This window comes from Callorhinchus milii, unplaced genomic scaffold, assembly GCF_018977255.1.
Source record: "Callorhinchus milii isolate IMCB2004 unplaced genomic scaffold, IMCB_Cmil_1.0 Scaffold2, whole genome shotgun sequence".
NCBI lineage: Eukaryota > Metazoa > Chordata > Chondrichthyes > Chimaeriformes > Callorhinchidae > Callorhinchus > Callorhinchus milii.
Window position 1 is genome coordinate 85,088,657 of NW_024704743.1, and position 288,358 is coordinate 85,377,014.

Consider the following 288,358-nt stretch of genomic DNA (forward strand, 5'->3'; position numbering starts at 1 on the left):
CTGTGCTGGCTCTTTGAAAAGACCTATCCAATTCAATCCCACTCCTCCACTCTCTCCCCATGGCCCTGCAAATTTATCCTCCCCAAATAATAATCTACTTTTTTCTTAAAAGTTGTTATTGAATCGGCTTCCAAAAAAAAAAAAAAATTGGTCACTTCAATCTACGACTGTTTGTAGGACACCACTGTGTGTAATTGGCTGCCGCATTTCGCCCACAAAATATAGTCAATTCACTTTATAGTATATTCCGTGAAATCATTTGAGATGTCTCAATGATTTGATAAGACACTATGTCAAATGTAAGCATTATTATTATTACTGGTTAAGTGACTTGCAATCAAACACATAAATTTGAAGTGAACACACTGAAAAAGGATCATAAACAAAATCTTTTATTTTATGTTATAGTGTATTTCTCTTTCAGGTGCTTTTTTTTCTTCTGGGAAGTTTGTTCATTTCTATTTATCAACATTCTGCTTTTTTATTTTTGTTTATCTTCCTGAATTAGTGAACACAATTCTGTTTGGATTGTTATGCCCACAGGACCCAATAGAGGGAGCTACTATATTGCAGAAGATGTGAACTTCCCATTACAATTACCACTATTCACCACACTGTAAATACAGTAAAATGTTAGACATCACTGTGTGTGTTGGACTTCCAAATATATTTTTGTGCAAAAAGAACATGCATTTATGCAGATTCACATATTTGGCTTGTATATATACATATAGATGAACACTGCATATTCAAATCTGTATATTTTGCCTAAATAATTCATATTTTCAGATGGTATATTATGTTTATTATGTATTATGTACATTTAATCACATAATCTTTAAACGGTTATACATATTTGTGTCCAAGTCAGCAGACAGTATATGCGCACAGTGGAGGCTACTTAAGTCAGATAGTGTTTTGTCTGAATTAATCAGCGTAATCCAAAGTCAATACATGAATTAGCACCCAGTTGTCTTCATTGTGCGACCTATTACAGCACCAATTACAGGAGCATATGTAAAGGCCTGAAAAGAATGCTCAGTGATCATTTACAAACAAAAAAGGTGATCGTCTCTTTATAAATTTATGAACTGTAGTTTTCTTTCCCCCCATACAGTTGGCAATTAGGTCAGACTTCTTGATGTTGAATCTTCTGGCTGGTTCTTGTAGGGGAATCCCAGGCGGATCCTGCTTGACTTTTTCTAAAACTTCCAGTTTCTGCGGGAGCATTAGAGACACCTTTTTCGACATGATTTTTACACAAACTGACTGCGAGGGATGGAAGTTATAATAACAATAATAATCCTTGCATTTGATATAGCGCTTTTCACGTCTTCTAGACGTCCCAAAGCGGTTCACAGAATATACTGTAAAGTGAATGGACTGTATATTTGTGGGCGAACGCGGCAGCCAATTGCGCACAGCAATGTCCCACAAACAGTCGTGGATTGAAAATGACCAATTTATTATTGTTTTTGGTTTTGGAGGGATTATTATTAGGTGTGTGGAGTAAGGAAACTTGCCCAAGGTTTCGCCCTGACCTGCTGGGGATTGAACTCAGGTCTCTCACTTGCAAAACGAGTGCTCTAACCAGCCCCTGGGGGTCGGGTCAGGAGCTCAGCCCCTGGGGGTCGGGAGCTCAGCCCCTGGGGGTCAGGTCAGGAGCTCAGCCCCTGGGGGTCAGGTCAGGAGCTCAGCCCCTGGGGGTCAGGTCGGGAGCTCAGCCCCTGGGGGTCAGGTCGGGAGCTCAGCCCCTGGGGGTCGGGTCGGGAGCTCAGCCCCTGGGGGTCGGGTCGGGAGCTCAGTCCCTGGGGGTCGGGTCAGGAGCTCAGCCCCTGGGGGTCAGGAGCTCAGCCCCTGGGGGTCGGGTCGGGAGCTCAGCCCTGGGGGTCGGGAGCTCAGCCCCTGGGGGTCAGGTCAGGAGCTCAGCCCCTGGGGGTCAGGTCAGGAGCTCAGCCCCTGGGGGTCGGGTCGGGAGCTCAGCCCCTGGGGGTCAGGTCAGGAGCTCAGCCCCTGGGGCTCAGGTCGGGAGCTCAGCCCCTGGGGGTCAGGTCGGGAGCTCAGCCCCTGGGGGTCGGGTCGGGAGCTCAGCCCCTGGGGGTCGGGTCGGGAGCTCAGTCCCTGGGGGTCGGGTCGGGAGCTCAGTCCCTGGGGGTCGGGTCAGGAGCTCAGTCCCTGGGGGTCGGGTCAGGAGCTCAGCCCCTGGGGGTCAGGAGCTCAGCCCCTGGGGGTCGGGTCGGGAGCTCAGCCCCTGGGGGTCGGGAGCTCAGCCCCTGGGGGTCAGGTCAGGAGCTCAGCCCCTGGGGTCAGGTCAGGAGCTCAGCCCCTGGGGGTCGGGTCGGGAGCTCAGCCCCTGGGGGTCGGGTCGGGAGCTCAGCCCCTGGGGGTCGGGTCGGGAGCTCAGTCCCTGGGGGTCGGGTCGGGAGCTCAGCCCCTGGGGGTCGGGTCGGGAGCTCAGTCCCTGGGGTCGGGTCAGGAGCTCAGCCCCTGGGGGTCAGGAGCTCAGCCCCTGGGGGTCGGGTCGGGAGCTCAGTCCCTGGGGGTCAGGAGCTCAGCCCCTGGGGGTCAGGAGCTCAGCCCCTGGGGGTCGGGTCGGGAGCTCAGCCCCTGGGGGTCGGGTCGGGAGCTCAGTCCCTGGGGGTCGGGTCAGGAGCTCAGCCCCTGGGGGTCAGGAGCTCAGCCCCTGGGGGTCGGGTCGGGAGCTCAGTCCCTGGGGTCAGGAGCTCAGCCCTGGGGGTCAGGAGCTCAGCCCCTGGGGTCGGGTCGGGAGCTCAGTCCCTGGGGGTCGGGTCAGGAGCTCAGCCCCTGGGGGTCAGGTCGGGAGCTCAGTCCCTGGGGGTCGGGTCAGGAGCTCAGCCCCTGGGGGTCAGGAGCTCAGCCCCTGGGGGTCGGGTCAGGAGCTCAGCCCTGGGGTCGGGTCAGGAGCTCAGTCCCTGGGGGTCGGGTCAGGAGCTCAGTCCCTGGGGGTCGGGTCAGGAGCTCAGTCCCTGGGGTCGGGTCAGGAGCTCAGCCCCTGGGGGTCGGGTCGGGAGCTCAGCCCCTGGGGGTCGGGTCAGGAGCTCAGCCCCTGGGGGTCAGGAGCTCAGCCCCTGGGGGTCAGGTCAGGAGCTCAGCCCCTGGGGGTCGGGTCGGGAGCTCAGCCCCTGGGGGTCAGGTCAGGAGCTCAGCCCCTGGGGCTCAGGTCGGGAGCTCAGCCCCTGGGGGTCAGGTCGGGAGCTCAGCCCCTGGGGTCGGGTCGGGAGCTCAGCCCCTGGGGGTCGGGTCGGGAGCTCAGTCCCTGGGGGTCGGGTCGGGAGCTCAGTCCCTGGGGGTCGGGTCAGGAGCTCAGTCCCTGGGGGTCGGGTCAGGAGCTCAGCCCCTGGGGGTCAGGAGCTCAGCCCCTGGGGGTCGGGTCGGGAGCTCAGCCCCTGGGGGTCGGGAGCTCAGCCCCTGGGGGTCAGGTCAGGAGCTCAGCCCCTGGGGGTCAGGTCAGGAGCTCAGCCCCTGGGGGTCGGGTCGGGAGCTCAGCCCCTGGGGGTCGGGTCGGGAGCTCAGCCCCTGGGGGTCGGGTCGGGAGCTCAGTCCCTGGGGGTCGGGTCGGGAGCTCAGCCCTGGGGGTCGGGTCGGGAGCTCAGTCCCTGGGGGTCGGGTCAGGAGCTCAGCCCCTGGGGGTCAGGAGCTCAGCCCCTGGGGGTCGGGTCGGGAGCTCAGTCCCTGGGGTCAGGAGCTCAGCCCTGGGGGTCAGGTCAGGAGCTCAGCCCCTGGGGGTCGGGTCGGGAGCTCAGCCCCTGGGGTCGGGTCGGGAGCTCAGTCCCTGGGGGTCGGGTCAGGAGCTCAGCCCCTGGGGGTCAGGAGCTCAGCCCCTGGGGGTCGGGTCGGGAGCTCAGTCCCTGGGGTCAGGAGCTCAGCCCTGGGGGTCAGGAGCTCAGCCCCTGGGGGTCGGGTCGGGAGCTCAGCCCCTGGGGGTCGGGTCGGGAGCTCAGTCCCTGGGGGTCGGGTCAGGAGCTCAGCCCCTGGGGGTCAGGAGCTCAGCCCCTGGGGGTCAGGAGCTCAGCCCCTGGGGGTCGGGTCGGGAGCTCAGTCCCTGGGGGTCAGGAGCTCAGCCCCTGGGGGTCAGGAGCTCAGCCCCTGGGGGTCGGGTCGGGAGCTCAGTCCCTGGGGGTCGGGTCAGGAGCTCAGCCCCTGGGGGTCAGGTCGGGAGCTCAGTCCCTGGGGGTCGGGTCAGGAGCTCAGCCCCTGGGGGTCAGGAGCTCAGCCCCTGGGGGTCGGGTCAGGAGCTCAGCCCCTGGGGGTCGGGTCAGGAGCTCAGTCCCTGGGGGTCGGGTCAGGAGCTCAGTCCCTGGGGGTCGGGTCAGGAGCTCAGTCCCTGGGGGTCGGGTCAGGAGCTCAGCCCTGGGGGTCGGGTCAGGAGCTCAGCCCTGGGGGTCGGGTCAGGAGCTCAGTCCCTGGGGGTCGGGTCAGGAGCTCAGTCCCTGGGGGTCGGGTCAGGAGCTCAGTCCCTGGGGGTCGGGTCAGGAGCTCAGTCCCTGGGGGTCGGGTCAGGAGCTCAGCCCCTGGGGGTCGGGTCGGGAGCTCAGCCCCTGGGGGTCGGGTCGGGAGCTCAGCCCCTGGGGGTCGGGTCCTCAGCCCCTGGGGGTCGGGTCCTCAGCCCCTGGGGGTCGGGTCCTCAGCCCTGGGGGTCGGGTCCTCAGCCCCTGGGGGTCGGGTCGGGAGCTCAGCCCCTGGGGGTCGGGTCGGGAGCTCAGCCCCTGGGGGTCGGGTCAGGAGCTCAGCCCCTGGGGGTCGGGTCGGGAGCTCAGCCCCTGGGGGTCGGGTCGGGAGCTCAGCCCCTGGGGGTCGGGTCCTCAGCCCCTGGGGGTCGGGTCCTCAGCCCCTGGGGGTCGGGTCCTCAGCCCCTGGGGGTCGGGTCCTCAGCCCCTGGGGGTCGGGTCGGGAGCTCAGCCCCTGGGGGTCGGTCGGGGCTCAGCCCTGGGGTCGGGTCAGGAGCTCAGCCCCATGTGAGCCGGAAGTGGCTCGGGGCGGCGCAGTGTCATTTCCGGTGTGCGGGGGGGGGGCACTGATGTCACAGTTAAACAGTGGAATCGCTCCGTGTTTTGGTTCCCCCCCACACAGGCCCCGCCCCCCACCCACGGGCCCCGCCCACACAAGCCCCGCCCCCCACCCACAGGCCCCGCCCCCCGCGCGATAGGAAGATGGCGGCGTTGTCGGAGGCGGGAGAGTCGGAGCGGGAGCGGGAGCGGGATCAGGGGGGAGCCGGGCCGGCGGCGGGGGCCTGGGCCCGGGCCGGGCTGGAGGTGGCGGCCCCGGGCTCCAGGCCGCTGCGGCTGCTGGAGTGGAGCGTCAAAGTGGGCTCGGCCGTGCAGCTCGGGACGGTGCTCGCTCACTGCCTCCCCGTGGAATACGACAAGAGCTCGGGCGGCTCTGACCACGAGAAGCCCAGGTCTCCAGCCAAGCCTCGGCCCCTGGAGAAGCGGGTGAAGTCGGACCGGGCCGGGGTAGTGACGGAGCTTTGCTGGCAGCTCGGCCAGGTGGTACCTCCCGGGTAAGAGCAAGATAATGGAGTGGAGCAGCCAGGACTGGAACATTACAGGGCACTGGATCACACCGGACTGGAACTGAACAGCGCAATATGGGAACACGGGGTACACAGTGCGATACAACAGGGAATGATGGCATAGAAAATGGGGCACAATGGGATAGAGCAGAAATGATAGATCAGAACAGGGCATAATGGAGTATAACATGGAATGATGGGATAGAATATGGGGCACAGAGTCCTGTAGCTCAGTGGTTAGAGCACTCGCTTTGCAAGTGAGAGACCTGAGTTCAATCCCAGGCAGAGGGCGAAACCCTGGGCAAGTTTCCTTACTCCACACAGAGCCTAATAATAATCCCTCCAAAACCCCAAACAATAATAAATTGGTCATTTTCAATCTACTACTGTTTGTGGGACATTGCTGTGCGCAATTGGCTGCCGCGTTCGCCCACAATTATACAGTGTGTTCTGTGAAGCGCTTTGGGACGTCCTCCCGACGTGAAAAGCGCTATATCAAATGCAAGGATTATTATTATTATTATTAATGCAATGGAACAGGGGGTGTAATGGAGTAGAACATGGAATGATGGAATAGAACAGAATAATGGAACAGAACCGAGGTCATAATGCAATAGAGCAGAGGGCATAATGGGATAGAATATGGCATATAATGATGGAACAGAACCTGGGGCATAACTGCATAGAATATGGAACATAATGGAATAGAACTGTGAATAATGGAATTGTATATGGGGTGTAATGGAATAGAATGGGGACGGGAGGAGGGGCCCCCCCGACGGGGACGGGAGGAGGGCCGACGGGACGGGAGGAGGGCCCCCCCCGACGGGGACGGGAGGAGGGGCCCCCCCGACGGGGACGGGAGGAGGGGCCCCCCCGACGGGGACGGGAGGAGGGGCCCCCCCGACGGGGACGGGAGGAGGGGCCCCCCGACGGGGACGGGAGGAGGGGCCCCCCGACGGGGACGGGAGGAGGGGCCCCCCCGACGGGGACGGGAGGAGGGGCCCCCCCGACGGGGACGGGAGGAGGGGCCCCCCCGACGGGGACGGGAGGAGGGGCCCCCCCGACGGGGACGGGAGGAGGGGCCCCCCCGACGGGGACGGGAGGAGGGGCCCCCCGACGGGGACGGGAGGAGGGGCCCCCCGACGGGGACGGGAGGAGGGGCCCCCGACGGGGACGGGAGGAGGGGCCCCCCGACGGGGACGGGAGGAGGGGCCCCCCGACGGGGACGGGAGGAGGGGCCCCCCCGACGGGGACGGGAGGAGGGGCCCCCCCGACGGGGACGGGAGGAGGGGCCCCCCCGACGGGGACGGGAGGAGGGGCCCCCCCGACGGGGACGGAATGGATGGGAATGATAAAACCCTATATCCACAATCTCAGTGATTAATTCCTGCACAGCATTACCAGTATCAACAGGAATGAATGGTAAATAAACTCGTGGGTGCGACGTGTAACTGGCATAGACTGGAGCAGGGGATGGAGTGGCATCAGTGGGAAGGAAGAATGGAACTCAGTGGATTGCATTTGAAAGTCAACTCCGCAGCCACTTACTGTACAAAAGTCAGTGCAATTCTGTAGTCTCTGGGCACACTCAGCAGGTCAGGCAGCATCTATGGAAAAAGGAAAGTGAGTCTGTGTTTCGGGTCCACGACCCTTCGTCAGATCTGCTGAGTGTGTTCCCAGCAATTTCTGTTTTTGTTTCAGATCTCCAACAATCTGCAGTATTTTGTGTTTTGTCAGTGCAAATCTGTGTTTGTTTTTATTTTTGTGAAGATTATTTTTGCTTTCCAACAGTTTGACAGAGTGTGCTGTGATGTTAGAGAAGGGGTGCGTTTTTTTCTCAATATGAGAGTTCCTGTCTTAAACAGTGTCGGATTTAGGGGTAAAATGGGTAGTTTTACCCACAACTTCGCCCACAAATGTACAGTCAATTCACTTCACAGTGTAATCTATGAAGTGCTTTGAGACGTCTCGAAGACGTGATAAAGCGCTATATCAAATGCAACGATTACAACAACAACAAGATTCCATTTACAGAGCGCCTTTCACGTCGGGAGGACGTCCCAAGGCGCTGAAATTATCATATTATTATCAAACCGCAGAATATTGCAGATGCTGGAAATCTGAAACAAAAACAGGAGTCGCTGGGAACACTCAGCAGGTCAGGCAGCATCTATGGAGAGAGGAAAGTGAGTCAGTGTTTCGGGTCCACGACCCTTCGTCAGAACTGGACGAAGGGTTGTGGACCCGAAATGTTGTAGAACAGGGAACTTCTGTTTTTGTTGCAAATATTATTATTACTATATTATTATTTATCTGAGTTTTCCTATCAAAAATGTAAGTGTTATTATTGTTGAGTTGGGCCAATAGAAAGGACCACCGTCCGCCACAAATGGAGTATCCGGCCCGCGGGCCGCTCGCGCTGTTTACTGACGTCACTGTGGGCGGGGAGGCTCCGGACGTGCGTGCGCAACGCAAGTGGCGAATGGGCGGCACTCGGAGGCCGCAGTGTTGTCAGTGTCAGTGTCTGTGTATCAGTGTATCAGTGTCCCTTCTATATGTGTGAGTGTGTGTCTGTGTCTCTGAGTGTATGTGTCTCTCTCTGAGTGTCCCTCTGTGTGTGTCTGTGTGTGTGTCCCTCTGTGTGTGTGTGTCTGTGTGTGTGTGTCTCTCTGTGTGTGTCCCTCTGTGTGTGTCTGTGTGTGTGTCCCTCTGTGTGTGTGTGTGTCTGTGTGTGTCTGTGTGTGTCCCTCTGTGTGTCTCTCTGTGTGTGTCTCTCTGTGTGTGTCCCTCTGTGTGTGTGTGTGTGTGTCCCTCTGTGTGTGTGTCCCTCTGTGTGTGTGTGTGTCTGTGTGTGTGTGTGTCTCTGTGTGTGTGTCTCTCTGTGTGTGTCTGTGTGTGTGTGTGTCTGTGTGTGTGTGTCTGTGTGTGTGTGTCCCTCTGTGTGTGTGTGTCTCTGTGTGTGTGTGTCTGTGTGTGTGTGTCTCTGTGTGTGTGTGTGTCTGTGTGTGTGTGTGTCTCTGTGTGTGTGTGTCTGTGTGTGTGTGTGTCTGTGTGTGTGTGTGTCTCTGTGTGTGTGTGTGGTGTGTGTGTGTCTCTGTGTGTGTGTCCCTCTGTGTGTGTGTGTGTCTGTGTGTGTGTGTCTCTGTGTGTGTGTCTCTCTGTGTGTGTGTGTGTCTCTCTGTGTGTGTCTCTCTGTGTGTGTGTGTGTGTGTCCCTCTGTGTGTGTGTGTCTCTGTGTGTGTGTCCCTCTGTGTGTGTGTGTGTCTGTGTGTGTCCCTCTGTGTGTGTGTGTGTCTCTCTGTGTGTGTCCCTCTCTGTGTGTGTGTGTCCCTCTGTGTGTGTGTGTGTGTGTCTCTCTGTGTGTGTGTGTGTGTCTCTCTGTGTGTGTGTGTGTGTCTCTGTATGTGAGAGTATCTCTGTGGGTGTCTGTGTCAGTGTGCAGTGTCAGCCCTGAGAGGCAGGAGTGGTGAGTCCCTGTAGCCTCGCTGGTGAGGTCCCACCCCCCCCCCCACCCCACCAGAAAAAAATGGTCACCCAGTTTTTATTAAAGAAGCAATTAATTTTTGGCAACAATCTAATATGTGTTATTTCCTTATGTTCAATTTTTTTTAACCAATAAAGTGAAAAAACCTAGCAGTAAAATGTACCTCAATAGAACCAATCAAAGCCCTCCGCAGTTTTCTGCAAGACTGGCAAATATGTTTGCATTTTTCTATTGGCCCAGTTCATGAGTTATGGATGTAGGTGAAATAAGTGTGGAAGCCATTCCAGTACTTGAGATCATTTTGTTTTGGAAACATCTGTTCTGTGGGAGGTTAAGTGAAGTTAAAAAAAAAGACGTATGTTCACTCCAGAGTGCAGAGTTTTAGAAACAATAACATTGAATTGAGATTCTGACCACAGCTGTAGAGAAAGAATTTTTAATTTGGTGCTGCACAAAGTACAGTATTTTATTTGATACGTTTGTTTATGTTTTTGTATTGTGCTCCTTCTGAAGATGGAGTATTGCAACATTTTCATGACATCATGTGACCAGAAAATGGACTCGGGAGGGAATGGTATAACATTATACGTGTTATAAAATTACTGGATAGTGCTGCTATGATCGCAGTAGATAATTAGGCGTCGATACTGGTAAACAAAGCAAGTTGAAAACCGACTGGTTATATTCTAATGTAATGAAGAGAAGGATATTTTTACAAAAAAAACTCACTTTCATAAACAACACTGGAGGGTTTACAATGTTACCAATTTGTTTTCCCTACTTAGAAAGTCTGAACTGAGTTTATCATTAACATACATGTTTAAATGTTTATTTTAAAAAATGCAGCATCAACACATGGAGCTGTTTATCATATGCGTACGCACATGAATATGAGAGTTACTGAGGCTTCAATAATCCCTCTCGTAAACTTGTGGTTGTTAACCCTTTGGTGTGGTGTTGCCACATACGAACTGCAGTTCTTAGTGATTGCTATTGCAGTAAGCAGCAGAAAGGCAACAGGAACAACAATAGATTCAAATTGCACACAGAAAATCTGAATAAAAGTTGGCTTGTCAACAGAAGTCATGAGACACAATCTCATCATGTGGGGGGGGAGAGAAAAGAAAATAATAATCTGTACAAATATTGGTTTCTGAGCTTGTAATCCTCTGGCCTCATTGATGAGATAGCCCCTGGTAGTTAGTCCTTAATATCCATTAATCTCAACAAGTTTTGCTTTAATTTCGAATTCTATAATCACTTGTGCCAAAGCACTTTTTCCTTTCAAGTGTTTGTCATCCATGTACACAAATGCGCAGTCACTGTACTTCACAGTAAATTGTGTGAAGTGTTTTGGGACATCTTCCCAACTGGAAAAGCTCCATACCCAATGTGAGAATTATTATTGTTATTTGAGTTTCCTTAATAGGGGTGGGGTGGGTGGAACATGCACAATACTTTGCCCCACCCTCACCCACAATGTAGTGCCCAACTCAACGCCTCAGGGACTTGCTGGGTATTCAATTTAAATTTTTCTATTTTAAAAAGAAAAAAAAATGATGACGACGTTCCCAGCAATTTTTTAAAATTTATATAACAGGTTAGTTGACCATGTTGACACCAAGCAGATCTGGTAACTTGCAACTTTACCCTAATGTGTCATTGCTATGCACTCCATACGCCTGTTTTAAAAACAAAAAGCAGGATTGCACACAATCGTTTGTGAAAGCTTCAACAACACCATTGAATTTTTATGATGTGCTGTCCTGCTATATTGCTGTGTATTGCATGCAGGCAAACCGAGATCCCATCTGCCTGTTCACGTTAAAGACTCCATAGCACTGTTCGAAAAGAGAGGTGAATTTCTCCCTGTGTCCTGGCCAACAATCTCCCCAAATAAAATTATCATTCACTTCACGGTTGTTTGTGGGACTCTGCAGTGTGCAAATTGGTTGCCACGTTTACCTACAAAATGCACAGCTCCAATGTTTTACAATAGAAATCAGTGAAGTGCTTTAAGAAGGTTTGACAACATGATAAGGCACTATATCAAATGTAGGATTATTTTTATTATTTATGATCAATGATCAAAATTATTTATCCCTTCCCTGCTTCAACCAGCTGCTAGGAGATGTAGGAGAGCAATGTGGAAGTGACCTGTCTGATGCTTCTGCAACTTTAATGACAATCTATTTACGTCTTGGTGATGTCTCTAGTGGCTCTTTGCATCTGAGTCAAGACTGGGGAAAATCATCTTGGTGAGTTACGAGAGTGAGCTTGCAATCCACTCCCTGATGCAGCTTGAGGTTTTTTTTTAAAAAAAATGTCCCAGAAATATACAAAATTGTTGGTATCGAAGTATGCAGCTTAATTGGTGTGAGAATTTTTTTTATTTTCTTTCCTGTTCTAAAGACCTGACTCAGTGGGGTATGTAGCATTGGGTTCCTACTCCAAGTTCTGACTGACTTAATTGCTGAGGAGAGGTATCACAGCTGAGCCCCAATCCTGGTCTTATACCCAACATCTACACAGGGGAACCTTCCAGCAGGATCGTGGGATTTGGTTTTGGTTAACTGGGTATCAGACTCCTGCAGAATCCCACTAGGCTTAAGAGTGTCCAAACAAAACTATTGAGAGTTGTCTGGCCATTTCCATTTACCTATTATGGAGTGTGCATTCTTGCATTCTCCCCCTGGGGAGACGCTCCCTGTAAACCTAATCTCCAAGAGTTTAGGGTTAACTGGAGCCTGGGCTGGGGGACCCCAGAGTGTACATTGAGGTACTGCAGGAGTTTAAAGTTGAGTGAGAAGAGTCCCAGCCCCAGTAAGGCGACAGGATAGCGAGTACGATTGGATGTTCTGGCTGACTTAGTATTTATTTAATTCCTACCTGAATCAGGGACATTGATGCCAATGCCCGACTCCTGCCCCGGCTGAGATCAACTAACTCAGCACTGATCAAGTTGAGGTTACAATCCTCTGGTCAGTGTCCTAAACCATAGCGTGTCTTTAATAATAATACTTCTTGCATTTGGTATATAATGTCTTTGCACACTATCTCCTTGGGGGAGTGTTTGCTTATAATAATATAATAATCCTTGCATTTGATATAGTGCCTTATCACATTTTTGAAATGCCGAAGCACTTCACAGAATACACTGTAAAGTGAATTGACTGTTTATTTTGTGGGCAAAACGCGGCAGCCAATTGCGCACAGCAGTGTCCCACAAACAGTCATGGATTGAGTGACCAAATTATTATTATTTTGTCCACCATCTCATTCCTATACTACTGCCAGGACTGAAAATTAAGGACACAATGATCCGTTGTTGATACATGTGTCTATCTAATTCGTTGTGCCTGTTTTTTTAATTGAAAATGAAAATCAAAAATTAATTATATCTTATTCAACAAAATATTTAATTATAAATAGAACAGCTTCAGAAACAGGGACATTCTATTTAAAAAATATTCTTTCTGCAACTTGTGCAGGTGGATGTTTGGAGGAAGCCTGCACCAATTGCTTCTTGTGTGATAGTGCAGAAGACTTGAAGAGGTATGGGGATAGGGCACTTGGCAGTGGGATTGAAAGTGCAGTTTACTTTGAGAACTGGTGAAGACTCGATAGGCCAAATGGAGTCTTCCTGTACTGTAAATTTCTATGAATGGTTGAAGGCAATGGCCCCATCCCCAGTTATCTCATGTTCAATATTGTAGACACTGTAGTTACTGGTTTCAATTTGGTTGACCAATTTTGCTTCAGAGCCCTGTTTCTTTTATCCAGTTATGCGAACGTTAAGCTTATGCGATCCTTTTCGATACTGCTGAAATTGAAAGGCTTAAAATCTGAGAAACGTTAACATTTCTATTTTAAAAAGCTCTAAATCGAGTTAGGATTACAAGCAGTATGTAGGACTTGAGATTGAGAGTTACGGTTGTTATCCTAAAAGAATGATTCCATCTGCTCTTAACAACAGAATTAGTCCTTTGGATAGATTTCTACACCATCCATAAGAGCTATGTTTGAATCTGTGGAACGTGCTTGTATAATTTATGCATGTGTGGATACAGTAGAGTTCCTCCATTTATATTACTCAATCTCTCTTCTATTAAATCTACTTATTTTATAGATTTTGCACATACAGTATATACAGCGAACATGTGTGAAGCTAATTTTTTAAACTGGCTCCAAGGTAACATGTTTGGCAATGGAAGGTCAGTATCCAGCCCTCTGTGGTGATCTCAGTCGTCCAGTCCTGAGCTCTGCGGTATTCCAGAAACACTGCTGATGACAACTCACCCAGCCTGGCTCGTCGGTAGGACTTGGAAGGGCAGACCAGTCACTGGGGGGTAGGGACTCCTCACACTCAGCTCCCATTACCTCTGCAAGCCAAAGTCGTAACGGGTAGGTGGTCTTAGCTGGACAAGCATTGGGAAAGTTTGGCAGACAATGCTTTCAATGGCAAACCATGTGGTTTTAGCTGATTAGATTCCAGCAGTACAACGCACACACGGGGTTCCCGTGTCTTGGCTCTTGCCAACATACACCTAATACTCCCCAGAATTAGGTAAGCAGGATGTGGCCCTCCAGGGAGTGTGTGAGAATCCATTCCCGTAAATATCTCTGGAATTTCCATGTACAGGTGGGAAGCACAGAACTCTCAGTTTGGTTTGGATAATCTTTAAGAATGGTGATGGATTTCGGTATATGTCAGACACCCGACTGGCTCCAAAAATGGTGTTTGATTACAAGTTAAGCTGCAGTGCTTCATATCATAGTGGGAAGGTGGTTGGTCTCTGACGATATGCTATATAGCTGAAAATGTAAAGACCTATGAATTGTCAAATGCTTGCACAAAAAGATGATTGAAGTTCAGTATTTTGTTCAAGTTGTTTTGACTTCTTGGTGAACCCCCTTTTCTTTCCTCACCCCTCCTCCCCCAGCTTGAGCTTCCAGTCAGCTGTATGAAGGCCTATGACAGTGCCCTGGTCTGAAAAACCCTATCTAACTAAATTGTTGTGTGGAGGAGCAGGTGATCCACAGCCTCTGGGCTCTATAGAAGCTCTGCGAAATATGCAAACAGTCAGATTGGGCAAAGGGACGAAATATTGCACAAATACTTGATCCTTTTTGCAGTGTTTGGTAAAATGCTATGTGAATACAGTAGTTTGCATGTTTTCCCAGTATCTATGCGTTTCCCACCCCTTCTTACCCACCCTTTCCTCATTCCCTCGCCCCCTTGTTTGGCAGAATGGTTTGGGACAAGGATCAATAGAAGTTGCATAGAAGCACTTTTGACCTTTGACAAATGTTATGCTAATTTGCCTCCATTGCTGTTCATCTATTCATGCAACAACTTTACCAGGTTTGTCAGAGCAAGCTAGTTTGAGTACAAATTGGGATTGTTTGAAGGCTTGATTGAACTGATCAAGAAGTCACTGAGCTACAGTAAAATCAATTAGTTCTCCATGATAAATTAAAAACCTGTAAACGCTCTTTAGATGCACAAATATTGAAGGAAATATATGAAAGAAATTGACAACAAGGCTTAATCTAGCAGTTTTTGAGGATGGAAGGGAAACAGAAAGCACAAATTTCGGTGGCTGAAGGTAATATCCAGGGGCTGGAGCCAAAATGCCTTGCACAAAGAGTTTGGAGTTCAACGCCTTCCTGATTTTGCGAGCTGAAGGCCTTATTTAGCCTATGAACATAGAATTTTGTAGTGTGAAAGAACTAAAAAAAATATTTCTTAGTTGTGAATAGATGTTGACAAATAATTGCAAGCATGAGGGTTGTTGACGTGTAGAACACGTACATAAACGTATATTAGCAGTCCACAAATTTAATTTGTGCAATTTTGCTACAGAAAATCCTTATCAGTAAAAGCATCTTGCAGCAGACGGGATGGCTGCCTGACGGGCGTGATAAGTGCAGTAGTCTTGATATTGCTGTTCTCAGGAGTCAAATGAAACCAGTACATTGAGCAGAGCAATTGATGCTGATGTTCACTTGTATTGAGTAAAATAATTAATACTTCTTTACACAATACATATTTGCGATTGTATGTGCATTTGCTTCTGTAATTGTGAGTCTCTGACTTGCTTCTTCCCTCACCTCGTTCAAGGTCTGTCTCAAGTTCTACTTCTTGACCACATTTCTAGTTATCTTTCCCTTTCCCACCCCACTCTGTTCTCAATCCCAGGTCAAGTGCCAAGCCACAATTGTTAAGTGCTTTGGGATGTCCTTCAAAATGAAGGCACAATGTAAATGTAAATTTGTATTATGTTGCGCCACGAGGTTTGTCTTGTGCTACAATGCAAGTGCTCTGGACACTACTCCACGTGAAGGGGGATATATAAAAGTTGTTGTTGTTGTAGTTGTCTTGTAGTCCAATAATATGTTTAAAATCTGAAATCAAAAGACCAGCACATCTTGCCAGCACTCTGAAAAAAAACAACAGCAACTTGAATGTATATTGCCCTTCATGTAGGATTACATGTTGGAGCACTTTAAGGCGAAGGTGGGGGGTGGGGGGGGGGGGGGGGCAGAGGTCACCATTGGCGCGGTCAAAGAGTTCGGTAGATTTTAAGGTGGGATTTGAAGACAGGTGGAGTGAGACAAAGTGGAAGGATGGAGGCAGAGTGATCCAGAGATTGTGGGCATAATGACTGACTGATGGTGGCATGGAGAGGGCGGGAGTGCTCTGAGATGATTCCTGGTATGAGGGTTATTGTTGTTGAAGTTATTGAGACACGCAGCAGGCCTGTGTTATCTGAGCATATGGGGTGAGCAGAGGAATGGAGTAAGAGGTGATCAGACCATTAACGATGTATTTTTAAAAAAATAGTGAAAACGTGAAAGATTGGAAGCAGAATATGGGACTTCACGTTGACACTTATGATGCTCAGCTGTGGACCTGAAAGAATGGTGCACCTGCTTGTTAACTAGAGAGTGCTACTTTGTTCAGCTTTCTACACCATCCACAAGAAATTCATCAATCAATATTTCCCAAGTACCAACGCCGAGTGGAAACAGCATGTTCCCCCACCATGTGGCTGCAGCTGTAGCTATCTCGGAATATGATTGTGGGAAAGCTAAAGCAAAATGCTGTGGGGGAAAGCGGCATGTTTCGAGAACTGTGTGGACGCTAAAATAATTTACTGTGAGTTTGGAGAATTATATCGCTGAACATAAAGCCAGGTTCATAGGACATTGTACACAGGAACATGTGACTTGAAGAAAGTACAGAGAGCTGAGAAACATTTCATCTTCTGCAAATCTGTTGGTAATTAAATTGGTTCTACAAGAGATGAAAGAAAGCAGTTGAGGTGTCTGCACACACGTGTACTGGGCAGTATAATCGAGATAAGAGTTTCATGTTACACATTTCCTTGTAAAATAATGGATTGGTCATAGGATGTAGTGGGCCGAGACTGCAGTTACTGGCTACATCTGGTGATCGACAAATTGCAGGGCCATTTAAGTGAGCAGCAGGAAACGTAAACTATTTTATTTGCCACTCAGCGATTACGTTTGTAGAAACAGAAGCTGCATTTTTGCAGGAACGGCGTTTGATGATTTTGCAATTCCAGCTTCATCTTGTGTTTGCTGATTAAGAGAATTGTTGACTGGGATTCAGAAACTGTCCTAGCATTACACCTTGAACTGACATTTTTAGAGCTGAACCCAATCCTGCCATTAATGGTAACTGTATAGGCTTCGGATCCCAGCATCCTCAGTACTTCAAGATTTGAGTCCCCTTACAAATTATTCTAGTTAAAGCACTAAGCAAAGCATACATTTTAGATTTTGAAAGAAGCAAGACTGTTTTTGTTATAATGAGAAGTGCTCTTGAAATGTAAAGGGTATCCTGACATCGCAAACATTTCCGCTTTGTTCAGAACTGTGGAGCCCTGTAGTTTAGTGATTAGAACACTCACCTCGCAAGTGAGAGGGCTTGGGTGTGATTCCCAGCAGGGCGAAACGTTGGGCAAGTTTCCTTACACACACCGCTGTTGACCTAGCAGTAAGTAGGAACCCGGTTGTTAGTCGATTGGCGGATTGCTTTTCTGCGGAAAATAATCCCTTCAAATAAGTCAATAAGAAGAATTTGGTCACTCAATCCACGATTGTTTATGGGACACTGCTGTGTGCAATTGACTGGTGTGTTTCACCCACAAAATATACAGTCAACTCACTTTACAGAATATCTGTGAAGCGCTTTGAGATGCCTTGAAGACTTGATAAGCTGCTATATCAAATGCAAGGATAATTGTAACTGACAGCATGTTGCTCTTGATTCAGATGATGCCGCCCCATTGCAGGGTTTGAGAATGGCCGTGTTGGTAGTATGAGCAGGAGAGCAAGAGGTGATCAGTTGATTTGGGGCGAGGCAAGAACGCGGGCAGAACTGTGAGGGAGTGAGCCTGCTGAGAGAAGAGGGAGAAAATGGCATATAAAGTTCCTGCGAATTGATTGTGAGCTTTTTATGAAGTGGTTTTATAGGCACTTTTAATAGAGTGCTATGTCAGATCTGGTTCCCACTCAAACGTTAGGAATACTGGCTTCCAAGATTTTACAGATCACGTTTCAGTTGTAATGTGCACCTTATTATAAGTATGGGTTTTAGATATCTGCTGAAAGTTGGGTTGTATAAACCCACTTCATTCTATGAGCTTACCCAATGTTTTGTCCTTGGGGTTTTGAAGTAAAAATAATCTTTCCTTTCTTTGATTGGGTGGAACATATTTTCTACCTATTCTTCCGCTCCCCTCCCCTTCCAAAAAATAACTAAACAGTAGATTATTTTAGAGTTTCACAAGGGACTGTTATCAACAACTGGAAGTCCTGTAGCTCAGTGGTTAGAGCACTCGCTTTGCAAGTGAGAGACCTGAGTTCAATTCCAGGCAGGTCAGGGCGAAACCTTGGGCAAGTTTCCTTACTCCACACAGAGCCTAATAATAATCCCTCCAAAACCAAAAACAATAATAAATTGGTTATTTTCAATCTACGACTGTTTGTGGGACATTGCTGTGCGCAATTAGCTGCTGCGTTCGCCCACAGATATACAGTCAATTCACTTGTATATTCTGTGAAGCGCTTTGGGACGTCTAGAAGATGTGAAAAGCGCTATATCAAATGCAAGGATTATTATTATAGTATGTTCATTCACCACAATGAACGTTTTAAAAATTCAATTTCAATTTGTGGAAGAGGGAAGTGAAATTGAAACCTTAGTGACTGTATTTAAAGCCTTTTAATATGTATTAATAAAAAACTATATGCAGTGAGTAACCTATATTTTCTTATTTGCAGAAAAACCCTAAACTTTCTCAGAACATATTTCACCGGATTAAATCTCTTTGAATGGACTCGCTTGTTAGCTTTTGCTCGGTTTCGGATACTCATTTTAATGTGTAGTTGGTTTGGGAGAGACCACATTCAGCAATTCCACATTACAAATTCAGCTATTGCTTTTATTACAGAAGAGCTCTATTATAGCGTTTCACAGGATTTACAAAGTAAAGTGTAGTGATTGTGTGTGTGTGTACAGGCAAAATGACAGTCAATTTGTGTATAGAAATGTCCCACAAACAGCCACAAAGTGAATGACCAATTTTATATGGGGTTTGTTGACCAGGATGCTTGGAAAAACTCCCTTCTCTTTACAAATAGTGCCATGGTATCTTTACCATACATCTGAACAGGTAAACGGGGCATTGTTTGAACACACAGGCTTCTGACTTAAAGATGAGTGCTACCAACCGAGCCAGGCTAACGCCTTTTGTAAGGAAACTAGTGCAGTTCCTCTTTATCATTCAGTGTGAGATTTGCAGGATGCAAAACAAGTCACATGTCTGCCTGTCTTAGATTTACGGTTTTGCATGTTCGTAAAATTAGTCGGTGTCTTTATAATATTAGCTGTTTTTAGGGCAGGGAAGGAGAGTCTATTCCTTTATTGAGCACAAATATTTTGCTCCCTTGCATGCTTGAGAATTAATCATTCAGCACACAAGAAATCAATTCTTAATTTAGATGAGAGCCTCTTTTTCCTGTGGATGTATAGTTTAGTACAGTTAATAATAATCCTTGCATTTGATATAGCGCCTTATCACGTCTTTGAGACAACAAGAACAGCAAAATTACATTTATAGAGTGCCTTTCATGTTGGGAGGATGTCCCAAGGTGCTGGACAGTCAGGGATCAGGACCTGAGCATGGGGGAGGGGTGGGATAGGGTTGAGGGAAGGCAGAGAGGTGGGAGAGCGACCGAAGGCATGATCCAACAGGAGGGTCTTGAGACCGGCCTTGAAGGAGGCAAGGGAGGAAGCGAGGTGAAGGGACTGTGGGATGGAGTTTCAAAGTGTGGGGGCAGAGAGGCTGAAAGCTCAGCCACCAATGGTAGGGTAGGTCGAGTGGGAGATGTGAAGCAGGCCGGAGCCCGCTGAACGGAGGGAGCGGGCAGGTTGGTAGGGAGTCAGCAGGTCAGAGAGGTAGGAGGGGGCAAGGCCATTGGATGGCCTTGAAAGTGAGGATGAGGATCTTGAATTTGAAGAATCAAAAGGGTTGAGAATTCGAGACGTCTCAAAGAGCTTCACAGAATATACTGTAAAGTGAATTGAGTGTATATTTTGTGGGCGAAACGCAGCAGTTGTTAGCAAAGAGCTTAACAGTACACTTTAAAGTGCAGTGATTGGGTATTTGTAGGCAATGCAGCAGCCAATTTGCACACAACAATGTCTCACAGACAGCTATTAATTAAATGACCAGTTTATCTGGAGGATTATTGGCTCGGACACTGGGAGGAACTCAGTTCTGACGAAAGGTCATGGACCTGAAACGTCAATTTATCTTTCTGCGTGATCCCTGCTGCGTGTTTCCAGCGACATCTGGTTTTATACCAGATTTCCAGCATCTGCAGTACTTTCCCTAGACTTTTAGCTCAACAATTGTACCCACAACCTTTTGATTCAGAGGCAACAAAGCCGGCCGACACCTAACACAATTACAATATTGGCAGCGACCTGTCAGATTTCTGAATGATTTAATACAGAAATATTTACAATCAAACGTTCAGTACTGAACTACTGTACGTTTGACTGACAGAATTGATTGAGGTTGGGAGGTGTGGGGAGGCAGAAGAGTAAAAGGCGATAAATGATGTGTCCTTAATTAAGTAATGAGCATCTGATTAAAAAAAGATGAAATCTTATAATTGTTTTTTTAATTACGTAACTAATGGCACCTGCAATTCACTATGTACACATACACTCCAATGCAGTGTTGGGGGAATCCTGAATTGTTGGAAGTTCCATCCTTCATATGAGATGTTAAACCGAAGTCTGTCTGTTCAGGTGGATGTTAAAGGTCCCGTTGCACTATTCAAAAGTCGAAGGGAGTTTCTCCTGGTGTCCTGGGAATTCCAAATCTCAAATCATTGGTCACTTGTTTTATGATCGTGAGAGCAAGATAACTAATGAAATTCTTGATGTCTTGAATTGCAGGACTTACATGCCTCTGATTTTACTCTGAACTCTTAAGAGAGTCTGGAAGAAGCCAGTTCCACAGTTAACTATTTTCTGTGGTATATTTATCGTGCTTTTCTAAGAAAGGATTTTGCACAGAGTGCACTGGAATTTTGGCCTAATGAGTTTAGGCATTTCTTGATAATATCACTGATATTGTAACCATGTTCATCTTGTGCCCAAGTAATTGTTTTGTGAGTGCTTTTGGGTCTGTGTTGTTGTAAGTTGACTGGACAATTTATTGAATAAGAGCTGATCCTTTTGGCTCTAATATTGAACAATGTACATTACTGCCCTTTGGGGAATCCTGAAATACTGTTCCTGCTATTTGGGGGCCCCAAACTTTCTCACATTTGGAGGCTTAAGTCTTACAACTTAAGATTGTGTGCAATTTTGAAATAGTTTTATTTCAGTCTGTTTTTTCCAACGCTCAATCATTATCTGTTCCTTTTGTGCAAAAAAAATCTTCCCCATTGATTCTTTTTATCTTAAATTTTAGGCTCTATTCATTGGCGGAAATAATTGGTTAATTGACACATCGCTCTCCATGTCAAATGGTGTGAGCAGTAATAAATAAGACATAGGATACTGGGCTATATTGCCAAATCAATTGAGTTCAGAATCCCTGAAATCATTCTTAAGCTGTACTTACTGTAGCTATATTGTACTGCATAAACCTCTGGTCTCTGGATATTTTCATTCAAACCTCATTGTGATTACCGTTTATCATCCCTTAACCTTCTTAGCTCCTGGGGAATCTTTCCAAATTTTGTAGGTTTTCATTCTGTTTACAGGTTTCCTTCAGTACTCAAAACTATACACAATACTCTTGAGTCTTGTCCACTTTTTAATTCATAGTGCCTTTTAAAATACATTTTTTTAAAATCTTTTCTTAACTTGACCTGAACACTGGTAACTTTACTACTCTTTGCTGCTGTTTTTCTGTTGGTGTGAGTGGTAGAGTCTGCTCTGTTGTAATGGTAATGATGGTTGTCTGAAAGCTTTTTTCCAAACCAGTCTTGTAGCTCTAAGCACTTTAATTGCATTATATTAGGGATCCTCAGTTTCCTCACTCATCTCTGCAATGTGAATTAATCTTCATGTTCTGTAAGTTTCACTTCTGCTTCTCTTTGTTTGATGATCTCAATGCTGTGAATCCTTTCTCCTGGTAATAGTATGCAGCTAGTTATTTTCAGTCACAATGTTTTGCCGCAGAAAGATGATTTTTACAACATCAGCTATAATGGGAGGTTGTGGTGTAATGGACCAAATGGCCTTTTGCATCCAAACCTGTATTTGACCTTCCCTTACACAAAGTGTCATTTCTGCATTGTACGAGCATTTACCTTTATTTGTATTTTTTCAATAAAACAGGTTGACATTACAACAACAAATTACGTTTGTGTAGCGCCTTTCGCATCAGGAGGACGTCCCAATGCTCTGGATAGGCAGGGATCTGCACCCGAGCTGGTGATTGGGATCAGGGCCGGGTAGATGTAGAAGGGTGGCCGAAGGCACGGTCGAAAAGGAGGGTCTTGAAATGGGTCTTGAAGGAGGCAAGGGAGGGGGTGAGCCAGAGGAATTGTGGGATAGATTCGAGAGGGTGGGGGCAGAGAGGCTGAAGGCTTGCCCGCCAATGGTGGAGCAGGCAAGACCAGGGGGACATGAAGCAGGCAGGAGCCCGCTGAGCGGAGGGAGTGGACAGGTTGGTAGGGGGTTAGGAGGTCACAGAGGTAAGGGTGAGCAAGGCCATGGAGGGCTTTGAAGATGAGCACCAGATCTGGTGAGTTTGTGATCGGACATCTCTGACTTATTACTTGAAAACAAATCCTCCTATTTTCCCAAAAAGCATGGGCAAAAAGTGAACCTGTCTAATGCTTGAATTATTTGTACGAAAGCTCTGAACCTATGCTTCCTCAGGCTCAGCTGAGTTGGTTCAATAAAACTTGCATAAGTCAGATGTGTATAAATCTTATAATTGCCTAAGTCGTACATCTGCCGAAGTCCTGTTGAATTTCCCATAACTTATGCAAGTTTCACATAACTCATACTTTGCATAAGTCATATAAAATGTATGGTCCCAATTGATACAACTTATACTTTTTACTGTAGCGCACTTGCCTCTGAGTCAGGTTATAGTTTCAAGCCCCACCCACATAGGAACTTTGAGCTCATCGTCTCTGTACTATCACTTCAATTAAATCTTGGAAATGCTGCATTATCAGAGATGCCATCCTTCAGATGAGACATTAAACTGAGTTCCCAACTGCCTTTTCAGGCAGACAATAAAGATGCCATTTAATAATAATAATAATAATCCTTGCATTTGGTATAGCGCTTTTCACGTCGGGAGGACGTCCCAAAGCGCTTCACAGAACACACTGTAAAGTGAATTGACTGTATATTTGTGGGCGAACGCGGCAGCCAATTGCGCACAGCAATGTCCCACAAACAGTCGTAGATTGAAAATGACCAATTTAATTATTGTTTTTGGTTTTGGAGGGATTATTATTAGGCTCTGTGTGGAGTAAGGAAACTTGCCCAAGGTTTCGCCCTCTGCCTGGAATTGAACTCAGGTCTCTCGCTTGCAAAGCGAGTGCTCTAACCACTGAGCTACAGGACTCCACAAAGTCACTGTTCGCAAAGACAAGGGAATTTTTCCCAGTGTCCTGGTTAACAATCCCCAAGATAAAATTGGTTATTCATTGCATGGCTATTTATGGGATATTGTTGTGTGCAAATTGCCCACAAAATACACCACAGTCATACCCTTTAAAGTATATCCTGTGATGTGCTTTCAGACGTCTCGATGGCGTGATAAAGTGTTATATCCTGTAGAGTGTGGGGTCCTTGTAGCTCAGTGGTTAGAGCACTCACCTCACAAACGAAAGACCTGGGTTTGATTCCTGGCAGGGCGAAACGTTGGGCAAGTTTCCTTACTGCACAGGCCTCTGTTTACCTGGCAGTAAGTAGGACCCCAGTTGTTAGTTGATTGGCATATTGCTTTTCCCGGGTTACTCCCTTCAAAAAAAAAATCCCCAAAATAATAAATTGGTCACTTCAATCTGCAACTGTTTTTAGGACACTGCTGTGCACAATTGGCTGCTACGTTTCAATGTGCTTTGAGACGCCTCAAGGATGTGATGAGGCGCTATATCAAATGCAAGTATTATTCTGTCATTGAGGAGGTGGCTTTTGGCACTTCCCATTTATTGTGGACTGTGATCGCTCGCTCAAGAGTGGATACTTAAGAGGTCTGTACGTGGGGTGGTATGAACTATGGGTATACAAAAGAGGGATGCAGAGAGCAAGATGTTAAAGGCTTTCTTATGCCTTGCTGCAAAGTGCGCAGTTGTGAACAGAATGTGGTTCAGTAGCAATTTTCTTTAGTTTACCACCGCCCTGTCAGCAGAAATATGGTAATTGTTTAAGAGGGCAGCAGCTCTTGCTGCGGTTTCAAATGAAATGAGCATTTCCTGTGGTTTTGCATATGACTAAAAAAGCCTCCCAACTTCTTATCCTCAGATTGTTTTAGTTTGTGTTTGATATTTTGTGGTACTGCAGAATTGCCCCTGTGTCCACTGCAAGGTAGAATGCTCAGCATTTGGCAAACACTGCAGGTGTGAAACCTCGCTTATGCTGCTCTGTAGGTTTCTGCCTGTGTAACTACTGCAATTTAACTGCGGCTTAAGGAAATATGGCCAGGATTCTAGGATTTATTGCTTGGCCTCCAATAAACCCCACCATCTGTCTTCCTATGATGTCCCCACATTCGAGCAACTTGTTGTTATTTGATTTAATAATTACATTTGGAAGAAAGGAGATGTTTGCTGATTTCCTTCTGTCTGTTTCCCCAACCACAATAAGCTGTAAACCTAAGGTAAATGAGGGTGAAAATATAAAAGAAAAGAGATTTATTTAATATAAGCCTATTGGATCTCAGACTGGATGTGTACTTGTGCACCTGTGGAATATAGTGACGACAGTACATTCCATTTTAAAGAGCACATAAATTCAAATTGATTTTTTTGGAAAGTTTTAATAAGCTTTCAATGAATTCAGCATTGTATGAATCCATTTAGTTCCACCACCTGCTGCTCTTAGTCTAAGATTGGTGACTCCAGTGTGCAGTGTTAAGTATAGTAATGGCATTTTTATAATCCTGTGGCTTGATAGTGCATGCAGACTTCTAGATGTCAGAGAAGCAGCACTCAATGTGTTACTGTGCTGCATAAAATCAACTCATTGAAACTGTAGAATGGCATAACATATATTAAAATGATTCCATTACAAATCGCCACAACAATAAGATGGGAAGCTACAAGTGTTAATTGCATTATTTCAGATGCAGAGCCAATGTCAATCTGTAGGTATGAACCTGCAATAATGCATTATTATTCAGAGTTTGAACTCATTTTCAGTCACACTTCATATTTTCAGGTACTGTGGCAGTCTGGCAGCTGGAGGAAGGCAGTGAAGAGTAGTTTATGAGGCGAGAGGTATAAAGTGCAGTGCTGGGAAGGACACTCTGAATAGGACTTTGTTTAGGAATTTTCAAACCTGAAACTCTTCACTTCTATTCCCTCTACCCCACCATCAACACCCAGCTTAGTCTGCAGCCACACGCCAAGATTCAATACCATCCATCTCTGTCTGCAATGCTATCCAACTGCACAAAGCTGTCAATACTGTAGGCTTTTTGCATGAGTGTCTCTGGTCTCATGTAGAACATAGCAACATATCTAGTGGCCAGTGTTTAAGTAAACAAATTAATTAGCAAAGCCTGACCTTTTATTACAACACTGCCAAAGAAACATATGAGCTGATTCACCCATCCAACCAGCGTTCTGATCCTGGCTTCTATCATGATTGTTGCTTCATTGTTTTTTGCAAAATTGCTGGCTGTTATACCAGTTTTTTAACATCACAGTTTATAATAATGATCACTTCATTTGGGATGGTCTCTATAATGATAGTGTCTCAAAGTGCTTTATGGGTTACACCGTCAAGTCCCTACTTTCAGGCAAACGTTCTAGATCCCACAAACTAACAATTTATCTGGAGGATTGTTGGGCAGGACGTGGACAAACTCCTTTCACTCGCAGTATTAGCTGGTTAGACTCCAGCCGTACCCCCACCACACACTCTGAGATCCCCAAGCCTTGGCTCTTGCCAGCCGTTGCCTCATACTTATATGAATTAGGTGAGGTATCCGTTCCTCCAGTGAGAGAATGTGCATTCCATTCCAATATACGTGAATTTCCATGCATAGGTGGGATGTATCACTCCGTTTGGTTTGGATACTCTTAAGTTTGGTGATGGGTGTGTGTCAGACACCTGTTCTGTCTGACCAAAACAATCAAATGCTTTGAGCCCACAAACTCCTGACCCAGAGGTGAGAGTGCTACCAATTGAGCCAAACTGACACCTATGGAGATTTCCTGTCATGACTTCTTACAAAATCAAATTCCAAGATGTTTAATGGTTCAGGAATGTTGCCTGGGAAGTCCAGTTACTATTATAATTGCCTTTGATTTTTTTAAAAATCATGTGATAAACCATTACACACAATTTAAATATTGAAGAATTTAAATTTGATAGAGGTGACTGATGGATGCTTTCCACATCAATGTGAAGCCCCACATTCACTCCAAGCTGACACTCCAATGTATTGCTGGCGGTGGGGAGCGGGGGTGTTGTTGAATGTGCCGTCCTTCGGATGAGACACTAAACTATCCCTTCTGCCTTTTCAAGTGGATGTAAATATTCCATGGCACTATTTGAAAAGAGAAGGGAGATTCTGGCCAATAATTCCCTAAATAAAGCTTGGCTGTTTGCCTCATGGCTGTTTGTGCGATATTGCCATGTGCAAATTGGCTGTTGCATTTGCCCACAAATACACAGTCATTCCACTTCACATTCCGCTTCCTGTGAAGCGCTTTGGGATACCCTAGAAACGTCATCATCGAAGACATGATGCCAAATGCAAGTTTTATTTTATTATGTTTTTTTTTACAGAGAGTGCAATATGGTTTGTCTACAAATACACAATTGCTCCACTTTGCAGGAAATCCTGTGAAACATTTTGAGGCATCCTCCCAACTTGAAAGGCGCTCTATAAATGCAATCTTGTTGTTGATAGGCATTTTATCAAATGCAAAGATTATTATTATGATACATTGATTATTGATCCGGAAGTACATCCACTCCCTAATCATAAAGCAACAACTTGCATTTTACGTAGCCATTTGCAGACAATAACACCTTGAATCACTTAACACTTGAGAAGTTGATATGAAAAGGCATATGGGCTTTACAAAGGCTGAGACGAGCTGGATAATCCCACCAATTTCTTCTTCTGTTTTCACAAGTTGTTATATGATGTGGTTTTTATTCCTGCTGAAGAATCATTTTCTTTCTAAATGCAGTCCATTTTGCATGTATATGTGCTAATAGTTTGTCTTCTTTTGCTTTGTGTAGAGGTGTACTTGTCCGACTCGAAGGATGCAACCATCCTATTGTTATGAAAGGCCTCTGTGCAGAATGCGGTCAGGACCTGACACAGTAAGTTTACTTCTGTGGTTTCTCAATGTGTTTTACAATGTATGAAGGAGCAGTACAAAACAGCAAATGTATTGTTTTCGAAGGAAGGATTCATTCATAGCTTGTAATTCAGAATGATCTTATATTTCATGAATTGAATTGAGGGGAAAAAGGCTAGAGTGTTATTCGGCATTAGACGATAATAAAATGAGGAGAAATATCAAAGGGAGTGGCATTTACTACGTTATGAGAACCTTTTAGTGTTGTATTCAGAGTAGCTTTATGCAATAACTCATTTATTTACAATACAGGCATTCCTTTTATGTAGGTTCATGCTAACAAACCAGGACATCCCATAAGGGAATAAACTGAGGTAATGAGTCAACATATGTTTCAGAAACCCACAAAGAGCAACAATGAAAATTAAAACTTAAAAGTTTGGATGATGTGGGGGGAATGAGCAGGGACTGTAGCACATAGTGCATGGAGTTAGTTTTTCTCAAATAGGACAGCAGTGCAGGAAGCTTAGTTCCCCAAGCTAGTGAAAGAGGGAAAAAACCTTGCTCTGATTCAGGTCTGTTGGCCCCCATGGGACATTGTATTGGGGTAGATGTAAATTGAGGGTTTAGATTTAGCTGAGCAACGAGTTTCCTTCAAGGTTTAATAGCTGGTTAGTACTCACTCAGGATTCACACATGATGCCAAGACTCGTGGATGAATAATGAATACTTCAGTAAGGTGCTTAAGGGCTGCTGGCAACTACAGTAACTCAGTGTGAGTTGCCGACATTGGAGAGAAAAGAACTGGGGGAAAAAATGGTTGTTTAAAATACGGACTTTATTGTTGTTCCACAATGATTAATTCAGTGTTTGAAAGTGCTCCTGCTTTTTTCTCAAAACTTTTCTTTTACAGATTACAGAAGAGGAATGGAAAGCAACAGATCCCGTTTTCCACCGCAACGGTGTCTATGATTCACAGCGTTCCAGAGCTGATGGTTAGCTCCGAAGTAAGTGGTTACATGAGGCAAAATACCTTCTTCGGTTAACAAGTTTCGGGTATTTGTACAATCTTAGTGTAAAATGAGTCCTCTTTCTCCTCACCCCAAACCCCTCCAGATGTATTCTAGATGTGATTGTACTTTCACCTGTTTGCTTTTACTGGGATTATGAATCCAGTAGGTAACACTCTTTTTCTGAATTAGTCTGACTTCATGATACCTTGGCTTTTCATTTTTGCAAAAAATAAGAGACTAATGCTGTATTTTTTTTTTGAAAAAGCCTGAAGAACTGAAAAGCAAAATGCATATACTTAATGGTACAAAATCATGTAAAACTGGTTGTGCAATCTGCTCAGACCCGCTTTGAGTATTAGATGTCCTTTGACTGCAATTATGAATGGCTCTCATCAGTCATTTTGAAAAAATGTTAAATAATATTGGAGAAGAATGTGCCCTTTGCAAAGAATTCTGTAATCCAGTTTACAATCTTGATTGTGGACTTTATTGAGGTTTCACATGGTCCTGAGTTTTGACCTTTTCAGAACTGTAATAAGTGGTTCTGATGGAAAAAAGATTGGAAGCTGATTTGGTGCTCTTAATTTCTCCCACTTGTACTGTTTATTTTCCCTGTCACATTTCAGTCAGTTTGGATTGTTTATTTTTCGTTCCCCGGTGTCACACAGTGACACAGTAAAAATTTGATGTTTCTTTGGCAAAGAAATCAAACGAAAATCAAATGAGGGGTATGAAAGAGTCGTGGATGATTTGTTTGTTTAGTTTGGCACTGGCAAATTGACATCAAAAATAATTTCCATGTTTGCGTGCTCCTATGCTCTATGCTTACATATTATAATAAGAATATTGCTTTATTGATAGTAATCTGTTGCTCAAAGAACACCAGGATGGTACATCATTAGTAATATGAAATTTTGCATTTGACTTCAGAAGACATCTTAAAATATATCACAGAATTTATAACAGTACAATACAAATTTACATTTATATAGCACTTTCACGTAGGGAGGTCGTACCATAGAGCTTAACAGCACGAGCTGTCTTAACAGTTAAGGGTGGGAACTGAGGGGTATGGGAAGAGGAAAGATGACCAGAGAGAGTGTTCAAAGATGTGCATCTTGAGATGGACTGGGACCGTTCTTCATCTCTAAACATAAACCCTTGATTATCACTCAGTGTACTAGGTGACCTGTTTCAGTCCTATCTCTGTACAGGCAAGTTCCCTCTTCTTGTGAAACTTCACTGAGATTTACATAATACCAGATAATCCCACTTGTATTGTAGTGTTACAATGGGATGCTATCATCAGTGTCATTCGTTCTAACAGACGACTGACTCCAGCAGTAACCTGCTTGTGTATTCCTCCCTCCTTTAAGAATTTACAGAGACTCGAGAAGCACTATATAGAAAAACACAGTACTTTATTCGTCCTAAACAGCCCAATGACTCACTTACACTAACCACAAGTATTTATAAACAGGCGCAATGTTGCATGAACTGGAAAAAACCCTGACACTATGAACTAGCAGCACTTAAATAGTAATAAAGAAAAAACAATCTTGACCTGGAGTAACACTCCCAAATCAGGCACATATCTACTTGGTGATACATGAGGCTAATGACCTCGAGTCTATTCAGCCCCCATCTTTTATAGAAATTGAACTCCTCCCATATCAAATGATATCTTTTAGATACTTTTTCCCACTCTTGGGGTATCTGTCCCCTTCGAGGACTCATGTGGTCCTTTTTCCTGCCAAATTGTATCAACAACGACTTTGTGTCGGCAAGGCTGTCCTTACCGCTTCAAAATTATAATACGATCTGTAGATCATAAAGTGTTTCAAGGCATATGCGTTTTACTACACACAGATCTTATTTACATACTCACTATCTATGTTTTATGCATAAAGATGGAGATAAAGTGCAAAATAGAACTGGATGACTGTGACAGGAGCTTGATGAGGTCAGGGAACGAGCGAGTCAGAAGAACTCTGGAATGGAGTTCCAGAGAGTTTGCCCATCGATAGTGAAGGGCTAAGGGATATGTTTCTTGCTCAGCGAAGGGAGCAACTGGGTCAGTAGGCTTTGAGGAGGTCGCACTTGAGTATGAAGTGTAGAGACTATGTATTTTGTAGGTGAATGCAGCAGCCAATTGGTGCACAGCAATGTATTACAAAGATGCATAGCAATGTACTATAAATTGAACAACTAATTTAATTTAGGAATTTTTGACCAGGACACTGGGAAACCCGGGAAAACAAAGAACCAAGGAATAATAATAATAATCATAATCCTTGCATTTGATATAGCGCTTTTCACGTCGGGACGACGTCCCAAAGCGCTTCACAGAACACACTGTAAAGTGAATTGACTGTATATTTGTGGGCGAACGCGGCAGCCAATTGCGCACAGCAATGTCCCACAAACAGTCTTAGATTGAAAATGACCAATTTATTATTGTTTTTGGTTTTTGGAGGGATTATTATTAGGCTCTGTGTGGAGTAAGGAAACTTGCCCAAGGTTTCGCCCTGACCTGCCGGGGATTGAACTCAGGTCTCTCGCTTGCAAAGCGAGTGCTCTAACCACTGAGCTACAGGACTCCACAAATCTTTAACGTTGACCTGAACAGCCAGATGGGTCCTTGGTTTAACATCTCATCTATTGCAGGATTGTAGATATCCTGTAGATAAGTGGATGAGAGCTAGTTTTGCATATGAACTTCGTAGCTTAGATGACGGTCGGTGAAGAGACGTTTGAAAGCCTGAGATCCAAATTTTTCTATAATCTTAGCATTTAAGATGATATTCTTTATGTTTGAAAACATGCAGAATTTTGGAACGTTTTAATTGCAGATTTCATTTTTAAGAAAATTAAGACTGAATTTAAGAATTTTTGAAAATTTTGCACCATCTTAAATGTTTAAGATTTTATACGTTTTAGACTTGAAGTTTTTTTTAAAAAAGTGCCTAAAAGTATTTTAGATCTGACTTCTTGCCTCCTCCGTGTCTGAGAAGGAAACGCAGCACAGGCCGTGAATAAAGCAAGGGAGGAATGAAAATATTATGAATGTTAGTACTTCTGTTTATAAAATGTAAAGTGACATAAAAATGTCTTCTTTTCCCCGTACACACAGCAAGCTGAACAGTTGGGTCGGGAAGATCAACAGTGGCTTCACAAAAACCGAAAATTAGTATTAATGGTGGATCTGGACCAGACTTTGATTCACACCACAGAGCAGCACTGTCAACAGATGTCAAACAAGGTGAGGCTCTTACAATCGTATTGTTCACCTTGTGATAGAAGGTGAATTTGCTGTACAAACATTTATGGCGATGTCTGACCTTTTTTGTGACTGGGATTACTGCAATTTACTTTTTGCCACAAGATGGCAACAGTGTGCTAAATAAAATGATCATAAAACAAATTCATTTATAATGTGAAAGTCTCTGAAAGAGACAGGTAATAGATGTCAAGTGTAGTGATTGCATATTTGTAGGCAAACATGACTGCCACAGAACAATCTATGAAGTGATTTTATCTGGAGGTTTGTTGGCTGATTCATCCTTCTCTTTTGAATAGTATATACATTTTACCCACAAAATATATAGTCAATTCACTTTACAGTATTCTGCCCTTGATTGGTTTAGTTCCTACCTCTCATACTGCTTTGAGACATCGTGAAGATGTGATAAGGCGCTATATCAAATATAAGGATTATTACTATCTATGTTTAATGTCTACCTGAATGTCTACTTGGTTCAACAACTTATCTGAAGATGGCACCTCTGCACTAGTGCGTCAGCCTGGTGTAGGAGCTCTTAAGCAAATGCGGACAGGGCCCATGGAAATACACCTGAGCCCAAGTCAGCACCTATCGGAGAGAAGGAGAGAAATCGATTAAACAACGTTACATCAGAAGTGTTTTTTTAAAAATCATTTACTTATCACTTATTGACTTATTTATTTACTTATCACTGTTGAGAGGAGAGGTATTTTTCATTCAGTAAGTTTAAAACTGCCCCATATTAGGACCTGAGCTCATACTGTCAGCTAGAAGAGCATTGGCTTGTCAGAATGGCCATCTTTTGTACGAGACAATAAACTGAGGATGTGCCTGCATTTCCATGTAGCCATTATGAATCATTAAAGACAGCAGTTGCAAATAGAAAGTTTTTCCACAGTGTCCTTGCCAACTATATACTCTGCAGATTAATTGGTGATTTACCTTACGGGTGTTTGTGTATAGATGTAGTTACACTTTTGTGAGTTTATTGTGTCTTATAATTCCCCCCCCCCCGTTGGTGTACGTCCCTGTTCCTGGTTTACCTCCTCTTCCTTGGATATGTGTCCACCGTGCTTGTTGCCCTTGGGAGCCATGCCCAAGTGGCCATAGTAATCCCCCAGATACAAATTGGCCATGCACTTCCAGGCTGTTTGTGGGACATTGTGTGAAATTTGGCTACCTATTTTGCCTACAAATACATAGTCACTGCACTTCAGTGTAATATCTTGTAAAGCATTTTGATATGTTTTAACTGTGATAAGGCACTGTATCAAGTGTACAACAACAAATTACATTTGTATAGCGCATTTCACATTGGGAGGATGGCCCAAGGCGCTGGGCAATCGGTGTTTCGGATCTGAGCTGGGATCGGGGAGGGTGGAGGGCAGGGTGAAAGGAGGGTGATGGAAGGCACGGTCGAAGAGGAGGGTCTTGAAGCAGGGAGTGGGCAGGTTGGTAGGGGGTTAGAAGGTCACTGAAGTAGGGGGGAGCAAGGCCATGGAGGGCTTTGAACAACAACAACAACAACAAAATTACATTTGTATCACGCCTTTCATGTTGGGAAGATGTCTCAAGGCACTGGACAGAGTATAGCATTTCAGACCCGAGCTGGGGTCAGAAGGGGAGGAGAAGGGGGGTGGCCGATGGTATGTTCGAAGAGGAGGGTCTTGAGGCAGGGCTTGAAGGAGGCTAAGGAGGGGGTGAGGCGGAGTGACTGGGGGATGGAATTCCAGAGGTTGGGGGCAGAGTGGCTGAAGGCTCTCCCGCCAATGGTGGGGCGGGTGGGTCGGGGGAGGTGGAGCAGGCCGGAGCCGGCTGAGTGGAGGGAATGGGTGGGTTGGTGGGGGGTTAGGAGATGGGGCGAGGCTATGGAGGGCTTTGTATGTGAGGACATTGATGTTGAACTGGATCCTCTGAAGGATAAGGAGCCAGTGGAGTCAGGCGAGAATGAGGGAGATGGGTTCACAGAGCCTGGTGCGGGAGAGGACACGGGCTGCAGAGTTCTGGATGATCTGTAGCCCGTGGAGGGAGGAGTTGGGGAAGCCGACAAGCAGGGAGTTTGTGTAGTCGTGCCTGAATGTTATGAGTGCGCGTATGAGGCCTGTGATGTGAGACGGTGACGGAGCCGGGCGATGTTGTGGGGATGGGGGAAGGGAAAGCAGAGTGGGACATGGTATGGATGTGGGATAGGAAGGATAGTTAATGGTCAAATAAGACTCCAAGGTTCCGGAATGGCTTAGTAAGGTGGAGTGTGCAACCCTGGATGGTGATGCTGTGCTGTCAGTGATTGAGGTGTGGAGGCGCTGACAGGAGCCAATCAGGAGAGCCTCGGTCTTGTTGACTTCTTATTGAACTATAGAAAGTTAGCTCTCATCCAGGATTTGATGTCTGACAGACATTCTGTCAGCACAGCAGTGGTCCTGGAGTCAAGGGTGGAAACAGAGAGATCGGGTTGGGTGTCATCCGCGTACATGTGGAAATTGACCCCATGTCTGCAGATAATGTCACCAAGAGGAGCATTTAGATATTGAAAAGGAGGGGACCAAGGACAGAGCCCTGAAGAACGCCGCTCGAGATGGTGCGGGGGCTAGAGGAGAAGCTGTTTGTGGAGATGAAATGGAGACGGTTTGAGAGGTAGGATCTGAACCAGTTAAGGACAGAACCATGACGGTTGAGGTGAGAGGAGAGGCGGTGGAGGAAGATAGAGTGGTTAACGGTATTGTTTCTCTGCTGTGAGCGGCATGGAAACCCGATTGTAGGGGTTCGTGAAGGGAATGGCGGGAGAGGAAGGAGCGAAGCTGGGACGCAACGACTCGTTCCAGGACCTTGGAAAGGAAAGGGAGGTTGGAGATGGGGCGGTAGTTTGAAAGCAAGGATGGGTCCAGGGAGGGTTTTTTAGGAGAGGAGTGATGACATGGGGGCCGGGGTGTGAAGGGGAGATGGGGAGCAGGTGTTGTTGTTTGTGTGAACCTTGACAGTAAGTATTGACAGGCACTCACTCTACCATAGAGTATCACAGCTAAGCCTGATCTCTCCCCGTCCAGCTACAGCACAGACACAACCACTAGAGTGTGCTGTGGATTGACTAACAAGAGGAAACCTGGCTGGTTTTCCTCTCTTTAATCATGGGGAGGATGGGTTGGGTCAATTCTTTGCTCCTCATGCATCCTTGGCTGATGCCAGCAAACTCAGCACGGACTGGGATTCAGAGTGGCGAACTCTTGGTCTGCAAACATACATAGCTCCAGCGTCATGGGATCTTTTAACATCCCCTTGAACACACAGGTGGGACTCCCTTTCAGCAGGTCATCTGAAGGATGGAACCTCCGACAACGTAACAACAACTTGTATTTATATAGCGCCTCTCACGCGGGCTAGCATTCAGAGCACTTGAAGCAGCACATCTCCAGCACTACACAGGCTGTGTGAGTTCATAGATTACGTAAGTTTCTGATATGAACTATTTCTAGATAATGATAATCCCTGCATTCAAAATAAAGCTTCATCATGTTGTGAAATGTTTCACAGGATTTAGTGTAAAGTGTGGTGACTATGTATTTGTAGGCGAAACCATGATCAGACACCTCAATCTCTGTCCTATGATGTGGCCATTGTTAATGTACATGATGGTGACTGCGATGGTCTTGCCTTTGTTTGGAATTTCATTGTACAGATGTCTACGAATGTATTTTTGTGTCTCTATTACCTGCAGGGGATCTTTCACTTCCAGCTGGGGCGGGGAGAGCCCATGCTGCACACTCGACTACGGCCTCACTGTAAAGAGTTCCTGGAAAAAATCGCTAAGCTCTACGAGCTGCACGTGTTCACATTTGGCAGCAGGCTCTACGCGCACACAATTGCAGGTACTGCTCTGCGAATTGCTCCACTGTATGGGCAATGAACTGCTAGTTTTCTAAGTAAAGATATTAATGACATCAGTGTTTCCAGCTACTATATGCGTTCTATTAAGATTGAATATCCTGAGTCATTGGTATTTCTAATTAAACAACTCTCCCAATAGAAAGCTCTCAGATTCCAGAAAACCAATGGATCTTCTGGATAATCACTGTCAGAGGCATTAGTGGATTGGCCTAATTACTGATGCTCTTTCTGTTATATATGAAATATGAAAATGTGACGAAAGTTTCTTTAATGGCTGTGATGTTCTAAGTGGCCACTTGGTAGCAATATATAGACAGTAATCTAATTCTCTTAGGCAAGTGGTGGGAAAACGCATGAGAGCCTATTGAAATTCTGTACAATAAAAATACTAATAATCATCCGTATGTTTAGCATAATACTTCATCACTTTGTCAAAATGTCTTAAAACGCTTTATAGGACTTCTATAAAGTCTAGCGACTGCGTATTTGTCGGCGAACACATCAGCCAATTTGTGCACAACAATGCCCACAAACAGTGAAGAGGTAAATGTTATCGTAAAATGAAGTGAATGACCGATTTTATCTGAGGAATTGTTAGCCAGGACATCGGGAGAAACTCTGTTCTCTTTTGGAATACGGTAGTGCCTCAGGACATCTGATGTTCATCTGAACAGGCAGACAGGAGCTTGGTTTAACATCTCATCCAAAGGACAGCACCTCTGAAATTGTAATACTGCCCCAGCACTGCATTGGAGTGTCAGCCTGGACTGTGAGCTCAAAATGGGACTTCAGATGAATTGTTCACTTCTCAAGCTCCTGGCAGACACATTGCGTAGAAAATCCACATATCTGACAAAATGCAAATGCCGTTCTGTGAACATGAGCTGTCTGTTGAGCAGGAACACCTTGTCTCCACTGTGCATCTATGAAACTCTTGTCAGTGAAAGATCAGCAATGCAAGTGAGGAAGCACATGCTGACTCTGGGCAGGAAATTATGTAAGATGATTTGGAAATCAAATGACTATATATCACATGTGAATAGAGTTAATGCAGCCTCTACTTGATAGCTCTCAAGTTAACATGGCTCAGTTGGACTTGAGTGGAGCAGGGAATTAAATCTGTTTATGCCACATTATATCACTTATAGCACTAATGCATGCCTGCTCTAATGCCCACTATCCCACATCATTGTTGAGATGAGGGCGGTTGGGGGGGTGGCTGTCAGCCAAGGTTTTTGGTCCTGATCACTATCTGTAACCCCTGCTAGAAGGTGTCGGTATGGGCATTAGGTGAAGGCAGTTAGCTACAATGCCCACCCCCCTCATTAATGCGGTAAGTTGGTGTCTGACACTTGTGGAAACAGGACTTTAGAAAGTGTCAGTGCTACTGGGGTTGAGGTTAGGGATTTGTTGGGTTCTGGGCACTCTGAATTGCTTCATAGATGAGTTGCTCTAGACCCTAATGCAATTTCTCCTCCTTCATCAAAGAAAGAGGGAATTTTTCCCAGTGACCTGCTAACAATCGTCTAAGTAAAATTGGTCATTCACTTCATGGTAGTTTGTGGGTCATTGCTGTTCACAAATTCAATTCATTTTAAATGCCTCAATCAGATCATTTCTGAATCTCTCCAGCTTTGAAGAATATAACCCAGACCTAGTCAGCTTCTCGTCATAACTGAGCTCCTTCATGCCAGGTATTAGTCTGGTGAATCAACACTGGATGCCCTCCAAGGCCCTTAAGGCCAAAACTGAACACAATGTTGATTAGCTCTGGATTCTGAAAGGATAAGATTGAATGGACTGAAGAGCTCTTGTGAAGTACAATTGTGAACACAATTTAAATAGTTAAGAAGAAAGTTATAGTTTTAAATGTATAAATTCTAATACAAATAACAAATATTGTATTTGAAATAGTGACAAAATGCCTCAAAGTGCTTCACAGGTAATTGCTGCTCAGTGCAGTAGTGACTGGGTATTTGTAGGCCAGCACAGCAGTGTAGCAAAGTTACACAAACGGCCTTGAAATGAGTGATCAAGTTGAAAGGTTGTTGGCCAGAGCACTGGGAGAAACTCCATTCCCTTTTCAAAAGTTTCCAAAAGACTTTGAAAGTAAGTAATGGCCAATTAACCAGCAGTCTTTTGGTCAGAGGGCATTTATTAATTTCTCCAGATCCTCTCAGTTTTAGGCTTGATCTTCAGAACGACTTTCTAGAACACAGGAATTAACTTGTCATATTTGTAGAATAGTAAAATTGAATTTCGCATCTGAATGAATCACTGAAGGCAATACTTCAAAAAGGGGTAAAACAGAAAGTTTGTACTTTGCCAAGTCTTTAGGGACCACAGCTCAATCCTCTACATTTCTCCTCCAGAAGTACTTGGCCTTGCTACCTCACTCCCTGCTTTCAGAATTCTCCTATGTACATATCTCTTTGATTATACCTTTTTCAACCTCTTTAAATCTTTTCTGGGCTTAGGATTCAATGTTCCATTTAAGAGCTTTGAGCTATTCCTTAACATGAATGGCACTACAGTGGAGCCCTATTATAATATGAATTTGGGATCCATAAAATCTCGACTATAGTGATGCATGATAGTGAGTTTGACTGCAGAAAGACAGCTAAATGAAAAAGTAGCTGACTTCCAGGTCATCAAGACATCGCCAAAGTTTCTTGTTTACTGTGCATGTACAAAGCAGGAAGTGACAGTAGCAGCTTGATGACACAGAAGTTGGTCAGTTCTTTAGCCAAGTAAAATAGACAACTTCTGAATCATTGGATTGCTCCTGACGTTACTTCTTGCTTTGTTGTGTACATGTTGGCAACCTAATGACCCGGGATTTGGACATTTTGGCACGAAAGTTGGTAGAGCGAACAGGCAGACCATGTGCATTCACAACAAATGGGGCTCATAGATAGGGCAACCATAGGGCAATCAAGAGTACATAAGAATTTGCTAGGCGAAAGAAAACCAAGGTCCATCTGGTTCGCCTTCCACCCTCCCGGCAGTCACTTGACATGTTTTGCCATAAACAATATACTGTATGCCGAAATATTATTTTCTATCAGAAATCTATCTAATTTGTACTTGAAACAAATGGCATTTTCTGCTTCCACTATCTCGCTAGGGAGCCTGTTCCACTATTCACTCAGCGAAGTAGTGCAAGTGCTTAATAACAGAACAATATTGTGTATGCAATAAAAAGAGCAGATTATAATATGGCTACACTCTATGCAAACACACAAGTTATTATTTGGTAGTGGTGACCTGAGAAGATGATAACCTACCACCATTATTACAACTCTCCAAACAGTATTATATGGTTGCAGAAACTAAGGTAGTATTATTGGGAATTTTTTTTGACTAACAATTAATATTTGTAATCACCTTGTGCTACTAATACACACACATTTCATTGGAAGGCACTCATCTATTCTAATGCTCTTGTACAGCATAGGTTTTATGTTCCACTCTACATTATACAAATCCTGCCTTGAGGCTATTGTTCTGATATTAAGCACTTACATGCGCTCATGTGTTGGTTCATGTAGCTGGTGACAGTGAAACATTGATACCTGAAGTCATCGCAGAACCAGGCAGCCCGGGCAAAATGTTTCATCTGCATCATGGCAAATAGATAACATAGCAAACAAGTAGAAAGTCATAAATTTTTCTTTTAGGGTTGGTGGAATGAAAAACAGGGTATGTTCATTTATTTGCTTTGTATTCACTCACGTGTGGGATGAGACACTTTTCTCCGCATTACAGCATCTGTTCCACTGCCTGATCGGCAATCCTTTGTGGAACAATATTTCTGTAAGTTAACAGAATGCAAGTCTATCAATATGATATAATAATAGTAATCTTTACATTCGGTATGGTGCCTTTCATGTCGGGAGGATGTCCCAATGCACTTCACAGGAAATGGAGTCATTGTATGGAGTCAATTTCCCACAAACAGCCATAAAGTAAATGATCAATTTTATTTGGGGGATTGTTGCCAAGACACCAAGAGAAATTCCCTTCTTTTTTCGACTAGTGCAATGGGATCTTTTAATGACCACCTCAACAGGCAGAGGAGACCTTGCTTCAACATCTCATCTAAAGGACGGCACCTTCAACATTGCAGCACCCCTAAACCCTGCATTCGAGTGTCAGCATAGACTGTGTGAGTTCAAGTCCTGACCTGGGGCTTGAACCAACAACCTTCTGACCCAAAGACAAGAGTGCTACCACTGACCAGGCTGACACAGTCAATATCCACACCAATTATTGTGGATATCTGCTAAACAGTCCAGTTATTGGTGTATGTAACATCATGCGCAAAATATTCATCTGAACATTTTCACTGCAATCCAACTTCACTGTCACTTTCGTGTCCTGATTCGGACAAGGTCATCCGGGGTATTGGGCTGCGATGTTGGTGAAATTAATTAGTTCAACATAAGCTTACATAAGATCACCTACAAACTACGATTATTACAATTTATCCTGTAAAGTACATTGAGTCATCCACTTGAAAGGCGCTATATCAAATTTTAAAATGATCCTTATCTAGATAGGTGGAGTAAGGTTTGGGATCAGAATGGACTAAATAGATAAAGGTAGAAATGGGAAATGAAATGGATCAAAGTGTGCAGGGGCGGGGGAGTACTTGGTAAATCTCTGCTCCTACATGTCAGTCCTATTTGACTTGCATTTCAACACGGGTGACCATCTAGAAACTGAAAATATGCCCTGCCTGGGTCGATTATCTGTGGGGTAAATTGTTTTGATCCCCCAGAACTGTAGTAGCCTATCTTTTTGGTCGGCCAACAAAATACATTTTCTTAATTAAACATTTCCTGATTTATGGCACACAATATTCAGTCAAGAAAAACCTAGAAACATATCAAACGAACACAGACTGACTTAGACTAGTGCGAATGTTCTTGACGGGCTGCAGTTTGGCTGGCATTGGCCTTGACCGCTTCATGTCCTCACATTGTTTGAGTGAAGTGATTTGGAAGGAAAAACGAATTTGAAGTACCTTTGTATTGCAAAGCAATTCAACAAACATCACTACATTTAGTGTGTTGTCCTTGAACAAGGAACTGATTAGCAGGAATTGATTCCTGAAAATGTTATTGCTGGGTGATGCATTAGAGAACTTTCTGAGATATTATTACAAACAATTTAATGCTGTACCACTGCATCGAGAGCTCTAACTCTTGATGAGAACCCCAGGCAATGAGAAATTATCACCTTTCTCAAAAGTTTGCAATCTTTCGCTTAATTGGAAATTTCACATCCATTGATTGTTAAAACAAGTTAATGGGCTTTCCATAATGCCTTTGACAACGCAAGTATGTTTAGCTGCAGGCGATAAGTCTGACCCATGTACTTGAAGTCGCTGTAATGTCCTGAGAGGCAATGAAGGGGAGAGTAACGAGGATGATCCTCAATGTCACAGAAATGAGCTATGAGCAGCAAATAGACTGGCAAGGGCTCTTCAGTCTTCAGAGAAGATGTCTCGGAGGGGACATTATAAGGGAATAAACCATTTTGAATGGGATTAAAAAAGTAAGCACTTCAGGATGCCAGGATTTATGCTCCACGTGAGCCCCCACCCATCCTAACCTCACTGCTCCCTCCCTAGCCTTTCACCCCTCCCCATACCCCTCTATTTTCTACTTTCTCATGTATGTAATATAGTGCTGCACTATAAGCAAAGTAGCTCTGCCAGGCTGCCACCACAGTCTCCTGAACTGGGTCTTTATCCTGTCTCTGGTGATGACCACATCTGAGGCACCAAGTTAATCGCTCTACCCCAATGTGCTGTGTATTCCACCTGTGGATGAGATGAGCAACCTGGAAACAACCAAACATGCATATAATTCAGATTTCACGCCGTGCTTTGCATTATGCCATGCAGAGCAAAAGGCTGTCTATACTTCATTCTAAAGGAAGTTATCTGAAATGTATCAGTATTTTTTTTAAGCTAACATTTCGCATTATAAATGGGAAAGCATTTCAAACTTGGTCTGTTCTTCTTGAGGAAAAAGCACACGCAGAAATAAACCACTCAATGCAAAATGGATGCAGGTGAGATAACTGAGAGAGTGTTATAAACTTCAATATTTATTACAAACAAAAACACAGATTGCTGGGAGCACTAAGCAGGTCAGGCAGCATCTATGGAGAAAGGAAAAGGGGTCAACGTTTCGGGTCCATAATTCTTTGTCAGAACTGGGGTATGTTGGAAGGGAGAGGTTTTAAGGACTAACAGAAAGTGGAGGCGGAGACATGTGAATATCAGTAGCATATGCAGAGTAATGATTCACCCTTGGTGCACCAAGATAGAATACTGAGTTATACTCCTCTCCTCATTATCTGTTATTGGAGATGAGCTCATCTGGGTCAAAGATTTTTACACAATAATCAGGTTAAGAAGAGGACTTAAAAAGATTCTGTTTTTTTGATTTTTTTTCTCTTGCATTAATATTTTTCGCATTTTACAGCCATCCTGAAAATTGCCTAAATCCTAACTCTCTGCTACTTTGAATATATGAATATTTAATGTTGCTCGAGTCCTGGGAATTTCAAAATATTTTCTGAAGTAAGTCCTCTGCAGTGATGACTGTGTCAGAGCTTGTGGAATGCATGAGAGCAAAGACCATCTGAACATTTTCCAAGATCTTTGGATAAACATCATTCAGAACATTAAATAAAGTCTATCATTTGTGAATTGAATAGACAAATTAAGTAGTTTGTACTAATTGAACCATTCTTACTCTGTGCGTGTGTGTGTGTGGGGGGGGGGGGGGGGGGGATGTTGCCTGCTCCATCTCTTTGTGCAGTAACAGTTTTGTATTAGAGGTGAATATAAGTAGAGGGATATATGAAAAGTTATTATGGACAGATTAGGTATATTTTGATTGAAAAGAAAGTTCAGAAGTTGTGTCTTATAGAGCAGGAAGCTGCCGATTAAAATCCCGGTTTGTGCTGAGTTTGTGTCAGCAAGGGTTGCATGGGAGGCTGAATTGGCCACAGCTTTTTAAGGGTTAGAATAGGGAAAACCAACTTAAAAAAATAAAAAGATTCAATATATTTTTAAAAAACTCTTTGTAAACTCTTACTGGTCATGGGTACAGTTTTCATGCTATAAATCTTAAACTCATGAAATTTATCAAACTGAAGTGATTGACTACCAGTCACAGAATTTAAGCTTTAAAGACTCAAAATCTTCTTTTGTCTTTATTTTTAAAACTCAAGGATTTCTGGATCCAGAAAAGAAACTTTTCTCCCATCGAATTCTTTCAAGGGATGAATGTATTGATCCTTATTCTAAAACTGGGAATCTGAGGTAAGTAGTGTATGTGAATCTTAGGATTCATGTTGATATGTACTTTGGTTTAATTGCAGAACAGAATGGATCTAGAAAAAATATTAGATACACAATTACACAGAACGTTACACCATGAAAACAGGCTATTTGGCCCAACTAGTCTAAGCTACTAGTATTTTTCCTCCAAACGAGTCTCCATCTCTCTTATACCCCTCCATTCCTTTCTCCCTCGTGTGGGCACAGAACTTCCTCTTAAATACACTGATTGATTAAAATCACAGTGCCACGATTGCCATTTTCACTACTCATACCCATGCGGCCAGCTGTCTCCCTCCCTGCGAACGGGCCAGCTCCTACTCCAACAAATAAAATCCAATTTCTGGGTCATTGGCTGATCCAATAGAAAAGTGAGGACATTTTTGCAACAACAACAAAAATCGCAAATCTTGCAGGGTAATTGCAGAGGGCTTTGTTGAGTTTTGCGGGGAATTTGCGGGGGTTGATTGGTGTTATTGAGGTGTGTTTTACTGGTATGTTATTTTCACTTTATTGATAAGAGCTAAACATATGGAAATAACACATATTAAATTGTCGCAGAAAAATTGTTAATTGCTTCATTAACAAAAACTGAGTGGCCTTTTTGGGGGGGACGGGGGAACACCAGCGAGACTACAGGAGCTTACTACCTACTGCCTCTCAGGGCCGGCACTGCACACAGAGACCCAGAGAGAGAGAGAGAGACACACACACACACTCACTCAGAAACATGGAGAGAGATACGTACACACTCAGACACAGAGAGAGATACACACACTGATGGACACAAAGAGAGACACTGAGAAACACAGAGAGAGACATGCACAAACACAGACACAGAGAGAGACAGAGACCCACACACTCGGAGACAAAGAGAGAGACATACACATAAACACAGAGAGAGAGAGAGACAGACACTCACAGACAGCGAGGCACATCCTCAAAGAGAGAGAGGGAGAGACATACGCGCACACCTATAGACACAGAGACTCACACACAAACAGAGAGACCCACATAGAGACACTCATAAATACACATAAAAGATACATAGATACACTCATTTAGACACAGGCACAGACAATCACAACAACAGTGGGGCCCCCGAGTGTAGCCCCTCTGCCCACAGTGACATCAGGTAAACAGCACAAGTGGCCCGCAGGCTGGAAACTACATTTATGGTGGGTTTGTAGCAGGCAAGGGTCATTATTGCACTTTTCTATCAGCCCAGGTCATCGGAGAGCTGCCTATGTCACTTCCATGGTGTTGCCAGTGTCACTCCTGCAAACTGCACATGTCCCTTAAGAACCACCCTAGCGGTTAGCACTTTGGCTTGCAGGTTTAACTGGGACTGAATGGGAAGAATTCCCCTGTAACTTGGAATTAATAACAAAAGCCATCATGACAACCATCAAAGCCTTGAATCATTTCAGCTAGGTCAAAAACACTTTAATTTGCAACATATCCCCCATTTGGGCTGCTTGGTGTGTGGAATGGAAATTATTCTGTAAAATCCAACTTTGGATCAAAAAGCATGCAGGCTGTAGCATAACCCATCATCTGGAGTAACTTTATATTAAAAAAAATCAAGCCCGCTTCCTAAATGCTTCATGGTAAAGAAAAAAAATCTTGAATTTTTCAAGTATAAAAAAATTGATCCATAATATTTAAATTGAAAATATAATTAAAGCATGTCACAAACTGTCCCCTGAGTGTAGATGAGTTCCCGACAGTCTTGCTCTGCTCAGGCACTTGTGTGAATGATATTAACACTACAGGATTGAGTAGAACAACAACAATTTCACACAGGATAACATCGCAGAGTTCCTTCTTAAAAAAAATGTCACAGTTCCAGTCCAATTCAGCGTTTTTCCACTGAATTTTAATTGACAGAGTCCACAAATACTCACAGAGATGGTAGATTTTATGGTGCATATTCAATACAAATGCCTTAAGAAAGAGAATGATCTTTACATTTGCAAATCTTACCTTAGCTCTTAGTTTGCAGCTGCAGCTCAAAAGGTCTTGAGTCTGTACCAGTTTCCAATGCAGACTCCTCAAACATTCCTTCTTCCAGTCAAACAGCCTGAAAGCGCTCTTGGGTTCTTGATGAAGACTGGTTGCTTGGGCCAGGTACTGAAGGGCTGCTTTTGGCACATGAGTCATTGCCTTGTGCAGAGAAGTGGAGAAAAGTGAGCTGGATAAAAAGACAGTTGTAAGAAGCTTGAAGCTCCATTATCTGACTGAAACATCCCTTAAGATGTGATTTGCTACTGTGTGCCAGTTAACAATCAGTCTTCGCAGGGATTCACATTTCCATTGAGAAGATCACTTCCTATTCACAACAAGGTGTTTTTGTTTGGAATGCACTCTTGAGGAATGAACTGAACTTTGTTATACAATTCCCTGTGGTTCACATGTCAAAGAACATCAGCAAAAAGAATGCGTTTTCATGCAGTGACATTAAGGCTGCTAACTAATATAAACGTGTATTTGTTGAACAGCATCTCAGTGATACTAATTGGGATGAAAGGAAATAATTCTATTTTTAATCATTAACTCAATGCTAGGTAATTTCTTATATGTTGGGAGTCCTGTAGCTCAGTGGTTAGAGCAGTCGCCTCGCAGGCGAGAGACCTGGGTTAAATTCCCGGCAGGACAAAATGTTGGGCAAGTTTCCTTACTCCACACGCCTCTGTTTACCTAGTTGTAAGTAGAAACCTGGTTCTCAGTCAATTGGAGAATTGCTTTTCAGGGGCTAATAATTCCTTCAAAATAAATGTCAATATTGGTCACTTCAATCCATGACTGTTTTGTGGGATACTGCTGTGCGTAATTGGCTGCCGTGTTTCGCCCACAAAATATACAGTCGATTCACTTTAGAGTATATTCTGTGAAGCGTTTTGAGACATCTTGAATACGTGATAAGGCGCTATATCAAATGCAAGGATTATTATTATATTGTTTATAGCATTACCATACAAGATGAAAACCCTACTAAGGACAGTCATCCCATGAATTTGCACTTGTGGATTGCTCGGAACATTACTGAGGGTGGAGAAAGTAAAGTGCAGCGCCATTATACCCCTGCCTCATTACAGTGCTTTTTCGGTTCCAACGCAAATGGCGTATGGACCCCATACACTGAGCATGTGAGTAGCCATGCAACTAAGTGACCATCCACTGGCTGTTTCCCGTGCTAAGAATGTCCGACATTAGTTTGTTGCTGCTATGCGTGTTAAGGAAGCCATACGTTAATAATCTGATGGACTGGAAATCAGCCTTCGTGCAGCAACTGGATGGCACATGGGAATCCTGGCTGGCAACCCCAACGATTGCCAGCAAGGCACCATCATGAGAAAGTTGCATGATAGCCATAGCTTAAAACATGCTCAGGAGTCCTAATTCAGCAAAGGTCGACTACCTCTTACTATTGCTTCAAATGCCCATAAAGCAATATTTATAGCAAACAATGCTCCTGGACCGTTGTATAATTTCTACAACTGCTACTGTGAACGTGTAGATAGGAACATGACTCTTTGGTCCTATGCTAATGTGTTTGTATTTCTCACTATCCTTTTCTTTTGATTCAGAAATCTCTTTCCATGTGGTGATTCTATGGTTTGCATCATCGATGATCGTGAAGATGTTTGGAAGTTTGCTCCCAATCTGATAACAGTGAAAAAATACACGTATTTTCAGGGAACTGGAGATATCAACGCCCCACCTGGATCGAGGGATTCACAAGTGAAAAAGAGAGGTGAGTACTTAACAAATAGTGCCGCAGTGCTCAAACAAGGTTTCAAAGCCCCGCATCTTCCTCTATGAAATAATTTGCTGCAAATTATGTTATTGTGGAATCAACTAGTATTTGTATCTGTACGCTTGTTTTATTTGGTCACTGAACTGAAAGAAAGTGATGTGATTGCACTAATATTAGCTGGCGAGCATACTTTCCTTTTATTGTTGGGGCTGGAATTATTCAATTTATTGTAAATCAGGACCCCCAGGTCCTTTTCAATTTCCATACATATTATTTTCCTTCTGTTCAAATAATAGTCCCTTCCAGGATTTTTTGTCCCCGTGTGAAGAACTTTACATCGTAAATTATTCTGTATCTTGTTCTGCTGTCTTGATGCATCCAAAAGTGTTGGTCTGGGTTTACTTACCCAATCCCTTCAAGTTCTTTATTCTCCTTTCTGATACTCGGGGCTTTTTCCAGCGCACTTCATCCACTGAAAGTGATTCTTAAGATAACTTACCCAGCGTGGTAAGTAAGTGGTTTATTTCAAGTGAAGTACCCCGGAGCCAGACTAACGCTCTTCCCTTCAGAAGAAGTAATTCCCTGTAAGCTCTTTGAGACATTCTAACATGAAAAAGGACGATTTAGGACTTTTCTAGACTACTAAGGATTTTTCTGAACAAAGAAAGTTATGTAGGTTTAAAGGTGAGTTTCACCTCTTCTCTCACCTGCCCTACCACTCAACAAGTAAGATTAATTAATCTCTCCCGTACTTATGTTTCAGTTGCAAATTAGCAATTTGTTTCTAATTTTGTTTTGTTTGGGTCTGTTTTACAGTAAACCATTCATCAAAGCCCACAGAAGGTTCTGAACAGCCAGCGCCCACCTCTGCAGAAACTGTTAGTGCAAGCAACCGTTGTGCTGAAGAACCTGAGGCTAAAGAGCAGAGCAATGGTCTCAGGGAGTGTTCCAAGAAGCAGAATGGCAGCAGTGTTGATGTGAATGAAGAATCGATTAAATGTGATGAATCTGTAAAATGTGAATCTAGTATAAATCCTTCTCCTTCACAAGACAGAGTAAATGAAAGGTTATCCTCGTGTGATCCCACCAATGCTTCTAGCACAAAAACTGTTGTTTCTGATGCTTCTTCGAAAGTAAACGAATCCGAACTCTCTTCTGAGTGTAGTAGAAAGACGGCAGAATGTAATGTAGAGCAGCCTGACAAAGTTAGTGAAAGTCAGTTGACTGCCACTCAGGTCAGCAGTGAGATGGACTTTGATTTGTCGAGTGACAGTGACGGTGAATCTGTGGAGGCCAAAACAGCTTCTGCTTCACCCTCGCGTACCTCTAGCTCGGATACCGAGAAGGAACAAAAATGTTTGAATGAGAAAAAGTCCAGTAAACAGCCCACGAAAGAGGCCAATGTCCAATTGGAAGCAGGACTCAACCATTTAGAGAAGGAGCAAGTGGACCCTCTGCCTGAGCCAGACTCGCAAGATAAGAGCACAGACCAAGGACTTGAGGCAGAAGATGATCAGGATTCTCTTGGTGACGTGGGAAATGGGTGCAACGATAAGAAAGAGGCAGAAACAGAGTCGCAAAACAGCGAACAGTCTGGAGTAACAATGGGGGAGTCTTTGGACCAGAGCATGGATGTGGAAGAAGAGGAAGAAGAAGACCAAGATTGTGATGACCATTTGGTCTACCTGGAGACTTGCTTAGTCCAAGTGCACACAGAGTATTATGCCCAGTATGAAAAGCATCTTCGAAACGAGAGACAAGTGCCTGATCTGCGTAAAATTGTACCAGAATTGAAGAGCAAGGCACTTGAAGGCATAACTATAATATTCAGTGGACTTTATCCCACAAATTACCCAATAGAAAGGACAAGGGAGTGGTATCATGCCACTACACTTGGAGCCAAGGTTAACAAAACCTTATCCTTGAATCCCAAAGACCCCAATAGGACAACTCATTTAATTGCTGCTCGACCTGGTAAGTGTATCAGTCTATGTTACTTTCTGAGGTTTTGAGGACTCTTTTGGAGGTAGAGATGATAAATGTTAATATATACTTATTCTTCATAAAGTTTAGGCACTGTAGACTGGATTGAAACAGAATTTGTTCTCCAGGACATGACAAGATTGCTTGCTGATAGCTTATTGTTACTCTATCTGAAATGGCTCGAAAAGTATAAAAGATTTGCTAGAAATTTATTTAACCACCTAATAGTGTCATTTTTTGCTGCTTCCATGATCACGCTATGATCTCAAGCATAGCCTTATTTACAATTTCTAGTTGTGCCTGTTGAAAGAAAGGTTTCAGAATTGGTTATAAAATAAATTGGTTATTCTGCAAACACACACATTTTTGAAAGTTGACTTTTTCGGGGTAGTAAATATTACGCAACTTATAGTTGGCAATAGATTTGTTGCTTTCCCTTCAACAGATTTTAGCTGTTTGTAAAGATGAGCATCATTTTACTGTGATGTTTGTTGGTAATAAATAATAACATTAAAATATTTGTACAATTCTACTTAGGCAAATTGGACCTGACAGCAGATTTAAACTTTCAGAGCCTCCAGGTCTTTTGAAATAATCTTCAGGTCTTCAGCATGAGTGAGTCTACGTAATTCATGAGCATTCTGTTGTGCAGAATAGGTGGGGGATAAGACCGAGAAGCAATGCTAATTCATCCCACTCCCCACACAGGCTTTATTTTTCTTTTTAAACCACACTCTCTTTACTTTGTCCTGTTTGCCCCCCCCTCCCCTCTTTTTCCCGGCCTAAATAACTTTGTTTGTACAAAACTACACATAGTGAAGAGAGATTAATGTTCTCATTACTCTTGATTATGTGGGTTCAATTGTTACTGTATTTCTCACCTTACTATTAATTTCTTATCCCCCCTCCACCTCCTGTACATTCATGCACAGCTAATATTTGGAGTGTGTTATATTTGGCACTTTAAAGAAATTAATGGGCTGAATATTAACACGAGCTGGAGAAGAACTCGGTTCTCCCAGAAAACAGACAGTCTGAGAACCTATAAAGAAATGTTTGGAGTTGTGAGGCGATTGTAATGTGAATTCTTGGTGATCCTGTTTTGGGTCCAGAAAAACATTGTGTTTTAATGGAACAAAACTGGCTGCCAATCCCACTTCCACGGTGTGGCTAATGTCACTTCCTGTTTCTGATGCACACAAGCCGGTTCTTGTGGAGGCACAGATTGGGCCGGAGCCGGTGAGTGGGCACCAGAAGTGCACCATACTTTCAGTAACTGCAGGTCTGCACTATAAGTGGTCGCCGTCCTACAAGCAGATTGCATGCCATTAGTATTGGGGCTAAGTCACGGTTTCTAGTAAGGAAAGTATGGTGGTCACTGAAAGAAGAGATGTAATTTAGGATAAAGGTGACACCTGAGAGTTTGTGGGTGCAAATCTGACACAAAAGGCAAGAACCTTAGAAGTGTAAATACTATACATTAATACAGAGATTTAAGGAAAGGAAGGTAAATGGGATTGAAAGGATTGCTCTTAAAAGCCAACACAGGCACAATAGGCAAATAGGGATTTTTTGCTGTAAATGTCTATGGTTATTTATAGGGAAAAGAGGGAATTGATCTGGAATATTCAAAAATGTACATGTGAGAAATATTTCTAATTATGGGGATTAAAGTTAAATAGCTTTAAGAATTGTTAAAGGATGAATTCACAAAGCTGTTTTACACAAAGTTGCTGTTGATGCTGGACATTGAGAAAGACTGTGAAAAAACGTTGCTTTCATTTAGTATTTCATGCTGAGCATGAGGTGGGGCATCACATTCAGAGGCACAGGATCCCTCAACGTGAATAGTGAAAACTAATTGGGATTCGTAAAACAGTAGAGAAAATTGACACGTCACAAAGGACAAGGCTGTAAGGACTCTTAGATATGTTTTAAAGGGCAAAATGGCTGCCTATGTGATGCGAGGCAAGACAATGAGGCAAGAAATCTTTGATCCTTTACAGTAATTGGAAGGTGCGGAGATGTATCCAAATTTATTGGGGGGACAAAAAGTCACTAATGGACATCAAAAGCAAAATTGGAGTCTTTGGATGTTCAGAAAGCATTTGAAGATGCAAAGCGCTGTCAAGGAAGAAGTAGGGAAAGTACAGTAAAATGTTTTCACAGCTCATTGAGTTCAGTCCAGAATACTTTGAAAGAACTGATGTTTCAAGCGTTAATTATTCATAAAAGAAGCTGTTCAAGAACATTTAAGAACAGAGACAATAAATTTGAGCTGACTGCACCGTGTAAAATGTAGCTTTTTATGCAGCAAATTTATTATTATTTGAGTCTGTACCAGAGGTGGGGAGGTGGGTGCGGGAGCGGGGTGGTGATTCTTGGTGTTTCTGGTGGCTCTCAAAAAAATAATTTGATAAGAGTATATCACAAGAAACTTGCATTGAGAGAAATGTATAAAGATAAGGGGAGTGAGCAGGTTAGTGGGGTTAGACCAGTTGGCTCAGGTTGAGAATAACATCAGGGAAGATAGTTCCATGGTGGGAAAGCTGTTAGACAAGAAGCGTAAAATGTATATTGGATAATTGATTGTTCAGTTTATTGAAACAAAGACTGGCGATTAATGTTAGTAAATCCAGTTAACTTGCTTTGACTAGTAGAGTACAATGAGAGTGAGTCTGGACCTTTCAAGTTGACCAGAATTATCATTGTGAATGCTGTAAGACCAATGACTGAAGGAGAAATTGCCTTCTGAGAAAATGAGCTGTAATTGTGCATCTGTTCTTCATAAGCCTGAAAACCAGCACCGTAATAGGTTTGCTCCAAGCTGGAAAAGCAGCAGGAAGCTTGCCAGTGTATTATACAAGTAAGTTATGCAATTTTACATGGTTCAATTGCAGTATTGCTTTGCTGTTATTTATTTTGTCGCACATCAGAAAAGTATGTTTACTGTTGACTTGCCAGGTCTTGGGTTATGAAGGAGAATATGCTGACTAACATGCATTATTTCGAATTTGTCTGCAGCATTTATAAAATGGAAACGCAATACCTTGTAATGTAGTCATATATCCTTTCAATATTGGCTCCGAGACATTGTCCTGTGTGAAGGGCGCAGTATAATACAAGTTGTTGTTGGGCTGCCTATTCTGAAATGTGTTTGTGAACCCTTCCTTCCTTCCTTTAGCTGTCCTCTTGATATACATATAACAATCTTACAACCTGTTCCACTCTACATGCTATAATGATAAAGATGGCGGATGGATTGGCAAAACATTTGTTGCAGAGCATTAAATGTACTCAAATTGGGGTCTACGTGTGAGCGAATTCATGAATGTGTGCTTAACTTCTCACTGTTGTTTGTTTTAAAATGTTTCCAAATAGTGTTTTTTTTTCTCTCTTCCAATATCAGTTTTATTCTATCCTTCTGCTGGCCTGTGCTCCAATGGGTGCCCTCCGTCGTCCCCATCATCCATTTGTAAGTCTTTGACTGTCATAGGCTGTTTGACAACCAGGTACCGAGTATCACAGTCAAACCCCAAATTAGCCTCACTTAGGACATTGAGTAAACCTGTTGAGCCGGGTGAAGTTTGGATTTGGATGTGATCCTCTATCCTCCAGCTCATCCCTTCCCCACTCCTCGCCAGTATGAGTGTCTGCAAATTCTGCATTTGTTCTGCTGCAGCATTACAATAACAGATTAAGGAAGCAGTACAGATTTGGGAAGTATTAGTACTCTCCTGATACAAATAAAGACTTATTCATCATAAACCTTTGGATAAATCATTCTCTGGAAGCCAGCAGTAGTAATGAATCAATGTTGTGGTGTTGTCTGCACCAACATGGCTTACTAATAATGAGAAGTGTGATTAGTTGTTGAAGTCCTCCGTACAGAATCTACATTAAGAGCCATCAGACTTGATCAGAGAAGATAATTGAAATTGAACAATTATGTACAAATTTGTTTTCAAGACATTGGATCTGTGAACATTTTGTTAAGATTTTTAGTGCAGAGCTCCCAGTACCAGAGTAATAATAATCCTTGCAGTTGATGTAGCACCTTGTCATGTTGTTGAGACATTTCAAAGCTCTTCACAGAGTACAGTGGAAGCCACTTTAGCTGGATGCCGGTTAACCCAGGACGCCGGACAAATCGGACGGCCCTGATTCATTTGTATTTTAACCTCTATTAGATATGCCTGTTAATTTGGACCAAAATAGGGGAAGAGGTAAGAGAACTTTGGTTAGCCTTGGACGCCACTTAAGCCAGACAAAATGCCTGGACCCGATGTGTCCTGTTTAACGGCTTCCACTATATATTATAAAGTTGAATGACTGGTGTACTTTGTGGACGAGAGTAATCAAGTTCATGGCTCTAATTTGGTGCCGGATATTCATTTTCATTGAGTTTTATTTTTTGCCAGCCAGCTTATAATAGTCATAATCCTTGCCTTTCATTTCACTTCACTTTGAGAGATGAAAAGTGAGACCAGTTAACTTGACAGAGTTTAAGTATTGAACATGGTCTGTGTGATCTGTTATCACACTGGTTGGTTCGTCTTGCGTTGACTTGGCTACATTTGAGTGTGTCCAACTGTTATAAGTATGAACATGCAGTAGTGTATATGTATGTATATGGGGGATACACATAGAGACATTTCATGAAACTTCTCCTTCAAAAATGTGTCAAAATAAAATCTGCTTTTATGCACATTAGAATTGCTTATCAGATCCCCCCCCCCCCCCCCAAGGCAATGGACATGAAATCATCAAACTGTTTAAGATCAGAATTTCAGATTTATTCACATAATTAAATGGAGAGGAACCGGCGTGCTGGAAATTAACTATACTGGTCATGGTGGGTTCGGCCAGAACTTTAAAGGTGGTGGATAATTTGAGAGTTTATCTTGGCTTTATAGAGGGTTTTTAAGGGCAATGAGGCACGGTTAGAAGGGTAAATATCAATGCAGAAAGAATGATGGACGAGGGGTAGGCAAGCTTTAAGATGTGACACATCAGTGATCTCTTCAGAAATACAGTCATCATGTCTGCACTGGCTTTGAAAGTGCACTCCACTCAGTCCTATTTACCTGCCCTTTCTCCATGTCTCTGCAAATTGCTTCTTTTAGAGAACCAGATTTAAGAGAGGTAACACTGACTTGTTAATTATGCAATTTGTGTTGTCTCATACCTTACTGAAGCAAAAAACATCTGTGGCAAATTTCACAAGGCTCTTAAATCTGGATAAAACATCAAAAATTGTGTCCAAGGGAGATTGATATACTTTTTTTTGCTGCTGACATTTCATTTTAGCATAAAAACAGAAATCATCTGAAGAGTTTTCAGTTTTCTGCTTGCTATTTCGTCAGGGAAACAACAGCTCAGAAACCAAGCTTGAATGGACAGCACAAGTACAACTGTGAGCAGGAGTTGGCAAGTCCACGGCTAATTGTCTGGAGATGTTACCTTTGATAATGAAAAGCTATGAGAAGGAGAAACATCAAAGTATCTTTGTGTTGTCACTCTGATGTCCGGAAACATGGTGTAGAAGAGGAGGCAGTGCTGCATTTCAAAGCACTGTGACTTTTACCTCCCTTGTTCAGTTGTTTTTCCTTAGGCCTTCGTTTGGCAGGGATGCTGGTGATCAACTGTTGCCTTGGAAAGAAGTGGATTTTCATTCAGCACTTGCTCCAGCACAAACAGCTGGGTACGATCACTGCCATACACTGAAAGGCCAGGAGCATTGTCAGCTCATATCGCAGCCTCCGCTATAATTTGTTAGTCATGTGTCTAATTAACTGGCCCTTGCCCTTGTGTATCGTTGCCTTCTCCACCTGACATCTGACCACACAGAGTTGTGTTAGCTGTTGTACCCTACTACTGAAATCATTCCCAAATTGTGGAATCACCAGGGGACCCCCAGAACAAATCTCTCTAGAACTCCACTGGCTATTGCCACCCAGGTAGATTGATCACCATCCTCACCTCTTTTTGCAAAGCCAATTCTGAACCACCTGGATAATGTAATCTCTCAACCATCAAGAGATTCACATAAGGACAATTGTCAAAGACTTTTTGAACATCCAAGTCATTTATGTCATCTGGTTAGTTCTCGTCAGCTTTCAGCCTATAAGATGTGACTTACCACTTTGAAAACCGTGTTACGACTCTCCATTGTGATATTGATATTCTCGGTCAGCACTTTTTATGGAACGAGTAAAGCAACTGTTCCACTGTAGTTGTTAGACTGACTTGCCTGCAATTATCAGGTTCACGCTCTTAGTGGGATGACGTGCTATCCTCAATTCTCTAATACCGTTCCAATGTATCTGGAGCTCCTAAAAAAATCATTCAAAACATCACTCATTTTCTCCTTCAGTTCCTTGAGAATTTGATTGCATCTTATCTGGCTCCCATGCCTTGCTGATGTTTTATACCTTCATGTTTCAACATAATGTTTGTTTTATTAAAGTTTGGCCAAGCAAGTTATGGATCCTTTGACCACATTTATCCTATCTGGGATTTGTGGTTTCTAATGCAAAATGTAGTTTATAATTATTGTTGCATTTGATATAGTGGCTTTCACATTGGGAGGACAGCTCAAAGTGCTTTACAGGATTCACTGTAAAGTGTAGTGACTATTTTTTAGGCTAATTTTCACACGGCAATGTTGCACAATCAGCAGTGAAGTGAGAGTTTTATTTAGGGGACAATTGTTCAGGAAATCTTGAGACTTTCCCTTCTCTTTTCTAGTAGTGCCATAAGCTCTTTAAAATGAACCTGAATAGGCAAACACGACCTTGGCTTAACATCTCAGTGTTGTATTGCAGTAGAGTAATTTTGTTGTTGTTGTTATTGTAGGGCTTGAACTCAAAACCTTCTGCCTTGGGGACGAGAGTGCTACCAACTGAGCCAGGTTGTTGTCCCACAAAAGGGTCCCTACTACACTGACAGAATATCTATGGCTAGTTGTCTGTCTGCCCTTTTTTGAATCGAAAGCTTAATTTTAGACTTAAAGAAAAATGTTTTCTTTCAAGAATCTACAAAGAACTGCAGTTGGCACCCTCTGTTTTACTGTAATTGCTCTTCAGCAAAGGATGATAGAACTCTTTAACAGCTAGATATGATTCTATCCAATGCGATGGTATTAAATCTAAAGCCCTGCGGTGGTTTGTCTGAAATTAAAATGGGTGAAATTAGATTTGTGGGTCCCTAATTAAAGTTCAAAGAAGATATTGTTGGAATTGGATTGAAGTCTTACTTTCTTTCATTTGGAAGCATGCTCCAGTGAGTTTTGTTCACTCTTGTTTGTGTTGATTTTCTGTTTAGAAAACAAAATTAATTATTTATAGTGTAGTGATAATTGTGGCATGGCTGTGAAAAAAAGATTGATAACTGTAATAAACACCATCAGTAGCCACATGCAACATCTGAAGTTTTCTTATTGATTTTCAAGCTGGAGCTGTTGTAAACTGTTTAACTGCTTTGCCGTTATTTTAGTGCTGGATACAGACTTGAAGGTTGTAGGCCAGTTAATTATCAGTACTGTGGTAGGGCACCTGATGATGCAAGTAATGTAATGCCATTCACCTTTGGGGACCTAGGTTTGACTCCAAACCAAAGTGAAGGATGCAAGTCCTGCATGTATGTGCATGCCTCTCTTTCATTCATCCTTCCCTTCTCATGCCTCCCTTCCTTCCTCCATTCCAAACAAACAAAATCTGGAACAAAAATAAAATTATAAATCCAACCAAGCCTGCTTGTAGCTCAGGCTACATATAATTGTCTTGTCTATCTGTTCATCCTTGTTCAGCTTCCCTGGCTCGCTAACACCCAGCGTACTTAATTCAAGATCCTCATGCCTCCATAGACTCACCCCAGCCAACCGGGACCGCTGGTATACTAATTTGCTTTAATGGAATCATTCTATTTCCCAACATTAATATTCCTCACCTTGACTAGAACACACTGCCCTTACCACTGCCTTCCCAAATAATTGTGGTGGGTTTCTCTACTATGATACACTTGGTCCCAACCTCTCAGCAGTAATCTTTTCTCAGCAGCTGCTCCTGCACAGGAAACATTAGAGGCCTAAAACATCTCCTAGTCTTAGCCTTAAAACGTTTGTCTTTAAAATGTAAACTCGGGCCTCAGGAGTGTTAAACCAGTGTATTTTTTGTGTGTTCGCTGAGCACGGTTTGATGGAGATACGCTTGTATTTTGCGTTACCTCGGTGCCTCTGTCACACACGGTGCAACAAAAAGGACCAACGGCAGTCAGCACAAAACTGGGATTGACTTTTTGTATTTTGGCATGGAGACCCGCTGTGAACAGTTTGTTGCTGAGTATGCGATCAGAATGTCATTAGAGCATTCCGTGTTGAGGAATTTACTTTGATACAATCGCCACAAGCTATTAATCATGACTACTTCAGTGAACCAAAACAGATTTCATTTTTACCATCAAAAGGATCAAGATACTGTTTTTTTTTAAAAAAACATGGTTATTTGAAAAGATGTGTGGTGAATTTCGCCTCCTCCAGATTAGGTGCCTGTGGCACAAGGACAGGCGGCTGTAATTGGTCCAACAAATTATTGTGTCATCACAAAAACTTTTCACTCACAAGTTAAGGAAAAAAATAACGAGAAACATTATACCTTCATCAATCAACTCAGCACTCTCCTAATATTTGACAATTGAGCACTCTCCTAATATTTGACACACTGGTATGTTTGTCTCTTTTAAAAACAAGATGCTTGACAGTGGATAAATAATAATAATAATAATAATAATAATCCTTGCATTTGATATAGTGCTTTTCACGTCGGGAGGACGTCCGTACTACTCAGTGGTACAAGTCAGGAAAGCCCCAATTCAATCCAAATCTATGGTGTTACTTTATCACTCTACAGTGAAAACTGTACAGGTATCACAATTTACTTCAGTCCTCATGGGGTTAAAAGAAGGGGAAAATAAATAGCTAGGGCACTGAATTTCCAAATTGTAGCATGTGGGCCAGTGCTATTTTATCAGCACCAACACATGCTACAATGATTGCCAGGGACCATGTCAGCAGACCTGGGTAGGACTTAACCAATGTGGTATTGTTAATAAGGCTCCAATCCCCATTATAAGTGCGGGTCCACTCCTACCTTATGTGTGGTACACTTCCAGCTTCCATTCTATGCAGGAAATGTTGATGATGTTACTTCAGTGTGGTCCGTGTGCTCTATGAGCAGGAAGCATCACTGACGATGCATTAAGCAGGATTCAACATTTTCAACACTTCCTGTGCATAGTGCAAAAATGTAGTACACAGGAAGTGACACCTGTGCTAACCTGGAAGCGCTGATCGACAGCCATTTGAAAGGCGCTATATCAACGGCAGTGTTATTATTTTTAATGATATCTGGTAATTGCTGCCAATCTGTCTCGTGGTTTGTAATTTCTTATCAAGAATGACCATCCAGGTATTTTGTATTTCATTGAATGTCTGGGAAAATATCTAAAATAAAATGGCAAGGTTTATTCAGTGCTGCTGTTTGCTCCATTTCTTTCTCTAGGTGCTGCCTGTGAACTACTGTGTGTAAATATTCTTGTGGTAGAAATTGGTTATTGCTATAGTCTAACCCTACTGCACTGTTTCATTGCATTGAAGTAAGAAACTTCAGATCAGTTTTCACAGATTAAATCAATATTAAAAACAGAGGCTTCGCTGAACCTGCGACTCAGGATTTTCAACTTCTACAGCCTTGCTTTTATTTACACATTGTATATTGAATTTCAAACTTGACATGTATGAATAAGATTTTCATTTGTTTGAAAATGAGACATCAAATACTGAGCAGTGTGGAGAGTGAGCTTCTCATCCAGCCCTTGTTCATAAAACAGGAGCAGAAGTTTACATAACTCCTGTTACATTGAATCCATCAACGTGAGATCCTGAGACTCTCCCACCCCCCACACACTCTCCTCAACATGTTGGAAGATGAAAAGAGCACATATCTTACTCTATCTCCAGAGGACAATTTTCTTTCCTTTTGCCTTCCCCTTGCAAATTCAACTTCCCATAGTGGGAAGTCTGCAGAGATTCGTAGATGTGGAGGGCCAGAGAGCATCCCTCAGAGTTAGTTTTTGAAATTCCTATTCTTTCAGTCTTCCAACACTCTGCAGTCCTTTCTCAAATTTAATGGAAGAGCCTTAGTTCTGTACTTCAGAAAAGTAATCTCTTCGGGTTCAATTTTCTAGGGGGATCATGACAGTAGCTCTACATTTCCCTTCAAGGATAATGAGACATTTTGCAATTCATAAAGATTGACAGGACTATTATACACAAGCAGAGCGAAGTAGCGAGCACAGAGAGAACGAATGCAAATTGATCATTATATTATGAACTCAAGGTATGCTCTCTACTGATCCCCAAATGCAGATCGTTGGTAGATCAAGATGTCCTGATTCACATTGCACCTATCCTTTCCAGTTCAGCAAATGTCTGAAAGAGTGCAGTGCACTATAATACTGGGAGAAAAGGAATATTCTGTCTTTCCTGATTCTTATTTGCAGCTACACTTTGTATCAAGGCCACTAAAAAAATCTGAATTTGGAGTATCTAAAAAATTCAGTTTTGCTTCCTATTGACTATTGCTCTTAATAATAATAATATATAATAATCCTTGCATTTGATATAGCGCTTTTCACGTCGGGAGGACGTCCCAAAGCGCTTCACAGAACACACTGTAAAGTGAATTGACTGTATATTTGTGGGCGAACGCGGCAGCCAATTGCGCACAGCAATGTCCCACAAACAGTCGTGGATTGAAAATGACCAATTTATTATTGTTTTTTGTTTTGGAGGGATTATTATTAGGCGTGTGGAGTAAGGAAACTTGCCCAAGGTTTCGCCCTGCCTGGAATTGAACTCAGGTCTCTCGCTTGCAAAGCGAGTGCTCTAACCACTGAGCTACAGGACTCCACAATCTTTAGTAATATTAAAATGCAAGACTTGGGGCTGGTCTCAGGTACTGTTTGTTTACAGTGATTTTTGCCTGCAGTTTATCAAATGGTCAACATAATGAAATCTGTATAGAATTTTAAATAGATTACAGTACTGTAATGAAGCACTTCATTTGCATTTGTTAATTCATGTTTGCCCCTTTCCTCCCAGGACTCTGAGTACAGTTCTTTGCATTTTGTTATTTTTAAGCCCCCTTTTGAGCTGACGGTGCTATAAAGACAGTTTTTATCAATTAAGAGGGAAAGTAAATATTACATTTTCTGGCTTTAGTTGCTCGCCTTATTCACATTAAGTGCGGAAACCGTTGATATTAACAATTGATGCCATTTACTCTTCTGAAAATGCTGGTAATGCAAAGCCTTGGTTACTTCTCTTGGATCAAAATACCCTTTGAGACTGCTGTTGGGTTTATTTGTAATAATTAAAGAGTTAGCCTATTCTATTAGTTTGTCTGCTTTGGCAAGTGCATGGAATTCCCGTACCCCTGAGCAATCTTGTCTTCAATTTCACCCCTTTGTGTTAAGTATATTCCTAGGAGCTTTTGTAACTGAGTGGTGTGGGATATGCCTGAATGTATGCAGTTCCTGAGACCTAACTTTTTAACGCACGATTATTGTGACAGTGCATTGTGTCCACTTTTGGTAATGTTCTGGATTTGTATTTCCTTACTTATCAGTAACCAAGCAATTCAAGCAAGGAAGTTTAATATTTACTTTCCCTCTTAATGTGTTGTAGTCTTGGTAATAAATTCACACACGCTAATTCACACTCACAAGTGACTGTACTGTCCTGAAAGTTGCTCAGAAACGAAAACAACGTACTCAGTCTTGACCAACAGCCAAATAAATTTCGCCATTCACTCCATGGCTGTTTGTGGAATATTGCTGTGCATAAATTGGTTGCTGCGTTCGCCCACAAAATATACACAGTCAGACCTCTTCACAATATATCCTATGAACCGCTTTGAGATATCTTGATAGCATGATAACAACAAGATTACATTTGTATAGCGGCTTTTACTTCGGGAGGACGATATATCGTCGGGAGGACGATATTTGATATAAGGCACTATATTAAACACAAGGATTATTCTATATTTGATTCTTCCAAATGCAGAACTTTGTTTGCATCATTCACAGGTATTTTCTGCATTTTCCCGAATTCGGAGCCTGGAATCCGATTTGCCAAAGCACTGCTGTTTTTGAAATTTACAGTATGTGTTTGAGCTACATGTCCATGCACGTGAATCACTTCAGGATTTTTTCACCTTTCCTTTCCACAGACCATTTCTGTCAAGAATATTTATCAACATAAAATCTATTCGGAAGTGATTCATAAGTTTATTTATTATTTCCTCTCATTTCGCCGTTGGCCCCTTTCATGTTCATGTCCAGAGTCAAAGCACTTGGTTCTAATGCAGTTTGATATCTAGCTGTAGCTGTGCACTTTTTCCTGTGACCATTTGTTTTAGGCACTTTAGCAGTGTGGAAGCTCTTTAATGGACTTCACCTGAATTTTTGTGCAGTTCCTCAGCCTGCTGATGAGCTGCCTCAGCTTCTGTGCTGTTGTCAAATTATTATAAGTAATTATAAGTGATCACCTTCAGTCATCATTTGTGAATTCCTATCTCCCACCCCCCGAACCTTAAATTTTATCCCTTAATGTTTCCCTCATGAGATGTTCATACCTTTAATTTCTGGAAAATATCCTTAAGATGGTGGGAAACTGATCGGATATTTCACCTGCGTCATGTTTTGTTTTTATCCAGTTTTCTCCCCCCCTCTTCTTCAAGGTGGTGACTCATATTAGGATATGGTTCCATGGGGTAGGCAGCCCTTTAGTCTCTCACCTGTGTGACCATTCTTCACGTGTGAGCTTTGATGGTGAGTGTCAGCAGGCTGTTTGATCGTGTCAGGCATCACAGCCGAGCCCAATAATGTCCTCACTCTACATCCACTACCCCCAACCCCCCGCACTTTCCTGCGGGGAGGGGTGGGTGTCACTGGATAATGATCAGAAGCAGGAACCCAGTTCTTTTTCTTAACCTTCCACACTTCCCTCACAGACAGCAACGCTGAGACTTATTTCAGTGCTCCCCAACTACTCCAGCTGAAACCAGCGAAGTTGGCAAAGTGAAGCCTGAGACCTGCCCAATCTGTGTCTCAGCACCACAATATTTGGTGCATTCACACTCTGAGCAAATCATAGGAGCGTCCTCTGTCTTTCTAATGGCTATGTTGAATACACGGCTTTCAAATGTAATTTTTTTTCCTCCTAGAGTTTTTTTTCTCTCTCCAACCGATGAGGTAGCCTTGTACTTTTTCATCCTCCTGCAATGTATACGGTGTGCCTCTTGTGCTTATTCATGAATGAGGTGTAAGAGTCCTGGGCTGGTAGCTTTTTTTGTTGCATTCAGAGAGAGCTTAAATCATGTGGCTAATTGAGTTTCCTTGATCTGTGTTCTCAATCCATTTAATCAGCAAATACCACCTTCCTGAACAATAATTTTTTCTCAATGCTTTCTCTCTCTTTGTCTTTATTTGTATTTTTCACAAAGTTGCCCAACGTACACAATAGTTTCCCATGTACAACAGGAACCTCTCTGCTCGTAATGGAGCAATCATTGTTTTTGAAAAAAATGCTATTCCATCTAAATGAATAAGGATGACTTTTGTCCAGTTTGGACAAATTAGCTAGCCAAACTGAGGCTTATGAACCTGAAAAGGAGACGTGTGGACCATTCATTGTGGAGTTGAAGTTTTAGAAAGTCTCATCAGTAACTGGTCACAGTTAGTGCACAATTCCTTTGTCTCTGGGATCTCAGTTTAGATCCAGCACTGCTGATGGTTGATTGTTTGATTTTGTCTTTACCTACGTTTTGGGGGTAGTTGTGAGGAGCCTATTGAAGGTGTATTCTGTCTTCTTGCAATCCAGAGGGAAAAGGCTCGCAAGAAAAAAAACTGCCCAGAAGTGGGAGCAAAATGGGCATCAAATCAGCAATCTTTGACCACAAAGGTAGCTGAAGTGGTCAACAGAAAGATTACTTCTGGTGTGGTAGTGGAAATTCTTGCAAACCAAGATTATGGTATGATCTTGAAGAGGAAAAGCGATCACCAATTGATTGTGTGTTTGTGTATATATCTGACTTTGAATAATGCTATCAATAGGTGCCCCAAATACAATACAAAATTACATTTGTATAGTTCCTTTCATGTCAGGACAACATCCTGGGGCGCTGGGATGTCAATGTATTCCATTCTTTAGAGCCTTGGGACGTCCTCCTGACGTGAAAGGCGCTCTATAAATGTAATTTTGTTGTAGTTGCTGTTTAGCACTACCATTCTTCCTCTTGATGACCAAGAAACACATAGGGAAAAGTGAAATTTTGCATATTAAGGAAATGTGTATTTATAGCGCTTGAAAGAAAGGTGTTTCTGCGCCTCTCAGGAACTACTCTCCATTCGCATTTAAGGAGAGATTGTGCACACAGTATTCAAGTCCACTGTGACTAACCCGTCAGGAAGTGATTTTAATGAGGCTCCTCTGTTTCTAGAATAAAATCGACATCCAGAGGGGCAGCCCAGAAAAAAAAAGGAGCTTGCTGATTTTTCAAAGCCTGAGCCATCTTGGTTAGAGCGATGAGAGACGTTTTCCAATGGATGTACAAAAGGAGTATCGCTGTTACAGACATAAAGAGGTCACCCACCGTCTGTGGACTGGCCCTCGCTACTAGTGGAAACGACATTGTACTGAGAAGGAAAACTGCATTTTGTATCTCTTGTTTAATCATGTGAAGTTCTTATTGTAGCTGTGAGGGCCAAATGGGTCGCGTGACCTATGGAGATTGGTATCTGAGCTTAGTAAAGGGGCTGAGTATTTATAGGGGATAATGTAAGGAGATGGCATGTGCACAGATCAGTCTGATTTCTGTCAATCTGGCAGCTCATCGAAAGAATGTCATGCACATTAGGTTCTTTGGAATTTTTGTGTGTGTATATATTTATTTGTTGGGGGGAAGGAGGAGAAAAAGAAAATACAATCTACTGTATTGTTCACTAGTTATTATTTTAAAATGAACATTGGTGTGACTATTACAATACATCTTTATCTGTGGAGCTCTACTGTGACTCTTTTAGTAATTCACCAGAATGATACCAGGGCTAAAAGGGCTAAATTATGAGGACAGGTTGCATCAACTTGATCTATATTGCCTTGAGTCTAGAAGGTTGAGGGAAGATCTAATTGAGATGTTAAAAATGATAAGGGGGTTTGATATGGTAGATACAGAGAAACTATTTCCTCTGATGTGGGAATGCGGATCAAGGGCTATAATCTTAACATTAGAGCTAGGCCATTAAGGAGTAAAATCAGGAAGCACTTTTTCACACAAAGGGTAGTGGAAGTCTGGAACTCTCTCCCCCAAAAGGCTGTGTGTGCTGGTTCAATTCAAATTTTCAAGACTGAGGTGAATAGATATTTGTTAGGTAAGGGTGTCAAGGCATATGGGTAAATGGAGTTCAGGTACAGATCAGCCATAATCTTATAGAATGGCGGAACAGGCTTAAGGGGCTGAATGGCCTACTCGTGTTCCTATGATTGAACCAATGGTACTCATCTTAATTAAAACAAAATGCGACTGAAAAATAAAGTTCAAACATGTGAAACCATTGTAGCGCAATCTGTTGATTCTCTTACTCTAATAAATGCAAACTATGATAAAAGATTTCGTACTGACGGATGGATTCATTGCCATCTATTCCATAATACTTTAGTTATTGTAACATTGTGATTGACTTATTAAGATTGCATTAACAGCAGTTTAATTGTTTGCTCTCTCTTCCCCCCTTTGTTGTATGCAGTAATGTTCCATGGGCTCTAGTCGTCGCCGTCCCCCACCCCGGTTCCTCATCAGAGTAATCATTCTGTGTCAACCCAGATAGTGAATGGCATCAGATTATGCAGCCATGTGGGATCCTACACTAAGACTAAGCCTGATCCTTTCCTCACTGATGTGTATGTACATCTGGACACTTTCTAGCAGGAAACACCAGGTAGTGACAAGCAGTCACAAGTATGGCAGATCTATGGAAACGCTGTTTCAGTGAGCGAAGAGTAAACCTGTGGAATAAGTTCCCTGGGGAGATGGTTAAAGCAGGAAATATTGATTCCTTCAAACACAGATTATTTCTTTTAGGAAATAACATTATCGGATATAGTACATAGGTAGTTCGAGACATATGTGCATGCAAACTCCAGGAAGGTGGAAGGCGAACTAGATGGATCTTAGTTTTTTTTGTCTAGCATTTCTTATGTTCCATAACCCCAGAAACTCATATTGCAGAAACCCTACCTCGCTGACTGAGTTAAATAAACAAATGTATCAAAACTTTTTGACGGTAGATCTTAAATGCCATTATTTAATCCAAGGAATACAGGATGCATTAAATTTAAACAATTGGGAAATTAAGTTAAAACAATCTTAATGCACATTTTGACTATTTAAACACTGAATGAAAGATTGGTAATACTATTCCGATTATTTCCTTGGTTTATCGATCCATGCATGCAAATTCTGGAAAACGTTGCTCGTATCTTCTTATGACTCAATTTTTATTCATTATTATCAACTCTCTTCTCATCTCTATTGTGGTGGGATATGGTTCTGTGGAGCTCAGCCCCACCCAGGTACCTATTCTCATGACCAAGTCCACACGGGCCAAGATCACTGACAGTTTGACCAAGGAAAGCATTGCAGCCAAGTCCTATCCTGCGTTGGCCTGATGTCTGTGCATTTATGTTATAGCAGGCATCATTGCATGGCATTGAGGAAATGGCTGATTTTTGTTTTTATATCCCCCACCCCACTTCATTTTTCTCACTCAGGAGAGAGAGCTAAGGCTAATTGCAATGCTGCACTGACTTCATCAGCACAGAGTGTAATTGGATCCTGTGATCTTATGACTGTGAGCCATTCCTATACCTGGCAATAGCTTTTCCTACTAAGCATCATGGGGGCAGGGTTCTGCATTATTTGACATTGTAACATGAATGACAACTTCTTGCTGGTCAGTCACATTGGGTGTTCCACATAGCCCTGCCTGCTGACTGGAGTGGCAAATGTGATTACATCTCCTTCTTGCCACCACTTCATCATTACTTTTTAATGCCTTCCATTCCCATCTCTGACAGCTGAGATCCTGTGAATGCTTGAGCAAAAAAAGTGAGGAAAGAAACTGAATCAGAGATGAGCAAAAGTTCTGAGGGCAAACATTTTTTGTGTGTGATGTGTGCTCGCAAGTATGCGTAAAAATTGCCGGCTGGAAAAATAGAAGACAACACAATGGAAAAAAGGAAGAACGTGTCACAGACAGAAGAAATTTGGAATCTGGAACAAGAAATGGACAGCAATGAAGCAATGTCACCTCCATTTGTATACATGCCTGGAGGATAACTGTGGATTGACTGAGGTACTTGAGGAAGCCACAGAGTTTGCTGTGACAACTGTGGCAAACTAAGGAGCACACCAGGAAATTAAGGGATGTATAGTGGTCAACTCAGAATCAATGACTGTACTGGCAGTTCATGCTTCAGACCAGTTTACTAACAGACCATTTCCTATTGTTACAGGAACGGAAAAAGTTCGGCAGGCACAAGCATGTAAGCTTCTTCATGTTGTAAACCCAGAATGGTTATGGAGCTGCCTGGAACGCTGGGAGAGAGTTGATGAGCAGCTCTTCCCACTGAAAGAAGACTATGTAAAAACACAAAGGTATTGAGGTTTACAGGATTATGTTTGTTGGTGCATTGGGTTCATATTGGTCACTAACTCCATGGCTGTTTGTGGGATATTTGTGCATTTCGCCCACAAAATACGCAATCAATCCACTTTACAATATGTTCTGTGAAGCTCTTTGAGACTTTTTAACGACGTGATAAGGTGCCAGTATCAAATGCCAGGATTATTATTATATATTGTGCACAATTGACTACCACGTTTCACCTGCAAAATACACAATCAATTCACTTAATGGTATAACCTTGAGACATCATTAGGCACTATATGTAAATGCAAGGATTATTATTTAGAAGTTAAGGTGAGCAGATTTCACTAGGATTGAGAAGGTTGTGGGGATGACCTGATAAATATCTTCAAGATCTAATGGGTTGTGATAGAGTAGCTAATAATAGAATATTTCTATTGATCTGTAATTATGAGAGAAACAAAAATTTAAGAGAAGTTGATCTGCTTGAAAGATGTACTATGCGGATTGACTGGATTCTATCGTATCTCAGAAAGGGCCTTACACAAATATGTAAGATAATAAGATTACTAATCCTTGCATTTGACTTTTTGTGTCAGGAGGACGTCCCAAAGCTCTTCAAAGGATAATTTGCAAAGTGGAATGACTCTGTGTTTTGTGGGCGAACACAGCAGCCAATTTGGGTACACCAATGGCTTACGTGGAGTGAATAACTAATTTTATTTGCTGAATTGTTGGCCAGGGTACTGGGAGAAACTCCCTTCAAATAGTGGAATCTTTAATGTCCACCTGAACAGGCAGACGATGCTTCAGTTTAATGTTTTCTCTGAAGGACGGCACTTCTGACAATGTAACGCAGCTCCACCACTGCACTGGAGTGTCAGCTTAGACTATATTGAGTTTCAAGGCCAGACTAGGGCTTGAACCCGGACGCTTCTGACTCAGAGGTGAGAGTACTACCAACTGAGCCAGGTTGACACAAGAGATGCTAAATGGCATAGAGAAAGAAAATGCTTGGGTAGCAGGACATGGGTTCAAGCTTGTGATAGGCAATTTTGAGATGGATAGAGGCATGATTGCTTTACTCAAAAGGGAATCATCAGCTGGAGTGGATTACCAGGCAAAGGTATTTGATGTGAGGACACTAATTTTAAGAACTAATTTTAAGAAACCGATTAGTGCAGTAATGTGAAGAGGGTAGAATTGGTATTCTGGATGAAAGAAAATAGGCAAATAAATCTTCTTTATTTGAACATTATCTCTTGTCAAAGAGATCTGCACGTGGGCGATGTAGAATTGTATCCAGAGATATCTATTCCCTCAATTTGAATCCTGCTTTGCGGCTTATCTGTCTGGCTATGGACCCAATTATCAATGCAAACAGCAGTAGAAAAGATAGCATACCTCTCAGTCTTTTCCTGTCATTTCAGCCTGGTTCAATTCATTCTGCAACATTCTTGTCTTTGGGTCAGAAGATTATGGGTTCAAGCTCCTTTGTTGGGCTCATTGTCTAGGCTGATACTCCATTACAGTACTGAAGGAGTATTGTATTGTTGGATGTACCTTCTTTCGGATGAGAAATTGTTCTCTCTACATGTTCAGGTATATGTTAAACATCTTATGACAGAGGAACATCGGCCCATTGAGTCTGTCCCACCACTTTCCAAGATTATGCCCGATCCGTAACTCAATTCCACCCCTCTGCCCTCTCCATATCTCCTGATACACCTGTTTATCAAGTATTTAACTATTTGCCTTTTAAATTCTTCAACTGGCTCTGCCTCCACTGCCCTCTGAGTGAATTCTACATTCCCACCACCAGCATGAAAAAAACACAATAACAGTATTTGAGAAGTGAGCAGTGTTTCTCCTGCTACGCTGGTCAAGAATCCTCCAGATTAATTTTCCATTCACTTTACAGCTGTTTTAAAATAACCTGATAAATGGCAGGCAATATGTCTTAAATTAGGTTAGTTCTAGTCTGACCAACCTCAAACTGTATTCAGGAACTTATCTACTGAGAGTCCGTTTTAAATTGAACAATGCCATCTAAGTATTTTTATTTAATTTGATATCATTAGAATTAACTTTGCTAAGGGTTTACTGTAGCAGCTGAATTTAATTAACTATTGCTGGTTGGTGTGATGAAAGGTACACTTATCTAAATCCTGTAATTTTTCAGTCTTGCTGCCAAGACTATTGTAGTGCAAATAATTAATGTACTTTTAACACTAGATCTATTCAAAGACAAAGAGATGCAGTGCAGATGGTTAATTCAGTTATGAAATATAAATTAAGTAATAACTTGCTTTGCACTAAGCACTCTGGGACGCTACCCCGTGTGAAGGGCGCTATATAAATGCAACATGTTTTTGTAGATTAATCTTTTCTTCACTACTATGTATGCTTTGCATTTTTTTAAAGATTCTGAATTTGGAAACTGCCTTGTGTGATTTTTTGTTTGTCCCAATGTGATACAGGAAGCCTTGCTTTGATTTTGATGGGCATTCTGATTGGATTGCTTGTTTCGTAAATTAAATTCTAACCTTGGTTTTATTTTTCTTCAGATGCAACAGCCCTGCCAGTTTCCCCGAGATTCAATGTGGTTTCCAAACACCATTGTTGCATCCTACCCCCATTCACCCCAAGACTCAGCCAGGCCCTGAAGTCCGCATTTATGATCCCAACACAGGAAAGCTAATCCGAAAGGATTCTCAGGGAAACAGACAATCAACATATATCCAACCCCCAGCTCCACCTGTTACGTTACCAGTTCATGGAGAGCAGTCATCATTCAGGTAATATTCCTGAGCTAACTCAGAATTATGTTTATATTTTAAGACTTAGGTATACAATATGGAGCCTACTGAGTTCAGACATTTTTCTTTAAAATGTTAAAATTTAGGTGCCAGTTGGTAGCATTCTCGTTTCTAAGTCAGGAGGTTGTGGGTTCAAGCCCATGTCAGAACTTTGAACTCTAAGCTACCACCTCAATGCAGGGCTGGGGAATGCTGCTTTGTTAGAAGTGCAGACCTTTGGATGAAATGTTAAACCAAAGTCCTGTCTGCCTGTTCAGGTGGACGTTAAAGATCCCATGGCACTATTCAAAATGAGAATGGAATTTCTCCTTGTGTCATGGCCAACAATCCCCTGAATAAAATTCATCATTCACTTCATTGGTGTGTGTAAATTGGCTGCTGGTTTGCCTACAAAGTACACTACACTAAACTGATAACCTGTGAAGCGCTTTGAGACTACCCCCTAATATAAAATATACAGTCAATTCACTTTTCAGTGTATTCTGTGAAATGCTTTGAGGTGTCTCAAAGTTGTGATAAGGCGTTATATCAAATACAAGGAGTATTATATCAAATGCAGGAGTTATTGGTATTACAGAAACTCTTGTCTCCTGCTGTTGATTCAAATGCGCACTCAGGAAAATTCCTGTTGCTGGTTGCAATCACACAACTGAAGATTTCCTAAGAAATTTCACCCTCAGTCAGTATTAGTGCATGTGCAGTTATCTGGCATCTGGCAGCATTCTCCTGCACTCTAGCATTACAATTACCATGCTTTCCCAAACCACCCTTGTGGTTCGACTGTGGCACAGAGCCTCCAGTGTGGCATGGGTTCCATATCCTATTCACAAAGTGGTGCGGTGGCAAGTAATGACTGGTCGCTTGAGACAGGTATTTGTAGGGTGAGCTGGGTAACATGTAGCAAAAGAAAAACTGTATTAAAAGAGATGCGCTCAGAATAAATGGAATTATAAATGGAGTTCTCACCTCAAGAGTCCAATCTCAATTGTGCCTTCATAAGCAGTCCTGATTGGAGTCTGGCTTGTTCTCTACAATAACTGAAGCAGGATCAAAAGGTGTCACACCCGAGGTTTTCTCTTGTACTTCCCAGTGACTAGTTTTCAACAACAATACAAACGTTTACATTTAATATGCATTTTTTTTATATAGCGCTTTTCATGTTGAGAGAATGACTTAAAGTGCTTTAGAAAGTCTGAGTGGGAGCCCCGAGCTGGGAGGAAGCTAGGATTGGGTGTGGAGGTTTGGAAGAAAGCAGCCGAAAGTCAATGAATTAGTCTTGAGCTGGGATTTGATAGCAAAGAAGGAAGAGCCGGAGTGTGGAGAGAATTTAGGGAGAGAATTCCAGAAGGTTGCAGCGAAGTGTCTGAAGACCCAGAGCCCTCATCTGACTTTAATTGGGATGGTGAGTGGCATGAGAGAAGGTCCTTATATTTTTAAAACAAAGGGAGAGAAAAGAATATCGTCCTCAACAGAGCTCTGAAGACTGGATAGTAGCAGTTCAATAAATTACTATTTTCTACAATACAATTGTTTAAGAAAGAATGTTGGAGTGACGTACAGAAAGAGCAGAAAGTCTTGAAATATCCACTACTTTTATACTAGAATATGTGTTCTGGCTACATTTAAGTGTGGAAGCATGGATATGAACTGTGAGAACAGGAGCTAGCGATGATTATGTAGAATGTATCTTATTACTGTAAGTGCAGTGGTTGATCTGTTTTTGGATGTAATTGCCAAAGTGACATTTGAGTGCTAGAATGTGAAGAGCATGTTCATTAATGGAATGGGGGGAGGGAGGGTTTGAGTGCATGGATTTCTGGGGGAAGAACCAGAGTAGTTGCTACGAGTTGAATAGGTGACTTAAATGCCATGCTTCGGTTGTACAGTGTGTGGGCAGCTTTTGAATTAAGACAATTAACTCAAGCTTAATTAATTAATGTGTTTATACGTTCAGTAAATGACTAATAACTGAAGATGATGTGTTATTTTAAATTGCTGTGGCAACATGGGAAGGCAATAGAAAATATAGTCTTGTTCCTGATTCTGACAAGGACTCTGCCCCCTCCCCCCAAAACATAAGTTAGGTCATCTGTTTCATATTCTATTTCTGTACACTTATGACTTTTTTTGCTGAAAAGTGTATTTCCAAAATATCCATTTTTTTGTTCGAATCAGAGGCAGTAATGAAATGGCATAGATTAAAAAAAAAAGAATTTAGCATGTTTGTGTTTATATTATCTGGTGCCTTGCTTGCATCTAAAATGTTTTCTCATATTAAAGAATGTATAAAACTTGCAAGCCTGGAACTCGTGCACTCTGATGTAATAGAGCATTAGACTTTAAGTGCTTAAATAGCCAACATAACCTTGCAGAGTTACTTACTAAAAGGTGGACACATTGTAATGTGTACTGGATGCCTATTACTGTGCTGTTAGTAATTGTTACTTATACCCAGTGGAAGTCGAACTCCTGAGATAGGCATGGCTGTAAAGAATAAAACAGTGTAGCTGGTCACCAACAAATTTGGTTTATTCCAAGCATTGTTGGTTCAGAAACTCGGTAACAAATAAAAGGTCCTGCAATATTTACTGAAGATGAAAAGGGATGCCAAGATATTGGTTTCAGCAATTGATTGAAGACTTTGTAAAATGGAAGAGCGAAAATGTGTTGCTTAGTAATTAAGCAACACGCTTAGTATTTCTGTGCTGCCAATCAGTCTTAATCATGAAGCCATTACCACACATTTAACACTTCTGATATTTAGTTTACGTGTTTGACATTGCGTATGTTTATGGCGTGATGCCGCAGAGAGTGAATGGGGTGGCTTCACTCCCAACAATTCAGTATACGACAAGTTTTCAATTCACAACTGAGCATAGAGTATCACCAGAAGCGAGACAGCAATCTAAGGGTAAGTGGTTGCATATAGGGAGAGAAAATAGTAGAGGTGGTTGGTCATTCATCCAGCCTTGAGGGAGGGGGTCAATTACATACTCTGGTGAGGGGGTCAGTTACACACTCTGATGAGGAGATCAGTTACACACTCTGGTGAGGGGGTCAGTTACACACCCAGCAGTAAGGGATTGGTTACTTTCTCATGGTTCTTGACAATCTTTAGGAAAGGAGATGACAAGCCAGCAGTGCTGAAATCCTGTCATTACCCTGACAGGGTGGGCTCAGTTTACCCCCAGTCGGAGAGTGTGGCAGCAATGCAGCTGGCGACTGTTGGATGTGTAGTCTATCTTGCTGTTGCCTCTGGAGGCCGGATACGGAACCACATTTGGAGTTGATGGTGGAAACTGTCAAGTGGGAACCTTGTTTATTTTACAGCACTGATCGCTGAAAGCAGGGCTGATGTTTATGGCAGTCCTGGGGGCTAATCCTCGCAGCACTCTGAAGTTTTGTATATTTGTTGTTGCCGTTGTTATTCTAGTGTAGGCAGAGTTCCATTTTATTCCAGGCACCTAATAGGGCTGTTATTGTACTGGTATAATTGCAGCATCATTTCCTTAGAGCCAGAAGTAAAAGCTCGTATAAACTCTTCATTCATTTTAAAGCCCACATCAGTTCAATGATTCATTCGAGTATCACTGGTGGAGCAAACACTGAAATTAAAGGAAGTTGAGTCTTACATGTATAAATACCCTAATAATCCAGCATACATAAAGTGTATGGTCTACCTTATCTTTCTCTCTCATTCTCCTTTTACTCTTCTATTTCATATTTCTTTCATGTTTAATTAGACAATTTTTAGTGTGGATGTGCAGTGCTTGTTCAGAACTTTGTGCAGGTTCTGTGCGGTCCTGTAGCTCAGTGGTTTGAACACTCATCCCGCAAACAACAGACCTGGGATTGATTCCCTCGTAGGGCAAAACGTTAGGCAAGTTTCCTTACTCCAGACGCCTCTATTTACCTAGCAATACGTAGGAACCCAGTCTTTAGTCAATTGGAGGATTGCTTTTCCGGAGATAATAATCCCTTCAAAATAAATAAATAGTAATTTGGTCACTCAATCCGCAACTGTTTGTGGAACACTGCTATGCGTAATAGGCTGCTGCGTTTTGCCCACAAAATATACAGTCAATTCACTTTACAGTATATTCTGTGAAGCGCTTTGAGACGCCTCGAAAACTGTAATAAGTTGATATATCAAATGCGAGAATTATTATTATATTATTGATTCACATGGTCCTGTGGGAACAATAATAAAAAAGCATTTTGGAGAAAATAATCCAAATAATACATTACTCTGTATTTCTTAATTTGATTGTAATGTGTAATTAAACTCTTCTAAGTCATTACAAAACGTCATATTTTCCAAACAAAATTTTACTTGCCATCCTAGAAGGGCAATTGTTGATATAAACTTGTATTCATATTTCTGGTACAATTTATATTAAATGCATTAAGTGTTCCTGTGCATAATAATAATATAATAATAATAATCCTTACATTTGATCTAGCGCTTTTCACGTCGGGAGGACGTCCCAAAGAACTTCACAGAACACACTGTAAAGTGAATTGACTGTATATTTGTGGGCGAACGTGGCAGCCAATTGCGCACAGCAATGTCCCACAAACAGTCGTAGATTGAAAATGACCAATTTATTATTGTTTTTGGTTTTGGAGGGATTATTATTAGGCGTGTGGAGTAAGGAAACTTGCCCAAGGTTTCGCCCTGCCTGGAATTGAACTCAGGTCTCTCGCTTGCAAAGCGAGTGCTCTAACCACTGAGCTACAGGACTCCACTGTAAGTATGCTCGGTCAAAATGCAGCAGAAAATTGGTCAGAGGCACTAATGGTAGCAGTTTGTATGCTGCCATTAGTGCCTCTGTGTGAGGTGTTTGTGGTGACTCACTATTCCCCTGACTATTTCTTACTGTTTATCACTTATGGAGCTGCACATCTTGCCATTGAGTCTTTTCTGTTGAATGACTGATGACTCGACTTTCCACAGGGGCTGACTGACTATATGGGAAATCGGGAAATTTCCCAAGTGCTCCATGATGGTTCCTGGTACTTAATGCCCCGTGCGGTTTTGTTCAGAAGTTCCATTTAAGCCTTGACAACCTTTTTAAACATCCAGAGGTTTCATCTCGGAACGGATCGATTTCAAGATCCAAACACTTGTTTTCAAATCCCTTCATGCCCTAGCATCTCACTACTCCTCCGACCTGCTTACTCCCTAACCCACTACCCGCTGCGTCCACTCGACTGGCTCTGGCCTCCTGTGTGTCCCTCGTGCCTTCCACTCCACCATTGGTGGCTGCACTTTCAGCCATTACATCCCGAAACTCTGGAAAACTGTTCCTCTGTTCCCTCCATCTTGCCCCTTCCTTCCCCATCTTCAGGTTGCACCTGTCCAGCTCCGCCACTGTCAAGCGCTCTGGGATGCTACCCTGTTTGAGGGGCATTATATAAATGCAAGTTGTTGTTTATACTGAATCAGTGCCCCCCACAATTCAACACTCATTTTACCTGACAATTCCGATCCTTTTCGGGAGCCAAACCACCACTAACCTTTCCAAACATTCTACATTGCAGCTTGCCTGGCCTGTTTAGTAACAGTTAATTCTAGGCTTTCTTCTCTATATAGAAATTACTCTTAAATCACACAATATAAAGTTAAACATTTTATTTTGTTGTATATAGCGCCTTTCAGGTCAGGAGCACATCTCAAGGCGTTGGGTAGTGGAGAAGGATAGCGTGGTGATGATCCCTTGAATCATAACCCAAGAGGGAAAGAGAAAGCAAAGTAAAATTTTTATTGTTTCATACATGTTAAATTTTATTAAAGCTTAGTTAGACCACATTTGGAGTACTGTGTACAGTTCTGGTCACCATACTACAAAAATCATTTGGTGGTAATGGAGAGAGTGCAGTGTAGATTTAACAAAGAGCTATCAGAAATGAGAGGATTCAACTTATCAGTAAAGACTGGTCAGGTTACAGCTTTTTTCCCCCACTTAGATGAGACTTTTTGCACAAAGAGTGCTGAGAATGTGGAACTCCCTGCTAGAAGCCCTGGTTAAAGCAACAACAACAACAAGATTCCATTTATAAAGCGCCTTTCACGTCAGGAGGACGTCCCAAGGCGCTGCACAGTTGGGTCATGACCCGAGCAGGGGGGAAATGGTCAGGGTGAGGGGAGGGAAGGGAGGGAGCGAGGAGGGGGGAAATGGTCAGGGTGAGGGGAGGGAAGGGAGGGAGCGAGGAGGGGGGAAATGGTCAGGGTGAGGGGAGGGAAGGGAGGGAGCGAGGAGGGGGAAGAGAGTCGAAAGCAGAAAGCACCAGTGCATTTAAGAGGAAACTCGATGCCTACATGAGAAATGGAGTGGGGGTGGGAGAGAGCAAGAGGCTAGCAGGCAAAGTTATGATGGATAGAGGCTCATGTGGAGTGAAACATCAGCACTGAGCAGTTGGACCAAATGGCCTGTTTTGTTGTAGACTCTGTGAGAAAATTCTTCAACATGAAAGCTTGCAATGATGAAAGGGAAAGGTATTGAGGCAGATCTTACAACCCATTAGCCCTAGTGCTGCTTCGCCAGCTGAGATATATTATAGCTGACTGCAATTATTTATTAGCATGGACTATAACTGGAACCTGTGGCATTCTAGTCTATGGCTTTACATCCTGCCCCATTAGTGGGGCCTTTTCATTTTTATGTGGAGATTGAACTATGTTTAAAGAATGAGGGTGAAGAGAGATGATCTGACATTCATTCGTGGAGTCCTGTAGCTCAGTAGTTAGAGCACTCGCTTTGCAAGTGAGAGACCTGAGTTCAATTCCAGGCAGGGCGAAACCTTAGGCAAGTTTCCTTACTCCACACAGAGCCTAATTATAATCCCTCCAAAAAAACAAAAACAATAATTAAATTGGTCATTTTCAATCTACGACTGTTTGTGGAACATTGCTGTGCGCAATTGGCTGCCGCGTTCGCCCACAAATATACAGTCGATTCACTTTACAGTGTGTTCTGTGAAGCGCTTTGGGACGTCCTCCCGACGTGAAAAGCGCTATATCAAATGCAAGGATTATTATTATTATTATTGCTAGCCAATAATTTATACAAACTTCATCACATTTCCAGTTAAAGATTTGTTACAATCCATTGGATTGAAGCTTCCACAATCTCTATCACATACTTTGATTAATGACTGAGAGTTTTCATATGTAGAATTTATATTCTGTGACAAGCTTAAAAATATATTCTCATTATTTCTCACCCCCCAGTACCCTGTACACAGAAGAAAGTAGGATTATAATTGCCTCTGTTTTGCACAATTGTCCTGTGAATGACTTTATCAAAAAAAAATTGCAATTTAGCCAAATTTTGCAAACACCATAAAAGACAAGGAGACACAATTCCCTAGTAGATTGACTCAGAGATCTTTGTTGTGACCTTCATAAACCTATTCATAATAATAATAATCCTTGAAATTGATACGTTGCCTTATCATGCCTTTGAGACGTCTCAGAGCGCTTCACAGAATATACTGTAAAGTGAATTGACTGTACACTTTGTGGGAAACCAGAACGCGGCAACTAATTGCGTACAACAGTGTCCCACAAACAGTCGTGGATTGAGTGACCAATTTAAAAACAATAAAAAAATTTAAGGGATTATTACCCCCGGAAAAGCAATCCGCCCAATGACTAACAACCAGGTTCCTACTTACTACTGGCTAAACAGAAGTGTGTGGTGTAAGGAAATTTGCCCAATGTTTCACCCTGCTGGGGATCAAACCCAGGTCTCTCGCTTGCGAGGTGTGTGCTCTAACCACTGAGGTACAGGACTCCATGCTCTTAAATGCTCTTGGACTCCTGGTATCTCATCCATCCCCATTTTGCTGCTTGGATGCTTCACTCTTCCAACTCATGTCTGCTGTACATCACTCACTTTTACCATCAGTGGCTGAGCTTTCAGACAGTGAAACTCTCAAAAAATCTGTACCCTCTACAACAACAACTTGGATTGATTTATATAGCGCCCTCACGCCGGACATCGTCTCAGAGCACTTTACAGTGACGGATCCCAGGACCGAGCCAGGAGGAGGGGGAGGAAGGTGACCAAAGGCGCGGTCGAAAAGAAAGGTCTACCCCTCTCTTTGGTGATATCACCACATGATTTCTTTAAAGCGCCTTCAGAAGTTATTAGTCTCCTTATTTAAGGAAGGATGTACTTGCCTTGGAGGGCGTGCAGCGTAGATTTACTAGGTTAGTACCAGGGATGAAGGGGATGAGTTACGAGGATAGGCTGGCCAATTTGGGCCTATATTCTCTAGAATATAGAAGGATTAGAGGGGATCTTATAGAAACCTATAAGATCATCAAAGGGCATGATATAGTAGATAGTGGGAGATTGTTTCCCCTGGTTGGAGAAACTAAAACCAGGGGTCACAACCTTAAAATCAGAGGCCAGCCCTTTCGCACTGAGTTGAGGAAGAACTTCTTCACTCAAAGGGTGGTGAATGTATGGAACTCACTACCCCAAAGGGCTGTTGACGCTCAGTCCTTGAACATATTAAAGACTTAGATAGATAGATTTCTTATTGCAAAAGGGATTAAGGGATATGGGGATAAGGCAGGGCCAGGTTATTAGCTGGCATTAGATTAGAAGATCAGCCATGATTGAATGGCAGGGCAGACTCGAAGGGCCGAATGGCCTACTCCTGCTCCTACATGTTATGGTTATGTTATTCTGTCTCAGCGCTGCTGAAAAAAATGCAAGTTGTTCTTTTAGAAGTGGCGAAAAAGGAGTTCTTAATCTTATTCACAAATTTCTACCACTTCCATTAACTCACTGAACTGGTAGAAATTCATGAATAAGCTTGTGTTTGTCGCCAATAAACTCTCAGACATACGCTGAGTGAAAGAATAAATATCATCCAGTTCAATTGCATCACATTTTTTAGGAAAATACTGAATTCGTTGTGTAGTTACTAAGCACCTGTGTTTGGTTGGTTACACTGCAATAACAGTGTATAGAAAAATCAAACATATTAAATATATGTACACTGCTGTAATTGGAACCAGTGAATGGCTCAGTGGTGCGTAATTATTTACCTTTTGGTTGATTTACTTCATCAGGTCTGTTAATTAGAATCTAGTGAAATCAATCATTCCTGCCCATCAATTGTAAATAAAGGCTAATAATATTACCACGGTGACATCCTGAAGCGGAAGGCCGTTTGGTCCATTGTGTCTGTCTCCTTCAAGAGCAATCCTTTTAGTCCTATTTACCTGCCCTTTCCCGATATCTCTGGAACGGACTCTTTTTTAAAACTTTAAAAAAGAGTCAGCTGCAGGGGTATAGAGAAAATGCAGGTAAATGGAACTGAAAGGATTCATTTTGTGGGAGCCAGCAAAGGTATGATGGGCCGAATGGCCTCCTTCTGTGCTGTCCATGTGAATGTTCAAGTACTTACTGCAGGATCTATGTGCAATTGACATCTAACAATACAGGAAATACATGATCTTCCATCAACACAAAAAGGTTGCAGTGATTAGAGTCGAAAAGATGTCAGTGAAGAATGGAAGTTTGAAATCTAAATATCCAGGTGACATTTTATAGACTACTGAATCAATTACTTTGCAGCTTTGTAACCCCTTACACACATTTCCATTTGAGTTAATACTGAGATGCATTTTCTGGTTTGATGGCAATGTGTAAACAAAATTTTCATTTTACAACTGCGGGGTGGGGGAGAAGGTTAAGCCCCATTTGTGCGATTTTAGCACGGAGATTATGAAAAATAGTTGTTTTCCAAAGCCAGGTACTTTCAGAGTAATGAATGTACATAAAGTACTTGTCAGACATTAAAAGGACGACTCCAGTGACCACTTAAATTCAATACTGTCTGTGCCTTACTTTAAAAGACATCAGGATTGAAAAACATAGCCCTTGCAATCATAAACATTGGCCATTCAATAAAGTGGCAATAACTCCAAGGTTGTACTGGATAATAAAGCCACAACTATATAATGGTGGGAGATTGCCTTCCAGTAAATCCTACTTTCTAGTTTTGTGCGTTTCAAATGTTTCTTGCATGCAACTCTTTGCTATGCACATTTAATCTGTTATTGAGATATTTTTAAGTTAATTGTCTTCCGTTCTTTTAAGCGCTCGGGGATACTACTCCATGTGAAGAGCACTATATAAATGCAAGTTGGTGTTGTAGTTGCTGAACTGTATAATAGTAAACTATGTGTTAATGTTGGGATATTTCAAATCCCTCTGTGTTTAATATAAAATCTGATTATTACTTATTTCTCCTATCATTTCTATAACATGTTGGTATAGCTTTTACAAAGTCTGCCAACAAGAATGAATCCAGTAATCCTGACAAACTAGCTGTGGAATGTTTCTTGGTCCGATCAGGACTTGCTGAAATCTTGAGCTGTAGCAGCAATGTTCCAAAAGAAACCCTGCATTAACTTCTACAGATTGGAGATAATACAATGGCAAAATTCCTCATTTAGAGCATTTAATTTGTAATGTTTTCCTTCCATGTACATTGCAATTTTTTAGTGAGATTTCTGAGAAAATAAATATTAATTTGGATTATGATTCATGAAGTGTACTAGGCAATCATGCATGTCAGAAACTTGAGTCACACCTAAATTGTGACACAATTTCCCTCAAAGGTAAAAATACATTGCTGTCAATCGGCATTACATTGTTATATGTGCAGGTAATTTTATATTACGCTGAATTTGTTGTATGATTTTGGCCATTTAAAACAAAGTTGTATTTATCTATATCCAATTGATAAAATAGAACGTTAACTGGTTGATTACATTATCTTTACATAGTTTTCGCCACGGTAACATTTTTCATAGATGGTACAGGTTTTGAACTTCGGAATTAAGCTGTCATTGTACTGGTGTGAACTTGTGCCAAAAGAGTTGTAATTGAGCTTGCGCTGTCTTGTGTGTCAGGTGAAGCAGGTTCTTCAAACTGAGTTATCTGGTTTCGTCTGCTGCTCGAATGTAGTGCAGGCAGAGCGCTCATTGTTAGAAGTGCTTCAAAGATACTTGGGTTCACATATGGGTGCCCTGTGCTTTGAGAGGTGGACAAATGTTACAAATACAAGATACAGAGATAAAAGAATTGCGTTGTGGTGTTAATTATCATTGGTGATAATTATCACTTTGTAGAAATTTCTGCCCAGTCGATGTTTGGCTTTGTGCGACTCTGACTCCCATCACAATGGTCCGGGTCAAAGGCACCTGCTGAGGCCATTGGACTTGTGGCTTTGGCTGCAGTTAGCAAGATACAGGTTAGCAGAATTTAAATCTTTAAATTCTGTTCAGAGAAACGTTTTTAAATTTGTTGATCATGGACATCTTGAGAGTAGGTGGTTTTATGTAGAATTCCCTTTTCGGTGACTTGCATGAAGTCCACTACAGTTAGATTATCACTGGGGATTATTGCCTTTCTCTACCCAAAATGTCACCGAAGGAAGGAATCTACACAAACCATCAGCCCTTTTATTCAGGATCAAAAATCTTGCTACCCTGACTTAGAAAGAAGATGAGCAATGTAAATGTGTGAATATCTTTTTAAATTTGTATTTATGCTCCATGAGAGTGAAATGCCTCTGGTTGGCATGATGCAGATAAGTATAAAATAGGTTGGATGCAGCACAAAGCTGCACCTGTTCCACTTCAACAATGCACTTTAACCCTATGCTCTGAGTGTCTCCCTAACCCTAGTATGAATGTTTACACTTGTACATGGCCTCATAGTGGTCTTTCTGAATCACTGCAAGTTCTTCATTATTGGGTAGCTTTGGCAGTGGAATAGTAACTGAGTTGAGATCCTCTCACTCGTTTTCAAATCCCTTCATGCCCTTGCACCTCCCTACCTATCCGATCTGCTTAGCCCCAACTCCACCACCCGCTGCCTATGCTCGGCTGGCTCTGGCATCCTGTTTGTCCCTCGTCCCCTCCACTCCACCATCAGTGGCCGTGCCTCCAGTCACTATACCCGAAACTCTAGAACTCTCTCCCTCAATCCCTCTGCCCTGCCCCCTCCCTCCACACCTTTAATTCCCACCTAAAGATCTTTTTGATCGTGCTTACGGTCACCTCCGGTTCCCCCGGGCTCGGTGTCAGACTCCGCCACTGTCAAATGCTCCAGGACACTATCCCACATAAAGGGCACTATATAAGTGCAAGTTGTTGTAAATGCAAGTTGTTGAGATGGTCAAAACTTATTTTACTGAAGATCTTTTTGCAAGTTTTGGAGAATTCCTGCAAATGAGGGTGACGTATTTCTTACCAGAAACAATCTCTATTTTTGCGATTACTTATTGACGAATCTCACTAAGAAGTACTAGAAGTTAAAATTCTGTGTTACAGTTATGTTATCTTCTATTCATACTGTGGCTGTGCAGTGTGTATTCTGCTAGGAAAATATGTTGCAACGCATAAACTGTGGTATTTGGAAAATGTGACCCTCCCTTTCTCCCCGGCACAACAACCCAAATGTTCTTGAGTAAAACATTGTGTGTGCTTGCCTTAAAAGAGGTTATGTTGTCTTGTAGAGTTGTACAGCCACATCAGCACCAGATGTTAGATGAAGATGAATTGCCTAACTCCAGTCAAAGTGAGGAGAAACCTGGTCCATCACGAGCTGGAAGTAGAAAGCGGCAGCCTAGCATGTCTGAGACAATGCCCCTGTATACACTCTGCAAAGAGGACCTGGAGAGCATGGACAAAGAGGTGAGACCAATGGTGGTAACAGGAACAAGAGGAAAAATAGTATTAGCCACAATAGTCAATTCTAATTGTAAACGTATTTGTAAATATATATATCTATAAGTAAACACACATGCACGTGTTGGGATGCTTGTGTGGAATCGGTTTTAGGAGGCAGATTCGGAAGCCTGATCAACGGTTAAGGTGTTGTCATTAAGAAGGTTTCAAACCTATTGATCTAGAAATTCACTCCCCCTCCCCCCCATCCACTTTATTGTAAATGATGCCTTGTTTTTGTGGTGAATTCAGTGTGTTGCAGTGTTGTGATCTGCAGTGATCACTTCAGACTCAACAATCTGTAATGCTGATGAAACAAAATGCATGCATATAAATAAGTTCTTTGGTAAAAGAAGAAACTGGTCATGTTGATGATGGCTGTAATTGAATGATTTGCCGTCATCAGCTAGCTGTTTCTGTGAAAGTACAAGTTGTTCTAACTTTTCCTGATAATAATATACACATTTTCAGCTTTTGCCCGGGGGCATGTTTTGAAGGTAAGGTCGCATAAAAAGCAAGAAAAAAAATCAATATCTTGTAAATACTATTCATTTCCCTCCTAAATATCAAAATTGCTAAACTCTACAGTTTAGCTCTGAAATAATGAAGGTGACAATTCTTACTTTAACATCTTTATCCAATCGGTTTGTGTATCAGAGGATTGATATAGCAGGAACTGGCCCATCATACCCAACTGCTCAAATTCCATTTCCCTGCTCTTTCCACGTACCATTTTATGTTCTTCTAAAAAATATTCATCACATTGTCAAAATTCCCTCACTATCCATCTGTGGCAGAAAATCATGATATTCTTTGGAGAATAATTATCTTATTTAGTTGCTTTTCTTTGGAATCAATAGCATGGAGGTCCTTATTGTAAATAAGAGAGGGAGTCATTTTATTTTAATGCAAAGGATGTACCCAACATCAATGAGAGCCTTTCAGGACTACAGAAGGAATCGTCTTAGTGTTCTAGTCACAAGTTTTGGATGTACACTGGTAGATGTGTTGCTAATGGGGTTGAAAGAACAATAACAACAAACAGCAAATGAGATTTATATAGCGGCTTTCACGTTGGCACGCCACTTGTAATGAAAACAATATTTGCACAATTTTGGCTCCAACCTGAGATCTATGTTATCTATGTTTTAAAAAAGGGTAATTTGGAAAAATCAGGTGGAATGTCTCCTTCTGTGCAGAACATTTCTAAGGTTTCTATGTTTTCTTTCCTATCAGGGCCAAAGTCCCGCAAGTCTGTCCCTGTGACATGCAGGAATACTCTGTTGAAAACAGACTATATGTTGGGATGTGCTTTTTCTGATTGCCTGGTGCTATAGCTTTGTGTGAATATGACGTGTTGTTTGGAATAAAAAAGACTTACTGTCCCCAGATCCAACTTGATCAGTTTCTTGGTGAAAACCAATGAGCAATTAAACTCTGAAGTTTTCTTTAACCTCTGATTGTGCAGGACTCCAGGACATTTGTCCACACTATACATGACATCAAAGAAATCTTGTGGGAAATGGATACTTAGGCTCAATGGACTTGTGATCAATCCTACCTGAAATTGTTATCATTCTACTCTCTGACTGGTCCCAGCAGTAAAGGAGATACAGTATTTTCTTCAGTAGAACTTATCAATATCCCCATCTGTACTTGTATCATTCAGTCCTCTCGTAAAAGAGATAAGAAAAGAACATTCCAACAGCTACTTTTGATAACAGTTTCTGAGCAATCGGTTTGTTGACAAAGGTTTCGTCAAACTTGCCTCAGTGTGGATGAGTGATACAATAGAACCAGTATGTTGTGGAACTGCTCCTAATTATTTGCTCTTTCAGTGTAACGTGGCAATGATATTGGAGTAATTTGGTAGCTCCGTGACTTTGATATGTTGTTTTTCCCCTTACCATTTGTTAAGGACGGGCTCCAAATAAATGTGAGAATACAGCAATTTATTTTGAGTTTTATTAAAATTAATTGTGGCAACAGAATATCCACTCCAGTGATTTTTGTTGTGTTATTTTCATTCTGAACTGGCTGTGACATATAACATTATCCCTTTGATGTATTGTTGAAAGAAGGTCACAGCCAGCATTCACTGCGGTGCCGTTAATAATAAGAGATGGTCATATAAATAACAAAAAGAGTCTCCCAGTCAGTGTACAGAAAATATATTGTATAGTATATTGCTTAATTCAAAATAAAAAACTGAAACTTTAATTTGTTTCTGAAAAGACAACATTTGAAACAGCAAAGCCACTTCAGCTGAAATAACGAATATCTCTCTCTCTCTCTGTCGAACACATTTACTTGTTACATTTAGCTCTCATTTTGTCATCTCAATAGTCTACTGAACCCTGCAAGTCATGTTTCGTGCAACATGTTGAATGATGACATCTTGTAGATTTTCTTTTGTGAAACAATAGTGCATTTTGTAAGCTCTAAATTGAAAATCCTTTAAGTTAGACACAACTACTGCTAACTGCACAACTACTACTTCATCAAACAATTCAGTTAGGTTAGACAGGTGTGACCTACCCTTGACAAACCCAACTCCCCCTGTTCAACTTGTGCCTATCCATGTTTTTCTTATTTTTATCCTTGCATGTTGCCTCACGGATAATTAATTCCAATAACTTCCTTACTTCTGATGTCAATGTTATTATCCTATAATTACAAGGATCATCTCTACTTCCTTCCTTGAATAAAGGTTTATTAGTCATCTTCCTACATTTAGTATTATCTTGGAGTCCAGCCACTTCTGGAAGATCACAACCAATGCTTTGCCCACCTCCTCCCAGCCATCTCCTTCAATATCCTTGGGAGAAAATGGTCAGGAATAAGTAATTTATTTGGTTTCAACTACCTCATCTTCACTATCAAAGTATTTACAATGATCTTCTTTAGCTTATTTTTACTAATTGTTACACCTCCCTACATGTGTCTAAATGTCAAGCGCTCCGGGACGCTACCCCTGAGTAAATGGCACTATATAAATGAAAATTGTTGCATATCATTGTCTCTTTCTATAGGGAAAAACAAAACTGAACTTGAGTTTAATAGCTCTCCCATGCCCCGTCCTCAGTTATCTCACCATCACGTGTTTACGGTTGCACTTCTTTTACTGCCTCTTTTTTCCGATAGTGCATATAGAAGCATTCCGAGAAGCCTTCTGGGGTGAATATTTGATTCTCTCTATGATAATAATAATAATCCTTGTATTTGATTTTGCCCCTTATCACGTCTTTGAGACGTCTCAAAGCGCTTCGCAGGTTATACTGTAAAGTGAATTGACTGTATATTTTGTGGGCGAAATCTTTAATTCCTGCTATTTTTTTGCTCTCCTTACAATATTTCTGGTTTTCTTTTAGTGCCTCACCTAGTTCCATTCCATTACATACTTTCTGTTTTTTCTCTAAGATTTATATATGGCAGTTTCTTCTCCTTGATGCTCACTCATGCCTTCTTTGTAAACTGCAGCTGTTTTGCGTCCAAAGTATTAATTTAGCATTTCAACAGTCTCTACTTATTATGTAATTATTTCCTTTCTAAATAGGCTATGCTTCTGTTCTGTTGATTTATCTCATTAAAAGTTCCTCTTATCCTATGTTATTTAATCCTAATTTCACCCATCAAAATTTGCCTCTTTTAAGTCTGGGTTAAGTCTGTTCCCTGAACAACAAAGGAGAATGCGTGGTGAAGACGGGCAGAACTGGAATTTTCAAAATTTAATTGAATGATGGAAGAACAGTGCGTTGGTACAGTGGGACTGCTCACTGACAGCCAATAGGAGAAATCCCCCTTTCTTAGCACATAGGTAGGCGAAGATGTCCAAACAGCATTTGCAGGTGACCTTGCCATGCATCGCTGACAGACAGACTGCATCTTTCGTGGTGTTCATTAGCGCTGTCTTTCTCAAACACATCTATATTTGTTTTAAATCTAGTTTTCAGGCAAAGCATCAAAATATTGGCAGCACAATTCACCCACCAGACTGAATTAAGAAAGCAGTTGTAGATGGAATGTGTTCTTACTGGAAATGTATAGTACCTTAGGAACCAGGAGTAGGCCATTTGAGCCTCCTCCTCCATTAAATCTGCAGCAACTCTTTTAATTTCTCTTCTTTATATCTCCCAATATCCAGTGCTTCAATTGACAGGCCATATCGACCTGTCTGCACCCTCAGCTCAACAGGCTCCAGCCTTCTCCCACCCGATCCGCCCCACCATCGGCGGTTGGGCCTTCACCCTCTCTGCCCCCACCCTCTGGAACTCTATCCCACTTGCTCCCTGTCTTGCCTCCTTTAAGGCACGTCTCAAGACCCTTCTCTTCGACCATGGCTTTGGTTACCCTCCTATCCCTACCTTCCCTGCCCCCCCACCCTTCCCAATTCCAACCCTTAGCTTGGGTCTAAATCCCTGACTGTCCAGTGCCTTGGGACGTGAAAGGCGCTAAACAAATATAATTATTTGTTGTTGTTAACACCAAAGGAACAACCTACAAGAACATCCTCAGTTAACTGTATAAGAATTTGTTACATGAACTTTCAATTTGTACAATAGCAGTGTATTGTTGTTTTGTTTCTTGCCAAGGTTTTTTTTTCTCCAATGAGTTCAACTCCTGTCTTCTAAATACCCTACTGCAAAAGAAGTTCTATGGGTATCCTCTGGTCCTTTCTTGAAGTGACTATTCACAAGGTCACAAAATTGGTTTACATGAAGGTCTTTTGGCCTATTTGATCTCATCCTTCCAGAATACCAACCCACTATCTTCACATAACAGCCTCAAGCTGTTTTTTTTTAAAAAGAATGAGTTAATTACCAATGACTTGCTCGTATTTAAAGCTGCCTCTGATCTTTGTAGAGCAGACAAAATTGTAAAGATGTCAATATTTAAAATGCCAGAAAATGCTCAACATTTATAACTGATACTGTAAATAAAAGGTTAAGATGAAATTTTAAAAAAATGAGAGTACGACAGATTGGGCTCACCTTATGGCCCACAAACTTGAAACTCGATTTGGTTGTGATCGGTGCCATGGATTAGATATTAAGCACAGAAATGCTTTGTATTTGGTTTCTGCCACATTAATTAGTTATGTCAGCTTGAAATGATCAAGTTTAGAATTACATTTTGGTACTAAAATTTAAATACATTTGCAGGCATATTATGGAATAGTTTCTGGACATTTGAACAGAAAAACCTTTTTGAGAATATTTTGGCTCAATTTTGAAATCCGAAGCACAAATTCAATCAAATGTTCTTGTGAGGGGTGCAAAGTGGATTATTTGCTAACTTCTATTTCAGCCTGGCTCAGCATTCTTGCCTCTAAGTCAAAAGTTAGTGAGCCCTAGCCCTGTGTTGCAACTTTGAACCTACAGTATAGATTGACACTCCAATGCAGTGCTTGGAGTGTGATGCATTGTTGGAGATGGCATCCTTCAGATGAGACGTTAAACTGATGTCCTGTTCTGTCTACCTGCTCAGATAGATATCAAAAAAACGATTGTACTATTTGAAAAGAGAATTGATTTTCTCCTGGTGTGCTGGCCAACAGTCCCTCATGTAAAATTTGTCATTCACTTCATGGTGATTTGTGGGACATTGCTGCGTGCAAAATTGCTTGCTGCTTTCTCCTTAAAAAAAAGTCACTACACTCTACAGTCAATCCTGTGTAGCGCTTTGAGACCCGACATGAAAGGCAATGTATCAAATGGAAGGATTTTTATTATACTAGCAGAAAGCTTTACAATGAGAACAATATAAGAATTGGGTTTAACTGAAATGATCAGATGATTTGTGTGCCCCTTTGCCAGGAGGTTGGAATGGAAAGAATTGTTGCTCATAGAGGGAAATAATGTGGTACGCATAGTGGAGATGTTTTGGAGCTTTTACTGGAGCCTCTGTGAGTTCAATGAGTGCCTTTACCTAGGGGCGGGTTGGTCGATAATGTAGTAGTTTGTTTTGAGGAGGCAGGCTAATTGACTTTATAGCTTTTTCTTATATTTTTATTTGACAAAAGGAAAGAAAATGTTATCAAAAGCAGAAATCTCGTTCAAATCTGCTGTTGCTCAAGAACCAAACGGAGACCTATGTTTCATTTTGAAGGGTAAAGGATGTAATCTCGGCAGATGTATTATTGAAAAGGAACCCATTAGTTTCAGAGCTGCACTGGAGAAGAAAAATATTTCATTTCAGCTCCACCGGGTGTTGCAGAGTGTACCATTTAGTGATGACAGCTTATGCATTTGGAAGATAAATAACCAACTAGCAGCTGCCTGGACAGATTTATTCACTAAGATTTCCATGTAGTACATCTCGTAGTGAATGAGTTTTCACTTTATTATGTTCTGGTGTACAAGTAAGGTCACATGTCCAACTTAGACCTTGTGTGTTTCTCGCTTATTATTAGTGAGTTGTATTGATATGAAACCAGCTTACAAAGTCACCCGATCTCCATTGGTAGCACTCTTGCCTCTGAGTCATGAGATTGTACTTTCAAGCCCATGTTGGGACTTTGAGCTCGTAATTCAGCATTACGAGCAGTAAGGGGTCGGGATCAGGGAGGGTGAAGAGCAGGTGGGGAGGGAAAAAGAGTGACCGAAGGTATGGTCGAAGAAGAGGATCTTCAGACGGGTCTTGAAGGAGGCAAGGGAGGGGGGCGAGGTGAAAGGACTGCTGGATGGAATTGCAGAGGGTGGGGGTAGAGTGGCAAAAGGCCCGCCCACCAATTGTGGGGGGAGCGAGGTGGGGGACGTGAAGCAGGCTGGAACCCGCTGAACGGAGGGAGCGGGCAGGTTGATAGTGGGTTAGGAGGTCGCAGAGGTAAGGGGGAACAAGGCCACAGAGAGCTTTGAAGGTGAGGACCAGATTCTTGACCTGGAATTTAAATGACTTTATGAAATATAATTGCTAGTATGCCATCCCTATAAAATGTTTGCTTCCGTTCAGAAAATTGTGAGTTTACAGAATTTGACTGATTCCTTACCTTCTGAGAGCAGCAATGATTTTCCCTTCAATTAAGAATGATTAAGTGAAAGTATTTTCATCCTGAGGCTCAAACAAGTGATTACGGTTAATGTTTGTATGTTAATGTATCGAGAACCAGGGAATTGAAGAAAAATTTAGTCTGATATCCTTTTATAAACTGCTGTGACTTTTACCTCATCTCAGTTTGTTCCTGTAGCAACATATTGGATTTCTCTAAAGAGTGTCTATTGAATGGGTGTGATAGTACCTGTAATTCGAAGCTGGATGCATTCAAATGATTTGAATCGTATTTCGATTCTGACAGGCTTTTTACCTCAGCCGATTACACAGAAGTTAATAATGTTATTTTACTTGCAGTGATGATTTAGCCATCGATTTAAAAATCAGAGGAGTCCTGTAGCTCAGTGGTTAGCACTCGCCTCACAAGCAAGAGACCTGGGTTTGATTCCCGGCAGGGCGAAACCTTGGGCAAGTTTCCTTACTCCACAAGCCTGATAATAATCTCTCGAAAAAAAACAATAAATTGGTCACTTCACTACTGTTTGTGGGACATTGCTGTGCGCAATTGGTTGCCACGTTTCGCTCACAACTATACAGTCAATTCACTTTACAGTATATTCTGTGAAGCGCTTTGAGACGTCTAGAAGACGTGATAAGGCACTCTATCAAAATGCAAGGATTATTATTATATATTATTAAAAAAAAGCCTGTGCAGAGGATTTTTCCCCTTTTATGGTACACAAATGTTGATTAATGAAGCTTGACTCAGTTGGTAGCATGTTCACCTTTAGGTCATAAGACTGTGGATTCAGGCCAGACCTTAAGCTTGTAATTGAGGCTGGCACTCCAGTGCAGTAGTGGGTTGGAGGTCCAATCTTGTGGATTAAGTATTTAATCAAAGTCCTTTCTGCCTGTTCAGTTGAAAGTTAAAGATCCCATGTTGTTGCTAAAACTCCTCTAGGCAAATTAGTCACTCAATTCATGCTGGTACTCCTTATGGTAAACCGATTGCTATGTTTGCGTTCAAATAGACAGTCACTACATTTACCTATGAAGTACTTTGAGATGCTTTAATTATAAATGATATACAATGTTATTATATTGTATTGTCTAATGCTATATGTATTGTGGGTGCGTGTATGTATATATATTATACTGTGTAAGGTTATTATATTGTGGTGCATCAGGTGGAGATAGTAATGCCTTTGGCGCACAACTAAAAACAGAATTTTATATTACATAGAATTACAAAGAATGATATGGCATGGAAATAGGCCATTCAGCCCAACTAGTCTGTGCTGGTGTTTGTACTCCACACAAACCTTCACCCTTATATTTATCCCTTCTCCCTTATGTATGTGTTTCATTTTAAATATGTTAATGCCTTTTGTGGGACTAATGCCTTTGCTTCAACCACAGCATCTGGCAGTGAGTTCCAAATTCTCACCACCCTTTGCATAGGAGTTCCTTCTGAACTCCCTTTAAGATTTTCTAATAAATATATTTGTCATCCAGTTTTGGATTTTATCATCCAACAAATGGAAACAGCCCATTAGTGTCCATTTACTGAATCCATTCCTAATCTTAAACACCTCTATCAGATCCCTCTCAATCATTGAATCTCTAGAGAGAAAAGCTCCAACCTGTCCCGTCTTTCTTGATAGCCGTATCCTTGGTAACATCCTTGTAAATCTATCCTGCACTCTCTCCAATAATACAACAGTCTTCTAATTTGACGGCACAGAACTAACTGCACATGGTAAAGGTCTTTTTAAGGATTCATGTAAATTTAACATCACTTTTGTTCTCTGTTTCTCTGAACATAAAGCCAAAGTCTATGTTTACATTCTTTATCACCTTTGTCTACCTGTTCCAATGGATGTTAAAGATTTCTTGACACTATTTGAAAACAAAACCTAGAGTCCTAACCAACAATCTTCCAGATTAATTGGTCATTCACCTCCTGTCTGTTTGTGGGACTTTGATGTGTCCAAATTAGATGATGCATTTGCTCACAAGTACACAGTCACTTCGACAATAATTACTGTGAAATACTTTGAGCTGTTAATTAAACTCAATAAACCAATAGATCAAATGCAATGATTATTTTATGTGATCATTTACATAAAATGCCAGTGTAATCTTTGTAAATGTGACCGATCAGCTCTTGATTTTAAGGAGAACAAATAAGTGATGGGGACTACAGGAATAAATCACTATTTCGCACTTCAGATTGAAATTGTACTTTGATGGCATTTGATCCAATGCTAATTTGTATTAGGTTCTCTGTTGAGAATATGGTGTTCTGATGGGTTTCACATGATGATATTTTGGATATTTTGAACTGAAGGGCTTTTCCAACCCATCTTTCAGCAAAATAATGCTTCTCCCTATCCCAGCTCGCTCGTGTGTTATAACATCAGGAAAAACGAGTTCTTCCGAAGGACTTTGGATCATTCATTTCCATAACCCTAACCCTAATAGTATTAATAATCCTTACAATTGATGTAGCATATTTTATGTTGAGAGGACGTCTCAAAGAGCTTCATATAAATTAAAGTATAGTGACTGTATTTGCACACAGCAATGTCCCACATTCAACCAAGTGAATTACTCATTTTATTTGGTAGGTTGTTGGCCAAGACATTGGGAGGAAAGACTGCCTTTTTTTTAATAATGTCACAGTAGAAATCTTTAACATGTATCTGAACAGGCAGCTAGGACCCCTCATCCGAAGGACAGTACCTCTGGCAAAGCAGCAGACCCACCCCTAGTACTGCATTGGAGATTATGTGGGACTTGAAACCACAGCATTCTGACTTCGAGGTGAGATTGCTGAACCACGGCTCACACCTACACATTTGTGTAATTATGAAAAGGAAGTATTATGCTCTGATCATTCGTAAAACGTTATTGATCATTCTCTGACTGATCCATAATGTTGAGCGACTGTCCAATATCCAGAGACCTGAAATTCCATCTCACCTTATCCGGTTGGACCACTGTAAAATTTTAAGATTGCAGAAAATGTTTAAATTCTGACTTAATTTGAAGTTATTTCATAGTTCTTGAAAAGGACCAGTTTCCAAATTAAGGTTGAATTTTAGAATTGTCTATTATTCTACATGATCTTAAATTTTAAAGTGGCTCTACAGGCTAAGACTAGGTGGAATTTTGTGAAGTTGCATTTTTCGTTGTTTCCTGTTTTTCTTTTGTTTCCTTCTCCTTGTTTGAGATTTATCATTTGGGATATTAGCAAAATTCTTGCTTTTGATGCAGCACATCAAAAACATCTCATAGCACTTCACAGGTAATTGCTGTCAAATGCAGTGATGGTGTATTTTTGTGGACAAATGCTGCAGCCTATTTGCACACAGCAAGGTTTCACAAACAGCAATAAAGTGAATGACCAACTTATCTGGAGGATTGTTCGCCAGAACACTGGCAGAAATGCCCTTTGTATAGTGTCATGTAATCTTTTAACATCCACCTGAACAGGGAGACAGAACTTTGGTTTGACATATTGAAAGACGACCTACTGTTTACATTTTATTCATAAAATATTATTAAAAGTGTTACTTTGCAGCAACCAGCGCTGCACCTGGACTTTCCTTCTAACCAAATCTTATAGCTTCTCGCAAATCTTATAATACAGCACTTTCCCTAATACTGTGCTGGCGTACCAGCTTCAACGAGGAGCTCAAGTCGGAAAATAATTGTGGAACAACCTTCTGACTCTGAAGGGAGAGTGCTATTAACTCAACCAAGCTGACACACTTCATTTGCACAGACGTGGAACTTCAAAGTGGTTTGAAGATCATAAGAGCCTGGAACTGACAATAATTAGTACCAGCTGAATATATTACTCCTAACGTGAGATTGTATCGATTAACCTCTAGGGCACATCTGAAACACTAAGTTCCATAAAATGCAGTTATGTTTATCACTGGGATGGGTCCAGATGCAAGTGGAGACCTGAACCAATATACATAGAAATGGATAATAAATCCATTGCATCTTCTGCAAGACAGAAATAACTCTTTAAAGCTGATACATTGTTTGCCTTTGTGCTGAAAATACAGGCCCTGGGCTTTTATTCTCACCAAATATTATGCTGAGCATGAATATTCTTAAGAACATTTCATGTGGGTTAGATTTCACATGATAGGTTGCTTTTGTTTTGACCAATGAAATATAAAAAATAATGAAATTGACCGATTTCGGTTTCTCTTTCTGCATCTTTCACCTTAAGCCTTTATTATTCCTTCATGCAGAAGAACATAAATGTGTTACCTCTGGCCTGCTGGTATACTGAAGATGAGATGTTTTTGACTCATCGGTTCTGTCTGCCTGTTTGGTATTTTTTGTTATCTTTTTCTGCCCTTAATGAGTGACTGTAGTAAACAGTGCTGTGACACGGGCAAGAGGACACATTTGTAAACTTAAAACTATCAAATAAATATCCCATGAGTTTTCTTTCTCGTAGCAACTTTCAATGAACATCGAAGGAGAGTTGTTTCTTTTGGTGATTTATATCAAGTGCTGATGATCTTCAGATACAAATTGCACAAATCGCTTGCATTTATAAGACGAAAAGCTATATTTCCATGAAAGCTTTAAAGCTTTTAATTTTCCTTCGCTTCACACTTCTCCCAGACATCTTGTGTCTTTTAGATCACTTGTAAACCAGAAGCAGAGTTGCTTGGATTCGGCAGGTTAAATGTGTGTGCTTGCCCCTTCTCAATGGAGTGATACAGAATAAAATAATTATTCCTTACATTTTATACAATGCCTTTCATGTCGGGAGGATGTCTCGAAGCGCTTCACGGAATATATGATAAAGTGGAGTGCGCTTACCAGATTGTAGCTAAAGAGCAATTAAATCGACTAGTTTGGAATGGGTCTTGATAAACAACAACAACAACAAGATTCCATTTCGAGAGCGCCTTTCACGTCAGGAGGACGTCCCAAGGCGCTGGACAGTTGGGTCAGGACCCGAGCAGGGGGGAAATGGTCAAGGTGAGGGGAGGGAAGGGAGGGAGCGAGGAGGGGAAGAGAGTCGAGGGGAGCTGAAGGCTGAAGGTCAAAGAGAAAGGTCTTGGGACTGGCCTTGAAGGAGGAAAGGGAGGAAGCAAGGCGAAGGCACTGGGGGATAGAGTTCCAGAGCCTGGGGGCTGAGAGACTGAAGGCCCGGCCAGCAATGGTAGGGCGGTTGAGGCAGGGGATGTGGAGCAGACCGGAGCCAGAAGAACGGAGGATACGGGCAGGTAGGTAGGGGGATAGTAGGTCGGAGAGGTAAGAGGGAGCAAGGCCGTGAATGGCACGAGACTGAGGGCTATGGGGATAAACAAAGAATGAGATGATCGATGCTTTATTATTATACAGCTGGGTCTGTGAGATTTTATCTGTGGATAAAACTAACCAGGGTTGAAGAATTTTAGGCTTCAAATTTCATGAATGCTTATTATAGAAGTTGAACTGTGGTTTTATGATGTACTTTTAGAGGAAGGTAGTCGTTTGATATTGCAATTTGTTTAGTACAATTTGCATTTATATAGCGCACCTCACGCAGGGTAGCGTCACAGAGCACTTGCGTTTAGATGAGAATCAGTATAAATTATATTTGTAAACACTGTAACCTATCAAATTAATTGGAAGAAGAGGCTTGTGATGGGGGAAGAGCATGAGATAAATAATGACACTGGCAACAGGATTATTTTGGCAGTCTTTTTGATCATAAGATCTGGCATGACATTTGAAGGTCTATGTGCAAGACCATTTGGAACTGTGATATCTATGCCAAATGTTGTGCCTTGGCAGTTATTGGTAAACCTCATTGATAGCCAATTCTGACCAACGTGGTGTTTATATCTTAATTCACATTACACAACAATAACGTTCATTTATACATTGCCCCTCACACAGGGTAGCGTCCCAGACCACTTGACAGTGGAGGAGCATGATGCCGAGCCGGGGGGAGGGTGAGGTGACCGTAGGCACGGTTGAATAGGAAGGTCTTCAGACATGACCTGAAGATGGGGAAGGAAGGCGGAGGGATGGAGGAATAGTGTTCCAGAGTTTGGGGAGTAGTAGCTGAAAACAGCCAACAATGGTGAAACGGAGAAAACATAAAGAACGTGGATTTTAATACTGCCTTATATAGTTGAAGGTCTCATTTACAGTAATTATTGTCAAGTGTATTAACTTGACAATAAGCGCTTGCGACGCTAACCCACGTGAAGGGCACTATATAAATGCAAATGTTGTTAACTGTTTGCAGAAGTAGTTTACTGGTGGTTAACTGTTTGCAGAAGTAGTGGTCATTTTATGCATGGTAAAGGCCCATGAAAGGGTATGATTTGACCCACTAAATGAATCACCAATTATTCTGGAGGCCAAGTGCGCATCACTCCTTTGTTCAGAAAGTTGCTCTCCGTGATCAGTGTGTTAGAATAAATTGTTCAGAGAGGAAAGGAAACAGCAGGTGGAGCAGTACGTGATTGTAACCTTCTGTACAATGAGGTTGTTGGCAGTTTCTTTTCTTAGTAAGAATTCAAACAAGATGCCGAAGGCTGGAAGGAGATTAGGTGGCGATAGACTATGCTTGCTTTGGGGAAAAAAGATAAGATTATGCTTTCAGAAACATCACAGAAGTAGATGGCCCATTTTAAATGTTTTTCAGCCTCACTGCAAAGCTTTAGAGACCGACTGTAAGCATTGCAATCCCCCTAATTCCTTCAATGCAGTGTGATTTCTTGTTGGGTGTGAAAATTTCACCTGACTTTCCTGCTGAGGCTTCTTAATGGTGCTAGCTCCTTTGCATGTATTTCTCTGGGTTCAAACATCCAACAGCATTCAGGAATCTGAGGGTTAATTGCACATCGGAAATAATTCCCGTCTTATGTTGATCGAAATGAGAACAATTTGTTGCAATGCCTCCATGCATTCAAGTGCTGAAGTCTTGTATTGATTTTTTCTAACTGATCACACTCCCTGGTCGGTTTTTTTGAAGAAATAAAATGACAATGAGGTTTAGAATTGATGATAAGGAACTAGCCTGCAGACATTTGGGTGGGTGTTGTTGTAGTTACACAGTCGCTATTATTGTAACCGATATTAGGTTAAATCATTTTATATTTGTTTGCAAACATGAAGGGAGTGAGGACTTTATGGTCCTTTATTACAGTGATTGAATTTTGTAAGCAAATGCAGCCATTTTGCACATAACAAAGTCCCACTGTTGGAAAATAAAATCAGCCATAATCCGTTTGCAACCAGATATCAGACTGTTTTATTAGTATTCGTTCATTATTCCCCAATATCCGATGGGTCAGACCAAAGGCCGGTACAATCAACAGATCTTATAACAGAATAATACCACCGTAGATATCTCGAGTTCAACACTGTGTCTTTACAGCACACAAGCTTGATTCTTCATGCTTTCAGTCTTCTTGCTTCCAATCTTCCATCTGATATCCTCAGTCTTAGTGTTTCTAGCTCTCAGTCTTCCATCTCCCGTACCCTTGTCTCCGCAGCCCGGGACGGCCCCATCTCCCGTACCCTTGTCTCCGCGACCCAGGACGGCCCCATCTCCCGTATCCTTGTCTCCGCGACCCGGGACGGCCCCATCTCCCGTATCCTTGTCTCCGCGACCCGGGGCGGCTCCATCTCCCGTATCCTTGTCTCCGCGACCCGGGACGGCCCCGTACACAAAGTTATCAGAACTCTTATACCGATGTTCGTCCAATCATGGTGCGGACATTAGATCACCTGCCGAAATCATGCTGGGTGTACGTGTCTCAGCGCACACACATTGCCCTTAAGACCCCTGTAATCTGATCTAATTGTCTAAAGTAGAGGATTGATCAGTTTAGGGCTGTATCTGGTGCTCATTATTTTGTGGTGTGGGATCATTAGTACATTCCTTTTAAGTGACTGGTTATTTCTTATCAGTATCCCGGGATGGTACCAAGGTCCTCTAGTCTAAGCAACTTGCTCATTAGTTGCTATTCTATTCTTGAGGGTTGCCTTCTGTCGCTTGGCAGGTCCTGTCAGAATCTAGCGACTGATTGCTAAGTCGAGATCTTGTGTCAACCGGTACCTTGGACTGTTATCTCTGTGGGCGCGTTGTCATTTACTGATAAGAGGTGACCCTCTGCCCTTTTCCAAAGCTGTCCTGTTATTCTTTCGAAAACAGAGAAAACCAGATGTGTCCTATCCCATGACTGTCAGTCCAGTTGCCCCTCACACTTAACTTAAAAGTTAACCCATTCACAACATATATTATGATTCTAGGAGTATACAAAAAGTGTATATTCTAACACCACCTACAATTTTATCTGGGAGATTGTTAGCCAGGACACAGGGAGAAACTCCTTTCTGTTTTTGATTAATGTCATGGGATCTTTAATGTCCACCTGAACAGGCAGATGGGGCCTTACTTTTTAACATCTCATTTGAAGAATGTTACATCTGACAATGCCACAAGACAGTGATATAAACGTCATTGAAACACATCATATTTTCCTCTCTGTTACTCTTAATTTCTTTGTATCTTTAAATCTCTCTTCCTGTCATTGGTCTTTGCATCTCTTGACTTTCCCCACAGTAATCTGATGACTAGAAACATATTTTTCCCACAATTGCTAGGTCACATTTGATTTCATCCTACCTGCACATCCACCTTAACTTTCTCCCATTACAGTACCAAGGTGTTTCTTAAATGAGTCCAGCGTCCTGGCCTCTACCACTCTTCCTGGTAACTTAATTAAACTATTAATAAGGAAATACTTCCTGCCATGAAATTACCTTGACTCTGTGCCCACTTGTTCTGTTGCCTTCATTTTTCTGAAAGTACTGCTCTGACTTAACTTTCTCAATCCCATTTAATATCTTGTATACTCCTTACCTCCATCACACCAGTCTTTGCCAGGTTCCACTGACATTCACCGAATTGATCGATTTCAAGATCCTCTCACTCGTTTTCAAATGACTTAATTCCCTCACACCTCCCTCTCTATCTGACCTGCTTACCCCCCACTCCACTACTCTCTGCCTCTGGCCTCCTATTTGTCCCTCATGCCCTCCGTTCCACCATCGGTGGCCGTACCTTCATCCACTACGCCCTGGAATTCTGAAACTTTCTTGCTCAATTCCTCCACCTTGTCCCCTCCCTCCCCACTTTCAAATCCCCTCTAAAGACATACCTTTTTGATCAAGCTTATGGTCCCCCCTCCCTCTCCCCAGGCTCATTGTCAAACTCCGCAATGTGAAGCGCTCCAGGACGCTACCCCCCCCCCCGTGAAGGGCACTATATAAATGCAAGTTATTGTACTTCTATAAGATCTCTTGAGCTACCCTGACAAGACCATTACTGTTGCTGCTTTGACTTGCCTGGGGGGTGGGAGAAAAACACGTGTGCCACACAAATCTTCATAAATTAGAAATGATGACATCCATTAGAATAATATTTTTCTCTTATCATTTGTCCAATGATTTTCTTGCTTACATGTTATATACAAATGTTGTATTTCTATTTTCACAACATAAATTGAGTTAAAAATAGCGGTGGTTATTAAAATAACATAAATGCACCTCTCGCCAGCTAAAACTCCTTGGGATGTAAAGCACCTCTAGGGAAACCTGTGCAAGTCTTGCCAGCCTCAAGCTCATCTAAGAGTCATGTTCTTGGGTTCGGCAGGGCATGCACAGGTTCCCGGGAGAAGATGAATTTTGGTATTTTTTCTGATGCTATTTACATTCCATTTTCCTGATTAGCTTTTTTTGAAACCCAGCTAGAAATTCTACCTATTTAATATTGATTTTTATTGTATTAAGTTCTGTCCGTGGCATTGTCACCATATTGGGTTTTTATATATAGTGAGGGCCACCAAGGTTACCCTGAAATGTGACTGCTTATATATCTGTCCTATAGCTCAGTAGTTAGAGCACTCATCTTGCAAACGAGAGACCTGGGTTCGATTCCCGGCAGGGCAAAACTTTGAGCAAGTCTCCTTACTCCACACGCCTAATAATAATCCCTCAAGAAAAAAAAACAATAATAAAATTGGTAATTTCAATGCACGACTGTTTGTGGGACACTGCTGTGCGCAATTGGCTGCCGAGTTTTGCCCACAGATATACCTGCAATTCACTTTACAGTATATTCTGTGAAGCATTTTGAGATGTCTAGAAGACGTAAAAAGCGCTATATCAAATGCAAGGATTATTATTATCTCATTAAAATAGGCAGTGGATATCATAACCCATGCCATGAATGAAATGTAAGCCAACGCAGGTGGTAACTGAAAGAGTTGAGACATTTTTTAACAACACAGTGTTACTCTGGAAGATCAGAACGTAATATTGTGGAGCAACCACAGCAAATTTAATAAGAGTGATGTATGTTTTGTGTTGACGACACAGCATGGGATTGTTCAACCAAAAAAATAGATCCATCGATGGCTAAAGGAGTATAAGCAATAACTGAATCGTTATACCATCTTTAATGAGTGTCTGCGCACTCCCACCTTCTCTAATTTGCAGAATTTTACCCCCTTTACAAATGGGCTTCTTTTGTCCCACCTCTCTCTGTTCGCAAGCAGGTCCAGTCAGTAAAGATGAGCACAAATTGATGGGTAGCAATATTAGTTTTAACAAGTACTCTTAAAAGTACTCTTAAAAGTTTTAACAAGTACTCTTAAAAGTATTCCTTATTGAATGTTACTAAGGTAATGTTGCTTGATTGCCTTGTTAATTCGTGAATATTTTGCGCCTTGTTACATTCGTGAATATTGTTTGTACTGGATAATTCAAACCTCTGTACCAACGTATCCTCCTAATGCCTCCATAATATCTGGAGCAATTCTCACTCTTAGAGTTATACACCTTAGAATTATATGCACGATGATGTTACTATTGTGTCACTTCTATCATTATCAGTGCAGCATTATTTGAGTTTAATAACAGATGCATTTTAGGTGGAAAAAATATATTTTTTAGAAGAAACAGAAACGCCAAAAATATTTAAATGTGGGTTTAGGTTATTTTGACCATTGACCCTTCATGAGTACTTGGTTAAGGTTGTAAAAATGCACCAACTTTGGTAGCCCAGTAATGCATTGATGTTGCGATCCTACATACTGTTTTATGGGGTAAAGAGAGGGGGAGATCAAGTGGAAGCTCCACAGAGCCTGTTTCTTATTGTACAAAGTTTATTGGACCTCTAAGTGCTACTTACAAGAAAGCAGAAATATCCAGTTTAGGGACTATTAGCAATGAGGTGGAATGAAATGAGAAATGTGCTTCAGCCATAAACCTTCATGAGTCATTTAACTTTGTGCCGTGGGAAATTCTTTATGAGCACTGACTGCAGGGCCAATGTGGCAAGTCCAGTTAGTCAGGGCTCTTATGTGCTACTGATTGCAGATGTTTTGAAGTTGATCAGTTGTGATAATTTTGCACAGCACTCCTTCCTGCCCTCAGTCCAGCAAGTCATTTCCCCATTTTCGTTCATTTTTATAAATAATTCGCCCACCTCTCTTAGCAAGCAGTCCAATAAGTAAAGATAAGCACAAGCCAAAGGGCAGCAATCTCAATACAGTTTTAACATGGTTCTCTTAAAAGTATTCCTTCTTGCCATTGCTATGGTAGTGAACCCTTTAAATTACTGGAGAAGGAAGACAAAGTAAATGCCACCTTTTACAAGATAATGATCCGAAGTCAGCTCTTCCATACTGTGCTTTTTTTGTATTGAGGCCACAGGCAGCTTGGTAACTGCATGTATTACTGGGCACTTCTATGGGGCCTGGTGGAAATCTTGCTTATGGTGACTGTTTAATAATATTGCTGAAAGGCATTCTTGGTAAAATGGGGAATGTGTTGCAAAATATAGGCATGAAGGTTCTGGTGCAGAATGAATTATGGGCAGCTAACAGGACAGGTTGACTGCACTGTCTGGAAAGAGCTCCCTGGATAGGAAAGGGATAGGAACATTGCCTGACTATTTTGCTCCCTGTTCCAATGATTTTTAAGCTAATTGTAGTTTCTCAACTCCCCCATCACCACCAGCTGTCTGAGTTGAGACCAATAAATATAATATGGACTAGGGATCAAACTTGGAGCTTTGCAGTCTGTATTGCTCACTTTCACACTTTGCCGTAACTTTGATGTAATTTATTGCAAAGGAAAGTAATTCCAGCTTAGCCTCTTTTACACCATCTCCCAAAGTCTGGTTACAGAGAGGCTTGCAGTTAGGTGCATATCCAAGTCGTGATTGCCTGAAATTCCACCTATACCAGAGACTTCTTAAGTTAGGGCCAACTCTCTTAGGACCATTTCTTAAACACTGTAACCGTAATCCAGAATGATCCCACCCCATTCCCATCACAACAAGACAAATTGGCCTCATTTTACCAAAGGCTTAAATAAGATAACATGAAACAAGAAAAAGCCATTTGAATCATCAAGCCCGTTCTTCCTGTAGACCATGTGACTTGGCTTATTGCTTCATCAACTCTGGATCGACTTCAAGATTCTCACACTCGTCCACAAATCCTTTCATGCTCTGGCATCTCCCTAGCTCTCCGACATGCTTATTCGCCACTCCCCCACCTGCTGCCTCTGCTCGGCTGGCTCCAGCCTCCTGCTTGTCCCCTCCACTCACAATCGATGGCTGCGCTTTCAGCCAATCTGCCCCGTTACCTCTGGGGATTATTCTCGTTGCTCTCCTCTGCACCACATCAAGAGTCTGGTCAATGCCTTGATGACAAGACCTGCCGTACTCTATGTGAGGCCTGACGGGAACACTGCAGTACACTATAACTTGAGCCTGGGGACCTTAATACCATCCATGGAGTATATGTTTACGATTCTTACTTCCTATTTGTTGTACCTTGCATTTAACCTATTGAACTTCATTCCTGGAAATTAAAAAGAATTGATGGTTATTAGATGATGAAATAGATATGTGGAAGGAATTATTTGGGAATTTAGGTGGGTAGACGAGGTGAACTAATCATGTAATCCTTCCTGAAGCTCTTACCTTGTTACTGTATATAATTCATTGGAGCAAAATATTGGACACTCTTTCCAGTGAGCATAAATCCTTACTTAGGACTTAGCATTTTTCTTTCTCTTGCATTCTATGACGCTCTCTGTGACTGACAAAGTGGAGTGATGAATTGTGTCTCTTTTCCCCTTGTCCTTCTCAGCATGTGATTTAATGTCTGCTATTTCAGTTTGACTGCTGCTATTTTCGGTTATTATGTTTTGGTGCTCACGATTGTAGGCGTGGGTAAGATATACTGACCACCATTTACTGTTTAGTGAGAGAGAACTCTGGTCCCTTCCTGTCTGCCTCTCCCCTCAAGGATGAAATGGAGATGTGAAATTGTGTTTAAATGTCATGGGAATGGAATTGAATGGATAGCTTTTTCAGAGACCTGGCCTGGGCAGGACTGGCTGAAGGGCTTCTTTGCGTGTTCTAAAATTTTCTGATTCAATGAATTAGGAGCAGTACAGCCTTCTCGTCTGAAGGATTTGTTGTGTTTGTGTATTGATTTTTTTTTTGGTTTGTTGGTTTGCCAGAAGAGGTATCACATTGGTAGGTGAGGTTCAATCAGACTTATTTTGGTGCGCGAGCAGTAGGAGAGGATTGGAGGTGGGGGGAGTTACTTTGTTGTAGTTCAACCCCACTCTCCCATTGGAAATTGAGCCTTTAGTCTTTCTGCACCCACCATCTGGAACTCCACCCCGTAGCCCCTCCGACTTGCCCCATCCCTTGCCTCCTTCAAGACCCATCTCAAAACCTTCCTTTTCGTCCGCGTCTTCAGTCATCTTCCCACCACCACCTCAATTACCCATCACCCCTCTGGCTCCAGCCTGCAGCTCGGGTGCAAACCCTTCACTATCTTGTACCTTGGGACATGCTCCCAATGTGAAAGGCGCTATATAAATACAATTTGTTGTTGTATTTCTTTTTGTTTGTTCAGAGCTCATTTGTGCTTATTTCCCAGCCCATCCGGCCCTGGCAGGATTTCTTTCTCCTCTTGTCTGTGGCGAACTTGCTGCCAACCTCTAGTGTTGTGTATATTGATGTCCGGAATGAAAATGTAATCAGCTTTTGGACATACAATAATAATGATAATTGTTGGATTTATCACGTTGTTGAGACGTCTCAAAGAGCTTCACAGAATATACTGCAAAGTGAATTGACTGTATATTTTATGGGCGAAAATGCGGCAGCCAAATGAGCACAGCAGTGTCCCACAAACAGTCATGGATTAAGTGACCAAATTAGCGCGATCCACCAATCGACAAACAACCAGGTTCCTACTTACTGCTAGGTAAACAGGCGTGTGAAGTAAGGAATCTTTCCGAAGGTTTCGCCCTCCCGGGAATCAAACCCGGGTCCTCTCGCTTGTGAGGCGAGTGCTCTAACCAATATGCTACAGAACTCCACGGGGGACTGTTTTTACAGACTCTCACCATCTCTGTGTGCCTTTCAAATTATTGTGGCAGGAAGAAAATTGAGAAGACTCGCACTGCTTAAAATTAATGCAAACCAACAGGAATTTGTTTGTAGATCTATAGTTTCTTACTCTGAATATTTGCACTGGGGCATAAAATGTTTGTTAGAAATGAAGGACGATGTCAATCAAGATGCACATAATTTTGTAGATAGATATTTCCAGTATTTATGGCGTGGACCCTTCTGAGCCTCTTATGTGCTCGTATAATAACATTACAGCTTTCTCACTAATAAAATGTAACACATTGTTTTACACGTGTTTTTTTATACGACTCCCCTATATAGAGGCTTACTCTTGGAATAGCTAGAAAAATAACAAACCTGAAGGCAATCCAATCCATTAAGGTTCATCAAAAACATTTTGGAATCTGATGAATTACCTTAAACCCATCTGAAATCCAGGCTCTTGCTAACAAAAGATTGCAACAAATTTTAACTAGTAGAAATAACCAGATTTCAATAGAGCAGGGCACCCAACTGTAGTGTACAACACAAAAGTTGTTTTTTCAGCATTGGGTTAGAATTGTGCTCCTTCACTGGCTCTTCCTGCCATATGATCTGATATCACCTTAAAGTCAAGGTCACAAACTCTTAATATTTCACCCTTCTTGTCACATAAAATAAAAACTGCCATCATTCTTCAAAAGACTCAGCGTGAACTCATAATCCCTGAGATGCGCTAGTCAGTTGAAGGATATTTTATGTTTTTGTTTGACATTTGTGCTATGAGGTTGGAGTGGGCTATAGCTTATCAGCCCTTGTACTTTCCATTTCTGAACATTCAAGTGAACATGGTGCATTAATCATGAAATTAGGTGCTGAAGGCCCTTTGACCATTTGATCTCAGATAATAATTCTACTATCTACTCTTTCCTTAAATGACTCCTAGTCTCAACTACTCTTCCTAGTAATCATCCCAGCTGTTGATTTCCCTCTGAGTAAATAATATTAACCCCCCACCCTTTCCAAATCTCTCAGCACAACTGCACAACTTCAACAGGACACTCTGTATTGGGTGGTACAAGAGCATTGCTGTCTCTAACGGCTGGATCTGATGACCAAGATCCAATGGGCAGAATGCGCATTGGAGTTTTCTTGTTCTAACCTACGAATGACAATCTTAATTCCTCGATCTGGTAAATGGTGTATTTTAATGCAACCCACGAGTGTTGTCTTATGGCAGTTCCAATGTCCACTGAAACCAAGAACAGCATAGTGCACATATAGCTATCTATAACCACCAAACCTAATACTAATGGGCCTTTTCAAGCACAGTGATGCTATAAGTTTGAAAGCAAATAGAAAGACCTGGCTAAGTGCAGCCAATAAATCCTGGCAGAATCTCCGAGGCAACTTTACTTAATATGCGTCACTCGCACAAGCACAGTTAATATAACAAGGTCAATATGCAATCTTTGTGGAAAGCAGGTTTGATTGTATGAATCAGTCGTGTTCCAGATTTTGTTCCTGTGCAATCAGGACCACTTACTTGCGCTGCAGCCTTTTTGCCCACTATTAGTCTACACATGGATTTCACTGAAATCATCACTCACTAAATGCCATTGATTTTAAGAAGGTTTAAGCTGCACAGCCTCCCAATTTTAAAAATAGTACATTCTCCCCAACAACGCTATTGCCTTTCTCCCCTCACCGGTTTCTAGATTCTCCAGATTAAGTGTTGCCAAATAAAAACCCAAAGTCAATGATGTTGTTACATGGGAACACACAATTGGCAACAGACTTTAATCGATTTCATAAGATGTTGATTACCAAGCAGTGCAGGTAACATGGTACTTGTGGGTATGTTGCGTGCAGTCTTTGAGGTGTAAAATGTGGGTTTGATGAATAACTCATAATACACCAACTTTTCAAATGCATTCAGATGTTCTTAATTAACCACCTAACCACCATGGTGATTCTGTAATACTTTTCATTGCTTTATTACATTATTTGAATGTTTAGCCCATAGACTGCTAGCCCATCTCACATTTTAGATCCCTTTGATGAGCTTTATCTGTTCTGTAAGTGGAATTTGCTGATGCATTTTTGGTATTGTTACCCAACTGCTCTTGTGCCTTTTGTGGCGGTCTTGCCATTTCTTGGCATGCTTATTCCACTAATTCTATAGATGTCTGGTCCTGCCTGCTTTAAATTGTTTAGGACTGTGGTGCAAGGAAAAAAGTGAGAAGGGGATGAAATAGCTTGTTAAAAAGTAGAGTCTTACCCTTGACTGAAAAATGTGGGTAAATAATAATCCTTGCTGCGCCTTGGGACGTCCTCCCAACGTGAAAGGCGCTTTACAAAAGTAATTTTGTTGTTATTGTTGCATTTGATATAGCGGCTTATCACATCTTCGAGACATTTCAAAGCGCTTCACAGAATATACTATAAAGTGAATTTGACTGTATATTTTGTGGGCGAAATGGGTAACCACTAGGAGAGCCCTCTCTTCCTATTTTCAGGTCTCGGCTGAAGACCTTACTTTTCGACCGGGCCTTTGGTCACCTTCCTCCTCCTCCCCTTGGCTCAGCCCCGAGATCCGTTACTGTGAAGCACTGTGAAGCGCTCTGAGACGCCATCCGGCATGGAGGGCGCTATATAAATCCAAGTTGTTGTTGTTGTGGAGTTAACTTTGTATGACTCGGAAACAGGAGTGCTACCAACTGAATCAGGTGTCAGTCTCTGAGACAGAAGGTTTAGAGTTCAAGCCCTACTTTGGGATTTTGACCTCACAATCCAAGCTAATGCTCCTATGCAGTGTGGGCTCTGCATTATTGGAGTACCATCCTTCAAATGAGATGTTAACTCAGGCCCTGTCCACCTGATGAGGTGGTCATTAAAGATCCCATGGCACTATTTGAAAAGCGAAGAGAGTTTCACCAGATGTCCTGACTAACAATCTCCCAAATAAAATTGTTATAGCCGATTGAACAACAACAACAACAACAACAAGATTCCATTTATTGAGCGCCTTTCACGTCGGGAGGACGTCCCAAGGCTCTGTACAGTTGGGTCAGGACCCGAGCATTGGGGAAATGGTCAGGGTGAGGGGAGGGAAGGGAGGAAGCGAGGAGGGGGTAGAGAGTTGAGAGGGGAGCTGAAGGCACGGTCAAAGAGAAAGGCCTTGTGACCGGCCTTGAAGGAGGAAAGGGAGGAGGCAAGGCGAAGGCACTGGGGGATAGAGTTCCAGAGCCTAGGGGCTGAGAGGCTGAAGACCCGTCCACCGATGGTAGGGAGGTTGGGGCGGGGGATGTGCAACAGACCGGAGCCAGAGGAACGGAGGGTACGGGCAGGTAGGTAGGGGGATAGTAGGTCGGAGAGGTAGGAGGGAGCAAGGCCGTGAATGGCCTTGTAGGTGAGGATGAGGATCTTGAAGGTTTTTACTGGATGCATATTGGCTGTTGCTACCCTGTACAGTAAATCCTGTAATGCATTCTGAGACATTCTCGTGCTGTGGAAGGCAGGATATCAAACGTAAGGATTATTATTATGATATCTAAGACCAAATGTTAGAGGTGCACGACTTCAGGAATGCAAACTGGAGCCATGGCATGGGCTTTAGGGAGGAATAAGTGGGAAGCAGAACTAGAAAATAAAACCAAGGAAAATGCAAATCTTTTATGGACAGTTTCAAGAGCTGTTTAAAGAAAATGCACCTCCTTCAGAAACCTTAACATGAGCTAGACAATAATAAGTGTAGCTGGAGTCTTTAAAATGCTAAGACATAAATGAACAGAAGGCATTTGGGCATTGGTTTAAAATTAACAAGCCACAAGCAAGACTGGAAATAATTGTTTTCTCTATCTGCCAAATTTCCTCTCCTGAAGGCTGCTTTGGCTATTTGGCTCCTTTTTCTTCTACTAAAGCGCATTCCATGGTGCCTTCTGATATCTCGCCCAAGTGATCATTATTGATGTGTTGGTCTTGGCAGTGAGCATTATTCCATTGCAGAGGAAGGGGATGCATCACAGCTGAGCCTAATCCTGTCCTTGCCTGACATCCACACATATGCAGCCTTCAGCAACAGGGCTCTGACACTCAATCAGGAGGGGTGATGCTGGCTGACTGACTTTTCCTCCCCAGTACAGGCCGGTTGTGGCTCGCACAATTTCCTGGAGCCACAGAGACCATGGCTGAGAGTGACGCCTATTGTCTAGATGGCCTATGCTGACATTATGCATTAAGCTCATGTCCGTGCAGGTCCCGTTTGTGAGCAGGGATCTGAATAACTGGGACATTTTATGAAGCAGTGTCATGTAATCATCAGTTTGTTTAGAAGCTAGGAGCCAGATTAGTGACCAAATGCAGGGCCCCATATTACCCAAAAGAGAGTAGTTGCTGAAAAGAAGTCAGAGTCAGTTGGATGAGACCGTAACAAGGATGTTGCTTCAGGCTTTATGGGTTAAATGGCCTTTTCTCCACCATGTTTCATGTTCACTCAAATCTTCAGAATTCTATTTTAATTATTTAAATGGTAGCTTGCTCACGTTGTCCTGGATGTCGCTCTGACAGATTTGTATTTATAAGCAGATTTGTTAACTTGTAGTTGAATTTTTTTTTGACATATGTGGCTGTTAATTGTTTTTAAAATGTGCATTTAAAGTAATTGTTTTTTTAAGAAGAACTTAAATTACATAAAGTAAGTGCTTTTGTTCTGCTAAAGTAGTTTCATCCAAGCATGTTGAAATGTTTTTATTAATTGAGCGCCTAAATGGTAGCATCTGCACTGAGATTTTTTTTGCCCAGTTCTGTTTCTACGGTAATGCAGAATGAATTTGTGACCACATGAATTCTCATTCAGTTATTGATCTTTGCTGTGAATCTGCATAATTTTAAGAATTGTAATGGATTTTAAGCATAAACAAAGAAACTGTGTAGTTTCACATCTGAAGTAGATCCAGCCTAAAGGAAGTGCCTAGTGCATTACTGAGCTGGAGCAGCAGTTGGAGCACTGGAAATGGCCTCAAACTCCAAGGGTTACAAAGGGCAAACAGTCAGGCTCCTGCTTGCTATCCAGAGACTGGCAGAAAGGGGCCGGATTTCGGGTGTGAACAGGAACTGGCTTGACTTTGATGGCCTCAGCAGTTGAACAGCTTGTTATCACTCACTGTCCAAGCTGGCCACTGCAGTGACCTCTATTCCCATGGAACCAAGTCCACAATGGAATGAAAAAGCCTTTGGAAGAAGAAAGCAGAAAACATTGGCAGAGAAAAATAATTCCTTGTAGAAAGTTATGAGAAGATAACTCGGTAGAAAGTTAGCATGAAAAAGATAACTAAAGCATGTTTTTTTGAAGTATCAAATCAAACAGAGAAATACATTTTACTTTCATGTCAATTCCAGAATGACTGGTTTGCCGGATGTTCTACTCTTGTTCAGTGGCTTGCTTTTCTTTCTACGTTTTTTTTCCCCCTGCTGTCCTCATCTCGTACCTCTCTTTTTTCATTGTGTGTGAGTACAAACTTGAGACGATAGGCAGGTTTTACACCCACTCATTTCAGTGGGATCACTAGTGGTCAATCTACAGTAAGAATCCCCTCATCTGTAACTAGGGAAACTAAAGCTCTATATGAGGAGAACCTGGCAAAGGTTGAAAGGAGACCCTGATAAGAGATGTTCAGAATTTTGAAGGTATCGATGAAATAAATAGGGAGACACTATTTCCACTGTACGGTGAGTCCGTAACCAGAGGGCATTGATTTATTATTAACAAAAAAAAGGGAGAGGTCTTGGAGAAATAAGGTTTATTAAGATGTGGAATATCCCTTCAAAAACAGTAGTTGAAGCAGAATCTATAATAGTTTTTTTTTAAAAGAGAATAGGACAAATATGTGAAAAAGAAAAGGGAATTGGATTGGACTAAATGCTCTCTCACTAGCCAACAGGGTCCTGATGGTGCTGAATGTTTATTAATTGTAGCTCTGCAGTCCTGAAGACCATACATATATTCCTTCTCATGAATGCATCACATTTCCTCTTAAATATATTGATGCTTTTTGCTTCAGACACAGCTTCAGTTAGCAAGTTCTGTGTAAAGAAAACAAGTTAATCTTTCAGAATGAGATTACTAATTTAGTGGTAGTAGTTTTGAGTTGAACCCATTTTTTTGCTCTGGATTCAGATCTACTCGAAACTGGGATGAGATTTCCCAAATCCATTTTACTTCAGACCTTTCCTGTCAGCTAGGACAAGAGAGGAAGAGGCTTACTTCTCATTCACCTGGACTTGATTTAAGCTCAGGTCCCAGAAGTTAAAGATTAATGTCCTACCCCAAGATGGTGCCATCTGTATCCCAAGTTAAATCCCATCTTTTATAATGTTTTAATATGTTTCTAGTTGAATTATTTTCTGATAGAGATTATGTGTTTAATCAAATGTGGTGATGTATTAGGAATAATGTTTGACACTGCTGTCATTTTTAATGGAAATAATTACATCTGTGTTTTTAACCTAAAAGACGAGATTCCTAACAATTGTCAGACTTCCAATGTGGAGAAAAGGCTCTCTCAACAATAGCTGAGCCATTATACGTGTGTCATGTTTGAGATTGTGCAGTTGTTGCAGGAATCATGGAGGCGATGTAATCCATGCTGCTGGGCACAATTCTGACTATGTTGTACTCGCCCTGCTGATGTTTAGAACTCTTCTGCATTAATAAGTCACCTGGGCTACCTTACTGAGGTGTATGAGAGTATATGAAGCTCTGTGTGTATGTGTACACACATATTATACAAATGCATGTTAGATAAACATTTGCAGTCAGCAAAGATACCTGCTATTAGCCTTAGTTCAAATACACCTGTTCTCAAAAGTATTACAACTGTGGAACAAAGGTGCCAAAGGAAGGAAGTGTTATGTAAATTAGCAATTTAAGAGCGCAATAGAATTGGGACATTTTAGGAATAGAAAAAGACCATCTGGCCCCAAAACACTGCTATTGTTTGTCTGATCTCCACCTCATCTTCCTACTCTCTCATCCCATCCCTGAATTCTGCTAAGATGCCTTACTCCAGACAGTAGAATTGCCCCAAATGCCTGAGAAGTAGCTGTTTGGCCACCTGCCCCCCACCCCCACCCCAGCCCCGGCTGCTTCTGATACATGAGACAGCAGCCTAGGAATTAGGGAAGAAATAACAGAAAATAATCTGTTCCTCTCAAAACAATTAGCTGTGTACTTTTAGATAATGTAGTTCAATCTGTGAAATCGGAGCATTTCTTAAAGGCTGTAATGTCTGCACACAGCAGCACAATGTAACAGTCTGGGGTCTTTTGCTAACGTAAAGGACATTGTAACGTGCGAAGAGGATTCTGCTGCAGGGTACAAATGTTTTTTGTCCCCCTCCCTATTTGATTTTCTCTGTTCCACACCATGAAATTTAAAGTTGATCAATTGTGTTTATCAAGATTACATTCACCAGCTTCAGGGCAGGTAGAGTTGATCAGGTGGCATCTCAAGTGATTAGAACATATATATTATATTTCAGCGCAACCAACCATTGTGCACAACACATTAGCTGGACCAGATATTTCAGCGTTTTAAAAATAATAAGAACAGCTTCTGGCGCCTCATAAATCTCTTGCCTCAATTTGGCCAAAGTGCCCAAATCTGGATTTCGACCACTGCCAATCCTTTGACCTTAGCTCCACCCCTGGATCCATCTGTACTGCTGAGTTCCCAAACCTGGTCTCAGCTGAAAAAAGGTGCTGAGGGACAGCTCCACTGCCTCCACTTATGTGGTGTGGGATGGTAACAACCTCAGTGTCCAAAACCTAAGCACAAACCTTTGCATTTGCCAAGATTTGCCTTACTGGGAATTGAGGATAGATAATTCTCTCTTGCCTTTAAACCACCGGTTTATTATCCTTTGTTACTCAGCGCAAAGTGAAGTTATTATTGGTGCTTGATCAGCTTGTATAAACAGCTTCTATCAGCTGTTACACGTAGCTTTTACATGCTGCAAGGTTCGAACACTGGCAGAGAAAGTACTATTTTGAGCAGAGTAAGTACCAAAGAGGGTACTCTTGCAAATGACAGTGTTAGGTCTCTTCGTTCCCAGTTGAGTTTGAAAGCATAGAACTTGATTGACCATCACAGAACCAACATTGTTTGATCTGTTGGAAACTGATTAGATTTTCAAAAGGGTTTTATGTAAGTGTACGGTAGGTGAGAAAAATTCACATGTCACCCTCACTGCAAAGCTAATTATTTTACCATTTTTCAAGAACAAAATGATAATGCGGTCATCTTTACAAATGTCACTGACAGCTGCTCGTTCCACACAATTATTTTAAAGAGTTATATCTTCACCCACAGAACTCTTCACCCACAAAACTCCTGCTTTAATATAAAGAAAGTGTTTATTATTAAATAGATAGCATGCTCTTAGGTAGCAGTTTCCCTGGGAGATTAGGTCCTCATCACATGGGATTGTGAGCCCAGGTATCCATCATTAACAATGACAACTTGCATTTATATAGGGCCCTTCACCCAGCTTAGCATCTCAAAGCGCTTAACAATGGCATAGTTTTACACTGAGCCGGGGAGAAAGGTGATCGTAGACAAGTTGAAGAGAGAAGGAAGTCTTCAGGTGCAATCTGTGATGGTCAATCAAGTTCGATGGGTGAAGATGGTTAAGATTATGAAAGGATTCAATACAGTGAATGTTGAGGGGCTATTTGTATTTGTTGATGGATCCCAAATTCGAGGGCATAAGTATAAGATGGCCAGGAGTAAATCTAATTGAGAGTTTAGGAGGAACTGCTTCATACAGAGGGTAATGAGAATTGGGAACTCATAACCGGAAGTTGAGGTTGAAACAAAAAGCATCAATTAATTTAAGAGAAAAATTCATGTATGAATAGGGGAGAAGGAATAGAGGGGTGTATAGGTGAGCTGAATAGGAGCAGTAGGGGCTTGTGTTGTGGAGAATAAACACTTGCCTGAGCCTGGTTGGGCCAACTTGCCTGTTTCCATACTGCATCACTCTCTGTAACTCTGCTGAAGCAATACTCTTTAGAGAAACTATACAATGGGCATTGGTGTGTGTGTGAACCTTCTTGAAAATGGTACAATTTTATTTCAGACGCTGTCTTATCAACCACCCATTGCAGTAATCATGGAAAGGGCAAATCCTTTTGGGGATCAGGATATTTCCAGAGGAATGCCTTTCATGAGGAGCTGGTAGCACAATGTTTGGAAGTGCAAGATCGTGGCCAGAAAGCAGAGGAAGCTTCAAATACCCTAGTGTAGAGAGAGAAATGTCAAACCATTCTGTGGAGTCGCTGTATCTAAGCAAAAATGTTTATACTTTAATTGAACAATCTGTACCAGAGAACAGGTTAACAGTGGATGTTTTTCCCTCCCAAACCAAAAATTCCCTCCCAAACCAAAAATTATTTCATAAAGGGCAGCCTGACATTTCCAATGACACGCACTCGGTTTGAAAATTGTAGATTTATTAGTTAACAACAGTGCTGATGGGTGAAAAGTCTGGAAAAGTAGCTTGAACTGATTTATTCTGAGATTCTGGGCTGTCAATTTCCACAGTTGTGCTGATTGTGTTGTCTTTATCTTGTCTGGTGAGCGTGACATTTAGAAAAGCTCATGATGCTAGTTTTAATCAGCCATTACCATTCATTTCACTTTCACTAATTTAGCAGATTATTGCTTTGAAGTTGGCTTTTGTTTTCAAATTAAGACAATGAATAGGACACGTTTGGATCACAGACGAAAGATGTTTTGTTTACTCCTTGTCCGCGCTCTGTTTCAAGATAAGGACAATTTGTGCTGTGAAAGTTTAGTTTGTCACTTAACTGTCGCAGTTATCAGAGAGTCAGCCTATGCTGTGAGGTCAAAGTCATGATATTAGGCTTGAATTCACAATCTTCTGACTGAGAAGCAAGTGCTACCAGCTAAGGCAGACTAACATCTTAATTGGGTGTTTCTTTCCTTCCTTTAGAGGGGGAAGGGAGAATGGTATTGAGGCCAATGTTAGGCCACATGTCATGGAATGAGAATCTGTATCCTTCATGTTTTGTGGAGTCCTGTAGCTCAGTGGTTAGAGCACTCGCTTTGCAAGCGAGAGACCTGAGTTCAATTCCAGGCAGAGGGCGAAACCTTGGGCAAGTTTCCTTACTCCACACAGAGCCTAATAATAATCCCTCCAAAACCAAAAACAATAATAAAATTGGCATTTTCAATCTACGACTGTTTGTGGGACATTGCTGTGCGCAATTGGCTGCCGCGTTCGCCCACAAATTTACAGTCAATTCACTTTACAGTGTATTCTGTGAAGTGCTTTGGGACGTCCTTCCGACGTGAAAAGCGCTATATCAAATGCAAGGATTATTATTATTATTATTATTTAGCATATTGTCCTTGCCCTTTCTACGTTAATATGCTTCTGACTTGATCCATGTTTGTGGATTGACCTTATATTTTGTGGGTGAAATACAGTCAGTTTGCACAAATTAATGTCCCACAAATAACCATGTATTGGGTGAACAATTTTATTTGAAGGATTGTTGACCAGGACACCATGAGAAACTCCCTTCTCTTCTCAAATAGTACCATGGGATCATTTAGCGTCCACCCAAACAAGCAGACGGGATCTTGGTTAACGTCTCATCAGAAGTACAGCACCTCTGACAATGCAGCACTCCCCCAGCACCTCATTGGAGAGTCAGCTTAGACTATGTGATTCCAAGTCCTGATGTGGGGCTTGAGCCCACAACCTTCTGACTTAGGCGAGAGAGCTACCACTGAGTCAGACTGACACTGATGATAACTCATGCGTGATGATAACCCATTTGTTGTTGCCTCAGGCATTTCCAGAGGCTTTGAGAGGGTCATGCACTGTGCACTTCTAAGCATGTTATTCCTTCCTTTAGCAGAGGGAAGAGAGAAGCATTAAGACCATTGTTAGGCTACATGACATGGAATGAGGATCTGTTTGAGTATCCTTCATATTCTATAATTGTAATTTAGCTTATCGTGGTCTTCCACCAGGAGATTGCTCGAGGTTACCTCTGAAATTAATGTAGCTGTGTTGCAGTTTGTGTTTCATCCATTCAGGTGATCTCAGTGGCCTTCTTCAGCTAAACATCTCAATTATTTTTCATGAGCCAGACTTTTGTTGATGTGTCCCTTCCACATTCATCAACTTTAAGCTGTGCACGCAGACACTGTGCACTTCTGACAGTGCAGTGCCTCAATTACAATTTCTTGATCTTCTCTGTGGACTTGGATGGGAAATGTTTTTCTGTCTCTTTCAATTTTTGAACAGATTTTCTTCAAAGCTCTTGTAGGTCCAGCCAACAGATACCACCTTCAATGGTTTCACTTTTCTGCCTCTATTGATATTCTGGCCTCACAGATTTCAAATGGAATTCTCACATCACTTGCATTTTCCCATCCAAGAAGCTAATTTTTTTGTGACAAGCATTTATTTATGCCCTCAATAACTCTCGACTGTCCCGTCTAAGTTCATCCAAGACTTGATTGAACTCTCGTCTTTTGTCTGACAAGGCTCTATTAACACATCAATAGAAAGGATCAATGCAATACAGGAAGGGAACTGTTCCCTTCTTCGTACAATGTGCAAGTTGTCAAAGAACAAGCTGGCATTCCAGAACCAATTTTTCACAACCTATCTTGTTCTGTGCACCTTGGAAATTTTCTGTACTGCAGACTTTGACTCTTCTACAGGCTTCCCACTTTCAGATTAAAAAGAAGTTTTGTAGTATATTTGCCATCCGAGTTTATTATTTACAGAGTTTTGCATTCCACCTTCCATGCAAATGTAGCAGTCTGGATCAGACATGTGAACGTTCTTGTTGTAGGTTGAATTACATATTTGATGTACTTTGACATCGGTTAAGTCTGACACATGAATAATAATCCCAAAGAATAATGATCCCCTGGCACTATCTGAAAAGAGAAGGAAGTTTTTCCCAGTGTCCTGACAACAATCCCTCAGATGAAATTGATCACTCACTCTCTAGCTGTTTTGGGACACTGCTGTGCGCCAATTAGCTGCCACATTTCCTACAAAATATACACTTCAAGTCGGTGAAGCGATTTAAAATGTCAAGCACTTGTTTATTCAGTGAGTAGAGATGGTAAAAGAGGTTAATAGCTTCAAAATTATAAATGTGTGTTTTGGTAATATTACCATGGATTATAAAAGGAGAAAGGCCAGGCATGTTTATGATAGAATATGCTATTTTCTGCTTTAGATACAGAATTAAAAGTTCAGGGATGGGGAAGCCAATGACAAAACAATGAATATTTGCTCAAGCTGCATCGAAAGAACACAGTGTGGATATTGTCATGAATCTTGAAACGCCAGAACATCTCATGCACCAGAAAATGTGTTCCTTTCATTGTCAGTTTCAAGGCGGTTTATTTTCAGGTGCCGCAGTTTGTTGCAGAAAAATTAAAGGCAGGTGTGGGAATGAAAAAATAAAAAGCAGGCAATTGTTTAAAAGAGAAAATGTCTTTGGATTTGAGCTCAGTTAAATCTAAAACTTAATTTGGCGAATCTAAGAACAAAAACAGTTGCTTTTTTAAATCCACGCTCAAATGTGTTTCAAATTCCTTCCTATCTCTGTGACCTGCTAACCCCTACAGTCTCTCTGCCCCCACTCTTTGGAACTCCATCCCACACTTCCTTTGCCTCGCTCCCTCCCTTGCCTCATTCAAGGCACATCTCGAAACCCTCCTCTTTGACGTGCCTTCGACTACCCTCCACCCTGCCACNCACCCCCCGCCGCCCCCGGTCGGGTCTAAGTCCCCCCAACTGTCCAGCGCCTGGGGACATCCTCCGATGTGAAAGGAGCTATACAAATGTAATTTTGTATTAAGGAGATCAGGTATTCACATACCTTCTACAGTTAAATGGTAAAATGTAATTATACCTATAAGATTGTTCTTTGTTTTTACAAAGTGAGTATTTATTCTGCAATAGGTTATTTTATGGTAATTAATTTTGCTGAGAGATCTTAATGTGTAAGATTGCAGCTGTCACAAATATGAAATCTTTGGCAAGTGAAAATGTGTATTATGACTGATGACTGGAGTTAATGCATTTGACTCCGTGGATCCAGATCAAAAGCTCAACACTTCCATTTTGCCTCATTCAGAAAATTCAAACATCCTTTTAATTTATCTGGGCTACAGAACATCAAGTCGTCTGAATTCTATTTTCTATGAATAGTTTTAACTTACAAATAGAATTGCAAATTACTGATGAAAGGACTGATCAAGGAACCTGCTTTGAACTGGTATATTCATTTCAGTGTGCCAGCCTGGCTCAATTAGTAGTCAGAACGTTACGGCTTCAAGCCCCATGTCAGGACTTTGAACTCATTATAGTCTGGGCTGACACTCCAGTGCAGTGCTGGGGATTTGCTACATTGCTGCATGTTTGTCCTCCTGAATGTTGAAAGCACTTTGAAATGAATACCCTGTTTGTACTGCTAGAAACAATCCCACTTCATCGGGAAACTGGTTATAAGTCGGAAGCTTGGTTTATAATTCTTGCTACTGATTGTATTGAATGGGGAAAGTTCTCCACATTCATAAGTGACAGAACTCTCAATATTTGATGTTAGTGTTTTTTAATTGTAATTTGAAGGATGTCACATAACTGGATCTTCACTAACATTTTTAAAAAAAATCCTTTAAAAGATTTGCTCCAATCAATTTCTGCGATAGGAGTTTTCCGTGTGGTTTCAGCATTACATTAAAAACCCACTAAAACATATAAAGTAGACGTGACTGTAAGTTAGTTCAAATGTTTTAATGTTTATATGTGTTCTCCAGAAGAGTTTTAGGCTGGACGCTGATCCCCGCTTTGCCTGATATTCCCAGTACTTTTATTCTTCCTCATAGCCATTACCATCCTTTTGACTTGGGATTCCATTACCAGACTGTGAACCTGGGGAATGATGGAATTCACACATTCTATCTAAAAACATATGAAACTCATAATGGCAATTTGGAATGATGGGCAGCACTGAGTGTTGAATTACTAAATATTCTACACCCTCCATTACAAGACAATGGAGCAGAAGTTTGCTTCTGTTTACACAATTTACACACACATTCTCTGAGGCATTTTTATATTTTGGGATATTCTCAAGACGTGACGGGCGTTATAAAACTGAAATTTGTTGTTGTTTGTCGCTGTTAGTGTAGAAATCCTGGAAGCCTGGTTTACAGGATTACTAAATAAGGATTCAAGCCACACATATGGGAACTGGAAGTCCACTCATAGAAACTCTACTCCAATGTCATCAATGGATTTCCCACAAGGGAGACAGGAATTCTAACAGGATTGCTTATTTAGGAATCTAGTTAAGAAATATCATAAATTAGACCCCCTGTATTTTTCATTAAAAATAATGAAAAATACAGGGGAATTTTTTTTAAAAATTTATTTTTTTAAATAATTCATTTTGCCCACAAAATACGTAGTCAATCCACTTTACAATATATTCTGTGAAGCGTTTTGAGACGTCTTGATGACGTGATAAAGGGCTATATCAAATGCAAGGATTATTAGTATTATTAGTATTAATTGCAGTGGTACTTAAAGATACTTTTATGGGAAGAATTGTAACTGGGTCTTCACATGTTCAAATATTCCAATGACTAATTCTGGTCAACATTGTTTCTCTAAGACCCAGCTATGCAGAAACTCTAGTGAGTGATGAACAAATAAAAAAGAATCATAACAGAGCAACCAATTATTACCTTGTTTATTTCATGCACAAGACATTGAGGTAACAATTATTGAGGATGGTTATTGGTCATCCATGGTTTCAATCTTAATGAATATAAAGTTTGTCCTTTTTATCAGGTACATTCATGCAAATTAGATTTACCTTCCCTGACGTAATGCTTTGCTGATTCAATAATCTGTCATTTGTTTCAGGACACGATCATCCAAAACTGATTTAACTGTTTGCTGCAGTGATAAATCTTGTAATATGGTAACCAGTTTTAGTCTTTGCTGCTTTCTGGGTTGTCATGCACTTTCTTTACATTGATACATGGCTATTTACAAATTGCTTATTCTGACAAGCGAGATCTGAGTAATTGGGCATTGTTGAACATGCACAGTATGCATTGATTAAATTACCTATGAGGTCTTATTGGAATAATTGTATTTGACTCTGGCTGCACCAAGGAAATCAAATCCAATTTAAATTCTCGGGGTCATTTAGAGACCAATGTGATTTAGTGCTCGACGCTAAGTTTCAATCAAACCCAGGGAGGATATTCTGGTGACACAGACTTGTTTGCCATTGATTGGGTGAATGTAATCATTGCTCGTTTGGGCTGCTGGATGGATTAGAGTAGGAGAGGAAATCTGACAAGCAGTAACCTCACTCAAGTTATAACTCCTACCGGTGAAGTCAGCTGGATGTTAGGTTTGAACCTCTTGGGGCCTGAACCGCCATATCTTGCTAGTCTTGAGAAAGAGGTAGCATTAATGGTATCTGACACTGCATTGAAGTATCAGCATAGACGACGAGCTCCTGTTGTGAACCACAGACTCTGACTCAGAGGTACAAGTGCTACCTATCAGATGAGTCAGACTGACAGCAAAATAAAGAATTATGCAGGCACTGTGTGTATACTACATGATTAAAAGATGCTCTACTATCGTGCATATTAACTATTGTGAGGTTGTAATTGCCAAGAGAGCTGTGACTACTTCACTGCAGTTTTTCGATCTATGTTCTTAAAATATAATTCAACAAAGCAATACTTTGTGCATTTAACACCAACCCAAAATAATGTAGCAAAATGTTATGTCCTTGAAATGTTTTGATCCGTTCCTTGAACCAATTTATACTACATACCAAAATGCTTCAATAGCGCAGAGATTGCTCCAGTGTTTCCTATAGTAATGGGGTTGAAAAAGTTCTCGGACAGGAAAACTGCAGCATAAACGGTGGTAGCAGGAGTTCAAACATCTCGAGACAAAGTGAATCTTGTGCCAAGAATAGCTTGTGCATCAGGCTGACATGCAAGAATTCTGCTTGAAGACATTTTCAGGTCGGAGTACATCTGGGTTGAAGCAAAGTTTTCATGAGATGTCGTGTCGCCGAAGGAGCTCCCTGCACAAGATTCACTTTAAGTCCCAAGATGCATTTTTCAGCCCTCGTACAATTTGCGTTGTGCTTTTCATGTTCAAGCATTTTTTTGGCCCAATTACTCCAGTGTATTGCTGAGGGCTGTTCACAGTTATATCACCTTGTGCTGATTGCGTGTGACTTTTAGATCCAATTGTTGTAAATGCTAACATCACTTCATTTTCAAAAGCTCAATACATGATTCTGGCAAGTTGTTCAAGACTACCTTGGGATGTAGACTCACATCACTTGGGCTTAATGTTGGCTGCAATACAAGTGCAGCTGATGCAAAAGCACCTTTTACACTGAAAATGTTAGCAATTCTTTGGTATTTTCCTTTTTTATCCTTGAGGCTTTTAACATACAATTGAGGCACTACTAACACTTCAATAACATGAGCTTTTTACCTGCCGTTTGACACCAGTTAGCACAGCTCTGCAAATGTGGTCAACTGTTTTGACAGAGATTCTTCTTCACTAGTGCAGAATCCAGAGCAAGAGCGATGGGGAACTGCCAGTCGAACTGTCGCCTGCCACTCTCATTCCTCTGCTACAAAGTTCACATCAAATCAATACCAGCTACACTGTAAATTAAACTGATTCTATATAGTAGTGTTGAGTTTAGTGGACAAGTGGGCAGAGGCCTTGCCCTTAGATACATTGGGTCTGTGAACCTAACCAAACAGAGTTAGTTTGTCTCTGTTTAGTTGCTACAGTTGGTCTTAGTGCTCCTGGGCTGGGGGTGAGATGCTCAGTAGGAATGTAGCTTTGAATCTTAATCAACTGATCCCTCGTTAAGTGTGTGCATATGACATCAACGGAGAACAGAATTGGGCTTTCAACTGTGATAGTACGACCCCCCTCCCCTCCCCCCGCATACAAATACTCTCACATATACTCTTGGTTTCATTCACATTCTCATAGATACTCTCTCACATTCACACACACAAATTCTCCTTCTCATACATTATCACTTACACACACATTCCAAAATTTGCAGTCTCACACACTTTCTCTCATACACACACTCACTCAGTCATCCACGTGAACACTCCCATTTACTTATACAGTCACTCTCACTCTTTCACACACTCACACAAATTTTATTATCGCACACTCAGTTACTTTATGTTACCAATGAAGCTGTACCCAGCAAAGAATCAGCTCCTTCAGGACAGAAGAAAATGAAGAAATTACCAATAAAAGCACCAATATGAAATGGCACATTCAGGAATATTTAAAGCATGTCAGACTGAATATTTGTGTGTGTCTGTTTCAGTTGCAAAGGATACTGATGAAGTGAAACTAATAACCAACTAAGGCATCACACTGGGTGCCATAAGAGCTATTCCAGATTACCAGTGTTACGGTACGCTCACCACTGCTGTGGATAATGAAAATATTTTTCTAAATTATCTGCATGATTGCTCAAATTGTAGAGCTGGAAATAAATGTATCTATTAGGGCAGTTCATTGCCAACATTTTTTCATTTTGAAATGCAGTTTAGCTGTTGGGTGCTGCGGAGCTCTTTTCGTATTTTTTGCAGTGATGATATGCCCAGTTAAATTTAAGGCAGACAAATAAAGTAATTAAATAAATAATTCTGTAGTATAATGAACAAAAACTTGTCATTGCTTTAATGTCCAGATGAATTATTATTAAATCTGATGTTTTGATTTCAAAACTGAAGAGCACCAGAATCAAGGACATTCTTAATTGTTTTTCTACCATCTCAACTGCATTAACACTTTTGAGAACTTGCACAAGCACAGTGCAATGGGCGTCCCAGTTACCTTGAGCCAGTACTTCCAGAAAGGATCAAACAACATTATCATCTAATAAGGTGTGATTTGTAAACGGATATTGTTTTGGAAATTCTTGCATTGCTTACTTCATCTTTAACAAAAAGACATTTAAAGATTCATCATTACTTTAGAATTCATGTGAAAGGCTTTGTATCTCAAAAAATTACCTGATAGAATAAAACACCTTGTGCACTTAATGGTTAATCTATGTTCTGTTTTTCCTTTTTTTAAATTTTATAATGCCAAACATTTACAATAAAATACAAAATATTTTAAGAGAAAACTTGTTCCATGCAGAAGGTAGAGGGCAATACAGATGTTTAGGAGAGGGAATAGATGGAGGTGGAAGCTCATGTGGAGCATTACACATGTTAGTTGGGCTGAATGCCCTGTTTCTTTGCTGTATTATATATATAATTTAGATTTATATCGTACCTTTTACATTGGGAGGCCATTCCAAAGCACTTAACAGAACTGCCTGAGCACTTGTGTCATTCATACTGATATTAACTAATAAGAAAACTTGTTTTTGCCAAAATTCTTCTCAATAAAAGCTTCAAAGACAGTTTTCCTTCTATTGTCCAGGCACCAGACTAAAACAACTTTTATTCATCATGCGTGCGCATTTTTGGGGATGTTGTTAGGTTATTCGGAGGTAGATGGATACAGTCTTTTTTCCAATGTAAACGTATGCTTGCCTTCATCACACGCTAATGAATATCATTCATGAGCAAGAATTCAGTCTGATATTATGCTTTAGCCCTGAGGTCCTGAGGTCAATTGTAGCATCATAACTTTTCCCCTGACTGCGATTAGGTAAACCAGCAGAAGGCGGGATTCAACCCTATGACATACAAGCCTGTATCTGTGCGCAATTGGCTGCCGCATTTCGCCCACAAAATATACAGTCATTTCACTTTGACAGTGTATTCTGTGAAGTGCTTTGAGGTATGTCGAAGATGTGATAAGGCACTATATCAAATCCAAGTATTATTATTGGATTAATGCTTCACCAGGCAATACCTCTTCTGACTAGGTCATTGGTAGAGCTCTAACTGTAAATGTCTTTTTTTAGATTATGAGATTCACAATACTTGGAATAGGTGGTTACTTGTATCATTTAGCGAGTTTCCTTGTTAAAATTGGCACAAAGTAGGATCTATTATATTCAAAGCAACTAATTGGAACAGTGTTTTGTAGACTAATAGATTCTGTTGGGTCATTTGCCCAGACCATATTTACTGAGAGATGCGGACAAGTGGAAATGGCAAAATGTTCTTTCTCATGCTATGAACAAAATGCAATGTTACACTCTGATCACCCCATAGCACAGCATAGTCCAGAGCAGTCTGTTAAATAAGGTATAGATGCTTGTTTTTAGATGGTTTCAGACTCAGCTGTTATTTAACTACCCCATTCTCACACCACATTGTCAAATAATCCACAGCCACTAACGTTGTGGATTCAGGAATCAAGAATCGCCACCAGAAAGGTTTCTGGTTCGTAAGAAACTATAGCAACTCAAATCACTTCCTGCAGAAGACCAAAGAAATTGAGTTGGGGAAGGAAAAATCTGGGACTGTAATTAATAATAATAAATAGTAATCCTTGCATTTGATATAGCGCCTTATCACATCTTCAAGATATCTCAAAGCTCTTCACAGAATATACTGCAAAGTAAATTTACTGTATATTTTGTGGGAGAAACAAGTATCATTGGAATAAATTATGTGTCACATTCTTGTTTCTGAAAGGGAGCACAGATTTCAGTGCTAACATGAAAGATGTGCAATTAAATCATAGATTGTGTTTGCCAGTGAAATAAGGTGCTTTGTTGCTGAAGGGAAGTGGTTATTATAAAGTACATTTGAGGAACGAACTAGATTCACTGACCTGATCCGAACAGTATTCTACAAGTAGCTTACAAATACCCTGGTCTGAAATTTCTTACTGCTTATTATATTTGGGCTTTTCAATTAAAAAAAAGCTTTCCTTTTTTTAATCTCCTATTCATCTTCAATTGAAGATCTAGGCTCCCCTTAGCAACATGTTACCAGGCAATAATGAAGTGAGTCTAGGACCAGAGAGGGTTTGGATGAAGGACGATCAAACATACAAATCAATATTTTCAAGTGCAAGCCCAGAACGGGGGAGGAAGTGAAAGGGTTAGGGAATTAGATCCTCAGCTCCAAGACTTAAAGATCATGATGTATAAGTCAGGAAGTCAAATCCTTTGGGCTTGGGTTCTCATCTACCACCAGCCCATTCACTGTGACAAATATCCCTATCTTTCCCACATATTCGATTGCAGATTCTTGACAAATCTACTTGACAATGTCCCTTTGTCAGCCTAGTGTAATATGGTGCACTTTTCAAAAGTTGCATCAGCATAATATAACCATTAAATCTACTTGACCTTTTCTAAATGATTAAAACAAAATGTCCTTACTTGTGAGGTGACATGATCCATGTCTTTTTACAAGTGCTTGCAGGTATTGATAATGTCAGTGTAAGGAAACCATTTTTACTCAGATTGACAGCACAGCATTCATTTTAAAAAAACTCAAGCGTGTCTTCAGATTGGAACAATCCCGATTCTTCTCCTCCCTCCCCCCCCCCCCCGTCGTTGGTGCAGGGGAGTGGGGTAGAGGGAGAAAGAAAGAAATATAGACTAGATATTCCTAGAGAAAGCATTCATTGCAGTGTCAGTTGAGTTTTAGAAAAGATCTGCGCACATCGGTTTAGGAATTGATGAATGGAGAGGCAGAAGGATAATTGCAGATGGAGATGATTGAATGCCATGGAATACAATGTTTCCTGTGGTAATGGGACTATGGAAATGTCATATCAACGAAGGCAATAGATCAAGGGTTGACGTCTTGTTTGATATTGTAAAGTTTTGTTCAATTTAGCTTTTAGGAGGGGGTGTGGGTTGTTTCTTATCCCTTTTTTTGTGTCTACATATACTTAAGACGCATTCATCTACGAAATACATAGTCACTATATTTTACAGCATATCCTGTGAAGCGCTTTGAGACATTCTCCCAACATGAAAGGGCGCTGCACAAAATGTAACGATTATTATTATCATGACCATGTCAGGATAACCACAATTCTAGTGAATCAAGGCAGTGATGATGATACTGAACTTTTCTAATGTACCAATACTACTACTAATAATAATAATCCTTACATTTGATATAGCTCCTTATCACGTCTTTGTGATAAGCGCTCTGAGACGCCATCCAGTGTGGAGGGCGTTATATAAATCCAAGTTGTGTTGTTGTCTTTGAAACGTCTCAAAGCGCTTCATAGAATATACTGTAAAGTGAATTGACTGTATATTTTTTTGGGTGGAACACGGCAGCCAATTGCGCAGAATAGTGTCCCACAAACAGTCGTGGATTGAGTGACTAAATTATTATTATTACTTTCTTTTGAAGGGAATATTATCCCCAGAAACGCAATCCACCCAACAACTATATTGGCAATACACTAAAATGCGTTTTAGTATATTAGAACAATTTGTTCAACGGGATCAGGCATCAGAGCTAAATGAAGGCGTTGAGGGAATTTAAACAGGAGAAAAGATTCAGGAGTGAGGTCTTAGTACAAAGTTTCCAGGTTAGAAAGGGCCTAGATCAGTAGGACTCCAATAATATTTTGATATGTCCCAGAGTACACAACAAGAGGTTTCAAGTTCAGAAAGGTGTAGGTGGGAAGGAATTTGGCACTGTAAATGTTGAATATGTAGAAAATTTGTGCAGAGAGGCAGTGAATGTGGATGGTTCTGATTGGAAGGGGAATATGTTGCAATCTGAATTGGGGATGATTTGTATGAAAAATTATAAGCAACGATAATTTAGAAAATAGAATCACCAAATCGGCTGTACTGGTCTGTCCTTTATTCCTGCGACATTCATTGACCATTTAAAACCTCCAAGTAAAATTTGCAGCCCATGGTCGGACACAAAATATACAGTCAATTCACTTTACAGTATATTCTGTGAAGTGCTTTGAGACATCACAAAGACGTGATAAGCCGCTATATCAAATGCAAAGATTGTTTATGTCATTTTTAATCAGACTCAATGGGCCAGTTTTGGATCTTATGCCATTCTTATTCATGAAGTACAAGAAGCCAAGCCTCAAGCATTGGACTTCTGACATCATAGCCTTTGAATGCTGGTTAGCAGAACACCTGCTTTTTGGAGCTCTCATGTTATATTACCTGGTTGCGGTCTTTACAGCTAATGAGCATTGGATATAACTGAAGATCAGAGCAGCTGGTTTTGCACACCATTTGGTAGTTGCAAATGTAAAAGCTTCCTCTGTAGAATGCACTCACTTAATGGTTATGCAAAGTAATGGACCTGCTTCCCGTCAATGATTTTTCATTCTGCTAAGTGTGGACAATGTCGTAAAGTAGTTAATCGAGAAGCAAACAAATGATTTCCATCAGTATATACAGACAGCATTCTGCTTATTTTGACACTGCAGATTTAAATCTACACATCCCTAGCCTGCCTGATGTGGACAGATTTATGCGATGTCGTGATGGTGGTTTCTTACTGTGAGCAATATCAATGCCATAGTAACTTAAAACCAGTCAACCAAATTTCAATCATATTTCGTAAATGCTTCCTTCTACAAATACTTTTTAAATGACTGCACTGAATAGCTCTGAGTTCATCTGTAATGTAATGTTGTCCCCAAATGTTGGCATAAGACAGTCCTCCGGGACATTGACCAGCCAGCCTGGCTCATCAGCAGGACATGGAGGGCACACAAGTTACTAGGGACTCTTCCCACTTGATTCCTATTAACCCTGCTGGCTAAACAATCAGCTTGAGTCAACGACGAGACTTTTATTAAAAAAAACGTAAAGTGATACTGCTGGTAAATAGCAGCAGTATCACTTTACTTTGTTTAAATTTCATATTGTTTTATGGTGATCCTGGCGTAAAATACAATGCAGCTTTCGGGTTGGAGGGAAAAAAGGAGATGCGTTGTCTAGTGCCACATCAAAGAAAATCCTTTCTCGCCGCCCCATTTAATAATCAAAACGACCCCATTGACAGGTGGACGACATCTTGGGCGAAGACAGTGACAATGAAAGTGAGAGTGAAAAGGAAGAGAGAATGGAGGAGAAGGAGCAGCCGCGGCCTAAGCAGGAGGAAAGGCAGCAGCAAGAACAGCAACAGCAGCATCAGCAAACCCCAGAAACTGGAGCAAGTGAAAAACCAGAGACCGAAATAGAAGCGCGGCCCAATTCTTCATCCAGTGAAGGAAGCTTGACAGGCAGCGTTCCCAGGTAGGCAGCTTTGATACTTTTTATGTAAGAATAGTTTTAATGGTTCTAACTCCAGGTGAGTTAGCAGTGTTGAATTCCCTATCAAGTCAACCTGTTGGACATTTACAAAACCATTGGGTTGATCGGAACTCTAAAGATGCAAATATTAGAGTACAACATGTTTGCACCTCTGACAGAAACACAAAGGAGTCAGAATGCATTAGGTCTCTTTTGCATGAATTTGCTTATTGCTTGAATTGCCATTATTTTTATAAAGATAATGGCAATTATCTTGTAGGACTACTATTAAAACCATTCATTCTTTTCCATTGTAGCAATTAAAATTCTCTTCTTGGATATTGAATTATTGCCACATAATTTTCAGCAAAGACACTTCCTTTCGGGTAGATCTAGTGCGGGACAAATCTGTCACCTGATGTAGTGATGTTGCTGACCCTGTGCATGTGGAATATAGTTAGGTAAAAAGTAGGTTGCAGTTCAGTCATTTGCAAACTGTTCATGTCCATATTTTAATCAAATTGTTTCAATTCAGGAACAACAGGATAGTAAGATATGGCACTTCTTGTTTTCTTGTAGGCCACATCATATTGCATTATAATAATAAGGGAGTAATGGGTTGGAATGCGGACCTTACAACTCAGACCAATGGACCATTGTTCAAGCCCAAGTGAGAAAGACTAACAAAACACTCCATTCTCTGTTGATGTTTGAGTCTTAAGTAAAATTAGTGTCAGCAATATGAATATTTCTGTAGAAGATGTGGAATGGATTGTTAACACAATCCAGTAGAATCATGCAGGTCAGGGGAACCTGTGAAAGATGGTGCTTTAGTTATCATTGTAGAATCTACTTAAATCTACTTAGAGCTTTTAAAACGGAGGAATTGCACTTTGAATTCTGTGCCCAGTTGCTGGCCATGCTTTTAACGTAGCTACTGACTATCAGCTCCATTCAGACTGGTAACCGCATTGAAACGGCTGCCACATTGTTGCTCGGGAAAACCAACCGCTGCTGTGCTTGGTTACAGATCACAGCTGAAAAAGTACAACTGAGACACATCTAATCTGTCATTCCTCCCACTGTAATCAGCTCTGTAGCCCCTGCGGATACAGCCTCAGAGTTGGACTCCTGTTAATTAGCCCCACTGACAATTTGCACAGTGTGAAAACGAGGGAACCAACAGAAAATGGGTCAGTTTGATGCTGACTGGCGTTGATTTGAGCAAGTCCCAAAGTTGGTATCATTGCAGTACCTCTCTTCTTTAATTAAAATGTACGCTTCAGAGCTTTTTTTTTATGGACTATTCTCCTTGGGGGGAGGGAAGCGGTGGGTGGGGGTGGAGGGGCTCCTCTTGGAGCTGAGGTGGCTCCAAGTTGAGATGTTTGGCAATAGAGTGTCAGAATCAAGTTGATCTCTGTGGCCGTCTTGGTCATCCAATACCTGAGCCAGACCATCCACAGAACTCCAGGGCACTGCTAATGACTCCCAGGCAGTCTGGCTCATCGGTAAAACTTGGAGGGGCAGACTGCTTATTGAGGGCAGGAATTCTTCCCGCAGGTGCTGTTAGCCCTGCACGTCAAAACCTTAATGGGAAAGCTGGTATAACCTGGACAAGTATCAGGAAGCTGGCATACTGTGCTTTCAATGGCAAGCTATGTGGTTTTAGCTGGTTAAACTCAGGAAACCCAACACACACTCTGGGCTCCACAACCCTTGGCTCTGGACAATCTGTGCTTAATACTCTTTGGAATTAGGTAATCAGAATGCGTCACTCCAGGACTGATTACATTCCAGAAAGAGGGACATTTTCATGTGGCATACATATGTAGAACTCTATCTGATTTGGATACTTTTAGGTTGTTTCAGACACCCGGCTGACCAAAAAAAAGTTTTGAAGATGGATGCAAAAAAAAACTTTAATTTCATGAAGTCTATATAACTTTTTTACAGGTTTTTTTTTGCATGTTTGTGATCTTTATCCTTCTCTTTCCTTTTGCCCTCACCTCCAAAACCTAACCCTTAAGGGTATCTGCAGAATCTATCAGACAATTGGGATAAGGTTGGGATTGAAGTTGGGAGGAAATTAGGTCACATCGCTCGGCCAGCAGTAGAAAAACTGAGTATAAAATGCAGGTACTAATCTATTGGGGGCAGTTTTTAACCAAATTAAGATCTGCAGNTTTTTATTTGACTTCCACAAGATGTGTCAAATAATAATAATAATTCTTGCATTTGATATAGCACATTATCGCAGATCAAAAAAATTCACAGAATATACTGCAAAGTGTAGTGACTGTGTATATTGTTGGCATTTTGAAACATTTGTAAAGAAGTAAATAGGTTTGTATTAAATTATATTGGATAGAATTAAAAGTAAAAGTGGTTTGAAAATTATAAAAATAGAAGAGAAGAATGATTGGGGAATAAAAGAAGAGGTGGCGAGCAGTAGTAAGGTGTTCAAATCGTGTTTAGGAATGTAGGATTAATATTTTAGTAATGATGATATTCTTTATATTTAGTATTCTAATATTGTTTCAACATCAAGCCAAAAAAATGGCTAGCCTAGAAAGACTGGGCTAAAGTGTAGTACGGAAGCTCAGAGCTATAGACCTGTACGTGAAGCCAGCTGTCACCTTTGAGGTGAAATAACAAGGAAACAGTTGTATCACTTGGTGACATTCAGGGTACATTCTATTAAGATTGCTTGTTGTAAGAGTACATGATGCCAGATACTTTACATTTTCATCTTTAGTTCTATGTGAGATGTGTTAAAATTCACTTAAAACTTTTTCCCCAAAATATTTTTCAAAATGTTACGGTAAGTGTTTCTTTCGTTTTTTGGATCATTATAATGCGCTCCTTTGAATTATTATGCCCCGTGTCTACTAATACCATTGAGTACAACAACAACAACAAAATTACATTTGTATAGCGCCTTTCACCTCGGGAGGACGTCCGAAGGCGCAGGACAATCAACGTTTTGGACCCGAGTTGGTAGATGGGATCGAGGAGGGTGGAGGGAAGGAGGGTGATTGAAAGCAAGTTCGAAGAGGAGTGTCTTCAGATGGGTCTTGAGGGAGGCAAGGGAGGGTGGAGGGACTGTGGAATAGAGTTCCAGAGGGGTGGAGCAGAGTGGCTGTAGGCCTGCCCACCATTCTGTCAGGACAGCACTGGTCCTGGATTCAAGGGTGGAGGCAGGGAGATAGAGTTGGGTGTCATCCGCATACTTGTGAATGTTGACCCCATGTCTGAGGATGATGTCACCAAGAGGGAGCATATAGATATTGAAGAGGAGGGAACCAAGTACAGAGCCCTAAGGAACGCTGCACAAGACGGTGCGGGGGTTAGAGGAGAAACCGTTTGTGGAGATGAAGTGGAGATGGTGTAAGAGGTAGGATCTGAACCCTTCAAGGACAGAACCAGGAAGGTTCAGGTGAGAGGAGAGGCGGTGGAGAAGGATAGAGTGGTCAACGGTATCGAAGGCAGCAAAGAGGTCAAGGAATATGAGGAGGCAGAGGGAGCCCTGGTCGCAAATTCCTAGTATCTGAAGTGCAGGCTATGTGTTCACTATCACTGTCCCCCTCTCTCCCTTTGTGTGTAGTTCACTTGATCTACATCTGCTTTTGTTCTGTCTCTTTGTTCTTTGTCTCTTCATCCGTCACTGTCTTTTCCCTTCTGTGTGTTACATTCTTTGACTCTCCCTTTTCTCCTTGTCCTTTTGTGATTTCTTCTTCCATCTCACATTACTCTCCTTGTATTTTCTCTTTCTGATTACTTACACTCTCCCCATTCTCTCTTTCTCTTCCTTCCTCCTGCCCTCACTATATTTACACTTGTTCCCCCTCCCCCCTCTCACTTTCTCTCCCACCACTTTCTGTGTTTTTGTGTGCGTGCGCGTATCTCTCACTCTCTCTCACTATAACTGGACTGTTTTCAACATTTTGGTTGAACAATACAATACATTTAAATAGTGCTTTCACGTCAGAAAGACATCGCTCAGCACTTAAAAATCATAACTTAATATCTGATCTGGGAGTGGGAGCTAAGTGGGGAGGGGAAAGATGACCAAAAGTGTGGTCAAAGAGGTGGATTTTGAGAAGAACCTTGAATGAAGTAAGGGAAGGAGCAAGTCAGAAGAACTCTGGGATGGAGTTCCAGAGAGTGGGGACAGTTAGGTTAAAAACCCAGCCACCTTAATACTTGTTTTAATGGAGGAGGAACAGTCTTGGTCTCCAGTACAGTTAGAGGTGTATTTTGCATTAATTTCTATAACTATTTGTATTTACTTTAGGACTTCAGGAGAACCTAGAACAGAGGCATGGAATAATTTTTGACATAGTCGTTCAGTCCAATACTCAGACAACAGTCTGTGTGTTTGGAATTTTATTTATTGCCACTCTGGCCTTCTTTGGAAAGCTCAGTTTGGGTTTCTTTCTTAGTCAAATAAGATAATCTTTGCATTCTTAATAGTGCTTTTCACATCAGGGGGATATCTCGAAACACTTCACTGGATTTGCTGCAAAGTGTAGTAACAGAATTGTATTGTGTATTTAGTAGGTGAATGCGACAGCCAGTTTGCACACAGCAATGTCCCACAAACAGCGATGGAGTGAATGACCAATTTTATCTGGGGGCTTGTTGGCCAGGACACCAGGAAAAATTTCCTTCTCTTTGTGAACAGTGCAATGTCCACCTGTAAACACAGACTTGGTTTAACGTCTCATCTGAAGGATGGCATCTCCAACAATGCATCATTCATCATCACTGCTTTGACATGTCAGCCCAGACAATGAACTCAAAATCCCAACATGAGAAATGGGGCTTGAATGCACAACATTGTGATTTGGAAGCAAGAGTGCTGCCAACTGAGCCAGGCTGACAATTGATGAGAGATAGATGATTAACTCAGATTCAATTGTTGATCAAAATCTCCACGTCTTCTTGAGTAAAATATTTGATGTGAAGAGAATTGTTTAATATATTTTGACAGTTGCGATTCAGTTTTGGTGGTTAGGAATGAAGGCCAGTGCCTGTCCTCCTTGCCATTTAAAACTTGCCTAGACGTGCACTGTGTCTGAGACCATAAACTGATGAAACAAGTTTGAATTCAATTTGAACTGATTTGTAACTCTAAACTTCAACTGTAAACTTCAGTCTGTCAATCATAGGATGACATGTCAGATCAGGCTCAAGGTCTGTTTGAATACAAACGCAGCACAGCACGCTGGACATTTAGGTAATTCCATCCTCTAAAGGCTCAGGGAAGCCTAACCCCTTCCCTCTCCTTCAAGATTCACCTCAAGACCTATCTCTTTGACCATGCTTTCGGCCATCTTCCACACCGTGCTGGCTACAAATCCTAGACTATCCAGTGTCTTGGGACATTCTCCTGATGTAAAAGTCACTGGATACATGTTAAATTATATTGTATTGATAGCCCAGGCAAGATTGCACAGAATTGTGGAAAAATGCTTAAATTCAGTCTTAATTTAGGAGCCTGTGCCTGCATTTCTTACGAAGGAAGAGCTGGCATCAAAATCATGACTGAATTTGAGAATATTGTACAATTGTATGAGACCTTAATTTTCAAGACACAATAATCTTACAGGCTAAGACGAGATGAAATTTCAGGTCTTTGGTGTTGAGTAGATTCTCTGGTATTCCCGACAAGACGAGTTTGCCCACCTCTGCTGAGTAATGGGAAATCCACAAGATTTTCAAGTCAGCCAATGTTAGTGTCACTCACTATGGGTCTGGTGGCTGAACAGGATTGAGGTCAGTACGCTGGACTCATTTAAAATTGACTCTGCCTGATCTTTTTGATCCGCAGCTGCTTTTGATTCTTTTGACTGTAAATTGTGAAATGCTTAAACTCTGNTTTTTTAACTTGAACAGTGATGTTGAATGTTAATCTCCACTTCTTTGGTTTCCTGAGGCACAAACTACTGGCAAAGTGTTTTAGTTCATTTTTCTGGACTGATATGCTTCAATGAGGTTGGACATTCATGACCAGAATGAAATTTAGGCACATTCGCGGTGCAGTGATCACTGTTGCCTCTTTTCCCATGGCAATAATTTAAAATGAAAACCCAGCATTTAAGCACTGTAATGAAGGGTACAATGAGGATGTTGGTGATCTGTGGGGGTTCCCCAATTACATTCAAGTTTAACAGCTCTGTAAATATCCGAGGTGTCAAAATGTACAACATGAACAAAGACCTGTTTGATTCTCTAACCCTGTTACAGGTGGTTTATGTTTTGGTGCATGAAAGTGATATACAGTAGTTGTTTTTAAGTTTTAGGTATTTAGAAATCTCTTCTTCCAAGCTTTTAATATCATATTATGGGCTCAGACTGATCAGAGAAGATTTGGGCACAGGATAAACTATAGAAACCTGCTCAACAGGATGGCAAGTCAAGGTCTCACCAGTCAGTGCATTTCAGTCTCGTATTATAAAAAATATATGAGGTGCAAAATCCATTGCCGGAGGGGAAGACAGTCAAAAATGTAACTTCCAAAAAGTACATTTTCCTGCGTTTTGACTGAAACCGATACGGTCTCCAGCTCCTTGTCTTAACTGGCCAAATTAAGTCAAAACCTTTCTAATTTAGAAATTTGATTTTTTTTTTAAAAATCTTTCTTCAGCAAGCATTACCTTGCAGTCGTTCTTTGCCAATTTACTCTAACTATTTTACTTTGTCGCCTTAGAAATGAAATGAATCATTTATGGCCATTGCCACTACACTAAGTTTTCTATCAAATCTATAGTTTACCCTGTCCTGTTTTAACAAAGTGAAACCTTAAATGCTCAAGGCCAATTTTCTAAATTGAGAAGACGACTATGCCACATTCATAGATAAACGCTTATTCCAAGTTCATCTTTTCTCAAAGTTGGTCCAAACGTTTAGCACACGAGTCTGTCCACTGCTGGGTTATAAACCACACAGTGTACCATAAATGTGACTACAGAGCTATATTCACACTAACAGCAGTAACAGAAGAGCACTAAACATGAGCATCGAAGGGGAAATGTAAGCATCAACCTCAATGGAGTTGTATCTGAAACTTTTGTAAGTTTGTTTGTGTTTTCGGAACCGATATAGCCAAGCTCACAGAGGCAGGATGTTTTATTTAAGAAACTTTTATATGTCAATGATACAGAAAGTTGTTTTACTGATTTGAAAGGTATTTCACCGATTCAAAAGGTATTTACCAATTTCGAGAAACAGTGTCTTATATTTCTTTCTTCTTCTTGTGCATCTTGTTTCTTTGTCTTCTATCTTCCCTGGAAAACTAGTCCAACCTCAGGCTAGTTAGTGACTAATACTTATATCCCTGAACAAATGTATGTTTCGATCTTGTGCTCAATCTATTGTCACCTCTCAATCGATTACAATTTTCATCTACTATATTTTCCTTACATGCATCTACTTTTATCAAATGCTGATCTTGATCATTAAGACAATTCTATTTTTTAATCGAAAACAAAGATTTCAAACAACTCGCATTGGTTACCATAGCTTGCTGCTATCTTCTGTTTTTCAGACTTTGAGACCTTGAACACATTCTCCATCCCTCTTTTCTACATAAGACCCTCCAGTCACACATTTTTTTCTACATAACTACACAATACAAAAACAAGGACATCAGATAAAGGAAAAACAGACACTATTCACTTCTAGCAAGGTTACAAAAGTGCTTAGCAGAATTTCATTTAAAGGTATGGCAGTATAAATGTTACGTAATTTCCATTATAAGCAAAATGTATAGCAATACATCAGCATAATAGCCAATTTAAGAGTTTCATGGTCTGTAATGTTAAAGTAATTACAAATATGTGTTTCATGCTGACAAAACATAGTAATAGTGTATATATGTTAAAGTAAAGTTGCGATGGGAGAGAATGAGGCAAAGGGAATTAAGGATGGAGTTTCAGAGTGTGGGGGCAGAGAGACTGAAGGCCTGACCGCCGATGAGCGGATAGGTTGATAAGAGGTTAGCAGATCGGAGAGGTAGGAGGGGACAAAGCCATGGAGAGCCTTGAAGGTGAGGATGAGGATTTTGAACTCTATCCTCTGGGGGATGGGGAGCCAGTGGAGTCGGGTGAGGGTGGGTGTGATGGGGTCACGGAGTCTGGTGCGGGAGAGGACACAAGCTACAGAGTTCAGGATGATCTGCAGCTTGTGGAGGGAAGAGTTGGGAAGGCCAACAAGCAGGGAGTTGGCATTGTCGAGCCTAGATGTAATGAAGGAATGTATGAGGGTTTCAGCAGCATGAGGCATGAGGCAATGACTGAGTCGGGCAATATTGCGGAAGTGGGGGAAGGCAGAACGGGTTATGGCACTGATATTGGAGAAAAAGTACAGTTGACTACCTTGGTGAGGTGGAATGTGCAACCGTGGTTGCTGATGCTGCCAGTGCCTGAGATGTGGGGGCCCTGGCACGAGCCAATCAGGAGAGTCTCTGTTTTGCTCACGTTCAACTAGAAAGTTAGCTCTCATCCAGGGCTTGATGTCTGACAGACATTTTGTCAGGACAGCACTGGTCCTGGATTCAAGGGTGGAGGCAAAGAGATAGAGTAGGGTGTCATCCGCATACATGTGGAAGTTGCCCCTATGTCTGTGGATGATGTCACCAAGAGGGAGCATGTACAGGTTGAAGAGGAAAAGACTGAGGATAGAGCCCTGAGGAACACCACACGAGATGGTGCGGGAGATAGAGGAGAAGCCATTTTTGGAGACAAAGTGAAGCTGATATGAGAGATAGGATCTGAACCATTCAAGGACAGAATCGTGAAGTTTGAGGTGAGAGGAGAAACGGTGGAAGAAGATAGAGTGCTCCACAGTGTCAAAGGCAGCAGAGAGGTCAAGGAGGACGATGAGACGGAGGTAGACAGTTATTTATTGTAATTTGGAAAATAAATGAGCCAAAGCTGCTTGAACTTCCAAAATCTTACAGCAGTTCCAGTTGGCTACCACCCTCTCCCCAAAAAACACAGCCCAATTATTAATTAGAGGTTGTGATTAATATGAGATTCCTAGCGAGTTCAACTGACACACAAAGCAATATTTTGGTTTCACTTGCTAAGGAAATACAGCAAATAATCACCCTAGAGTTCAGTGCTAAGGCTCTGCCTGCAGGTGTGATCTTAAATCTGTGAGGAGAAGTGCTAAGTGGAAGCCACAATGAACTTTGTTTCTGGTCTCTCCGTGGCACTGAGATCTGAAATGATCCAATAATGCATTAGGCTGTACTATATTAGTATTATTGGGAATGAGTTCAAGTTGACAGCTGTGTTTGAGATAACTAGACTGGCTTTACTTTAGTTGCCGTTTGTTTTATTAACTTTATGCTACCTCCAAGATTATATCAATATTCTTTGTAAAGATCAAATTCAAAATGTCATTAAAGTGAGATTTTTTTTGTTCCCTAGAGTGGCGTCCAATACAGGTTTTCAATACCAGCTTGTCACTCTTTAAGGGATTCTACCTACATATTTTTGCGCGTGAACTGAAAGGTCAATAAAATACTAAGGGACCTTCTTTCTCTTCTTCATTCTGTTCAATATTTTCATAGCAGCTAATAAAAGTACCTTTGCATTGTGAACTTGCTGGATAGGGAGTCCAGAACCACAACACTCTAGGATATTGTGGAAGAAACTCAATATTAATAATTGATACTACATCAATTAACTCCTTTAAAAAAGCCCAATTACCCAACAATGGGTAACAGATTGAGGTGACAAAATTAGTTTGGTTGTTGGCAATGGTGGGTAAGGGATGTTTCTGTAGGAAAAGGAGGTCAGATTTAATTGGTGAATATATGGGCTGGAAGAATATTTAGGAATGTGGGTTACTTTTGGGGATCAAATTTCTACATGATATAATTCCCCCAGTAATATTGTTTGGAGATGAAGTCCAGCATAGCGTGGATGTTGAATAGCTGTGGAGAGAACAGGTTTCATGGGCTGGGTGGCCTTTTTCATTCCATGCTTTCTTCTACTCTTATAAGGGGTGGGGGGGTGAAAGGTATTGTGCTTGGGCACAGTTGCTGCTCCCTGATTTGCCTCCTTAAGTTCAGAGTGTCCAGACCAGATTTTTAATCTTTTGGCGGACAATGGAGCCTGACATGGTTTGCTTGTGAATGCTAGCAAGTTTTTTGTTCCATGTTAGACAGATCCTATTAAGTACTGTTAAAGGCTTGTTATATAAGTTAAAATATTAATCCTTATATTTGATATAATACCTTGTCACTTTGTCAAAACGTCTCAAAGCACTTCACTGGAATTAAGTTTAGTGAGTGTGTATCTGTAGGTGAACAGAACAGCCAATTTGCTTACAACAATGTCTCACAGACATCTAGGTCCTAGCTGCTCGGAGATGAATGACCAATTCATGAGGAGGATTGTTGGTCAGGACACTGAGAGATAATCCCTTCTCTTTTTGAACAGCGTAATGGGTTTTTTAACGTCCACCTGAAAAGGCAGGGAGGACTTCTATTTAATGTCTCATCTGAAGGACTGCACCTCTGACAATGGAGCACACCCCTAACATTGCACTAGTTTGTCAGTCAAGACCAGGAGCTCAAAGACTTTGATACAGGGCCTGAACCCACAACCTTCTGACCCAGACACGAGAGTGCTACCAACTGAGCTAATCTGGTACCTGTTTGCATATAGAAAATACATCATGTTTTATGATATTGTAACATGTGATGCTGATCCTTCTGTCTCCCAGGAATGCTTTCAGTTTTTTTTAAACCCTTTTATGCACATCACTCTGCCTTGAATGTGCTAAGTGTGTTCATCTTTTGCGTGTGTATGTGGGGGGAAATAGAACTTATTTTATTTTAGCAATGAATAAGACGAGCAGCTTGCAGTAACTTCAAGGTTATAATTCAATAGAAAGGTTCTACTGATTATATTATCTTCACCACCATTTGGCTGAGCTTCTACCATGCAGCTGAATATAGTTAACCTATTGTAATGCTGAATAAACCCTGATTTGCAGAGTTCCTATGTGTCAGTCTTAAACAGAGAAGTTTCCTTTTTATCTGGATGAACTGGAAATGGAACTTTTGGAAACTTGCACCAACAATAAAATCTGTGTCTTTGTTGTCTCCCAACAATGAGCACAGCATTAACATTAAAAGCATTTTGAAATATTGGACAAAAACCTGAAGCGCCTCCATAATTGTGTTGTTTCCTTATTGCAGTAATGGAAATTGGGTTTAATTTTGCAGAACAGTGAATGGCTTATAATCAAAATATAATTCTCCAGTGGGCTTTTATTGTTGTTGGTCTCTCAGTCTCGAAAGTAGTTGCAGCATGAGAACTTGGCCTTATGCCAGCAGCTTTTGAAATGGTAGGGATGAGATAAAATTAATGTGCACATTGTTGATTTCTGTAATTTGCTTTGTTCGTAAGCGGTCGAAGCGCATTGGAATATTTTGATGTACGTGATAATATAATAATAATCCTTGCATTTGATATAGTGCCTTACCACATCGTCGAGACGTCTCAAAGCACTTCACAGAATATACAGTAAAGTGAATTGACTGTGTATTTTGTGGGCAAAAAGCGGAGCCAATTGCACACAGCAATATCATACTAGTTGTGGATTGAGTGATCAAATTATTATTTATTTATTTGTTTATTTATTTAAGGTACTCCTTAAATGCAAGAACTTTCTTTCTGAGGTTGGTCTTATCAGCAAACTCATACAGATACAAGTTGAAAACTAAAAAGTGAATATAGTAATTAGGTTTATCTCCAAATCTTTTGGTTGCTATAATATTCCTTACCATGCACACAGTTAAACAATACAAATGTTCAACACATTTATTAAACGCTGTGGCAAGCATTACACCCTTTAAGGAATCCACTGACTTCTCTTCTCAAGTGCATTCACCACACATTGCTGGACCCCACACATGCCACAGACAAGCACAGTACAGCATGGTTCAGCTGTTGCGTGCAAGCATCTCTTGTTCACTTCAAGCATCGACAGATCGATGTGCATTGATTAAAGTAAGGATTATCGTGTGCTGTACAGCAATTACATATTACCTAACTTCAAATAGCCCCAGTCAGTCCAGTCGGGGCTATTCTCTACTGTGGAGGACGACAAGATGTCACAGGGTCAAGGTTACAAAGGGCAAGTTAAGGACAGACACCAGGAAGTATTTCTATACACCGAGGGTATTCAGCTGCTAGTAAATGTTACTTGGGAATGTGGTTGAGGTCAGGGCATCAGGAGCAAGGAATTGCGATTCATTGTTAGAGCATTTAGATCCGTTGGGTGAGCCAGTACAAGCCAACAACCTCCTCCTGTACTGTCATTTCTATGATTTAATACATTTGATGCTGTAACGGGAAGACAGTTTTTGGTATTCTGGAGGAATGAGATTAAAGGTGCCGAACCTCTCAGATGTTATTCCTCATATCCTTTATCTCCCTCATTCACTACTTCTGGAACTCCATTCGGACAGGTTTTTTAAATGCTTGTCAAACCTCCCTTCACAGAGTGACAAACCAGGGAGCTACTTAGGAACCATCTCTCAGCACACAGACATGACGGACATTTCAACCAGCTGCACTTTGAACCCACAGAAAAGCATAAACCTATTTTTGGAACTCAACGAGCTCCTTTTTGCAACAGTAATTCCATTTGAAAACTGCCTCCGACACCTGCCTCCAGACATCACGTCTCCCAGCTGTTCCGTTCATGCAAAGCGTAACCTCACAGGTCTTCAGCAGCAAATGGGACTCTTATTTTTGATTTGTGTCCTACTTTAAGTGCTGGTTACAACCTGCAATCAAATACTAAAAGCTTACATATTGCACAGTAAAAGCCTCGACTCACCACCTCTCCCGCTGTATTTTAAGTGAGATGTTAACCTTGGTGGAAATGAGCAAGGAATAACAATAAGTGGGGAAATTAACTTTCATTCTCGCCCTCATAAAATCGAACCTCATGCCTATTCATGTCATTCACAAGTCTTACTTCGAAAAAAAGTAGCTTTGTAATTCAGTAACAGACCACGTGCACAGCAGAGCGAAAGGGCCTTTGATGTAAGGAGGATGGATATCTCATGGAGCTTCACACAGCTAACTGGGAGACCAAGCTAGGGGGTGGGGTAAAGTAACTGCAAATGCAGTCAAAAAGATAGGTCTTAAATAATAATAATAATAATGCTTGCATTTGATATAGCGCTTTTCACGTCTTCGTTACATCTCAAAGTCCTTCATAGAATATGCTGTAAAGTGAGTTGACCGTATATTTGTGGGCGAAACGCGGCAATCAGTTGCGCACAGCAGTGTCCACAAACAGTCGTGGATTGAAAATGACCAATTTATAATTGTTTTTTGTTTTGGAGGGATTATTATCGAGAGGATACGGATAAAAGTCTTCAGAAGAGCAAAAATCCAAACCTTGAATTGTAAAATTTGGGTAACTTTCTCTTTTGTGAAATATTTTAAAGTTCTGAATTTGTGCCTGTTATCTTCATTGTTCGGCTACTTATGTTATTTGTCTATTGTAAATCTTTTGACTGCTTGACTAGAAGAAACCAAGGCACGCTTCTTATTTGTGAAAAAATAAGATGTGTGCATTTTATTAAATATTTATGCAAAGGATTTTCTGTGTTGTTCTCCCTCCTATCTCTCAAAATGATTTCCATTATTCCCGATTTATTGAATCGTGGTCCAATGATTCATTGAATCTGGCCTTCTACTTTGTCTTCAGAAGGGAAACATTTTCCCACACAGTTGCAGTGCTCTGCAGTGCTTCAGATCTTACTGACCAGGCCGCTTCCTCTGCTCAGCAAACATCAGCCTGCTTCACAAACCCCAATTCGATGCACCCACCACAGCTTTTCTGCCCCAACTCTCCAGAACTCCATCCTAGAGTCCCTCCACCTTGTCCTCCCTGCCTTCAAAGATCGCCTTCAGTCACTTTTTTTGACCGTGTTTTCTTTTTTCCCTTTTTCTTGCTCTCCTCCCCCACCCCTACTTTCCATTCTCCTGACATGAAAGTCGCTATATAAATAGAAACTGTTGTTGCCGCCCTTTGTTCTTGTTACAGGATTACAGAGATGCTCTTCCATTGCTATACATTAGATCATTGCTGGCAATTATGTCCATTGGCTACCACGCACTGTATAAAAAACAATATGTGCACATGGATATGATTGCATTTTTTTCGTATCTTCCTTCAGACTCTGCATTCGTCCTGCAATAATTTTCCTACTTAAATGCCGTGGCTTTACAACTGAAAATAACTTAGTGATCTAATGGCAAAAACGAACTGTGGAAGAGTTGTACTTCAGTGTTTTTATTGGTTGAGATGCCTTGTATTGAGTGAGGTGCTTTGTCTTGTAGTCAAACACCCCCTCTGTACACAACAATTGACTGAATTTGGTTCGGCTCATTGCCTCGCTTCACTTCAGTCCATTAAAGGTCACACCACACCATTTTGAAACTGCACAATAAACAAGCAATTTAAGTGCAATTTCTGCATGGATTATGCAAACACTTATTTCTGAATGGCATGTCCCAGCCAGGAGGAGCTATAATTTGAATGCAGCTAATGTTTATACAGTTCAAACTGACTAGAATGTTCTGTAGGGTAAAAGAAATAGGCCTTTCAGGCCATCTCCTACAAAGGCACAGTCACTGTGTTTTGCAGTAAACTCTGTCAGCTGCAGTTTCTATGTTGATATGAGCACTTTGAAGTAAAAAATTGAATACTGTATTTTGTAAAACTGCATTTTGAAATATACATCTTGAATTTTAGTTAACTGTTTTGTAGTAGATTAGAAGTTCTTCAGATGTTCCTTTATCATGACTGCACTTCAATGTTGGAGGTCCTGTTCTTCAGATGAGTCATTAAAAACAGGTCTCATCTGCCATTCACATAGGCAGTAAAGATACCACAAGACTCTTTGAAAAGCGAAGGGAGTTTCAGTTTTCCCTGGTTAGCAATCCTCCAGATAAATTGACCGTTCATTTCATGGCTATTTGTGAGACCAGCTGTGTATAAATTTTCACATTTTCCTATACAGTCACTATGATTAACAGCAACTATTACCAGTGAAATACTTTTTAAGACATTTCAACACCATCAGATGTACGGTATCAAATGCAAAGGTTATGGTTATTTTAGACACCAAGATCATAGAATCATAGAATTATACAGCACAGAAGGAGGCCATTCGGCCCATTGTGTCTGTGCCGGCTCTTTTAAAAGGGCTATCCAAATCAATCCCTCTTCCCCGTTCTTTCCCCATAGCCCTGCAAATTTGTCCTCCCCAAATAATTATCTACTTCTCTCTTAAAAGTTGTTATCGAGTTGGCTTCTACCACCCTTTTAGGCAATGCATTCCAGATCCAAGCAATGAAAAAATTTCTCCTCACCTCCGTTTCTTTTAATAACTATTTAAAATTGGTGACCTCGGGTTACCAACCCACCCGCCATTGGAAATAGTTTCTCCTTGTTCACCCTATCGAATCCCCTCATAATTTTGAAAACTTCTATTAATTCTCCTCTTAACCTTCTCTGCTCCAAGGAGAATAATGTTAGCTTAACATTTATCCTAAAGTGGGGTGCCCAGAACTGAACACAGTACTCCAGCTGAGGCCGAACCAATTTTTATGAACAACAACAAGTTAGATTTATATAGCGCCCTCCACGCCGGACGGCGTCTCAGAGCGCTTCACAGTAACGGATCCCGGGGCCGAGCCAGGGGAAGGGGGAGGAAGGTGACCAAAGGCGCAGTCGAAAAGGAAGGTCTTCAGCAGAGATCTGAAATTGGGAAGAGAGGGGACGAGGTGAAGGGAGTGAGGAAGGGAATTCCAGAGCCTCGGGGCGTAGTGGTTGAAGGCACGGCCGCCGTTGGTGGAATGGAGGACTCGGGGGACAAGGAGGAGGCCAGACCCTGTGGAGCGAAGGCAGCGGGCCCTGTTGTGAGGAGAGAGCAGGTCAGAGAGGTAGGAAGGTGCAGAGGATTGGAGGGATTTGAAGACAAGGGTAAGGATCTTGAAGTTGATAAAGGTTCATCATAACTTCCTGACTTTTGTATTTTATGCCCCTATTTATAAAGCTTAATATCCTGTATGCTTTTTTAACAGCTTTATCGACCTGTCCTGCCACCTTCAAAGATTTACTTATATGAACCTCCGGGCCTCTCTGTTCCTTCACCTCCTTTAAGATTGTACCATCAGCTTATATTGCCTCTCCTCATTCTTCCTCCCAAAATGCATAATTTTCGCACTTCTCCACATTAAACTTCATCTGCCACATGTCTGCCCATTTTATTAGTCTGTCTATGTCCTCATGAGGTCTGCTACTATCCTCCTCATCGTTTACTACTTTTCCCAGCTTAGTATCATTTGCAAACTTTGAAATTGTACTCCCTATATCCAAGTCCAGATCATTTATATAGATCAAAAAGAGTAATGGTCCTAATACTGACCCCTGGAAGCCACTACTGCACACTTCCCTCCAGTCAGAAAAACAACCATTCACCACAACTCTCTGTTGTCTGTCTCCCAGCCAGTTCTGTATCCATGCTGCCACTGTCCCTTACAAGTGTCTCATGTAAGATTCTGATGGACAGCTAATCTGATAGTGATCTACTCAAGTTTATTTGTCAGGACATTGATGGGTGTATTGGTTCAAATATGTGATTTACAAGAAAATCAGAGTGATCTTCAGGAATTATGTTGCTGTCAGGACATTCAACAGGCATTTCATCTGAAAGTTGGGATTTTTGATTCAAAATACATTTAAGATATCAGATCATTTCAGAAATGTATGGTGAGTTCTTTTTCCAAATCCAGTAAACGAACATAGTATAGTATCACATTTTGCAGGAAATCCTCATTTAGAAGATTAATTTGTTCTTATGTGAAAACATGTGTAAGGATGAAGTTGACGACTTTCAGCAGTAAGTACTTTCACAAAAGCTGAGGATATTAAGGACATGGAAATAATGATTTGGCAAAAATTCAGGCAGCAGTTATGGAAAATAAAGTACAAAATAAAGATCCTACTCAGCCACTTAAAAATGTGCGTCATTCCCCAGTAAATCTGTTTGAATGGCTGTTTAAATGTTCCTCCTGCATATAATGGGTATAAATGGAGGATCTATAAGAGAAATACTACTAGACATTGCAATGAATCTGATATGAGAATATTAGAAATGGGCTTTATTATTAGAAATGGGATTTAAATTCTATTTAATTGCTTCCTTGAGGTTGATTTTGTGTGTCTATATAATATATTTTATATATATATGTTATATATATGTGTAATATAAAAAAGTTAATATTGATAAATTAACAAGTTAACTGTAATACTTTGAAATATAAGAGCATTTCACAATTTCGACTGAACAAATATTAGTGTTTTTATTGTCTAACACATGCAGAAAGTTAGCTCTATTTGGTTTGGAGACTCTTAACCATGGTGATGGGTTTCCACATGTGCCAGATATCCAGCAGATACCCCAAAATAAGTTAAGGCTTTGACTTGGGGGGTTAATGGGACCTGAGTGGGAAGAATCCCAGTCTGCCCTTCCTACCAATGAGCCAGACTGGCTGCGCTATCGTTAGCAATATTAGGAAGTACTGAGGACCGCCCGGCTCAGGAACCAGACTGCCTCATAAGCGTCAGCTTCAGGGACACCTCGTTTAACTTCCCTCGACCCCCACCCCCAACCCCCCTCCCCTGGAGGAGATAGTCTATATATTATATATTGTTAGGTGAAAGTTGAGGAAGACTAAGGACAGAATGGATGGGAGTTGTGCATTGAGTGTTAATGAGAAGTTTTTTAACCACATGAGTATTTGTTATCCTTTCAGGTTCTGAATTGTAACCTGGCATTAAGATAATTAAGTAACTGCCTTTCGTCCTGAGGTTTTGAAGGCTCCCATTCATCTTACATTGTTAACTATTCAGAATACTTCAACCACGACAACAGCTACATTAGGGAATAAAAATAGCACAGCTCAGTGCACAATGGAATGGCCAGACAAGCTTGGACCATCAGACAGATGGTTTCTCAGTACAAAAGCTTGTGTCTGGAGAAACAAAAGCACTTTTAAATTTGATGCCAGTCTATTGCGGGATGTTCACCAATCAGTGTTTGTACTGTAAAGCTGGTCAATTTGCATTGATTTCCTGAATAACACTTTGTGTGCAAAGCTTTCAACGAAAAGCCAGTTTAGAAGGATCCACTTTCCATAAATGCCTTGGTTTATGGGTCTGTTGCCTGTCGGGTATGTGGTGTGACGCGTTATCTTCCAAAAGGGTAACTACTGAGCAAATTGAAACTGGGCAATAAAGTGTGGCTTGTTTTTACATTACTAAATATACTAAATGCAGAATACAACTTACTTTGTCTTCTGCTAGTGTCAACCACTGGAATATTGGTGACAACTCACCAACTTAAGTAGAATTTAGGAACACAGGAATGAGAAGTTAAACACGATACCCAGTTAAACAGGTATCATTCTTGTTTGGTGGAAATCCCTTTCACTTTGTATCTCATCCAAATAGTTACGCGAAAGCATAATACCGTACTGTTGAAAATCCTCTTTTACATGTGCTATAGATAGAAAAAAAATGTTAAAAACACTTTGTGTTCTTATTGCAGTGTATAATGTAACAATGGACGTGGTGAGTATTTGCCTACAAAATGTACAGATAATACATTTTACATTAAATCCTGTCAAGCATTTTGAGATATCCGTCAGATATGAAAGGCAATATATCAAAGGAAAGATTCTTATTATTTACTATTGGGGAAAAAAAATATTTTTCTTGTAATATATTGCATTATTTCACCTCCTGCTCAGTTTCCAGTATCAAGTTGGGTTTTTATTTCATTATTCATTAAGTTGTCAGTTGAAGCACATCAGCAGCAAATTCTGCCTTCACCACACAGGCATATTGAATTAATAATGCACTTGTGATACAAATGAAAAAAAAACAGCAGGACACTGTTGTGTTAGTCTGTGACAATGTTTTATTCTTCAATTCCATGTTTAATTGCAAAGAATACCCCAGTCATTATCTGTTTCATTAACGTGGATACATCAATTACACTTTTTTTGTCAAGATGTTAGCCTCAAAAATATGATTAAAATAATGAATGCATTGCCTCAATAACAATAACTTCCATTTATATAGTGCCCTTCAGGCAGGGTAACGTCTTGGAATGCTTAACGGTGGCGGAACCTATCACCGAGCCGAGGGAGGAAGTAACCGTAAGCACAATCAAAAAGGAAGGTGTTCAGGTGTTATCTGAAAATGGAGAAGGAGGGGCCAAGGCAGAGGGATTGAGGAAGAGAATGATAAAGTTTCAGGGTGTGGTGGCTGAAAGCATGGCCGCCGAAGGTGGAACGGAGGGTACGAGGGACAAGCAGGAGGCCAGAGCCAGCGGTAGTGGAATGGGGAGTAAGCAGATTGGAGAGATAGGGAGGTGCCAGGGCATGAAGGGATTTATAGATGAGTGTAAGGATGTTGAAGTTGATCTGTTCTGGAATATTTCTTACAAAAGCAAAGAGTGTTATATAATTTTGATGAAGAAATATTTGTCTGTATGCTAAGATGTACATCCAACAATCTATAATAATTTGATAATCCTTGCATTTGATATAGCTCCTTATCATGTCTTCGAGACATCTCAAAGCGCTTCATATTTACTGTAAAGTGAATTGACTGTATATTTTGTATGCAAATCTAGTGGAGAAGCAGAGATTTGCAAGAGATGCCACTGCAGCCATTAAGTAAGGTTATGAAGGTTTAATTGTAACTGCAAAATTAGTTAGCCCACTAACAATCTGCTTTGTTTTTTTATAGCATATCAGTTTCATAGCCGTACAACTTATGATTTTGATAGAATTTTGCCTGAATGTTAACAACATGTGGGAACAGAATTACTACATTTTATCCCCTCCCCAACTCAGGTAACATGACTGCTAATGTTTCATCTATCAATTTTATTGATCAAAACTTAAGCAGAAATGTAATGCTCTCTAAATCAATTGTGGTGACCCAGATATCTAGGGATATTACAAAACTTGTCATTTGTCAAGTCAAAACAGTATGAGGCCGCAATGAATAAGACAAGCAAGATGTAAGGAAAAATTGCCAAATCAGTTGAATTAATAAGGCACGCTTAAGCTGTCTAGGGCTCTGGTCAGATCACACATAAACTACACAACAACTGTATACAGTTATGGTCACATAACATAAAGGGCAAAGCCACAAGAGTGTTCAATCTGAATGCAGTCAATAATTATCCATTGAAATTCCACCAGTTTGTAACCGATTAATTATGAAATTGGTTAATATTTTTTAAATGTCTTTCCCTCTCCTCCCCTTCCCCTAACTATAGGTTCAGTTCTTTAGAAAGGACATAACTGTTTGTTTTAACCATACATCTGTCAGTGTATTATACCATAGGCAATCTTTTAATTCCATGCCTTTACCTGCTTCTCCCTTTTAAACATCGCAATTGATTTGCTTCTCAAACAATTTGGGACAGTGCAATGCACTCAACCTTTTCACAACCCTTTGCGTCAATAAATGTTTTAAATGTCACTTCTAATTTACTACCAAACGCAATGTAAATAGAGTGAGATTTGGGCTGCACCAACATTGGACTCACACCAGCATAGTATTACAACAACAACTTGCATTTACATAATGCCCTTCATGCGGGATAGCAACTTGGAGCACTTTGCAGTGACCAGATTATTATTATTATTATTAGGTTGGGCAAGGAAGGGAGAGGAGAGCAGTATACACACAAATAACTATGAGATTCTCCTTCATCTCCTCCCCATGAAAGCTCTCAGGTGGTCAGATGGACATCCCAATAGAGCTCAATGCACCATTTTGGACGGGTTGTTCATATGACTGCAGAGCACCAATTTTTTCTGGCTCAAATGTGGTGTGGAACAACAAATTACATTTATATAACGCCTTTCACGTTGAGAGAACGTCCCAAGGGGCAAGATGAGTGCAAATTGTCATTGCTGCTAGAATAGACTGTATAAATCGGCCTTTCCACTTCCCATCATTCCGCTGCTGAAAGCAAAGTGGCTTTGTTCTCAATACAATGAACAGCATTCCAGATAATTGACAAGTATTCATTGCTCAGTCATCCATGCATTGAGCTATAGAATATGAAATTGTGTGGGTGCAGTCGATGCAAAGCTCCCTGAGTCCCTGACTTAACATTGGCTCTAACCTCATTCAGAAACGGCAAGTGTTTAGGTCTGTACCTGCAGCAGTGAGCGTGAATCTGAGAGTGTTAAGTGACCTGTAACATATCTGACATCCTCTCCCAATTTATTCAGTTAGGATGCTTGTGTGGATTGCTTATTGTATTCAAATATTTAAATACTACAATACAATTTTACATTTATTATGTATAATGCCTTTCATGTTGGGAGCACGTCCCAAGGCACTTAACACTCCCTGCTTGGTACCCAAGCTGGGTGGGATCCAAGAGGATGCGCGGTGGGTGGGGGCGGGGGGGGTGAGTGGAGATGACTGAAGGCGCGGTCAAAGAGGTGTACGTCTTGAGACAGACCTTCGACAAGGTGAAGGAGGGAATGAGCCAGAGCTACTTTGGAATAGAGTCCCAGAGCGTGGGGACAGATAGGCTGAAAGTCCAACTGCTGATGGTGGGGTGGGTAGCGGGGGTTATGAAGAAGGCTGGTGCCTGTTGAGTGAAGGGAGCAGTAAATCAAAGAACAAAAAGTTGGGGAGAGAGTACCTTCTTCCCCATTTCTTTTGTAACTCAGAGTCTAGGTGGTTTTGTTTTGTTGATTTGATGGCACAAACACAGCAGTGTGTCTGAGACACGTATGCACTCTCCCTTACCTATACAACCAGGAGTGGTAAATGTGTTATCAAAATGTATCTCCTGAGAGGTAGAAAATATTGTGTTTTGGCAAATCAGGGCAGTTACTTCCACATACCATGCATACCCTATCCTATCACTAAACTGATACTCTACCTAGTTTATTTCCTGGGGAAAGTTCCTTAACTACAAAGTTCTTGGAGCAAAATCTCTCAAGAATATTCTTCCCTTCGGACATCTCTGCAAAGCAGTCTGATCTCCTTCTCTCCAGAGATAACACTCCTTCCTCAACCACAGCAGCACTCTGAACTTTGATGTGTGTCATACATTGTTCCTCAAAGGTTATGTCTTTATTAGATAAAAAGATTCCTATTTTTAGCAATCTGGATATGATCTTGTGAAGTATTTGTTCACCTCATTCTCCATCTATCTCTACATTCTCCATTAATGTTCTACAGCAGATACTTATCCAGCTTCTATTTTGAAGGATACAATCCACACAGCATTGACTGCTTTTTTTTTCCAGTTCATTCAACACATCCGCACCTTTGTGGAGAAAGTAGTCTTCTAATCTCTAGGACCATTTGCAGCTTTTTAATTTAAAACTTTGCTTTTATAACCTATATCAAGAAGCTTTATATTGTTTTATAGAGCTGGATCATGCCCTCTCAATCCTTTTGATTCTTATACAGTTTTCATTACGTCGAATTGCTGGGACATCCCTGAAATCATAGGTACAAAATTACAAGAAAATATGTACATTCGAAGCCACAAACACTCAGTTTACTCAGCTGTAACATTCACAAAATAAAAGCACAGGAAAAGCTGTGAAGCTTCTTTCGCCATTGCTCATTGAAAATTGTGCTTTTTGCAAATAGCGAATCAGAATTGCAAATAGAGTACAATATCCATTTATATAGCACCTTTCACATCGGGAGGAGGTCTCAGGTAACAATGCTGATTGGGCATCTGAGCTGTGGGTGGGCGCGAAAGGGGTTGGGACTATTAATACAGTCAAAGAGGTATGTCTTGAGACAGGTATTAGCAAATAGCTAATCCTAAGCAGTAACCAGATGTGCACCATGCCGATCCTTAGAAACTGTCTTGACGAACCCGATGCGTTACTGTTACAACTTGGACCTTTCATGTAATGTGTGCGCCTTCAAAGAGTTCCACAGAGACAATGGGGAGCACCAAGCAAGCAGGAGAGTAAGGAGAATTTAAGGATGTTATTCAACTGCACGGTCAAAGAAGTATATTTTTAAGAGGCTTTTGAAGATAAGGAGAGAAGAAATGAAGTGAAGGGATTCTGGGAGAGAGTTTCAGAGAGTGGGGCATAGTGGCTGGAGGCTTGGCCACTGAAGGTAGAGCAGATGGAGTGAGGACAAACATTGGACTGGAATCAAAAGAGCAGAGAGAATGGGCAGGAGAATAGGGATGGAAGAGATGACATATTTAAGCAGATGGGCAAGACTGTAAAGGGATTTGAAGGTCAGGGCAAAAATCTTGAAATCAATCCACTGGGGTACTGGGAGCAAGTGTAGAATGGGTTAAAAGGTGTATGGAGGATACAGGCTGCAGAGTTTGACTTAGTTGGAGCTTATGGATCTGGGGAGGGTGATGAGGGTGATGAAGTTAGCAATCTAACCATGAGGTGGGAGGGGGTGATGACAGCAGGTTTGAAAGGAAGAAACACAGTTCCAAAAGTTAGGCATAGGTCGATGAAATTAACCAGAGTGAAGTTGATAAGGAGTATCTGGATAGTCTGTTGCTGGAATGGTAAAGATAATAAAAATAATCCTTACATTTGTTATAGACTTTTCACGTCAGGCGGACATCCCAAAGCACTTCAAAGGATATACTGTGAAGTGTAGTCACTATGTTCTTTGTGGGCGATCGAGAGGACAAATAGTAGGTTTCAGACAGGAAACGAAGCAGAGACAGGGCAAGAGAAATGCAAGATGGGGATAGGAAACAGAATAATTTACTAGATCTTAGTAGGACTAAATTAAGACAATGCACTGATGATAATAAAAATAATAATAATCCTTACGTTTGCTATTGCATTTTTCACATCAAGAGGATGCCTCAAAGCAGTTCACAGGATATTAGTGTAAAGTGGAGTGATTTTGGGGTGGTCAGGCATTTGCCCATTTTCAAAATTTTGGGGTTAGATTCAGTTTAGCACTCTAGTAGAACTGTCCTCAAATAGGCTGCCTGGAACTAATGCTACAGGAGTATTAACCTGACTCATCGCAAGATTGCACTTAAGTTTTGTCTCTTTAACGCAGGGTATTTTTTTTGAATAAATTAGTGGGGGTGGATTTTTGTTGTTACATATTTTCCCAGCCAACAAGCAGGACGTGATGAGAACGCAAATGCAGCTTTACTCACTGAGTCATTCGAGATAAGAACGCATCGCCACATAGTTAAAGCTAGTATGGCAATTTAATTGTAAAATGTTAACTTAAATGTAAAAGGGAAAGAGCTTCAGAAATCTGAGGGACCAAACTCTGAAATTCAAATATAACTGTGTGGGCTCTGTGATACCCTCACAAGTGTACCTTTTTGAACTCATGCTGCACCTTAGACAGGACCGTAGAGTAGTAATAATAATAATTCTTGCTCTTGATATGCCTCCTTATCATGTCTTCAAGACATCACAAAGCGCTTCACAGATTATACTGTAAAGTGAATTGACTGCATATTTTGTGGGCGAAACATGGCAGCCAATTGGGCACAGCAGTTTCCCACAAACAGTCGTGGATTGAGTGACCTAATTATTATTTTTTCTTGAAGGGATTATTACCCCCGGAAAAGTGATCCTCCAATCGACTTAACAACTGGATTCCTACCTACTGCTAGATAAACAGAGGCGTGTGAAGTAAGGAAACTTGCCCAACATTTCGCCCTGCCGGGAATCAAACCCAGGTCCTCTCGCTTGCGAGGCGAGTGCTCTAAGCACTGAGCTACAGGACTCCATAAGTGAAACAATCTGCATTTGAATCTCATGTTTCAAATAGCTGCAGATCCAACAAACACCATCAGAAAGCAAAACCTCATGCCTTAAAGCACAAGTTGAAAAGATATTATTAGGGATCTTATACCCAACCATGAGTTGTAGGTAAAGCTCCATATCTCTGTTTGTTCACAAAGACTTGGTATATTAACTTTTTATTATTTTCACTGGTGCTTTGATAATTTGATCATTTAGATTTTTAGGAATAATAGTGGTATTGAGATTAATGTGTGTTGGCACTTTGAATGGTTCAACATGTAAATCATTCCTGGAGCTACTGTGACTCCTGTTTCAGGGCTGCGTCCTTTCTGGTTTATGTCAGGAGAGACTTAAAACAACTGTAAATAGCTTTCCCTGCAGCAGTTACGGATGTGCTTTCCTGTTTAATAAAATTATACTTCTGTTAATACATTTGAAGCTTCTACGACCATAAACTTATATTTAATGAATGGGACATGATATTGGGTCAGCTGGCATGCCACAGACCACACTTATGCATAATACTCCTTTAAAGTCTGTGAATAATTAAAAAAAAATAAGATTAAAGTAATACAGTGCATAAATCGCACAGGGACACAGTTCACTATTTTCATTCTCCCTGGCAGCATTATGACTTTGCTGCATAATGTGTCTGCCAAGTTGACTTGGTAGCCATCTCGCCTCTGGGTGAGAAGGTTATGGGTTCAAGTCCCGTCGAAGTCATGATCTAGGTTGATTCCGGTTCGTGGGACGTTGATATGTCCAAATTGGATGATGTTTTGTCTACAAATACACAAATCACTTTACAGAAAGCTCTATGAACCGCTTTGAGATATTCCAGCATGATTAGGGGCTATATGAATTACAAGAATTATTATCATTTAGTTTGTGTAGTTTAATACCATTTATCTCCTTCAGATTAAAAAGGCTTTTGATAACCTACAGAATCCAGGAACAAATCCCACATGTTGTTCTGTGTTTTCTCCACAGCCTCAGGTTTTTTTTTGTTAATTAGTCATACCAGGCACTAGTTACACCATCTACAGTATCCCTGCTTGCTTTTCTAGGGCTGAAGATTGTACAGATTGAACAGTTTTTATCAACATTCCAGCAAACTTCTGACATTTTGTTTTATATAGAATGTTTTACACGTTAACAAAAACAGGAAATGGTAATAACGGGACAAAATAATGTTGAAAATCCTTAAGCATTTGTATCTCAAATGTTTTCCTTTTAATGCTTGGTAATGGGTGATCATTTTATGGGATGTGAACAAACAAATGAGCCACTGAAATATCTGTGTTCATTTACGAGAGGATTTAATCTCCTCCACAATCTAATTGGAAGATTTGCCGACAAGTTTTTAGAGAGATAAGAGCACGACTTCTAAATGTGTGAAATAGGAATGTGTAGGGCCACAAAAGGTCTATGTGGTCTGCCCCCAAAATAAAGAAATTTAATTTGTCCACTCCCTATCCGCTTTCTCCACTTGGCAGGCTCTGGCCTACTTCATGTCCCCGCCAGGCCCACCCCACCATCGGCTGTCGGGCCTTCAGCCTCTTTGCCCCAACCCTTTGGAACTCTGTCCCACGGACTTTCCGCCTCGCCCCCTCCCTTGCCTCCTTCAAGGCATGTCTCAAGGCTCTCCTCTTCGACCGCATGTTTGGTCACTTTCCTACCCCAACCTTCTCTGCCCTCCACCCCCCTGATCCCAACCCTAAGCTCGGGTCCCAATCCCTGATTGTCCAACAACTTGGGGCGCCCTCCCGATGAGAGACGCTATACAAATGTAATTTGTTGTTGTTGTTTCTTCCTGTGATTTATGCTCCATCGTTTTAGCAACAGATGAATCTGTGGGCTTTCTTATTGCTGCCACGCTCTGCTAATGGCTTCAGTGATCCATTCACTGAGACCTCCAAACCCCTATGTCAATCTTATATATTAATACTGTTTAGTTTATATTTCCGCTGTTTATGATGCTTCCCTAATCTCATCACTCTACATTAAATGGCATTTGCTATTCCTCAACCCAACTCCTTAATTTATCCAGATCTTTCAGTATTTGGTTAACTGTTTGTTGTCATTTGCAACTCTTCTCCTGTTCTCTGTTCCCTTTCCCCACCTACCCAGTTTGGTTTCATCAGCCAACTTAGGTGACTTGGTTTCTATCTGCCTTACCAATCAGTGAATAGGACCACTCAGTTCATGAAATTAGGGTTTGAAATTTACACCAAGACAGAATGGTGCTGTTTGGAAAACGTATGGCTGGTTTTGAGGTTAATAGAGGAGAAATGTGGAAGAAATACACTGTGTACAGCTTTGAGGATTAATTGCAGAGGACCATGATTGATAGCAGATATTACAAGCTGTATTTAGCTTGGTTTAGTTGTCAAGGGAAAATAGCATCCCAGCTCAGCTGAAAGTGAAACTGGACCAAGCAGTGTTTGTTGTTGTATAAGGTATTACAAATATCAAAGAGTTTTGTGCGAGTGGACGATTGAGACACAAAATGTCCAAAAAGAAATCTGAACTTAAAACGCAGACCACAAAAATTGGCACTTCACCTTCTACTTTGAGAACGAGGCATTTAAAACCATGGTGCGAAACAAAATGCACGCCTTATTAGATAAACTAACCCCATGGAGGACTTTGCATATTGAACTTGACCTCACTGACCTCAAGATGCTGGATTGAAGATTCCTAATTGCTGAGAACTCAAGTCAGAGTAATTAAAAGGAAATTAAAAGGAAGGTGGTGTTCATTACATTTATGGACAAAATGACTCAGTAGATTACATTTCTTCTTTTTCATTGTTGGGTTTGGTCCAATAAACCTCCCGGTGACGGCAGACACATCTTTAATGTCAAGAAAGAAATTGCAGCAATGTCAGAACTCCTGGGTACTGCACAGATCTTTTATCAAATGTTTCAGAAGCCAGCCCTCCATAGGTCAAACTACTTTCCTTTCAGGGTTGGGTTTGGTCTGATAAGGCATAAAGACATACTGTACATAAATCCACTAACAACATATTTCTTTCTGTGTAAATGAGATAGTCATACAATGCAAGCTTGCATTTTACTACAGGTACAGATTTTCCAAATAGGGAGATGGTCAAGGAGACAGACAATTGAGCAGATGTGTAACCAACGCAAAGCCTAAGAGAGGTGCAGACAAATTAAAGCCATCTCAGTTATTTAAAGCAACTTTTTTTCCATTTGTTCAGTTACACCCAAAGTTTTTTCTACAGTCTGTAGTTTGTTCTACAGTCTGATCATGGTGAAAGGGCATGAAATCTGTTTGAAAAAGATTCTGAGGCAGCTGTGGTAAAGGTAAATTGCCCAAACGCTTACGTTTAGGTAAATTTGGAGCACAGTGCATGTCCAGCTAGCATTTGATCCAACTTTAGCTTGTAGGGCTGAGGACATGTGTACCTGTATTTGCAAGTTTACCTAGGATTGCTTCCAGGGGAATCTCATTTTCAAATAGCTGAGAAGGCTGAGTGGACTCAGCAGGTTTTGAAACAACAACAACAAAATTATATTTGTATAGCATCTTTCATGTTGGGAGGAGACAGACAGAGTTTCGGACCCGAGCTGGGGGTGGGTGGAGGGCAGGGGTCGAAGGAGAGTGATCGCAAGCACGGTCGAAGAGGAGGGTCTTGAGATGGGTCTTGAAGGAGTCAAAGGAGGGGGCAAGGCGGAGGGACTGCGGGATGGAATTCCAGAGGGTGGGAGCAGAGTGGCAGAAGGCCCGCCCGCCAATGGTGGGGCGGACGAGGCGGGGGACGTGAAGCAGGTTGAAGCCCGCGGAGCAGAGGGAGTGAGCAGAATGGGAGGGGGTGAGGAGGTCACAAAGGTAGGGGGGAGCAAGGCCATGAAAGCCTTTGAAAGTGAGGACCAGGATCTTAAACTGTATCCTCTGTGTTATGGGAAGCCAGTGGAGTCAGGTAGGGATCGGGGTGATAGGGTAACGGAGCCTGGTACGGGAGAGGGCACGGGCTGCAGAGTTCTGGATGATCTGCAGCCTGTGGAGGGAGGAGTTGGGGAGGCCGACAAGCAATGAGTTTGCATAGTCGAGCCTGGATGTTAAAACCTGTAAACATCGAATCCTGTGTTTGTGGGCATTTGGAAATGTGCTGCAAAAGTCATGCGGTAAACAACAACCACAACTTGTATTTATATTGCCCCCTTCACGTGGGGTAGATTCCTGGAGTGCTTATTGAAACGCTTATTAAACTCCCCATTGAAGTGCCTTACCAATATTCATGCCACTTTATTTAGCTTGGTGCCGTGTTGTCAGCTAGATCCAGTGGCACCAGATGACAATTTATTTTTGGACTAAATTTAATCTGCTGGGAAAGATTGAAAAGTAATTTCCTGCCACTGGCTTCCTGAGTTTGGATATGTAATCACTTTGGGTAATGGAATTGGTTTGAGATAGAAATATTGTGGTGAAATTTAAGGTATACAATTTTGATTATCAGATGCAATAATTATCACAAGAATAGAAAATATGATTGTTTTTATTTGGTCCCTAACAGAAGTTTGGGACTTAACATTCTTTGCCCTCACTCCTACTCTCCTGCACTGATTTCTACAAAATGTGTCAGTCTCCTGGCCTTGCAGATGAGAATCTTTGCTGCCTTTTTAACTCAGCAAAACAATGTCGATTTTTCGAAGGACTCCATCATTTCCTATTAAAATTACTTTTTTTGACCACTTTGTGGCAAAGTGAAATCCACCACCTGTCACGATTTTCCCAAATTGTTTCTGCAAGGGCTGGCTGCAGTGCTCTAAGACATTAACCTTCACTGAGAGTAACGTCTTAGAGCACTGGTCAACAGATTGGTGGGAGATAAGGAGTTTTCAGTCCCAAATCTTGTTTAATGGTTGTGATTTCTGTCCTTGCATCATAAGGTATCAAGCTTGGCACAGTTAACAGCATTCTCAACAGCAACAATAACTTGCCTTTATAAAGTGCCCTTCATGTGGGGTAGCGTTCCAGAGCACTTGACAGTGGTGAGGTCTGACCCTTCTCGCTTCTGAATTGGAAGGTCGTTGGTTCAAGCCTCATGTTGGGACTTTGAACTCAATCTAAGCTGATAAATCAATGCAAACGATACACGGTTGATTTTATTAGATCATTTCTGGTTTCATTCAGTGTTCAGTTCCTTTGAGGAGAGGAAGAGCTTAAACTTAACTTGCATTAAGTATTGAGATTTTGCAGTACAGAGACATCTGCGACATGTATTGGGAATGATTTCACTCAGTAGTTCATACACACACTCCGACAAAGTGGGGAATGCTAACTGCAGCATGACCCTGTCTTCAACACTGAGCCAAGCCTGCAATGCAAAACATACTCATTACAACAATACAACTTTTATGACAGCAGTAAATTGCCTCCTCACTAGGCAATTCTCTTGCACATCTCCTCTCATAAAACTTGTAAAGGATCTGACTGCTGGAGAGGCAGTCTACAAGAGCTCCGGGACGCTACCCCGCTTGAAGTGCGCTATATAAATGCAGGTTGTTGTTCTTGACTTGTATCTGTGTTAGTCAGACCTTTGGATGCCTCCACAACCTTTACCTAGCTCTGTGATCCCCTGCAGTCCTACTCCCCTGCCCACTCCCTCCACTCTGATGATTCAGTCCGACTGTAGTCTGCCAGTCCCAACTTCCTCCGCTCCATGAGCTTGCAGCCACTTTTGTCCTAGCCCTCTGGAATTCTCCCAAATCTCTCCATCTCACACCCTTCCTTTGTGCTTTCAAAACCTGTCTAAAAACTCAATCTCAAATGTAGAGAATTCATACCTGAAAAATAGTGAGTTGAACTATCTATCGTTCATTTTGTTTAATCCACAGATAGTTAATAGTGGTGTGTGGAGGTGGGAGGGGTTAGGTTAGCACACTGCCCTCTCACCTCTAAAGCCAGAGTGTTTTGATGGATGGGATAAAATCTAATTTCGCTGGCATCTACTAGGAAGTAAGTTTGGGCATTCTCAACCCAGATCTTTATACATGCAAATCCAAAGCTCATAACAACCCATAATTTGGTATTAAATTGGCAGTCTCAGTCATAGAGACATAGGCCTGTTTGCCGTGAGAGCTGAATAATAATAATAATAATAATAATAATCCTTGCATTTGATATAGCGCTTTTCACGTCGGGAGGACGTCCCAAAGCGCTTCACAGAACACACTGTAAAGTGAATTGACTGTATATTTGTGGGCGAACGCGGCAGCCAATTGCGCACAGCAATGTCCCACAAACAGTCGTAGATTAAAAATGACCAATTTATTATTGTTTTGTTTTGGAGGATTATTATTAGGCGTGTGGAGTAAGGAAACTTGTCCAAGGTTTCACCCTGCCTGGAATTGAACTCAGGTCTCTCGCTTGCAAAGCGAGTGCTCTAACCACTGAGCTACAGGACTCCTCATTGTATTACACTGGCATAATGGAGTGTGAGGAAGAGGGAAAGGGTTCTTCTGAGGTTGGGTGTATAAGCACAGTATTGCTGCAGATGGAGGATGGGGCAGCTTACTCTACCATGGTGGCATGGGAGAGCTTGTCAATGGCCACAACAGTCAACTCCAGCATGAAAGATTGTTTCGTTCCCCAATGCTCCCTTTCCATCCCCTCAAGAAAGATGAAAAGGAAAGATAAAATCTGAAGTAAAAAAAAGTTATAATTCATTTATTACTTGTCTATTCCTTAACTTTCAGTCAAAAATGTACACAGTTACTTGCTTTAATAGCCACGAGAAAACTATTTGTAGAGCATCAGTATACTATAATTCTGTTTTTTTTAAAAAATCCTTGCATTCAATATAGTGTCTTTCGCATCAGGAGGACATCTCAAAGTGTTTCAGAGAATTTACTGCGCTATGTAGTGATTGGGTACTTTGCAGGCAATTTTGCTCTTCCTTATTTTCATTCTTTGCACTCAACACAATATGAAGCTTTGATGATATAAGGCAATGATCAGCTCATGAGGAACAGCTACAAAATATAAATATTAGATGATAACTGTTCCCTGGGGAAATAAAACCTCCAAGTCTCATTTTGTTGTGGAAGCCTAATGAACATGCATATTAGCAAAAACATGCTCTCAGCTACCAAGAGAAGCAGACTCTGAACGTCATACTTTGTGACTCAGTTACGATTTAGATTTATTGATTATCCTCATAAATGGAATTTGCACCATTTCCTTATATTGGTCATCTTTGAAGTAGAAACTGGCAAGATACACTTTCAAGTTGTACAAGTTTTCTTATTGAACACAAGTCTGCCTAACTCAAGTCTACATGTACCAAGAGTCAATGGGCTTTTCCTTCGGCAAGACTGGCTTTCTGTATTACATTGAACTTCGAATCACCTAAATAAAACAACACCTTGCATTTATACAGAGCCCTTCATGCGAATCGTGTTGTCTTGGAGCAGTGAATGTTGTATTTCTGCTCAAACTTTTTTTGTGTCGGCATGTGGTGTGCTGGAGCTCTTGTTTGTACCAACTGGACTCCAAGTCACAATAATGATTCACACGAAGAAGGACCCTTTAATCCTACTCTCTTCCCAAACAAAATAATAATCTCTCATATAGTGCCTTATCACGTCATCAAGACAACTCAAAGCATTTCACGCAATTCTACTGTGATATTTAGTGACTGTGTATTTGTAGGCAAATGGGACACATCGAGATTTTGAACTCCTATAGTCCAGGCTAACGCTCCAATGCAGTGATAGGGGTGTGCATTGTTGGAGGTGCTGTCCATTGACAAATTTTATCAGGGCGATTGTTGGCTAGACACTAGGAGGAACTCCCTTCTCTTTTTGAGTAATGACATGGAATCTTTAACATCCATCTGAACAGGCAGACAGGAACTTGATTTAATTCTCATACGAAGAACAGCACCTCTGATAATGAAGCCCTCGCTTAGCATTGCATTGGCATCTCATCCTAGACTGTGAGTTCAAAGTCTTGAAATGGAGCTGGAACCCACAGCCTTCGGAAGTGAGAGTGCTATTACCAAGACAAGCTGACACTTGAATTACTTCAATGCACAATTGAGCTAATTAAGTGGTTAATAAGCAGAGCTGTCCTGTATGTAGAGTGAGAATCAAAGTATAACACTAATGAGGTCCAATAGCTCACCCTCTTCTGAATAACACTAAACTTACAAAGAAAACACATCTCATTTTAAACAACTCCCAAACCTACAACATACCAAAGCTGTTTTAAAGGCGCAGGGTTAGCCCTGTGACACTGTTAGGCAAACTTTCTGTCATTTTGCAGAAACCACTTGAATTTGTCATTACTAGGGGTTATAATCAGGATAAAAATGACATCTGTCCCTCTACACTCATTTATTCGAAAAAGTGGTAATTCCTCCTTAGTGCTGTACAAGTAAAATTGTTCTCGTTATAACAGTAAAATCATTTCATAATTCAATCTATAATGCATTGTAAGGTGGAGCTAAGTCTAAGCTCATTTGGTGGCGTTCTCTTCTCTGAATCAGAAGGTTTTAGGTTCCACCTCCATATTAGAACGAGGAACTCACAGGCTGACATTCCAAATACTGCACAGTGCTGGGGGAGCGTTGCGTTGTTACAAGTGACATCCTTCCGATGAGACGTTAAACCATGTTAAAATCCTGTTTGCCTGTTCAGGTGGAAGTTAATAATCCCATGGCATTACTTCACAAGAGAAAAAAGGTTCTCTCCTTGTCAAAAATCCTTCAGATGGGTCATTCATTTACTTCAGGACTGTTTGTGGGGGCTTGCTATGCAAAAGGATGATTGCCACGTTTGTCTACAAAAATAAGAGTCACTTTCACCGTAAAGCACTTCAAATCTTTAAGACATTGTAAAAATGCAAGTTCTTTCTATGGCTATCCATGTGCATGTTGCGTAGTTTTTTTTATAAAATAAAATAAATTCTGCAAAACCAGAAAGGCTTAAAAAAATGCCTTTTTATCTTGGAGCTCCTGCATCCTCGAGCCTTTTTGCTACAAATTGAAAGGATCCAGCAATGGGGTGTTCATTAATACAGAGAGATACTGAAGGACATGTACAATCTTTTAATGTGTTCTGTGATGTTCTGATCCTGCACTCTCCACTCCTGCTGTGCTTTGATTGGGAGTCAAAACTGCAGTATTCCCACCATGCGCTCCCTCCTTCCCAATGTCACGTAGGATCTAAAGAGTATTCATTTGAGGTGCAGAGAACATGCTTCTTAGAGGGATGTTGGCTTAAAAATCATTTTATTTAAAAGCCAAGTAAAAGACCTGAAATGAAATGCTCCCCACTAAATTAAAACCAAAGATGCTGAATGTCTCACTTCTGAGAAGACTGAGGCAAAGTCAGGAATGTATTCAACTTCAACAACATTTTAAGGAAAGGCTTTAAGGATACATTTTTAACTGTAATGTCTATACCATTCCTTAATTAACATTGGCGAGATCTAAGGAACGGAATGTGGTTAGAAATACCGCAATATTGCCCTCCCATTGGAATACTGGTAGTTACACTGCATTCAGTATGTATTATGTATTGTTGCCTCCAAGAACACTTACAATTGTCCTGAGATGGGTCTTCCTCCCAGCTCTGGAGTTGACAGTGCCTGAGATTGGTGCACCAGAAGCCATTATTTTGCTTTTGTGGCCATGGGTGGGTTAGAGGGGCTGGGCCGTGCCTGAGGTTTGGGGTTTTCTGGGCTGTTGGGACCTTGCCCAGAGATCAGGGAAGCTCCTCAACCAAATATTGAAGTAACTGTTCAACTTGAAAATAACTGTTTGAAGTGGCTCCAAGATAAAATGCAGGACAAACACTCTTATTAATCTAATGGATTCTTGATCATTGCATGACTTGTAGCAATGTTAATCGGTAAACAAATATCTCTATCATTTTGTATCAGATAAGCTGATATTGCCCTAGTAGCATCCAAAACCCTTAATAAAGGAGAAACTAAAGTATCAAAACACTTATTTATCATAATAATAATCCTTGTTCTTGATATAGCACTTATAATAATAATCCTTGCATTTGATATAGCGCCTTTTCATGACCTCAAATATCTACCTACCCCCCCCCCCCCCCTCCCCCCCCCCCCCCCCCCCCCCCCCCCCCTCCCCCCCCTCCCCCCCCCCCCCCCCCCCCCCCCCCCCCTCCCCCCCGCCCCCCCCCCCCCCCCCCCCCCCCCCCCCCCCCCCCCCCCCCCCCCCCCCCCCCCCCCCCCCCCCCCCCCCCCCCCCCCCCCCCCCCCATCCCCTGCCGTCATGACCCACGTCAGCGCCTTACTTCTGAGTGACCTTAAAGAATTTGTTGTTGTAATCAAAGCGCTTCACAGATATACTGTAAAGTGAGTTGACTATGTTTTGTGGGCAAAACGAGACAGCCAATTGCGCACAGCAGTGTCCCACAAACAGTTGTGACTTGAGTGATCAATTTTTTTTTAAAGGGATTATTACCCTTCTAGTGTCAAGTGGTGTCAATCTAGATGTCAAAACATCTCAAAAATGCTGCAGAGGTAATTACTGTCAAGTGTAGTGAATATTTATTTTGTAATCAAACCCCACAGCCAATTGCGCACAGCAGTGTCCAACAAACAATCGTGGATTAAAAATGACCAATTTATTATTCTTTTTTGTTTTGGAGGGATTATTATCGAGAGGATACGGACAAAAGTTTTCAGAAGAGCAAAAATCCAAAAATCCAAACCTTGAATTGTAAAATTTGGGTAACTTTCTCTTTTGTGAAATATTTTAAAGTTCTGGATTTGTGCCTGTTACCTTCATTGTTCGGCTGCTTGTGTTATTTGTCTATTGTAGACAATTTGTTATTGTTTTTTGTTTGGGAGGGATTATTATTAGGTGTGTGGAGTAAGGAAACTTGCCCAAAGTTTCGCCCTCTGCCTGGAATGGAACCTAGGAGTCTCGCTTGCAAGGCGAGTTCTCTAACCAGTGAGCTATAGGACTCCACATTGTCTATTCTCCATAGTTTCAAAAATAAAGAACCCTTTTAAGGCAGCCTTCTTTTGCATTGAATACTTTAAAAACAAACTGCAGTAATTTTCCCCAACAAACAGAACTAGGGCAAAAGAAAAATTGGGTTACTTTGAGAATTAATTTAGCAGCCTTTTAATAATGAATGAATATGTTTCCTTATAGTTAGACACAGTGATGGATTCCAATAATGCGTCTCCTTTTAGATTAGCCGGTACGCTGAGCAGCAAGTGAGCTGTTGCAACAGGAAATTATGGTCGATTAAATAGTACATTTAGAAGGATTGGAAATGGAGGACTGTAAACTTTATTGCAAACATTTGGACCAACATATTTTGTTTGCATTCCACAAATCCAGCCCGAAAAAATCTAAATAGAGTGGAGCCCCATTATAAGGAAGTATTTGTGATCGAGGGCGAGAGTGGATTTGGCTGATTATGTGCACAGCCGATTGGTTTTCTTCATTGCTGGCCGGTTCCTGCTCAAGAAGAAAAAACGGTTGACTTCCAGTTCATCGGGTCACCATTAACCATTACATCCTATTTTCTATGTATGCACAAAGCAGGAAGTGACGTTGTCTGTGCTACAATCAAACAACAGTTGGTCATTTTTATTGTGCTGGAAGCTAAAAATGAATGGCCTACGTATTTTACAAAATAATTTCTTAATAACCTAAAGTCAGCCCTTTTAGTGAGAAAAGCTGGGTGACACGAGAAGTGAGCAGTTGTGAACAGGGTCCAAAGTGCAATCGCTTTGTAAGTGAATTCACCCTATAGTGAAGCACATTACAACATGGCTGTACTGTAATTGTTTATTCATCTATCTCAGTGTTGTTTGGCTGATGTTGCTGGTGTAAATAAGCCACCGTGTTTGCTCCCTTAACAGGATCAACTTCATTCTAATTAATCTCATTCTGTAAAGTGCTTCACGATATTTCTTTATAGAAAAGGCACTCGATAAGTGTAAGTTATTGTCAAATTTGACTAATATCCATGACTTGTTCTGCCTTCCCCCAAATCCCCCAAATATTGCCCGGCTCCACCAATACCTCACCCCTCAGGCTCCCACTCCAGCCCCGGCAGTTGGGCTATCAGCCTTTCGACCCCCTGTTTTAAATGCAGGAATTCTTCTTCTTTAATGTCCACCTGAACAGGCAGACTGGACTTTGGTTTAACATCTCAGCTAAAGGACGACACCTCCATTTATTCAGCACTTCCACAGTCCAGAATTAGAGTGCCAAGACCATCCCAGAGCCCCTCATCTCAAACCCTCCCTTGCCTTCTTCAAGGACCATCTCAAGTCCTTCCTCTTTGACCGAGTCTTTAGTCACCCTCCCACCTCCACCCCTCCCTGCATGCACACATAAACACACCAAAAATTGCTTTTAAGTTAGCTTTTCTTCTCTGCGCAGTTTGCTATGCAAGTTCTACAGTACTGATGTGTGTAATGGCATGCTCCAGTGCTCACCGCGTGAAGGGCACTGTACAAATGCAAGTTGTTAGTGTTTGTTCACTTAAATCTGCTGCTATCAAATCTCTTATCAGATTCAGCAGCTTGTATTTTATTTTTAAGAGGGATAATTTGTTGCTGCACTGATGGTATGAATCTGACAACATGATCTCTCAAGATAAAAACAAACATGCATGGATGGATCTTTGTCAAGTTGGAACAAACTATTCGAACCATAAAATTGATGCTCAGGTCTTTAAAGAAGCTGCATTGGTTTTAAACATAGTTCTTGTGTCAGATTAGTTAGCAGTTTGTTTCTAAGTGATCTCATTTTTGCTTTGGCTGCACTTTGTTATTTTGTGAAATGATAGATGTCAGCTTGGCCCAGAAAGTTGTAGGTTTAAGCCCCAAATTGGCATTCTATTGCTGGACTGGGAGGATTGCTGAATTAATGGAGGAGTCGTTCTTTAGATGAGATGTTCAACCAAGGTTCTATCTGCCTGTTCAGGTGGACATTAAAGAAGAAGAATCTTTGCATTTGAAATAACGCCTTTCATGTTGGGAGGATGTCGCAAGCACTTCACAGAATTCCCTGTTAAAGTGTAGTGACTGTGTATTTTGAAGGCAAACAACTATGAAATCTCATGATGCTATTTGAAAAGAAAAGGATTTACCTCTGATGTCCTGGCCAACAATCCTCTAAATAAATTCTTCATTTCATGGGTGTTTGTGAGTCTTCACTGGTCCAAAATGATTGGCGCATTTGCCTTAAAAAAACAGTCACGACATTTGACAGTAATTACTGTGACACAATTTGAGTCATTATGAATTAATAATAACTCAAATTGTGTCACAGTAATTATTGTCAAGTGAGGCAAAGGTCTGAGTTCTTAATAATTATGAGATTTTCTATTCAAGAAATGTTTACATCAAGAAATGAGTAAACACTTAAACTTGATTTTATGTTTAAAGTGATTAGTATTAGATGAGTGTGGGGGGAGGGATTAGAAGTTTGTTTCCTTGCCAGAGTGCTGTAGTCTGTCACACAAGATAAAGTAAAGCAGCCTCTGTGGCTCCTGTCTGTAGTGCCATTGTGGTCAAGTTGGGTTCAATAATTCAATTTACTGTATAATATTAATGGTTGGATTCCTTTATGGAGGCGGTGTGGGGGGGATGGGGGGGTAAGCTTCATCCATAGTGATGTTTTCTGCTTCCTAATTTTATATAATAAACCACTATATCAAATGCCTAGATTATTATCATCTTTTAACAAATTTGCAGCAAATTCCCTTTGTCTAGACTTTAGCATATTGCGTTATTCCAGTTAATGTGCCTAGTTGAAGTAACACCTTTTTAAATGAAAATCTGGTGAAGTAGATAAAAGCCCTTCACTTACTCTTCTTTGACAAAATTTAGCTCACTATATTGTAAGTGTTATGTGGTATCTCCTAAATTAATTCTTTAACAAATATTGCTAGGATTTTTTCAGCTAAGAATTTAAACTTTCCATAAATTCAAATTGGTCTGATTAGACTATCACTGTAGCTTATATGATTCACTCAGACTCCAATTATTTGGATGAAGTTTTTTTCCCCAAATATTTCTCTTCTAACTTTCTCTTGTCCTGAAGACTTTGGATTCCTTTTTTTTTAACCTTCTGCGCTTCCCCTCCGGCACCTTACCCAAATGATCATTCGTTCCTGAGCTTTAACCAACTATGATTGCTGACTAGTCGTGGGGAAGGGGAGAGGAGATCACAGCCATATCCTCACCTCTCTCTGCCTCCATACACACTTTGCAGCTGCTTTGCGATCGGGAGCAGGGAACTCTCAGTCTCCCGCTGAGATTGAGAGATCACAGATAGACTGGTTTTAGCACCACCATAATTTAGTGCTTAAAGAATAGTATTCCACATTATGCTAATGAATAAAGTAATAAAACCCTTAAAACAAATGGAAATTGAAGGTTATTTGCAATGTGACTGTGTGTTTCTTTCTGTCAGTGTTTTTCTTTAACTTATCTTAACTGTAGAGGTTTCACATTGGAAACCTTGTATTGCAGCATTATTGTAGCATATCTTCATCCAAGGAAAAGTATATAAAGAAATTGGTACCAGATCTAACCAATATCCACAATGTGGAACATAATTGGTTTAGTGTTTCCCGTTACACAACAAGAGCCTGGCAATTTAACAGTGCCCAGCTAAAATGTACTAATCAGTATTTGACATTTTCAAGCCATACTGGGAAGCAATTTTACTTGCGGTAGTGGGTTGTGCTAACACATTCTTGATAAATTGGTCATCCAGTCTATTACTTTTGTTTGCATGAAGCTTTGGACTTCCAAGATTGATGGGAGGAAGCAGGTGGACTTCTGTGTAATGAAAATGCTTGTTATTTAGAAAAGAAGGTCAAATCAGCTGAAAATGTGTTTGTCGAAGAAAAAGTTGGTTTGCAGACACCTACAGAGGGCTTCAGGGCTTCAGCCCTGAAATAAAGAGAAGATTACCTCTATAGATTCTATTTTACTGGCATTCAATATTCCTCCTGTTTAGCTCCCGAAGCCAGAGGGAATATCAGTTCTGATCTCCAAGGCTCTGGGTTCCTCACCTCAATAATGCTTAATACAACTCCTCCATTTGAGTGTTCTTAATATTCAGTAACCTTTACCAGCCAAAGATTGACTGAAGCGTTCATACAAAACCCAAGTCTGAACAATTGTCGAATGGAAAATCAGATGTTGTTGTTGAAACGTGATGACAGCCAAGATCTCTAACGTATATTACTTTGTAAAATATATATATATATATCTGTAGTTAATTATACTGTTTTATGGGTCAAGGAGGCATTGAATTTGCTTTCTTTGCATTCTATTTTCACTTTCCTCCCCCTCTCCCCCATTGACCTGTCTCCTGTAAACCTTGACTCAGCAGCCGTCTGTTACTTTTCCAAGTGTCCATTTTACTCTGTGACCCCAGTGGGAGACTATGTGGTTTTAGCTGATTAAATTCCAACAGTACCCCAGCATACACTATGCGCACCCCAAGATTTGGCTCTTGCCAACCTGCGCATGATACTCTCTGGATTAGGAAAGCAGGGTGCATCCTTCCAGAGAAAGAGCATGGATTCTATGAATGCCATACATATGTAGAAATCTGTCTGGTTTGGATACTCTTAAGCATTTTTGATGGGTTTCTGCATGACAGACGCCGCCTGACCAAAAGGAAATATGTGGCCCCAGGCAGTGAGTTTGAACAGGCTGTTCGATTGTGAGAGCATGACAGTCAAACCCAATCCCGTTCTCTTCTAAGATTGCAACCTAAAAATTGTAGCAGTGTTTCATGCCATCGTATAAGTAGATAAAGGCGTTGAAGAGGACAGATGTGTGTGGGAATTGAGCAATTCGAGGGACCTTCCACAGGTGCTTACTAGTAATTGTTATGAACTTTTGGGCAGCTAGGTTATAATTGATTATTGAGAGGATACATTGGGACGTGTGTTACTCTTTAGAGAAATCACGTACAGTGTTCCTGGTGCAAGCAAAGATGATGTGGCGCAAAAGATTCATTAGCATTTCGCCCACAATATATATAGTCAGCTCACTTTACATTGTGTTCTGTGAGGCGCTTTGAGACGTCTCGAAGACGTGATAAGGCGCTATATCAAATGCAAGTATTATTATTTTATATATATTATATTATTTCACTAATTACCACTAACTTGAAGAACAAAGGAAGAAAAGATGAAAGGAGGCCAGCTTGTGTGTTTTGGTCACTGCTAGTCCATATATGTAACTAAATGGTCAATAAATAACAACAACAAATTGCATTTATATCAGTGCCTTTCATGTCGGGAGGATGTACCAAGGCGCTGGACATTGAAGGATTTGCACGCGAGCTGGAATCAAGGGGTGGAGGGCAAGAGCAGGTGGGGGTGAGGTGGGAAGATAAACGAAGGCATCGCCGAAGAAAGTCTTGAGAATGCCTTAAAAGAGGCAAAGGAGGGGGCAAGGCGGAGGAGCTCCGAGTTCTGAATGATCTGCAGCTTGTGAAGGGAATAGTTGGGAATTTCAGCGAGCAGGTAGTTAACATAGTCCCTGCTCGCCTAAAATAATTTGTTTCTGTACAAAAGAAAGTGGTCAAATAGATAAGCATATGGCTGCTTCAAAAAGGGAAATGATCTGATGATGGGCAGAAAAACTATATTAGAAAACAATTTGTCTCAATGATCATGTATGTTACTGTCATTCCACAACTCTCCTGATCCCCTTTGGGAGTTTGCAGCCGGTTATTCCTTTGTCCTCATGTGACATTCCTCACTCCTATTCTGCGTGCTGTATTCAAGTGATGCAGCCAGCAACATTAAAGAGAAGCCTGTCCCTTTAAGAGATACTTTTATAAATGATGACTTTCTCGTAAGTAGGAATAATTTACCTTTCTTGCAGTGATTTGCTAGTCTGCTCAGAAGGCAATTGTCTCCTGAGCAATTTACCATAACATCCTTATCTCTGCAAAGATTCACTGCTTCATTTTTTTACACAGAATTGCCACGCGACTCTATAATCGTTGCTCAGTAGAATTTGTGAAGTGCTCAACGTGTTTTTTATAGCTACACCACACACCAGTGCTTTTGTTCCTTGCAGGAGCTCAGCACAGGCACTATTTATTTCTAGCATGTAATTTCTTGCAATGATGCTCGATCACAATTTTGTTTTGTCTCCAAGATTGTTTTTTACGTGTTATCTTATTTCCAAGTAACAGGTTGCCAAGTAGCGTCCAGTGCCCCCACTAAAGAAGTACTTGTGATTCTTCTTGTTTCTTCTAAGCAATTCCATGACTTGCTTTAATGTTTTAGTGTTTTACTCTGATCCAGTGGAGCACTCTCAGCATTGGACCTTCCCCCTACATTAGCACCTCAGGGGTCCTGCCACAATGCTTACCCATTGTCATGCATTTCCACCTACATTTGCCTTATTGCTTGTGTTCCAGCCTAGCCCTGTTGACCGGACTGGCCCCTTAGATTGATTCCTTACAGTACCTGCCTGGTTGCTCGTGCAGAGACTCACCAGCTCCCGGTGCCCAGTTACTGAATGCTATTGGCAAAGGCCTGGGAGCAGCTAGACATCTGAAGCCTTTACATAGAAGATTGTAGTCTACGAAAGCAACACCTTGCATTTGCATCATGGCTCTCCATACAAAAATACCTCAGTGTTTGCGAACTGCAATGGTGGCCATTAAACTGGGAAATAAGAGATTTAAAGATGTTGAACAAATTTTGATCGTGTTTTAAGAAGCTTTTGAAGCCACGGAGGGGAAGCAAGAAAATGTGGTTTTATAAGAGAGTTCCAAAGGAGGGTGTGGGGGCAACGGTGGCTGAAGACTTGGGTACCAATGAAGAAGTGAAGGGAGGAGAAAGCTAGCAATTGACTAGATTCAGACGAGCAGAGGACACAAACTGGAGAGCATTGTATCGTAAAGATCTAAAGCACAAAAAAATATAAATAATCTGAAGAAGAAAAATAAATGCAACATTTCTTTAACAATTTACAAACTTCTCTGCAAACCTCACCATCAGACAGTGAATGGCAGCTGCTATTGTTAAGTGGTGGAGATAGCATCACTTTGGAATCTAATAGACGCTGATAAAGTCTGAGTGCCATTGGATTGCAAATGGTTTCAAAGCAAAATGTTGATAATATTCCATCTCTAAACAACATTCAGAGATGGAAGAACAACAAGGCAAATTGTTGTAAATAACTTTATGAAATAAAGGAGCAGGAAGCTCAACAAAGTAGGAGAAAATTATAAATAATTGCAACAGGATAGCACAATAATAGTCGGTTACATGTAGTTTCAGAAATTATGTTACTATGCACTGCTTTCAGATTTCTCAATACCAATGTGCAGAATGTCCTGTAGTGTGTCCATTTACAGGAACACAATTTTAACTTCTCAAAATTAAATCAGATGCACTTTACTGATGTTCATAATGTTTTTCAAAATGCAACCTTGTTCTTGATTTATTTAAATTTATTGTCAAATAAAAAAGAATCGTCATTATAGCATGTGCTATGCGCCAATCAGAAATAAGTTGTGAGATAGTGCTTTTTTATTGCACTGCAATTTTTAAGCAATTCAAAAAATTCTGTTCTTACTAAAAATCTTACCGCACGCTTTGTTAAAAAAGAGGCCAAAACAGTGCAGTGGACCCAAATCTTGAGTTGCGCTTTCAGAGATTCAGGGAATGTTAGTAAAGTGTGATTGTTATTAGTAAAGTAGGCTGTCTGCTTTAGTAAACCGGGCACCTCATTATTCAGGACAACGGTCATTGATTTCGGCCGCTACAGCTCCCTCCTCCGGTACAAACAGTACAGACACCCCCCCCCCACCCTTCCCCACTCCCGCTACTAACCTGTACAGTGCACAGTGCGCTAGATCTCAGGCTTCTCGTTCTGTTTCCTCAACGCTGCTAATGTGGGTGGAATAGGCTCCGGTCGTGCATGCGCGGTGCGGGGAGTGTTGGGATCGCGGAAGAGGCACAAGCGGAAAATCGACTTCGCCCAGTGCCCGCGGTCTAATCTGAGCTCCTGCCGCCAATTCATGGTAAGTGCTGTAAACATCCCACCCCGGAAAGAGTTGTCCTTATGTGATAGTGTAGACTTAATCAAAAACAGTGAGAGCAAAAGTCATAGACAGTTAGCTGTGATCGATGACATTGGCAGAACACAAGTTGGATGCATTCTCAAAAGCTTGGCTGAATACATGACAGCTTCTGTTTTAAATGTGACAATGCCTTTATTTTAATGAGATTGCAAAGTACGGTTGTTGAATGTTCATCACTCTTGTCCATTACCCGTACCCTCAACATTACATCAGTGACCTGAATCAGTAATCAGGTCTCCTCACTAAGTAGGTCACTTTTGCCCAGTCCCTTGAGTGACTGGATTACTGAGGTTCTACTGTATATCTAGGCAAAAAGACACAGTGTTAATCAGCTTGTTTAGAAACATTGTTCAAACCTAAAGAATAACATTGCACAATATATATGTATAGCACCGGACTTTACTATGCTTGAGATTTAAAGAACAGTATTGTTTTTTTCCCTATATTGAACAAGGATTTAATAAACCTTTTGAGAATGGAAATACTTATACTCTCAGCAATTATTGTGGCTTTTTTTAAAAAAAGTCAGTTTCTTCTAAAATGTGACAAGTTATTACTATGAAGTCATTTCTCGGGGAATTGTAAAAATGAAAGTATAATTTGGCAATAGCACTGCCTTAATATTTACCCTATATGGATTTCTTCTCAGGGAACCTCTATAGAATTAAACAAAAATGAAATGTCCCTAACTGTTTAGTATTTTGATTGGATTTGAATTAGGAGCCATTGAGAACCTCTTGAAAAGGTTTATCTCAGAAAAGCACACCAAGGTCTACGAATAATATTTGAATCAAATATGCGGAAACCTGATTAAAGTCGAGGTGCATTTATTTGCTTGCTTTGAATTTGCTAAGTCAGCACAGCCGTAGGCTCATAGAACTTTCATTGCGGTAGATTACTCTGCTGCTGACCCTTTACATTGCTGAGTTGGTCTCTTTGTAAGGAGAGTGAGAAATCAATTCAAAATAGGGTTTTCTCAAAAAAGCCTCCGGGAAAACTGTCTATTTTACATTACAAGTTACCTCCAGAAGCAGTCTCATTATACAAGAGCAACATTAATGACTCACTTAATGGAATGCAATCATTTCAGTGCATTATTGTCACTTCAGAAGTGATTGCTCCTCACTGATTTCTTATTTCCAGCAGATTACTGCAAACCTGAAGATCTGCCAGGTGGAAAGAACATTTTAGAAATAACAGACATGAGTTATAGTTAAAGAATATAACTTGTTCTAAATAAATACATCACCTTTAAATAAAAATAGATATGGTTCCATATATTTAAATGGGTTTGCATTTGCGTGACTCTCCTGATCACAAAGGTACAACAAATAACAACGACAAAAATTACATTTGTATAGCGCCTTTCACGTCGGGAGGACATCCCAAGACGCTGGACAGACAGAATTATGGACCTGAGCTGGGGATCAGGTAGGGGGAGGGTGGAGGGCAGGGGTGGAAGCAGGGAGATCGAAGACATGGTCGAAGAGGAGGGTCTTGAAGGTGGCAAGGGAGGGGTCGAGACGGAAGGAGTGACAGATGGAGTTCCAGAGGGTGGGTGCAGAATGGCGAAAGGCCCACTCGCCAATAGTGGGGCAAGCGAGGCCTGGGACGTGAAGCAGGGCGGAGCCCGCTGAGCGGAGGGAGCGAACATGGTGGTAGGGGGTTAGGAGGTTGGAGAGGTGGGGGGGAGCAAGACAGTGGAGGGCTTTGAAGGTGAGGACCAGGATCGTGAACTGTATCCTCTGTGTGATGGGAAGCCAGTGGAGTCGGGTGAGGATGAGGGTAATAGGGTCACGGAGCCTGATGCGGGAGAGGACATGGGTTGCAGAGTTCTGGATGATCTGCAGCCTGTGGAAGGAGGAGTTGGGGAGGCCGACATGCAGTGAGTTTGTAAAGTCGAGACCTCGATGTAATGAAGGCGTGTATGAGGGTTTCGGCGGCCTGCGCTGTGAGACAGTATCGGGCAATGTTGTGGAGGTGGGGGAAGGCAGAACGGCTCATGGCGCAGGTGGGGTAGAAAGGATAGTTGAGGGTCAAACAAGACCCCCCCAAGGTTCCGGACTGGCTTAGCAAGGTGGAGTGTGCAACCATGGAAGTTGATGCTGTCAGCGCCTGAGGTGAGAAGGTGCTGACGGGAGCCAATCATGAGAGCTTCGGTCTTAAGAATACACTCATAAGAATGCAATCCCCCAACTTCCCTGAAGTTGACAGCCCTGAGCATGGCAGAGAAAATGGAGAGTACTCTGGCAACCAAACTTAGTGGTTGGGTATCCTGTGTCAGGAGGGCGGCCGGTGTGGACCCAGAGGTTAAGTTGGCAGGGAGGCGATTTCAAGGGGGATTTTTACTATAATGTGTAGTGATCTTATTTGTAGGCGAACACATTGGATGCACGTGAAATAAATATTAAGATGACAGCATTTCAAATGATTGAACAGTCTTTCATTTTTTTTCTGTTTCCCTTAATAATTCTGTTCAACGAGTAAGCTTATTTGTAGTTAATATAAGAACACATGTAAAGCATGGAGTTATAAAAGGTTGTTCCCTCCATGGCTCATGCATGAGCACCCTATTATTGCTACTCCAGTGGCTCCATTAAATGTAACTTAATTCACTAAATTTAAGAGGTTTGATTCTCCTAAGATTGCCAATTTTATGGAGCTGTCCTCATTTTACGGCTGAGGACATTTTACTCTCTGGTCGTTGATAAACATGTGATCTTTGGGGAAATATCGTAAGATAAACTCAAGGTGCTAAGGTTTGTAAATGTATCGCCCTTAAGAGAATTCACCTCTAAGTTTCCTATACTCCTTTTGTAATACTGTGGTAAGTCAGCAAGGCTCATGCCCTATTATTTGATGTTCATCGTCAGCAGTTGTTAGTTCAACACCCTTTAAATAATTGACACCAACCGAACAATTTCACAGCATACCAGCTCCTTATAAATGCCACCTTGTGTGTGTAAAACAAATCTAAGCCCAAGGCTGACTCTAGCCTTAGTAAGATTTATGTTGATGTTCTGGAGTTCAATGTTCAGTGACAGTGTTAAATATTCTGGTTGCATCAACTTTATCTTTACCTTTCATTATTCTGAAAATGAAAATAATAACCCCAGCATTTCATATAGTGCCATATTGAATCATTGAAAAGTTTTAAAGCACTTCACTGGATATTCCTACTCTGGTGCACAAGGGCCAAACACAAAGATCTTCGACGTAGAGTAATTAATTTGTGTGTTAATCTGACGGATTTTTCTGTTTTTTTTATTGCAGTTGTTCATTAATAACAATAATAATCCTTGCATTCCATACAGTCCTTATCACGTCTTCTAGATATCTCAAAGCACTTCACGGAATACGCTGTACATTTTGTGGGCGAAACGTGGCAGCCAATTGCGCACAGCAGTGTCCCACAGACAGTCGTGGATTGAAATGACCAATTTTTTTTTGAAGGAATTATTTCCCCTGGAAAAGCGATCCGTCAATCAACTAACAACCGGGTTCCTACTTACTGCTAGGTAAACAGGCAGGTGGTGTAAGGAAACTTGCTCAACATTTCGCCCTGCCAGGAATCGAACCCAGATCTCTCACTTGCGAGGCGAGTGCTCTAACCATTGAGCTTGAGGACTCACCCAATACAGAGTAATGCATTGAAATCTATAAAACAAAACCACTCAGGAACTTATTTTAATATTGGTGGTTATTTGCAGGGGAGGAATATTGTAAATAATTTTTAGTTAAAACACACCCTAATGATATTTAAAATGCATTGCACTGATGAAAGCAATGCGTTGATCGAAGTGATGGCTTTTACAGCTGTGTTATACCTGCAAATCATATTTAGCATAACCTGCCCGTTGTTTTTGATTGCACAAAATGAAAGTTCCAGAAATATGAATTGCACAGTAAGGATTATATGAAGAACAATCCTTCTGTGAGCAATGAGTCTTAGTATTTAAAGATTGGAGGAGACTGCTGGGAAGCAGACATACTTTGGATATTCTTTCTTGCCAGCCAATTATGTTTCATCACATTTGCCTAGCAGAGCAATTGCATAAAGAAAAGCACAATGGGGATTTTGTTTGGCTGAGGTTTGATTTGCAGAATGCCTTCAGTCATAGTGTGCGCATTCACTTATCTGTTGTAAAAAACTGCATGTGATTGAATTCAAAAAAGCTTTTTTCAACTTTTCAAATCCTTTCATTAGACAGGTGGTATATGTAGCCACCATTGTTCAATGCTTATTTAAACAGTTGAACTTTACAGCGGAAATCAAGGATTGTTTAGTGGTTATTGGTTGAAGGTATACACTGCAGGATAAAACTGAACCGAGGCTTCTCAAGCAATTAGAGCCTTACAAACATCCGAATCGTAGTTCATTCGCCCACAAATATACAATCAATACACTTTACAGTCTATTCTGTGAAGCACTTTGAGACGTCGAGAAGATGTGAAAAACACTATATCAAATGTAAGGATTATTATTATTAGCGAGAATATTCTGAGGAATTCACAGTCATTGTAATAATTATTGATGCTGCTCTGATCAACTCCTTGAAAGCTTGTTCAAAGACCATTCTGGGGTAGCTTGCAGTTGTTGGTGTCTGAAGTTCAAAGTCTCTCTGTTTACTCTGCGGGATAGAGTGAACTGAGGCAAATATTTATTGCTTCCAGCTTCCCCTCCCTTCAATAACGCACCAAGATTGGGAACTCATTGCGTAGGGAATTACAGCAGTCAGCCTGTGACCCAACACTTCACAGCATGTCCCACCTGATTGGCAAGTTCCATATTTAATTCCTTTATGTTCTCCCCCCAGGGAGAGGATGGTTTGGAGCCGATTACTATCAATTAATTCATATTGTAAGCCCTCGTGGTCTATCCAAAACTACTGGGTTGATGATAAACGAGAGAAAGCACAAAGTAGAACTGTCAGCATATCCCACAGGTAGACAAGCTGTGAAGGGAGAAAGAGAGAAACGATACATTACAAAGAAGGATGGCGTTTTCATATTAATTTAAGAAGGACATTGTTACTGGTTCCTCACATTGGCAAGATTTGTACACCATAATATTGCATTTGACGTAGCAGCCTATCATGTTGAAATGTTTCAAAGTGCTTCACAGAGATTTCTGTAGAATAAATCATTTAGCTGTCCTAACTGCTTTGCGATCTGCTCGGCTGTTAACATGAGGAAACTGGATTAGTATGAAATGTACTTATACGTTATTACCTGTGCTGTTTGTTTAAATAGCGAACACTGCTTTGAAGGAGTTACTGAGCTTGGCAATCTGAGTAAACCTGAATGGTAGAAATAACAAGGTAACTGAAAGGGCTGAGGTTAATCAGTGACATGACTGCTGTTAGTTTAGCTGCCCCACACTGCACTGTCTCTAAACTAGCTCCCCTGTGGAGATTAGCAGCAGTCACTGAAAGCTAAACAATATCTGTTTTGTTTTTAAAAACTAAAATCAAAGAAAAGAATCAAAATCGATGTTTAATTCAACGATTTGAATTGTTTAATATTTTAAAAGGAGTCCTGATTTTGGAGGTCCCTGGTTATATTCACACTTTTTCAGCAGTATATGTCAGCAGATGTTGAAAATGTAATTTTGAATGTCTGTTAAATCATAGAAGGTGTTGTGCTTCATCCATATATTAGATCAAGGTAGAGCTTGGAAAGTCTACCGTTTGGTAATGTTACCACAGACCACTCACTTAGGTGCTCAATCAGCTTCAATGTGATATCAACCTCCGCTTGTTGTAGAATTAATTTTATTTTTGTTCCATGCGTTGAGTTATTTTATGGTCTGGATTTTGTTGTAGCATATTGGGTTAGATTCAATTATTTTTACTGTATCTTGTTAATCTTGTTTTTTTTCCTCTCAATACTTACAGTATATACCACTACTATTTTTTAACACACTCTGTTCCGTCTGCCATATCCTCACTTTTTATTTTCAAGTGTTTCAGCTGCAAACAAGATTTAGGAATTAATAAATAGGTGGGGGATCTATGGATTGCCTAATGGGTATCAATGTTCTGTATATTACCTATAACCTCAGGTCTGCATACCCTAGTGCTGTTCAGAGGTATTATTCACTGCTTCCTACAGGCCAGAGGTGACAGGTAATACACTGAACCTCACTATACAGACCAGAGGATACAGATAATTAATATACTGAATATTACAAGGCCATCATTGCACTCAAAAATAGCCTGCCGTCACGCACTATCATAGCTGTTGCAAGAATAATAGCCACTTTGGTGAGTTACCGTACCCTAGAAGAAGAAGTAGGGGAATATCCTTCTCACAGCAACAACAACAAAAACAACAAGATTACATTTGTATAGCGCCTTTCACGTCGGGAGGACATCCCAAGGCGCTGGACAGAGAATAGCATTTCAAATCACAAAGACCTGGATTTGGGTTTTCTGCAAAGCAGCAATGACAGAGGCAAGGAAACTTATCACTTATCCATCGATCCAACCAGAGAATTTAAGGTTCACTCTGCAATGAGTGCTTTAATTAACTATTCATTAATTATTGATTTTACCAGATCTGCTGGTTGCATAGCAACATGGCTGCAGTATATTTCTAATGTGGTATGAAAGTGAAATAGCATAGCAACCATCAGACAAAAGTCAGGCTCCTAAATCTCTCCAAATACCTTGAATATGAATGATTAGGAAACATTTGCCAGGGTAACAAACTGCAATGTTACTCAGAAGCAGTCAACTCATTCACCTCATTATTCTTTTTGGTTAAATTTAACTTAATTTCCGATATTCAGTTACTATGTCCTCATTCAACAACCACCATAATATTTATCTGAGGAATATCAGTCACTGGGAGCAGCGATTTTTCCCACTCAGTTTTTGTTAACCCTGCAAGCCAAAACCCTAACGGGTAGGGTGGTCTAGCTGGACAAGCAGTGGGGAAGCTTTACAGGTTGTGCTTTCAACGGCAAGCAATCCAGCTTTAGCTGGTTTGACTCCAGCAGTACCCGAACGCATACCCTGAGTCCCTAATCCTTCGCTCTTGCCAACTTGCGCCTAATACTCTTTGGATTTAAGAAGGAAGGTTACACCCTCCATTCCAGACACAGAACTTTCCATGTGTAGATGGCTTACATATGTGGAACTCTGGTTTTATCCTGTTAATCAACGATGATGGATTTCCACATTTGTCAGAGACTCAGCTGAGCAAAAAAATCTAAAGAATTAAAGTGCAATCATGTAGGCTCAACCTCAATGATTGTAACAAGATCTGAAGGAAAACCACAAAGAAAATGATCCACAAATGTGCTCGCCTGCATAAATCATGATGACAATTGCTGAATTAGGACACTAAAAGCAACATAAATGATTCATGGTGCATATTGTTTGCTCAAAGGTGCTTGAGGATTGATGATCCATAATCATAAATGCAATTTAAGCATTCAGAATCTGTTCTTAATATATTGATAGATTAACCCACTGGTGGACAATTGATTTGGTCGACCAACAAAATAAATGTTCTTGATTGAATATTTCTTGATTTACGCCATAAATCACAAAATATTAAATGAAGAAACATCAAGAAAAACCTGGAAGCATATTACCGATCAAACATAGACTTACCTAGACTAGTGCGAATGTTTGGAGGACCGGTTCTGACGGCTCTACGGGCCGGAACCTGCTCACAAGTCATATTTTGGCCGGCACTGGGTTAAGCAGTGAATAACACCTCTGGAAATCTGTCTTCAGTTTGATGTTAAAGATCCCATGACATTATTTGAATAGAAAAGGGAGTATCTCCCATTGTTCTGATTAACAATCCTCCAGATAAAATTTGTCATTCTCGTAATTACTGTTTGTGAAATGTTGCTGATTGCTGTGTTTCCTTGCAAAAGCAATCACTGCTTTTGACAATAAATACTCATGAGGGGTTTCAAAAGATTTCAGTGTGACAGGGAGCTACAACATGATTGTCTACAAGTCACTGCACTCTACAGTAAATCCTGTGAAGGACTTTGAGACGTTTTGACAAACTGATACAGCACTATGTCAATTACAAGGTTCATTGCTATTATAAAAATGCAAGTTCCTTCTTTTACTTGCTTATTCTAAGTATGATAAGCAGCAATCTTTCTACATAGAAAAGTCACAAAGAATCTGCTGCAGTTCACTGTACCAGGCAACTCCTGAGGAACATCTTCACCATCAACTGCAGAGTAGATTGAATGGAAGTCTGCGAGCACGAGGTGACTGTGTTCAGTGTGATTGAGACACTCACTACTGCTCTGATTAATGGGATTGAACAAATTCACACAGCATTTCAAGCTGCCTCCAGTTACCTTCAGCGATTGTGTGCATGTACCTTGATTCTTCTTTCAATTGTTAAGGCAAAGTGAATGAGACAAAATTATATCCTGGATCTGTTCAGCATTAACTTACCTGAGACACCTTAAAGTTCGGGAGCAAGACTCTTGCCAACTTGTGCCTAACATTTAGGTAAGCAGGATGCAGGGCAAGAGGGTGCATCCTATTCTAATAAACATTTCTGGAAGTTTCAAGTATAGGTGGGATGCATGGAATTCTGTTTAGTTTAGACACTCTTAAGCATGGTGATGGATTTCTGCATGTGTGAGAAACCAGAGTGTGTGTTGGGATGTTGCTGGAGTCTGACCACCAAAAACCACATAGCTGGCCATTGAGAGCACTGTCTCGAAAGCTTTCCCGCTGCTTGTCCAGTTAGGAACACTCTACCCATTAGAGCTTTGGTTTGCAGTGCCCTGGAGTACAGCAGATCCGCCTGGCTCGAGAACTGGACTAGCTGGACCTCCGGCGTGGTGAGGGGGAGCTCGATTCAGACATTCGGTTGACAAAACAAAGACCAAAAAGAGTTGCGGGCCTCATAGAGTTGTGGGCAACATGACTTTTGGAGAGCGTGTCTTGGGAGGTGGGAAGCGGGGAGTGCACAGCAAGCTAATCCAAGGAACCCGTCGATGTGCTACATCTCATTATATTATTAAATAAATAGAAGAGATGCATATTAATTTATGTTATTGCATCAAATTGCCCTCAATGTGTGTATGAAAAGTGGAATGCAAATGATTTTTCTACAAATCTGCAGTAATGTGATCAGCTAAAATAAATGCCACTTGGCACTGCATATGGATTCCTGGATGTTCTTTGAAAGGAGGGAAATGTTTAAATTATATTTGCAGAATCCATTATTCAATATAATGACTATTTGTGGGATTTACATAAGGTGTGAACACTTCACAGTTTGTTCTGGCAAATTAGATGCTGTGCATTAATTCCTCATTTGCAGTGACTGAGAGATCTCTGAGACACCAACAAACTACCTTATCGAGTGGTCATAGATGTCGGAATGGCTCATTTGGTAGCTCTCTCATTTCTGAGTTAGGAGATTATAATAATAATGATTCTTGCATTTGATATAGCGCCTTATCACATCTTCGAGGCGTCTCAAAGCGCTTCACAGAATATACTGTAAAGTGAATTGACTATACTTTGTGGGCAAAACGCGGCAGCCATTTCCATGCAGCAGTGTCTCACAAACAGTCGTGGATTGAAGTGACCCAATTTTATTTTTTTGAAGGAATTATTACCCCCGGAAAAGTGAACCGCAATTGACTAACAACCAGGTTCCTACTTACTGCTAGGTAAACTGGGGTGTGTGGAGTAAGGAAACTTGCCCAACATTTTGCCCTGCCGGGAATTGAACCACTGAGCTACAGACTCTACATTATTTATTTGAACCACACATCATAGTCATAACCACATTTGAGCTCATAGTTTATCTAGGCTGACAATCCAGTGCAATACTGGGGATGTGCTGCACTGTCAGAGGTAGCATCCTTCAAATGTTAAACCAAGGTCCCGTCTCCCTGCTCAGGTAGATGTCAAAGATCTTATGGCAATATTTTTTAAATAAGGGAGCTTCTCCCAGGTCCTGCCCAGATAAAATTGGTCAGAAAACAATTTATGTGGCAAAGGGTAAATTTTTCTGACAATTAAAGCTTCAAGAGAAGCCCACATTCAACCCCAGTGACACAAACTTCAGTGTATTGAGCTGTAACTGGTAATAAAATTCAGGCAAATATAAAAGTTACAATAGTAAAAATAGAAAAAGAATACCGAGAAAATGTCTAAAATTCTAAAGTGAGTGCAGAGGCTAAACTGTTTTGTCAGATATCAGAGTAGTTTTTGTGCTGTAATGTTGAAAATATTTTTTGACTTCACAGTCCACAAAATATTAAATTAAAATTAACTTGCCCAATGATTATAGAATTCCATGGAGTTTCTGCCTGTCAGAAGGTAAATAAGATTTTCTTTATGTAGAGTCTTATTCCGTCGATATATTTCCACAAATATTAGATTTGAACGAGCAAATTATCTGGAGCTTGTTGAGAGAAACTCCCTTCTATTTTCAAATGGTGTTATGGATTTGATGACATTCATCTGATGGACCATGGAGATGAACTACAGACCTCTGTGATTAACATCTCACCTCAAAGCAGTCACCTCTAAACAATGGGGTGCTCTGTGGGTTTTAGCTTTATCAACATTACCATATTAGCCAAACGATTCACTTCATGCTTGGTGAGTGGATTTAGCTTGTGTGGACTGGGAAAAATAATTAACAATGTGACAAAAATTTTCCTTTCACAAATTGAGTTTTGGACAGGTGGATGTCTGATACAAATGGAAAACTATCACTATGCTTATTTGTATTTAAACCAACAACCAATTTATTAACCCCAACAATGTTTATATTACACCTTTATGTCATAAATACAGTGGAGTCCTGTAGCTCAGTGGTTAGAGCACTCGCTTTGCAAGCGAGAGACCTGAGTTCAATTCCAGGCAGAGGGCGAAACCTTGGGCAAGTTTCCTTACTCCACACACCTAATAATAATCCCTCCAAAAACCCAAAACAATAATAAATTGGTCATTTTCAATCTACGACTGTTTGTGGGACATTGCGGTGCGCAATTGGCCACAAATATACAGTCAATTCACTTTACAGTGTGTTCTGTGAAGCGCTTTGGGACGTCCTCCCGACGTGAAAAGCGCTATATCAAATGTAAGGATTATTATTATTATTATTATTATAAGGACATCTGAAAGTGCTTCAAACAGCTGATTTAGCTGTGGGCGGGTATCTTGGGAGGGAAGATGGGAGTGGGCTCATAATACCCATGGAAGGGATCCATGTAAATCAGTAGAATGCTAGAAGGGTAAACAGAAGGGTATTTCTTTTCGATTTGGCTTTATACAAATGTAGATTTGGTGGTGTTTATGGAAAGGCAATGTGGGATTTTCGTTGCATTTCCCACACTGATACTTGTGACCTTGGTGGACAAGGTGCTTTTCCCTCCAATAATGGTTCTTATTTTCTGTGGTTCAAGGGGGCACAAACGGAAGCTGGAGGAAGATGAAGTCGGCAGTGATTCCAGCAAACTCTCCAGCAATGAGGACGACAGCAGTTCAGAAGCTGACGAAATGGCAGCAGCGCTTGAAGCAGAGCTGAATGATTTTATTTGATGCACATGTGGGATAACAATTTACTTAATGTAACAGATCTCAGACTTAACGTAACATCCTGGAATGTTGTAAGATTTGCCAATCTGTAGATTCACTATTGCCAGAATTAGTAACCTGATTACAAATGAACTAAAAGAATTATTCTTATGAGCATTGTTTTAACAACAGAATGGGAGTAAAATTCCCTTTTTTAAACAAAAGTTTTTTCTGGAATGTAGTAATATTACAGTAGATTGGTGTGCTATGCCAAAGAATGAGGATCGATAGCTGCAGTGATCTTACAGGACACTGCACAAATGCAGAAACTTTGTGATCTGTTAACATAAAGTAAATTCTTCATTCACCCTTTTATGAAGGGATGTTACTGTGGACTCAACCGGGAAAGATTTTTTTTTGCTCGGGGAGGGGGGTGGGTGCAGGGGAGGGGCTGCAATGATTTGATTAAATGAATAGTTTGTTGCATTTCATGGTTTTAAAACGTTGTGTTACAGACGAGTTGGGTTCTTCAGAAGAACATTGTGTAGATTTATATTTGGAACTTCTGTGTAACTGGGAATCTTAGCATAGTCTGATCTCCAGTGAGCTCTTTTTTCATCCATTTTCTCTTTCATGCAGAAAATAATGCTCAGATATTCCAGTTTAAGGATTTTATTTTTTTGTGTTTTGTTTTGCAGGACTGATGTAAAGTTTTTGTATATTCAATTTCATACACACTGAAATTTTCTTTCATTAAATAAAGATTTAAAAATTATTTTGTAAATGTTGTGCAGGTAGATTTCCTTCCTGGTGCTACGAGGCTGACTTGATGTACTTCCTTTTTACAATGTCTATGATGCATTATTATTTCCAGGTGTGCTATGCCACATTTAGCTCTGACTCTGAGGTTTTCACATTCTTCTTTAAATATCTATTCTTGCTACTTCTTGCTGCTTCAGGACTGAAATTCAATAAGCATAAACTCCCACAGCCCAGTGCAAGGAATCATTTGTAAATCAGGCTTTCTTGTTGCAAGCATTCTCACTGTTTACACTGCAGTTTTGCACACTTCTTGCTCTCTTCCATCGATTTCACTCATATTTCAGATTTTTTTCACTTTATTACTGTTCTCATTATTTTTGCAAAGTTGGTGTGTTTTTAAACCTGAAGCATTGATTGCGTTACAATTTAATCAGGTAACCTCTCACTGAGCTTTATTTAAGTTAATCGAACCTTATATTGGCAGAGAGCCAGATTCCACTTAGAGATCAGGAACTATGGCCGACTACGTCAAGAAACATTTTATGCCAAATGGATCTTGATCTTGACTGTAATTATCCTACCAATACTGTCACACTGCTCTAATTATACCACTTGGGAACTCAGAGAGTAGTTGTGTTTTCAAATGTCAAAAATGTTTAGCATTTCCAATTTGGAATCTATTCTATATTGTTTATTTACTCTAATATAGTCAATATTAGTAGCAGTGTATTTACCTCTATTTGTTCACTCTGTTTTATTTTGCAGTCTCATTAAAGTTGCCCCACAAGCATGCTATCTCCAGTTCACGCAATTTAATTGTCAGCTAAGAGGAAAAGTGAGCCTTTTATTTTTTAATAGACTTGGTTAAACATGAAATTGTGGTACACATTACTTTGGGCTTCAGTATGTCAAAGGACACAGTCCGCTTGTCAGATCTCATTCTATTGGGTATCAATAGTCTTATCTTGGTAATAACCAAATAAAGGAACAAATTTATTGTATATTGGTAATGAATACAAAATGTCTAAAATTGCATAAATTACATAACTTCCTTGTCCAGAGAACATAGTTACAGGTTGGCGGGAGCCAAGACCTCAAAGTGCATATCTGGTCCTTTTGCATTTGAACCAATTAAAATGCTGCAGCTTAGAAGTTACTGATCAGTTTCATTGTCCAGTTAGGACCACACTCCCCATTACAGCATAAGCTTGTAGGTATATCAAACATCAGGTGGGAAGAATCCTATCCCAGAGGTGACTTCCCTACACACTTCAAGTGTCATTTATGAGCCAAACGAACTGGTTAATCACCAACAATGCCTTGGAGTACTGATACCTGGGAAGGGCCTATGTATTTCAATAATAATAATAATCCTTGCATTTGATACAGCGCCATATCATGTCTTCGAGATGTCTCAAAGTGCTTCACTGAATATACTGTAAAGTGAATTGACTGTATATTTGTGGGCGAAACGCGGCAGCCAATTGCGCACAGCAGTGTCCCACAAACAGTCATGGATTGAAGTGAACAATTTATTACTATATCAATGACTAATACCACAAGCTGCTCAGCAACTAGTTTTCCATTTATAATTTCATAGTTGAAGTATCACCTTACTGGTTTCTGTGTGCGATAATTCAAGAGTTTTATGTTTTCATCTCCTTTACAAACCCAAAGTAAATCTTTCATGGTGAAAGCCACAATGCTGACTGTGACATCAGACTTCCAATTTGAGGATTATAGCCTTCCACTGATATTTAGAAGGATACTAATTATTTGCTATCTTTGTTTGACTGGACCACTGAGAACAGTGTGGGGAAGGTTGTGCAACACAAATCTTTGGGGGTCATTCAATGTGCTAAATATTAACTGCCCCATTAAACTGATCTAACGGTTTAATTTATTAAAAAAAATAGAAAATGAATGAAAGTAGAGAAATAAATTGTAAATTAGGGCTCCAAAAGTCCATTTTAACCAATTGACCTAGAGCATAATAGAATACAATACACTCTGCTTAATTTCATATCAGATGACCTCATATCTATTTAATTACAATGCAATTTCTCGATATTGAAAATTCTCTATTTGTTTGTTTGTATAATATTGCACCCTGCTCAAATGCATATTGATTAATTGCATAATTTGTTTACTGCATGAAAAATAGCCAGTCCATTCACACTTGTATAATTAATCCAGATAATTGCATTGGTTAAGGAATTGACTGCATGACCACAAACAATTTGACTTGCAGTCATGGCGACCTCCAGACCTGAGGAATATGCACGCTTTGCCTGACCCACTCCTTCCTATTAATGCCACTTTCACAGCTCTGACACTTTTTAATCCAGGCACTGCCTGAGGTCTGATTGACAGAGATCTGGCCCAATCCCAAATCAAATGGGGTGATGCTCCCCCCACCAACTATAACTAGTGGTCAAAGAGTCCAGCATTAGCAGAGGAAGTCAACTCTGATGATCTGCCATGGTGCGTTCATTTCCCCCAAATAAAATTGGCCCCTCACTTCACAGCTGTTTGGGACATTGCTGTGAGCAAATTGGTTGCAGCATTCCACTACAAATTTACAGTCATTCCACTTTACAGGAAAATCCTGTGACGCGTTATGAGACATCTCGATCACTGCAAGGATTATTATTATATTTGCAAATTGGATTTGTGTTGATTACAACTTCAGGTTTGAGAAGTTGACAGTTGACAAATCCCAAATCGGGAAAGTCCCAAAAATACATGCAGGAAATGGCCAAAATCTTTCCCCAATTAATGTGCTGATTTGAAGTTCTAGGTGGCTCTCATCTGAAGTCAGTTCAATGTTAAAAGACCGGCTACAAAATCAAAAACGTAATTGAGAAACCTGGGTGAAGGGCAAAAATCTAAATGGAAAAGAGAAGAATAAAACAACAAATATTGTTTCAGTAATGTCTACTTTTGTTTCAAAGGTCTGGGGTTTGAGGAAGAATTGATGACTGAGTTAGATATGTTCTTCCACTATCTTGAAATGCTGGGAAAAAATGGTTTAGAGCAACAGGAGTGAATCTATTATGCACAGTGTGTAAACTCGTCTGTATAGAGGGAATTATAGGCGCCATTCATTAATGTAACCAGCAATCAATGTAAAGGATTGTGCCTTCTGTAATCTGTTTCATTCTTTGTAAATAACATTTATAAAGCCATCCTGTAATTTCTACTGCAAACATTCATTTTCAAATGGTTTACACATCTTGCAAATTAAACGCCAATATGAGCAACAATAACAATGTAGCCTAGCTCCCTCATGTATCATCATGAGTTGATACTGCATTCTTCATTGCTATTCCTTTTTTATGCCTCTTGCTTCATGGCCTGCCTTCCTGTGGGATTTGCTGGCAATACATCTTAAAGCTTTTTATTTATTTCTCTTTCTCTTCATCGGGCCAGTAGTCTTGATAGAGCACTGGGACGTATTATATAACACAGTGATAGCCCAAGGCTGGGAAATTAGATTTAAAAAATGACAGTAGACCAGCAATGGCAAATGTTTAAAGATATAATACATAATTCCCAACGATCACATATTCCCTTGAAAAATAAAAATACCACAAGAAAAGTGGTTCAACCTTGGCTAACTAGAGAAGTTAGGGAAAATATAAAATTAAAAGAAGAGGCCTATAATACTGCCAAAAAGAGCAGTAAACCTGAGGATTCGGAGAGCTTTAGAGAACAGCAAAGGAAAAACAAGAAATTGATTAAGAGGGAGAAAATGGAATATGAGGGTAAACTAGCTAGGAACATAAAGACAGATTGTAAGAGATTTACAAGTACATAAAGAGGAAGAGACTATCAAAAGTGAATTGCAGGCAGAGACAGGAGAAATTATAATGGGGAATAAAGAAATGTCAGAGTCATTAAACAATCATTTTGTTTCTGTCTTCATGTTAGAGGACACTGAAAACTTACTGAAAATAGAGGGGAACCTGGAGGCTAATGTTCGTGAGGAACTTAAGGAAACGAAAATCAGTAAAGCAATAGTACTGGAGAAATTGATAGGATTAAAAACCGATAAATGCCCTGGACCTGGTGGCCTGCATCCTAGGGTTTTAAAAGAGGTGGCTGCAGAAATAGTGGATTCTTCGTTTTTGATCTTCCAAAATTCCCTGGATTCTGGAATGGTTCCCAGTGATTGGAAGGTCACAAACGTAACGCTGATATTTAAGAAGGGGGGGGAGAGAAAAAATGGGAAACTATAGACCAGTTAGTCTGACATCGGTGGTAGGGAAAATTCTAGAGTCCTTAATTAGGGATGTCGTCGTGGGGTACTTAGAAAATCATAACATGATTAGGCAGAGTCAACATGGCTTTACAAAAGGGAAATCATGCTTAACAAGTTTATAGAGTTTTTTTGCGGATGTAACTTGCAGGTTAGATAGGGGGGAACCAGTAGATGTGATGTATTTGGATTTCCAGAAGGCATTCAACAAGGTGCCACATAAAAGGCTATTGCATAAGATTAGAGCCCATGGAATTAAAGGCAATATATTAGCATGGATTGGAGAGTGGCTAACAGGAAGAAAACAGAGAGTAGGGATAAACGGGTCCTTCTCAGATTGGCAGGATGTGACTAGTGGAGTGCCACAGGGATCAGTGCTTGGGCCTCAATTATTTACAGTCTATATCAATGATTTAGATGAGGAAATAGAACTTAATATATCTAAATTCGCGGACAATACGAAGATAGGTGGGAGAGTAAGCTGTGAGTATGACACACGAAGAATGCAAAGGGAAATAGACAGGCTTGGTGAGTGGGCAAGAAGGTGGCAGATGGAGTATAACGTGGGGAAGTGTGAAGTTATTCACCTTGGTAGTAAAAATAGAAAAGCGGATTATTTTCTAGAAGGGGAGAGACCAGGTAGTGTTAGTGTTCAGAGAGATTTGGGTGTCCTTTTTTACACCAGTCACAAAAAGTTAGTATGTAGGTACAGCAAACAACAAGGAAGGCTAATGCCATGTTGGCGTTCATTGCAAAAGGGTTAGAGTACAAGAGTAAGGAAGTCTTGCTGCAGCTGTATAACGTCTTGGTGAGACTGCACCTAGAATATTGTGTGCAGTTTTCGTCTCCTTATTTAAGAAAGGACATACTCGACTTAGAGGGCGTGCAGCGTAGATTCACTAGGTTGGTTCCTGGGATAATGGGGTTGACCTATGAGGATAGGTTGAGTAAACTAGGCCTATATTCTCTAGAATATAGAAGAATTATAGGTGATCTTATAGATACCTATAAGATTCTTAAGGGTCTTGACAGGGTAGATGACGTGAAACTGTTTCCCCTGGTTGCAGAATCTAAAACTAGGGGTCATAGTCTCAAGATTAAGGGTCAGCCTTTTCGAACTGAGTTGAGGAAACATTTCTTCATTCAGAGGGTAGTGAATTTGTGTAATTCTCTAACCCAGAAGGTGTGGATACTCAGTCCTTGAATATATTCAAGACTGGGGTTGATAGATTACTAAAAGATAGAGAGATTAAGGGATATGGGGATAGGGCGGGTAAATAGAATTAGGTTAGATCAGTTATGATCTTATTAAATAGCGGGGCAGGCTCGAGGGGCTGAATGGCCTACTCCTGCTCCTACGTCTTATGGTCTTATGGCTTCAAACAATTCTCTGCCTGGAGGACAGAAAGGATTAAAAAATGGAAATTACAAACACCATCACACTGTCCACCTGGGATATGTACAAGCAATGAAACGGATAAGGATCAGGATAAATCATATTTGATACTGGAGGAATGTCTAAATTTAGAGTGAAAGTTAGACCCCTATATTAATAATGTATTATATTTTTAACAGTCTTGAGCGGTTTATGAATATTCACAACCATTTGATGAGGCTTGAATTGCTGCACTGCTTTGTGTGGCATATCATGACATTCTCCCTGCTAGCCGCTAACATTTGTGTCTAAGTTCATTCTTCACGGCTCTCGTGAATCCTGTCTTAGCATTCCACAGTATTTCTAATTGCATCAATGTGACTATAATTGTTTTGGTAAGCTTCATGAACCAGAATATTTCAGCCTAAATTATATTGACTATTAGTGGTTGATGTATTTTGTATTACATTTGTTCAAGTTACTAAGTGAGCCCTTTGGAAACTCGAACAATTTTAAAACATGTATGTGTTTCTGTTCATTCTTTCTCATTTGTGTATTCTCCACAAATATTAGGATTGATGCAATGTTTCAAGCAGGAAATTTTCACAGGGATGTTCTTGTCCTTATTGCATATTTGGGAGCAACATGACCTTTTCCCTCCTCCTATGATAAATCAGGACTTTAAGCTCATCGTCTAGGGCCTAGGCTGACACTCCATTGCCGTGCTGGGGGAGCGATGCATTGTTGAAGGTGCCGTCCTTGAGATGAGATGTTAAAACAAGATCCCGTCTACCTGTTCAGGTAGGAATAAAGGAGTTTCTCTCAGTGTCCTGGCGAACAATACCCCAGAAAAAGTTGATCATTCACTTCATGGCTGTTTGGGGGACATTGCTATATACAAATTAGTTGCTGTGTTTGCCTACAATTCCACCATCACTACACTTGACAACTTTGAGGCATTTCAACAAGATGATTATATCAATTGCAAGGATTACTATTATAAGAGTCAGAGTCCAGACCAGCTGTTAGAATTTCATCTCATCTCATTGCCAGCAATATCTCCCCATGTCTCCCTCAAGAGGTAAAACTCTGGAGCCTTTTCTGCCTTGTGAATCATTTAGTCCCATGAAGCATATTGTCTTCAAGAATATGATAATAGTCTCCCTCTATCCAGAAAGAAATATTTATAAAGACCAAAGTGCTGGAACACTGTTGGTAAATATCTTCACTCAGCAGAGCAGCTCCTTGAACAGAAGACATCCGAACCATATGTTCGGTATTCCATACCTATAAAAGAGCACAGATGTTTGTGCAGCACCTATTCTATGATCCCAAAACACTTGAGTTGGTACTGCAGCACTAGCCTTAAAGCCAGCAAGGCAATGCCATTTCAGACTCCTACTCAACACTGGTCAGAACGCTTGCACCTACACTTCTGACCTTGAAGCGTTAAATTGCCATTTAAAACTCCATACAAGTCAGTAAGTTAAAAAACTCGAGATAAGTCTGTAGTTGCTGCACACAAGGGTCATACAGAATTTTAGTCAAATGGTAGAAGTCTCACCTTGAGGTGAGAAGGAAATGAACTGAAGCCCCATGTCAGGATTGATCGCACAGTGTGCTCAAACTAACATTCCAGTACAATACTGGGAGAGTAGTGTACCATCAGAAGTGCTGTCCTTTAGATGTGAAGTTCGACTGAGGCCCTTCTGCCTGTTCTTGTGGATGTTAAAGGTCTGTGTCTCCATTCAAAAAGAGAAAAAAGTTTCTCCTGCCATCCTGCCCGGCCTCCAGATTAAATGATCATTCACCTCATGGCTGCTTGTAGGATTTTACTGTGCACAACTCTATTATTGCAATCTGTATTACCATTAGCGGTGTCATGGTACTCATCTCCTTTTTATGTGTGAATCACACGTTGCTTACAGGTGCACTTTGAAAGGAATGATCCTTCACTTCTCATTTTTTCGAAGATACGAGCCCAGTCAGAGAGATCTCACAAACTACCCACAACACTTTATTTCTCTTAAATTATTCTCATTTATTCAGACAAGTACCAGTACCCGTTCATGGACTCGAAATGTTGATTCACTTTCCTTTCTCCATAGATGCTGCCTGACCTTCTAAGTGTTCCCAGCGACTTCTGTTTTTGTACCAGTAAACAATAACTTTTCTGAATGCGGCACAGTGAAGCCACAACAAAAAATATAGCACATACTTTAAAAATACTTTAACAGTAATGAGTTTAACCAAACTTTAACAAATCATGCAATCTGATACACTAACAACTACTGAGCCTCCATGAACAAAGACCTCTTGGGAAACAGGAGGAGCCCTGTAGCTCAGTGGTTAGAGCACTCGCTTTGTAAGCGAGAGACCTGAGTTCAATTCCAGGCAGGGCGAAACCTTGGGCAAGTTTCCTTACTCCACACGCCTAATAATAATCCCTCCAAAACCAAAAACAATAATAAATTGGTCATTTTCAATCTACGACTGTTTGTGGGACATTGCTGTGCGCAATTGGCTGCCACGTTCGCCCACAAATATACAGTCAATTCACTTTACAGTATATTCTGTGAAGCGCTTTGGGACATCCTCCCGACGTGAAAAGCGCTATATCAAATGCAAGGATTATTATTATTATTATTAAGAGATAATTTGGCCAATTTTACGTCTTCCGGGAAGGTTTCAGAATCTGAGTGGTAGTTAGTTGGTGTTAGTCGTGTTAAATCCATTTCTGACCCTTACTGATTTCCCCAAACTTAACTCCCCCCCCCAATTTATACCTCAATTTAGTCAATGTGACTCTGACTGGTTCATCCAAGCATTCCTTCACATCCCCTGAGACTCCTGGTCCCAAGTGTCAAAGATTCATCGGGACACTTAACCTTCTCTTTCTTGACAGTTTGAAGTCCTAAAAGCACTTCGCTTATGTTTTCCAAGATATTGAGGCACCAATCTATTGCATCCATCAAGCCTCTTTTACTCATGTCAAAATTTGCCCAGTATTCGGCCAATTTTGCTACGCTAACTCATTTCAACAACAACAACAACATTTTGTTTTTTTTAAAAAAAGCAAAGTAAAGCTGCTAATCGCTTACTGGTATTCAAAGACCACAATCTATATATGAGTGGATGTTGAATGTATGACGTGGTCTGGGGACGGGGGGGTTGCCTCCCACAAATTCAGGTATAGTAATTCCTGATCAATACATTACAAGTGTCTAAATGCTATCTCTATGTTAGGCCATTCATTATGTCCTTTGGATCTCTTAAATGATCTGTTATTTTAGAATAACACAGAAAAGTCAGTTTCCTTCAACTTTGATCAGGGTGGATAGGTAACCCACTTTTTCAGAAGTTGCTGAGAAAGACTGTTTCACTTATGCCGTTTTGGATTCTTCAATTCTATTCCAAGTGCAGTTAAAATATGTGAATAGCCCATCCATTTCCTAGAAAGTACAGTCTGGCCTTGCTACGATGTGTTCTCAAGGCAGAGCTCAAAAGATTGAGGATGGAGCATTGTACAATAGCTGCACATCAAGTACAGAAGGTAAAGTTAATTCACTGGCACAAATTCTCAAGTCATAATCAGATTGATTCACCGCCTGACAAGAGAATGAGGCTCTTTGAAGCAGGTTGAGCAGATGCTGCAACTCTTTAAGAAATACCAGTCGGAACCAAACTTAAATTCTTTGGCATAAAAGTATCATTACATAAGAAATTTACGAAACCTAGGAGGAAAGGCCCATTAAATCTTCACAAACTTTTCAGAGACCACACAAAGTCTACTCTACCATGAGCCCTCATTTCCCAACCTACCTTAGAAGATTCTGTACAGATACATCCTGATCTTCAAAACCAATGAAAGTATTCATCCATTTTAATATCTGCACTGTTCGTTCCTGGACTGTATTGTTTCCACATATATATCAGGTTCCAGGAGCACAAGACATTGTGTTCGTCAGAGATTTATTATACAGTATATTCATATATGCAGTGTCTTTCTGGTATGGCTTACAAAGGCACAGAAATGTTGCATGCTTATCTATTTTAAATGTCTGTATTCTGAATGATGCACAACTCTAATTTAAAGACGAGGGGGTTTCTTACAGGTAAAACAGACAGGTAAAACAGTGTTTGGCAAAGTGTTTAGAAATTATCTGCATTGACACAGAATGCTTCCACACTGAAGAAGTCAAAACACTGGACTCATTAAAGTCAAGCCTCCCGGCATGAAAGGCATTATATAGATGCAATCTGTTGTTGTTATAGTTATAGATGTGCACCTACAGTCACTCCACTTTAGCTTTTTGAGATGTTATCCCAATGTGAAAGGCAGTACACCAAATGGAATGATTATTATTATTTGTGCTAAGTTGGACAACCTGAAAAGATGAGCAAAGGATCTTATCTGTAATGTTTTGGGGATCTCTTATAATAATAATAATAATAATAATAATAATAATCCTTGCAGTTGATATAGCACTTTTCAAGTCTTCGAGACATCTCAAAGCGCTTCACAGAAACAATGTAAAATAAACAATAATAATCCTTGCATTTGATATAGCGCTTTTCACGTCTTCTAGACATCTCAAAGTGCTTTGCAGAATATATTGTAGAGTGAATTGACTATATTTATGGGCGAATATACAATAAAAAATACAGTAAAGTGAATTGACTATATTTTTGTGGGTGAAACGCAGCAGCCAATTGCACACAGCAGAGTCCCACAAACAGTTGTGGATTGAGCGACCAAATTATTATTGTATTTTTTTTGCTTGAGGGATCAGGCATGTGGAGTAAGGAATACCTCTTGAGATGTATCAGCCATCAGAATAACAGGGGCAGTTGTTTGAACCAACACACTGACAGTAAAATTATTCTTTCTCTGGAAGAACTTTCCACCACCAACAACAACAAAATTACATTTATAGAGCACCTTTCACGTTGGGAGGACGTTCCAAAGCGCTGAGCCACCACCAGCCTAAAGTTAAATACTCAACTGTAAATGACCCAAGTGTGCCACATAACTATTTGCAATTTGCAGAGCTAAAATTAATTAAATTTTTCCCTCAACAATTGGCAAAATGAGTGGTCATGTAAAAACATTACTTTTTGTATTAATATTAGGATCAAGTGAACACATTGCCGCTGTTTTGGTAGTCTGGTTCCTGTTCCAGTTGGGTCAGTGGCATTCAAAGGCACTGCTGATAGCAGACCAGCTTACCTGGGCTCATTGGCAAAAGTTGGTGGAGCAGATCAGTCACTGGATCCAGGGTTTCTTCCTACCTCCTGCTCCTGTTGACTCTGTAAGTCAAAGCCAAAGTAAAGTGGTTCTAGCTGGACAAGCATACCAAAATTCTTGTATTGAAGCTAGATCAAAAACTGCAAACCAAAGTCAATACTGAATCAATGTAGTTCTACAACTAGACAGACATTATCTGTATGGTGATGTTGATATAACAACTACCACAAGTCAGAATATAGTCCCGAGACCTTGGCTGATGTTAATTATATATCTGAATGTTAATTACCTAGCTCATTCTTTGCTCCTCTACTGTTTTTTTCTGTCTTCTCAAATTCTCTACCATCTTTCCTCTCATGAAAAAAAGGTGTTTGACCTTTTTTTCTGCTACTGCAGTGCAGTTCCATGGATGATAGTTACCTTATGGTGCCAAACCCAAATGACTATTAGTCAAATGTGAGCTTTGGCAGTGATGATAGGCAGTCAATGTAGTTATGATCCATCTGCAATGACTCATATTGGTGTATCACCATAATGTCCTCGCCTGACATTTGCACAAATGCCCACTCCAGTAGAAGGTACTGGATAGCAATCAGGAGTGTTTCATTCCTTCCGCACCAGACAGCACTGAGACCACTTGTAACATCTCTGCTCAGAGATCAGCTAATTCGGCACAGATTGAACCACTACCTTTTAGTCTGTACTGCTCAGATATTTGGTGGATGCATTTGCTAAACTATGGAGAAAGCTGATTTCCACCAATGTTAATTCAGATCCACCTGCTGACTCAGTACATCCTTCAAGGGAAGACAGTTCCCCAGTGATGCCAACAGCATTCACTGCTAGAATAAAGTATCCACAATCAGCATAAATAAGAAAAGATATCAGTCCTTTGTGACTGACTTTATTTTGAAATATGTGTTAAGAGGGGCCCCTGAAGTCATGCATTGAAATAAATACAACAGCAGATGAATATAAACGGTTCATTTAAAACCATACTCTTCTCATTTGTGTTTTGTATCTCATTTCAGAATCTATAACCTTGCGATTCCCAAAACAATAATTCTGCAGAGATGAGCCATGAGGAAAAGAAACCTCTGATCCATTACTACTTTACAAGCTCTGCATTGAGAGCATCATTGGACAGTCCAATTAGGTAAAATGATCAAAAAATTATCTTCAAATTTCAGTACATGTCGTCTTTAAGAGTAAATCAGAATGCAAATATGAATAATGTAAAAATTCTGTAATGAATCAAACATGGGCACTGCATTAATGAGCACTCATAATGCAAGATCCAACATTTTTCCTGCTTACAGAATTCCTGCTTATTCAGTGAAATGGTGGCTTCAAAACATAATAAAGGTATTTTGCCTGCACATTAAAGTAACCAATGTTTTTTGTTTCCTATTTTTTCACCCACAAAACACACGTTCAATTTACTTCACAGTATATCTTGTGAAGACCTTTGAGATGTCTCAACGACGTGATAAGGCGCTATATCAATGCAAGGATTATTATTAGTAGTATTATTATTAAATTTCATGATGTGGTTTATGAACACAAAATACACTTTCCTGAAGTACATTCATCTCACAAAGTAATAACAAAGGACAGTGATTTGCATCAAATCTGAACTGCTAGCCATTTCAGATTAAAGACACAGGTCAAATTAAATTAATTAGTGTCCAAAGGAAAAGTACAAATTTACATCAAGCAAAGGCATGTATGCAATGCAAATACATCCTAGAGATGGTACTTTATAATGCACTGTGGCTATAACTGACATACTGTATGAAGCAGTAGATTTATAAGAATTTCTTTTCACGAAAGTAATGGATAGAGATCTCTTAATGACAACAATTTGAATCTGTGCTATTATTGTATCTGCCTGGAAACAGTACTGGCGATTACAGAGATAGATGCACACTCAGAAACACAAATACTGCAAAAGGATCACTGGCTGTTAGAACGTGTTGTTCCTATGGCTATTATTGGTCAGCTGTTATCCTGGCTCAGCTGGGTAGCAGTCTCACCTCTGAATCTTGTGGATTCAAGCCCCTTGTCATTACTATGAACTCATAATCCAGCTGACAAGTCATTGAAGGGAGACAAGGAGGATGGCTTCCAGATTGTCAGCTGCAGAAAGTTGGCACTTCTCCAGACCTTGATACAGTCAACAACATAGATACAGTCACCCTAGAGAAGCCAACAGGTGATACTCACAACGTGCCCCCTGAATGATAACATGCAATATTCATTGCAGAAAATGTCTAAAAGTGCATCAATTACAACTAAAACAACCAAAAGCCAACACAGTATAACACAAACCTGATGACATGACTGATCATCAGTAAAGGTAGAAATGAGGTTGGATAAATATTTGTTAGGAAAACGGCAACATAAACAGCAGCTTGCAATGGAAAAAGTGCCGTGGGACTTCAAATGTATTTCCTGCTGATTACTTTGTGTATGTCACACCAACTCATAAAAACTCAGCTCGGTGCAAATTCTCAGGTGGAAGCTGAGTTCTTGCAAGTCAACATGATGTACATGGCGTTCCCTGGATTGGACATGCTTTATATCCCAAGGTGCTTTTTCTGATGCAAAACACCATTTACACTGCCATTTACTCAATGTGTGTTTCAGTATCAGGGCTACCACAGGGTTAGGAATGGCGTCATGATGGGAATAATTAGAGTGTATTGAAGCACAAACAATTGGGATAGGGTGGGATTGGATCCTGAGGAAGATCTTGTTCTCCCATGTAAGAACAAATTACACTTATATAACGCCTTTCACATTGGAAGGACGTCCCAAGGCGCTGGAAGTAAGCATTAGTAAGCAATAAGCCCAGAACATATCTACATTATTCAACCTTGACTTTATTCAGCCTTTCCTGCCATGACATGAGCAAAATCCAAGCAGTTCAGCAACAATAATGCTCCACAAAACATTTTAGGATTTGACTTGTATGTATCCTAACACAGGGAGTCTATTGCACACATATCCACTACTCTGTGTGCATGTCGACACAGAGGTGGAGTGGAAGGGGGAACAGGTGGAAATTCCTTTGAATCACAGATCAATGTAACTTTTCAAGAATCTTTGCTCCTGACCAACAACCATCAGAACATGGCCTGGCTGGCAGTAAAAGGGGCCCTCCCACTCAGGGCTTACGTGCACGGTCGAGGTCTGGGCCAGTCAGCACGTTGTCCTCGGGCCAGCTACAGAGGCCAAGAGGCCGTGGACCACCTCTTCCTGGAGTGTTGGCAGTTTGGAAAAAGATGGAATGGATTCTCTCGGGGTTCGTTCTTGGGGACCCACTGTCACGGCACTTGGTGCTGTTTGGCCTCTTCCCGGGTGCTCACAGCAAAACCCACATCAAGTGTGCCTAGAGGATCATAAACTCGGTAAAGGAGGCCCTTTGGCTCCCAAAACTAGTTGTTCTTCTGGCAGAGCGAGGGGACAGTGAGGGCCCGCCTCAGGCTTGGACTCACTAGGATCAGGGACTATATACTGAGGGACAAGCTGAAGTTCAGCTCGATCACAGCAAAAAACAGATGGAGCCTGACCCCCACAGGAGCCACTCCGGCCCAAACCGCTCTGGGCTCACCCACCGGGTAGCCCACAAGCGCACCCAAAACTGACGAAAATAAACGTAAGGGCACAGAAGGACGCTCGAGATGTAACCAAAGAGCATCCCAAAAATGTATGTATGGTAAACATGAGTGCATATGGTGCACATCGGGGCATCTTCCGAAAATGGCAAGTGTGCCTTATCGGGGTGTGTGTGGGAGTGCACATGGATGTAGTGCACACAGCAGCGACTCCTGACTGTTTTAAAGGGAACATCCCAAAAAATGTGTGCGCAACCTGTGTGCGGTGAAGAAATGTACCGTAAACAACAGAATGTTTTCTGTATCAGGAAAAAGGAAAAAAATTGTAACAGAATTTGTTGCATGCTGTATTTGTTTCGGATTTCTGTTGTACCAAATATTATATTTATAAATAAATATATATTTTCAAAAAAAAACAACATTTGTAAGTTCAGCTGGAACAATGAAATTGCAGTTGTTTCAAGCAATCGTTCAACCTCACTTTGTTAGCATAGATCCAATAAATATCAATATTAGGCAAAATTAATTGGAATCCCGGCTTGATGTGTCTTGAAAGAAAGAGCTTTAATTGTACTTGGAATCCTGTAGTTCAGTGGTTAGAGCATTCGCCTCGCAATTGAGAGACTTGGGTTCGATTCCCGGTAGGGAGAAACCATGGGCAAGTTTCCTTACTCCACATGCCTGATAATAAGCCCTCAAGAAAAAAATAAAATAATAATTTGGTCACTCAATCCACAACTGTTTGTGGGACACTGCTGTGCGCAATTGACTGCCACGTTTGCCCACAAATATACAGTCAATTCATTTTACAGTATATTCTCAAGCGCTTTGAGACGTCTAGAAGATATGAAAAGCGCTATATCAAATGCAAGGATTATTATTATTATTATCTATCATCCAGTTTGTGTTTTATTTTGAGTTAAATTGAAAAATGTATGAACAAACCTTCTACATTGATTTGTCTATAGTTAGTAACTGCTCATCATCTTCACTAGTGCTGTAGTGGAGTCATGGTTACATCAATGTAAACAGCATCTCACAAACTAAACTACCTGTAGTGTACCCTGCAGTGAAGCAGTGTATAATTTGAATTGTTCTTAATACTGAGAAGTTGATTAAAGGGTAACAAGCTACACATGCAGTACATCAACAAAATTGAAGATAGTAGCAGAGAAACAACTGATTAAAAGACACCAAGCTTGATATCTTGGAAATCATGGTTCTGCACGGCCCAAGGGAAGACATCAAGTGAATAGATTGGAAAATACAAGCGGCATCAATCCCAATTGTTGTCTCTTATTGGTATCTCGAAGTTGTGGTGAACCCCAACTTCAGCCTGAACACTGTCCTGAAGGAGCGAAGGGCACGCTGTTCTTGCTATTCCCTCTTCCTGGACAGCAAGGTCCCAATGCAGGTCAAGCTTGTGCCATACAAGACCTGTGTCAAACAGCCCTCTTTTATGGATCTGAGCTCCTGAGGCTGCAGCTGAGCGGCTTCCTCCGACCCATCTGAAAAGTCCAGGATCACACAGTGAGGCGGATTTGTGGCAAGCACGGGAAGCGGCTGCAGGGAGGGAGGGCTCTGGCCTACACTGACCTGTAACTAAGCACTCTGGAGGCAGAGGCGGCTTCACAATGGGTACGTCTATTTGCCAAGGCCCCTCGCGTGAGGACCTGGATTGAGCAGCTGGTACTGAGTAACCTTGTTATGGGGCTTTGGACTTGAACCTCAAGAACATCAAGGTGGCTGGCAAGTCACAAGCTATCCTATAAAGGTCCTCCCACCATGCTGAAGGACAATGTCCACCAGATAGCTGATGAGGAAACTCTGAGGCTTGGGATGAGAGCTGCTGGAAGGCGTTACCTGGAGTCCAAGTTCATGAATATGCGTTCGTACATCCGGTGTCTGGAATACACCTGCAGACAGACAAGCAGCTGCTGCTTAAACTCCGCACCTCCAACTGGTGGAACTATCGCTCGATGGGAAGGAATGTCTGCCCGAGCAGCGGACAGGAAGAAGGTGGCAATGCTCTCATGCATTTCATGCTAAGCTGTGTTGCCCACCGGGAAGCTCACAGAGAGTGCCTTGTGCTTACCCTCCACCGAGTGAGGGCTAAAAACCCGTGCTTGTTGGATGTCGAATGACCAACTAGTGACTAACCCCCGGAAAGCCCTAATGGATAGGGTGGTCCTAGCTGGACAAGCAGCGGGAAAGCTTGCCGGACAGCAATATCAATGGCAAGCTATGCTGTTTTAGCTGGTTAGACTCCAGCAGGACCCAAACACACACTTTGGAGTCCCCAAGGCTTGGCGCCTGCCAACCTGCACCTAATACTGCCAACCTACACCTAATGGATGTGTCCCTCCAGGGAGAGAGTGCGCATTCTATTCCAACAATCTGTCTCTGGGAATTTCATTTGTAGGTGGGATGCACGGAAATCCCAGTTTGGTTTGGATACTCTTAAGCATGGTGATGGGCTTCTGCATGTATCAGACACCCAGCTAACCAAAACAAAATCTTGGGAAAGAATGATCTGGAGTGGAAGACGGTTATAGAAAATTTTAATACAATACAGTGAGGATGCAGGAAGGAGGAAGAGTATTTATATTGCCATTTTTGGAGCTTGGAAGGAACAGGAGAAGAAAGGAAAGTTTAGAGCATTAATGATCAGTCCTAAAATAGAAACCAGTGTCAGCCTGGTTCAGTTAATAGCACTCTTGCCACTGGGCCATAAGATTGTGGGTTCCTACATCGGGGCTTTGTACTCACAGTCTAGTCTGAGTGAAGTGCTGAGGGATTTCTGCACTGTCGTACATGCCTTTGGTTGAGATGTTGAACCAAGTTTAAGGCGTTATATCAAATATAAGAATTATTTATTATAGCAGGAAACATTGCCATGGTGAGAGAGAGGAAAGGGGCTAGACGGCAGATTACCTGGTAGACATACCTTGGGCCCTGACCAGGAGAAAAAAAGTTGCAGGGATTTATAATAATAATAATACTTACATTTGATCTAGCACCTTAACACATCGTCAAGGCATCTCAAAGTACTTCACAAGATGTAGTGTAAAATGTATTTGTAAGCAAATGTGGCTGTCAATTTGTGTACAGCAATGTCCATCAAACAGCCAAAAGGGAATGATCAATTTTATCTGGAAGATTGTTGGCCAGGTCACTGAGAGAAACTTTTTTCACATAGTGTCATGGGATCTTTAGTGACCTCAGTTTATCGTATCATCCAACAGATGGTAAATCTCCTCCAGCACAGCACTGGATTGTCAGCCTTGGCTATGAGACTAAAGAGTTGTTGAGGAGAAAATAAATGTTGGGTAGAAAAAAGCTTTAACAATGGAAGAGATGCGCCACTTCCCTTTGAGTTCGGAATATGAGGCCAGAACGTTGAGAGAAAAAGAAAGCATAAGGCATAGTAGCTGTTGTTAGACCTATATGTGGACATGAAGAAATTGTATTTGTGAAGTATTGAAAGAAACAAGATAAGCATTGCCCCTTTAATGGGCACAGTGGATATCAAGGTTTAGACATTCAGTTACTGCACTGTGAGAGTGAACATCATACATACTGGGGGGGTACAACCTGAAGAAAGAAGATGAATGTAGAATGGAATCATTAGCGAAAGAATGGATATAGTTGGAGAAAGAGACACAGAGAGCAGTGCCATGGGGATACTGTAGCTTAGTGGTTAGAGCACTCACCTTGCAAGCGAGAGGACCTGGGTTTGATTCCCGGGCAGGGAAAATGTTGGGCAAGTTTCTTTACTGCACACGCCTCTATTTACCTAGCAGTAAGTACGAACCCGGTTATTAATCAATTGATGGATCGCTTTTCCAGTGGTAATAATTCCTTGAAAAATACAATAACTTTTTAAAAATTTTAAAATGTGGTCACTCGATCCACAACAATTGGCTGCCGCATTTCGCCCTCAAAATAAGCAATCACTACACTTTACCATACATTCTGTGAATCGCTTTGAGACGTCTCGAAGACGTGATAAGGTGCTACATCAAATGCAAGGATTATTATATATTATGATTATTATTATTATATACCAAATTGATGAGAAAAAACCCAACGGATTAGCAACTGTGCTAGAGATGCAATGCAACAAGAAGATAAATTTCCTGTTAGTGTTTTCCACAGTGTAACAATTTATAAGGTTGAATGTAGAAATTAGAGCCAGCGAGTTCCGAAAAGAATATGTCTCTAATCCAATTCTTCTATCCTGCATCGTTGCATCATTTTGGGATTTGCACTCCGATTGGTGTAACATGGGACTTATTTGAAGATTACTCCAACACAATACTCCAGATGAGAGCATTGTACAACTGACACATCATGTTCTTGCTTTTGTATTCTAAACCTCTTGTCAACCTCTGGAGATAAACCTGAATGTCTGAACCCCTTTGTTCATTCCCCACTCTTGTCTTTCTCCATTAAAATTGTAATCCAATTTGTTATCTTATATCCAAGGAGGACTCCTCATTTAGATATGTAGAGTGTCTATCTACATTTAAAGGGTTAGCCTGATGAAATTATCCTCACAATATGCTTTATTTACATTGGCCCATAAAAATTTTTGATTCTTTTACCCGGCTCTTAAATGTGTTTTATTAATTGCTTGTTTCGGTACCATATGGCAGCATCAATTCCTAACCTAAAGAATTTAGAGACAACCTGGTCCTGAGTTCATATACACAGTAAGTGCTGTGTCAGAGCAGCCCAATGTTCAACCACAAATACTACAACTTGCATTTATATAGTGCCCTTCAAACAGGGCAGTGTCTCAGTGCGCTTTACAGTCGCTACTATACAGTAAATCCTGTGAAGTGCTTTGACTTGTCTTGACAACGTGATAAGGCACTATATGAAAGTGAAGGATTATTTTTAACGTGGTGTTACTTCCAATGTCTTTCTCTCTTGCTGTAAGACCCGGTCAATATCCCGAATTTAGTGTGGCACATTTTTGTTAGTGACATCACAGTGCACTCCCCTGCATCAGCTATAGTACAGAACTTGTTTTTAAAAATAATCATTGCATTTAATATAGCAACTTTCAGGTTGGGGGAATGTCCTCAAAGCACTTCACAGGATTTACTGTACAGTGTAATGACTGCGTATTTGTGGGCAAATGCGGCAGCGAATTTGCTCACAGCTGTTTCCTAGAAACAGTCATGAAGTCAATGATCATTTTTTATCTGGGGGATTGTTGGCCAGGATACCAGGAGATCCAAATCCCCTTATAGATAGATAAATGGCTAGTAGCCACCCAATCCAAATGTTACAATGTGAGAAGTAACACATATGGAAATGTTACGCATGGTGAGTTCCTATTCATTTTGCAAAAGCACTCCCTATTCTCTCCCTGGCTCAGCATGCAAACCCACCAGTGTACAGCACTCTGAGACATTATCCTACGTGAAGGTTGCTGTATTAATACAAGGTGTTGTTGCAAGCCTGATCGATAAAATGTAATTCATAGTTTGAATTTTGCAAAATTTAATTTTGCTGAGTTTGAATGTGTGTAAAATGTGAAACTGAATTTACAAAGCAGTGTCCCTGAACGGTAAGTTCAATATTCATAATACCCTATGATATAAGGAAATGAGACATAATTAATTAAAGAGTAGAACAAAATAAAACTCATGTTATAACATAAATATCATTTTACAATTCAATATGACCAGTGATTCAGTAGATGGAATAAAATTACTATTGACACGTCATAGCCAATTACATTCAATAAATAGAGACTGTCACTATTCACCAATGGCTTCTCCCTTACATAGTTAGAAATACTGTACTCCTTTAACATGACAGTCAATTTCAATAATATGATTTATTAAAATGTAGCACAGATAAAGACCTGAGTTTGATTGCACTGAGCTTTTCTATTACTAATGGTACCGGAAAGAAAGGCACTGATCTGTCATGCCAAACCAGCGAAGTGAATCATGCCAACTGGAAAACTACGCTAGCAAAATATGCACTGGAGAGCCAAGCTTTCTGCTGCATTTTTATTTAGAAACCTTTGTGAGACTATGTTCAGGCACTCTACAAGTTGTTTTATACATTGGTTATCTTTTTTAAACAAATCCTTAAAAGCCAGTAATATAATAATGTTGTATAAATAATTTGGTTTTGAGGACTATAATCCTTCTAATTACATCAACTCTGCTCCATTAGTGATAGTACAGATTCCTGCCTCCATGAGTCACTTTTAATTTTCCTGACAATCATAACATTGGTTATATACATCAGGATGATTCTAAATGCAGCATAAATATGATGCCAAACATGTTTGGATCTGCTTAGTTTGCATGCAAAATAGAATTAGGATAATGGAGCTTCAGTGCACACATCTGGTAAAGGGATATGCTTTCAATGAGAAAATATGAAAATAATTTGCTCCGTTATGTTACTAAATTGACAATATGCATATGGTGCAGATATTCAGATTTGCTTTTAAGTCAGCGTAATACCAGGCACGTGTAAAATAGCCCTGTGAAAATCGGGGGGAAAACATCAGGTTGTTGTGCCAAGTAGTCTGGTTCTTTTGCTGTAATATTCTGTGATGTGATTCTATTTATCCAGGCAAGTTGGCATCAAATACCTAAAATATACATGGATCCCCAAAGATGCACAGCAAAAGTTCCAAAACCGTTCTAAGTCATGGGAACATGTGCAGCTATTATAGAATGTCACTTCTGGGTTAGACTGAGCTGCCAGACTTAAGCTATCGTTCATAATACGTTTCTCAGAGACAGTGTAGAGGAGAGCAAAGAGGCTGATCTCCAGTTTTAGAGGAATCAATTATGAGGAATATAAGTTCTTCGGACTTGAAAAACGATTTAATTTATTTTGGTATTGAACTACAAGATGTTTCTTTTTCTTTCTTCTTGCTCCAGTTGTACATTTGCCCTCTCCATGAATCCTTTCCATTCCCTCCCACATTTGGATTGAATCTTTCAGCACACGCTCTGCTTTTTCTCCTTGGTGTATGTATCATTCTCTGAACTATTTGTTTATGTAAGCAATTGTATGCAATAGGTCTTGCGATAATATATTCACACTGATGGAGTCTTGACTTGTTCAAGAAAGTACTTCATGCATTATGTTGTACCTTGTGTATACAGGGTACCCAAAAAGTCGTGATAGCTATCCTATTAACTAAAGATATATATATCATCCTTTCCTAAAGACTTATAAGATGTTGTAATGGTATCACGACTTTTTGGTCACCCTGCATAATACATACTGGAAAGTCTTCTACTATAATGACATTTATTTGGGGTATTTTTTCATATGTTACAATGTGCACCAATGAAGGGAATTATCGGTATAAACCAATGAGGCTGTCATATCCATCAGAATATTAAACACACTACTTTGACTGAAATACCCTGAACGATATTNAAAAAAATTACTACTGGCAGTTGAGTTTACTGCTCTGAATGAAACTTTAACACATGTAAATATTTTGAATTTGCTGTGGTTAAAATTTATTGTATCTATCCACCCCCCTCTATATCCCCACTTGGTAACTGAATCAACGGTCGCTTTTAGTTCATAATAATAATCCTTGCATTTGATACAGCGCCTTATCATGTCTTCGAGACATCTCAAAGTACTTCACAGAATATACTGTAAAGTGAAGTGACTATATATTTGTGGGCGAAACGCGGGAGCCAATTGCACACAGCAGTGTCCCACAAACTGCTATGGATTGAGTGACCATATTTTTTTAAGGGATTATTACCCCTTGAAAAGCGATCAGCCAAACGAATAACGATCGGGGTCCTACTTACTGCTAAGTAAACAGAGGCGTGTGGAGTGAGGAAACCTGCCTAACATTTTCACTGGATCGTGAAACATTTTAACAATATGACATCACCACCACCAACAACAGGCATGATGTCAGAAGGCTATTTGCCACATGGTGTTCAATAAGTGATAAAATTGCCACTAGTTGGAAAATGGCCCACTTTATCTTCATCCACATTTGCAATAAAACTCCTAATTGTTCATGCCATGATAATAGCTGCCTTGTGGCTCACTCAGTTTTTGGCACGCCTGCCTGACATTTTATGAATCACACATGAGGAGTCATTACTTTTTTCTGTCTTCTGAAGACTGCTAAGAGAGGAAGCGCTGAATGGCACGAAGGTGGCTTTTGCTGATAGAAATAGAAAATCGGTGACTGGTCGATCCAGGTTACTCTTGCACACCTCCTAGTGGCTACTAAAAGAACAGTCCTGACAGATGGTCCAAACTGGTTTCTTGGATGTACCCTGTGCTGGTGAATTGTACATAGCAGATTGGAGAGAGAAAAAATAGTAGAGGGAAACAGTATTTTTAAAAGGAATCAATTTCTTCAATTATCTCAACGTCACATAAAAAGGAAGGGTCAGTGAAGTAGAAAAATCTTTGCAGCAGGTTATTGAAAAAATAATTATCCATCATGCAATGAAGAATCCTGATATGTGGCAGCTTAGATGTTTATTTGATATATATTGAGCAAGAATGTGAATGGCCTGATTTTCAAAGAACTTTTGCAATATGGTTTGAAAAACTGAGTCGTTTGATTACATAGTAAACCTTTGACCCAAACAATAATGAAATCAAATGCATATAAAAGTTATGACCTTCCTGATTGCAGTGAGTTACGAGACTGAGAGTTCAGATGATTTGAACCTTGAGAGCTGCGTTTGAGTGGTTTACAGATACCACCTGAATCCTGAGATTAGTTGCTAGGATATAGTTCATGACCCTTTGTTGTTCAAATAATAAGAAGAATATAATCGTAATAATCCTTGCATTTGATATAGCGCCTCATCACATCATTGAGAAGACTCAAAGTGCTTCATAAAATTTACTGTAAAGTGTATTTGTTGGCGAACATATACTCTTGGATTGCTTTAGTTTTTAATTTAATTTCTTATCTAAAACAGCCTGGTTTTCTTTGCTATGCAACAAAGTTCACACTAAGCTACTGGAACCGTGACAAAAAGCATGATTTTTCTTATTATTTTATGGCAGATTAACATGTTTTACTATATTCTCTACAGCTTGCAGCATCCTTGTTACAGATATTTGTGGGTGAAACGCAAATAAGAGTTTGATTTGGAGCTACAGCTAAAACAGTTTTGAAGAACTAAGAACTCATTCTCCAGATTAATTGGTCATCAACTTCAAAGCTATCAGGGGCGGTTGGCTGATACAAGAGGTGCTGTGTTTGCCGACAAAAACTAATCTTGATAGTAATTACCTGTGAAGGGCTTTGAAATATTTGAACATGCTAAGGTTCTACAAAGAAACAAGTACTTTCTTTCTTTCTTTCTTTCTTTCTTTCTTTCTTTCTTTCTTTCTTTCTTTCTTTCTTTCTTTCTTTCTTTCTTTCTTTCTTTCTTTCTTTCTTTCTTTCTTTTTTCTTTCTTTCTTTTCTTTTCTTTTTCTTTCTTTCTTTTTTCTTTCTTTCCTTCTTTCTTTCTTTCTTTCTTTCGTTCTTTCTTTCTCTCTTTCTTTCTCTTTCTTTCTTTCTTTCTTTCTTTCTTTCTTTCTTTCTTTCTTTCTTTCTTTCTTTCTTTCTTTCTTTTGTTCTTTCGTTCTTTCGTTCTTTCGTTCATTATTGCTCCTTCCTTCTTTCTTACTTTCTTTCTCACTTTAGAAAAGCTTATCCCTTTCTTCCAATGGGATGCAGTGGTATCATACATGGCAACATTCTCTGCTGTCAATGCTTGTTATAGAGTTATTGTCAACTGACCTTAATCGCAAAATGAAATTGGTGAATGCCTTGCAAGAGTTAGTCAGTATCATGTCTTGTTCCAGCATGGGCTCACTGACAGGCCCAAATAAACTCTGAGGAAATAAACAACTGGCTTTGCTGTCAGCTTAATACCTGGTATTACAACAACAACAACAAAATTACATTTGTATAGAAACGGTTTCATTAAATTAGCCAAGAATTCCGCTCCCTTAACAGAACCCTCCAAACACACCCAATCACTCACATTTTGGGTTGCATAATTTTCCCATGGTATCGCTGGAAACTGTTTTAAATCAAATTTATACCTTACATAAGGAAGAGAATGATAAGGCAACTCTACTAACCACTACCTTACTCCACACGCCTAATAATAATCCCTCCAAAAAACAAAAACAATAATAAATTGGTCATTTTCAATCCACGACTTTGTGGGACACTGCTGTGTACAATTGGCTGCTGTGTTTTGCCCACAAATATACAGTCAATTCACTTTACAGTGTGTTCTGTGAAGCGCTTTGGGACGTCCTCCCGACGTGAAAAGCGCTATATCAAATGCAAGGATTATTATTATTATTATATCAAATAATAATAATAATCCTTGCATTTGATATAACGCTTTTCACGTCTTCTAGACATCTCAAAACGCTTCACAGAATATGCTGTAAAGTGAATTGACCGTATATATGCAAGGATTATTATTATTATTAGCTACCATTATTATTCTATGAAAAATTACCAGTGCTGTCCAATGCTAAAGGATCGTGTTGTTCATGTTTGCAGAACTGTGTTGAGCTAGGTAGAATCTGAATACATTTGGTGCTGCATAGTGCAAGTATCAACAGAGCGTGTGTTCTGTAAGTGAAGAATTAGTCTGGCAGCGAGGACTAAGGCGTTGCACTGAGTCTGACTGAATACATCTATATTGTTATTATGTACAATGTTTGTGCTGTCCAGTATTTCTGATAACATTGCAGATGATATTCTGCTATTGGCAGACCTACCTGACGGTCTCTTACACTGCACTCACAATCCTGACCACTTCCCAAATGTGTGATTATGTCTCTGCGTGGCTCACAATGGGACCTTGAGGGTATTGATTCAATGGTATAGGGGACATCAGTACTAATTGTTCATTTGTATCAGTATCTGGAGCTCATGATGGACACCAAAGTTTACTTAACTCTGCCCTTCAGAATTGTGTTTAGTAGGGATGAAGAGTTCTCTGGTCTTTCTCATCTCTCTTCAATGATAGCAAGATACTCAAGAGGGGAGATAGGTTTGTGGTAAATCGGAGAAGAGGCTGGAGGAAGGGAGGGGAGGACTCTAGCTTATGCTGACATCATTCGGCAGCCTGGAGGTGGAGTTAGTTTCATGGTAAACAAGTCTCTATGAAGGCTTCGCACATAAATATAAACATGGGAGGAAGTCTCAAAGTATTTCATGGGATTTACTGTAAAGTGTATTGACGGTGCATTGTATAGGCAAATATGGCAGCCAACTTATGCATATTAATATCCCACAAACAGCCATGACAAATTTAATCTTAGAGAATGTTGGTCAGGGCACCAGAGGGAAACTTCCTTTTCCTTTTGAATAGTGCCATGGGATCTTTAACATCTTGAATTGGCAAACAGGCCTTGGTTTAACGTCTCATCCAAAGGACGGCAACTCCAACATTGTAGTGTCTCCCAACACTATATTAAAATGTCAGCCTAAACTATGAGCTCAAACTCTTGACAATGGACTGGAACTCACAAAACCTATAAATCAGAGGCAAGACTGCTACAAACTGAGCCAAGAAGTTATCAAGCAGTTGCTGTTCAGTAAAGCTGGTAAGCTTGGACTTGAACCTCCAGAACTCAAGGAGACTGGCATATCACCAACTGCTCTGTGTACATCTTTCCACCATTCTGAAAGCAGATATCCATCAAATAGCTGATCTGAATACTCTTAACGCTTGGGACAACAGCTGCTGCAAAAGTAGGTGATCCTACTTTTAGTTGGGGTTTGTGAGCATACTTTCATATAGTCAAGGCTTGGTATCTACTTTGATTGTCTGCATTGAGGGTTTTGTTATGGTGTTAGTACTGTCCAGTACTGAATGGTTGGTGTGTTATTGCATTAGTGTTGTCCAGTACTGAAGGACTTATTGCGTTATTATTGTCCAGTGTTGAAGATTTGATGTGTTACTGTGTTTGTGTTATCTCAGTCTTGAAAGATTTGCGTGTTGTGGGTTAATGATGTCCTGAGAGTTGTGTTAATGTGTTAGTCCTGTCCAGTGCTGAGGATTGATGTGTTACCATGTTCGTGCTGTCCAGTGCTGAAGGATTGGCAAGTTTCTGTGTTAGCACTGAACAGTACCGAAGGATTGGTGTGTTTGCATTAGACATAGGAACGAAAGGAAGGTCAAGGAAGTCATTTAGAATTTAATCCAGAAGCAGACCACACCACATATTAGATTTGTAGTTTATGAACTGCGGCACTGGTCTGTTGGGGAACAGATTGCAGTTTTACTTTTGTTCAGTGAAGTTGCTATCTGGAAGGTGAATCTGGAGACATAAATTAATTCTGCAGCTAATGGCTGTGTGTGAGAGAGAGAGAGAGAGAGAGAGAGAGAGAATCCAACACTCTCAGGGACCAGTCAATTATCATCAGGTCACTTTATTCAACACAAATGTTAGTTAGCAACATTGGTCTCAACGTTAAGACACCACACATAACACATTTCAATCCATAGTATCAGATTTTTTAAAAAAGTCCCAAATAGTTCTGCCTCTACACGTTTTCATCTGGTGACTCAAGACGCCTGTGAAATGCTTGTTTGCTTCTTTTAAAAAAAAACAAAAAGAGCAATGCACAATAGAACAGAAATATGTTTCTATATTTAAAATAATAAAGCGGGTTATATTGAGCAGAGCTAAAGATTTAATGAAAAGCCAGGCTGAGTGGGATTTTGCCCAGTGCTGAAGGATTGATGTGTTACTGTGTGTTGATGTAGTGCTGTACAGATATAAGAACATAAGGTCAAGGAGGCAATCAATGCTAATCGTGCAAGTCGCAATGAAAAGTGTCATGTGTTATAATAATAATAATAATAATAATAATAATAATAATAATAATAATAAAAACACACCCTGGATTTTATTCGGCAGAACAGAAGGTTTAATAATAAGATGTTGAGCTGAATTGATTCCCCTTTACATGTCTATGTCTCACGTTGCCATGACTGTACTCTGCTCATTCACCCAAACCACTGGGGCTGAGGTGTCCTCTCTGGCTTTGGCTTTGGCTTTGGATCCATTTGCATTCGATGATCTCCATCACAAAGTCCAATTGCAACTTCTTCCTGACTTCAACTTGTTGGTATGTGATGGTGCATGAGTTGCTGAATCCTGGCTCTTGTGGGGAGGGAGGGGGGGAGGGAGGGAGAGCTTTCTGTTCGCCTGCACTGGTCTGAGCTGATTCCACTTTGCTTTTGCATGAAAGTAGGATGTGAATCCACGGAAAAAGAAAACAAAACACGACTGGATCGGTCCCGGAGAGAGCACTCAAAGAGAGCAGCTATACATCCTGAGCACAGAGCCATCATTCATGTATTGCTTCATTCGTCTTCGCTGATCACTACTTTGCTGCATCCATCACTGCGAGTAAGTCAGGATTTAACCTTCGTCTGTGTGTGTGTGTGTGTGTGAGTGTGTGTCTGTGTGTGTGTGTGTGTCTGTGTGTGTGTGTGTCTGTGTGTGTGTTGTGTGTGTGTGTGTGTGTCTGTGTGTGTGTGTGTGTGTGTGTGTGTCTGTGTGTGTGTGTGTGTGTGAGTGTGTCTGTGTGAGTGTGTGTGTCTGTGTGTGTGTGTCTGTGTGTGTGTCTGTGTGTGTGTGTGTGTCTGTGTGTGTGTGTGTGTGTCTGTGTGTGTCTGTGTGAGTGTGTGTGTCTGTGTGTGTGTGTCTGTGTGTCTGTGTGTGTCTGTGTGAGTGTCTGTGTGAGTGTCTGTGTGTGTGTGTGTGTGTCTGTGTGAGTGTCTGTGTGTGTGTGAGTGTCTGTGTGAGTGTCTGTGTGTGTGTCTGTGTGTGTGTGTGTGAGTGTGTGTGTGTGTCTGTGTCTCTCCAACACATATAACCTGTTATTTATTCTTATCATCGATGCTGTTTTGCGTCAGAGGAGACAGCAAAGCCGAGTGGGCTCAGATGTGCTCTCAGTTCAGTGTGTGAGTGAGTGTGTGAGTGAGTGAGAGTGTGAGTGAGTGAGTGAGTGAGTGTGTGTGAGTGAGTGAGAGTGTGTGAGTGAGTGAGAGTGTGAGAGTGTGAGTGAGTGTGTGAGTGAGTGAGTGAGAGTGTGTGAGTGAGTGAGTGAGTGAGTGTGTGTGAGTGAGTGAGAGTGTGTGAGTGAGTGAGAGTGTGAGAGTGTGAGTGAGTGTGTGAGTGAGTGAGTGAGAGTGTGTGAGTGAGTGAGTGTGAGTGTGTGAGTGAGTGAGAGTGTGTGAGTGAGTGAGTGAGAGTGTGTGAGTGAGTGAGTGAGTGAGAGTGTGTGAGTGAGTGAGTGAGTGAGTGAGAGTGTGAGACAGACACACACACACACAGAGGGCAGTGGATGAGGCTCCAGTGTGCAATTGCCACTCTTCGTAAAAGTAAAGACGGACTTTAAAGGCAGAAAGACTCACTGTTGCAGTGCATTGGTTTCTTCCGAGGAGTAAAGAGAGAGGAGAGAGAGAGAGAGAGGAGAGGGAAAGGATACGTTTTTAACAGCCAATTCCCCCCCAGAAACAGTTGCAATTGCGTTCGAGTTAACAGGTTCGACACACAGGTAAGTACCGTCTAATGTCGGTGTCCAGTTCAGAAAAAACAGCCCCTGTTGTGGTTGAGCGGATGAAGGCGAGTGTTCCCGGTGTACAGACGGGCAGGACATGCAGCAGCCACACACCACACCGTCTGTGTCTGTGTAGAGTGTCTGTGTCTGTGTAGAGTGTCTGTGTAGAGTGTCTGTGTCTGTGTAAAGTGTCTGTGTAGAGTGTCTGTGTCTGTGTAAAGTGTCTGTGTAGAGTGTCTGTGTCTGTGTAGAGTGTCTGTGTCTGTGTAAAGTGTCTGTGTAAAATGTCTGTGTAAAGCGTCTGTGTTAAGAGTCTGTGTCCGTGTAAAGTGTCTGTGTAAAATGTCTGTGTAAAGCGTCTGTGTTAAGAGTCTGTGTCCGTGTAAAGTGTCTGTGTAAAATGTCTGTGTAAAGCGTCTGTGTTAAGAGTCTGTGTCCGTGTAAAGTGTCTGTGTAAAGTGTCTGTGTAAAGCATCTGTGTCTGTGTAAAGTGTCTGTGTCTGTATAAAGCATCTGTGTCTGTGTAAAGTGTCTGTGTCTGTATAAAACGTCTGTGTCTGTGTAAAGCGTCTGTGTCTGTGTAAAGTGTCTGTGTAAATCTCCAACAAGCCGGGGGCGCAGTGGGTCTTCCCAAAGTCAGGCAGATAATAATAATAATAATAATCCTTGCATTTGATATAGCACTTTTCACGTCGGAAGGACGTCCCAAAGCGTTTCACAGAACACACACTGTAAAGTGAATTGACTGTATATTTGTGGGCGAACGCGGCAGCCATTTGCGAGGATCTCGGGAACGCCTGGAGTTTCCAGGAGAGGCAACAGGTGAGTGTGTGAATTTTTTGGGAAGATTCAAGGCAGCTCCAGTGGGAGCAGGAGAGCAGGTGGGGACTGGGCAGCTTTCTGGACATTAGGGGCTGAGGCTGATACCGTGCAAATGCGGAGAAGCGTTATTTATTAACATTGGTCTGATTTTCTCTTTTTTTTGGTTAAAAAAAATAATGCGTTTCAGGGCAGGTTTTTAAACGGTTGATTTGCAGGGTTGAGTCACGGTCAAATCGGGATAACCCTGTGCTGAGGGTTAGGGTAACCTATTCCCCTCGGATGTGGAGTCCTGTAGCTCAGTGGTTAGAGCACTCGCTTTGCAAGCGAGAGACCTGAGTTCAATTCCAGTCAGGGAGAAACCTTGGGCAAGTTTCCTTACTCCACACGCCTCATAATAATCCCTCCAAAACCAAAAACAATAATAAATTGGTCATTTTCAATCTACGACTGTTTGTGGGACATTGCTGTGAGCAATTGGCTGCTGCGTCCGCCCACAAATATACAGTCAATTCACTTTACAGTGTATTCTGCGAAGCGCTTTGGGAGGTCCTCCTGACGTGAAAAGTGCTATATCAAATGCAAGGATTATTATTATTATTATTATCTGCCTGACTTTGGGAAAACCCACTGCGCCCCCAGCTTGTTGGAAATTGCGCGTAAATCGTGGGTTAAATCGGGTGCTTTCAAAGCGCGAGTTCTTTCTGAATTTGGGAAACAACCTCACGCCCCGTGGGGGTCACAAAAATTTCACGGATTCTTTGAAATCGAGAGCATAAACTTGCAGGTGCAAGTGCTGGTGCTGTGTTGTGCTGTGCTGGGGGCCGTGAGGGCGGGCAGGTGTGTCTTGTGCCCTGGTTTGGTTTCCAGTCAGCGTTCACAGTGCATCCTTGCTGCTGCCCTTCAATATAAATCACATTGATGAGATCACACAGACCCACATATCTCAGCTCTGATACAAGACGGGAGGATGAGGTGGTGGGGGCTGGGGGTTTAATATAACCCGGCTAAGGCTAAACTGGATAAAACCTTTACCTTGTGGAACCTCCTTTTCTGCACACAGTGAACACATGCTGGCAATAACACTACAATAATAATCCTTGCATTTGATGTAGCACCTTATCAAGTCGTTGAGATGTCTCAAAGCACTTCACATAATATCTTGTAAAGTGAGTTGACTGTATTTTCTGGGCGAAACGTACAATGGGGTAGTAATACAGTATGTTACATTATTTCAAATACAAGCATAAATAATGCAAACTAGTGGTGACCAGTAAATGATTTATCATTAGTGTATTGGTCCCAGACACTTGGGATGTACAAACTGGAACTTTTTCAGGAGGATCAAAAGAAAGGTTTGCTCTTGCAGAGGATCAGGCTGTCACATTCCTACATTATTTCCAGTTACCCACTTAAACTTGTCATTTCTTTTGGTAGTAAAATGTTTCACTGTGTTGGAGGGGTGGGTGGGTGGGAGGGGGGGTGAAGGAGAGAGGACAATGTTTATAATATGTGTGCGTTTTCTCTGTGTTCCCTGTGTCAGCCTCAAAGCTATCAATATACTTGATTTATGTTTGTGGAAACCTCACATCTTTTTACTTACCTACTCCTTGGAGTAGATACTGAGTTGCATTCGCTACAACTCTGTCTTCTCAGTATCCAGTGCAAGACTATCAATTGCTATATTTTGGTAAATCTGAATTCTAGATTATTAACATGCTATTACTACTATTTCCACTTTTTTAAAAAAAACTACACAAATGTATTTAAAACAAAAGTTCTGATAAATAATCATTTCTCCGGGTTCGGTTTGCCCCCAAGACATAACTATTACACCTGGGCATTACAGAGTGTGCTCTGGTAAATGTCACTACAAAGAAATTGAATGGCTGTTTGGCCCAAAAAAAAAATTTGAGAGGTAAGAGAGATAGCGTAAGCTTATTCAGTATTTCAAAGAACTATTGTTTTTGTCTCTCCTTCCACCTCGCCCCTCTTTATTTATCTTTAAATCCCACTTTAAGACCTTCGATCGCGCCAATGGTCACCCACCCCTCCTCCCCCCCCCCCCCCTCTCTTGCTTGGCATCAAACCCCACCATTCAATGACACTATTCTATGTGCAGGGCGTTATGTAAATGCAAGTTGTTGTTGTTGTCTTATTCCTGGAAACGTGCAGGCATTCGAGAAGCAGTGTGTTCTCCACAAACATAAAGTTTAATTGGAATTCTTTTATCGCTGTACAACTGGACTTTAAGCATCAGCTAGTTCAGCTCTCTCTCCACCTCCTTTAGTTAGAATTTTGAACTCCCTCTGTCTAAGTTAATAAATAAATAATGATAATAATCCTTGCATTTTATATAGTGGTTCATCAGTCATTAAGATGTCTCAAAGTGCTTTAGGGAATATATCTTAAAGTGGATTGATTGTTTATTTTTGTTGGCGAATCACTGAAGCCAATTATGCACAGTAGTGTCCCACAAACAGTCATGGATTGAGTTAACAAATTATTTTTTTTGAGGGATTATTACTCGGAAAGCCATTTGGCAATTGCCTAACAATCAAGTTCCTACATCCTGCTAGGTAAAGAGAGGCGTGTGGAGTAAGGAAACTTGTCCAAGGTTTCATTTCTAGTCCAGTGACAAGTTAACAATGACTGGAGAGTTGCAGGTATCATCTTCAGATGAGATACAAAACCAAGGCCCCATCTGCCTGGTGGGTGGACGTTAAAAGGACCCATGGCACAATTTGAAATGAAAAGCGTCCTGAAGTGCTCGGCAACAATCCTCCACATGATATTAGTTCTTCACTTCGGAGCTGTTTGTGTTCCATTGCTGTATTCAAATTGCCGACTGGCTTAGCCTACAACATACAGTCATTACACTTTACAGTCTGTAAAGCACTTTGAGATATCCTCCTGACCTCAAATGCAAGAATTATTATATCCTTTAGTGTACTACATCCTTGATATTAATTGGCCACTCTCTCTTCCCTCAGATCCTTTTATTCTGTTGAAGTGTCTGATTATTATCCAGAATAAAAGACACAACTTTATAGCCATTGTCAGTGTTGCATCACTGATGTGGGAATACTACTTCACAAGAGAAAGTAATGTTCTGATAAATCTATTGTACTAGGACTACAAAGGTTGTAAATTTCAACCAGTTAATTGAAAAATCATTTTGATGTACATGTGGGAATATCTGATTCCATTTCTCATAAATTTGTTATTATGGTAAAACCTTAAGGGGTTTGGGCAGGTTTCCTTACTCCACACGCCTAATAATAATCCCTCCAAAACCAAAAACAATAATAAATTGGTCATTTTCAATCTACGACTGTTTGTGGGACATTGCTGTGCGCAATTGGCTGCCGCGTTCGCCCACAAATATACAGTCAATTCACTTTACAATGTGGTCTGTGAAGCGCTTTGGGATGTCCTCCCGACGTGAAAAGCGCTATATCAAATGCAAGGATTATTATTATTATTAAAGTCTTTGTATCCCACCAAAAGTTGAGAGCATACGTATCAATTTGTACCGATAATAAGAGAAATGTATTGTACTTGGATTAAGCTGATATAAATGATAGGAAGAGGAGGGGGCTAGTCACAGATGGATCATTACTGTATGTGTTAGGAGCGGCTAACTCTTTGGACAGATTTCTCCTCACCAGAGATAAAACAACAAAAACCGTGATACATTTTGAATTGGAAAAATTGATGGGGCAGAAAAAGTAGCGGTTGGCATGGAATGGAATTTTCTGGTAGCAACTGTGAGCCACTTTGAGTGAATATCATTGCTAATCGCTCATTTTCCTGCTGAAATGTAAAAGAAAATAAAGTGACTTTCATGGATTCGAATGGTTTCTGCGCAAAAGGGAATGCAGAAAATCCATTTGGAACAATGTCGGACAATAATTTAAACTGGTTGCACTACATTGGAGTGCTTTGGGACACTACCCTGCGTGAGGGGCGCTATATAAATGCAAGCTGTTGTTGTTGGAGCCTAAACAAGACCGATAAATCTGCATGAAATGGATTTTCAGAATAGAATTGCTCCGGAGGTCAGCACTTTACTAACTTTCCACTTGTGTTTTTGTAATTATTTTCTTGTCACCATTGCTGAGCAGAATCAGGGAAGAGGAATAAGTCATGGATTGCACAAATGTGCAAGTTGATCTTTATTTCTTGAATTTTCCATACATTTATTAGCAAATGTGGAACTAAATCACTGAAATATAACGATAATCAAATGGGAGTTATGCAGTCTTTCTGACCTAGATTAAAGTCACTGTGTTTACAGCTGCGGCTTTCTCTAAAACTACATATGATGTTATGAATTCTATAAACTCTATAAATTTGTATGGACAGAATGCCATACCATGGGGTCTAGGAGCTAGACTTTGAGTGTATAATTGTCTTTGAGTGCGGTTCATTGGATTTTATTGCATTTTATGTAGAAGAATAAATGCATTCATTTCAACATGTTGTACTTTATCAGTCCACATATATAAAATCACCGGGTGGGCTGGCTTCCCTTTGGTTTTTGAATCAACCTTCAGTTTGTTGAAAAAGATCCTCAATCTTTTCTGCGAAAGAGACCACAAAGGAGATTGTTCATTTGCCGCATATATAAATCTATACCCATATTTCAGATTTCATCAAACTGAGCTACTGTACGGTACTATATTTAATTAATATTCCATTGCTTTAAGTATTGGTTTGTTTCAGTATTTAGTGAAAGTCTAATTTCTGGCAACTGTTTCAGGGATGCATATCAACGATTTGACTTCGGTTTACCCAGATCACACCAGCATAAAGAATTGAACAGAGTGGAACAAATAGCTTTGAAACAAGTGCTGAGTACTGAGTAAATGTTCAGTTCATTCTAGCATAACCCAATGAAATGCAGGACATTGGTTCAAATTGTAGTCCAATTCTGTCAATCGGCAAGGCTACAGATGATTTATTAAAGTCACTGAAGCATGGCAAAGTTTAACCTCTCTCGAATAGTTTCTAAAATCTGGGAATATTCTGGATTTTTTTTATTTCGTATTACACTCATGTGTAATATGTAAAGTATTTGATTTTTAAAATTTAGTTAAATAAAGTGTTATCAGCATTTCAGTGTATACACACGGTATATTTTGCTACATTATGTTTAAGTCACAGAGCAAAGGTTAATCGCAGGTCAGTTCTGGCATTTCGGAACAAAATTAATGCATGTTTGCCCACTGTAAGGTTGAGTATATGAGATAGTTTAAGCATCTTGAAGAGAGTGCTTAAATGAAATGCAGTAAGCGCTGGTGTTTAAATGAAACGCTGCTGTAAATACAAAAGTTAATGGATTAAAGAAGGTCCCCTCCTCTTCAATATCTATATGCTCCCTCTTGATAACATCATCTGCAGAAATGGGGTCAACATTCACATGTGTGCGGATGACACCCAACTCTACCTCTCTGCCTCCACCCTTGACTCCAGGACGACTGCTGTCCTGACAGAGCTAACTTTCTTCACTTGAACGTCAACAAGACCGATGCTCTCCTGTTTGGCTCCCGTCAGCACCTCCTCACCTCATGTACTGACAGCATCACCATCCATGGGTGCACACTTCACTGAGCCAGTCCGGAACCTTGGCATCTTGTTTGACCCTCAACTATTCTTTCTACCCCACATCTGTGTCATGACCCACTCTGCCTTCCCCCAACTCCGCAACATCGCCCGGCTCCACCATAGTCTCACAGCGCAGGCCGGCGAAACCCTCATACACGCTTTCATTACATCCAGGCTCGACTATGCAAACTCCTTGCTTTTCGGCCTCCCCAACTCCTCCCTTCGTAGGCTGCAGATCATCCAAAACTCTGCAGCCCATGTTCTCTCCCACACCAGGCTCCGTGACCCTAACACCCCCATCCTCGCCCGACTCCACTGGCTTCTCATCACACAGAGGATACAGTTCAAGATCCTGGTCCTCAGCTTAAAAGCCCTCCATGGTCTTGCTCCCACCTACCTCTGTGACCTCCTAAATCCCTACCATCCTGCTCCCTCCCTCTGCTCAGTGGGCTCTGGCCTGCTTCACGTCCTCCGCCTCGCTCGCCCCACTATTGGCAGGCGGGCCTTCTGCCACTCCACCCCCCCCCCCCCTCCCGGAACTCTATCCCGCAATCCCTCCACCTCGCCCTCTCCTTTGCCTCCTTCAAGACCCATCTCAAGACCCTCCTCTTCTACCGTGCTTTCAATTACCCTACTTCCTCCCCGCCTTCACCCTCCCCAATCCCAACCCCCAGCTCGGGTCTGAAACTCTGTCTGTCCAGCGCCTTGGGACGTCCTCCTGACATGAAAAGCGCTATACCAATGTAATTTTGTTGTTTTTGTTCTATTAAATGTCAAGAAAGGTTTTTCATTCCCTTTCCACCCAAGCTTTTATTTTGATTTGCTTTCTCAACTTTTTTTCTTCCATTTCTGGAGGCACTAACTTGCTAACAACGACCTCATTGCTAAACATTTGAAGACTGATGTAACTGCTAGGCTGGTATAAAAGCACTATAATTAGCCTCAGTATCCCTGGATGAAGCAGAGTGAGAATCAACAAGAGTTTCTGTTCCTAAATACTGGTCAGTGAATCCTACAGGAAATTGGCTCTGCTTTGGATGTTAGATGAGGATAGAATCCAGTTTAGCTGTAATAATTATATTATAATAATAGTAATAATAATAATGGGATGCAATCTGGATTATTTCTTAACAAATTTCTTCTTCCCTCTTTGTTCACATTTTATCTTTCAATAGTTGTACTGTGGTTCTTTCTTGCTGCAGGTAAAATAGCCCCTGGTTCCGGCCATAATGAGGTACATATGTTGAGGAATTTAGGTCAGAAACTGTAACCTTGATCACAGCCTTTGTGCTTCTGGGTGAAAGCACTCATTGAACAGTAAAGAGGACATCCTCTGGCTTCACCATTGTGGATAACAGTGATGAAAATTGCATGGATGTCCAAAAAATATTAGCTCCTCCTTTGGAGCAGTTAATGACATTTGACATTTGTCATGAAATATTGAATTCGGTTTGTATATTTATAATAACTATCACAGAATGAATCATCCTGTTCCTGGACTCTTCCCAGTAATGGACTGGTCACAGAGGCATAGCCACCACTTCCCCCCTACCCCACACTCACCCCACCCCAATCCCCAAAGACTTCATTCAAATGTGTATAAAATTACTAATGATCCTTGCATTTTATATAGCGCTTTAACACGTCATTTAAATATCATAAAGCGCTTCACAGGATTTTACTCCAGTGTATTTTGGTTGTGCCACTATTCTGCCTTGATGGTCTGTTAACACATTGTTAAAAATGCAGCAAATACAGTCAGTTGATAACTAAAGACGTAACTGGTCTGCTTGTATGACTCTTTCTTCCCGTGCTGCCCTTCCCACTCCATATTTTTGGGTCTGAGGCTGACTTGCAGTCCCCATTGAGACTGGCCGACTGTAGACTATTGTCTAGACTGACACTGTAGTCCTGGAGGAGCACTGCATTGTCAGAGGGGCTAACCTTGGTTGAGATGTTAAACTGAGGCCTCATCTCTCTGTTCAGGTGGATGTTTAAGATCCCCCGACTCAAAAAGATTCAAAAAGAGTTTCCAGATAAAATTGTTCATTCACTTTGTGGCTGTTTGTGGGACATTACTATGTACAAATTAGCTGCTGCATATGCTTAACAATAATTATCTGTGGAGTATTTTGAGAATTTTTGACGTTATAGGTGCTGTATTAAATGCAAGGATTGTTTATTATTTATTTAACATTTTGTTTGTGTAATGTCCGTATTTAGCTAGCTGATACAATTTTGCAATCCATGGCTTTGGTTCTAATATGTTAACATAATCGTTGCATTTGATATAGTACTTTTCACATCTTCTAGACGTCTCAAAGTGCCTTACAAAATATACTGTAAACTGAATTGACTGTATATTTGTGGGCAAAACGCGGCAGCCAATTGTGCACAGCAGTTAATTGATTAATAATAATAATAATAATCCTTGCATTTGATATAGCGCTTTTCACGTCTTCTAGATGTCCCAAAGCGCTTCACAGAATATACTGTAAAGTGAATTGACTGTAACATGACACAGTTTTTATCTTTCAGTTTTCTTTTTTCCAGGTTTCTGTTTTTGCTTTCAACATTGTGTCAGCCTAGCTCAGTTGGTAGCACTCCTGCCTTTGAGTTAGAAAGTTGTGGGTTAAAGCTCCATGCCAGGACATTTAACTCACAGTTGAGGTTGACCCTCCAATGCACTTGCATTGTCAGAGGTGGCAGCCTTTGGATGAGACCTTAAAGCCTGGCCCTACCTCCCTGTTCAGGTGTAAGTTAAAGTTCCCGTGACCCTATTTAAAAAGAGAAGGGAGTTTCTCCAGGTACTCTGACCAACAATCCCCAAATAAAATTTGTGAGTCACTAAATAATAATAATAATAATAATAATCCTTGCATTTGAAATAGCATGAGTAAATTAACTACAAAAACATACCCAGTTACTACACTTTACAGTAAATTCCATGAAGCACTCTGAGACATCCTGCAAATATGAAATATACAAGTATTATTATTTGTCATGCATTGTTTTGGAGGCCCTTGGCAGACCCTTTGAAATGGAGCCAAACCATTGCACGTCTTTGCAGACTTGTAGTCATCGCAATTCTGAAACATAATAATAATAATCCTTGCATTTGATATAGCGCTTTTCACGTCTTCTCAACATCTCAAAGCGCTTCACAGAATAGACTGTAAAGTGAATTGACTGTATATTTGTGGGCGAAACGCGGCAGCCAATCGCGCACAACAGTGTCCCACAAACAGTCGTGGATTGAAAATGACCAATTTATTATTGTTTTTTTTATTTTGGAGGGATTATTATTAGGCGTGTAGAGTAAGGAAACTTGCCCAAGGTTTCGTCCTGCCTGGAATTGAACCCAGGTGTCTCGCTTGCAAGGCGAGTGCTCTAACCACTGAGCTTCAGGACTCCACATGTGAATGGTTTGCTTCTCAGAGGAAGATTGTGGAGAACAGGAGCCCAAAGGGGATATATGGTGGTCTGTATTTTGACCTTCCATTGACGATGGTGGAGGCAAACTTGGTGCCTCTTTTCACGACAGGAGAAGGTTTGGATCAGTTTGTAGTGGGGTGGACAAGTGGAGTCAAATTCTGTCTTTCCTGCGGCTTTTAACACCAGTTTTAATATATGACTAGCTGGTTTAAATATTAACAAATTGCAGGTTACTGTTCAACGAAACATCATGATGGATTGGACAGCAGGTAGACTGGGAACCAGTTACTTAAGTCTAACATTCTTTCATTTCAGCGATTGCTGCTTTCAGACATAAATATCTGTCTCTTGTGGTGTCAGCAGCTGGTGTCAGAGATTTATTTTCAATTTAGCACACAAGAGGCTCGTTCTTCCCCTGAGTTATAACCTTGAGATATATCCAGGATACCAGTTTACAATGTACTGGATTCTCTAGACGAGGAATATATTCAAACTTTGTTCAAAATACCAACGTTGGAAATTAGCCATTTTAGAACTGCTGGAGCTTTGAGAAAGCATCTGCACGTTTCTATCCAGGAAAGACCACAGTGGAGATGGTCTTTCCACACGAAACACCTGAACAAAAAGCCTGAACTGCAAAACAATGTAATTATATTTGTGGATGTGATGCCCTTTTGTAGGAGAAAATAGGATGCCCACTCTGACAATGCAGCACTCCTCCAGCATTGTACTGGAGTATCAGCCTAGACCAAATAGATTTCAGTACCTCATAAAATTGTAAGCAGTCTAAGGTTTATAACAGATTGCAATCAACTGCCTTGCTACAATTGTAACATTCAAATTAAATGCCATTTTTCTTTTTTCTAACTGGCAAAGAAATTCTACAAACCATGTGGTATATCTATTTGAGAAAAGTACTTTTTTTTTAGAGTGGTTTCCATCAATATACCCAGATCTCATTTATTCAAAGCAATTGGAATTCAGAGGTTGGATAATGAGAGGGAAATTGTGTATTTTTCTATTTGAAAGCCTTGAAAAAATGGCTATTTGCTTTGAACAGCCCACAATTAATAGTTCGATAGCCATATTTATCTCTCATTCGCTTTATTTTCCCTGTGCTTGTCACAGCACATACCTCTTGTCAGTGAAAGAGGCAGAACTTTCTACAAAATATGCCCATTTTGTTTTGAAAATATTGAACCAGCTTTGAAACTTTCTGTCTCTTCTGTGTAATTATTTTTTTCAGTTCGCTCTTTTCAAAGCAAAAAGAGTTAAGCTAACAAGTAGCCTTTAAATATTCGTGGGCGTAAAAGAATGATCTCTTTTAGCATTTCATTTTTGTTCTTCGTTAAAAGACACTGACAAGCAATTCAGGTTGAATCCCTTCTGAATTCAATTAGGAGCCTGCATTTGGTGCTGTGCCTGACAATCCAGCTAATATCAGCGACTTGCCTTCTAGAGAAAGCATGAGTTCAATTGTCAGCTCCGATCGGTACTCGAGTCCTTTCACAGTGAATGGTGGAGTGCACTAACCCATTGCACCATCAAGCTGCCTAAACAGATTAGTGGTTTAATGACAAAGTTAACTCTGGGGAGCGAGCAAAGGAGGAAGAAGAGTAGGGGTGTGGGAGTCTTGGGAGAGATCACACCAGAATAAAATAGGATTTTGAAATAATAATTTAAACACTTATATAGCTGCCCAATGTCTTTGTTGGCCATAAGCATCCCATACTTTCATCTTGGCTCAGCGGTAGCACTCTCGCCTCTGAGTCAGAAGGTTGTGGGTTAAAGTCCGCTGCCAACTCATATAATTTAAGTTGACACTGCAATATAGTGCTGAGGGAGGGGGAGGTTTCATTGTCGGAAATGCTGTTCTTCGGATGAGACGTTAAACCGAAGTCCCATCTGACTGTTCAGGTGGGCATTAAAGATCCGATGGTACTACAACAACAACAACAAAATTACAGTTGCAAAGTGCCTTTCACGTCAGGAGGATGTCCCAAGGTGCTGAACAGTCAGGGATCAGGACAGGGTTGGGATGAGGGAGGGCAGAGGGGGTAGGAGGGTGGCTTAAGGTACGGTCAACAAGGAGGGTTTTGAGTCATGCCTTGAAGGAGGCAAGAGAGAGAGCAAGGCGAAGAGATTGTGGGATGGAATTCCAAAGAGTGGGGGGAGAGAGGCTGAAAGCCCGGCCACCGATGGTAGGGCGGGTCGGGCGGGAAACCTGAAGCAGGCCAGAGCCTGCTGAGTGGAGGGAGCGGACAGGTTGATGGGTGTCAGAAGGTCAGAGATGTAGGAGGGCGCAAGGCTGTGGAGGTCCTTGAAAGTGAGGATGAGGATTTTGAGGGATGGGGAGCCAGTGGAGCCGGGCGAGGGTGGGAGTGACGGGGTCACGGAGCCTGGTGCGGGAGAGGACACAAGCTGCAGAGTTCTGGATGATCTGCAGCTTGTGGAGGGAAAAGTTTGGGAGGCCAACAAGTAGAGAATTTCAGTGGTCGAGCCTTGAGGTGACGAATGCATGTATGAGGGTTTCGATGGTCTGAGGGGTAAGGCAGTTGCAGATTTGGGCAATGTTCCAGAGGTCGGGGAAGGTAGAGAGCATCATGGCGTGGATGTGGGGGAGAAAAGACAGTTGAGGGTTGAACAAGATGCCCAAGTTCCTAACTGATTTGGTGAGGTGGAGTGCGCAACCATGGATGCTGATGCTGTCAGTGCCCGAGGTGCTGAGGCGCTGGCGCGAGCCGATCAGGAGGGCCTCAGTCTTACTGACATTCAGCTGTAGAAGGTTGGCTCTCACCCAGGACTTGATGTCAGACAGGCAGTCTGTCAGGACATCAGTTGTCCTGGAATCGAGGGGTGGAGGCAAAGAGATAGAGTTGGGTTGGGAATAGAGATAAAGTTACTATTCAAAAAGAGAAGGGAGAAGGGATTGTTGTGTTCTGGCCAACAATCCCCCAAATAAAATTGATCATTTGTTTCATGGCTGTTTGTGGGAAATTGCTTTGTGCAATTGTTCTGCTGAGTTTGCCTACAAATACGCAGTCACTCCATTTCATAGTAAGTCCTGTGAAGCGCTTTGAGATGTCCTTCTGATGTGATAAGCTACATCAAATGCAAGGATCTCATGCTGGTAATGACCATCCAACCAAGCAAAATGACATCAGCCCTGTTCTTATCAATCAGAAGTGCCCAGCCAGGGAGCAATGTTTGAGTTTTTTAAATATGAAGACATGTTAATGGAGTCTAATTTGCAGTATTGCTTGAAAGGTTTCTTAATTAAGAAATCTGAGTGGAGATTCATTCAGTAACAAAAAAACATGTCACGCATATCATACCGACTCGAGGGACCCTGACTCCAAAGCCAAGCGAAGTAGGAGCACTATTCCCACATGTTTCAGGATTCATTAATTAAAAAATCACAAACTAGACATTCTTTAACTTCTGAGTGTACCATTTCTCTTTTTGTTTAACCTTTAAAGGGGTTGCTCTCAGCAATTTCAAGATGGATTTTCAATCACTGTCACTTTCTATGCACCATTGCTATGTTACATGTAAGTCACGTGATGACATTTTTGTGCCATTGAAAGAGAAAACACTCAGTCACTACACTTCACAGTAAGTCCTGTGAAGCACTTGGAGACATCCTCCTGATATGGAAGGGGCTATGTCAAATCTAAGGATTATTATAGAATTATTATAATATTAATTATGCCATTTTTAATTTAAAAAGACCATATTTCAGGAACAGTCTTTTAATGATCTGGCTACAGAAGGAACTATTCTCTGATTGATAATCTAACGACAATCTAGAAGACAATCTCATGCGAAGCTCTACCAGTCATGAATTAGGTGGAAGAATGGAGTTGGATATAATAATAATAATAATCTTGCATTTGATGTTGCGCCTTCTCATGTTTTCGAAATGTCTCAAAGCACTTCGCAGAATACACTGTAAAGCGAATTGATTGTATATTTATATGTTATCCTTTTTGTTTTCTCCCCTTTTCTTTCTCTTCTCTGCTTGTCTTTATTCAGTCAAGGTGGGCCAAAGGTAATTTAAACGTATCAAGGAGAAAACTCTTTGAAACACCATGGTACCTCTCATTCATCTCCCATGCTCCATTGAACTTTCTATTAATACTGTGGTAGTTTTGTAGTTTTCTCTGCTCAAATGGTGCTATTATTTCAATAACACTCTTATTCAACTCTTCAGATTTCTATTGTGCTAGCAGTGTGGAAGTGTGCTTTACTTTGCTCTCACAATTAAACAGTGTTGCGTAGTTTGGAAGATCCCAAGATGAATATTATATTTTACAATGTGTTTTTTTCTCATTACAGATAAAAGCACTTCACTCCTATGCACTGCTTTACGATGAGGCAGATTGAATAGTTCTGTAAGGCAGTCTGTCCATCAATCAGTATGGCTCTGGTTGCTGGGAGTGGCTCTGAACGGGAATTCAAATCCTTCCCCTGCACTTTAGAAAACGTGGAGACCTGCACCAAGAAGGGCCTTTATTATAAAAAAGTCAAACTCCTTCACCCAGACGAGGATGTCTACTGCATCACACATCTAGATGACAGAACGCGGTATGTGATTATTAATGTGGGAGGGATTAAGTACAAGATCCCTTGGACAACACTTGACGAGTTCCCATTAACGCGGCTGGGAAAACTGAAGTCATGCAACAATTATGATGAAATCATGGACATTTGCGATGATTATGACGTAAACGGCAACGAATTTTTCTTTGATCGCAATCCGTGTGCCTTCAGAACTATTATGACTTTCCTGACTGTTGGGAAGCTGAGGCTCCTCAGGGAAATGTGTGCTCTCTCCTTTCGGGAGGAGCTGGTTTATTGGGGCATCGAGGATGAAAACCTGGAGTGGTGTTGTCGTCGTAGGATGTATCAGAAAGAAGAGGATCTGGCAGACATCAAGAAGGATTATGAAGTGCTACTTTCTGAAGAATCTCAGGGTGCCTTTGATGACACGACCCGTCTGGGTCATTGTATGAAGAAGCTCAGGGACATGGTGGAGAACCCCCAGTCAGGGATCCCAGGAAAGATTTTTGCCTGCCTCTCTGTCTTATTTGTGACAATCACTACAGTAAGTCTCTGCATCAGCACCATGCCTGATCTAAGAGACGAGGAAGAGAGGGTAAGTCTTCTTTGGCAGCTCTGGTTCAAGTTCCATTACTCATTCCAGGAATTATTTTGAATTGATTCTTAGTATCATAAAACCTTATAATTTAAGTGCATAACTAGTCTAGTTACCAGGAAAAAAATTCAATCCTACTTATGCTGTAGCTAACCCTAATCAAAAGTACATTTTGATTTGAATGAATCACCTGTTGAGTTTTATAAACTAAGAAACTGCTGTACTTTTTCTTTCTCTGTGTTTTTGGCCACTTTTCCCTTCCTTCTCCAACTCCCTCCTCAACGACCCAGCCTTGGAGTTCAAGTCAGTCTGTTAAGTACTTTGAAGAAATTATTATAATAATGGATAAGATTTAAGACATGTTTTGCATGTAGAAATCCACCCCAAAATGTGCTGTAAATATCAAGTTAAAAATAAGCTTGTGTTTTAGAAATAAAAATCCTTATTAAAGAATTCAATTGAGAAGCAGTGTAAATTAGAACCCATTACTTGTGTGCTGTTAGGAAACCGCTACTGTCAGTAGATAATAATAATAATAATCCTTGCATTTGATAGAGCGCCTTATCACGTCTTCAAGGCATTTTACAGAATATACTGTAAAGTGAATTGACTATATTCTGTGGGCGAAATGTGGCAGCCAATTACATACAGCAGTGTCTTACAAACAGCCGTGGATTGAGTGACCACATTATTATTTTTTTAAGGGATTATTACCCTCTTAAAATGACAATTTTGTTGTGTGAGAGTATAGCTGGAGTTGGAGAAGAAACATGCTCGGAATCCAGCCTATGCCTGCAGCAAGAAAGGTCACTTTACCTCCTTACACATGATATTTGGAAAAGGAAAGCTGGCTCCAGAGAAAATCTGCTCCCTGAGCTTGTGCAGTGATTGTCATAGTGAGGTTTTAATGGATTGATTTTCTGGCAGTGGATTGGGCTTCAAACCATTACCTGTCACAGCATAGCATAATTCTTCTCCCAAGTCTCTGAGGGTCAGTACAATGTATAATAATTAGTGACCCATAATTCTAGTAATAGACGAGGTTCCAGACAGATGAGGAGAACCAAAGAATCATGAAATTTGCAGCACAGAAGAGCAATCCCCTTAGTCCACTTTCTCTATACCCCTGTAGTTTACTTGTTTTTAGATATCTATCTAGATCCCTTTTGAAAGCTAATATGGAATTCTGCCTCAACCACTTCTCCTGGCCAAGCAGCCCATATCCACATTATTACTTTGCTCTTGAAAAAAAGTCTCCTAATTTCCCCATTTGTTCATTTGCTAGCCATCTTAAATTGATGCCCTCTGATCCTAGACTCACTGACCAATGGACATAATTTCTCCCTATTGATTCCCTCAAAATCCTTCAGAATTTGAAGATCTCTGTCAGGTCACAACTCAACCATCTTTGTTCCGACGAGAAAAGATCCAGTTCCTCCAGTCTCTGCTCAAAGGCCAAACCACGCATCCCTGGTATCATCCTAGCAAATCTCCTCTACACCTCCTCTGTTGCCTTGAAGTCTTTCCTAAGATGAGGTGACTGAAAATGGACACAATATTCTAACTGTAGCCTAACTAACAATTCATTTAAATTGAGCATTCCCTCTTTGATTTCATATTTTATACTGCATAATCTACTTTCCATTTAAAATGTGGTCTCACTGGACAAGGTCAGGAACACTGGAGTTGGGGTACAAGTCAACTATGTGCACAGAGAGCTAGCTGAGCAAGAAACAGAGGAGGAGAGGGTCATCAGTCAAAAAGGATCCCACTGGAGGGTTGTCTCACTGAGTCACCACAGAGCTCTATGGTGGAGCCCCTACTGTTTATAATATTCATCATTATACAGCATCGTACTAACTATAAACAGCACTACAGCACTGTTTGTTGATGACTCTAAAATTTGTACCATTTTATGTAAATAGGTGGACATATCTCAAACTGCTGTGAACAGAATATTCAGTTAGGCAAAAAGTAGCAAGATGCCTTTTAATGTGGGGGAATGCAATGCACCAAAATCCTTAGTTTAACGATCTTATTCGATGGGTACCTCTGAAGAAAAAGAGTTCCTCCCAGAGGAAACACTAGAGTGATTGTCAATTGCTCCCTTAAAGGCCCCAAAACAGAGCAAAGCAGCCATTGTCAGAGCAAACTGAGTACTGGGATGTGCAGCACGAACAATAGACCATTACAGTAACTCTAAAGAGTCCTATTCTGGCATTGTACCGTGTTCTGGCAGGAAATGTGCTCAATGCCAATTCTGAGCACTGCACTTTATAAAGGATGTGGAGTCACTGGGGAAGTGCAGTGGAGGAACACCAGGCTATTTCTGTCCACTAGAGGGCGGCCTACCTTAATAATATAATAATCCTTGCATTTGATAAAGCGCGTTATCACATCTTCTCAGCGTCTCAAAGTACTTCACAGAATATACAGTAAAGTGAATTGACTGTATATTTTGTGGGTGAAACGCGGCAGCCAATTGTGCACAGCAGTGTCCCACAAACAGTTGTAGATTAAGTGACCAAATTATTTTTTTAATTTAAATTTTTTAAATACCTTAAATCTTCAAAGCAGAGGGCCTGCTCATGACAGAGCAGAGGAGACTTGAGTGCTCCTTTTGAGGTTTTCAAGATTCTCCAAGAAATCAGCATAATGGCAGAGGAGAAGGCCTCCACTATCAATACATTTTCTACAACTGCTGTCTATTTTTTTTAGGACCAATTTTTTTTCCACTTTTCTCCCAACTTGGGATTCACATGCTCTGGCAACTCAAAACATTTCCTCATATAGAACGTGGTGCGAATCTGTGACACGGTTACAATACAATATGGTCTGTGTACATCACAGCTACCCATTAAAGAGAGAAGTAGATAGATTTCCTAAGGAAGTACTGATCAGCAGCTACCGACAGGGAAGCATGACTATACCATGCTGACATGAATTTTAACAATGTAACAGAGTATAAAAATAGGTTTAGAAAGATTATTGTGTAGATGGTGGCTCAACTCTCATCTGGAGCTCGCTTTACTGTCTTCAGTAGTTGGAGTAATTTTCCAGTGGTGAGGCGGGGGGGTCCTTTTAATTAGCTGTGTTTTTTTGTTTTGTATTTTTGCCTCCCTTGGAGGGATTGAATGACTGGACAGGTACACAAAGGTCCCAAAGCCTTGACTCTTGCCAACCTGCGCCTAATACTCTCCAGAATTAGGTAACCATGCGTATGGATCTTACAGTTTGGTTTGGATCCTCTTAAGCATCGTGATGTGTCAGACACCCAGCTGACCCCAAAAAAGTGATCTGGATTAGGAGAGAAATTAGAATATTGGGTGGGCGGTAGAAGGGAGGATTCTTCCAAGGGTGGACTTGATGGTTACTGGACCCTATTCTACTGTTTCTTTTCAACGTTGCCAATTCTAGTTTTCTAACTACATATAATTCCCGATGGGACTCTTCACTCTCACATGTAATGTGCAGTAGACGTTTATTAACCGGTATTATACGGTGGAAATTATCTTACTAATCAGATCATATCTAGTTAGCAAAATCAATCAGTCCCGATTCATATAAAAATTGGGATCTTGATCGAACTTTTCCCATCAATGAAATGGTCTTTCCTGTTTTTTCATGATAATTTGCTATGAGACTTTTTTCTTATGTGACTAAAACATTGGAAATATATAATGCAGGCAAACAGTGAAATAATTCAGACCTTTAACTGCTTAGTAATGAAATATATTTACACACGAGTTATGACTGCTGTACATTTTTACAACCACCACAACAATAACTTGCATTAAATAGGGCTGTTCTTGCAGGGTAGCATCTTGGAGTGTTTAACAGTGTCTGAACTTGACCCCAAGCTAGGAAAATAGAGGAGGTAACCATAGGCACAATCAAAGAGGAAGGTCTTCAGATGCAATCTAAAGATTGGTGGAGGGATGGCTTCTGATGATGGAATGGAGGGGACAAGGGATGTGCAGGAGGCTGGAGCCAGCTGAGTAAAGGTGGTGGGTATGAAGTGGATCTAATTCAAGATCGAATTCAAGATCCTCATCCTCACCTACAAGCCATTCACGGCCTTGCTCCCTCCTACCTCTCCGACCTACTATCCCCCTACCTACCTGCCCGTACACTCCGTTCCTCTGGCTCCGGTCTGCTCCACATCCCCCGCCCCAACGGCCCTACCATCGGTGGCCGGGCCATCAGCCTCTCAGCCCCTAGGCTCTGGAACTCCATCCCCCAGTGCCTTCGCCGCTTCCTCCCTTTCCTCCTTCAAGGCCGGTCTCAAGACCTTTCTCTTCGACCGTGCCTTCAGCTCCCCTCTCGACTCTCTACCCCCTCCTCGCTCCCTCCCTTCCCTCCCCTCACCCTGACCATTTCCTCACTGCTCGGGTCCTGACCCAACTGTCCAGTGCCTTGGGATGTCCTCCTGACGTGAAAGGCGCTCTATAAATGAAATCTTGTTGTTGTAAGCAACAACAAGAAATTGTATTTGTATACTGCCTTTCATGTCTTGAGGATGTCCTAAATGTCTTTCACGTCTTGAAGATGTCCCAAGCAAGTCGGAGAGGTATTTTATTTCATAGACTCTCTAATATACCAGTTTTAAAACAACTAAAACCTGTTAATCCAATTCAAATAAATCCCAGGGTATATCTGTTTTTACTCCCTCCCCCCTCTTTTGCTCACTTTATTCTAAATTTTTAGGTTTATTTCCTTCCATTTCTAATTAAATAATGTTCTGCAAAGTATTGGCTTCACACAGATTTTGTGAACATTATCATATATATTGGCATTCAATTGGTGGGTTGATTTTTCCAATAACTGAATGTCCCACATTCCCAGTAAAGCTAATCCACTTTCTGTCCTTGTCCTCCCTGAGCAAAGGGGATTATATCTGCACCGTGAAGACTGAATAAGTATTCTCTGGTGATCACCCACATGTACTAGTTTTAAATGCTGTTTTGTTGCCTCTAACGGTTTCTCCTCCAGCCCCCGCACAGTCACGTCTGGCATCCCCCAGGGCTCTGTCCTTGGCCCTCTCCTCTTTAATATCTATATGCTCCCTCTTGGTGACATCATCTGCAGACATGGGGTCAACTTCCACATGACACCCAACTCTATCTTTCTGCCTCCACCCTCAACTCCAGGACCACTGCTGTCCTGACAGACTGACTGTCGGACATCAAGTCCTGGATGAGGGCAAACTTCCTGCAGCTGAATGTGAACAAGACTGAGGCCCTCCTGATTGGCTCGCGCCAGCGCCTCAGCACCTCAGGCTCTGGCAGCATCAACCTCCATGGTTGCACACTTCAACTCACCGCCAGTCAGGAACCTGGTGTCTTGTTCGACCCTCAACTGTCTTTTCTTCTCCACATCCAAGCCATGACCCGCTCTGCCTTCCCTCACTTCCGTAACATCGCCCGACTCCGCCACTACCTCACCCTCAGGCCACTGAAACTCTTGTTCATGCCTTCACCATCTCCAGGCTCGACTATGCAAACGCCCTGCTTGTCGGCCTTCCCAACTCCTCCCTCCACAGGCTGCAGATAATCCAGAACTCTGCAGCCCGTGTCCTCTCCCGCACCAAACTCTGTGACCCCATCGCCCCCATTCTCGCCCGACTCCATTGGCTTCCTATCCTTCAGAGGATCCAGTTCAAAATCCTGGTCCTCACATACAAAGCCCTCCATGGTCTCACCCCACCCCATCTCTGTGATCTCCTAACCCCCTACCAACCCATCCATTCCTTCCTCTCAGCCTGCTCCACGTCCCTCGACCGACCCGCCCCACCATTGGCGGGAGAGCCTTCAGCCACTCTGCCCCCAACCTCTGGAACGCCATCCCCCAATCACTCTGCCTCGACCCCTCCTTAGCCTCCTTCCAAGTCCCACCTCAAAACCCTCCTCTTCGACCATGCCATTGGTCACCCCCCCTTCCCTTCTCCTTCCTTCGCCCCCCTGACCCCAGCTCGGGTCTGAAACGCTGTACACTGTCCAGTGCCTTGGGACATCCTCCCGACGTAAAGGCGCTATACAAATGTAATCTTGTTGTTGTTGTTGTTGTTTTGGACTCGGTTTCAACCTATGGCAATACTGAGTGTAACATAGTTGTAAACATGTTATTCAGCTCTGCATGAGGATATCATCTCTCACACCCCTTCCAATCTTCATGTTATGTAATCCAGGACCTAGTACCGGATCACACATAGCAGGAAAATGCTTACAATGCATTTTCTGTTTTGTCAGTGAGACCCCTTTTGAATCTGATTAAGTAAATGTTGCTAAGAAATAATTCTTGTATTTGATATAGCAGCTTATATCGTCAAAGTGTCTCAAACCACTGCACAGGACCTTTACTGTGAAGTGGAGTGACTGTATTTGTAAGTTGACAATATTGCATTGGGAATAGCTGGATGGGTAAATACACCATGTTGAGTGACCCCTTACTAAATCCCTACAAAGTGCTCAGTTAGCTAAAAGGATAGTGGAGATATGACAATTATTGTTTATTGCATTGGATACGGATAGAAAAAAAAATGATCTCCTTCTAATTATTGTCCGTTGGCACCTCCTGCGAAATGCACACGTATGAGATGTTTAGTGGGGACAGAGTTGGACTTAGAACCTCAGAAAGTTTAAAGCACAAAAGGGGACCATTCATTCATTTGGTATGTGCTGGTGCTATCTCCCATGCTGGAACTATCCAATCTAATTTTTTTGCTCCTTCTCGGTACCTTTTGTTTATATTTCTCTTCAGTATTAATTTAAAATGCTATTGTGGACTCGGTTCCAACAGCCAATTGTAATAAAGCATTCCACGTTCACAATAGCTAATTATTTCCTCTTTCTAGTCTAGGGAAGGAACAAAGAAAAACAAAAGACATCTTTGACGGTGGAAGTGAGATAGTCAAGGAATGTGAGAGAACTTCAATGGACTGAATGAATGAATGAATGAATGAATGAAAAAAATTGGAGGGAATCATCAGTCAAAAAAATCTTTTCATAGAGTGTTTAAAACCTGATGCATTTCTCTAATTTGTAGATGGCTAAAAAATGGAACATAGTGAGTCTTGGGGACTGTGTGATGGTACAAAAAGCAATTAGGCACACGTTTGCACCTACAATTTCCTGATTAAACAATTTCTCGTTTCTGTAATCCTTTTTAGAAAGCTGCATAGTAGAGGACAGGTGCTTCCACACAGGGAGTATCAGTTCCTGTCTACCTCGGACTGTAGATCTGCCTTTACTTGCTGTAACACGTTCCATTAGCAGAAGCCTTCCCAGTTATATTGGTAGCTTACTGTATACATAATAATTCCTTCAAAAAAAATTTGTCACTTCAATCCACGACTGTATGTAGAACACTGCTGTGCGTAATTGGCTGTCGCGTTTTGCCCACAAAATATATGGTCAATTCACTTTACAGTATAATCCGTGAAGGGCTTTGAGTCGTCTCGAAGACGTGATAATGTGCCTATATCAAATGCAAGGATTATTATTATTACATGAATTATAGCCGGTTCAAAAGTTTTGTTTGTTCCAATTGAATTTACTGGGTTTTGTGCTGTGTCTAACATTGAGTTTAAGGAATATGAAGCATCATGTGTGAAGTGCATTGGAATAGTGCTCACTGCAGGCTGTAGCCCAACTCTCCTGTAGTCAATTGTATGTCCCAATCTACTATCAATGTGAAATCAGGAATGGTGTGACCTACATAACAATCTAACCAAGAGACTTATTATTAATAAATGTTTTCTCTTACATACTAACTTCTCCCTTCACATTGTTGCAAATGCAGTTTTGTTTTTAACTATTCGTTGAAACTATTTGACTCTTGCAATAAGCACTCAACAAAAGCAATTGGACAATGAAACAAAATTCTGAATGAAAAATCATACACCTCTAATGCTTGCTTGTAAGAATAACTTATCTTGAAATGTTTTCTTTTTCTCTAGGGTGAATGTTCCCAAAAGTGTTACAACATATTTATACTAGAAACCATCTGTGTTGCCTGGTTTTCACTGGAATTCATGCTGCGATTTATCCAGACACCGAGCAAATGTGCATTTCTGAGAAATCCCCTCAACATCATTGATATCATGGCCATTTTGCCTTACTACATCAGCCTGATTGTAGATGCTGTCTCAGCCGATGAGAAGCCGAGTGGCTCTGGGAATATGGACTTGGAGAAAGTGGGCCTCGTCCTCCGTGTCCTGCGTGCTTTACGGATTTTGTATGTCATGAGGTTGGTTCGTCACTCGCTGGGGCTTCAGACTCTGGGGCTCACTGTCCGCCGGTGCACACGGGAGTTTGGCCTCCTTCTGCTTTTTCTCTGCGTGGCCATGGCACTCTTCTCACCTGTGGTCTTTTTAGCTGAAAGTGAAGTGGGAGCGAAACATGAATTCACCAGCATCCCAGGATCCTACTGGTGGGCAGTGATCTCCATGACCACAGTGGGATACGGGGACATGGTCCCACGTAGCATCCCTGGCCAGGTGGTGGCTTTGAGCAGCATCCTAAGCGGCATTCTCCTGATGGCCTTCCCAGTTACCTCTATCTTTCACACCTTCTCCCGCTCTTACATGGAGCTGAAAGATCAGCAAGAGCGCATTGCAAGGCACAAAGCCCAGCTCAAAGGAAGCCAGGCTTTGTCAAAAAGTGACAGCTCTCAGGAATCTGACAGCTCATTTCCAACAGAGATTGCAAATTCCCCACTGCATAATCGCAGGAGAGCAATGACATAAAGAGGTGGTGGACTGGAGATCATTGCTTATGCACCTTCACTTCTACACCCATTCAGACAGAAGAGTGAGCGGGAGCTCTAAAGAAAGCTGCTAGTAGAGGGAGTTGCTTTTCGTATTGTATCTCAGCATTTGGGATTCATACAGTGGTCCAATGCTGAATTAAAAAATGCAGAGATTCGATGGAACATTTAACACCTGTGGTCTAATATTGCTGGTTGCTTAAGCGTAACCCTGTTGTGGAATGTATGTTGCATATCAGCTGCTGTGAGATTCAAGTAGGAAATCGAATGATATTGAAGTGCTTTGCAGCTGAAGCGTTCAGATGAGAACAACAGCTGAGTGTTCTAATTTTCTCCGACCACAATCCCACCATGTGGAGATTTGACTGAAAGAATGAGCATAAACTTTTTCCCTTCCAGCAATTCCAGTAATTTTCCTAATTTGAGGAGCAAGATGGAAATTGAGAACCTTGACAAAATCTTCTTCTGAAATCCTCCATAGAGCTTTGTGTCTTCTTGTGATGCCTCAGACAATCAGGAGCAACTGTGTGAGAAGAAACCTTAAATAAACACTGGCGACTGAGTGGCACACTGAAACCTGGGTGTGAATAAATGTTAGTCACTTTGCTCTTCTGGCCATACAGTCTCATTTGAAAATGAGCTTCAGTCAGCTCCAATCCAATCCTGAGTGACTGCGGTTCCACAGCACTGAACTGCGATCAATTTGGAACAAAATGCTAATCTAACTCAGAAATATTTGCTTGCACTTAAGCCAAATTGATAGAATTATCAAAATGAATATTTAATTCCTGAAAGTCTTACTCTTCGTTGGAAATAATGATTGAATTAAGAAGAAGTTTCAATCTTCCGTGTGTGGACAGCTTGCGAGCTGTGAGCGTTGACAAAATGCCATAAGTAGCCCCTGGTAATAATTAATTTGTGAACATTTCATACTGTACAAATGCCAAACAATTAAAACAAAATGAAATAGGATGGCCATGGAAACAAAAAGAGGTTTTGAGCACTGTTTACCAGGGCAGGTGGATGGTGGATGGCACTGCAGTTGTTTCAGAAGGGGGTTATATTCTTTATGCTTTATGCTTTGCATTCTGTGAACTTACGTTCCCTGTGTATATTGTATTTATAGAATAGGTATTAGGAAGGAAAGTGGCTCATTTGGTAAAGCCCCTGTCCAGTACAAAACACAATTATGGGTTCAAGGTGATCTGTGCTGAATTAGCAGATATTGCCAGGTACAACAAGAAGATTACCACAATCCTTGTCTCATAGAAGGAAAACTTCTGGGCTGGTTGACTGTGGAAAGCTGTACTATAGGTGGCTGTTGAAACTAAGTCCAGAATAGTCATAACACGGAAATTGGATAAACACTTGGAAGAAGAAAACTGTTAAAGATCAGGAGAATGAGATTAGAATAGTGAGGGAATTGGCACCAGCACAGGCACAAGAAGTGAATAGCTTCCTTCTCTACTTTACATTTTCTGTGATTCCAAATCCAATTCTGTCCTCATCCGACATGTCACCCGTGCATTTCCCTGGAGGTGTCAATGGATAGTGATCGGAAGATCAGTTTTTCTCCCTCCATTTCCTAAAAAAAACATACCATACAGTAACCTCCAGATTAACTCTTAACTTGTCACTAACACTTTAGTTACCATACTGTCAATATCCTGGCTGCTTCCTGTGCAAAATGGTCATAAGGGATTCTGCTTTACTTGTCAATCCGCTTAACACGTAACTAGTTGCATTCCAGACATATTTTAAGTACTTACAATGTAAAATTGAACAGATAACTTGTCCCATAAACTAACGTCTTGTATCTCAGAGGCCTCTTGTCCTATCCTATGACTGGTGTGTGCGCTTGGTGGAGGTTGAGCATGTATGCTCAGATGCTTCACAGAGGCCTCTGGTCCATTGGAGAGCCTCCCGCCCACCTCTGACAGGCCCTTCAATAGACCAGAGGACCTTGTGACAGGATAAGGCAGGAGGTCATGGTACAGCCCTCCCATAGACCAAAACCCTCCGCGATCCACCGGAGCAACCTCCACCGAGCCCCGCACCATTCACAGCTTCCCTTGTAGCCCAGGAGAACCTACGCCTAACAGGCCACTCCAGATAACTTATCACTGAGCCCTTTTTCCTTGGAGTGACAAGTTATCTGGAGTTTACTGCAAATAGCATCTCTCCACTACCAACCCATCTATTGAGTATTTGCCAGGGATTTAAAGGTCAGTGTTGCACAATATGGAGCACTTACTCACTCAGCTATTAGTGATTCCTAATATACCATTTATCTAATGAAATTCAAAAGCTGTCTCAGTAACAACAAACACTTTGTAAGTGTTTTTTCTGCATTGTGTTATCTCTGTACTCTGCCTTACATAATATGTAGTTTGGAAAGGGTGTGTGAGATGATAGCCTCATGCAGAGAACTCAATAACATGTTTGCAAGTGTATTGCACTCAGTATTTCTATATGTGTGGGTGATCACCAGAGAATACCAATGAGTGATCTAAATGTATTCAGTTTTCATGGTGCAGATATAATCCCCTTTGCTCAGGGATAGAAAGTGAATTAGCATTGCTTAGAATGTGGTTAATTGGGACATTCTGTTATCGGAGTTTAACCAATTGAATGCCAATGTATATGATAATGTTCATATAATGTGTGAGAAATCAATACTTCACAGAACAATATTTGATTAAAAATGGGGGAAAATAAGGCTAATAATTTAGAATAGAGTGAGCAAAAGAGGGGGAGGGAGGAGGAAAACAAGATTTGTCCTTGTATTTAAAAGTTGATAAACAGGATATAGGACAGAGCTAAAGCAGGGGAGCTGGCATCTGCATAGACACAATAAGCCAAATGTTTTTCTCTGCTGCAAACATTCAAGGAATCAATAATTCTTATTTCCAGTTGTAATACCTGCTGTAAAGCATAGGTATGTGAATATCAGGTGAGGTCAAGGCAGGGATCAGCTGTGGAAGTCTCCACAATTGAAGATCCAGCTGAATGTCACTGCACTCAAAAATGAGTGCATAAAGAAAACCTGCTTCAAAATGAAGAAGTTGCAGAATTCTAGATGCTGTGAAATGCTAAGAAAATAGAGTAAATCTAGTCCCAGGTGGAATATATACCCTGTTATTAATGTATATTGTGATCAATGGGCAAGGGGTGAAAAATGTGGTATGTTTTAAAAAATAATAACAATTCTTACATTTGGTATAGTGCCTTTCAAGTTAGGAGGATGTCCCAAAGCGCATTATAGAATACATGTATAGTGCAGTAACTGAATTTTGTGGGCGAACCTGGAGGCCAATTTATGCACAGATAATTACTGGTGGTGGGTGATAAGTGCATGTTAGCAGCCCAAGCAGACTCGCTCTATACTTTTCCCTCCTTCCCTGTGAGCTCAGAACCACCTCTTCATCAGAAAGCTCAGCCCTGTCGTGTGGGTGATTTGCGGGTGTGAACCAATTTACTGTACCATCAGCTCAGAACATGTTCCTTCATCAGGAGAACCTTTTCTTTATCCTCCAATTTGCATGTAAACAAACTAAAATCCTTAGGGGTTGTATCAGTGGTGAACATATGTTTAATTTACAAGAAATACCATTAACTGGTATTCAATTAAGAAAGAAAGAACTTGTATTTTTCTAGCACTGTATCACATCAAAAATCTCAAGTGCGGCGGGGGTAATTATTGTGAAATGTAGTGACTGTTTGTACTAGGTAAATATGGCAGTCATATTTTGGTCACCAATGTCCAAAAACAGCCATGAGGTGAGTGAGAAGTCAATCTGGAGGATTGTTGATAGTCACTCTAAACACTCAGAAACAGACGTATTATTTGGGAAGATATCATACAGTGGAAAAAGTCCAATGTTTGGAGGATAATCAGCATTCAAAAGGTTGGGCCTGGCTGAGAGACATTTTCTTCTGAGTAGAAAGATATTTGTGTCACAAAGTAGCTGAATGTATAATTGACTATTGTGAACAATTGCTGAGATTTAGAACAAGCAGGCACCCTAGATTTAAGAAACTGCAATTTACTGATAGACTGATAACCGAAGTTACACAATTATTTTTGTACTTACTGGTTTTAACCAAGTTTTGCTCTTACCCTTTCTAAAACGCTGAGGATTCTACCCTATATACTGTCGGATTATGCCAGTGTAAGAATTGATTTTTACTGAAGGATTGGCTACACATAACAGTATTGCAGAATATTCAGGGCACTGTGATGGTCTGTTGAGTTTAACCAATGAATGACACAGTTTTGTGAAGGCACCCGATTCGATTCTTCAGTTTGTGTTGTTAGCTGATCGCAGCCAGGTTACAGCGTCTCCTGTGTTAGTAAGGAGGAGATCAGTCAGAGCTCTTATCTCTGATTACTATCCAGTGAAATCCACTTGACAAGTGTTTGTCTGGATTTGGCATGAGCAGCTGTTAGTATTGATTGACACGGTTCCCTTTTTTCTTAACAATATACTGTATTTATTGATTGACGTAAATAAAATATAGACTTACATGTGTAAGAACTTTTTCTCATCACAACACAACGCAACAGTATCAAGGCATCCTCGCCTGGTAGTTCTTCTGTCCTTTATCTAGAGGGTGCAGTTACACAGTGGGGCCAGTCCATGTTCTGCCATCCTTTATCTATAGCAGGGATGGTAAGCCACAATTCCCTCTCTGATATCCCCCATAAATAGATGGGGGAACAAGGACAGACATGCATTACATACACTGTGTAAATATTGTCAGGTACTCTTGGGATACAGAGCGAGCACATCTGTGGACACTACAGGGTTTACACCTGAGCTGAGGGTTGGAGCCACGAGGCATGGAGGAAAGGGGGGGGGGTGGGTGGAGGTAGGAGGATGACCGAAGACACAGTCAAAGAAGAAGGTCTTGAGATGGGCCTCACAGGAGTTAAGTGAGGGGCTATGGGATGGAGTTCCAGAGGGTGAGGGCAGAAAGGCTGAGGGCGGGAGGGGCGGTCTGGCGGGTGTTTGGGGGGGATAGGGACAGGGAGCAGGCCAGTGCAGGCCAAACAGAGGGAGAAGGTAGATTGGCAACATTTCAGTTACCAATTAACTAAAACATTAGTTCCTCCCACTACAGACCAGAGGCCCTGGTAGGTGGGGAACTGATGCTGATGTGAGTCTGGTTCAATATTGAGACTCATACACATTAAGGGCAGAGTTTGTCTGTGAAAAAGAACAGTAGACTGAAGAGAGAGAGTCAAACACCTTCAGAAGTGGAGAGGAAAAAAATAATAAAACCAATTAGCTAGAGGAAAAAAGATTCCTAAAAATGCCATTCTATATCACCAGTTGAGCCAATGTAATAAAAATTAAAACTTTACACATCTTTAAGGAGAATATTCTTTAAATATACTCTGTATAATACATACACTTTAAAGGAGAGGATTTTTTGGCCTTTTATATTCAAAATGCTTACATTGTCAGTTAACATATTCATTTTCCCACAAACAGATGACTTGCAATCAATTACAAAAATCTTGAAGAACCTAAATAACTGGCTGATGTTAAAATTAGTGGACAATTATACAGTTTAATTTACTGCTGATCTGATCTTAATCCTTGTTAACCTCCTGCTTTCCTAGAAGCTTAGTTTAATGTTAAATGTGGTATCTCACAAATTATCCAAGGGACTGTGTGGCCAACTGGCTTCTTCTAATGATTGCAGGCAGAATTGTGCAGAGTGTGCTCTGGAACAGATGACCTGCAGCAAATTGAAGTATATGGACCTTGTGTGTTCACATCTATTCTGTGCCCATACTTGTGTTTTGCCCACAAATATACAGTCAATTCACTTTACAGTATATACTGTGAAGCACTTTGATATGTCCAGAAGTCAAAAGTACTATATCAAATGCAAGGATTATTATTTTACTATTATTGTGCCATATCATATTATGTTAATATCTATTGTGTGCTTATATCATATTGTGTCGTGTCATATTGTGTGTTCATATATATTGTGTGATCGTATCAAAATAATAATCCTTTCATTTCATATAGCGCCATGATCATTTATTCAAAGCATCTGAAAGTGCTTCACAAGTATAGTGACTGTATTTTTTAGGGAGGTAGGTGGATGGGTTTGGGTAGATGGATGGATGGATGATAGATAGAGGATAGATACTCCTGCTTCTATGTTTCTATGACACCGGGAGAAACTCCCTTATCTTTTCAAATAGTGCCATGGGAACTCTAATGTCCAGCCAAACAGGCAGAACTTTTCATCCAAAGGACGTCACCTCTGCCATTGCAGTACTGCCCCAGAACTGGACTGGAGTGTCAGCCTAGACTATGAGCTCAAAAGTCACAATGTGGGCCTTGAACTCATTATCTTGACTCAGAAGCAAGAGGGCTCTTGATGAAGCCAGCTTCTGGATTATCAAATTGCTTTTATTTTCTTACCTATTACCAAGCAGTGGTAATTTTAACAGATAAAACTTATTGTCTAAAACATAAAGTATTGAGCAGGTTTTATTTTCCGACTCTATTCCTGATCCTCCCAACCAATGAGAACAACATGGCTACAAGTGTGTGTGTTTCGAGGGCAGGACACGTGAGTGGAAACAACAGAACAAAAATTAATGCTGTGGTAAAAGCATTTTTTTTACTGGGTTTTAAAACAAACTAAATATATTCCCCTTTACTATATTTTAGGGAAAAGTTTAGGAAAGTTACTTGATAAAATGGAAAATTAAGTCACTCTTTTGGTTCAGTTTATTCTCCCTGACTCATTCATTTCCCATTATGTAACATTAGTTTTACACTTACATGAATTAATTATTATTTTGATGGTACAATGTGTAAATATTACAAAAAAAAATTAATTAGTTCTCTTGCGTAAAGCTAGCATATTAGTCAACATTTCGTATAATAATAATCTAATTCGCAATTTGTACATTTTTGTATGTGTTGTCATTCACTCTTTTTAATTTGTTAGGATTTTACTTCGATCAAGTGAACAGCAAAGCAAAATATTTTAGGAAGCAACTCTCTACAATTTTTGATCACATAAGTTTAAGATCACATACACAAAGCAGAACTCAGCCGCATGGGAATGCATTCCCATTCCTTCCAGAAATTTGCTTTACAAGAAAAGTCCTTTAAAAGAAAGAATCAATCTGGCTATCAGATTCAGAGAAAACAAATGTTACTGTCACATCAAACTGGGTATTAAAAGTACCTATGACATATTAGCAGATCACAATTCTTGATAGTTAACTATGGATGTTAGTTACTAGTCTGAGGATTATTCAGAATGGAAAATCATCACACATTAAGGATATGTTGACCCTAGTTGTCCGTATCAGCACCAACGGCTCCTGTCAGTGCAAAACCTTAACACGATCCTCGATAGTTTATGGCGTATATTATACAACATTACAGGCAGTTTGGAATTATTCCAATCTATTATCTAATCTCAAGTGTCTGATTGTAGTAAATTCTTCAAACTTTATTCTTCCAGTTTATGATGTTATCGATTTACTGCCTCATAAATAATAATAATAATCCTTGTATTTGAATGGAAGATATTCCCACAAATAAAATCTTGTATATTTTTTTGAATGAAAACCTGGGCCTTTGGTCAATGTGAAGCATTTCTAAATTAGTTCTTAACTTGGGGATAACAAATAGTATCCTTCAGCTAAAATAATCCATTTTAAAATGAGTTGTTAGAACACTGTGGAGTTCCTATGCTGCTCAATTACCACCAATTCTCAGTAAAGATTAACCATTGATTATTCTTTACATTAAATTGAGGATTTTGTTTTTGTGATTGTTCCATTGAGCCCGTAAAACCCTTGCTGAAAGATCAAAGGACGTTATCTTATCTACTAGTGAAGATCCAAATGTTTGGGCTCAGTTGATCAGAAAGCATCTGAAAAGCATTCAGTTCCATCGCTGAAGGAGTTTGAAAACATTGATAAATAATCATTAAAAAAAGGTCCATAATCCACCCTGATTATCCTGAACTACTCTTGACTGCAGTCCTCTGTAGATAGCTGTCTTGTGCATCATGGTGACCAGCTAATGAGATACTGATAAGGATCTAGATCCGGAGGACACATCCATCATTTGGCTCCACAGGCTTATGACACAAAATAACCGATCAATGTGGAAGTCTGAGGGTGCAGGTCCTTTGTGGGAAAGTAGAGAATTGCCTCAGATTAGGGGCGCATTCACAAGAAGGCGCATTCACAAGGAACTGCTGAATATCATTTTTAACCCAAGCATATAGAAATTCTCCATAAGGCATTAGCCCGACTCAATTTGTAGCACTTGAAAGTTGTGGATACAAGTCTCACAGTGAAACTTATAGCTCATAAATCAGCTCATAACACTTCAGTCCATTACAGTGCTAGTGGTGGCTGCATTGTTGCCGATACTGTTCTTCAAATGCAGCATTGAACCAATGTCCTGACTTTCTGTTCAGGTGAATGTTAAAGAACTCATGACATTATTTATAAAGAGAAGGGAGTTTCTCCCAGTGTCTTCAACAATATTTTTTCAGTTAATAATAATCCTTGCATTTGATATAGCGCTTATCACATCTTCTAGACGTATCAAAGCGCTTCACAGAATATACTGTAAAGTGAATTGACTGTATATTTGTGGGCTAAACCCAGCAACCAATTGTGCACAGCAGTGTCTCACAAATCCAGTTGTGGATTGAAGAGACCGATTTATTATTTTTTTTCTTGAGATTATTATCAGGCGTGTGGAGTAAGGAAACTTGCCCAAGGTTTTGCCCTGCTGGGAATCGAACCCAGGTCTCTCGCTTGCAAGGCGAGTTCTCTAACCACTGAGCTACAGGACTCCACTAAAAACTGAAAGCTCTGTGAACAGCAAAAAGTCTTATTTGTTTTTAACAGAAGAATTTGCGATTTGCTAATTATTCAGTCTTTTGTATTCATGTTCTAAAAATGGAAGTTTGAGTTACCCATTACATTTCCTGTATTTAACCAAGTAAAAAATAGCTGAGGGATCAGAAATGACAGCCCAGATATCCCCTGGATAATTTCTCTTGCAAGATGGTTACACACTGCTCAAAATAGACCAAATCAGAGCACTGGCCTATTTGATTTGACTGCTGTGATGGCACAGATGTTCTTTGCAATCTGATATGAAGAACTAGAGGTGATCAACTCCTCTGCCCAGAATAATATACTCACTTCCACACTTCGAGAACACGTTGAGTACCTTTGAAAAAGCATCTCAATTTTATTCAATAGATCAGATGCTAGGGGGATAAACATGCTATATTTGATAACAGATTTGATAATTATTGAATTTGGTTGCGAAACATCACTTTTTCTTCATCTGTTCCTCATGTCACAGAACTAACCTCCCATTCTCCGCAACCTGACTTTAGTACAGTGGTTGGGTAGGAATTAATTTTTCACCTCACATCTTGGATTCCAACCTGTGGTCCAGATTATTTGCGTCACTTCACAGGATACTGATCGACTTACAGATCCCACAAATATGCCCATCAAAAAACAGCACTGCCAGAGATTGTTGGGCCCATCCAATGTGTTGCCGATTGTCATTTGTGATTGAGCAGAATTTTGGAACGTTTTTAAATTCAGTCTCCCTTTGAAAGCTGGGTTTCCACATGCTGCGGAACTGTTCCCTGAATCTCTGCAGTCTGCAATACTTTAATGAAGTTTTCTTAATCAGCACCCTCATAGTTTGAAAAACAACTTCCTATATCAGTATTTTGTAATGCTAACATATATCACTTGTCTCACAACATCCATAAAAAACTGCAAGACTGTTGCAATTTATTGTGGATTGTTTAAAAAAACAGAACCAGGTAAAACTCAAATAATTGTGCAGTAAAAGTATCTTATTAATGCAAATATACATGTTGAGCAGAAATAATAATCATAATCCTTGTATTTGATATTGCACTTTATCACATCTTCGAAACGTCTCAAAGCGCTTCACAGAATATACTGTAAAATGTAGTGACTGTGTATTTTGTGTGCAGAACGCCAAATTGTAATGATTTCAATTTGGCATTTAATCCCAGGGTGCACTTTTATTCAAGTCTCTGGGAATTTATCATGAGTGCACTTCTGCAATGTTTAAAATATCTCATGAGAAAACCACTAAGGACTAAAGCTACATATCTGCAATTGAACCAGAACATAAAATACAATCACACCCAGTATCAATGGTGTATGTCTAGCAGTTTATTCAATTATAATGATTCATGGATAAACAATATGGCTGGAACTATGAATAAATTATTACATCAAACAATCAAAAAGCATTGTGACCTCCCTTGCTTTGAAATACTACCATAAGCAGAATTTCTTTGAAAGTAAGAAATAGGTGACGTTATATTGCATGTATGGGGTCAATAATCCCAATGTATCTTTTTGACACATTAATGCTTGCAGGTGCCAGTCTGTAAAAACACAGAAGTAAAAAGTGTTTGTCAGCAAGTTGTCACCAGTTCAGGACTTGTGATTAGTGAGTTGTTCCCTTCAGTGAACAGTAAATTTATCACTTCACAATTTAAAAAAAATGACACTGGTACAAGATGTCATGCCAGCATCATTTACACTCCATCAGGCAGTGTGGAAGTGCGCAATGTGTATGTGTTTTTGAGGACTGGAGGATCAACAATGGCGTTTCCAAACGAAGTACATTAAAGACTTAATGCAAAATATATTCTGTATGACTGACAGCTACTTTTTTCATTTTTCTCCCAATATTTGCACCTATACCCTTGACTGGAAATTTGCCCGCAAGCCCATGACTAAAAGTTCTAAAGTGGAAATTTATAAAAAATTCAACTAATAACAGTGGTTTTGATTTTTTCCACTTATTACACACCCAATTATTTATTCCCATAAGTTAATACAATGCTCAAGTTAATACAAGGATATTTAAAATGACAGAAACATTAGTATTTTGATCACTAGTCCCTTAATCTCCTGTTTGGTTTCTCTTGTTCCTTCTCTGAAGGTGTGCATTAGAAATTAAAGAATCATATTGTTATGGGCGAATGAAAAGGAAAACAGCAATACCCTCAAAGTAATAGGATGGCCGGAGTTAACTACTCTTTGCTGGTCAAACAATACCTTGTTTGGGCAATAAGCTCTTTTTTGAGGAGGGTTGGGGAGAGTGTGACATAAAACAGGAATATAACTCAAGTCCTCATCTTCAATACCAAGTAAGTTCCTCACAATAACAAAAGCTAAACAATAAATCTAAAACATATTCTTACACAAAAATGTAGGTGAACATCAGAAATACATTTCTGATACTATTGCTCCTATAGCAGCCAGAAATAAACAGTTATGAAGTACAATATTCTGAGATGCTGCTTTGACTGTATTTGCATGGGAAACACTTCTGAATCCAGCACACTGAACCTGAAATAAATACTTTTTGTAAACATTATGCAGTTCAGCTTTATACTTGGACCAAAAAGTTGGCATGTGTGAGACTCTCCCTTTTTCCTGATAACTGAGCAGGCGGCACTATGAACTCTGAAGAACAGTCAAAAATAATCACCCTTTTTCAACTGAATTTAGTCCAAGGGTACAATAAATCCCAAGCTCAAAGTTTGGGCCATAAGATGAGTCAATGTCATTCAGTTTTACAGAAGTGACAGCCTGCACAAGCGAGCTCACTAGAAGTGGGAATAAGAACCACAGTGAAAATGAACAGCGAGAGTAAAAATAGAATGAAATTGGAATAAGAACAAAAGTGAAGTGAGAATGAAAAAGAGTGAAAGTGAATAATGGTGAAGTGTTCCCAACTTGTACAACTGTTCTTCCTTCATATCGTCAAAGAACATTTAACAAAATGAAAATCTGATAATTCAACAGAGAGCAGAGTCTGCAATGCATTGCATCTCCTTGGTTATTTTGGAAACAAATATCTGTTAAGCCTGAACACATTTATGATAGATCAAGCTGCCTAGAAACAGAAATACTGTAATATTTACATGGCATATTCTCAATTGTAAGGTCACTTAGGCCCAAAGCAAAAGATCAAATCTGTCGTAGAACAAGCACCACTCAAGTGACATGTTTTAGTTACAACGATGTGAATCGTTCCTGAATGAATAAGGAGATTAATGGTTTGAAAGCAAAATTCATCTCTGGAGACAGTTCTCATTAGTAGGAGCACTGCCACCCAAACTAAAGATTAAACATTCAAACTTCTAGTTAAACATCCAACTATCAGTAAAATAACACATATTTACAGATTTGATTGACATGCCCACTCACCATTCTAAATGGGTTTGTAATGTGTTACTATTTTAATGTAACAAATACATTTTGTGATAGCTTTGTGATATCCTGCAAGCATGTCAAACAGGAACAAATTCCAAACCGATTTAACAATACAGGCCAAAATCATGAACAAAAATTACAAGTTCAGATAACAGCAATCTCATAAACCTTGGTATCTCAATGGCGTTTGTACAAAAAAAACAAATAGGAGAAACTCAAGTGAGATGTTTGGCAATAAACTGAGACAGTGAGCTTTGTGCGGTACAGGAAGTACTAAATGGGGTGAAAACAAAAGGTTTCTAAATGGCATACACTAATTTTCTCATGCAATCTATACCGTATCACAGAATCAGACACTACAGTAGTTTCAAAGTGGATTCATAGACACCAATGACCAATTCCTTGTTCAACATCAATGTGAAGAAAAAAGACTTTTTGGTGACGACAGTGAATATTATGGAAGAAAAAAAATCGGGACAAATCATAAATTATATTCAGATTAACAAAGCATATTTTAAAATCAAACCAGATGTTGGGCAGCATCTTTGTACTCCTGATTCCCCAGGTAGACTGACTGAGGTCAGACACTCAGTGTATGAGGAGCACATTAAGCAAAAGCAAGATGAAAGAGAGAAACATGAGGGGATGTTGCCCTCGAGCAATTATATCATCAATGTGTGGTTTGTTTAAATGCAGGACACCTGGGGAATTGTCTGTGTACAGCAAGCACTAAATGGGAATGAAAATAAAAAGTTTCTAAATGGCATACGCCAGTTTGCTCATCCAATGTAGCAAAGCTTCCTCACATTTTAGATTTATAAGCAAGTAGACGTGGGCTAGAGAGAGCACAAATCACTACCAAAGGCGTTATATCTCTTGGGGATTTAAAAAATTGCTCCATTCAGGCATTGCTGTAGCAATTAATCATGTGATTGGAACACTTAATAAAAACCTAGTGAAAGGGAAGGGCATTAACATGATCTACAGGACTCTGTAGTCTCATTATGTTCCATCTTAATAAAAGATGACTCTACCTTCATTGTCCCTTTTTTGAAAACTTAAAATAATCCAAATTATTTTTGCGAGGATGAAATTTCCTCTTATTAAGGCACTTTCTCTTTCTTCCTCTTTCTGGGATCTCCACCCATTATCCCTGACTGACTGACTGAGTGGGTGGCCAGTGTGCTCCCAGACCTCTTTTTTGGGGGGAATGCAGAGTTTTTGGGACGTCCTCCCGACGTGAAAGGCGCTGTACAAATGTAATCTTGTTGTTGTTTTAACTGGAGTGAAAGAACTAGCACCAATTTAATTCAATGTAATTTCTATTCTTCACCATTGTTTTGTGGGTTAAACATTCATTGCTCAGATTAACTATCAATAAATACTGATGAAAGACTAGAGAAGACATGGAACAGGGACATCAGTGGACTTCCAAAATGCAACAGAGAGCCCATACACCAATGCAGTGCTCAGAGGTGGGGATGGTTTCATTGTCAGAGGTGCTGTTTTGCAGATGAGATGTTAAACCGAGGTCCCTTCTGCTTGTTCAGGTGCATGTTACAAGATCCACTATTGGCACTATTCGAATCCATGGCACTATTCGAAAAGAAAAAGAAGTTTCCCCCAGTTTTCTGGCCAACAATCTGCCAAATAAAAAATTGGTCACTCACTCCATGGCTGTTTGTGGGACATTGCTGTTTGCTAAACTGGCTGCCATATTTCGCCCACAAAAATCACTTTACAGTATATTCTGTGAAGCGCTTTGAGACATCTCAACAATGTGATAAGGCGCTATATCAAATGTAAGTATTATTATTATATATTATTATTAATCCTCCCATCACAAAGAGGAATATATCCTTGAAATAAGCCCTTTTGAGGGAGGGGAAAAGAAAGGAGAACAGAAGAGCTATATTGCAGCTTAAATGTTAAAGAGAATCATATTTCTTTCAAATGGTTTACAATCGTTCTTAGTGATGCTCACTCTTTGAATGTTTACTTCAAAGAATGAATGAAAACCCGACTTCACATCTCAGAATCTGGCATCATAGAACACTAGGTTGCACTAGTGATATTGATCAGCAAGGAAATCCAAGATAGAATTTTCAGATGGAAAAAAACACTTAACTCCAGAAAACAGATATGCAAGCAAATCGACTCCGAAAATATTGGTGTGAAAGAGGCAGATAAAAAATCCCCTTTACAGCTTTTAAAGCCTCTTATTTGTAAGAGTTTTTGAAATTGTTCCAGCAGGCTGAGATTCAACTTGTCACTTTGAAGTCCGGGGCTTTCAATGTGCTTTCGATGGGTTGGTTGATGGTTTGGTGTGTTTGTTGAACAGCTCTCTGTTTAAAGTGCCTTGGTATTGGTGGAAGGGACCGTGTGGGACGATGGTTTCTGAGGGTAACGGTCATAGTAGTAAGATTGGAAAAGGATGGCAATATCGACGAAAACTTGTAGTAATCCACAGATCCAAAACTGGAAAGGAGCTTGATTTAGGATGAAGTACACAGTCTTAAAAGTATCACCACTCGTCCACATCAACACCATTGCAGTACTTTGGAAGAAAGGGGGGGAGAAAATCACTGAATTAGATGAGCTTAACATACAGTGCAACAAAAGAGGATCCAAAAGAAAACTCAAATTGTGTGCAATAGTGTCCCACCATCCACCCCCATATGACCAATCTTCTCTCCAATCCTTGGTCCATCTACTTCAGTGCAGCTCCACTGGTGTTGGGGGAATCCTTTGGTATCTTTGCCCAAGTGGGTATTACTCACATCTTAAGTCTGGACAGTGTATGTTAGCATCTACTTGACCCAAAGGAGGGCTGGAGGGAGGGAAACAGGGAGGGAAAGAAGAGAGAAGCAAGAAGGTGCAGTGATTTTCCACTCAGTGGGGGGTGGGGGGGACGGGCGGGGAGGAGGGGGCAGAGAGAAACTGAAGGGAAAAGGAGAGGCTGTGCCTCCCCTTTGTGTTACCCCAACTCAGATCAGATAATATCACGCAGGCTGGAGTCTGTATGGATAACCTTGCTGAAACATTGGCAGAGCTATTCAGCAGTGGCTTAAAAATATACTCAGCAATAGTACTTATTGCTTTCGCTCACAAAATATACAGTCAATTCACGGTATATTATGTGAAGTGCTTTGGGACGTCTTGAAGACGTGATAAGGCACAAAATCAAATGCAAGGGTTATTATTATTATTATGACACGGGCCCGACTTACCTTCCTCACCAGGAGGTTTAGAGAGCACTTCAGGGAAGTTTGTAACGACTACAAAGGTCTGCAAATACGCACTCAGAAACTTACACAGAGCAACTGCTACCAGCCTCCGGCTGACCAATATCTACTGACTGAGGAGAGCTGACAGCGGCCTCTTTTTGAATGCAGAAATATAAAAAGTGGTTTCTTGTACCGGTAATAATTTGTTTATATAAAACGTAAAAAATTTCAATATGCTATCTTTACCCTGCAGCCATTATGCTGCCAATGACACAAAGAAATAACAAGGAATTCCTCAAATAGTTACTGTCTCAATTGCAGAACTGATGGCTGAGAGAATATATCGCTGTACAACCGCTGGGAATTAACTATTGCTAGCCCTTAGCACTATTTTTCTTTTACAGTACTTTTTTCAAATAAAACACACACTAGAATGAGATCCATCAAGTTCTGAAAAAACATACAAGCTTAAATCTGATAAAATATGCCAACTTTAACCAGATCGCAGATCCTAAGAGATTTGGATGAAGAAGGCACTTTGGCCCATTTGATCTCATCAATGCAGAACACCTACCCTATCGTCCTCCCATTAGTCAATTCAAAGGCAATGCAGGACTGAACATTTCTTCAGTTCTGATCAGGATGCTCCATGTGATGCATTTTGACAATATTTGTGATTAAAGAATTTCCTATTACTATATAAGTGCACATCAGCAAAGTGACCCCCATCCACAGCCCCCAGCCCCCACCCTCACAGAAAAATAATGTTACTCCTGGCAGAAGCCTGTCCATCAAATCAGTTCGGAGAATGCACAGAAGGGCCTACTGCAGTCATCATAGTCCTGTTTCTTAGTGGTCAGAGCACTTGACTTGCAAGCGAGAGCACCTGGATTCAATTCCCGGGTGAGGCGAAAAGTTAGACAAGTTTCCTTACTCCACACATCTCTGTTTACCCAGAGTAGATAAGAACCCGGTTGTTAGTCGGTTGGAAGATCGTTTTCCCAGGGGTAATAATGCCTTAAAAAAAACAATAATGATTTGGTCACTCAATCCACACGACTGTTTGTGAGACACTGCTGTATGCAATTGGCTGTGTACTTCTCCCACAAAATATAGAGTCAATTCACTTTATAGTGTATTCTGTGAAGTGCTTTGACGATGTCGAAGATGTGATAAGCTTCTATCTCAAAACAAGAATTATTATCATCATCATTTTCTTAAACTTTTTGAAAAACAAGACATAACAGAATTTGAAATATAAACTTCTAATTTTACTAGTTTTAGAAGCAAGTAGTGTTGCTGCACAGGCAACACCACTGTGCACAATTCCCCCCGCCAAGAATTCCATGCATCCCATCTCCAATCAAAATTCCAGAGAGATTGTTGGAATGGAATGCACACTCTCCCTGGAAGGATACATCCTGCTTACCTAATTCCGGAAGTATTAGGCGCAGGTTGGCAAGAGCCAAGGCTTGGGGACCCCAGAGAGTGTTTTGGGGTACGGCTAGAGTTTAACCAACTGAAACTGCATGGCTTGGTATTAATAGTACTGTTTGGCAAGCTTTCCCACTGCTTATCCAGCTAGGACCACCCTACCCGATAGGGCTTTGGGTTGCAGGGTTAACAGGAGCTGTGTGGGAGGATTACTTGCCCCAATGACTGGTCTGCCCTTCCAAGTCCTGCCTGTCCAAGTCCTGCCCATGAACCAGGAAGTTTTACAATCGTAAACATTTTTTAATTGGAGAAGTCAGCTTAACAACTAAACTCAGTTTAATATTTTTCCTTGGCTAGTTTTATGCTGAATTACAGAGATATGGGGCATTGGCAAGGCCCCCGGAAAGCACTTTTTTTTTTGGAAGGGGCCGGAATAGAAGGCTTCAACAGTTCAACAGCAGCGTGCCCCAAATAATGAGATAAGTTTGTAGAGCTATGGGGAGAGAGTGGGGGAATGGAATTGGGTTGGATAGTTCTTTTCAAAGAACCGCCACAGACACGATGGGCCGAATGGTCTCCTTCTGTACTGTTTGAATCTATGCAGTTTCTGGCAACTACTGTACAGAGAATTCTCCCCTCCTGCTGGTGAAACTGTTCTGCACCATAAAACAGAGCAAGAGGTGAAGCTGCAACTGCGCAAAACTACTTTATAAAGCACTTCTTTCTCCATTACAAATCTAGCGCATATTTTTCTGCATTGATAAGATAGTAAATTAGTCATTTCTGATAAGAAAACGAACAGTTTACTCTCGTATCTGGCTGACCAGCAGAATTTTCTGACATGCTTTTATTGAGGGCGGCCAAATTCTAATGTACTATGTAATCTTAGTGACTGAACAAAACTCAATGGGGACCAATATTTCCTTGCATTTGATATAGAGCCTTATCATGTTGTCACGACATCTCACAAGTGCTTCACAGGATATACTGAAAAGTAATGTGTGTAAACGTATTTTATGAGCAATAGCACACAATAATAAAGTCATTTCTAATGGGATTCTTAATAAGGTTTAAGTGCCAACTCTTCTGGGAACCCAAAGTCCATTCCACATACTAGCAGTTTCCTTATTAAAGAGTACTATACATCAGAGATCTTCTCTGCCACAGCAATAGCGTCCCAGCTATCACTGTCGGGTCAAATTACAAAGGATTCTCCAACCTGATTTTATATAACTGAACAGAATCTCAAATTAAAATTTGTTCAGAAATTAATCCAGAAAAATAATACAGTATCTTCATTTAAAGAGTTTGCATGCAGTTTTGGGGGGAAGGGAGGAAAGATACAGGAAATAAGATTATAGCTCTAACAGGACCAAAATTTACAGGAGGTGGNAAAAAGTTGTATTGTATTTCAAAGATATTAATACAGACACAATGAGAGGGGACATGTTATGTTTTAAACTTCTTTCAGATTAAACCTGCACGTAATACCTTCTGGTATTAGGTAAACAAGGTGTGCATTCCATTCCAAATAAAGGGAAATTTCCACTTATGTGGAACTCTCATTAGTTTAGTTTGGAATTTCTTAAAAAACATGTTAATGAGTTCACACATGTGTCAGGCCCCACCTCCCTGACCAAAAAAAACCCTCTAAAGACCTAAGAGTAATAAAAACTAACCTTGCATTGCACCTATTTTCAGACAAAATTTAATCTGGGCAAAATGAAACTATGCTGGGGATACTTAGAAGCTGTTTAAATTTCACCCGATTAGTTATTCTCCACAAAATGGATGCATAGAGAATCACCGAGATTATACCATTCCTGCAATGGTTTCCTTGTAACAGCAGACACTGTCCCACGTGGCTAAATGGTTGCCACAGGAACCGTTGACTCATCGTCGAAATTGAGAAACTAATTCATTTTCTAGATTAAGATCTTTCAGTTCATTTCTGTATATACTCAATATACATTCATGTACAAACTCTACAAATTCATCACTGCACATTACAGAAAATTCAGTGAAGCGCTTTGAGGCATTTCAATGTGATAAGGTTCTACATCAAATACAATGATTATAGTAATGATAATATCTCGTTCTAGAATATTACAAGTAACACACTCCATTTTAATAGAATCCAGATCGTTTCTTAAACGTTAGCAGCAAAATTTGAATTTATCCATAGTAAACAACAATCATAATGACAAGACGAGTAGAGGATAATATGTCTCAGAGATACAACCACTGCTTTCTGGAGTTTTGCTTCAATAGGTGTAAATATCAGTTTTTTTCAAAATTAATATTCTAGATATTAATGCAAAAACTATTTGCAAAACAAGATTAGAGTACAAAATGCTTTCCAATCCCATTTAAAACAATTATTTAATAGCATAAAATGATTATAAAGCAATTGGCCCTCTCTCCCTGCCTTCAAAAGTCTCTTAAAAATCTATTTTTGACAATGTTTTAGGTCAACATTCTCAAACCCTTTACCCTTTTCAGTCTTTGTAAAGTGCTTAGAGATATAATCCAAATTGAAAGGCACTTATATAAGTACAGTAGGTAAATGTTTATTCAGAATGATCATTTAGTGCAAACCGGTTTTGACCCTATCGGGCAGCTCAGTAAATGTATTCAGTCAGTAGCTGGTTACAGAGCAGAACATCCAAGGTTCAAGCTCAGGTCTGGGACGACTTCACAGATCTCAGTGGTGGTGGTATCCAGCTCGCACAAGATTTTATTCTTCATTTAAATGAGAACAAAAAAAGGATCTGCATATAATAATAATAATCCTTGCATTTGATATAGCGCTTTTCACGTCGGGAGGACGTCCCAAAGCGCTTCACAGAACACACTGTAAAGTGAATTGACTGTATGTTCGTGGGCGAACGTGGCAGCCAATTGCGCACAGCAGTGTCCCACAAACAGTCGTAGATTGAAAATGACCAATTTATTATTGTTTTTGGTTTTGGAGGGATTATTATTAGGCGGGGTGGAGTAAGGAAACTTGTCCAAGGTTTCACCCTGTCTGGAATTGAACTCAGGTCTCTCGCTTGCAAAGTGAGTGCTCTAACCACTGAGCTACAGGACTCCACGATATGCGTGCACTTCAAAGACAAAGTTACGACAACTATTTGAAATCCTTCACTGACTGCATTTCTCAAGACAGATTCTGGCACTCTCCCGCACTAGGCTCTGTGACTCGATCACCTCCATCCTTGCCCAACTCCACTGGCTTCTCATCATATAGACGATACAGTTCAAGATCCTGGTCCTCACCTTCAAAGCCCTCCATGGTCTTGCTCACCCTCCTAACTCCCTACTATCCTGTTCGCTCCCTCCGCTCAACGGGCTCTGGCCTGCTTCACGTCCCCCACCTTGCTCACCCCACTATTGGCAGGCGGGCCTTCTGCCACTCTGTACCCACCCTCTGGAACTCCATCCCACAGTCCCTCCCTCACCACCTTCAAGACCCACCTCAAGACCCTCTTCTCCGACCGTGTTTTCAATCTCCCTGCTTATCCCCCTTCCCTCCCCCACCCCGACCCTCAGCTTGGGTCTGAAACTCTGTCTGTCCAGCGCCTTGGGACGTCCTCCCGACGTGAAAGGTGCTATACAAATGTAATTTTGTTGTTGTGGCTTAACGTAAAGGAATTCCAAAGTCCATAAAACACAACTTTGAGTACGCTGTAATCTAAACATATCACAAGGAAGTTATCAGTGAATTGTTTGCACCTAATTTCATACCCTTCTCTCTTCTCGTCTCAGGGAGGAAATAATTCATGTTCTGCAAGCACCAGCAACGACCTAGTACTGCATTCAAGTTATCATGGTTTATGTGCAAGACAAAATAATAAGTCAGCAGGCTTTCTGAAGTACACATATTGGAACTGGCAAATAAAAAAACAAGTGATGGTCACATCACACTGCACAAGCAAATTATTGTTCATGTCTTCAAAATCTTTAAATAAGCCAAGGCAGCAGGACAAGAGGCTGCAGGTTCAGGATCACAAGCGACAATCTGAGGACAAAGGACAAACTAGGAAGTGTTTCTTTACACTGAAGGTAATTAATGACAAGAAGGGTGGCTGAGGCCAGGATGCTGGACTCATTTAAGAAACAGCTTTGGATGCTGTGATGGGAGGATGGTAGAGTGGATATTCCAGAAGGTTCAGATCACATTAGCTGAAGGGCTTTCTTCATCAGATCCTCATCCTTGGGATGAGGCAACGTGTGGGAGGCTATCCTACAACATACACTACACTTGACATTACCCTACACTCTTCACCATACCGGACAGTAAATCCTGTGAAATTTTTTGAGACATCTTTCTAACGTGAAAGGCGCAATATCAAATACAAACATCATATTATTAATTCCTTAACAATTCTGTAGTTCTCACAGGGAGCTCAGATTGTTCCCTATTTCTGGGAGCTAATCAGTTGGCATAAAAGTCCCCTAAGTGATCTCTGTTTACTTGCTCTTTGTTTTCTAGACACATGAAATTCTGCTACCGTGGAAACTGAAGCAATTTGTGATCTTCTGGTTAGATTTGTCCCATTGTCCTAACAGTGATGTTGTCTAATGTTATAAAGGGTGGGTTAGTGATGTAGTTTATTTATTTGGTGATGGGTGGCGGGGGAGAAATGAAAAGGAACTGCAGTGAGATTTATCTGGCAAACAAAGGTTGGTTTAAATTAGTTTTGTTTAATCTGCTGCCACTGAGATCAGTATAGTGGAAACAAAAGCATCTTTCTTTTTTCATTTATATGCCATTCTCTTTAAATTGGTTTTGTTCTCTCTATCAAAGTTTATTGGAAGCAGGTCATCTGCTTGCCCTTGACTGAGAAATACCGAATGGGGGCCTTAGAATGCAGGAAAAAGTAAAAAAGTGAATGAGAAATTATATCGTGCAGAGTTATTGCAAAATGTACTGTTGTACCAGTTTGATCATTTAGGCTTTGTATGATGAAAGAATTTACATTGAAACTTAGTCTGCCACTAACTCTTGAACCAACATTTTGAAACCATACTTCAAAACAGACCAGATACTTGGTGTTAAATACTTCAGATGAATTCAAATATCTCAGATAGTGAAAATGTTACAAGAACGTCAAATGTCATAATGTAATGTCTGTATATTCACATAAGGCTTTTGACCCAGTGCAGTATACAAAAGTATCCAAAGAAACACACGCTTTACTTATAAATAGAGCAGTCAGTCCCCTACACTTACATCAAGCCGAAGGCTAAATGCAATTAAAATCCAAAAGCAATTAAAGTGCAAAATTGACAAGGTAATCATTAGCAAAATAGCATTTTTGAGGTATTTTAAAACCACAGACTTTATTGCTCTGAAATCTCTTTTAGTGTTTGCCATCTTTAGATCTTTAGTCCAATCATCAGCAATGCTTTGTATTAAAAACAAATAGATCCAAATGGCTTTCTACACATAAATATCAATGTTGAGATTGCTATGTAAATATTAATTATTAATGACTGTGCTCACTCAAACACAAGGTTCCATCAGCTGATACCCATTATAATTGTCATCACTTATTGACCTTGATCCTATGAAAAACTGCCGTTGAGACATTCCAAAGTGAAGCATGAATAGGTTATTCATTGGTTTTAAATTCTTCCCTACTTACACATATCCTCCGGTATAAATAATAAGCATACATTGATCATTCCTGTCTACAAAGATCCAAAGAATATAGTTTTGTATCCTGTCCATTCCGCGCTAAATTAGGAGATCGAAGCTGAGGCAGCAATTGGTCTCAGCGTCATTGCTCAGGGGATTGGGGAGGGATGGAAAAAAAGAGATACAGTAGAACCCTGTTGTAAGTCGACCTCAACTTGTTACAGGCCAAGATCAAGAGCAGTTAATGCTTCTGCATAGTCACATCATAAATTACAGGACAGGTGACGAACAGGATTGCACTTGGTTGTGTATCATCTACTGTTTAATAGCTTGCTGAGATCTAGTTCTGCTGTATGATTTTAAAGCATGTATCTAACCTTCAGGAAATGGCATTTAAGAGGAAATTTGTGCTTAGTAGGACAGCATAAAGACCCACATCAGTTCTCCTGAACCGTATTAATGCAGGAGAAGGATCTCTGTTTGCAAATCAGACACAGCAACACGTTTGCTCTTTGTCCATTTCGTGATAACACATGTACTCCATATGTAGTCATGTCATGCTCGAATCACGGGTTTCATTACCTGGGCACATGTCTGGTCAGTTTGAAGCATCGCTGCTGTAAAGCTAACATACAGCAATACAGACATACATTGCCATGCAGATACATATTTTACTGCATTAAGAAGGCACAGAGGAACCAAGTAGGTTGTTGATGTCCACTGGGTTCTGGGTTCAAGCCCTACACAAATAGATGGGTTGAAAGCCTTCTTCTTCACAACTCTTAAGTGAAATTAGTTTGGGTAGCCCCAGCCTTGTATCTGCAGTGCTAACTGCATAAAACTGGAAATAATTGCCTACTGTAAAGACAAAGAAATATATGTGCTTATTTGGAGTTCTGTAGGTTAGAGCACTCGCTTCACAAGCGAGAGACCTGGGTTCGATTCCCGGCAGGGCAAAACACTGGGCAAATTTCCTTACTCCACAGGCCTCTGTTTACCTAGCAGTTAAGTAGGAACCTGGTTGTTAGTCGATTGGCAGATCACTTTTCTAGAGGTAATAATTCCTTAAAAAAAATGATAGTAATTTGGTTACTCAATCCACGACTGTTTGTGGGACACTGCTGTGTGCAATTGGCTGCCGCGTTTCGCCCACAAAATAGAGTCAATTCACTTTACAGTATATTCTGTGAAGCGCTTTGAGATGTCTCGAAGACATGATAAGGCGCTATATCCAATGCAAGGATTATGTATTATTATTATTGCCAAAGTCACAAACTCAGCGTCCCAGATCCACAAAGTCACACACTCAGCATCCCAGATCCACGCAGCCAGCACAAGGAAAGATGGAAAGATCCACTTGAACAAGCAGTGACAATCTTCCAATAGCTGTTCATTGTAATTTTGACATTTACTGCTTCTGGTGCTATTTTACAGCAAGGAACCGATTCACAACTGATATATTGGGGACAACTGCTGCCACACACTCGCACATTGCTGTGTCGCATTGCAAGTCTGAAACACTAACACGCATTGTTCATCCTGCTGTATAGCTATCAAAGAAATAAACTAAAACTAAAGGCCAAGCTCAAATATCTGTGTCACCTTACAGCCAGCAGCTGGTAGTATCTACCATCACAATCAAAAGTTTAAGTTTTCTTGCATTTTTCATATGAGAGCAGATATCCTGTGTATCAGTACTCCAAACCCAGCACTAGTTTTGTTCACTGATTGAAGTTGTAATCTTAACACATCGACACGCTGTTCTCCCAGCAGGAAGCCCAATCACAGTCTGAAAAAGCATAAAGGGTTGCATGTTGGGGAAGCAGTAGATGGATGTATCTAGAATTTATTTTCACTCTGCACTCGTATAAATTTCCTAACTGACACATTGCTCCAGAGATGAGAAGAACAGTGAGACATCTGCTTTTTCCATTTTCTTTAACGTATCACCAACAGCCATTCCACGGATCGGGATCAACGTAGAAGAAAAACATGTCTTCAATGTCTTTTCGAGTGGAGGAAAGGGAGAAAAAAAAACTAAAGATTTCCTGTTGGCTGGATATTTAATATTATCACCTGTGATCTAGCCTTCCTTTTTGCAGAAGTATCTTTTTCTTTCTTTGGTGGAGAGGGGGAAAGAGATGAGAAAAATTTGCAAAGTTTAATCCCCCCTGAAAAGAGAGAAATAAAGGAACCTTTAAAGTGTTTTAATTCTAACACCCAGCATTTGTCATCTTGTTTCATTCCAACCTAAAAACAGTCAGGGGCTGCATCACGCTTGCTAACCTGCTCGAAATGTCTAGATAAGGAGTCCCAATTCAAATTAGCACTTAGCACGCAAATCCATTGTACCTTTACTCCCAACACAGCTCAATAAAGGTTTCATGGCATTTGTATATAATAATAATATAATAATAATAATCCTTGCAATTGATATAGCGCTTTTCACGTCGGGAGGACGTCCCAAAGCGCTTCACAGAACACACTGTAAAGTGAATTAACTGCATATTTGTGGGCGAACGCGGCAGCCAATTGCGCACAGCAATGTCCCACAAACAGTCGTGGGTTGAAAATGACCAATTTATTATTGTTTTTGGTTTTGGAGGGATTATTATTAGGCGTGTGGAGTAAGGAAACTTGCCCAAGGTTTCGCCCTGCCTGGAATTGAACTCAGGTCTCTTGCTTGCAAAGCGAGCGCTCTAACCACTGAGCTACAGGACTCCGTAAACTAATGTAAAAGAGAAGCTTGCAGTAATCTTGATAAGCTAGCACAGCTGCTCTGTCTTTCCAGAACCTTGTATTAAACATTCAATGTTAAAAGGCATTTTTTAAAAAAAACTCCCAGGGCACTTTTCCAATGTATGGTGCCATTTTTCAGGTGGTCATTTTTCAGCCTGATCTTTGAGGAAAACTAAAACTGACAAGTCCATCGAACATTTGTAGAAATTAAGATTGGTGCCAGTATAAGGTCCAACTTTAACCAGCCATCCTAGTTGACAGAATACCGCCAACAAAAGGTTCCTACCCAACATTTTGATATCCCTGGGCTCTTTAGTTCATATCTGCTCAATGGAAACTATAAGGTCAGGTAATTGTAGATTTTCCAGGACAGCTATGAATTGACTTCATTCATTTCCCAAGATCTAGTGATGATAGGGTCAAATATTCACTGAGCTCTTTTTTTTGTGTGTAACAAAATGAAGTTTAACCACCGCAATAACTTGCATTTACAGTTTTTAACTTCCTTCACCCAACCAGCATCTTGGACCGCATAAGAAACAGAATTTTCTGGAGAATTATTTCAAAATATTCTTCAGTTGTGCTGGTAATATACTAAGTTCTTCATTTCGGTTATAGATGTGGAGAGGTGCTGACTAAAAATCAAATGATTCTCCTACAAGTTGGAAAGGGGAGTACTAAATGCTGAATGCTGCCTTTCCTAGTGACTGGAATCTGAGAGGCACATCAAATTGATCTGGTGTATTCTTCCCACTTATTCTACATATATTATGAAAAGCTGAAACACAGCTGAAAGAATGCTGCACCATTTAATGAAGAAAAGTGAAGTAGTTATTCTATTCATTTACATTAAGATCTAAAAACAAATTTAAAAACAAAATTCTCATCCTAAGCCCTCAACTCGTGACTCTTTTTTTTTTTAAATTCAGCTGTAAAATTGACTTATTTTAAATTAATGAAACACTTGACAATATTTAATTTGGGAAAATATTCCCCTTCATGCTTTGATGTCTCCCAAGATATGAATATATAGTAGTCTATTAGGCAGACTATCATCAATGTATCTCCTGCTGATCTGGAATCACAGGCACCAACAAAGATAAGAATATCAAGAAACAGTACAGTAGGAGGTTATTCAGCCCATTAAACCTGTTCCAATAGTTTATTGGATCATGGCAATCAGTGGATCAGTATAAAACACATATTTCTGTTTTAGACATACAGATCATTGAATCAGTAATAAAACACACATTTTAAAGTCTATTATAATCCAAAATGATGGGATTCATTTTGCTTTATTTAAAACAAACATATTCTCAAATTCAAATTACTGCAGATTGTTTACAATGTGGCATCTGGCATTTCTTTGCATCTTCAGTTCAAAAGATTGTTAAAGGCTAATAAAGGAAACTCAGTTCGCAACCCCATGTACAGTTCTGAATATGAACATTTGAGAAATGTCACAGAAAAAGGTCATGTCACTCAGCATTAGCAACAACCCAATTCTAAAGTGGTTAAAAATTCTGGTTAAAAAAGTTGAGAAATAATGCATTAGTATTTCCTTATTCTGCAATGATCAAACTTGCTCATCACTGTCAGGTGCTTTGAGGGGCAGGCAGATGGGCGATTGAAAAGGACAGACTGTAATTAAAGGGGCTCTTGTTATCTCAACTTGTGATCGGAAACAGTAGAATTATTGTTTTATTTGGCTTATAATACTGAGTGTATAAAATATACAGGAAAGATTGTAATTATCCCCCTATAACAGCATCATATGTAGTCCTGGAATAAAATGGGTTTCCTGCAGCTTAAAGGTTACTGTAACATTGTTATTAAAATCGGTGTGAATTTTCCATAGCGAAAATAGAATCTAGGATAAGGCCACTTCAAAGTAACAAGAACTAACTTCAGCAGTAATTAAATAAACATCTCACCCTAGCTAGATGGAATTACAATAATAATAATGATTCTTGAAGTCGATACATCACTTGTAACATCCAAACATCCCGAAGTGCTTCACACAGATAATTATTGACAAGTGTGGCGATGGTGTATATGTGGGCAAACCTGGCAGGTAATTTTTGCACTACCAATATCCTACAAACAGCCATAAAGTGAATTTATCAGGAGGATTGGTGGCCAGGACACCAGGAAAAACTTCCTTTCTTTTTTCGAACAGCTGTACCTGGTTTGAAAACCATCTGAAATACTTAGATTAGGAATGCATGATCTGATCAACTAAGAAATCAGAAATATAAGGACTGTAAAATAGATGTTTTTTTACAACGTTCAGGATCTTACCTCATTCCTTCTGTTGATTTGTTCTGGTGGTTACGGTATAGCTGTGGTGTACCCAGCATGGCCTCAGTGAAGACAGCGAAGAAGCCAAGTGTCTCTACAAAGAGCGACGAGTCAATAAGGAGGTAGGTTATGTATGCAGCAACCGCAGTGAAAGTCAGCACACACTGCACGTAATCGATAAATCTGCTCCATAGCCAGAAATACTGCAGATCAAAGTCTAAAACAGAAGCAACATATTTAGAAAACCATCCAGATATGCTTCAAAAATACATTTGGTTAATCCTATATAAGAGATCCAGTTTAGAAACAGCTGCCACCTCATCTGTGGTACAAAACCAATGCAATATTACTTCCAATACTGCAGTGTTTTGGAGTATGAAACAGAGTTTATATCTAATACTCTTAATTTGGAATTCAGTTTTCCACAGTTCTGAAAAAGAAACCGGTTTCCAAATTCAAATTTTTAATACAATTCGGCACAATCTCAAGTTTTAAGAAAAGTGGTTTAACAAGCGAAGATGATGTAGAATTTCAAGCCTAAAACATGGAGGATAAAATGAGTACTATGTTACTGATCACTTTTCAATTACTAAACATTAATTGCGTGGCTGACAGTTGTCTCAAAGCATCAAGACAATTACAGTACTTTGGACAATTTCTCTTCTCAACTCTCGTCTCTTACTTAGTCTTCAGTCCACTGGATATTGTATTAGTTTGACTCTATAAAGCTCTGGTTAAAGCTCTGTAAAACAACTTCCTACTGCTAGCTAACTGCAACTTGCTAATATGCAACACATGGTTTTAATAAGTAACACACAGAGCAAGGAGAGATCATTTGATAGGAGAGCAAAATATAATCCTTTCTAATCTCATTTAAAATCTTTCTCATTAACTTCTACTATTTTCTGAAAACAAGACATTCAATTTAAACTTTTGCTCAAAGATAAAATCAGCTGTGGAAATGAAGCGTTTAGAAATTATAAGACTGGAACCTAATCTGATTCCAGCCAATTATCCCCTTCTCTACCGACATTGCCCCAACAGCACCAGGCTTCGGACACAAACGGCTAAACAACAAATGAAAATTAGACAGCATAACTAAGCATAATTTGTTTGAGGTGGAGGGGGTCAAGATTAAGAAAGGATCTGACAGAAACCAAAGAGAAAAAAAGTAAAATAAGCTATTAGCTTGGGTTCAACTCAGAATAAATGTGGCATTTCCAAATTTCTCCCTGTTCTGCCATTCAAATTCTATAGTGGTTGTAGTTTTCAAGTGGAAATGTTCCCACAATGGCTAAGTGCAGCATTGAGATCAACCAAGAGAAAAATAAACCTCAACCTCCTACGACAACAAAACCAAATGAAAAGGTACTTGTGGGGATGCAAACTTCTGGCCTGGGAAATCCCATATTTCATCCATGAAATATCTTCCTGACATGAAAGGTACTACAATGATTATATAATAAACTATAAAACTGGAATGATTCATTAATATTGCTACGTAACCCAAGCCTGCAAGGAAATGCCAGTTACTTGCCACAATTTCCTCATCTTCCCTACCCAACATGCTGATAGAGACTAATCTGTCTCCCTTGGAAGCACCACAAACTGCTGAGTACACTAATATATAGTGTATTGTGGAAAATATATTGCTTCATTCATATGGGTTTATGTGCTGTAATGTAGGGTCCACATCACCAGTGGCCTGTAGTACCACTTACAACAGTACAAGCCACACACCACGTACATGGTAACGAAGTGACAAATTTAGCAGCATTTGACTTTACGAGGTGCTCAATGTCTGAATACATACTGCTTCCAGACAAACCTTCTAATCGTACCAAGGTCAAAGATAACGGTTGGTCTGGAAATGCTTCTGTACTGGTCTTGGTAGGATCTTAACCATGAAACTTACAAACTAGTTACAGAGGAACCTCCAACTGAATATCCCACTGTGACAGCTTAATAGCCTGGTAAATTTATAGCTTTTCCAGTCTATAAGGTTAGTCCACTTAACAGCAGCATATGGGCCGAATACTTTGTCATAAGCCTTGTCGTCTTCACTTCCCAAAATACAGTACATTCTGTGAAAGAGCTGGTTTCACTGTACTTGTAAAGCTATAAATTAGCTCATATGCAGATAACCTGGACCAGTGTCAAATTGGTACAAATACAAGACTCTTAAGACTATTTTGTCTCATCCTTTGAGCCTACTTACCTTTGAAATAGGGAGGCCAAAAATGTGGACATTTTTTAAAAATTGTAGGTTTAATGGTTTGGATGCACAATCTAGTTGGTGACACACTTCAACATTTCTGAGTTAGATACCTCTCATTTCAACACAATTTATCTTCTAATCTGCCTTTAACCCTTTTCATGCCAATCACTATCAGGCCATTCATGCAATAATCATGGTGGTTCCCATAATACAATCCAAATTTACATAACACCTTTCATGTCGGGAGGACGTCCCAAGGTGCTGGACAGTCAAGGGTTTGCACCCAATCTGAGTGTTAGGGCCGAGGGGATGAGGACAAAGAATGTTGGCCAAAATTTAAGCCTTGAGGCAAGGAAAGTGAGGGAAAGATGAAAGGAAAGAGTGAAGCAACAACTTGTCCCAGTACCTTCGAGAGGAAAGTTCAACTTTGGTTGCCATTTCCCACAGTTAAGACTTTTGAAGTAGAATGCAATTTTGGCTCTGGTGTGAGCTGATCTAACACATAATTGTGAGTATGAATGTTTTTTGGTTAATTTAACTTCTTGCCACTTAAAAGCACATTTTAAGCTTGTTCTCAGAAGCATTCCCTTTTCTGACAAAACAAGTCTAAATTGATGATACATCAGATGCCGGTTTCTCAAGGAATATTGTAACTATAATGTGTTTTTTGACAACTCAGTATTTACATTTACAAAGACTTGAATGAAAAATGGGGAATAGAATTTTATTCAGTGGATTATCATATACTGACCTCTACTGGAGAACAACCTCACTACTCAAGAAGTGATAAATTCAATAGCATTAGTTTCTATGGAGAAGTTATTTCACAGCCAGGGCAAAATATTTCATTGTTTACTTAAAAAAACGAAAGATCTGGAGAGCCTTATCATACGGTTCAATTATATGCAGGAGCTAAGCTTCACTGCTAAATAAACCTTGAACAATATAAGGTCTAACCCACAAATCATAAAGGCAACTCAATTATATGGAAAGGAAAACATTTATTAAAACTGATAAGGAAGGGTTTATTCTTCCTATTAGCTCCTGCTACAATGTGAATTTGTGCATCCGGAAACCGACGCAGTTAAAGCATTCCTGGAAATAAGGCAGAAAATGGGATTTCAGTACGGTACTATAATATGGTGGGAGGTGGATAATTCTGATCAGAAAGCTAACTGTGAAGCTCACGCTGTCGTTCTGAATCCTTTGAAGTTCTGTGGATACTTCTTAAACACTTCCAGTATCTCCTCAATCAGTTCCCCAAACAGCTGTAAAACAACTGAATAAATGAACTGAAAGAACACCCCACTTTCTAGCTTAGCATACATTCGGAAGATACTTCAGTGCCTTTATGAGAAGCATCCGAGACTGCCTAAACAAATATTGATGATCTGAAACAGGCCATGGGTATAGTTCAATACAGTACCATGGATGCTGGTTGGGCCACCTGAAATTCTGGGATTTTTGATACGTTAGAAGACCAAGACGATCAACAAACACATCAACAGGAGAAGCCTTATTTATGACCAACTTATTTTAGCAAACCACTTGCTAAACTATTTCTCCAATGTAGTTTCCCAGGCATGTTAGTGTTTATATTGGAGGGAAGATTCATCAGGTGTCAGATTTTTAAAAAAATTGATGGGTAAGAACTCATTTATGATTGCAATTCCTGGTACTTCCTCTTTCACCCTCTTGAATGTGCCATTCCACGCTCAGATGCAGTATAACAGGTGGCATTCACCTTTCACTACCTCTCCCAAGTCATTTTCTTGCTTTGTCTGAACAATAAGCATCAGCAGGCTATTTGGCCTTAGAAACACCATAAGCAAGTCTGATCCTATGCTCGCGTAATGTATATAATAATAATTACATGTGATATAGCACCTTGGGAGGTCCTCCCGACGTGAAAGGCGCTATACAAATGTAATCTTGTTGTTATTACCATGCGTTTGAGATGCTCAAAGCATACTTTCGAATAGACACGCTAGAGGGTGGGAACAGTACATGATTGTGTCAGCCTGGCTTAGTTGGTAGCACTCTCACCTCTGAGTAAGAAGATTGTGGGTTCAAGCCCCACGTTTCCACTTTGAACTCACGTAGTCTGAATCTAGCCAGACACTTGAATACAGTACTGGGTGTGAGCTGCAGTGGCGGAAGTGCCGTCGTTCATCTGAAATGTCAATCGAGGTCCCGTCTGCCTGTTCAGGTTGACATTAAGGATCCCATAATACAGTCACTATACTTGACAGTAAATCACGTGAAGCGCTTTGAGATGCCCTCCTGACGTGAAAGACGCTATACCAGATGCAAGGACTATTATAAGTTGAAGAGTTTTTTCCCCATCGTGGACAACAATCTTCCACTTTGCAGTCGTTCGTAGTTTGACAGAAATAAAAACAACAACTTTGCTGCATTAGTCTACACTAAAATGTTTGGAGGGAAAAGAGTTACATTTTATGAAATGTTTTATTTTACTATTCCTGACAGGGATTCGATGTTCAGGATTTTTAAAAAAATAAAATGTACAGATGACTTACAAAATCCATAAAAGAAATAAATTTCCAATGCAATATACAGACATATTAATAAGGTAACGTCATGTCTCCAATAACCCCTAACATAAAAAACACTACGGCACATTATGTTTAGTGGTATTTTGAAGTATTATAATTCAACCAAATGAATTGGATGTGTGCCAAGAAGAGGAAAAGATTTATCATCTTGGATCACAGACTAAAAGTAACTCCACTGAAAGCATTGGAGGCCCCATCACTATAGTTACCAGTTTCATCAACATTACAGAAGTCCAATGACCGTTTCAGTGCTTACAAGAAACATATTGCTGTCAGCTGGCACAGATTTCTATTACTCCAACAAAGTCTACATCACATTGACTGTCTGATATCCTTCCGGACTTGTAAATCTGCAAGGACAGAAAGCAACAGCAGCTTTCTGGAACATTAGAACCAACGTCTTTTACTACATCAGGATCGTATAAGCATGTAAACCCACCATTTGTTGGGTGAATTTTTAAAAATACTCAGTGTGAAAGGTTTATAAATTGATGGATTCAGATCTCTGAACTCTTGAAGTGTAAAAACAGATGAGCAAAGACCAAATCTCAGCCCAATCTGCCTGAAATGTGACTTCGTTTTTTTTCTGCGAATTCTGATTTAATTCATTATCATTGTAAAAAAGCAACATGGGACCAGTCCTAATGCATTCCTCCCTCCACCTCGTCACTCATTGTTGCCACATATTTGTGCGAGGGAGGGGAACTGAAATATTCTGTGAAATTGCAAAATTCAACATCCACAAGCAAATGCAGATGAGCAAACACTTAACAAAGTATGTTTAATGGAACTGTGAATCAGTATAAGATGGAAGTTACTCCAACAAACACACCCACTCATGCTTGAATGTTGAGCCTAGATTACAGCCCAGAGTCTGAACTTAGACATAAACTGGATACTGTAGGTAATATTAATATTGTAGCTGTCCCACTCACCGGCAGGAATTTCAGCCCATTGTGATAAAACAGACGTCTCTTTCTGCACCTTATCAATAGTTAAATAGTTTCAAGTTGTTTAACATAATGCAAGAATTACATTTGCACCTAATTTGCTGCAATACTATATCTTCAGAAGAATGGAGTCCGGTAGTTTAGCGGTTAGAGCACTCGCCTCGCAAACGAGAGGACCTGCCTGGGTTCGATTCCTGGGCAGGGCGAAACATTGCGCAAGTTTCCTTACTCCACACGCCTCTGTTCACCTTGCAGTAAATAGGAACCCGGTTGTAGTCTGGCGGATCGCTTTACTGGGGATAATAATTCTTTCAAAATCAATTTTAAAACATAAATAATTTGGTCACATAATCCACCAGTTTGTGGGTCATTGCTGTGCGCAATTGGCTGTGCGTTTCGTCCACAAAATATACAGTATATTCTGTGAAGCTCTTCAAGACGTCTTGAAGACGTGATAAGGCCCTATATCAAATGCAAAGATTATTATTATTAATGCTCATGTTTCAGAATTCTAGCAACATTGCAAAAACAAAGACAAATTATTCCAACTAAAATCAACCTTGCTGCAGTACATTAATGCATTGGTTCCCTAACTGGAGTTCACAAACCCCTGGGGGGGAAGCCACGAGATGGATTCAGCGAGCCTCGGAGCTGGGAGACAGAAAGGTCCAAAGCCTATGGAAACCTAGTTAGACTACGGAAGTCCGTGCAGTCCAGAGAGTGGATGAGAAAGGCACATTCCCAAGGATTGCTCCTCAACGAGGCAATATATACCGGACAGCACGGATCCCAACAGGTCCAAGCAGAGAAAGAAAGTAACCAAGCCAGGGATCATGATTCTAGTGCAAGGTATATTCCGGGCAGCCTTTTGTGTTTCTGAATAAGTGATGGGCTGAATAAGTATGGATCCTGAGTCAGGAGAGTAATGTCATGGGGACCTTCAGCTGTACACTATATTGAAGATTTAGAACCTTGGCACATGGTTTTACAACTGTGTTTTTAACCACGTTTATCAGCACACAATGACAGTTATTCAGCTCACACCACTGCTAATGGAGCCAAATGCATTTTAGTTACAAAATCAAAATCACAAAGCAGGATCCACCACAGCACGAAACACACACAGACACACACACACGCTCACAAAGTGTGAATCTATTCTTCAGTGAAGTTATAGAAAACGACTGTCGCGACTGAGGTACCCAAGCACACTGTGAATACACCGAAAGAAGGTGAACAGATCACCAGCATATCGGTTGGCTCTCAGGCCCCCAAGTTGAATGGACACTAATCTACAATGGATGATGAAGTGCTTTTTAAACAAAAGTCATGCTATACCCTGGAAAGCTCAAATACTTATTCACTTGGGTACCTTTCTGACTATCGTAGCTAAACTATGAGAGTCGGGAGAGAGGAAGGACTCACAACAGCATCCGAACATCAGCCAAAACAGGCAAGAATCAGCAAAAATTTTCTTTTAAATGTAATGTGATCTTATTTTAGTCTAGTATTTAGACCATCTAAATAGTAGCCTTTTGTTAACTTCTATAAACTTATACAAGTTTAGAACTAGTATTGTGCACACTGGCTTGTTTTATTTGAACAACTCTAAATAATAAATTGAGTTAGCAAATTTCACAAGATCTTTCATATCAATTGAGGTTAGAGTAATGGAATTGTAATTACTCTTGAAAATGAAGTCATATAAAATATCAAGTGATTGGCTATCCTGTCAGTGGTATTGCACAACGATGCCATTTTTATGTTACAAATTTGCATCCTGATGCAACTTTTAATATAAAAGCACATTGTGACTATCCCGCCACTATATCTTAGAAGATTCCCGACTCAGAGTTGCACCTCTACCACCTTTTAGAGGAAAGCATCCTCTGGAATGAAAATTTTTCATTTCATTCAGCGCCATTGAATGTTCGGAGCCAATGATGTGCGGATGTGTAAAGGCATTGTGCAAGTACAGTAACATCAAATACCAATGTGAGAACTACATTTATGCGTTAGCTAAAGTTGCCAGAAAACTGGGGATAGCCTTTGCCCTCACTGTTATCATTTGGGCAGTGGAGATCACAAAAAAGGATTTTATAACAACACTCAAGTCAGGCCCAACTGACATAAGCTCTTTGAGATGTACTCCTGACGTGAAAGGTCCCATATAAATGTTTGTTTCGTATTGTCGTTATGACACTGCAAGTTCATGTATACGTAGAGCGTCATTTCAAAGTCCAGAGGCCAATGTATCAATGCCAGAGGCGAGAAGAGTGACCGCACTTCTATACACCTTTACCATGGAAACCAGGGATCAGGCTTAGCCGTGATCGAGTGGACATTAACAATTCCATACCACTCAAAAAGAGAAGGGAATTTTTTTTTTCTCCTGATGCCCTCGACAACAATCCTACAGATAAAATTGGTCATTCACCTCATGGCTGTTTGGAGGAACATGCGCAAATGGTGGCAGTGGTTGCCTACAAAAAACAATCACTACAATTGATGGGAATTACTGAAAGTGATTTGAGACATTTAAATGGGATAAAACTGTTATTTCTTTATGGGGTGGATCTTACTTGGGCTATGTCCAAAATAACTTCTAATACTCAAACTTTAATCTAAATGCATCGCTGATTCTTTTAACAGTTTTGGCTGAGACTGCAGGTGTCACTACAATTACAAAATAGTTGCACACAACGCTCTCTACGATTTAGACTTGGAATGCGCAAAGCTTTCAGAGACCAGAGGAAAAAGAATGAAATACCGTATCTAGATGGTAAGGCATTGAGATAGCCTTGGCTTGGAACCTTAGTTTATCACAATCGTATTCAAAACTTCTGGGTGTTCAAAATGATCTAGATGTTGCCGTTTCAATTCAATCCCCTCCAATGAAAAGACACTGCGCATACCAAGTCATTATGCTACATAAAAAATGATCATGCATTCAACAAAAAAACTCAAAAAAGTTGCAAAAATATAAAGTCACAAAGGACTGTGTCTTTATGCATGCGGGGATATGCATGCTGTATAGGGTTATACATACCGAGAAAGAACCTTCTAGTTGTTTTGATTTCTTCCTCCTTATTGTCTTTTGACACAGAAAAAGAGACAACAAACTAGTTGATTTTGAATTCAGTACAATATTTTCAACAACCATTATATAACAATTCTTCTTTCTGGTTGGAGAGAGGCTCTTTATAAAGAAAAGGAACTTCTAACCTACAAATGGATTTTTTCCAATCAAGATTTGCAATATCCCTTATTACTACCAACATTCAGAAAAATCCTGCAAAACTAGGTATCTTGCAACCATAAATAATACACAACAGATCTGTGGTAGTCGACATGGTCACCTTGGTTCATTAGGTAGCACTCTCAGTTAGAAGATTATTGGTTTAAGCCCCAAGATACACTCCAGTGCAGCATTGGAGCAGTTGTCAACACTACACTGCCTTTAATGTGGATATTAATGAATATTAATGACTAACACTATTTGAAAAGAGAAGGGAGTTTAAACAATCCTCCAACTTTGTTATTCACTTCATGGCTGCTTGAGGGACTTTGCTGGAGCAAACAGCAGTCATATTAATTTATAAATCACAAAAAACTTCACAATAATTACTATAAAGCATTTTTAGATGTTTTGACATAATTTGGCATTGTATAATACAAATGACATTACAAAATATGATTTCCTTCTCATTCTTTCTGGGAAATGGTCTTAGAAAAAGAGTTTTTTTAATAAAAGGGAAATAAAGCACACTTTAGCAAGTTGAGCAGATTTAGAGAATCAAATAGTAAAGAAATAGCTGCTAAACTAAAAGTTCAGGACTTCATATTCATAAAATCAGTGATCCAAAAAAAGGCTCTGATTCTGAGTTGACTAGTGTTCACTTTGTCAGAGGCTGGACTCAGTTTACCCACAAGCTGGTATAGATACATGTTGACTGCTTTCTTCCTCAGAAAAGGCTGATATCAATGTCCTTCATTCACACTGTAAAAGCACAAAGCAACTCTGAAACAAGCAGATAGCATCCAATTGTCTTGCACGATTAATGAGTGCAGTACTTCCAAATATTGCTTGCACATGCACCTTTTGCACTCCAAATATAAACTTACCCTCACAGAGGTAAATGCAATAAACCACACAGAGCAGGTTAGTCACTGTTTTTTGCTGATTTGGGCCTCAGTTGAGCCTATGCAGGAGGGACTAAAACCAGTCTTGGTTTGGACGAGAGGAATAAAAATCAATGAGGGTTACTGCTCCTGATCACTATCCAGAAGAAAACTGTACTTGGCTGGTGGGTGAGCTACCATACAGACCATCCTCCCTAGTTGAGCAGCGCAAAGTCCAGACAGACCACTCACACAACCTGCCATGGGGCACAGCACCAGAGAACTGGCAGTCAGTGCCCCTTGGAACGTTACTTACTCCAGCAATGAAACATCTCCTTCAGGAGAAATTGAAGAAACAAAACTGGAATTAATAGCTCCTTCCCACCCCCCAATTACCTAGGGAGAAATTCTATTTGGATTTTCACTTATTCTATTTTCTTTGTATTTGATATTGTCCGGAATTTAACACATTGTTGAATTCAGCTTTAACATCAAAATAATTTGCAGAAACTAGCTTCAAAATTAAGACCGTACTGAAGAATTTGCCAAATTCTGAAATGCTAAAAAAATAAATCGAGACCCAGGTGAAATTCCAATCCCCCTTCAGTTTATGGGTTGATCCTTTTAATGGGAGAGTCCAATCCATCCAATGACACAGTGGTTGACAATTAACCTTAGTTGTAAAAGTTACAAATTGTGGACCTGGAACAGCTGTTCTGTCCTATAAGGTGGCGGGCACCTCCTTTGGCTATAATCTGGAAACCAAAGCTAAGATCGTGGTCTGCACAGGCACTTGCGGCCTCCTGACAGATTCACAATTTATAATCCCTTGGCAAACATCGCAAATTAAGACTCACTGTGTCTAAAATAAAAACCATCCCAATGCAATTTTCTTCACAAAGTAATTCGACTCAAGTGTTTCCTCTGAATTAAACAACTGGACAGTTCAGTGAAATGTGCACTGGAGAAAAATTCCACCAATTATGTAGCATTTTAAAGCGTTCAGAATGCGGAAGATTCCTAAAAAGCTGGTTTTCATGTACGTTCTTTTAAGAAATAAAAAAACAAACTTCAAAGTCAAGGCTAAATTCAACAATTTCCAAATTCTGGCTGCCCTAAAATGCTACACAAACGGAGTAAATCTAGACACAGGTGACATTCCTCCTCAGTGGTTTCATTGCTTTGTCTCAGTTGCCAGTATTGGAGTTGGTTATTCCTTCACTATTAGACTGAAATTCCAGTCATTGTTAGAAGTACTGCCTTTAGAAAAATTGGTGCTAATGGGATTTTGGGAAATGCACATTTCCAAAGGCCTGGATTAGGAAATGCAGCACATTTTATTAGCACATTACAAGGGATGTAATTTCTTTCCAATAAATAATTAAAGCTACTTTAAAGAGTACTTTGGAATATTATTTTTTGATCAATTTCAGTTTGTGGGCTGTGATCAACTAGTGCATTAATGGCTAAACTGATCTACTGCAGAGTCACAAATCCATCATTTAACTCATTTTGTAGGATCTCTGTCCCTAACTTAAGAAAAGCTTACAAATCACGCAGATAAAAAGCATGCCTCTGATTTTAAATTGAAGTGTCACTGAATCGCTTGACCTGTTGCAACATTTACAAGCTACTGATCAAATTAACCAACTGCTCAAAACTAGATCATACTGCAGCAAATAGTTAACCTAGTATAACCACAACTCCATCAGCAAAATGTGCAGCGCAGGCTTTGAACTAAGATCTTAGGATACGTTAACAGTGATACGATTGCAACTGAGAGAGCAGGTGAAAAACTTTCATCCAGGTGTGTTGGTCCCAAAGGATTAGTAATAGGGTTACTTTTTCATACATAACATGTAGGAGCAGGAGTAGGCCATTCGGCCCTTTGAACCTGCCCCGCCATTCAATCATGGCTGATCTTCCAATCTAACTCCAGCTAATAACCTGACCCTGCCTTATCCCCATATCCCTTAATCCCTTTTGCAATAAGAAATCTATCTATCTCAGTCTTGAATATGTTCAAGGACTGAGCGTCAACAGCCCTTTGGGGTAGCAAGTTCCATACATTCACCACCCTTTGAGTGCAGAAGTTCTTCCTCAACTCAGTACGAAAGGGCTGGCCTCTGATTTTAAGGTTGTGACCCCTGGTTTTAGTTTCTCCAACCAGGGGAAACAATCTCCCACTATCTACTCTATCATGCCCTTTGATGATCTTATAGGTTTCTATAAGATCCCCTCTAATTCTTCTATGTTCTAGAGAATATAGGCCCAAATTGGTCAGCCTATCCTCGTAACTCATCCCCTTCATCCCTGGTACTAACATAGTAAATCTACGCTGCACTCCCTCCAAGGCAAGTACATCCTTCCTTAAATGGAGAGCAAAACTGCACACAGTATTCCAGGTGTGGTCTCACCAGGGCCCTATACAGTTGCAGCACTTCCCTACTCTTATACTCTAATCGTTTCATAATGAATGCTAACATACCATTAGCCTTCCTTATTGCTGCTGCACCTGCAGACTAACTTTCTGTGATTGGTGTACAGGGACACCCACGTCCCTCTGGACGCTAACACATTCCAATCTCTCCCCTTCTAAAAAATAACCCGCTTTACTGTTTTTCCTACCTAGGTGGATGACTTCTCACTTCCCTACATTATACTTCATCTGCCACCTACCTGCCCAATCACCTAACCTATCTATGTCTCGCTGCATTTTTTTAATGTCGTCCTCTGTGTTGACACTTCCTCCTAGTTTTGTGTCATCCGCGAATTTAGATATATTAACTTCGATGCCCTCATCTAGATCGTTGATGTAAATGGTAAATAGCTGAGGCCCAAGAACTGATCCTTGTGGCACTCCACTAGTCACATCCCGACAATCTGAAAAGGACCCATTTATCCCTACTCTGTGTTTCCTATCTGTTAACCATTCCCCAATCCACTTTAATATGCTCCCCCCAATTCCATGGGCCCTTATCTTTTGGACTAACCTTTTATGCGGCACCTTATCAAATGCCTTCTGGAAGTCTAAACAGAACACATCCACTGATTCACCCTTATCTAGTTTACTGGAAATATCCTCAACAAACTCTGTGAGATTTGTCAAACATGACTTCCCTTTTGTAAAGCCATGTTGACTTGGCCTAATTATATTGTGCTCCCTAAATACCGCACTACCACATCCTTAATCAACGATTCTAAAATTTTTCCTATCACTGATGTGAGACTAACTGGCCTATAGTTCCCCATCTTTTCCTTTCCACCTTTTTTAAATAGTGGTGTGACATTTGCGATCTTCCAATCCATGGGGACTGTTCCAGAATCCAAGGAATTTTGGAAGATCAGACATAAGGCCTCCACTATCTCATAAGCTACCTCTTTTAAAACCCTGGGATGCAAGCCATCCGGACCAGGGGATTTGTCACTTTTTAGTGCTAACAGTTTCCCTAGCACCAATTCTCTACTAATGAAAATTTCCCTAAGTTGCTCCCTGTCCTTATCCCTTTGGTGCATCTCTAATGTTGGCAGACTTGTTGTGTCTTCTAGGGTGAAGACAGATGCAAAGTACCCATTTAGGGACTCTGCCATGTCCTTGACCCCCATTACAACTTCTCCCGTCTCTGACTGAAGTGGACCTACATTTACCCTCACTAGCCTATACCTCTTAATATATTTGTAAAAACTTTTACAATCAGACTTAATGTTCCTAGCTAGCTTACCCACATACTCATTTTTCTCACTCTTAATGAGTTTTTTTAGTTTTATTTTGCTGGTTTCTAAAACTCTCCCAATCTTCAGAATTGCCGCTTTTCTTGGCAGTTTTATAAGCCTTTTCGTTTAATTTGATGCTTTCCCTAACTGCTCTAGTTAGCCAAGGATGAATTGCTTTCCCTGTGGTACTCTTATTCCACAAGGGAATATGCGACCGCTGAGAATTTTGCACTACATCCTTAAATATTTGCCACTGTTGGTCTACATTTTTACCTCTTAATCTTATTCTCCAGTCTATTTTACCTAAATCTTTCCTCATACCTACAAAATTAGCCCTATTTAAATTCAGAATACTTGCCTCGGATTTAACTATATCCCTCTCTAACTTAATGCAGAATTCAATCATATTGTGATCACTCTGCCCTAGAGGATTCTTAATACCTACACTGCCAACTAGCCCTGTTTCGTTACACAAAACAAGGTCGAGGATGGCCTGTCCCCTACTGCAACCTTAGACACACGGTATAGATAGTAACCCCAGATAGGACAGCAGCCACCTTGTGGTCAGTTTGCTACATTAGCACAGGAGTCTGTTTTACAAATACTGTACTGTATTCTTAAGTAGACGAGCATCGAGCTTCTCCGACATCTTAATGTCCTAGAAAAATCCATTCTAGCAGATTATCTGTCATCAGTCAAAACTATTCAAAACATCATAAGAGTGGAAGTTAGATTAAAAATAAAACCACTGTATTTTCAAAACCATCCACGTTTTTAGCAACACAGTTGGCATTCCAGTCATAATGTTGAAATATAATATTTTGAAAAAAGAAATTTGCTTAAAAATGCACAGTGAATGTTTTCCACAGTAAGTGTTACACTAGTCACTCAATACCTTAGTCACTCAATACAATAATATATTGCCTGCCATGTTCGCCCATAAAACAGTCATTCCACTTTGTATGATATATCTTGGGGCGTCTTCCCAACATGAAAGGCGTTATATCAATTGTAAGTATTATTAATATTATTGCCACCAACCTGCAAAGGCACGGCGTCGTGTGGTGAGTTCATTGACCATCCGGACAGTAGTGCACAAGTTCAACATCACTAACATGGTTATGATCATGATTATACTTTGCAACAACAGAGGGGACTCAAAGTATCTTCCAAACCTTAGGAAAAGAAAGGAGACATCAAATTGCTGACAAAGGAAACATCCAGTTTGTAACTGCAGCATATATTCACTTTACAGGTCTGGCAATGACTCCTCTTTTATCGGTAATACTTGAATCACTAACCTGGAAAGAATCTGGTTACATTTACAAACTCAGTGAAAAGGCAAGGGAAAGCAAAATAACTTCTCTACAATTCTAAAACAACAACAAATTGCATTTATAAAGCGCCTTTCACCTCAGGAGGGCCGTCAATTCTAACAAACCCTCTGATTTGGGATTTCCTTTTTTTAAAAAAACAAAATTGGTAAATTGGTCACTCACTTCATGGCCGAGGGTGGGACACTGCTCTGCACAAAATTGGCTGTCACATTCACGTAAAAAATAGTCATTACACTTTACAGTGAATCTTCAAAAGACATCCTAACGACATGAAAGGCGTTATCTTGAAATGCAAGGATTATAATAAAAGATACACAAGTCTTAGAATGAAGTAAATGCAGTGTGATTTACCCAATCCCCAACCCGTTGCCTCCGCTCGACTGGCTCCGGCCTTCTGCATGTCCCTCGTGCTCGCCGTTCCACCATTGGTGGCCGCGCTTTCAGCCACTAAACCCCGAAACTCCGGAACACTTTTCCTCTATCTCTTGCCCCTTCCTTCCCCATCTTCAGGTCCCACCTGAAGACCTTCCTGTTCGACCGTGCCTACGGCCACCTCCTCCTCCCCCCGACTGGGAATCATGCTGCAACACTGTCAAGCGCTCTGGAACGCTAGCCTGAGTGAGGGGCACTATATAAATGCAAGTTGTTGTTGTGTATGAGCATTTCTTTTGGAGGTCAGGGATAAGACAACATGAACCCATACACACCTCTTTTTTATATAATAAAACAAACTCTGTGTCGCTTCCTGAGTGAGAGAATCTGGATAGAGACTGCAGTTGGTCGAAACTAAAATTTTGCCAATGGTATTAAACCAAGACAAGGGGATTGATCAGCTCTAACTTTCTGTTAGTTTGAACATGGATTATTTTACCACAAGTAGTGAGTGACTGGGGCTGAGACTTTGACAACGTTTAACAGGGACGTGCATAAACCCTCCTCAGGGAGGAGGATTACGTGNTTTTTTTACAGTACGTTTTGGGGATGGGGGATGGGAGGGGGAGTGTGTAAAACTTTCATTGCAGGTGTCCCTTGAGGAATAAAAATACCACAGGTAAAGTGGTTCAACCGTGGCTAATTGGAACAGTTGGGGAAAGTATAAAATTAAAAGAAGAGGCTTATAATACTGCCAAAAATAGCAGTAAACCTAAGGATTGGGAGGGCTTCAGAGACCAACAAAGAAAAACTAAGAAACTGATTAGGAGGGAGAAAATGGATTATGAGGGCAAACTAGCTAGGAACATAAAGACAGACTGCAAGAGTTTTTACAAGTACATAAAGAGGAAGAGACTATCAAAAGTGTATGTGGATCCATTACAGGCAGGGACAGGAGGAATTATAATGGGGGATAAAGATATGGCAGTCATTAAACAAATACTTTGCTTCTGTCTTCACATTAGAAGACACTGAAAACTTACCAAAAATAGAGGGGAACCAAGAAGCTAATGTTAGTGAGCAACTTAGGCAAATTAACTTCAGTAAATAATTAGTACTAGGGAAACTGTTGGGATTGAAAAATGATAAATCCCCTGGACCTGATGGCCTACATCCTAGGGTTTTAAAAGAAGTAGCTACTGAGATAGTGGATGCCTTGTTTTTGATCTTCCAAAATTCTCTGGATTCTGGAACAGTTCCTATTGATTGGAAGATCGCAAACATAAAACCACTATTTAAGAAGTGTAGGAGAAAGAAGATGGGGAACTATAGACCAGTTAGTCTGACATCGGTGGTAGGGAAAATTCTAGAGTCCTTAATTAGGGATGTCGTTGTGGGGTACTTAGAAAATCATAACATGATTAGGCAGAGTCAACATGGCTTTACAAAAGGGAAGTCATGCTTAACAAATCTTTTTTTGAGGATGTAACTAGCAGGTTAGATAGGGGGAACCAGTAGATGTAGTATATTTAGATTTTCAGAAGGCATTCGACAAGGTGGCTTATAAAAGGCTGCTACACAAGATTAGGGCCCATGGAATTAAAGGCAATATATTAGCATGGATCGAAGAGTGGCTAACGGGAAGAAAACAAAGAGTAGGGATAAACGGGTCCTTCTCAGATTGGCAAGATGTGACTAGTGGAGTGCCGCAAGGATCAGTGCTTGGCCACTATTTACAATTTACATAAATGATCTAGACGAGGACATAGAACTTAAAATATCTAAATTCACAGTTGATACTAAGCTAGGTGGGAGAGTAAGCTCTGAGGATGACACAAAAAGATTGCAAAGGGATATAGATAGGCTCGGTGAGTGGGCAAGAAGGTGGCAGATGGAATATAATGGGGTGTGAAGTTATTCACCTAGGTAGCAAAAAGAGAAAAGTAGGTTATTTTCTAGAGGGAGAGAAACTAGATAGTGTTAGTGTTCAGAGGGATTGGGTGTCCTTTATACCAGTCACAAAAAGTTAGTATGCAGGTACAGCAAGCAACTAGGAAGGCTAATGGTATGTTGGCATTTATTGCAAAAGGGTTAGAATACAAGAGTAGGGAAGTCTTGCTGCAACTGTATAGGGCCTTGGTGAGACCGCATCTAGTATATTGCGTGCAATTTTGGTCTCCTTATTTAAGAATGGACATACTCACCTTAGATGGGGTGCAGCATAGATTTACTAGGTTAGTTCCTGGGATGAGGGGGTTGACCTATAAGGATAGGTTGAATAAACTAGGCCTATATTCTCTAGAATATAGAAGAATTAGGGGTGATCTTATAGAAACATAAGATTCTTATGGGGCTTAACAGAGTAGACAGTGCAAGACTACTTCCCCTGGTAGAAGAATCTATAACTAGGGGTCACAGTCTTAAGATTAAGGGTCAGCCTTTTTGAACAAAGTTGAGGAAACACTTCTTCACTCAGAGGGTAGTGAATTTATGGAATTCTCTACCCCAGAAGGTATGGATACTCAGTCCTTCAACATATTCAAGACTGAGGTTGATAGATTTCTTAAGGATAGAGGGATTAGGGATATGGAGATAAGGTGGGCAGATGGAGTTAGGTTAGAAGATCAGCCATGATCTTACTGAACGGCGGGGCAGGCTCGAGGGGCCGAATGGCCTACTCCTGCTCCTAATTCCTATGTTCCTATGTAAAGAATCCAATCTGAATATTTTAGTTAACTTTGAGCACCAATTTGTTTCAAGTCCTGAAGTGCGCACACTCCAATACCTTCATGACAGAGTTGCAAATGCATTTCTACCACTCTTCTGATTATTGAGCGGAACTAAGAAAACATTTAGAGTCTTTGCAAAAAGAGTGCTGGGAGAACTCTTCCAAAGGTTCAGTGGGTAAATGCACCATGTAAGAATATAAGAACATAAGAATTTGCTAGGCGAACGCAGGTCAAGGTCCATCTACTTCACCTTCCACCATCCTGGCAGTCACTTGACATGTCATGTACCGAAATATTGACTTCAAGTACAGTAAAGTGCTAGTGAATGACACAGATCCCACCCCTCCGCCCAACACCCCACGTACGTGTGGCATTAGCTGGGCTAGCAGTAAGGGTTCTATGACTAAACTGTGGACCCCTGCATTTAGGGAGAAGGGGTAAAAGAGTCTGGTCCTGCTTGCGATCCAGTGATCTCTATTGAAAAGGGCGCAAATTAGTCAGATGACATCCCCCATTCGCTGCCAAGGGTGGCTCACACATGGAAGAACAGCCACTCACTTGTCGTAGGCTGCTGACATCCATAAACCAACATCCCAAAGCACTTTCAAACAAAAAAAAGTTTGCCAAGCACCCAGTGGCCCATAATTAACAATCAGGAATCCTATCTCTTGCACAAGACACCATTGTGAACTGATAAATTAATGGTGCGACAACTTTCCCTTGTAAACCAAAACAAAAATTTCATTACAACATTACAGTCTCTACTTCCTTCCTCCCCAACCCAAACCACCCCACCCCATTGCATTCTCAAGAAAAGCTCAAACCATCTTTCAACTTACAAGCAATCCTCCTGCATTATATTTTTTTTAAAAAAAGAAGAAATTCAGAATTAATTTTCAAGAGATTTCAAAGTGTAGCAGAGAGAGAGAGAGAGAGAGAGAGAAGTGATCCTGATGACCAACTGGTTCACTTTAACCCACTTTTTAAAAAAAACAAGATATTTAAATGAATTAAGTTTGCATGAGTCGAAACTTACCAAAATAATATCCTTAATATATTGGCCAGGAGCAATACCAAGCAGACGTAAATGGAGAATCCCTCTGCATTCTGTGTGCGTTTAATGTCTCTGTATTGGGGGATGTAGGGCACCACTCCCCCAAACACCATAGCTCCAGCTGCTACCCAGGAGAACACTTTACCTGCAGGTACCATCAGCTGGTGCAGGGACCTCAGATATTCTTCCATCTTTTCTTTACAGGTATAAACAAAAATATATTTTTTTTTTAAAAAAAAATATGCACCAGCAGGAAATCCAGCAACACAAGACACACACACACACACACACACACAAGACCCAGCTGGGGGTTTGCTCCCCCCTCTCTCTCTCTCTCTCTCTCTCTATATCTCTATCTCTATCTCTCTCTCTCTGTCTCCTTCTCCCTCCACAGAGCAATGAATTCAGCAAAGCATCAGAGGGTAAGAGCCTGGGTTTGGCTGCTGCTGGGAGGAGCTGGATTGCCCTGGTCTCTGTCTCTGGCTGGACATGGCTCTTTTTAAGGGAGAAATTGCTGGGCTTTGGCTGCAGGACCTGAATCAGAAGCTGATCTTCTGAGTGACTGAGTGAGAGAGAGAGAGAGACAGACCAGGATCTGCTCCCAAGAACACGTTCTCGTTTGCTGATGTCACTGAAATATCCGGATTTCCTCTCTCTCTCTCCCTCCCTCCTCTCTCTCTCTCTCTCTCCCTCCTCTCTCTCTCTCCCTCCCTCCCTCCTCTCTCTCTCTCCCTCCCTCCCTCCTCTCTCTCTCTCTCCCTCCCTCCCTCCTCCCTCTCTCTCCCTCCCTCCTCTCTCTCCCTCCCTCCTCTCTCTCTCTCCCTCTGTGCCACACCGACAGCTGCAATACACAAAGGAAGAAAATGCAAAGAGGTGGCAATCATTGCAGGGCCCGGAGGGGAGACACACAGACAGACACACAGACAGACAGAGAAACTACCAGCAGAGCCTTTCTTTTTAAAGAAAAAGTGTTTGCATTTGTATGGTTTGTAAACCTGGTGTAACCTCCTCACTGACACTATCCAGCCCGCCCCAACCCGCAGTGCTGCCCCTCTCTGCCTGTCTCTCTCCCTGCCTGTCTGTCTCTCTCCCTGCCTGTCTGTCTCTCTCCCTGCCTGTCTCTTTCCCTGCCTGCCTGTCTCTCTCCCTGCCTGTCTGTGTGCCTGTCTGTCTCTCCCTGCCTGTCTCTCTCCCTGCCTGTCTCTCTCCCTGCCTGTCTCTCTCCCTGCCTGTCTGTCTCTCCCTGCCTGTCTCTCTCCCTGCCTGTCTCTCTCCCTGCCTGTCTGTCTCTCCCTGCCTGTCTCTCTCCCTGCCTGTCTGTCTCTCCCTGCCTGTCTCTCTCCCTGCCTGTCTCTCTCCCTGCCTGCCTGTCTCTCCCTGCCTGTCTCTCCCTGCCTGTCTCTCCCTGCCTGTCTGTCTCTCTCCCTGCCTGTCTGTCTCTCTCCCTGCCTGTCTCTCCCTGTCTGTCTCTCTCCCTGCCTGTCTCTCTCCCTGCCTGTCTCTCTCCCTGCCTGTCTCTCTCCCTGCCTGTCTCTTTCCCTGCCTGCCTGTCTCTCTCGCTGCCTGCCTCTCCCTGCCTGTCTGTCTCTCCCTGCCTGTCTCTCTCCCTGCCTGCCTGTCTCTCCCTGCCTGTCTCTCCCTGCCTGTCTCTCTCCCTGCCTGCCTGTCTCTCCCTGCCTGTCTCTCCCTGCCTGTCTCTCTCCCTGTCTGTCTCTCTCTCCCTGCCTGTCTCTCTCTCCCTGCCTGTCTCTCTCCCTGCCTGTCTCTCCCTGCCTGTCTCTCTCCCTGTCTGTCTCTCTCTCCCTGTCTGTCTCTCTCTCCCTGCCTGTCTCTCCCTGCCTGTCTCTCCCTGCCTGTCTCTCCCTGCCTGTCTCTCTCTCCCTGCCTGTCTCTCTCTCCCTGCCTGTCTCTCTCCCTGCCTGTCTGTGTCTCTCCCTGCCTGTGCCTCTCTGTTTGCAGTGAAGGTAGGGACACAGTTGCCAGCCCCCAGGATCCCCTAACAGGAAATATCCATGACTTTCTCCCCCCTGGAGCAGCCTGGAATCACCAGGACCACCATAAACACACCCAGACCTCAAGATAAGATTGTAGCAAAGGACAATCTGCCTTCCCCTCTGCACATTATCTCCTGTATTTCCTCTCTTATCTGTACCTGTGAAACACTGTAACACTTCACAGCAGCTTTTCAGTCTCGCAGAACTTGTCAAAACTTACCCAAATTTCAGATGATCTCTCTTTTGCTCTTCCCCCCCAACACAAATCGCACCATAACCTTTTGGCTCCTCCCACACACAAGAAACATATGTTGCAAAGAAAAGATCATTCACCCAATCAAGTGAGCTCCTACAGGACTATATATATCTATATATAATATGTATCTATACACAATTCCTATATATATATATCTATACATGGCTCATCTTATTTAACATGCCCAGCAAACATTCTGCCAATTTATCACCCAACTCCAAATGAATCAAGTAAAATGATACCCCCCCATCCACTGCACACTCCTCGATCCGGCTTCATAGCCTCATACAATTAGACAGCACAGAAGGAGGCCATTCGGCCCATCGTGTCTGTGCCGGCTCTTTGAAAAGAGCGATCCAAATCAATCCCGCGCTCTCCCCATGGCCCTGCAAACCTGTCCTCCGCAAAATAATTTCCGTGTTTGATTTCCGTGTTTCTTACATGTTTTTGTTTATTAAATGTTTCGTTATCTCAGAGACATAGGAACCATTTGTTCTACATCGTATATCACAACAACAACAAGATTCCATTTATAGAGCGCCTTTCACGTCGGGAGGACGTCCCAAGGCGCTGTACAGTTGGGTCAGGACCCGAGCAGGGGGGAAATGGTCAGGATAAGGGGAAGGGAGGGAGGGAGCGAAGAGGGGGTAGAGAGTCGAGAGGGGAGCTGAAGGCACGGTCAAAGAGAAAGATCTTGAGACCGGCCTTGAAGGAGGAAAGGGAGGAAGCGACGAAGGCACTGGGGGATAGAGTTCCAGAGCCTCGGGGCTGAGAGGCTGAAGGCCCGGACACTGACCGTAGGGCAGTTGGGGTGGGGGATGTGTAGCAGACCGGAGCCCGAGCAACGGAGGGTACGGGCAGGTAGGTAGGGGGATTTGTATTTGTATAGTGTTTGAATTTCACGCATTCTTATTATCCTTGCAACCTTTTTTATTCCAAACCTTTTTTATTCAGGTCTTTTTTCAAGAAATTGATTGACACATATACAGTGAATGTCTATTATTCCTGAAGCAAGAGAGAGTGGGGGGGTGGTAGGGGAAGGAGGAAGTGCAAGATGGGAGGAAGAGGAGGAGGTGGGGGAGTTACTTTTCTATTTAAATTCTGTCTATCATGAAGCTTTTAACACCAGTGTTAATTGCTGGACTTGATGTTAAAAAGCTATAGGGAACCATCATGACGGATTGGGCAGCAGGCAGATTAGGAACCAATTACTTAAGTCAGACATTCTTCCATTTCAGCTCTTGCTGCTTTCAGACATAGATATCTGTTCAGTAGTGCCAGCAGCTAGTAGCAGCTCTTCTTATCAGAGATTTACTTTCAACTCAGCACAGAGGAGGCTCTTTACTGAGTCCTGGCCTTGAGAACCATTTTCGCAGTCACCTCGGAACCAAGCTACCATTGATAACAGTGTTTCACTGCACGAGATTTAAAACGTGTCCAGCATACCAGTCCACAATTTGCTAGACATTCCAGAGGGACAATAAATTGTGGACAATAAATTCTGCAAATGACATCTTTGGAACCATGGATTTAAATAGTTCAGGAATATACTCAAGTATTTCATCCAGGTCCAAGCCCAGGATCTTGAGCAGCTTTTATGATAGGATGATTATTATAGGTTTTTTGTGGTTCTACATTGTCTGATCTGGTCAAAGCATGAATAAAGTTAAGCAAGATAAAAATACTTTTCAAGAGCAAGTTCCAAAAGATTCTTCCAGCTTATTATTGTAGGTTGCTTGTCCAGGGAGCTCAAAATTGCCTCAGCCTCTCATTTTGTCAGCGCCTTGCAGTGTGGAAAGGCCCACAGGTACTTGTAAAGATTATCTTGCTGTCTCATCACTTCCTTTCACCATGATCTATCTACCTAAAACTAATGAAATTTTGTGATATGGAAACACATTGTTCATGTTGTGCTTTATGTTCAATACGCAAGATAACATTTTAAAAACAATTGCTTTTCACATCTCTTTTTACAGAAAATCCTGAGATTGTGTTCATTTATCTAAGAAATTTCCCAGTAATTGTCAGTCATTTGAAGGATTTGCATTGTAAGAACAAGCATGATGCAGCATATGTTTGATTTATTATCTCTTGGATGCTCAACATGAACAATCCCCATATTATAGATAAATGTCTTTATGAAAGTTGTTTCAATATTATTGCAATATAAAAGCAGTGAAGTGCTGCTCTAGTAATGGAGTACATTGGTCAAAGTTTATCTGGAAAATTGCATTCAGTTTTAAAAGCATCCAATTTTAGAAAATTTAGCCTGTCCTTGGAGGGTATGCAATGACAATTCACTAAATGACTACAGCACCTGGTAATAAATGGCTTCAGCTATGATCAGAGCATCAGGAGACTTGGATTATGTTGCTTTGAGCTATGGAAGTTAAGAGGTGATTCAATAATGTTTCCAATAATGAAGCAATTTGATCAGGATAGATAAGGACAACTCTTCTGTTTGGTTTAAAGTGATCCAATATAAGGGGACTTTGTATGATGATTAAGTCTAAGTCAGTTAGAAGCAAGATCAGAAAACATTGCTTCACACACAAAGGATTGTGAGAATGAAGAATGCACTGTCCCAAAAGGCTACATAGACAGAATCAATTGAGATGTTTAAAAGGGAGTTGGAGGGATATTTGGGAAATATGAGTATTGAAAAAAGGCAGGGAAATGAGATAATAATATTAATATTAATAATAATCTTTGAATTTGATATAGAACTTTTCACGTCTTCTGGACATCTCAAAGCTCTTCACAAAATATACTGTAAAGTGAATTGACTTTATATTTGTGGGCGAAACACAGCAGCCAATTGCGCACAGCAGAGATTTGATAAAAACCAGCAGAACAAATCTGATGGGTTGAATGGCCTACTCATATTCCTATCTGGAATTTGCAATGGGACTCTTCTGAATAAGAGTTGATAGCTCAATCATGAGTTAAAGTTAATGATTTTTCCTTGGAGAAATCTATGGTTCAATTAAGCATTTCTGCAACTCTCTCATTTTGAGAGCAGTTTTGATTTCAGAGAACAGAGCTGGCAGAAGGCGAAAGAGAGAAGAAGAATGCGGTTAGCAATACAATTCAATGTACACTTTATATAGTGCCTTTCACGTCGAGAAGATACCTCAAAGAGCTTCACGCTGCTGGCTGGGTACCTGAGTTGGGGGTGGGAGCAGAAGCAGATGTGGAGGGGAAAGATGACTGAAATCACGATCAAAGAGCTATGTCTTAAGGCGTGTCCTGTATAAGGGGAGGGGTGAAGAGGTGGAAGAAAGTGAAAAAGAGAATTTAGTCAGCAGAGGTTTAAAAGCAGTAATAGATCAAAGTAATAATGAAATAAATAAAGAAAACACAACTGGCAACAAATGCAAGAGTAAAAGAGAATTCAGATAGCAGAGGAAGAATGCAGGAAAAGTTAAATGAAGTATGAAGTAATCATGAATTGAGCCGTTTTTAATGTCCTGCATCTGAGGAATTTAATTGTATGATAAATAAGCATCATTGCTCTCTCTCTTTTAGATATATCACTTAACTGAGAGGTACGCTAAATGTCAACCAAGGAAGAGCAAGGAGGCTGTAGTGCAGGATGCTCATCTATAGAGGGAGTTACTGAGACTGCCAGCCTGTAGGCCGAGACATTTGGTATCCAGCCGTGCTGGATAAGATCGATAAGGAATCAGATGAGTGTTTGGCTAAAGTGTAGGAGGA

The 288,358-nt window shown here is 40.9% G+C and overlaps 3 protein-coding genes and 1 non-coding gene across 5 annotated transcripts; 3 read left to right on the forward strand and 1 right to left on the reverse strand.

Moving 5' to 3' along the window:
• The first annotated feature begins 5,275 nt into the window (after window positions 1-5,275).
• On the forward strand, window positions 5,276-183,851 carry ctdp1 (CTD (carboxy-terminal domain, RNA polymerase II, polypeptide A) phosphatase, subunit 1). The gene is made up of 13 exons (XM_007900578.2): window positions 5,276-5,521; window positions 27,025-27,108; window positions 28,000-28,093; window positions 31,233-31,361; window positions 35,095-35,245; window positions 42,519-42,609; window positions 46,218-46,384; window positions 47,204-48,361; window positions 66,009-66,150; window positions 68,710-68,940; window positions 81,514-81,691; window positions 126,277-126,509; window positions 181,921-183,851. Exons 2-13 carry the CDS (start codon window positions 27,068-27,070, stop codon window positions 182,054-182,056), a joined length of 2,751 nt encoding a protein of 916 aa, XP_007898769.2. The 5' UTR covers window positions 5,276-5,521; window positions 27,025-27,067; the 3' UTR covers window positions 182,057-183,851.
• Window positions 183,852-190,761: 6,910 nt separating this feature from the next.
• trnat-ugu lies at window positions 190,762-190,833 on the forward strand. Its single transcript has one exon. It is a non-coding gene; the product is annotated as a tRNA-Thr (tRNA).
• A 20,804-nt stretch (window positions 190,834-211,637) lies between these two features.
• kcng2 (potassium voltage-gated channel, subfamily G, member 2) lies at window positions 211,638-235,650 on the forward strand. The gene is made up of 3 exons (XM_042347004.1): window positions 211,638-211,879; window positions 226,085-226,904; window positions 234,862-235,650. The coding sequence occupies exons 2-3, from the start codon at window positions 226,167-226,169 to the stop codon at window positions 235,648-235,650; spliced, it is 1,527 nt and encodes a 508-aa protein (XP_042202938.1). The 5' UTR covers window positions 211,638-211,879; window positions 226,085-226,166.
• Window positions 235,651-249,778: 14,128 nt separating this feature from the next.
• On the reverse strand, window positions 249,779-282,633 carry slc66a2 (solute carrier family 66 member 2). 2 transcript variants are annotated; one of them, XM_007900580.2, is made up of 5 exons: window positions 282,374-282,633; window positions 277,941-278,074; window positions 272,113-272,157; window positions 263,320-263,536; window positions 249,779-250,531 (listed from the first exon to the last, which is right to left on the reverse strand). In XM_007900580.2, the coding sequence occupies exons 1-5, from the start codon at window positions 282,580-282,582 to the stop codon at window positions 250,324-250,326; spliced, it is 813 nt and encodes a 270-aa protein (XP_007898771.1). In that variant the 5' UTR covers window positions 282,583-282,633; the 3' UTR covers window positions 249,779-250,323. The 2 variants fall into 2 exon arrangements, with proteins under 2 accessions (XP_007898771.1, XP_042187954.1); XM_042332020.1 differs by lacking the exon at window positions 272,113-272,157 and having other exon boundaries at window positions 282,374-282,631.
• Window positions 282,634-288,358: the final 5,725 nt, after the last annotated feature.

Coding starts and splice junctions, on each gene's coding strand:
- ctdp1 (XM_007900578.2), top strand. CDS start 27,068: ATGAAAGGCCTCTGTGCAGAATGCGGTCAGGACCTGACACA. Junction 68,941..81,513: donor GGAGAGCAGTCATCATTCAG/GTAATATTCCTG, acceptor GTTGTCTTGTAG/AGTTGTACAGCCACATCAGC. Junction 81,692..126,276: donor TGGAGAGCATGGACAAAGAG/GTGAGACCAATG, acceptor CCCCATTGACAG/GTGGACGACATCTTGGGCGA.
- kcng2 (XM_042347004.1), top strand. CDS start 226,167: ATGGCTCTGGTTGCTGGGAGTGGCTCTGAACGGGAATTCAAATCCTTC. Junction 226,905..234,861: donor TAAGAGACGAGGAAGAGAGG/GTAAGTCTTCTT, acceptor CTTTTTCTCTAG/GGTGAATGTTCCCAAAAGTG.
- slc66a2 (XM_007900580.2), bottom strand. CDS start 282,582: ATGGAAGAATATCTGAGGTCCCTGCACCAGCTGATGGTACCTGCAGGT. Junction 272,158..277,940: donor ACGACGCCGTGCCTTTGCAG/GTTGGTGGCAAT, acceptor CTGTGTCAAAAG/ACAATAAGGAGGAAGAAATC. Junction 250,532..263,319: donor AAATCAACAGAAGGAATGAG/GTAAGATCCTGA, acceptor TTTCTTCCAAAG/TACTGCAATGGTGTTGATGT.